At 45.8% G+C, this 285,244-nt stretch overlaps 20 protein-coding genes and 1 long non-coding RNA gene across 26 annotated transcripts in view; 10 read left to right on the forward strand and 11 right to left on the reverse strand.

The window, feature by feature from the left end:
* Positions 1 to 10,699: 10,699 nt before the first annotated feature.
* Positions 10,700 to 27,812, reverse strand: mthfd1b (methylenetetrahydrofolate dehydrogenase (NADP+ dependent) 1b). The gene is made up of 28 exons (XM_084438486.1): positions 27,692 to 27,812; positions 25,292 to 25,376; positions 24,835 to 24,894; positions 24,631 to 24,684; positions 24,396 to 24,532; positions 23,712 to 23,812; positions 23,002 to 23,138; positions 22,619 to 22,730; positions 22,194 to 22,321; positions 21,447 to 21,544; positions 21,078 to 21,251; positions 20,485 to 20,621; positions 19,959 to 20,005; positions 19,740 to 19,847; positions 19,403 to 19,477; positions 19,159 to 19,261; positions 18,781 to 18,857; positions 18,134 to 18,274; positions 17,595 to 17,663; positions 15,813 to 15,924; positions 15,300 to 15,439; positions 14,740 to 14,781; positions 13,792 to 13,892; positions 13,428 to 13,605; positions 12,745 to 12,852; positions 11,724 to 11,876; positions 11,471 to 11,581; positions 10,700 to 11,290 (listed from the first exon to the last, which is right to left on the reverse strand). The coding sequence occupies exons 1-27, from the start codon at positions 27,727 to 27,729 to the stop codon at positions 11,492 to 11,494; spliced, it is 2,805 nt and encodes a 934-aa protein (XP_084294612.1). The 5' UTR covers positions 27,730 to 27,812; the 3' UTR covers positions 10,700 to 11,290; positions 11,471 to 11,491.
* Positions 27,813 to 28,535: 723 nt separating this feature from the next.
* On the forward strand, positions 28,536 to 32,406 carry dorip1 (dopamine receptor interacting protein 1). The gene is made up of 5 exons (XM_084438500.1): positions 28,536 to 28,661; positions 28,996 to 29,520; positions 30,162 to 30,251; positions 30,355 to 30,489; positions 31,270 to 32,406. Exons 1-5 carry the CDS (start codon positions 28,576 to 28,578, stop codon positions 31,454 to 31,456), a joined length of 1,023 nt encoding a protein of 340 aa, XP_084294626.1. The 5' UTR covers positions 28,536 to 28,575; the 3' UTR covers positions 31,457 to 32,406.
* A 3,755-nt stretch (positions 32,407 to 36,161) lies between these two features.
* Positions 36,162 to 40,587, reverse strand: klhl28 (kelch like family member 28). The gene is made up of 6 exons (XM_084438488.1): positions 40,536 to 40,587; positions 39,400 to 39,660; positions 38,625 to 39,262; positions 37,946 to 38,389; positions 36,693 to 36,901; positions 36,162 to 36,487 (listed from the first exon to the last, which is right to left on the reverse strand). The coding sequence occupies exons 2-6, from the start codon at positions 39,658 to 39,660 to the stop codon at positions 36,324 to 36,326; spliced, it is 1,716 nt and encodes a 571-aa protein (XP_084294614.1). The 5' UTR covers positions 40,536 to 40,587; the 3' UTR covers positions 36,162 to 36,323.
* Positions 40,588 to 41,455: 868 nt separating this feature from the next.
* On the forward strand, positions 41,456 to 57,799 carry togaram1 (TOG array regulator of axonemal microtubules 1). 2 transcript variants are annotated; one of them, XM_084438484.1, is made up of 23 exons: positions 41,456 to 41,615; positions 42,202 to 43,488; positions 45,362 to 45,428; positions 47,635 to 47,754; positions 47,866 to 48,117; positions 48,604 to 48,902; positions 49,264 to 49,487; positions 49,860 to 49,960; positions 50,077 to 50,247; positions 50,359 to 50,424; positions 50,804 to 50,976; positions 51,160 to 51,310; positions 51,448 to 51,666; positions 52,075 to 52,198; positions 52,332 to 52,437; positions 52,779 to 53,014; positions 53,611 to 53,769; positions 53,855 to 53,981; positions 54,137 to 54,246; positions 54,478 to 54,655; positions 55,265 to 55,484; positions 55,603 to 55,689; positions 56,196 to 57,799. In XM_084438484.1, the coding sequence occupies exons 2-23, from the start codon at positions 42,457 to 42,459 to the stop codon at positions 56,453 to 56,455; spliced, it is 4,482 nt and encodes a 1,493-aa protein (XP_084294610.1). In that variant the 5' UTR covers positions 41,456 to 41,615; positions 42,202 to 42,456; the 3' UTR covers positions 56,456 to 57,799. The 2 variants fall into 2 exon arrangements, with proteins under 2 accessions (XP_084294610.1, XP_084294611.1); XM_084438485.1 differs by having other exon boundaries at positions 42,205 to 43,488.
* A 96-nt stretch (positions 57,800 to 57,895) lies between these two features.
* On the reverse strand, positions 57,896 to 62,731 carry ccdc28b (coiled-coil domain containing 28B). Of its 2 annotated transcripts, XM_084438501.1 has the most exons (6): positions 62,532 to 62,731; positions 61,236 to 61,537; positions 60,936 to 61,105; positions 60,460 to 60,614; positions 59,606 to 59,628; positions 57,896 to 59,520 (listed from the first exon to the last, which is right to left on the reverse strand). In XM_084438501.1, the coding sequence occupies exons 2-6, from the start codon at positions 61,469 to 61,471 to the stop codon at positions 59,466 to 59,468; spliced, it is 639 nt and encodes a 212-aa protein (XP_084294627.1). In that variant the 5' UTR covers positions 61,472 to 61,537; positions 62,532 to 62,731; the 3' UTR covers positions 57,896 to 59,465. The 2 variants fall into 2 exon arrangements, with proteins under 2 accessions (XP_084294627.1, XP_084294628.1); XM_084438502.1 differs by lacking the exon at positions 59,606 to 59,628 and having other exon boundaries at positions 59,443 to 59,551.
* Positions 62,732 to 63,680: 949 nt separating this feature from the next.
* Positions 63,681 to 70,017, reverse strand: tmem39b (transmembrane protein 39B). The gene is made up of 9 exons (XM_084438491.1): positions 69,856 to 70,017; positions 68,950 to 69,144; positions 68,584 to 68,803; positions 68,358 to 68,441; positions 67,962 to 68,116; positions 66,519 to 66,852; positions 65,739 to 65,926; positions 64,372 to 64,492; positions 63,681 to 64,028 (listed from the first exon to the last, which is right to left on the reverse strand). The coding sequence occupies exons 2-9, from the start codon at positions 69,078 to 69,080 to the stop codon at positions 63,795 to 63,797; spliced, it is 1,467 nt and encodes a 488-aa protein (XP_084294617.1). The 5' UTR covers positions 69,081 to 69,144; positions 69,856 to 70,017; the 3' UTR covers positions 63,681 to 63,794.
* A 9,822-nt stretch (positions 70,018 to 79,839) lies between these two features.
* On the reverse strand, positions 79,840 to 88,388 carry LOC311309291 (KH domain-containing, RNA-binding, signal transduction-associated protein 1-like). Of its 3 annotated transcripts, none has more exons than XM_084438498.1 (11): positions 87,629 to 88,388; positions 86,354 to 86,481; positions 85,109 to 85,225; positions 84,852 to 84,998; positions 83,864 to 83,994; positions 83,499 to 83,784; positions 83,237 to 83,313; positions 83,070 to 83,128; positions 82,338 to 82,505; positions 80,481 to 80,546; positions 79,840 to 80,310 (listed from the first exon to the last, which is right to left on the reverse strand). In XM_084438498.1, exons 1-9 carry the CDS (start codon positions 87,771 to 87,773, stop codon positions 82,402 to 82,404), a joined length of 1,194 nt encoding a protein of 397 aa, XP_084294624.1. In that variant the 5' UTR covers positions 87,774 to 88,388; the 3' UTR covers positions 79,840 to 80,310; positions 80,481 to 80,546; positions 82,338 to 82,401. The 3 variants fall into 3 exon arrangements, with proteins under 3 accessions (XP_084294624.1, XP_084294623.1, XP_084294622.1); XM_084438497.1 differs by having other exon boundaries at positions 80,481 to 82,505; positions 87,629 to 87,853; positions 87,931 to 88,387; XM_084438496.1 differs by having other exon boundaries at positions 80,481 to 82,505; positions 87,629 to 88,387.
* Positions 88,389 to 88,791: 403 nt separating this feature from the next.
* Positions 88,792 to 98,941, forward strand: LOC311309290 (KH domain-containing, RNA-binding, signal transduction-associated protein 1-like). Of its 2 annotated transcripts, XM_084438495.1 has the most exons (11): positions 88,792 to 89,168; positions 90,065 to 90,192; positions 92,284 to 92,400; positions 92,511 to 92,657; positions 93,482 to 93,612; positions 93,869 to 94,154; positions 94,340 to 94,416; positions 94,937 to 94,995; positions 95,369 to 95,536; positions 97,507 to 97,575; positions 97,741 to 98,941. In XM_084438495.1, exons 1-9 carry the CDS (start codon positions 89,024 to 89,026, stop codon positions 95,470 to 95,472), a joined length of 1,194 nt encoding a protein of 397 aa, XP_084294621.1. In that variant the 5' UTR covers positions 88,792 to 89,023; the 3' UTR covers positions 95,473 to 95,536; positions 97,507 to 97,575; positions 97,741 to 98,941. The 2 variants fall into 2 exon arrangements, with proteins under 2 accessions (XP_084294621.1, XP_084294620.1); XM_084438494.1 differs by having other exon boundaries at positions 95,369 to 97,575.
* A 2,343-nt stretch (positions 98,942 to 101,284) lies between these two features.
* Positions 101,285 to 127,419, reverse strand: LOC311309280 (uncharacterized protein). The gene is made up of 8 exons (XM_084438483.1): positions 127,248 to 127,419; positions 117,349 to 117,611; positions 106,582 to 106,722; positions 106,383 to 106,432; positions 106,107 to 106,248; positions 105,871 to 105,984; positions 101,591 to 105,763; positions 101,285 to 101,437 (listed from the first exon to the last, which is right to left on the reverse strand). The coding sequence occupies exons 2-8, from the start codon at positions 117,584 to 117,586 to the stop codon at positions 101,382 to 101,384; spliced, it is 4,914 nt and encodes a 1,637-aa protein (XP_084294609.1). The 5' UTR covers positions 117,587 to 117,611; positions 127,248 to 127,419; the 3' UTR covers positions 101,285 to 101,381.
* Positions 127,420 to 131,308: 3,889 nt separating this feature from the next.
* On the reverse strand, positions 131,309 to 137,013 carry LOC311309300 (histone-binding protein RBBP4). Its single transcript, XM_084438508.1, has 12 exons — positions 136,928 to 137,013; positions 135,965 to 136,112; positions 135,231 to 135,376; positions 134,553 to 134,726; positions 134,318 to 134,433; positions 134,063 to 134,223; positions 133,512 to 133,638; positions 133,142 to 133,219; positions 132,942 to 133,018; positions 131,824 to 131,881; positions 131,599 to 131,709; positions 131,309 to 131,413 (listed from the first exon to the last, which is right to left on the reverse strand). The coding sequence occupies exons 1-12, from the start codon at positions 136,941 to 136,943 to the stop codon at positions 131,351 to 131,353; spliced, it is 1,275 nt and encodes a 424-aa protein (XP_084294634.1). The 5' UTR covers positions 136,944 to 137,013; the 3' UTR covers positions 131,309 to 131,350.
* Positions 137,014 to 137,446: 433 nt separating this feature from the next.
* On the forward strand, positions 137,447 to 143,478 carry zbtb8os (zinc finger and BTB domain containing 8 opposite strand). Its single transcript, XM_084438505.1, has 7 exons — positions 137,447 to 137,814; positions 138,058 to 138,082; positions 138,188 to 138,309; positions 138,680 to 138,762; positions 139,751 to 139,803; positions 142,090 to 142,126; positions 142,341 to 143,478. Exons 1-7 carry the CDS (start codon positions 137,733 to 137,735, stop codon positions 142,425 to 142,427), a joined length of 489 nt encoding a protein of 162 aa, XP_084294631.1. The 5' UTR covers positions 137,447 to 137,732; the 3' UTR covers positions 142,428 to 143,478.
* Positions 143,429 to 157,901, reverse strand: LOC311309301. The gene is made up of 4 exons (XR_014630460.1): positions 157,865 to 157,901; positions 144,149 to 144,502; positions 143,754 to 144,041; positions 143,429 to 143,563 (listed from the first exon to the last, which is right to left on the reverse strand). It is a non-coding gene; the product is annotated as an uncharacterized lncRNA (long non-coding RNA).
* Positions 157,902 to 163,308: 5,407 nt separating this feature from the next.
* LOC311309292 (KH domain-containing, RNA-binding, signal transduction-associated protein 1-like) lies at positions 163,309 to 173,893 on the forward strand. The gene is made up of 9 exons (XM_084438499.1): positions 163,309 to 163,670; positions 165,563 to 165,696; positions 166,440 to 166,556; positions 166,667 to 166,813; positions 167,420 to 167,550; positions 168,671 to 168,953; positions 169,812 to 169,879; positions 170,807 to 170,865; positions 172,955 to 173,893. The coding sequence occupies exons 1-9, from the start codon at positions 163,529 to 163,531 to the stop codon at positions 173,056 to 173,058; spliced, it is 1,185 nt and encodes a 394-aa protein (XP_084294625.1). The 5' UTR covers positions 163,309 to 163,528; the 3' UTR covers positions 173,059 to 173,893.
* Positions 173,894 to 179,501: 5,608 nt separating this feature from the next.
* LOC311309200 (V-set domain-containing T-cell activation inhibitor 1-like) lies at positions 179,502 to 181,988 on the forward strand (the record flags this gene model as incomplete). The annotated part of the gene is made up of 5 exons (XM_084438380.1): positions 179,502 to 179,629; positions 179,964 to 180,311; positions 180,433 to 180,717; positions 181,536 to 181,657; positions 181,878 to 181,988. The coding sequence occupies exons 1-5, from the start codon at positions 179,569 to 179,571 to the stop codon at positions 181,986 to 181,988; spliced, it is 927 nt and encodes a 308-aa protein (XP_084294506.1). The 5' UTR covers positions 179,502 to 179,568.
* Positions 181,989 to 183,841: 1,853 nt separating this feature from the next.
* On the forward strand, positions 183,842 to 188,103 carry LOC311309201 (V-set domain-containing T-cell activation inhibitor 1-like; the record flags this gene model as incomplete). Its single annotated transcript, XM_084438381.1, has 5 exons — positions 183,842 to 183,854; positions 185,253 to 185,600; positions 186,516 to 186,800; positions 187,626 to 187,747; positions 187,966 to 188,103. 5 exons carry the CDS (start codon positions 183,842 to 183,844, stop codon positions 188,101 to 188,103), a joined length of 906 nt encoding a protein of 301 aa, XP_084294507.1.
* Positions 188,104 to 189,865: 1,762 nt separating this feature from the next.
* On the forward strand, positions 189,866 to 203,580 carry LOC311309202 (CD276 antigen-like; the record flags this gene model as incomplete). The annotated part of the gene is made up of 8 exons (XM_084438382.1): positions 189,866 to 189,872; positions 190,122 to 190,469; positions 191,385 to 191,669; positions 195,978 to 196,325; positions 197,241 to 197,525; positions 201,834 to 202,181; positions 203,097 to 203,381; positions 203,543 to 203,580. The coding sequence occupies 8 exons, from the start codon at positions 189,866 to 189,868 to the stop codon at positions 203,578 to 203,580; spliced, it is 1,944 nt and encodes a 647-aa protein (XP_084294508.1).
* Positions 203,581 to 212,537: 8,957 nt separating this feature from the next.
* On the reverse strand, positions 212,538 to 225,764 carry LOC311309288 (sodium-dependent lysophosphatidylcholine symporter 1-B-like; the record flags this gene model as incomplete). Its single annotated transcript, XM_084438492.1, has 14 exons — positions 212,538 to 212,592; positions 212,910 to 213,086; positions 213,371 to 213,514; positions 213,652 to 213,764; positions 213,858 to 213,941; positions 214,917 to 215,000; positions 215,092 to 215,210; positions 215,478 to 215,568; positions 215,728 to 215,891; positions 216,012 to 216,090; positions 216,461 to 216,584; positions 222,381 to 222,505; positions 223,601 to 223,726; positions 225,675 to 225,764. 14 exons carry the CDS (start codon positions 225,762 to 225,764, stop codon positions 212,538 to 212,540), a joined length of 1,575 nt encoding a protein of 524 aa, XP_084294618.1.
* Positions 225,765 to 243,916: 18,152 nt separating this feature from the next.
* Positions 243,917 to 246,078, forward strand: LOC311309538 (protein L-Myc-1b-like; the record flags this gene model as incomplete). Its single annotated transcript, XM_084438865.1, has 2 exons — positions 243,917 to 244,514; positions 245,456 to 246,078. 2 exons carry the CDS (start codon positions 243,917 to 243,919, stop codon positions 246,076 to 246,078), a joined length of 1,221 nt encoding a protein of 406 aa, XP_084294991.1.
* A 17,648-nt stretch (positions 246,079 to 263,726) lies between these two features.
* LOC311309203 (cytosolic 5'-nucleotidase 1A-like) lies at positions 263,727 to 268,941 on the forward strand (the record flags this gene model as incomplete). Its single annotated transcript, XM_084438383.1, has 6 exons — positions 263,727 to 263,859; positions 264,835 to 265,002; positions 265,602 to 265,731; positions 266,619 to 266,741; positions 268,199 to 268,383; positions 268,567 to 268,941. The coding sequence occupies exons 1-6, from the start codon at positions 263,791 to 263,793 to the stop codon at positions 268,939 to 268,941; spliced, it is 1,050 nt and encodes a 349-aa protein (XP_084294509.1). The 5' UTR covers positions 263,727 to 263,790.
* A 5,790-nt stretch (positions 268,942 to 274,731) lies between these two features.
* LOC311309329 (uncharacterized protein) lies at positions 274,732 to 275,985 on the reverse strand. The gene is made up of 4 exons (XM_084438556.1): positions 275,844 to 275,985; positions 275,700 to 275,729; positions 275,315 to 275,476; positions 274,732 to 275,049 (listed from the first exon to the last, which is right to left on the reverse strand). The coding sequence occupies exons 1-4, from the start codon at positions 275,851 to 275,853 to the stop codon at positions 274,964 to 274,966; spliced, it is 288 nt and encodes a 95-aa protein (XP_084294682.1). The 5' UTR covers positions 275,854 to 275,985; the 3' UTR covers positions 274,732 to 274,963.
* Positions 275,986 to 283,765: 7,780 nt separating this feature from the next.
* marcksl1a (MARCKS-like 1a) overlaps positions 283,766 to 285,244 on the reverse strand; it is a 3,127-nt gene continuing 1,648 nt past the window's right edge. The window contains exon 2 of the mRNA XM_084437766.1: positions 283,766 to 285,135. Within this exon, the coding sequence (XP_084293892.1) occupies positions 284,605 to 285,135 (531 nt within the window). The 3' untranslated portion in view covers positions 283,766 to 284,604. The remainder of the gene's footprint in view (positions 285,136 to 285,244) is intronic.

Here is a 285,244-nt window from a genome sequence, read left to right on the forward strand (position 1 = left end):
TCCAGATGGCCAGTTCATCATAGAGGTCAATTACCCAGCAGGAATGTAAGAACGGTGCATCCTAAAAGCCATGATGCCGTCAGCTGTGCGCCTCCTCACACGACAAGAGGCCCCTCGCTCATGCCGCAATGGCTTCTCATGTTTCTGCTACAAGGTGTGTGTTCCACTGCTTTCCACAAGAATACATTTCAGTGAGCTCACACAGCTCCCCCCCCCGCCCCCCCCCCCATCTTACTGACAGAACAATAGGACATACAGCACTGCAATACAGTCCATGAAGACATTATCATTCAATTGTTGTCAACTTTAAGAATCTTTGGCTCTCAGATCATTCACACATGGCCAACGGACAATGCCAAATTCCCTCCAAAAAAGCTAAACATCTCTGTTCCACGGCTATTATGCACTTCTGACCTGCTCGTCCTTACTCTGAATGTGCTGCGTCATGAACACTAGGGCCAGTCCCACCGTGGGGTTCTGGGAAGTGGAGTTCTGTAGCTGTCTGCTGCAGGGGAGGAACAAAGGGCACGTGCCTGACAGGCCGGGGGAACGAGGTGCACCTCTCAGCGGTACGAGAGACAGGAGAGCAGAGGACAGGCGGGGAGGCGGGCCTCCTCCTACGCCCTCATCTCTCATACCCAGGAGGGAGAGGAACCCGAGATCGAGGAAACGGTACAAGTCGAAATGCACCGCTCAAGGCTACCGGTTATTCCCCGCAATACGCAAATGATAAGCCTAATGCGATCACTGTAAATCAAGTTTGCCGTTTAGCCCGTTCCCGCTCACAGATCTGAAATCACAATATTATTGTTTCCCACGTGGGCCTTCAGAATGCACAAAAATTGTTTTGCCTGCATAATTTAAGTTTGTGCAGAGCTAGCTGGTGTTATGAAAGGCAAAACCGACAGCTACCTCTTATGGTCGCCGGAAACACATTTTCAAAGAAACATGCCCCGAGCTAGTGATGTAGCCCTGAAAAAAAAACACTTGTTTCCCTCTTCAAAGGCGCAGTACTCCCACGCCACGCTCGCTGCAGTGTCGGTCTGGAATAGACAAAAGCACCCCTTCACAGAACTCAGAGGGAAGTGTCATCACACTGGCTTTGTGCTACAGTAGCTACAGCCCTCCTCGAACATCCTTTTGTGTCTGCTTAAAGCATGACAGTAGCCCTAAGCTTAAAGAATATGCCGAAAAAATAGTTTGTTATAGTTGTTAATAAAATGTCTATTCCGAGGAGCAGCTGGATATAGCCTACGGCACGGTGAAAGCCATCCTGAACAAAAGCCTCACAGACAACCAAAAAGTGGCACTAATTTAGCCTAGCGCCTCCATTGAAATCAGTGTCCCAACAGCCAAATCGCAACATCACGATGGACCACCCCCATCTCTCAGTGTTGCACAAACCAACCGCACATAAGTAGGGTAGAGGGGAGCATGAGGTGCGGCACGCGACCCCGGGCAGACGGTCCCGGCAGCCGGAGAGGCGGCGAGGGAGGGGGGGGGGGGGCATGGGGAGGTGACACCGCGAAGCCGGCCGTCTGCCCGCCCGCCGCCGCCACTGTCACCCGCCGTCGCCACAGTGACGACAAAAGAGTATCCTCGCCGCTCCATGTGACATTCCGAGCAGCGCAGAACAATGAGTCATGGTGTGAGCGGGCGGATCGGGGAGGGGGGGTGGGGGTGGGCGCTAGCTGGCATTCTCCTGCTATGGTTTCCCTCCTCCGCCCAGCCACCACTGCCCACAAAGAATGGCTGCCAGCCTGCACCACGCAGATGGCTTCCGAGCAAGAAGGACCGTGTCAGTCCAAGCCAGATATCTTGCCGTCAACTCCATTGCTTCTAAGGGAATACTATGTTCGATAAACATTTAGAAATGCCCACCGTTCTAATTACAAACGACAAACCTCCAGGTCTGATGACTCTCACGTCATTTTAAGACGTCAATCTCGGGACAGAAGCAGCCGAAGAAGCAGAGGAAGAGGACGAGAAGCAGCCGAACATCGTCAGTGTCGGGCCCAACGCCAGCGCAAAAACCAGAAGAGCAGAGATTGAATCTAAATCCAAAAGCTGTTTAAAAAAAATACAAATAACAAGAGAGAAAAGTTTAGCGCTGACTCACAGCAGCAGTGGCAAGCTGCTTTCCAGCTCCTGGTTGTCAGGGTATCCAAACACAACAGGCCATGAGGACGTGCCAGGAATAGGAGCGAGGGGCACAGACAGACGCACACCCCCAGCTCCCGCCGTCACTGATGGAGACCGATGTGCGGCTCATGAGAATAGCCAGCCCCCCCGCTGTGAGACAGCTGAGCTGCAGTTTGGGATGTGCCACAGTCTTAAGGGACCGCGCATGTACCCTTGGGGGTGTTTTTGGGGGTGGGGGTGAGGGGGGGGGCTACCTCCTTCCTCTTGTTTGCTTGCGATGGTGGAGTCTGGTTCTGGTAGCAGGCGTACTGTAAACACACACACACGCACTCATGTGCGCTGGGACAGTCAGCTGACGGCGCCCTTGCCCAGGAAGAGAGGCCTGCGGAGCCGAGACTGGCCCTAACCCAGCACGCCCGCCACCTACCGGAGGACTGGAGTCAGGAGGGACAGACCCTGGTCAGTGACGACACACGCGACCGCCTGAAACGCTGCATTCTGCAACGGCTAAAAATCTCCTCCGACCAGAGAGAGGAAGCAGCAGGGAACAAAACAAGACAGTCAGAGGAAGAAAGGGGCTAGAGAGTGTGAACGCTTGAGAGAGAGAGAGAGAGAGAGAGAGAGAGAGAGAGAGAGAGAGGGAGAGAGAGGGAGAGAGAGAGGGAGAGAGGGAGAGAGAGCGTGGGGGAAGGAGAAAGAGAGAGAATGAGAGAAGGCACTCACGGGTCTCTCCATGTCAGCGGTAAAAGCTGGGCTCGGTCCAAACGCGAGGCAACCGAGGCGGCGGAGAGGGCTGCCTGGCGTCCGCGATCATGCCTTGATTACAATGAGCCAAGTTGGGCAGACAGCCAAGACATCTAGCACATGCACAGAGCCACCCCCACCCACCCCCCAATAACAGATTTCACAGCACCCGTCTGCCCGCCCGCTCGAGCACTCTCGCTCTCTCCCTCTCCCTTTCCTTCTCCCTCTACCTATCCTTTTCTCTCTGGGGCACTTGCTCTCAGTTAAAATTACCCACCACGCCCCCTTCTCCCTCCTCCTCCTGTCCTCTACTCCGAACGCGCTGGTTAAATACTGCCCCCTCCTCCATCCCTGGCCCCCACAAACATAAACTCTTTCACACCCTCCATCCTGAATTTAAACGGCACTGCGAGAATCTTCTCTTCTCGGTTAGATTGGTAGGCGAAAAAAGAACAAACAAACAGCCCATGAACTACAAGTGAATTCAGTCCACCATTTTTGTCCTGTCCCAATGCAATCCAAACATGTTATTCCCCAAACGAGACGTAGCCTCACTGCAGTGTCCCTGCCATGTCCTGAGCAGCTGGTTTGCCTGAGAGGGCAGCCCTGGGTACATGATCTGTGTAATACATTAGGGCAACCAATGGGGGACGGGGATGGGATGGGGGGGGTGGGGGGGGCTTTCTGCAGGATTTCCCACGATTCCTCATGCATGGAGTCTCCTGCAAAGGCACCAGTAGAGGCTAATGATATGCGCCAGGCAGACAAATGCCACAGACTGCTAAGGGAGGCAGCGGGGATGTCAAGATAGTTTGTGACTCACCCCTCAGTGGCATGGTATTCCCAGAGTGCTGCAGAAACAGACAGCTCTTTGATAGAGTATTAGGTTACCGCTCACAGCACAGTGTTCAAGCTTTAAGAATACCTAGGCCCACATATCACACATTTCTAGAGGATTACTTTAACAAAAACAAACAATCTGCTTAAGTTTTGGTATTTAAGGATATTCTCTCTCTCTCTCTCTCCCTCTCTCTCTCTCTCTCTCTCACACACACACACACACACAAAATAATGTTAATCATCATACATCGTCAATACTTGCTGTCAATATAGCATGCTTCCATAGTAAGTACCCAAGCTAAGCATGGATGGAATTTCAACGAGCATTCATGACCTTTCATACAGCATGGTTATGGCCGTGAAGGGCCATTCTCCTTCTGTTGAACTTTCAGTGCAAGCTAACTGGGTGGTTGTTCTGGTTTCAGGATAAATTAACAGTAAATATCTTCTTTTTTTTAATAATGCTGCAATACGCCATCTAAATTGAGAGGGTATGGTGCCTGCAATAAGGTATATTCTATAAGGTAATGTATTACTATTAAATATGGCTAACAAGGTAACGTTAGCTAACTTACTAGCTAGCTACAGTCAGGTGTATTAGCAAGAGCTAAATCTTATCAGCTAACGTTAGCGAGTGAGACTGTAGGCCTACCTGTAATATAATCTCCATGGCATGGGTACTTTTGAGGGCCTTTGGGTGTTTTTGTTTTGTTTTGTTTCTGACCTCATACAGCCGCACTTTTGCCAATAAATGGGATAAATCGTGGGAACGTGCGTACCTACGCCACACCTCACACTCATCAGCTACATCCTTACTCCTCACTCATCAGCTACATCCTTACTCCTCACTCATCAGCTACATCCTTACTCCTCACTCATCAGCTACATCCTTACTCCTCACTCATCAGCTACATCCTTACTCCTCACTCATCAGCTACATCCTTACTCCTCACTCATCAGCTACATCCTTACTCCACACTCATCAGCTACATCCTTATGTTGCGTTCGTTTCTAACTGGGAGGTGGCAAATTGCGACTTGCTGCTAGGAATGATTAAATAAAACACCGCATGAACTCGCACTTCCTCGTCGCAAATTCGGATATGTTTTTCAGCCCCCAGTTGCTCGAATGCACTAGATATAACTAGGTAACTGTGATATAATGGTATATAGATATAACTAGGTAACTGTGATATAATGGTATATAGATATAACTAGGTAACTGTGATATAATGGTATATAGCCCGAATGCACACAGGTCGGAGGTAGGTATCTTGCCACCTCCGACCACAAACGAATGCACCATTACTCCACAGCGACCCCAGCCGCTCGAGCTGAGGTCAACTCTAAGAACGGTGCCACGGTGTCACTCGTCAAGATTGCGTCCAGATCAATCACTGGGGGTCAAGTTGACGTTTAGCTTTATTTGTCACATACATAGCCTATCATACTGCGTTATACATACATAGGTATAATGTGTAGTGACATTCTTTTTTAAGCAATACAAAATATATAACTCAATATATAATAATGGGATGAGCTCGATATGCGCAAAGTTTAGATACGAGTTTAGATAAGATATGTATGATCTGGTATAAAAAAGTTGTCTATATTATGTATAAATGCTAAATGGTATATATTGTGCATGTGCATTTTTTACACACAGACACACGTGACCTCCCTATCGAGGAGTTTTAAAAGTGACACATTTTGGGGTTTTAATTTATTTTGAACAAAAGTGACAGGTGACACTGGCTGCAGTAGCAAAAGGCATAATTATGCATAAAATAATTGGCCACTAGGGGGGGTGCTTTGTTCTCCTTGTAAGTAAAACAAGCAAATTCCAGGATGGATCATTATCTTATAATGCCAGCTGCATGGATTTCAAAATATATCAAACAATCCAGCCCCTTTACAATTTTTTACACACAAACACATGTGACCTCCCTAACGAGGAGTTTTAAAAGTGACACATTTTGGGCTTTTGATTTATTTTGAACAAAAGTGACAGGTGACACTGGCTGCAGTAGCAAAAGGCATAATTATGCATGAAATAATTGGCCACTAGGGGGGGGCTTTGTTCTCCTTGTAAGTAAAACAAACAAATTCCAGGATGGATCATTAGCTTATAATGCCAGCCATAGATGCCAGCTGCATGGATTTCAAAATATATCAAACAATCCAGCCCCTTTACAATGAAAAAAAGCTTTTATACAAACCCTACAAGTGACAGGTGTGCCCATGACTGATGGAGTCCATAATTAATGCCTCCAGAATCTGGAGGAGGTTGCTTTTATGTAATGATGTGGGAGACTCCTTGACCTGGAGCAAGCTGAGTACCAGCGATCTAACCACACCACTCCACTCACCTGACTCTCAATCATCTCCCACAGCATCATTATCACCACCCATGCACCTCATGGTTTCAAAGCAAGACAAAGAAATTGCTTCCAACGAGTCCTCAACCAGTAGGTATAACCAGTCCTCAACCAATGCATTTCATCCCATTTTTGCTTTGTGCTTCCTTATGACTTTGCAAGTGAGATCTTACCAGATTACTTTCATATTTGAAGTAGGCTAGTAAATCGAAAAAGATATAGGTAGACCTATAGTGACTATATTTTTATGGTTTTGCCATAAAGGTATAAAGGTTCATCAGGTCATGTTTTTTTTCCAACTGCCATTAGCTCATGTCAACACATTAGGGGTGTAATCCTCATGTATGAACAAACCATAAACCTCCTGGCCAAGGTACTGTATGTTTGATGTTTCCTTTTTTCATGTTTGCTGTAACATTCAGCGCCTTTGATATTTGCACAGTCGTTATAGAAAATAAAATGCATTGCACTGTAGACAATAGACAACCAATTCTGATTTGTGATTTAATGATTTCAGATGCTTGTATCAATTTGTCCTACAGTTGTTCCTGTTCCGGTTTAACCTTTTCAAAGAAGGACAAAAAGAGTGAACCAGGTAAACGTTTAGGATCTTAAATTGACCTGACATTTCTATGAATTGAATTAATTTTTTTTCCCACCCTTTCCCTAGAAAAGCCAGAGGTAGGTCAATTCACTTGTTTTTCAATACAAGAGCACTGTTTAGAAGCAGTCTACCAAAATATATTGTTCTCCTGTATTTTGTAGAAATACAGAGAGGGATAAGAGAAAGGAACGGTGAGGAAGGGAAAATGAAAAAATGCTATAAATACACTGATGTTATATTGAATACAAATTCTAAATCTAATCTAGTAGCAGAATGGATTTTCTGAAAATAAACAGATTAGTGAAACCACTTGCTTTGATTTTCAGGGGAAGAAGGAGAAGAAAAAACATGGTAAAGTGTAGCAGGGGAACACTGAAGTACATTGAATAATAATTCCTCTTTTATCTGTTGTAAACCCTGACATTATCACACTCAATGTGTATGTAATGTTTACATATTATTATTAAAAACTATTCACATCCTCATGAACCTGACTGGTTTAGTTGTTTATTTCACAAGAACATATCTGCAAATCACTCAGACATTGTAATGTTACATAAATATAGAACAAGTGAACATCAAAAGACTTACAGTATACAGCCATGCAAGGTTTCAAAGAGCAGCAGACAGTGATTGTATGAAGAACTGAGGACATTAGAGAGGGTAGATTGGGCTGTGAATTACAGCAAGATAAACTATAAGTCCAGCTGTTCAGAGAGCAGTGTGTGCCAGATGGCTTGGCTCCTGTATCAGAGGAGATTTCTTTTGCACTCAGGATGTTCATAAACCGAAGCTGTAGTTCATTCTATTACTGTTGGATTTCAGCCTAATTTACACCCTCTATTGAGACTCTCCAATGTACCCTCCAAATTAGCCTACTTCAGAGAAGTGTAATTCATTGAGTACTGTATGTACGAGTGAGTTCATTTCATAGTTTCACCGTCCATTTCATAATGCAGCAAATATACTGTAATCCTGTTTCTTATACAGTATGAATCCTGATCTTCCAAGGGCACTACAAATGTTTATACACAGACAATCAAATAACTGTATAGTACACGCAAAGACCTGTGTCAAGAAATGGGAGACTGTCATATAACATATTTTAAGAAACGAAAAGAAGAAGACCATATCAGACTATTCCATCACTCTCCAGGGTAATAACCGGCTCCATCATCTCTTCTTTGAGCTGATCGAGAGCAGCCTTCATGACGGCCCGAACCACATAGCATGCTGTCTCTAGTAGAAGGACCTCTCTTTGCAGAGGGTCACAATCATACAAATCACAATTATGTTCAGCATGAAGGGCACCATAATGTATTGTGCCAGAAATAATATTTAATGAGCTGCTCAGTTCACTAGGGAATAATTGGCCATTGTCATGAGACATGTCACATTCCAAACTCATATCTTCTTGAATGTCATTCTCATTTGTAAATATGTTTGGTATGTTTACATTTTGCCCCAGAGCAAAATCATTTGAGGAAACACGTCTGTCAACATGAATCTCCTCGATCTGACTCTCCTCAAATAATCCATTTCCTCCTGTTGTCTCTTGATCGGTGTGCTTCTCCAGAAGCGGATACGGGTCCAGCAGTGTCGCCTTAGCCTCCGTCCGACCATCTTCAAGACACTTTGGAGGTTCCTCCATCTCTTCCACCTGGGGGGTTTCAGGGGCGGTCGCTGTGTCTTTGACCTGCCTAACCTCTGATGCCATAGCACTCACATCCACACTCACCGTCAGTGTCTCAGTACGATGGCCTTTGGGCTCTCTGACCACACCCTCGGCAGTGTCATTGGCGTGTCTATTAGCCAGCACAATCGTCTCCTCCTCAATGTATTCCTGACTCTCTCCTATGCGCTCCTGGAAGAAAGGAGAAGGCTTCTTGGCTCGGCTCCTCCAGAGAGCTCCCATCCGTTCCGTGAGAGAGAGAGCTTCACAGATATCTTGCAGAGAAGTATCTCGTCCCAATGGTTTGGCTTTAGAATTGCCCCTGGGAGATGTAAGGAGTCTTTTGAAGATTCTCCAGGTTCTGACGTTGCATCTTTGACTCCTTTCCACAATAGAGTCATGGTTTGGAGAATCGTTCTGGTGCTGGTGTTCCTCTCTGGCTGAACTACTGTTGACCACGTCGGGTTGGACAGTTAGTTCGACAGAGTCTCTGGTTAGCTTGTTGAAAATGGTATGATTTTCATCTCCACCACGGTCATCCTTCTCGCATGCTTTCTTCCTACATCTCCTAAGAGATGGAGGGAAAAAGCATCTCCAACCTTCAAGTCTCTTCTGTCTTTTGTGCTTCTGGTCTGAGTGGTCAGCGTCCACATTGCGTTGTTCTATGGAGGATGACATGGTTGCTTTGATGGCGCTGTCAAGAGTTACCTCCTCGTTACAACCTGGAGGTCTCTGAGGGCTCTCTGTGGTAGACTGCAGTGGTAGAACTTCAGTGATTGTTTCTTGACAACTTACCCTCACAACCTCTTTTGTGGCTTTGCTGACCCTCAACCCCTTCAAAATGTCCCCCCTGCTCTCTATGTCACCCCTGTTCTTCCATTGGCCAAGTAGGAGTCTTGGAGGACCAATCAGCCTTCTCCTCAGCCCCACTTTAGCTTGACTGCGTCTAATCGTAGACTCTTTGACGGACATGCTTGATTTATAATTATTTATGCCTTCAGTTGTTTTCTCCTTCCTCACAGATGAGGCTGTCAAAGCATCACAATTGTGGTCCTGTGGAGAAAATGCACACATTACCTCAAAAGTACAAAACAACTTTTGTGCGCATACTGCACATAGCCTAGTCACACATCCTACAACCAGCAGACATTTGCAGGGTGATTCACAAAGGAAGTGATGCATTCTCTTCCAAACATTAAAAAGGGGAAAATATTGTCTAATTTTACAGGACACAAATCCGTTTCAGACAGTTCTATGGTGTGTTTATCAGCTGCGTGTGTATCGCCAGTTGCAAATTAGACCGACCCACATAGATATATCAAAATAATTTCAAGGTTTACTGCCTATTTAATTTTAACCCAGCCTAACCTACATCAAATTTGCTCAAAATTTAAAATATCCTCAAACTTAAATCTTGAGCAAATTATTTTAATTCATTTTATAGTATAATAATTTAAAAGGCGACTATTTGCTGTTCTACTTACATGTCCAAAAGATTTCCCCTCAAATCAGCGAGCCTCATATGACTGTCAACGCGCGCGCCTCCTCATCTCATAGTCGCGTGTCCAGCGGAGCACGTGATCCACGGTTCCCTAGCAGGTCTCCTAGCGACGCACTGATTGACAGGTCGCACATTGAAGAATATCTTTGCCTACCACACTCTCCAGTTGGTCAAAAGGAATTGGTTAACGGAAAATATCTTGAAAAGGATCTTGTAATATTTATATATACTTATATTTCTGTGGGCTGTGTCCGCATATTTCACCAGCTTGCCATGACTTTTCTCCCTGAGTTCATGTCGCAGTAGCATACGAAATAGATAGCCTAAAGCAACATTCTTTATTTCAACTGAGGTTGTTTCGTCTCCAGATTAGGCTACATGAAAACAGCTATATGTCTAATAACTGTTTATTATGTGGGTTGCGAATCAGAGACTCAGCAGGTGGCCTTCTCCTAATGAGGTCTTCTGCTGCTTGGCTCACACATTCATACAACACCCACACATAGACTAACCATATACAACACAGACTAGCCCTATACAACACCCACACAGTTACCCTATACACTAGCCTACCAGCTGAGTTCAAAAAGAAGGGTAGGGCAGAGGAGGCAGTTATTTATATAACTCATGCTAAGGGAGGATACACTCAAACCCACACAAGTTCTACGACATGGGAAAATCACGTTTCCATTACATGTCAATTCCAATTTCTACCCTATACTGCAAAATCACTCAGTTCAACTTTACACACCTAACAGACTATGACAAGAGCCATTTCATCAATGACCAGACACACACACACTCAGTTTAAAAGGCTTACATTGTTTTATTTTCTGTTAGTCAGAAAGTTATTTTTATTGACACTTACATTTTACATACTTAGTGTACAGTATATGAATGTTAAAACAGTTGTCGGATCTCCCAAAAGGACACAGTTAGAATCAATCTTTAGGCCACAAAGATAGTCACAGAACACAGGCTGTGTTGGATTCAAGGCACAGTTCTACGACAGTACACATCCATGGCCTTACAGACCATTCAGAGGTTGAATGCCCGTTGGGAAATCCCAGTACCTGCTTGAATTGCATCATTCAAACTGTACATCCACTACCAGGCTAAGAGCTTTGCAAGGAGGGGGTTTTATGTGCAGCTAGGTGTTCATGAAAGGAATGTAAACAGGATGTTTCCCCCACGCTGAAAATCGAATAGTCAGTCAGTCTCTGGGGATCAAACCATCCTCTAATTAATTAACCTTCTTAATTGCCTCCGATGGCCATGCAGGCAGAGCAAATGACAGACGTCAGTGAGAAATACAGGACATTATTGACAGTTGGGAGGACGGCGCTTCCAGTTATTGCAGCATCACATCATTAAGGCTCAGTAGGGGGCTGCAGACAGGCTCAGTGGGCTCTGCAGGTGGGAGGACAGAAAAACAGCAAATTAACCACATTTAAAATCATAACGTACTAAAGGGTTTGTCTACAAGTAAAATGTATCTTATTATTAATTATTATTATCATTAATATTATTACCATTATTATTGTTATTATTATCATCATCATCATCATTATTATTATTATTATTACATACCAGTCAGGGGTGATGCCCCTCTTAGAAGAGCCCATTGACCTGCTCAGTCTCAGGGTCCAGGTCTATGTCATAGAAACAGGGTCTTGTTGGCAGCCCTGGAATTGTGGGCATCTGCAATGGTGGAAAAAATAAGGCATAAAATAACATGACTTAGAAACTTTTGGCTGACACAGACACTGATGACACATGAGTATTCAAGCTGCCATCTGTTCCGTGTCAAACTGGAACCGAGCGTGTTCGTTCACGTGTTTACCGTGCCAACCAGAGGGAAGAGGAAGCCTGCGCCCACGCTGGCACGGATGTCTCTGATGGGCAGGACGAAGCCCGTGGGCACGCCCTTCTTGTCTGCCTCGTGAGAGAGAGACAGGTGGGTCTTTGCCATGCATATGGGCAAGTTCCCAAAGCCCTGGAGGAAAGCAAATACAACTTTTTAGCAAGCAAACTGATTACAGTAACTTTAAATATTCAAAACAAGAGTGAGAACAATTCCCTCTTAAAGGAGTAGTAAAGGGAAATGCATGTTTAAGGTTACTTATGATCATATACAATGGTTCAGATCAAAACGTTGACAAAACTAGCACTTCTGAGAAAGTCTGATAATTGCTCTACCACTGTTTTGGTCATGCAATGGATGTGGGTGGGCATCTTGAAAAATCTTTCTAAAACATGTTAAACTCTCGATTTCAAAGACAAGAAACTCACCGAGGTGTTAGTTGGTGTTCTGACATATAATTCAGCATAAAGTAAGATTCTAGTTCATCTGGAAAGGCTTTTTTAAATATTTAGCATAGAACTATTTAGTCGCAGCACATAGTGTGTAAACTTCCGCAAACTAGGTAGCCTAGCAACATAAACAATAACAATAGCTACCGTAAGTAGTTCCGCTTCCTGAATCCCCTCTGCGGATTGACACATCTACAACGGTCGCTTCAATACAAGTCAATGGATTTCATAAAATGATCAATAAAACTCTTTGATGTCAGAACACCAACGGACACCAATTACCCCCTCGGTGAGCTTCTTGTCTTTGAAATCGAGTTTGGAAAAACGTTTTGATCTGAACCATTATATATGATCATAAGTAACCTTAAAACAGGGCTAAACATGCATTTTCCCTTCACTACTCCTAAATAATCCTCTCCAGCTTTCACCTTTCAATCCAAGAGCATGCCAAATGTCTTAGGTGGAAGACAGCAGATAAACAAGTTCTACAACAAAACACACATAGAAAGAAACATCTCCAGTAAATCCCCCCCCCTCTCCCCATCTCCTACCTGTTTGGTGTAGAGCTCCACCTTGTGCTGGGCGTCGGGCAGCAACTCGATGTCATCAGCCCCATAGATCTTCTGAGCAATGATTCTGATCTTATCAGCGATGGGAAGCTGGAGAGGATTCAGACACATACAAACATATGAACTGTCTTCACACCAATGTACAAATCAAATACAAGGCAGCAACTCTGTACTGTGCATGTTCAACTCCATTATTAGTAGTCTCCACTTGGAAGGTCTCAGAAGGGGGATTGCACGGCAGTAGCTCTTCAGTACAGAGCCTGACCGGTGCACTGGAGAGGAGAATGGAGCTATTTCACAGTGCCCAGCCCCACCCCAGGGGGCCAGCCTCGGAGAGCCCCACCCCAGGGGGCCAGCCTCGGGGAGCTCCACCCCTGTCACACGCTGTCTGATGAGAGTGGATTCAAATGGAAAATGATGATGCTCTGTATCGAGACGTACAGGACGACTGCAATTAAATGAGTGAATCAGAGAGGAGTGGATGGCCGATTGATGGTTGGTCACACACAGATGAGATGACGGGGTGTTTTGAAATATAATAATCACTTTGGATAACGCAAAATACCCATGTTGGATGGGGGAAAATGTTTGAGGTGTTGTGAGCTGTAAATAAATTAGTTAAAGAAATGCCAGACACTAGTAATTAAGGGTTAAGCTGTCCTTACCTCCACATCATAAAGGAACTTGAAGTTGCTGGGAGCCTCAGAGGCCCTTTGGACAGCCTGTCCCAGAGCCACTGCACCAGCGCCCCCTTCAGCCCAGTGAGAGCAGCGCACAGCGTCAAACGCCCCAGCAGCCTTGGCCAAGCTACAGATCAGGCTCAGCTCAGACTCGGTGTCCGTCCTGCAGTCAGGGTCAAACAGGGTCAAGGGTTAAACAAGAAACATACTCGCTGGTTACAGAGTTCTAGCTTGCTATAGAAATCATCCTAAATTGGCACATTCTTCATCCTCCCATTTCTACTTTCACCGAAACCAACCTGAGGAGATGCAATTTAACAATCTTTAACTCTAGCCTCTAGCCACCTACTTGAAAGCATTGACAGCCACGACCACAGGCACCCCAAAGGCTTGGGCGTTCTCCACCTGCTTCCTCATGTTACTGCAGCCCTTTTCCAGAAGCTCAAGATTCTGCAAAGGGGGAGGGTCACACAGACGATATAAATGGTGGATAGCACACACTAAAAGGATATCTACCTAGGTTTAACTACCTAGTAGCCATGTTTCCATCCACTTGTCAATCGAATTGTGTGAGGATCGCTAAAAATATGAATGCGAATAAAGCCGGTGAACGTGCGTTTCCATCTAGAGCTTTAAATCGGATAAAGCATTTATCACAAAAGACTTTTATCGAACAAGAGAAAATCCGATGAGATAGACAGTACAAACGTTTTGTCGATTTTCATGACTTTTAATCGAATTTTACTGTTTCCATAAGGCATTTTTAATTCGATATAACTTAATTCGCATAAAACGTGTGGATGGAAACATGGCTAGTGACTCAGGAGAGAGACAGCAGTCGTCTATGCAGGTTCACGTTCACATGCCGCTGGCATGGATTGGAATTAATCCTCACTGTTCCATGTCAACGCAAGGAGCCTGTATCCTAATTGCACTGCATTATAGATGGGGTTGTGAAGTTCAGACCAGCTAATTAAATCAGATGACAGTTTAACCAGGTCAAAATTCATCGCTCATAAGAAGAGATTCTCAAAAATATCAGTGGTGCTGGGAGTAGATCCCCTTAGATGTGAGCATTTTAAAATAATCAGGACACGATATGTTGATGACAAATTAAAGGAGAGAAAAGTGTGCGTGGGAGTAGGCAATTATTTATTTCAAAAGGCATAGCTCACCTTGAAATATCACACTCAGGTCCCTGATGCATGCGCAGCAAAGCTCACCATGAACAAACATATTATCATAAAGAGGAAGTGAGAGTGAGCGGATATGGTCGGGGGTGCGGGTGGCGTCTTACCTCCTCCACATATTCTTGAGGCAGGGGCATCCCAGCAGTGACCTGGAGCCAACAGAACACCAAAATCAGGAGGCGTTACAAATAATTCCCTAAACCAAGTGAGAATTGCTGCAATAATCCACCATCCATCCCAACCCGAGGAAACTAAGCCAATTGTTTGTGGGAGGAAACAGAGCAGAATATGAATGAGCTCTTCCTGTGTGACCGCCACACTGCAGGAAATGTAATTACATTCGCAGCGGTGTTCATGCATTCATTGAAAGAGGATATGATCTATAGCAGTTATGTGTGACATTAAATGTAACGTGAACAATTTCAAGGCTGATCTGACGATTATAATTCACTGCAGTGAGGCATGGCTGAGGCAGAGGGCAAAAAATCCTCCTTGGAAGAATTTTTCCTCCATCCTTTGAAACGTGTCCATTTACGTCAATGTGGACTGCTTTGAACAAGCTGTACTGAAAGAGCTTTACAAATGCGAGACTCAGTACTGCTATCGTTCTAAACCGAGGGTGTTAGGGATAGATATGAGGTAGGCAGTAAACTCTGCGTTCACTCACGACTGGCCCGCCTCCGTGCATCTTCAGGGCTCGAACCGTGGCCACCAGCACCACCACATGGGGCCGCAGGCCAGAGTAGCGGCACTTAATGTTGAAGAATTTCTCCATGCCGATGTCAGCGCCGAAACCAGCCTCCGTCACTGTCGTAGGAGGGGTTAACAAAGATGCATAATGAGAGACAGAGTTCAGGCGCAACACCCCCACATCAACATTAATGGGACGTCCCAATTATTTTTTGCTAATTTGAACATATACTGTACGATGAGAAAAAAGTATACAATTACATGTTCAGTCAATTTATCATAATATTTACTATGGCAAGGAGTCACATTTCTCCGTTTCACTGTAGCGTTAGCACAGCTAACATTAGCCTCTAATGTTATTGACATTCCAAATAAGTCATTGAAGACAAACAAAAAGAGATTTTAATAGTTACTTTTCAATAGTTCCCACTTAGAAATGTCAATGTGAACCCAGATAGACCCAGTCGAAGAGAAGCTCTAATACTCTCACCTACGAAGCCCTCTGGGCCAACCAGCTTCAGGGCAATCTTGTCTGCCAGGATAGAGGAGTTGCCGTGGGCGATGTTAGCAAAGGGTCCGGCGTGGACAAACACAGGGGTCCCCTGTAGGGACAAGTATACCCATCAGTGAAACACATCCAATGCTTGCCTCTTATGAACAACAAATTAATCAGTATTGTCTTTTTTTCACTGGACACCAGAGGGTTTTAAATATGTAGGAAAAAATATTACACCATATTTAGATAATCTGTTCAAAGGTCCACTCTAACATTTATCTGGGATTTATCTGGGATTGGGATTGGAAAGAATAGAAGAATACATGTTATAAGAATTAATGTTCTCCCAAGATTGAATTTTCTCTTCCAAATGTTACTTATCTGCAGTAGGGCTGACCCTATTCAGTCGGCTGGTCGACTGTTTGGTCAATGGGCTGTTGGTCGACCGAGATTTGTTTTGGTCAGTAGAATAATCCATTCTGGATGCTGTGTCCTGTCTTCACTCTTAACATAACTAGGCCTATTGTATGTTCTTGAACTCATTAGAAGTCCTTGGCCTATTGTTACTCATGTGTCATTCAGTTAAAGTTATAAAACATGAGGCAAGCAGTGTGCATATAGTTGTATTTATTCAAACAAATTGGGTGTGTCATATACCAATTTATTTATTTGTATTTATATTATTTGACCTGCCGACCCTACGATCACTGGACGACCCGCTCTACCTCCTGAGCCTCAGCCGCCCCCCTATAGGACACCGGTATGTCGGGAGGCGGGACTGACCAGGAGTCCTGATACTATTGGCTCACAAGCCTTGCTAGATGCCTTGCTAAATGACTAGTCCACATTGAAATCTTGACTATTACACCTTTAAATTTCGACCAATCAGAAAATCTGACGACTGTTAGTCGACCAAGATTTGTTTTAGTTGGGGACAGCAGTAATGTAAATCATTTAATGCTGTTATGTTTGTAGTTTCATTCTTTTGTGATTGCTGACCACTGCGCACTTTTTCAGAAAAAAAAGTTAAGCTGCAGTGCTAACCTGGTGGCAATCTCTCCACTCTCTCGCTCACTCTCGCTCTCTCTCACTCTCACACTCGCTCTTTCTCTCTCACTCACGCTCTCTCGCTCTCTCACTCGCTCTATAAGGACACACACTCGCTCTCTCACACTCTCTCACTCGCTCTCTCACACTCTCTCTCACACTCGCTCAAACTCTCTCACTCGCTCTCACGCTCGCTCTTTCTCTCACTCACTCTCTCTCACTCTCTCTCTCACTCACTCTCTCACTCACTCACTCTCTCACTCACTCTCTCACTCTCTCTCTCTCACTCTCTCTCACTCTCTCACTCTCTCACTCTCTCTCACTCTCTCTCACTCTCTCTCACTCTCTCTCACTCTCTCTCACTCACTCTCTCTAAGGCCACACACTCTCTCTCTCTCTCGCTCTCTCGCTCTCTCGCTCTCACTGCAGTCAAATTTAGGCTTGGGAAGCTGTGGGCTTCAAATGATCTGTACATTGGGCACAGGCCAACAGGCTACGTTGCGTTCCCATTCTGCTTAAGCTAAGGATTAGCTACCGAACCTCTAAACAGCCACAAGCGTGCGCTATCTGTTTTCACCAGGCAGTGCATGACAGCCTCAATCACCCCCCCCCCCCACACACACACACCCCCACACAGAATGTTTAAATCTTCCCATGCTGCCGTTATCCCCTCCTCAGCAGCCAAAACAGCTCGACCCTGAGGGCCCCCCAATGCCGCGGTCCACGCACCTCCAGAGTCTGCATCAGGTTGGGCTTGATGGCGTCCCTCATCAGGACGGTCAGGGCTCCACTCACACCCTGCCGAAAAGAGGACCCCCAGAGTTAGAACTAACCACCAGCGACTGTTATGGTGCGTTTGTTTATAACTGGGAGGTTGCAAATTGCGACTTGCTACTAGGAATGATTAAATAAAACGCCGCATTAACTCGCACTTCCTCGTCGCAAATGTTTCTCAGCCCCCAGTTGCCGGCTGATGTCAATAGCATATCATATCATCATCATATCATTCGCTATAGCTCGAATGCACACAGGTCGGAGGTAGGTATTTTGCTACTTGCGAATTGCCACGTCCGAACACAAACGAACGCACCATTAGACCTCTCACTGATAGGCTTCAATAGACTACCCTGTCTAAATGAAAGATTCATACATAATAGCTAGCAAGTAGTCCCAACTACAACCTATAGTATATCTAACAGTGTGTGTGAAATATCTATACAGTATATATATATATATATATATATATATATATATATAGAGCCACAGACCAGGTCCTCGGTGGTAATTGGCTGTCCACTGCGGCTGGTGGCCACCACCATCTTGGCGAGGCGTTGGCGCATGTCCTCCAGGCTGCTGGTCAGGGCCAGGACTGCCATGATCTCACTGGCCACCGTGATGTCAAACTGGGCCTGGAGGAGGAGGGGAGGGCAGGTTCAGGTTTAGCTCTAGGCTTTAACAACAACAAAAAGTTAGTGGCGAGATAGATTGAAAATACATTTCAAAAACGGTAAATTTCAGGACCCAAGGGAGGATTATAAGGCCACACACGACCCACACATTTCAAAGCAACACGGCATACAGATGCGATTACGGGGGTCGCTGGAGGAAAGTGTTCCCTGCATTTCTCCCATCCAAGCCGTCCTCCTCCAGGGGCAGCCAGGAGCAGTGGGCAGCCATCGTTCAAGTCCAAGTGCTCAGTCCAGGTAAATGGTAAATGGACTGCACTTATATAGCGCTTTTCCACCTTAGCAGTACTCAAAGCGCTTTACAATGGCCTCTCATTTACCCATTCTCACACACATTCACACACCAATGGCGGTAGCTGCCATGCAAGGTGCTAAATAAGAATTTGTTCATAATGGCTGTTGGTTAAATAAAGGTCAAATTAAAAACTTCATTAAAAATCGTCACATACCTCCCTAGTGTATCCCTTCTCAGTTGGTGCTTGGCCAATGGTGATCTTCCTCAGGAAGCGATCGTTGGTGTCCAGCACTGAAAAACAAAAGCTCATTATAATCATCCTGATTTCATTAATATCACATAACGACCTTAGGCTGGCCAGGAGGGGGGGGTCCCAGCCAGGGGGGGGGGGGGGTGGAGGGGGCCTCGGCCAGCAGGGGGGAGGGGGGTAGAGGGGGCCCCAGCCAGGAGGGGGCCTCGGCCAGCAGGGGGGAGGGGTAGAGGGGGCCCCGGCCAGGAGGGGGGGGGGGGGGGGGGGTGGAGGGGGCCTCAGCCAGCAGGGGGAGGGGTAGAGGGGGCCTCGGCCAGTAGGGTGGAGGGGTAGAGGGGGCACCTCGATGCCAGGTGATGCTGGAGGGGTCCATGTCCAGCCGGGCGAAGCGGGTGATCTCCTCCTCGGTCAGCGTGCTGGGGTCCGTCTTCTCAATGCCCAGTCTCTACAGAGAGCCCACACAGGAGAACATGTGGTCAAAAATATACATGCGTTATATCTGCGCGGGACAGCGAGTGAACAATACGATTGCTGGGAGGTCAATGTGAATATTCTAATGTACGCAGGTAAGATGCGGCGCCGTTACCTTCAGTCTGTTGATCTGGATGGGACAGAATTTCCTCTGGCCGCCGCTCATGGGGACCAGTCGGTTATACAAAGCCTGAGGGAGAGGATCAGAACCTGATTGGTTCAGCCAGGTAGGTCACACATAGGAATTTGCTTTAGACTGTTTGTGCATAACAATAATAGACAACCATAGACAAGGTGCAAGGACAAGAGAGGACAGGGCAAAATACAATAGTAGAGAGAAGGGAGACAATGAAAAATTATAAATTAAATAGATTTGTCTATACATGATAATCCAGGATTTAGTAGAATGATGTCCTGCATTAAAGAGAGGAGAGGAAGACGGGGTGTCTTGCCTTGTCGGTCTGCGTGGCTTCGTGGAACATGCGTGCGTCGATGGCCGCCGCCACCAAGTTGTTGGCGGCCGTGATGGCGTGGATGTCACCGGTGAGGTGGAGATTGAACTGGAACCACAGTGAAAGGTGTATGGTTTAACAGGGCTGTGTGGTTTAACAGGGCTGTGTGTACATACCAGCACTTTCGTATTGTTCACGTTGGGAACAGCAATGCAATACCTCCTCCATGGGAATGACTTGGGAATATCCCCCTCCAGCAGCACCACCTGGGGACAGAAGGTTCCGGAGCTCAGCTTTGTCACACGCGTTCAGACCTGGACTTCACCCATCACTAGCCAACTGTCAGTAGGGCTGGGTTTTAAAAAAATCGATTCATCGATTCTGAATCAAATGATTCAGAATCGATTCATGAATCCCAAAATCGATCTTTTATTTAATGAATGAATGAATAAATGAATAGTTCATTAATTCATACAATGATTCATTCATTCATTTTTGGAAATCAGTATCGATACCCAGCCCTAGTATTGATGTGTTGCATAACTTGGCAGTCAGCAAAAAAAAAACAGGTTTTAGTCACACTAACCAAATTGATATTGAATCGAATCAAATCGTGATAAGGTTCAGAATCGATTGTGAATCGGAATCGAATCGATTGTGAATCGGAATCGAATCGATTGTGAATCGGAATCGAATCGACTCTTGAAATTCGAATGGATACCCAGCCCTAACTGTCAGTGTTCACCTTTGATCCCGAAGGTGGGGCCCTGGGAGGGTTGGCGGACGCAGGCGAAGACGTTGAGCTTCATGTGGGCGCCCAGGGCCTGGACCAGACCGATGGTGGTGGTGCTCTTCCCCTCGCCCAGAGGAGTGGGCGTGATCCTAAAGAGGACACAAAAATGTTTTACTGGCATACTGAGTCTACACTGTTGTGGCACATGCAAACCAAAGGCTTATAAATGAATAATCGTAATAATAATAATAATAAAAATAATAATAATAATAGTAAAAATAAAATAAAAAACTGATCAAAATGGTAAATGGACTGCACTTACATAGTGCTTTCCAAAGTGCTTTCCAATGAAGGCTATTCATTCACCCATTCACACACACACCAATGGCGGCAGCTACCATGCAAGGTGCTAGCCTGCTCATTGGGAGCAATTAAAGGTTCAGTGTCTTGCCCAAGGACACTTCATGTCGTTAGTAGGAGCTGAGATTCGAACCGTCGACCCTACGATCACTGGATGACCCGTTCTACCTCCTGAGCTACAGCCGCCCCTATAAATAACTAGACACAGAATGAAACGCAGAGGGATGGACGTTCAAAGAGCGTACCCAGTGACCACCACGTATTTCCCATCAGGCTGTGCCTGCAGGCGCTTGATGATGCTGAGCTGCACCTTGGCCTTGGTCTTGCCGTAGAGCTCCACTTCGTCAGACAGCAGGCCCACCTCCCTGGCCAGACGGTCAATGTGCTTGGGAACGCAGGAGCGCGAGATCACAATGTCACTTGAAGGGGCAGACCAGACCAGACGATCACAGATTAATGAGCAAAAAGGAGAGCTGCAACTGAAACTGAAGCTCAAGTCTCTGCGTGAGTGAGGGGAGTACAAGTAAGATGGCGAGAAGACTAGGAACAGATTCACAGCAGAGGAGGAGGGTGGGTGACAGTGACAGAGGGTGGGTGACGGTGACAGAACCGACCTTGGCACAGGATTCTGGAGGTTGAGTTTGGTGTAGGAGATGTTCCACTTCCCTGGCTGGTGGGTTTCCAAGAAGCGCTTGGCACTCAGAACCGTGTTCTACAGATGAGGACACACGCGCACACACACACACGCGCGCGCGCGCACGCACGCACACACACACGCGCACACACGCGCACACACACAAGCTTTGATTAAACATTCAGGTCACAAATTGAACAGAAGATTAATCCTGTAATCCCCTTCTATATGAGAATAGAATACAATAGGAGTCATGAAAATTCTATTATAACTGGAACAAATGAGCAAAGGGAAGAAAACGCTCCACATCCAGTAAACCAAGTCTTCCATTTGCCATATTGAGAACTCTGAGAAAGCAGATCTATCTGGATGATGATGACAAGGCTACAGGCCCCAAAAGTGTCCGTCTTACACCACCACCACTTCCCAGCAAACACGCAACGTCAGGGAGACGTTCAGATCTTGTATTAATAACGTCCGTCGGTCCAGAACCCCATTTGTACGTCTGCTGGACCCCTCAATATTCAAACGTCGGGCTTGGACCCCTCTAAGACGTCTGTGGACGTGCAGAACAGGTTCAATATCTGAACGTTAATAAAAAAAACATTTATTCTGGCTCCTAATTGGATGTCTTTGGACGTCCGAAAAAGACAAAAAAGACGTCTAAAAGATGTCTTTTAGACGTGTCTTTGCTCAGTGGGTTGGTACTGCCGTGTTCCCTCGCTACCTGCATGAGCATGGCTACAGTCATGGGCCCCACTCCTCCAGGGACCGGGGTGATGAAGCCAGCCTGCTCCTTGGCTGAGGCGTACTGGACGTCCCCAACCACACGCTTCCCACTGGGCCTGGTCTCGTCTGACAGAGGGAAGAGCCGTAAAGCACCAGGATTAGCCTTCGTCACAGTTCTGAAAGCTAATTTCGAAGAGACGAGTCCGCTTCGTGGTGATCATCATCATCATCAACTTTATTTAGCAGACTTGAGTCCACAAATCACATACTATTAAAACACCACATACCAGTATTCCCAGATTTGGGATGTATATCTCACAATGCTATTCCAGGGATTAGACAGAAGCTGTATAACACAATTCTGCGACCCATTCAGAGGGCAAATTAATTTGATTTGCTTTGCTGAATTTGAATTGATTTAACCTGGAATGTGATTGATACCACAGTCGATGACTACAGCTCCTTTCTTCACCCACTCGCCCTTCACCATCTCTGCTTTCCCGATGCCAACAACCAAGATGTCCGCTTTCCCCACCTGCAGAGAAACGGGAGGGCGTCAACTCACTGAAGTAGCTGTACTTCTGTGTCATGCTCTGTTTGTGACCTGTTCTACACACGTTATTAACACACGTTATTAACACATGCATAATCAACTGTCCATGCAGCATAAGGCGTGTATTGAAATACAACTGACCTGTAGGTTCATAGACATATGACGTGTATAAAATGCATGTAATGAGTATGTGAGCGTTCTGTGGGTGAGATGATGTCCTCGGCAGGGACTGGGGTGGGGGGGGAGTGGTTACCTCGTCAGCGAGGTCAGTTGTCTTTGAGTGACAGGTGGTCACGGTAGCATGGTTCCACAGCAGCAGGTCATGCATGGGCGCGCCCACGATCTTACTGCGGCCGAGAACCACCGCCTTCTTCCCTGCCACAGACACACCTGCACACCGGACCAGGGGTGCGTTCAAATTCAGCGAACATAGCGAACGTTAGCGAACTATTTTCCGTTAGCTTTGTGTTCGCCGCAAACGTTTGCTAACAGAAGCTAACAGTCTGGAGAGGTAGTTCGCCAGTAACGGAACGAGGATCACAATGAACCCAGGCTTACTGGAGATGTGCTCCCAGATGGGGATTGTTTTGATTTCAGTCACAAAACCCTAGACTCTACCAGTGGCCGGTTCACTAGATGGGAAGCAACACTGTAGCAGTGGAACAATATCGAATATCTCATCATCAAAAAAATAATCAATAACAAAAGATGCCGCAGCAAGTACTGTCTTCTTGAAGCCATTTGATGTGTAGACTAATTGTATTTTGGAACATTGTTGCGTTTAAGCGAACTATTTGAAACGTTAATTAAAAGCTGTTCAAATGTGACCGTTTGGAGAAATCATGTTTGCGACGAATGCTCGCCTCTGTTAGCTGAATTTGAACGCAACCCTGGTGTCGACTGTTCCAATTCATTCAGATACCAGTGAACACCACTACTTCCGTCTGTAGCTTCTGCACCCACCGGTCTGTCTGATGAGCTCCATGCAGCCGTTCGGTGTGCAGGGGATAAAGCAGTCGCCCAGGTCGCCACGAGACAGCTTCCCCGCGTTGATGCTAGTCAGACTGGGAACACACACACACACACACACACCACACACATTTTTATAGCAATCTAAAGATGGCAAAATCTAGCCTACTTCCTAGACATAATTGCAGCTTTTTACAGCACAATGCCTTCTGCCTGTCCGCCATTACGTCATTGTACCTCCCAACATTAGCTACGCAAGAGTAGGACCTTCTGGGCCAATCATTACTCTTCTGAGTCTGTGCCAAAAATGTATGGGCCCTTCATCAGCGTTCTCAGCGCAATTAAGCGGCTGTGTTTTAGCCAAGCGGAGGCGCATCAGAGAAGCTGGTTCACTGGTCTGACAGTGGGCCCAGAGAAAACAACACAACAACTGAGCTTTCTAAACTGGAACCAAAGACTCAGAACAGCCTTTATACAGAAATCAACCCTGCATACTTCTCATTGTCGTATAACAAAGTCTTCTGATTGGTGGGAATGAAAGCTCAATGATTTACATTAGTGAGATACTGTAGACATACACAGAAACAAACTTCAAACAAATCTTTCTGTGCTTTTATGACACTTAAATGAAACAAAGTTCATTTATTGGTCAGTAGTCAGTCTGAGTGCTCTGCTCACCCATCCACGTCCTTCTCCGGGGCCACAGCGTTGGTGACCTTCTCCGTGTCTATTTTGTGGATGGAGTCCAGGGGCAGTTGGACGATGAGTCCGTGGACCGAGGAGTTCTCATTGACCTCCGTGATGCTGTGCAGGACCTATTGGAAGAGAGCAGTGTGAGTATGACAGAAGAAAAAAATAAATAAATACACACACACACACACACACAACACACACACAACACACACACACACACCTCTTCCTCTGTGGTGGTCTTGGGGAGCCTCAGGTGTGTGGCGTTTATCCCGATCTAGTCACAGGAGAAACAGGGCTTAGATGCAAAGAATCACAGTGCATCAAAAGGAAGGAGAATGGAATGTATGAGTGCGTATGTATTCTGATATCATATTTAACTGAAGGTATTGAATTTCAATATCACATCAAAATGTCCAACCATTACCTCAGCGGCAGCTTTCAGTTTCATGCTTATGTAGAGGTTTGAATCATCTCTGTCCCCCACCTATAAAACAAACAATAAATCCCTTCCAATTCATTCCGGTCATAATCAGTCGAGATAGTGAGTAGCCGATACGTTGTGTCTTTCATAGTTCTTATAGGACGTGTATTAAATTAGCATCTATCTAGTGAAGTAAACAATGCAAAGATGTATACATCTAGTCCCTGAGCCGATTCTCCTCTTCACTCGGTGGAAGGATACAAAAATATCCACTTACACAGCAAGCAGCCCAAATTCATGATCACGTCAAGGACACAAAAAATACCAAATCCTTACCTGCTGACCATCTGAACAAACAGGTCATGAGGAAACACATTATGCAGAATGAGACAATGTGTCTGAAAATAGCAAGATCAGCCTAATGCGGAGTCCTGAAAAAAAGTTTCCCCCTTTTACTGACCTGAAGCACAACCAGACCCGGTCGGAAGTTGGGGTCCTTCATTTTCATCTCCTCCACATCCTTCTTCAGCCTCTCCCTCACCTGCCTGGAAACACGAGGAGAACAGCAGCAGCTCGGTCAAACAGGAAGTGACATCAATCAACTGTTCAATAGTCACCGTTCCAGGATAGAAACCTGACGGATCTTACAGGGATCTCCTGTTCCCAGAAACCCCAGAGGTCATCACGGACCTGGAGTTATCTTATCGTGGGAGAGGACTTTATGTAGCCTAGCTCAAGAAAACATGTAGCCATGAAACTAGATTGGCATCACTTAGTGTAGCAATGTCCATTGAAATCCATATGGCCCTGCTCAACCAGATCCTCGGGGTCTGGGTGGGGGGGCATTTCAGAAGCGTTGGCCTCATCTATGCTGTTTTTTCTTCTTCTTGCAACTATTCATAATAGTGTGGGAGCAGAGTGATAGGCTGGTCCACATCTAGCAGGGAGGGTGAACCGCAGCCAAAGGCTCATAGTAAATGTATTCAACCAACCAGTCTTTATAATGTGAGTAATGACAGATTTGATTGCCTGTGAAAAAAAACAATCTGTGCTCTTTAACACCCTCAGCTATAACTTTCCAAGCATGTAGTTAGTATTCTTCCCCTATTTGCACATTTAATCAGTCGTTTCAAATCTACTGGTGCCTTGTTGATCTTTTTCCTATTATGCAACAGTCCCACAAAGAGCGAGAGGCTTAGGCAATTCAAAAGGTTTCCACACAATAAACAGGCCTAAGCTAATCCTCATGTCACATGATGAATGGAAATATATTGGTGATAAGAGTGATTCTTTAATTAATGATGTAATTTCAAAATACTGCCCAGTCATTCACATGCAGTGGGTATACTCTTTATTAAAGTCTGTCCATCCTCTGGCTGAGGTCCACACATAGCATTCTCCATCAAGGCCAAGTAAAGAGTGGCACGCTTTACTCGTGCGTCATGTGAGAACCATTGCCTGCCAACACAGTGCAGCATGTCTGTGATTAGCTCATATATTCTTAGTCTACAGTGAGTGACACAGTGGCCTTTTCTTTTCCCACCAAGTGTGAGAATTTTTGAGTGAAACAACTCACAACACATCAATTAAAAGCTACTGCACCAAACTTGATACGCAGTACGAAATGACATGTAATTCTTCTATCACGTTTTCAAAAGACTGACATATTGATAAAGACATTCTGCTGAGGAAGTCTCCAGACAAAAAGGAAAGCCTCTTTTCAGACCATAATCATTTCAGGGTCAACTGGATCTGATGGCCTAATCGTGTTCACACAATAATGGGAGACTTATCTATGTCTTCACTGATCACCCTAGGCCAAATTCCCAAGAGTAAAGTACATCAAACAGCAGTTGTACTCTGACCAAGGTCATGGTGTCATCTCTGTAGTTATTCTGCAACATATTGGCTTCATTGCTGGCAAAACACTACACCTACTGTCGCCAATGACCCAATCTGCACAAAGGTCACTCATGCAACCACTCTTGTAATCCAGACAGACACACACACACACACACCTCAATCTCTCATGCACGAACACATAAGACACCACGTGCACACACCCAGAGTAGTTTGACATCTTAAACATACTATGATGACATTGAGAGCTTTCGTTCAACTTCTGAGATGATGGAGGAAGCCAAAATCTCACTGATAAAAAGATACAAGTATGGGACGTGGCATGGGCCTAATAGACACTGAGGGACAGAGTTAAGAAAGCAGGGCAGTCATCTCGTGACAATCATGTGCTGTTAAATTACATTTAATGCATCAAATCGGCTGCTAGCATTGAAACGTATGCAATTTAACTGAAACCTCACAAAAATGATTCTAGTTCATAAACATGTTATAGATGATTTCCCTCCACTTGAGGTCACTATGCAAAAGCAAGGGCAAAGATCACACTGAATTGCACAATATAACTACAAAGCAAGTTGAGGGTAGCTCGTTGGCTACAACTATCATGGGATCATCGTCATACAAAGCTAGCTAACCAGTATCTTATCAACCAGCTCCTTTCAATAACTAATCATTGACTTGAACTCGATACAAACTTCAATCTAAAATGCAGCAGATGTACCAACGATGACTGGATAAGCTGTTTTGGTGCACGTGGCTGTCGCTCCCACGGCTGCTAAAAAATATGTGCACAACAAGGTACAAATTAAATTTAGCTAGGTAGTTAAATAAGTAAATATAGGAATTTATAGCTAGCTAACGTTATCTAACTACATCCAATTAGTGCAAAACCAGCAAGTAAGTTTGCTAACTTAGTTGACATGCATGCAGACGAGCATGCAGTCAAGTAGTAGTGCTGTGCTGGACGTTGCAAGAGAGTAACAGCAACAAAAACACTTACGCCGAAACCTCTTTCCCACTGATGATTTGGGCTGACATCGTTGAGCCTTGTTCACGTTTTTACTTGTCAGTTCGCACGGTCTACAACTGAAGACTCCAGCAAGTTGAGGAGTAGTTCACTGACTTCAAACAGTGATAGGATACGACCAATGAGTAGTACTATAAGGTAGTACATTCATCCAATAGGATCACATACACCACACCTCCCCCACGTGGACGGGGGTGCACGTTGCTGGAGAGATTTTTTGGGACGCCAGGAGGGGGCGCTGTTGCTGGAGAGATCCTTTTGGACGCCAGGAGGGGGCGCTGTTGCTGGAGAGATGTTTTTGGACGCCAGGAGGGGGCGCTGTTGCTGGAGAGATGTTTTTGGACGCCAGGAGGGGGCGCTGTTGCTGGAGAGATGTTTTTGGAAGCCAGGAGGGGGCGCTGTTGCTGGAGAGATGTTTTTGGACGCCAGGAGGGGGCGCTGTTGCTGGAGAGATGTTTTTGGACGCCAGGAGGGGGCGCTGTTGCTGGAGAGATGTTTTTGGAAGCCAGGAGGGGGCGCTGTTGCTGGAGAGATTCTTTTGGAAGCCAGGAGGGGGCGCTGTTGCTGGAGAGATCCTTTTGGAAGCCAGGAGGGGGCGCTGTTGCTGGAGAGATCCTTTTGGAAGCCAGGAGGGGGCGCTGTTGCATCATTTTTCGGGCTGTTAGCCACCATGGTCGCTACATAGACTAGGCATGGGGACATAGCGCCAGACAGTCAGGGCCAAGGGGCGTAACTCTCACGTCTAGGGTGTTTTGAAGGTGCCAGGTTATTGAGGGTTGCTCCAAATACTAGCTAGTAGTAGGGGAATGATTTTGGGCTGTCGGGCGAATTTAAGACATGAAGAAATATAGAGAACGATGGAGAGCAAATTCTGCATGTTGAACGACACAGAAGACCTGAAAACGTTGATTTCAAATAGCGAAGAGAGTTTGCAATTTGAAAGGTAACGTCAAGCTAGCTAGCTATGTTGGTAGCATGGCTAGTGCTAGCTGACGTTAGCTAGCTATCTCTGACCACCACCAACAGCTGGCTAGCTTCTGTTTGGAGCCTGTAGCTAATGTTAACTTGCTCACTAGCTGGATAAGTAAATAAGGATTTGTGTTCATGTAAAGTTAACTAACGTTTGTGAAAATGTCATTGTGCGTCTCTATTCGCGATATGATAAATGAGTGGGATGTAACTAGATAGCTATGGATTGCTTAGCAAAAACATGTCCCCATGCCAGCAGCACACAACGTTGCCCAACGTGAATATAACATGCATTTTCCTATCCGCAGATCAAAGACATTGTTTGAGGAGATCCGTGCTTCCATCAACAACAACGACGAAGAAGACCGTTCCTTCTGGAGGCCCGTGCTTCCATGGGGCGGTGTCTACGTGATCAGGGCAGGAAGGAAGGCCATCTCCTGCACTCCTCTCTATGTCAAGATCAACCTAAAGAACACCTGTACCATCGATGGGTTCCTCATGATCCTCTATGTGATCCTGCGAGACAATCAGGGGTTTCCCAGAGAGGTGGGCGTCTTCCTGGGCAAGCAGTTTGTGGAGCATTTCCTCTACCTGATGGACTCCTATGACTACACTACAGTCAAGATGCTGTGGATATGGGACAGGATGTCAAAGAGGCAGTACCGCTCCATCATCCAACACGCGGCACTGGAGATTGACCTTTTTGGCAACGAGCACGAGAACTTCACCAAGAACTTGGAAAACCTGATGTCCACTATGCAGGAGACCCTGTGCACTAACTGGAGCTGTCCTGCTCGCTTCCAGGTGTTCGTACAGAGGACAATCAACATCAAGTAAGAACGACAGAGAAGGAGACTGCATGCCTCGGCGCTGTTGAACAATACCTCTAATACGTTATAGTACCTTAGGGCCTGTCAACTCAAGCATCTAACCGGAGCGGAGACCTTCAGCTCTGTTAGTATACAAAGTGCTGATGAATGACTGCTGGTGATGAAAGTACAAAAATAAATAAATAAGTTAGGCATGATGACCCGTAAAAGAATCTCTGAAATGGGCCGTGTCCAAATGGGAAGGTTCCGTCCGTCACTAGCGTGAGCTTTACTAAAAAGGTCAGCTGGCCCACACCTCTGTCTTCAAGGGATTTTCTTTTTATTTCTCCCCCCTGACACTGCTTGGCTAAATTAAGACCCGGCTGTCTAATGAGAAGTAAGGTTTCCACCCATCACGAGTCTCCAGCAGAGCCTTATACAGGCATGTTCCCCCTCAGCGTTTAGATTAGGCAATCTATTCCTAACCACTATTCAAACAGTGTTTGTTATAGGCAACATACCTTACTCTGAAAGGGGACCAGGTGGAAGACTGCAGTTGAGTCAATCTGAAGGAATGGATGACGCCTTAGCCTAATACGCCTTAGCCTAATTCTGTTGGTAGTCAGAACAAGCTTTTCCTACTTTTATTCTGCTTCTCCTCCCAGCCCCCCCCACGAGCTACCCCATAGTGATCCCATCCAGTCAGCTGTGGATGAGTTCTTCTGTCCCAAGATCCTTCTCTGCAAAGAACTGGGGTAAGGTCGACACGTAACAATGTTCTTCCGTCACCTTCCGCCTTCCATCTCCCTGCTGTTTTCCCTTATGCTGATGAATGAGTTCTCTCTCTGTGTTCCGCAGGTGTAACGGACTGCGGGAGTTCTCCCAGAGGGTCTTCTGCCATGGACCCCCGCCATTCGTCATCCTCAACATGCAGCTGTGGAAGTCTGAGGAGCTGTCCTACGTGCCCTACCATCTGGCCTTGTCCCAGAACAGGTATGAGTAGTCCGAGTGGGACAGTTGTAGAACTAGTTTAAAGCTGCGTCTTATTTTTTTTTAGAGGGGACCACCTTGCTTGCAATTTTCCAGACCTGGGTCAAAATACTTATTTGAAATCCTTTCGGTATCTTCAGTGTTTGCTTGCTTCTGCCTGGAGTGTGTGGGATTTGCATTTACGGGAACAGAGTAGACTATGGCTGCGTTCCGAATCGCATACTTCTACTTCTTACTACCAGTACCTACTACAGCTGCCCTTAGAAAGTACGTACTTTGCAAGCAGTAGGCATCCTTGAAAGGCACCTTGAGAGGCGCCTTGAAATTTGCCCACATCCGTCGCTGTCCATAACGCGACATTCGTCTACAGCTGTCACGACTCGCACATATGACGCACATTTCCGCTGCGCACAGGATTGTGGGTCAGAATAGCCAGAAAAGCCTGCTGGCTTGCATACTGCAAAATACGACCAGATGTAGTAGGACATCCTGGTATTTTTGCCATACTGCATGTGGCATACTATGTATTGGGACATACTACATCCTGTTTTGGCATACTATATAGTAGGGTAGTATGCGATTCGGAACGCAGCCTATGGCTTCTGTTTTGCCAGACAAAAGCAATCAAGAACACATAAGTGATTGAAATGATGTAAAAGTGTATTTTGACCCAGGTATTTTATTTTCACACTGTCTTTGAGGTTTACCCAGGACTGAACTGAGCATGGTGGTATTATAGTGACATCCAATTGCCACACGTCTTTGTGCCCTGTCTTTCCAAAGGTACTCACTGGAGGGCGCCACACTCTTCAACAAAGAGGAGCATCACTACTCTGCAGCCTTCCAGATAGATGGCTACTGGATGCACTACGATGGGCTGAGAAGTGATAACCTGATTCTATTACACAAGCCCCCCGAGCTCCTGCTGCTCTCCTCACTCGTCTACATCCGCGCCTCCGACAAGCAGTGACCCGCATCTGTGTCAACAAGACCTGCCAGGGATATAGAGCCTAGGAGTCAGGCAGACAGCAGCCAGACCAATCCCGATCACAATGGCACGTATGCTTTAAATCACAGGGAGGAGGATCTACCATGTATCACCCCTCTTCAACGAGATTTCATTGGATCATCTCATCATCTAATCATACGAATTGCCATTTTTACGAAGTGGCATATATACCATGATGTTCCCAGATCACTTTAGATTGATGAGCGCAATTTTGCCTGACAGTTGCCTGCGAAGGCTCATTTTGCAAAAGGAAACTGCTTCGCCTTTTTGGGCCTGCTTGGAATCCAAGAATGTATATGGACTATAATAGTTCTGGGCCGGTATGCATTAATGATATTGCTTTCAATCAAACACCTCAAACCAATATATTTTGAGTGTTATATGATAAATGTCTGTGAGTCATAACAATGTAGCATTCTTAAATTGGATTTTACCTCTGGAATTTGTCAGAAAGAACAAATGTCAATTTCATACTTAACCATGTGGCTTCATAACTTTTTCCACACCATTTGTGCATACCTGCCCTGGCCTCAAATCGAACTGGTGCTTTTTGTATTTCAACTGTGATTTGAAGGGATGAGAAACAGTCAAGAAAAACACATTACACCATGTGGAGATTTCCTCTTTATGTTGCTTTCTTGCTTTTGTTAACTTGTCGAAATTAGTTCTGAGGTTTAAGTAATTACTAATACTGAGTAGCAAGGAAGCAAGTTAATATTCATACTGATATTGTATTATGTAACTCCAAGTGACTTGGAATAAAGAGTACAAATACATGTGACTACATTTTAAACTACAAATATTTTCCCCCAGGGTTCAGAACCTCACATCGTGCCTCTGCCAATTTTAAAATATTATCCTTTGTCAAAGAACATTGGAAAAATGTAACTGAGCAACAGCCCTGGTGTTGAATGGTGTAATGGTTGTCCATTTTCTATGCAGCCATTGTTAAACTTTTTAAAAGCAATAAAACATATTTTTATATTTTACCATTTGTATGAATTTTGTATTTCAGCACAAGTTAGACAAAAAAGACAACTGAAAGTGGTACCTTTAAGGCAGGCATTTATTAATTTTAACTGGGTACAACTGCACCACACAAACAAACTGGCTAAAATGTATGCAAAATGTATTGAAAGCATGATAACGTGAAAGAATAATAATTACTGCTTCTACGTCTAGGTTAGCTTGTAGTTCCAGTAATAATCCACAGGATATAAAATTCAAGATTATTACCTTACTTCAGTCACAATTCAGACACACCGATGAGGAAATGTAAAAGAAGCAGTGGTAATTTGGCTAACATTGACATCAGTTTCAAAGGATTTCTTCCAGACACAAAACAGTAGAGTGGTAGTCCTTCCTGGACTTGATATTAGTAGTCCCTCTGCATTCTTTAGACTTGATATTAGTAGTCCCTCTGCATTCTTTAGACTTGATATTAGTAGTCCCTCTGCATTCTTTAGACTTGATATTAGTAGTCCCTCTGCATTCTTTAGACTTGATATTAGTAGTCCCTCTGCATTCTTTAGTAAAACAAGCACTTTGGTGAGACTGGTGGCAAAAGAAGACATGGTTAGGCCATGAATTAAAAAAACAAAACGATGAGCTTCACACATTTTAATAAATCCCTTCACTTTGCAGTTTCACGTTTTCAGATTCCACATGTGATCAGAAGTTATCTCTACAAAGCAGTAAAGAATAAACCTGTGTACCACAGATATTAACGGTGTTTTCAATGTACTGACAACATGGCATCCCTACATGATAGGCTTAGAACATGGATGCTTTGGCATGGCAGCAGCAGCGAGGACGATCACGCCTGCGTGACCTCAGTCCTGGCTGATGTTCTCTACAGCTCAGCGACAACCACCTAACATCAACAGCGAGACATCATCACAATGAACATGAATCAACAGACGATGGCTAATGTAAAAGGCTATTTCTATTCAAAAGTATGATCTATCCGTTTTTTGTCATCCATTAAATGTTCAGTTAGCCTGAACATACACCTCTTTTTTAAATAAAACAAATTCAGTTCACCTTGACTCGCCCATGTATGTTTCAAATAGAATATAGTTTGAAAAAGGATCATTGAAACAGGCCTCACACAACTATTTTGATAAGCTCTATCTAGTACACTGTAGTGACAATGGTCTTTTATTGCTTGAACAAGACTAAAGAGTCTTTAAATGTATGTTTACAAGGGTTGTCCATCACCATATCTTGCTTAAGCGCAAGCTAATGCTCAGAGGATGAAAACTGGCCAAAACTGACAGTGCATAAATGGATGAGGACGAATCGCAAAAGTGTATATTAATTGCAAGGGTGCTGTCTGCCTAGGCAGACAAGGACTGGCTTAAGACAGCTATTTATGACAAATATCAACAATACAAGGGGAAACTGTTTTTCTTATCTTTTTAAACTTGTGAAATGTCAATTTGATTCCATCTGCAAACCTCTCCAATGAGCTAGCATGCACAACATTGGCGATGGTGTAGGTTCAGAGTACAGTGAGAAACAACTGGGTCAAAGGAATTAGTGGTATTTCATCAGAGAAGTATAAACAACAGTTCAGAGACGACAGACATGCCACGTGTGATTCCATTACAGCAATATGAGATGCCTTGGCTTTTAAGGAGAGTAAATTAAAAGCAAAATAATTAATCCACAGAAGAAAAAAAATCTTATTGCATTGTCTAAATGCCATTAGCCTAAATTGAGACCTATTTACAAAGTACACTATGTATCAAATAGTTTGGTAATGCAGAGCTCTGTTAAATGCCCACATGTGCAAACATCTAGAATGGACAATGCAAATCAAACAGTACTTTCATTCTGGACCAAAAAAACTACAACTTCAGGTTACATTTTATATCCCCAGTTCTTGGATAATATGAGTGAGGCGCTTCCATGGGCGCTTCCCATAGTGAGATACTGAGGGAATATTTGAACTATGATTCAAACTGACGCTACGCCACCATCCCCCACCCCCCACACAATAGCACAGAAGAATGCAACAAACACACATCAGCATTGAGGAGAACTGCAGGCTTTGTGAACGTGGGTCGTATTTTGGCACTTCTCATGGCTGGCTGTGTGTGAGCTCTCATCCTGAGCGTGTCAGGTAAGACCCAGCTCAGCCCGTCTCACACACACGCTCCAGGGGAGGGCGAGCGAATGGAGACGCTAGAGATGTAAGCCCGTCACATGCACAACAGGCCTTGTTCTCAACTGACCAGAGGGCAATAATTAATCTTCACTACTGATGAAACTGGCGTTAGTGGAGGGCATCTGGGGATATTGGGAATGCATAAAATCAAAATAGCCTTTCCGGAACTGCTGTACCAATCAGATCATCATATAAACTATTAGTCATAGACCATGCCAAAGAACTTCACAAAGGACTCAAAGTAAAGACTGGCGTTCTTGGATGTCCAGCCAAAGAGTTGCCTTCTAGCAAGACTCAGGGCTTTATTGCAGGGAGGGGGCCTTTTTTAAATTCGGGGGGAATTTAACGCACATAAGTATATATGACCGACATTGACAACCACAAAAACAGAACACAACAGAGAAACAAATTAAAGTTAGCCTCGTGCTGTGAGGCTACACAGAGACAAAGAGCTGAATCCTGAATCCTAAATATAGCACCAGTTAGTATTGTGTACAAACAAACCCAGTGAAAAGAGGGACAGGATCACTTTTCCCATGCTCACGAGGAGGGACAGAGAGTAAGTATGACCCATCCACAGGAGGAGGATGTAACAGAAGCCGTAACATGGGTATGGATCTCTGAACCACTCCCAGGGGTGAAACAGAGATGGGCCACAGGAGAATTCAGTGGGGTTTGTTTATCCTTTTTTTTTTTTTTGTTTAACCTCTCCTGCAACCCTTGAATCAAAGACGTACGCATGCATGCGCACACACACGCGTGCGCGCACACACACAAGTAACCCAGTGCAGAAAACATTTACAGGCAATGCACTAGAGGATATATTCATATTTATATATTTCTTTTTCGTTTCGACTATTTACAAGAGAGGAAAAGGCAGCCCTTCTTACGTGAATATAAAGATTCCGATTTTTTTCATTTTGTGAAGCACTGATTTAGATGCAGACGTTTCAAACTCAGTGTGTGAACTGATCACTGTGCCTGAGTTTTTAGTTCTGCACACACAGATACACAAAAGACCAAACAATCATTTCTGACATGCACATACTCCCAATCACACCCACATCATACCCACACACACACACACACACACACATACACATCCACAAACTTGGCTACACTTCCACACATACATACAATCAAACTTTAACGACCTTAAAAAAAACAGAACGCATGTTTTGCTCAGGGCAGTGAAATAAAAACAAAAGACTGGAGTGAAACACAGAAAACCGATGTACTTGAACATAAAAACATGTCTACAAAGAGTGACAGATCTCTTCCACAATTCCTCCGGATAACGGCCCAGAGTCCTTGTTGTGGTTCAGCAGCAGCAGAGTGGTCGTCTCCTCGTCTTTCTTTATCCTGATCTCTCATCTAGACCCAGACCTCCTCCACCACCTCCTCCTCCTCCTCCTGCTTCCTCCGGTCACCTCTGTGGTCCCCTGCACCAGCCAGCCTGGCGCGTCCATCCATCCGTCCGTCTGTCCAGCGAGCTCTCTGTCTGGGCTCCACGTCAGCGCGGCGCCCCCCTCCTCCTCCTCCTCCTCGGCCCACGGTGGATGAATGGGGGGTGGGGTTGGGTGGGGAAAGACAAATAAAAGAAAAGCCTTTTGTCTAAGTCTTCTCTTAAGGAGTCCTGCCCAGGCGAGCCATGGGTCAAAGGGCGGTGAGGCCAAAGTTACAGCGGCAGTACATCATGCCGCTGGAGTCCAGCCAGCTGTCCGTGATGGGGTCGTAACGCTGGACAGTGTTCAGGTAGGATGACCCCGAGTGGCCCCCCACCACGTAGAGGTAGTTGTCCACTATGGCCGAGCCAACACCTGGGGGAGTGAACACAGGGGGGCATCATCTTAATCCCATTTGGCTGATTAACATAAAACAGTGATATCTGTGCTCCGCACTCATATCTTGTAATATTTGACAAGTCATCCTTTTTGGGAAAAGGCACTCATCTTTTAATTCTGACACCGAATATCAAAAATGCTTTTGATAACACTCGCTTCGAGTGACGATGTCCCGACTCACCTGTGCGCGGTTCGTTCATGGGCCGGCAGGCGGTCCACTGGTTCTGATGCGGGTCGTACCTCTCGATGCTGGACAGGTGGGACACGCCGTTGTGTCCGCCCACCACGAATATAAACCCCAGCATGACTCCTACTCCGAAGTTGATGCGCTTGTCTGCCATAGAGGCCACCATTTCCCAGGCGTCCTTGCTGGGGTCGTACCTCTCCACACTGTGAGGACAGACAACAGCCCAGTAAAGAGACAAACAAACAGATAATGCTGCAGCGACACTAAAACCATTTGTCTGACAATCAGGGTTAAGTATATCAGTTCGATATACAGTGGAGCCAAATGTTCACAAAACATTAAGTGGACCTTAGGTCAAACTGAAGTGCAATACCAACAATAATGTATTACTAGTGCGTGTAACATATGCATTTGGAAATTGTCTTACTAACACAAGGTGTTAACCAGCACTATATTGGTACTAAGGTACCATCATCACATGCCCAAAGCAGCCTAATTTAACACAGCCATGAATTACCGCGTCAAGGTGATGAAACCCTTAACAACATCTGACACTTTGGGAGTTGCTGTACAGCTTCTAAGAGTACCAAGGTCTCATCAGTGGGGGGGGGGGAGAGGCAGTCCCAAAAGAATCTCGGTCCAAACACATTCTCCTGAGGGGTTTGGGGAGTCAAGGTAACTTGAGTAACCACAACAGAGACGCGTCTCTAGAGGGCAAAGATGACGCCAGAGGACTAGGCAGCAGCGCAAGACCTCATATGAAAGGAAACTTCCAGCAGCACCTCTGATGTTCCCATCCACTCATTAGCAGGCGAGGGGTCGTTTTCACAGCAACTCTACACACATCCCTCGCTGATGTGCTACTTTGGTTAGACGGGAGGGAGGGAGATGCAACAGATCTTGAACCTGTGTAAAAGGCGGGCTACAGTATGTAAGTTCAAGGCTGTGGATAAGAGGGGAACTGACGGCCTTTCCGTGGGATCAAAGCCTTGATATAAAAGGTATTTTAGGGTGGCGTTGCCATATACCATAAATAACCTCTCTGAAGTGTCAACTGTCACGCTGCCAAAGAGGTGTTTGATGATGTGTGTTTACCCCTTACATCATCCCACTGTATCTAAAGACCCATAGTGAGACTTAATCAAGGCCATGTCATCCTAATAGAGAGGTATTATTGCTTACAGGCCAAGCACAATGTCATATCATATATAAGCTGCATTTACAATACACATAGAGGACCACCATACCTGTTCATATGGGCTGGTCCATAGCCACCGATGGCATACACCATGCCATCCAGCACCGCTGTGGCAAAGCAGCTGCGTGACTTGGTCATGGGCGCCACAGGCTGCCACTCCTTCACCTTGGGGACGTACTTCTCCACCGACTGCAGGTAGTACTGGCCATCGTAGCCCCCCAGCGCATACAGCTCCCCCGCCAGGACTACAACTCCCAGGGTGCTACGGCACTCCGCCATGCGCTCCACGGAGGACCATGTGTTGCTGTCAGGGTCCCAGCTCTCCACCGTGCTCTCGTGTCTCCGGTAACTAATGCCCTGTCGCATGTGTGTGGCGATCCCTCCCACCACATAGACCTTCTGATCCAACACTGCCACTCCAAACTCATACCGGGGTACGCTTAGAGGGGCAAGCCCGATCCATGAGTCTGTCTGGGGGAAATACATTTCCATGCTGCAAGACAGAGAGACAGACACAAGAAAACAATCCTTAAGTACATTACGAGGCACTAATCATTCAGACATGATTTTTTTTTGGTGTAAAACGGTGCTCAGAATCATTCTTTTTTTTTTTTTACTTTTTTTTTATTGCTTCCACATAATTCACAATTCACAAAACACACATAAAACAAACAAACATTGTCAGTGGGATATTCGATCAGAATCATTCTTAAAGGGGGAAGAACTACCTCTCCAGGGTGGCAAAGAGTCCAGCCTTGCCTCCCACGGCGAGGAGCACTTTGGGGGCGCACCGCGGCCGTGTGGACAGCACCGTCTGGTAGGAGAGGCGGTGCTCAGGCATGAAATGGTATTTGAGGGCCTCGTTGAGCAGGTGCTTGCACGCGTGGTCGTCTCGGATAAGGTGGTTGGCCTCGTAGAGCCGGGTGAGGAACTTGACGCTGAGGAAAGGCAGGCGGACGCAATGCAGGAGCTGAGCCAGGTGCTGCTGTCTCTCCGTCACGTCGTACTTGATCCAGGACTCCAGGGCGTAAAACACAGTCTCCTCAGTCACCACCTTAAGACAGTCGTTTGACACTATTTCGTCCAACTCCGCCCTGGTCAGCTCGAAAAACTCCTCAGTCTGGCACACCTCCTCAAAATGCTGGCAGATGAACTTAGTGGCGGCCAGGCAGAGGTCGTGGCAGCCGTAGGTCTCAGCGAAGCGGGAGATGCCTATACAGTTCCCAGCATCCAGCTGGCTTTCTAGGAAGGAGCAGCATTCCTTTAGCACCAGCTTGACCTGGAGCAGGTTTGCCGCTGGTAGTAACGACTCCACTGTCTCCTGTGAGATGAACACGGTGCCAGTGTAGGCATATTCAACGATGGCCTATGAGAGAGGGGAAAAAAGTGAGAGGTGTTGTAAAAGTGTCTTGGGCTATGATATGAATTTGATCAAATGCCTATTTGACACATAACTATGAATAAAAAAGATCCTAGTGTCTCTGCTGATCACTGCTGACATACCTGTAGCGCTGCCTCGTCAATGCACTGAAACTCCACCTCCGAGGTCTCCTTCTCAGACAGGTTGCCCGTGAACATGGCCTTGAAGTAGGGGCTGATGCTGGCCAGAACCACTTTGTGGGCATGGATCTTGGCATCGCCCACACGCAGCACAATGTCGCACAGCTCATGGTCCTGCCGCAGCAGCTGGAGGCCTTGCAGCAGCTGCTCAGAGTGGGGCCGCGTCAGACTGGCAAGCATATAGGACTGAGCCTGCTGGTCCATCTGAAAAGGAGGATTCACATCAGTACCATGATGTCCCACCTTCAAAGGGTGCAGAAGAGCAACTGACTTTTAATCTTCACTTGCTATAGGCCTTATCCACCCATTTCCAAGCAGCACCGTCGGTTGAGGAAGCTAAACTGATCTCAATACAAATGTTGTCAGCAATCGAGAAATCCACTTGGAAACAAATCTTTACAGCATAAGATGCGTTATACTGATAAGCTTTGAAACTAGCTAGCTAGCTGCCAACAATATATGATTGGTAGCTAGATAATACGTTACTGTATCGTCAGTCAAAGCTGCCCGACAAGACAGTAGTAGCATAGCTAACGTTTGCTAAACAACGTGAGCTCGTCGGCAGTATCAGACTATCGAGTCTGTTTAGTTTCCTGGCCAACGTTAGTGATCTTCCCACTATCGGTCTACTTCTTGGTTGCTAAATGAGTATTAGTGGCAAATAAAGACTCACATAATTTGCACCAGCTAGGTAGCTCACGGTAACTGACGAACGTTCAGATTTGTTCAATCTTTTTTGGGGTATTTGACAAAGATTCATACTTTCACGTTGCATTCTGAATTGGATCAATTATTCTGTTTTTACAAAAACTCACCGGACGAAGGTTTTGTTCGCTAGATACAGGCCTCGGGCAAGAACATGCATTACAAGGACATGCTAACGTTAGCATGCTAGTTAGCATTTGCACTGCTGCAGAGAAGAGCCCGTGTGATTTTGTAGCTAAAAATAAACCCAGTTAGCTTCATAGACTGATACACAGATATTAACAGGGTTGTGGTCAGTACTGTTAATATAATGGGAGTCAACTGACGTGACCGAGATATATTTAACAAAATCTATAGATACAGGAGGAGCAAACCTGTGTTGCGCGTCAGATGTGCCGCTGTCAAGATGTGTTTTGCAGTGTTGAGTTCAGCACAGCAGCGGTGGGAAGGAGGAACCAGGAGGAACCTGGGAGGAACCAGTAGGAACCTGGTAGGAACAGGAACCCCGAGAGCTGTCAAGAAAACAAACACCACAACACACGACTGCGCCACTTCCGGGAGTGGGGATCTTCAAAGTGAATGAATGCCAAATTTGTTGATTTTATTGAATGATTTGTCAACTGAACCTGAAAAGTAGAAACACAGCCAATAATAGGTTATAAGTAGAATAATACATACAGTACTTCAGTAGCAGTGATCTGCATTATGCTGTGAAAGTCAGACATATCACAACATATGTCAGGTATGATTTACCATCTGCTCTATCCATTAAAACATTGACGGAATTGAGTTTTAGGCGCCTGGTGTTTTATTTCTGTTCTCTGACTTTTATAATGGGCCACTAAAGTCTGTAATATGTGGCACTGCTGGAGTTATCGTGCCAATGGCATGAGTTTAGTCTGAGGGATTTCTAGATGTCTGTGGATTCATGCGGGAAGAGTGGGAAATACAAGATTATGTACGACAAAGGGCCTGCATTTGTAAAGTTGGTGGCGCTGAATTTTACAGCCTACTTTCCAAGAGTATTTTTTAATAACAGTAGCCTACATGTTGTGGTTCACTTTTTACAGTCTCCTGCATTGGTTTCTATATGAGACGGCAGTGGGGTAATATAGGCCTAGCACAATAGCATTTGAAATATCTGAAATAAATTACAAAGCTAGAACCATTCAAAGTGAGGCCCTCTCTCATCTCCATACCCCCGCACGCCTGGGTTCAACCATTACATTCAGCGTCCCCATGGAAGCAGTCCGTTTGTGACATGGATTCGCCATTTTGATGTCACTTGGTGTGTGTGGGCCAAGCAGGGATACAGACTAGCAACCTACAGCCTACCTGCTTCAACCCGACATATCACATGTGGATATTTATATAGTTTGAGTCGAAATATAGTTTGTCACGGAAAACTGGAACTGGTATCTTCTCCATACATTGAATACGGACTTGGAAGGCATGTGAGTTATTCCAGGCTGGAAGCACTCACTTCGCAGCTGTCTGGCTCACGTTAGTCCTGTGTGATGTTACTGTGTTATGTTACTGTGTTATGTGACTGTTGGTTGGTGTTAGCTAGCTTACGAAGAGTGCGTTAACGTTAGCCATGTTGCAAGGGCTGACATCACATAGCGTGCTAGCTTTCCTGCTTTATCTTGATTGTCTTTGACGGTAACATTGAAGAGCATTGGCAACTGGCGGCGATGTCGCACGCCTGAGAACTCAGAAGCTTACAAACAAATACATTTAAACAAATACATTTGAACAAATACACAGTTAGTTGTTTAGATAAATACACAGCTAGCTGTTTAGCTGTTTAGCTGTTTAGCTAGCTGGCAACATTCCCCTGCGCCTTGCTATGGAGGGGGGGGGGCGCTCAATAGCTACAAGTGGTTTACAGATTGCGCTATTTTTATGCTAATGTCTCGCCTAGTACAGAATTGGTATTGTAGCAGAAACGATAGAGGCTTACAGCCTATTATATATATTATTGACTGGATTGTCACAATGAATCTGTGGACGAGCTAAAATTCTGCTTCTCTATTCCAGCAGCCTGCTTGGTTGTGAGCTGATATGATCGTCATGCACCCATGCTCAATGCGTTTACATGGGATTTGCACGTCTCATGCATACTGATCCCGGCACTGCCACAGTCAAGTCGAGAGACTGTGCTGGAAGGCACTGATTGCCTATCCACCAAGAGAAGATGAAGAGCCTAAGTAACGAGCAACGCTGCTGCCCTCACAGAAATGGGATTTCTTCATTAAATTCTCAATTTTGACCACATCCAGAGGACCATCAAGGATGATATTTGGATTGATACCCCAGGAGTTACATGAACAGCTCCTGGACTCAAAGAACTATCAGAATCGAACCAATGGAGTGGAAGAGCTGAAAAATATCCTCTTGGACTTGGACCTGCAGCCAATCCCCTCGGACAGCATTGTGGAGTTCATTAATTTTCTCCAGAGACTTCTAGATGATAGCAACTTTAAAGTATTGTATGGGACTTTAGAGGTCATCAACCTACTTATTCAGAAACTGGATTGCAATGTAGACAAATATTTCAAACATATAGCTTGTGCAGCTCTGAAAACACTTGGGGACACTCGCACTGTCACCAGGAATGAGTACATGAATGTGTTTCGTCAGTTGATGAGAATTGTAGGTCCACAAAAAGTGTTGGACCTTGTTCTTGAACACTTGAAAGACAAGAACTCCAGAGTCAGAGAGGATGTCATCAACATCATCACGGCAGCTATGCTCACCCACCCCAGAAAGGACTTCGATATCCCCAGTCTTTGTTTTGAAGTTGCACCATACCTGGCGGATGGCAAGAAGAAGGTCCGCCATGCAGCCCTTGAGCTGTTTGCTGTTTTGGACTATTGCCTTGACACAGGGAAAAAGCAGCCCCTGATGAAGGCTGTGGACCGAGTCGAGCTCATTGGGGATGTGGAGGGCCTTATGGCAGCTGTGCAGGCAAGACGGGCGAGACACACACTTCCCAGGCTTTCCTCAGAGGGGATTGTGGAATACGCCCTTGTGGTCCCCAAATCTGGACAGAGACGGTCGCCACAATTCGGTTCAGGGGCTGACCTGGAATGGGTGGTCAATGGTGGGCAAATCAGCAGTGCCAGAAGCCTCAGAACAGAGCAAGAGTCTGAGAGGCTGTATGGCTATGGGAGCCTGGGCTCCCTCACTGACGACCTACCATGGCAGAGGAGGATTGTCAGCGCAGGCAAAGGGAAGAACAAGCTGCCCTGGGAGAGATCAAGCCTCCCCTCTACAGAGAATGCCCAGCCATGCGGTGCCCTCAATGGAAAGTCAACTGAGCAGGTGGGTCATTCATGAGTATAAAAGCCACTTCCCCCGACACTTGAGACACAGTGTTGTGGCAGAATAACAGAAGCCTGTGGTTAAGATGCACACAATCACTGATGATGACGCACGTTTTCTTTGACTCCGTCTCTTCTGAGTCAAAATGCAGATATTACATCTGTAGGCCGCCTAATGTAGTCTCTCCCCAGGAAGCTAATGCAGATTTTGACTTTTAGTTGACATTGATTGGCATGCATGAAGCAATTATTGACTCAACAAGCAGCGTTCACATTTTTTTTCCATGACTCCAAGGGTTTCTAAAAATACCAATGCAATGAGTAATTCTCAGTCAGTCACTGATTGACTGCACTTGTGGTTGGAGGAGCGTCTGCTATTGACTTTGAAATCACCTACAATCACATTGGCCGTGCGTTTCAAAGGATTTGCTGTTCTCCAGAGTCCACAATCAAAGTGCAAGTGTACTGATTGTATAGTGTCTGAAAAGAGTAGGCCACGGTCTAGGGCTTATTCTGGATTTGATTTACCATGACTTGGGACAGAGATGGTGAGAAGTCAGTCAATTTGGCTTCCCATTAGTAGTGTATTTAGTTACCAACTCATGTTAGGTCTAATGAAAAGTTGATCTGCTCCTCTCTCATTGAGCCTTCTAGAATGATGGTGTTTGCGAGCTGTAGGCCTTCAGCAGGGCATAGAGAAGGACCAGGCTCTTCAACGTTTTAGCCTGCCACCCCAGCTTCGTTTGATGACTGCTTAATGCCAGACAGGCGAGACCAGAGAAATCCAGCCCAGTGCCACCCTGTCTCAGAGATGGGTTGGGGCTGGGGAAAAGCACACACATCAGATCTGGTTCCAACCCCCCACAGTGCTGGATGTAGCTCACTGGTTGAGTGGAGAGGGAGTGACTGCACCATATCTTATTTATCTCACAGGGGGAGCTCTGAGGGGTCTGCGTTGCAGAGCAGACAATCTGTCTTCAGTGCAGTATTGGTGTAGTGAAGCAATAAAACGCACACTTGATGTCCAAAAATAACACTACTTCTTAAACTAGGTTACATCGCTGCCGTCAGTGTGCGTGCCTTTGTCCAGTTTCATCGCTTTACTAATGTTGCTACTAGTTACGTATCATTTAGGCCAATGGTTTTGAATGTGAAAGACAGATTACCTGGTCATTGTTATTCATGAGTTGCAATGGAAAGCTTGAAATTGTCCGGACTTTGGGCTTTGTTTGATTAATGCACGACCAAGTTATTTCAGTCTTCCAGCGAAACCTAATGTTGCCAGCAAATCCTGTCTCCCAGCAACCCCACTTCGCACAACACAGTTTTCCGAAGGGGGCATGAAATTTAATTGGAGAAGATATCATAGGGTCAGATGCAGCTGTGATTTCTTTCTTTTTTTTACCATTTAATGGTGGTGTTGATTATGTGAGTCGCCAGAAATGGGCTAGCAAGAGAGTTTGAGATCATTTGAGCGATGTCTCAGTGGATGAGGTGTGAGCAATGACATGAAAATCAGTCATCCCTCTTTCTGTGCCTCGGTTATTGATTGTATTGTCAGACTTGCTTTGGTGCCACGGTTACGTCTCTACAATAAATCTTTAATGAGATTGGTAGACATACATACACCCACACCGAAGGTGTGCCTCTCTACACGACTAGAATCACACCCAAAGCACAAACGTTTTTGTTTTCCATCTCCGCTACTGTACTTCCCTTTGTTGAAGTCAGTGGATGGAATTTCACTTGATCCACGCTAGGCTCCATATCGGTTCTCAAACGGTTCATCTCTTGTCATTTGAACTAGACCTTTTCTGTTTGCTTTCAATGACAATTATGTCGGCACACCGCCACAACACTCTGTCCCCTCGCAGGTCATTGGTGAAGACAGCCTGTCCCTCTCCAGGAAGCCAAACACCGAGACGTATGTCCCCAGTTTTGGTAAGTGCCTCCACTTTCAACTCTTTACATGCATGCACCAGGAGTGCACAAGGTAAGTGCCGTTGAGTAGCTGTCAGCACCAAGGTTAGTCCGACCATGAGACCAGCTCTGAATTGGATTAGCGTTCTAGTCAAAAGAACCATGCTGCACCAATCACAGCCCCAAGAGGGTTAAGTTGCTAGGCTGCTGGGCAAATAAGTGCCATCCAGGTGTCATGAGATGTGACAAGGCTCGTTAGACCATACCTCACTCTGTACCTGTCCAGATGCTGACGCTATGCTAATGATATTGCTGAGGCTTCCAAATTAAATTCTGTCAAGAATTTATAGTTTGGTCAGGTGGTTTACACGTGTGTGTGTCTGTGTCTGTGTCTCTGTGTGTGTGTGTCTGTGTGTGTGTGTGTGTGTGCGTGTGTGTGTGCGTGTGTGTGTGCGTGTGTGCGTGCGTGGAGACAAGATAGAAATGTTCTGAAAGTGATATTTTGTAAACAAGGTTAATTGTTTCAGTGGGAGTTAAAGAGCCTCTGCTAGGTACCATTTGTTGTTCAATAAATAGGTTATAGATCCTGAATATGAGCCATCATGGAGGCTGGCTAATTGTTCCGTTGGTTCTAAACCTTGATTTAACTCCCACTGGGAATGCATTGTGTGTTAGTTTTCCATGTAAGAGAAGCCATTAATTAGCCTACTGCTAAGCTGAAAAGCCAGTTAATGTGTCCTGACTCATGTGAGGGGGTTCTTTGGCTTCTGCAGAAGGATTTAGGGTCATGGGGGGTCATCGTGTCAGAGCAGTCCATTTATGGCTGGCTGATGGATCACCGTTCACTGAGGATAGCCCTGTCGGAGCAGCCCCCACAGGGAGACTGAGGGGGGAGTGTGTTCATAGACAGGAGATACATCATGGTGGAGGGCTAGGGCTACTCTCTTCCTTGCTATTGCACTTACCAGTTCAAGTAGACATTACTTGTGAGTAACTTACTTGACTCTATGTTGAGATGCAGGTAGCTAGGCTGCTTTTATTGAAGTAGTTGTACTAGCCTTTCAGGTAAGATATCGCCATGCGATTTATTTTGGACAATAAAGGTGTGTGTGGGTGTGTGCATGTGTGTGTGTGTGTGTGTGTGTGTGTGTGTGCCTCTAGAGAGTTCCTGCATGGCCACAGTTTATAACACTCACAGCACAGGCAAGACCAGACTTGAGTCTTTTTACTGCAGGCTGTAGAAGACGCCAGCAGCTTTTACCACCCTGTACGAACAAACAATGTCCGAACAAATCTCGCTCTTAGCTGCTCTCTCATAAAGTCTTCTGTTTTCCATCTGAACTCAGGGGTTTTGTCTATGTAAGCCCGTCAGCCAAAGGCTGAGTCAGAGGAATTAAACCCAGGCCAGAACATTTATCAAGTGAAACCAAACTGAATCAGCGTGCATCTCCTTGCCATACATGGTGCTCACATGCCAACCTGAACTGTGCTTGGAGAGTGTTTACTACAGAGAGGTTGAATAGATTACTGTGGCCAATTTCTGAAGACAAGTCTTTCTGTATTAGAAAGCCAAGTCTTTCTTTATTATATATAATATACAGGTGCATCTCTGAAAATTAGAATATTGTGGGAAAGCTAATTTTCCATAATTTAATTCAAAAAGTGAAACTTTCATATATTATAGATTCATTACACATGTAGTGATATTTCAAGGCTGATTGCCTCCATGCCACGCTCCACGTTGATGCAGTAATTTGTGGAAAAGGAACCCCGACCACGTATTGAGTGTATAAATGAACATACTGAACATATTGTACAATCATAAAGATTAAAACAAAAAAGGCTTGAAATATTTCACTTTGCATGAAAGCTTCACTTTTTGAATTAAATTACGGAAAATAATGACCTTTTTCACAATATTCGATTTTATTTGGGATGCATCTATATATCCTATTGACAAGTGTACCGTGTCACCAGCAACAATTTTAAAATATCTAAAAAATGGTTTAATTTTTTTTTTAATTCGTGATAATTCCCAAGTTCCAACATTTCTTGAAAGCTGAGAAACTGCACTTTCTAGTAATATAGGGAAAATCCAATTCATATTTGGAATGTTGGCACTGAACTTTCAGGACTAAAAGGGTTAATGACCTTTTAAGGTCATTAAAGGCCTTTAAATTTCAGTTATTCTAAGACAGTAAATGACAGAACACGTTTTGTCTTCCAGGTTCTGCAGAACCCCCTAAACCAAGGAGGAGGGAATCCCCTGTTCGCCTGAGGAGAAGTGGAAGCCTCGACTCAGACCCTGACATTTTTAAATCATCCCACTTCTCTGAAACAGATGGAGGTAAAGAGTCTAGCCCTACGCTCATTTAAGCCTCTTTACCCTCTGTAAAACGTAACTTCCAGGAACTTTTAATGGTGAATACTAATTGAAATGTCTTTTGTTTTCCGGCAGTGGCACCCAAAGCCCGTCTCCTGTCGGGGAACCCCGGCGTAGAGCGAACCTTCTCCCTCCCCTCCAACCCCAGCACCCAGGGCTCCTTCCTGCTGCCCTCCTACCCGCTGGCCAACCTCCCCAGGGCCGCGCTCACGCCAACGCTGTCCCAGCGCAGAGCCGACTCCTCCCTGTCCATGTCCAACACCTGGCCCAACAAGAGAGACAACAGCCCCCACCGGAGAGAGCCCAGCCCCTGGAGTGACGCAACGGGTAAGGATGGATGTGTCAGCTGCAGGTCAGCCCAGGGTCTGTGGCGTGTGTGTGTGTGTGTGTGTGTGTGTGTGCGTGCACAACATGTATAAGTGTTTTTTGTTGTTTTTTTTAAACTGTTTTTCATATTACGAAAATTGAAGTTGCGAAGAGCCCGCTCAATAAAATAAACAACCGTTTTAGGATCATTTAATAGTCATATTTTGTCGTGTAAAGTCCATGTCCTGTGAGAAGTGTGAACAGCTCTGAATCCTTGAAGCCCCTTTTCTCTGCTTAGTGATTCCAGGTGTACCAACATTCACAGAAGCATATCTTCTTCAAATATTTACAGATTTCAATGTATGGCACATAATTTGAAAGCTTACAATTTACCTTTTCATAATTTGTAATTAAAAAATAAAAATGACCTTGCCCTACATCAGGACCGAACCTCCAGCGGTGGTCACATATGTGTGCTGGTCCTCAGTTCATCCATGTCCCCCCCAGGCGACCTCACGTCCAGCCGATGCTCACCACGGCCATTCCGCGCCTCGCTGGTCAGCTCCTCCTCCTCCACCACCGCCTCCTCCTTCCGCCGGGCGCTCAGCAGCTCGCGCTCCGCCCTCCCCGTCTCCCCGGTCCTGCCCCCGCAGCCGGACCGAGCCCCGTCCCAGAACGGCCAGAGGCCCCACCCTCTTCACGCTGGACTGCTGGCGCAGGACCAGCAGCCTGAGAGGAGTCTGCACCTGGACCTGGCCCACCTGGGCATGCAGGACCAGGAAGAGGAACCTCTGGACAGAGAAGAGGTCAGGAATACTCTGGACGACTTAGTAGGTGTCTTCGGTTGAATTTAGGACACTTAAGTTAAGTTTCTACTTGCCATCTGGTCGTCAGGGAATTATTCATACTCGGTGATGAAATGTGGGTGGTGCTTTGCCTCCTCTCACGCTCTGTGGGTAAAATGGATCAGATTCAGAAATCTGCTTGAGATGTTACGACGTTACTCGTGCCAACTGAGTGACGACCCACTCGGTCATGTCTACAGATTGCCATTGATCCAGCATTCATGTGAGAAACCCGATCTGCTCGGTGCGAGGTTGCTCGCTGGACATGCTGTGCTCTCCAGTCCGTCTCTGCTTACTAATCGCTGCCTGTCTGGCTTTTCAGATGATGAACTCTCTACGCTGCCTGCGCGACAGCGCCGCTAAGAAGAGGGCCAAGGTGAGCCTGAGCGGCTCGGAGCCCGACAGCCCCGACTCGGCCATGAGACTGGAGCTGGCCATGGACTCGCCGTCCCACGCCTCCCCCACCGTCCTCAGCCCGGCCAGCGAGAGCGGCCTGTCCAGCCTCTACTCGCCTCCCAACTCCACCCTCAACGGCGGCAAAACCAGGTGGGGAGCGCAGTTGGTTCTAGGTGGAACCGCGCTCGATCACCGATCAAAGATGCATGTCCTTGTTTTGTGAGTGAGAGCTTAATCGTCTGAGGGGCTTGTAGCCCGAAACGTCACCTCGGTGTCAATTAAATATTCCTGGGAGCATATTTCTGGTGTGCAGACACTTTTTCCTGATGAGTTTGTTTTTTTGTCCAGCACCCAGTTTGAAACATTTTGGATGTGCGTGCCTTTGTCCATTTTCTGCAGGGAGCTAAATCGTCTCAAGACATCATTGCAGTTGTTTATATGTTTTGTAGTCACTGTATTACAATGTCTTCCACTAATTTATGCTGAGGTAGCGCTCTCTAATTTCGGTCAATCTCCCAACAGCCCTGGGAATTCCGCCTCCACAGCAGCGAAGCCTCGCGTGGCAAGAGTGCCTTCTGCGAAACTGAGGTCTTCTGTCTCCATGGACTTCAGCGCCCTTCAAGGTACACAGAGGATTTAGGATGTAACGTGATATGTCTGCGTCTGAGTACCTGAGTGTATTGGGTATTTGATCCCAGGAAAAGTTAGCTGTGTTTGTTGTCGTTGTCGTCTACTACAGCCTTTCCTCTCCGAGATAAAGCCACATCCGAGGTCAGCGTGATCGGCCAGCGAGTCTCGTACTCCAACGGACGAACAGATCCGGAGGATGAGGATTGGATCGGGGAGCCCTCGCCACCCCCCCATAGACCAACCGGCCGGGAGCCAATCAGAGCTCTGAGGCCCGCCAAAGGTGAGTGGGCGCGCTGGAGGACCGCTGCTTTGTGGGAAACCCCTCCCCCAGTCTCTCAGGAACGTCCATCTGTCGCTCCGTCCCTGACCGACCTCTCCTCCTCGTTCTCAGGGTCCCAGAGCTACAGCAGCCGGAGCTCCCCGGCCACGGACGTGCCTGAAGGGGTGGTTGGGCGAGGTCAGTCCCTCTTCCTCCTCCTCCTCCTCCTCGTATTACTTACAACTCAAGCTAGACTAGTTACCATTGTCTATAGACAGTCTTTCCTCGATACTCTATTCTCAGGTCACGGTGTTCTGGCGCAATGTTGTGTTAGATAGCGGCTAGCCAACCCTTCCATCCATGGCCAAGCCCAGTACCATAAATATCCACAGCCATGCCAAGAGCCGTTTGTCATAACCGCCAGCCAATACGCTGGCCTTGTATATAAACACAAATGACAGATCGACATGAAATGCCTCAGAGTCCGGAGTAGCCCAGATGTATTGGTGTCAACTGAAAATATTTTTGAGCTATTAACTTGAGTCGCTCGCATTTCCCATCCCTATCGTCTGTGCAGGTGTGTTTGGTTCGTCAGTCTTCTCCTCCCGTCCGGGTGGGGGTATGTCTCTGGAGCAGGGTGACGGGGTTTACAGATTTGGCAACGAACCCCCTTCAGGACTCTACGGTCACGCTGTCTCCGGCAACCAGCTGGACCTCCATGACAGCCCAGAAGCAGAAGAGGACGCAAAGGTCGGCTGCATCAGAAACTTGGCTCTCTGAAACTACATCTCCCAGCAGGCCCTGCAAAATATTGAACTAGTACACTCGCCGACAATATCGGCCAGCTTCCGTACAAGGCTCTATCTGACTCTTATCAGGCACATGTGTTGGGTTGTGTGTGTTTGAAGACATTGTTTTTCTGTTGGTGTTCAGGAGAAGATGAGGATACCGCGGACCACCAGGGACAGGGGGCGGCAGCAGCAGCATCTGGACCAGCCGGAGGGTCACTATACTCAGACGGAGCGCCCACGGAGGCGCGTCAGGCCGGCGACCCTAGAAGCTGAGGACCCAGCGGTCAGCATAGGTAGGTAGCATAGGTAGCCGTCAACATAGGTACCAAGTTACCCCTGTTCCCCCGCCAGCACTAAATACAAGCGCTAGCACCCCTCACGTCCTGCTGTGCTCTGTGTCCCATCTATTCCACTGTCCTGCTCCTCTCAGATTTGCACCTGAACGGCAGCACGGTGGCGTCCGCCATGGCCGACGCCGTTTCGGACGCGCCTCCCGCCGGCCGCCCGGGGTCCCAGAGCCCCGCCAAGTGCTTCAGCCCCCCCCACCAGCCCAGCCCCCCCACGGTGCCGCCAAACCCCAGGACCCTCCCCCGGCTGAGGAGGGCCCCCAGCCTGGGCAGGGCACTGCCCTCTCTCTCCCACAGCTCAGGTCAGTGGGACCGGCTCCCGACAACGCACCCGTTCCGGCCCTTTCCATCTTCTGCCTGTTTGCGGCAGCCCCGTATGTGTATCCAAACAACCTGACCCATACTGTTTTTGCATAATTAACAGGCCAGTCAACGGTAATTTCCAGGCTTGTTTTTAAAGCACTAAGTTCACTAATTAGACCATCAAAGCCAGCAGAGCCTGAGATAAAAGAGATGTTCTCCCAGCTAATGGGCTGCTCTGCTTTGTTATGACAGCTTCTGTTAATGTGCCTCTACCCACACATAGTGCACGCTGTTTGTTTTCTAACAGAGTGACTGTTATTTAACCTGTGTGTGTGTGTGTGTGTGTGTGTGTGTGTGTGTGTGTGTGCGTGTGTGCGTGCGTGTGCGTGTGTGTGTGGTGACTCTAGATGAGCTGTCGCCAGGATCCCCCAGCCAGAAGAGAGATCTGACGGAGCCGCCGGAGCTTCGACCCTTCTCCAAACCTGACCTGGTCCTGACACAGAGCTTCAAGCTGCTCAGCTCCGAGGACTGGTGAGACCTCTCACACACACACACACACACACACACAGCCTGACTCTGGGCCACCATGCCGAGTCTGAGCACGACGGCGGCGGACGGATAAGATGGCGGCGCTCACGTCCGTTTGTGTCCTCGTCGGATGCAGGGAGAAGAAGATCGAGGGCATGACGTCCCTGCGGAGCCTGGTGCTGTACCACTCCGACGCGCTGCTCGGCAGGCTTCACGACGTCTGCCTGGCCCTCATCCAGGAAGTAGGTCTTCTCTACCGCCCCCTCGAATGTTACAGGCTCACCATTAGGATCTGCATCCGCTCCCCTCTGTCTCTCTCTCTCTTTCTCTCTCTCTCTTTCTCTCTCTCTCTCTCTCTCTCTCTCTCTCTCTCACTCTCACTCACTCACTCACTCAGTCTCACACACACACACACACACACACACACACTCACACTCTCTCTCTCTCTCTCTCTCTCTCTCTCTCTCTCTCTCTCTCTCTCTCTCTCTCTCTCTCTCTAGTCAGGTTTCTGCTTTGAGGCGTAACAGGTATACGATGGCCGATGTTGGTTCTGAGTCTGTGTGTGTGTGTGTGTGTGTCCCAGGTGAAGAACCTGCGCACCAGCGTGTCCCGGGTGGCGGTGGAGACGGTGGGGGACCTGTACGGCCACCTGCAGAGGGCCATGGACCAGGAGCTTGAGGGCACGGCCAGGGCCCTGCTGCAGAAGGCCGGCGAGTGCAACGCCTTCATCAGGCAGCACGTGGACGCCGCCCTCAGTGCCATGGTGGAGCACTGCACCCCCACACGCTGCATCAGCGTCCTGCTGACCGGGGGACTCAGGTCAGGGGTCACACACACGCACACACACACATGCTGCATCAGCGTCCTGCTGACCGGGGGACTCAGGTCAGGGGTCACACACACGCACACACACACATGCTGCATCAGCGTCCTGCTGACCGGGGGACTCAGGTCAGGGGTCACACACACGCACACACACACACAGTAACGTTTGTTAGTGCCAGCCTGGATGTCATAGCAGATGAGATGATGGTTAGTCAGCTAGTTAGTTTAGTTAGCTAGTTAGCCAGTTTTTGTTTTGTTCTGGTCTGTCTCTTTCTGTGACTATGTAAAGCGTCCTTGGGTCTCGTAAAAGGCGCTATATAAATGGAATTTATTATTATTGTTGTTATTGTTATTATTATTATGGTGTTTGAAATATTGGGGTTAATCCAGCGGCTCGAAGCGCGAAGAACTGCTGATTGTTCACGCCTCTTTTAAATGCGGAGGCGCGGAATGCTATCTAGACAAAGAGGTGCCACGGAAATATTACACCTCTATCTAAATGGGCAGAGCGCAGATATTGTGGGTCCATTGCAGGACCTATTTGCAGCAAACTTGCGGAAGCTCTGTCTAAAAATGCCTCTCGTCTCCAGTCACCGCAACTCTGTGGTCAGGAAATGCACAGCTCAGCACCTGACCAACCTGACGGAGAAGGTCGGCGCGGCCCGCCTGCTGTCCGGGGGGAAGGACCTCACCGACCGGATCCTCCCCGCCGTCGCCAAGCTCTCGCAGGACTCCTCCCAGGAAGCCAGGTGAGGACGGGCGTCAACGGCGCCGCCGTGTTAAGGCCTGGCTTTTTCGCCGCGCCAAGTTTGACCGCGAGGCCGCTGTGTCCAGGTACTTTGGGCGGCGGATGCTGCTGTTCCTGTCGTCCCACCGCGACTTCGATAAGATGTTGGAGAAGTACATCCCCGCCAGGGACCTGGCTGCCATCAGAGACACCGTCTTCACTCTCAAGACCAAGGTAACGACTCTGAGAATCCTGAGACCGTTTGCAGAACTGTTGTCGTCTCAGCACCTGTCTAGATCAGTCCCCTCCCCCCCGGGCTTTGGAGACGAGGTCATGTTGCATTATGGGTAATGCAGAAGCATTTTATATGGGTGTTGTGTGTCTCACAGGGTCTGGGAGAGATGCCCCAGGACACCCCCTCAGCCAGGGGCAGACGCTCCCTCCCGGGCAGCGGCACCGTCAGGGCCTCGTCTCTCAACAGAGAGCCCCTGGTCAACAGGTAGGCACCTTCGCCCACTCACTTCTCAGCTTGGCGTTTTTCACAATGTCAATACTTCTGGTGCAGCCAATTATGATTTCAGCCTGACTTGGCTGTTTATCCATGGGCACTCTAAATGGGTAGGTTCTTTTGTGTGTGCTGATGGTTTTTTCGTGTGGCTAGCACTCGTCAGTGTTGACCCATCTCGCGCTGCTTACCTGTCGTCTTATCTAACGCTATGTGGATCTACAGGGACTCTCAGTACAACGTCAGGGCTCAGGTGCACAGTATAGCAGACAAGACGGAGTACATCAGTCAGATCTCAGCCCTGCTGAGTTCAAAGGACTTCAGAGAGCGCATCAAGGGCATCGACCAGCTGGTGGCCGACTGCAAACACAGCCCCAACATCGTCATCGGCAGCATATTCCCGGTAACGTCGCCCGGGCAGTCGATATTTGACCAGCCCTTACCCGCCTATAGTTCGTCCTGTGATTAAAGGGGGTAGTGTGCTATTTTGGACATTTGTGCAATTTTGGACAGAGTGTAATCTTCCCAGCCTCAGTATGCTCTCATGTGAAATGTATCGCAATACAAATATTTTTACATGTTTGGCATGGCTTGAACATAAGCATTACCCTAGCGCTTGTTTTCACTGCTCCCAAGTCATGCCAAACACCTAAAAATATTCGGATTGCGATACATTTCATAGAGCATAGTGAGACTGGTCAGATAACTCCCTGTGCTTCCCATCTTGGAAAAGCACATTTATCATAGTTTTTCAACGCATTTACGTATGCCCCATTGACTCCCATTGTAGCCCAGTGAGAGCCTGCATAAAAACCTCAGCTAGCTCAATACTGGAACGATCAGTGAAATTATGGTCTCTATGTTTCAGGTTCATGGTAGACAGACCACAAATACAACTAAATATCCAAAATAGCACACCACCCCTTTAACACAAGGGCTGGTTCCATTATGTAAGCTGTGAAGCTCCACTCCTCCCTCCCTCACCAGCCTTCTTCCCCCCCTCCCAAACCAGTTGTTTGATGCCTTCAAGGCGCGCCTGCAGGAGTCCAACAGTAAGGTCAACCTGCACGCCCTGGAGTCCCTTCAGAAAATCATCTGCCTGCTACGGGACAACCTGGCCCAGGTGGTCTACATCCTGGTCCCAGGCATCGTGGACAACCACCTCAACTCCAAGAACGGCGCCATCCACACCGCCGCTATCGGAGCCGTCCACGCCCTCATACAGAATCTGGGTGGGCGTGCGACATTTTCCAATTCACATCCCAACCTCTTCTTCAGGTTCACTCGTAGCAGAGGAGACCTTAACACTGTCCTTTACCTTAACACTGTCCTTCTTTACTGTGTTAACAGACAACAGCCTCCTCCTCCAGCCCCTCTGCACCAAGGCCCAGTTTCTGAATGGAAAAGCTAAAGTGGATCTTATAGAGAAAGTTGCAGGTATGTCTATAGCAGCACTTCACTTGAGAACTTTTGTTTTTATTAGGAAAATACAGGTAACAATAGCAATACATCTTTACCTACCTGCCAGAATGCCCACAAAAATGTGATACTGCAGTACTATAAAGTGAGGTTTAAAATAGTAAAAATAAATATCAGCATAATTCACTGCAGTATGTCTCATATAACTACAGCCTATTCTGTTCCTGTTTTTCAATGTTTAACATTTACTGTACACACATGCACAACCAACAGTTGAAATCCTCTCAGCATCTTTTTTACAATACGTTAGTCATTTAGCAGACGCTATTATCCAAAGCGACTAAATAATTACATTTAACGTAGGAATAGCCAATGTACTACTACTCGCCAGAACTCACAAGTGCATCTTCTTTCTAAAACAAGTGACTAAGAGCATAATCTAGTGTTGAAGGCAAAGTGCAGGAATCTTAAACGGGCATGTTTGTAGCTGAGTCTTAACCCGCCCTCCACCCCCATCTTGTCAGACATAGTGACAGAGCTGTACCCCCGCAAGCCCCAGCTGGTGGAGCAGAGGGTGCTCCCGCTGCTCTGGCACCTCCTGGGCACGTCATGCCACAGCGGCACCGTCCACGGCCGGGGGGGCAGCGTGAGGGGCGCCACCGCCAGCCTGTGCCACGCCCTCCACACCCACATGGGGGCCGGCCTGGCGGAGAGCGCCGCCTCCCAACCCGCCAACGTCCACAAGGGCTTTAATGAGCTCCTCCGCACCCTGTCCTACCCATGAGACACCCCTCCCCCACCTCATTGGAGAACGCACCGACAGAAACACACAACCAAACCTTGAACAAGAAGAACACAAAACACTGACCTTACTTGAATACGGAGATGTTCTACATTTCTACTAGTGCCTGCACCTTTTTTTTGTGAAAAATAAAAATTACTTAAAAGATGAGAGCCCTTAAATCAACCCTTATCTCAGCAAGGTGGATATCCTCCAATAAAGGAGCTCACACACAGAAAGACTGCAGCTTTTGGCATCAGGTCTCACACTCAAAACAACCTGCTCTCTTTGCACTTTGAACAAGTAGCTCACTATCATGATGGTTGTCATGAATATTACTTTGGATGTATCATCGTACGATTGTCGCTGTTCGTTTTTGTTGATGAATCTTAACATATGTACTGTAGAGCGAAATCAGACAACCTTGCAGAATGTAATGATTAAATGCACAACAAGAAGAGGGAAACAGGACCCGATAGATGTAATGTATATTTTTGCTGTTTTATTAAATATAATCTGTTTTTTTTTTTCTAAGACGTGTCTTATATACTTAGTTGTTTTGAAGATTTGTGAGAGTGAAGATTAGTGACGATTTTACAAAATGCTGTTGTACAGCTCCAATGTGTAATTGCACAGTATTAGCCTAACCTGTTATCTGTAAGCTGTACTGTATGGTGTTACAGTATATAATTTATCTATTGTGTATTGGTTTGAAAGTCATATTATGACATTTCCTTGACGTGGTGAGTTGGAACTGTCTTGGTTGTTATTTTTTTCTTTTGCATGACCAAAAGGTACTGACAGGGGATCAAAAATAATATTTATATTTTTGTTAAAGAATATATAGATATGTACACAGATGCCTAAATCAACTTTGGGTTTAAACCAATTGTACGGGGTGGGTATAGCATTGAAACCATTTAGCTTTACACTAATGACTGATACAGACCAAGTGAAGCCCAGGTCTGTAGTTCTGTTTCAGTATAGTGCCAGTCTTTAAAGTAGCCTTTCACAATTCTATTGTTGAATTATATTGAACTTGTTTGTTAACGAGAACGACAGATTGATATATAAATAAAGTGTTTTATTTCTGTAAAATTATCTATTGCCTTATTGATATTGATCAGAGATGATTTGGGGGAAATACTGGGCGTTTCATAAAGAATGTCCCCCATGTCCAAGTTGCAGCACCTCAATGTGACCACATTTCTCAAAAGGAGAATAAGGAATATAGTGTGGGTTTGTCCATCAGTCTGGAAAAGCATGGTACTATATAAGGCCCCATGATATTCCTCTGAGAGCCCTAACGACTGTCAGCATATTGTCAGCAGTATGTTATGTAGAGAATGAAAGCCAAATACTTTAGTGCAGTGTAATGTCAGTGCTGTAACAGAAGTATAATAAAATACTCTTTGGTGTTCTACTTTATTTTATTTTTTATAATACATGAGTTGCTTTTATTTAAAGGTGCAGAAAATGATACAAACTTAAGAGTATTTTTCTAGCCGTCTCCTCATTCTTACATGAGCATCTGTAGACCACAAGTTCTGTATCATGTACTGTACATTTTTATTTAGAGAACTATCCCTTTACAACAGAAGACGAGGCAAAGCAAGGACAATGTTGTATGAAATTATAGCAGAGGTTCCTTGAGAGAGTTATAACTACCAGAGAATCACATCAGACATAATGGGCTACTGTTCTCTTACAGTGCCTAGGCCATGAAGGAAAAGAAGAGGTAGGCTTGGCAAGCAGATATGACAGAGACTTCGAGTCAAAGGTGTCTTGTTCTGCATTTCTAATGAACTAGAAAGTTATTCTGATTTACAACATCCATAAGTCTCATTTATTGCCCTAACCGAAACAATATGATCTAGACTTGGTTTTCAATAAAACATGAATAGCTGCCTTGCGAAAATTATGTGGATTCGCTTCTACATCCCTCAAAAGATTTTCTGGCTAATTAAATTATTGTTGACGTAACCAAAGAGAGAGTGTGTGTAACACACTCAATGTAGCACCCTAGACAGTGTCTTTGTCATACACACTACAATAGAATAAGAGGAACACGCTTAGCTAGTTTTTGGATCAGGGACTCACTATCTCCTAAATATTACAGTAGTTGGTTTTACAGCAGCAGCAGGCCACGCTGGCTTGTGCTTGAGGGATATGCTACTGCTCAGCCCTTAAATACCTGCTGTTAAAGCCAAAGCATCTTAGACATACAAATAAGTTGCAAAGATTTCCAGTTTGACATGCTCAGTCATCAAATACAGTATGTACAGCACACTGCATAGAAACCAAACATCCACTTGAAATGTTCAATTTAATCAAAATATACAATTTCCATTTTATATAGTTGAAGTGTTGTTGGAAAATAATGTCCAGTTCTTTCCCCCTTTGCAGTACATGTTTTATATCCATGTCCAGTCTGAGCTGGGCCCCCTAGTAGTAAAAATGTATGGCAAAATATAGCAAAATCGGAGCATGCATCCAGAGAAGTCCACTAATAACGGTCCTGAGCTGACCCACAGTAGCTATTAAACTTCGGCCAAATATGTTACATTTTGTCACTTTCTATGGCTGGATAATGATCATCTGATGGAGATATAGACATACTGTATAAATGTCATTAGACATAATAGGCTGAATGAGAGAAAATAGTAAAGCAATCCCCCATTCAGACAATATACAAATGTGCTTCTAGACAGAGATTTGGTAGAGTTGAGCACATGCGATAGGATACAGCAGAAACGTTGGCTTTTTGGACGCTGCTTATACTCTAAGTCGGATGACTTGCTGTTGATGAATGTGCCATCATGTGGACCAACTGTTCTGGCTCCAGGTCACAGTTCATGTGCTTTGCCGTTACATCTCCTTGAATAAACCATGTATAGGAAATAACCAATGGACCAATCTGTTGTGTTGCTAAGGCAGCTGGGTCAACGCGGCGGTAACCTTCACCCAATGCTGTGCTGAGATGAGTGACGGCCGTCTTCAACATCCCCCTTCATCAAGGACCAGGGGTCTTGGGCAGGTCCTGGTTCTCAGCCAAGTGGAGCTTTTGTCTAGACACACATTAAGGAGTCAAGCCAAAGACTATCAACGATGAATTGCGTAATAGTTCAAATTCAAATTGAGAGAAAAGGATACATTGAGGTGCTGAGCTCCTCCAGCTGTGGAGAAAATCAGGAATGTGATGTTGAACCATTAATACATAAGAGTTAGTTCAACCTTGAAGTACATGAGTAAAAATCCTATCACGATTCAGTTCATGCCCGGTCATTAAAAGGTATTCCATCACACCAATCATCAATATTACTCTTTAAGCAGATGAAGATCTACAGTACGGTGGAGCCACACAAAGGAAAAGTTATTTCACGGCTCAGCGGTTCTCTGACCAGAATTACTCTCGGGCTGCTATGGCTACAGAGTATTCTTGGCAGCGTTATCTCTAATGAGCTGAAGGGCTTTTCACGCCTCCCGCAGACATGCCACAGCAGTTCACCCCCCGAACCGGCACGCATACCAACACCGGCCTTGGACACAAGTAGTCAGACTCTAACAAGAGCCCCTTTTCTACTCATTATTGGGCTAATATCAATCCAAACTGTGCCAACGACAATCACAGACAAAAACAACCTGAGGCAGTACTCATAAAAGGTGTATCAATGTACAAAATGATCGCTATACAACAAAATATATAACTCATTACACTGAGGTACTCTTGTGAGGTGCTGATCGCAGGAAGAACAGATCATAAGAAAGAAAAAAAAGTGTTGCACACTCAGGCTCCATATGCACTTATTTTATTGACGTTTCGGCCTATTGGCCTTCTTCAGAATCTATAGTAGTGCGCAACTATCGATTCTGAAGACTATAGATTCTGAAGACTATAGATTCTGAAGAAGGCCAATAGGCTGAAACTTCAATAAATTAACTGCATATGGAGCCAGAGTGTGACGTAAAGTACGTCCGACTTGCATCAGAGAATCGTTTGGAGTTACATTGCATAGCAGGTGTTCCAGGTTGTGGTCGGAGGCGCACTTCCTCTGGTCCTCGGACAGCTCCTCCACATGGCTGTCCAGGCTGAAGTGCAGCCGCGCCAGTTTCTCCTGCATCTCGCGCACGTGCTCCAGCTGCTCAAAAGAGCACACCTTGCCTGGGAGGACGCAGAAGAGGCTGACCTTCATCATCACAATCCTAACTGTGGGACGGCGCTCGCTACAAGACACTATACTGTGGCTAAGGTGTGCGCAAACCTACATTTCAATATTTAATCGGTGACTTTTATTCAGAATTAAACTGATTTTGAGTCATGTGAATGCGAATTGTCCGAATAAGAACTTGTGTACATGGTAAGTAGTTTGTAAATGAAGAGAGTGCTAGGCCTATTCAACCTGTGGGGCTGGGAAAACACAATAGGATACATTTCCAACCCAGTAACTGTATATACCCAGGGTGGCCACCATGACCATCTTACCGAAGGCCTGCAGTTTGCCAGAATGAAAGTCATTGAGAAGGTTGAGGAGGCCCCCCTCCATCTCTCTCACGTCCGACACGTCTGTGAGGAAGGAGTGCTGCAGGGGGGAGGACTGGGCCCCCTTACTGGGGCCCGCTGGCTGGGGAGCCCTGGACTTCTCCTTATGGGGCCTGGGAGGAGAGAAAATACACATCACGCAGGTTGAGCGTGCGTCATATCAAATTAAAACGACACTGTTAAAATGACTATCTAGGCCCTTCACCCCATCAGAGCACTGGCACTGCGATGAGCGTTACAGACCTGGTAGTCTTTGGTGGAGCTACAGCCACACTGAGCAACTCTTTGGGCTGTCCAGCTGCTCCTATGGACCTCTTGAACTTGCCCCTGGGTTTGGGAGAGGGAGGCTGGGGGAGGCCGAGGGAGAAGGTGGCACTCTTACTGGCAGGGAGGACTGAGAGCTTACGGGGGTTGACTGGGGGAGGAGGGGGCTGGGGAAGGGAGACTTTGGGGCTCCGCTTCTTGCGTTTGTCCTCCATGCGCTCGTCTGTTCGAGGCCCTCTGGGGGAGATGAGAGGGCAGCGCCTGGTTTGTCCACAGGATGTCTTGAAACAACAAAGGTAGGAAGTTAGAAGCCATTACTCCCGTCTTCCCTGTCAGAACCAGAAGGTTTGGAGGACATGTCTGTCTCCAGAGGCAAAGCTCCAATTCAGGGGACGGAGTGAAGCTCCAACTACAGACTGGTGGTTTAATGCTGGTTTGTGGTTTAATGCTTTCATTTACAAGTATGCTAGAATGTTTCCAATGCAACATATCCAATTACACCATCACTTGCATACGAACCTTAGGAGGTTAAAGATTGTTGAGTGTCAAAATGAGTTAAGATAGATTTATAAATAGCATATAAATAACATGATCAGTTCACCAGGTTAATTCTGAGGTCAATGAACCCTCTCTCCACCTCAAGCTTGTGTGGGAAATTTTAGAATGCATCCCCATGTGCAATAAATAGGCCTGTGTGAAACAGTAGAATACCAGTGATATATAATCTCTGTCCTTGATATTGGTCTGACAAGACACTGCAGACAATCGATTCAAACGCTGCAACTTGAAATGTTACGTGTTTTTCCACATCGACTATTTCTGAGAAAACAGTGCATTTCATGCTCAACTTTACTGAAGCTACCAGGGCTACGTTACGACTGACAATCAATAACCCGCGTATTGTTGGGGTGAGAGTTTATCTGTGCACCACACGCATTAGAACTAGCCTGTCTTCCTTGACAGATGGTTGGATGTAATCTTCAAAGAATTGTGAGATCAGCATAGCTATAGGCTAAATCAACCTGAATGTAATGCAACTGTTTTATGAGAGATAACACCGAACTTCAATCAATCTGTCCAAAGATGGCCTCTACAACGCGAGCTAATTGTAGTCAATTGATCCACAGTAGGCTTATAACAAATTACGTCTTTAGATGTATGTAAAATTGTGTGTAACCTAACTTAGATTATTTTAAATGCGCCATCAAGACATAAAATAAATTTATGTCAATGATGATATTCACAAATGCGTTCATCGCTGGACAGTGCACTTACCGAACGTAGGATTGCCTATTACGCACTAAAATCTGTGCACTGAACACTGCGTCGGTTTTCTTATCTTTTCATTTACATCCACAACTTCACTCGGATAGTATTAATTGTTAGGAATGATCAATATGGATCTCCTATGTTCCATATACCCCAATAAATAAATTAATTCTCAAACGCGGCGACGATGCGCTCGAACAAATGCAGCTGTCTTTATCCTGCTCTTAAAGGGCCAGTACTTAGTGATGTTCCAGGATGAAATGGATTTGACGAGCGGGAACACTCCTCTCCTCCCCATTACTGCTGCAATTCAATATGCAGCCTCCTATCATGAAGATTTATGTTGAGTGCTACTGAAATCGACAGGCTGGCAACATACGATTAAACGGTTCCAAATTTAGCTTTGCTGGTCCCCGTGAGTGCTGTGGCCTCAATGCTCTCTGATCTGCACCGTCACCTTCATGACCTCAAGAAGATCCAGTGGTTGTGAAGCCCACCTCCCAGTTGACTGAACATTCTAGGTTCATTATTGTGCATTTTCCATTACATGTTTCCCTTTACTCCAACAGTACATCATGGAGCACATTTCTACTGGGGATGTGTTTCTTGTCTTGAAAAAATAATTACACTGCCACCTGTTGGTGAAAAAAGGTAAAACAACTTGGCAGAAGGCCTGTTGTGGTCACAAAGCCACCAATTAAAACCATGACATCGAACCACAAGACCAGAAGTCCCCCACGTAACAAAGGGGGATCGGACTTTTGGGGCTGTGGCTCCTAGACTGTGGAACACGCTCCCACAGGATCTGAGAGCTGCTGTTTCTGTGGACAGTTTAAAAGGGCAGCTAACGACGCAGCTCTACAGACGAGCCTTCGAATGCTAGGCCGTCTCTATCTGACGCACTCTCCTTTCAGCTTGACTGTTTTCCCCTGGCACTGACCTCTTTTATGTCACTATGTTTATGTGTACTCTTTCTCTTTAATGTATTCAGTGCACATGTATGTATCTGATTGGACTATGATGTTTTTAATTCTTCCTACTGTAAAGCACTCTGTGCTCTCGTGCTACGAAGGGTGCTATATGAATAAAATGTAACTTGCATAAATCAGAGGCAGACGTTTTAAAGGAATATAAAAATATGTTTCTTTTTATTATGGCAGATCAGAACAAAAAAACAACAGTGACACAAAATGCAGTTGTAGAAAAAATACAAAGCTCTCATGCGTGTTTTTCTTGTTCTATGATAAGTGACCAACAATAACTTAATCTTTAACTTATCTTCTGGTCGGATGAGCTGTTTGAGTATGAGTAGGCCTTGCCTAAGACTATTCTGTCTCTGAGAAGCTTGAAGAAGGCATAGTAGTTGCTGAAAAGGATTAAAGCCAGGGATATTGTCTGGTGCCACTTTTCCGAACATATCAACGAGTAGAGCTGGTAGAATATCATCGCCCCCTCCAAGATGATGAGGATGTTCAATATTCGTAATGGCTTGTTGAAGAAAAACTGGACAAGAGAGACAAAAAGTTGATATTCCTTTGTCAGTGTTTCCATAACAGGGATTGCTAATATTATCAGCAGTGCAGAGGCATATTGTGTGCCTACAGCCTTTCACTCCAAAACACACAGCAACAAGTCTGATTCAATTTATCACAATTCCAAATAAAAAATATCCACTCATCTTCCTCTTTCTCTCGCTTACTAGCAGAGTGAAGTACAGATCACTGAGCCGTTACTCCCCAGAGGTGTGTTATGCAGTTCAAGCAAACCGCACCTGGCCTAGAAAGGGCTCACATTCACTACTCTGTTGTCTGTTCTCAGGGGACTGTGTTCGGCTGGTCATACTCACATAGAAGCGATAGTGCGACACATCGGATGGGACGGCCACATTGTAGTGACCCATAGCCTTGTAGACGTTCTTATTGTGTTTGACCAGGACACCCTGGGGCCACATGTACTCCTCTGTCCATCTGTGGAGAAGGAGGAGGGCGAGAATAGAATAGAAAGTCTATTTGCCATGTGTCACAAGTACAGGTACATTGGAATTCTTGTCATTGCTTCCCCTTACAGTGTCTTTTCAGCACTAATCAGTTCCACATTCCAGTCCTAGGTACGCAGCTAGACATTAGGGTTGCAAATTTCAAGGAATTTCATAAATCGATAACTATTAACTTTAAAGTCGCACTGAAATAAAAAAAAAGCATTCTGTCCCATTTTGGTTCATAATTGGTCATAGTGTTCACCTATTCAACGATGTATGCCCAAAAAATTACAAAATTCTACTTTTGTTGTAATCTTATATCAAAGTATATAATTTCTTACTTCCGGGAAAACGGTAGGTCACGTGCAATGACGACAACAGGTACCTTAGATTTTAGGCCAATAATCTCAATCAATCAATGCTATCCTTCTATCGAATCTGTCTAAAGTCCTTAAAACCCGTCCACTTGTCAATGTTCCAATCAAATTCCTCTAAACATATGTCCCACCCTCATAGCTTGTTTGCGTTGGAAATAGGTCAAACTACGGAAGTTAGATGATCTCAAACGTCCGTTTCAGTGCAACTTTAATAAACAATATTCAAATAATTGATAAGAACGTCCCCACGCTGGATTGCGCTTTGCTCGCTTCATTTTTGTGTCTTCTTCTGCTGTGTCGTTGAAATTTCCCGGCATCCTAATTAGCCTTCACTACATGGAGTGGCGCCCTCATGTGCAGTCAGACCCTAAACCATAGTTACATGTCACGCAACTCCTGTTGATAACGTTTGTTCAAAAAAAATATATAGTTAAGTTCCATTAACAAGCAATTATTCGAGTAACCAAATCTTACTCGAGTAAATTCTTATCGGCAATTAATCGAGTTAGTCGATTAACAATTAACATCACCACTAGACATATAAAGGTTTCCAAACTGGCAATTTACTATCCGTAGTCTAGCAGTCTATCAGTATCATCCTCATCTATTTATCACATCCGATCATGGATGACTGTGTCTGTGTCCATGATATAGCAAATAACATACAAGTATACAGTTGTGTATACAGTTGTGCAGAGTCCGTTGTTGTTGTCTATTGAGACAACAGGTCTCACATATTAGTTTATACATGTAGTTGGATATAGACCGCCCATAGTGATATACTTCTTCCCCATGCTCTCTCTCTCTATAACACACAACCCCCACAACACACAACAAAGCGATGGCGCTAGTGCTTACATGTGCTGCAGGGCGTTGGAGCAGAGGGAGGGGTCTACTTTGTGCCAGCAGCCCAGGTGCGCAGCGGCCTTGTGGAGCAGGTCGCAGTAGCGCGGCGGCAGCAGGTGTCTCATCAGGATGACCGAGGTGCTGACCGACACCAGGATGAAGAGCTCACAAGACCAGCGCTTGTCCACGTATTGCGTACTCTGCGGGCGACGGACACAGAGAAACAAGGTTGAAATCTAGAACTCTGCAGTGGGACCTGATGGATCAGGACATCCTTTCATTTAACCAGCTCAGTGGCCTTGTGGTTAGAGTGTCCGCCCTGAGACTGGGAGGTCGTGAGTTCGATCTCCGCCCATACCAAAGACTATAAAAAAAAAAGGTACCCATTGCCTCCCTGCTTGGCACTCAGCATCAAGGGCTGGAATTGGGGGGCTACATCACCAAATGATTCCTGAGCGCGGCACCGCCGCTGCTCACCGCTCCCCCAGGGGATGGGTCAAATGCGGAGAACTAAATTCACCACCCTCCGGTCGGGTGTGTGACAATCACTGGGACTTTAACTTGAACATTTAGTAGCCAGCTTGTGTTTTTACTGGTGACCTCAGAAATCCTGACGTTATGGATAGATGTGAAATATGAATCCTGTCCTCTGCAGTCTTGTACCATTCATCACAATGTTCAAGATCTCAAAGACACTGGAGTGGATTAAAACATCTCATTCACATCATGTAACCTAACCCACTACACAGAAACATCTATACGTCCCCAGAGACGGGGCTCAGCTCAGCTCACCTTGACGAACCACACAGGTACGAAGGCCACGTAGTAGGCGCTGAGCATGGAGCTAACCAGCACCTCCTTCATCCTCCAGTTGAAGTCCATCTTGAGGTACTCCACTTCCTTGCGGATGAGGTCGGGGGAGAGGCAGCAGGCGTGGGTGGGCATGGCCTGGACGCCGTACAGCTGGCTAGTGTGCTGCTTCCACGTCTCCTTCAGCACCGTCAGGTAGTCCCTCCCACGGCCCACGCCGCCCGCCTCCTTGGAGCCGATGCTGGCGATGGGCGAGAGCGGTCCCGTTCGGCGGAAGTCGCAGCTCAGGCGGAAGAAGGGTATGTACATCCCGAACCTGTGGAGGAAACGCAACAGAACTTACTGAGCAAATGTCATTCCTCATAAACACACGCAGAGGACTCGGGTTAGAGGTTCGGGCGCCGAGGTAGACCGCTACACGGAATGGGCTTTTTTTCTAAATCTACCCAATGCATTTTCATCTACTCAATTATTATGACGATCTAAATACTTCTGAGTGACTCCAGCCGCAAGGCGACGAGCTGGACTGTGTTGATGACTAGCTAGGAGCCGAGAAGGAAAGTAGGAAGTGTCATGGATCTATATTAATGAGGTGACCTGTGCTCGGATGGGGTTGGTATGAGTGACAGTGTAAATGATGCGAGTATGGAAATGACTCAACCAGTGGTACAATGAGGTCTGACTGGAATGGGATATACAGTACACCGATCAGACACAATGTTAAAAGCACATTGTGTTGCCTCTGTGTATGAAATGCGCTATACAAATAAAGTTTGATTTGATTAAAACCACCGACCAAGTATGGTGCAGGTGTGTCCACCTCGTGTTGCCCAAACCGCTCTGACCGGTCGAGGCGTGGACTCCACCTCTTACGGTGTTCTCTGGTATATTTGGATTTCTGTATGTATTTGTATCTACTGCATATTTGTAGCTGATATTTTGTATCTACTGTAAATTTGTATCCGATTGTGTTACTTTGTCTTGACGCTTCAACAGTGCAAATTACCTTGGGGATCAAAAAGTACACCACCACCATTACTACCACCACTACTACTACTTAATACAAAACATAAATCATATAAACACAGTGAGAACAGATTTAAAAGAAGCAATAAAAGTAAAAGAATTAAAAATTAAAAGATAGTGTAAAATAGAGTAAAAAATATTAAATGGATTACATTATTGGGAGTTATACTATTGGTAGTTTATAGTATTACAGTATTAGTCACTACAGGGCTATAAAAGGCCAAGATACTGTAAGAGGGTGAATTAGTTCAACATGATTTTAAAAAAACTCGACGGTCAGAGCTGTTTTGGTGTCACGAGGGGGACCTACAAAATGTTAGGCAGGTGGTTTTAATGTTGGGGCCGATGGGGGTGTATTGTTGAGTGCGTTGGAGGGCCTGCAGGCCAAGCCATACTCACGGATAGCAGAGGAAGAGCAGGCTGAGGACAGAGTATGTTCTGAAGAGGTATATGAGCGAGCGACACAAGCTCCAGCCCGTCAGCGTGAGCACCGCGAACCGCGCCATCACCAAGAAGATGGAGTGAGGGAAGGAGAGCTTCCCACTCTGAGACGCCTGGGTGGAGGGAGGGAGAGACAGAGAGGCAGGGAAGGAGAAAGATGGATTTGCGCGTCTGTTTTATGCTAATACGGAGGTGCCATTCACTTGAGAAAGACAAAACATGCCCAAACAAACAGAGCAGTATGAGAGAGAACATGATAGACATCAATGAAGGTGGAGAAATATAGCCTACAGTACATTGATAGTAGATACATACTCTAGGCCTTTATAATATTCAAATCAGTAGAGGTCTTACCTCTTTAACGATGGCTGCTATCAGCCGCCTGGCCAGCACGATGACCGTGAATACCAGCATATTATAGTCAATTAGGTGAAAGTTCTGTACAAGACACAAATAACAATTAAATCAATTTATCATCATTCCTCTCAATTGCTGAAGTCAAATCAGTAGTACATCGAGAACCGTTTAGCCAAGATACCAATTCCCCTGAGAAATGATTCGTTGAATCACGTCCACTCACCAGTGAGGTGTGTGAGGGGGGGTGTGAAGGCGGGTACCACCACACAGTCTTGTAGATGTTGACATAGTGCACAAACAGGGCAATGAGGTGGCAGAAGAACAGGTGCAGCTCGAACAGCACATTGCGGTCCATGGAGAGCTCGGGGATCTTGCAGTGTTTCAGAGGGACCACCGTCTGGGCTGCCAGCGGAGGGCTGGAGATGCCCGTACCAGAACCGTTCCTGAGGACAGAGCACAACCAACACACACACACACACACACACACACACACACACACACACACAGTGAGGTCTCACCCCTGTCCCACTGTCTCATCCCTGTTCCACTGTGTCTCACATCTGTTCCGTCCACTCATGGCCACACTCACCTTGTCCGAGATCTCACCCCTGTCACAGGGGAGCTCGTGGAGTGGTTGCCGTTGCCGACGGAGCCGGGCTCAGTGCTGAGCGGAGACCTGCAGTAAGCAGTGCGGTTCGCCCCTCTCCTTCCCCCGGCCATCACTGACACCACCACGTCTCGACCGTTTGCCTGTACGCGCTCTCTTTTCCCTCTGAAAGGGGTCCTTCGAAAATAGAGCAGAGATCATTGAATCTTCAGCAAGAGTAACATTACTACAAATAGATTGACAGTAACGTTAGTGGGTGCATACCCATGAAACAATAATACTGACTGCAGACAATTTATCCCACAAATCAATTAAAACTGAATAATGTTTAAAAACAATTAATGATTTTTATCTCAGTAGTTTATAAAAAAAACTATTTTATTAAAAGTTGATGATTAATTAGATGTGCAAATGGTATGCAATAAAAAAGAGGAAGTACAAACTACTTCTGGACATTATGTAAACATTCTGCTTTACATTATGCATATGATTACACTAGCTTTGCTCTTGAATGTTTTGCTGCTCTAGAAAGATAAACAGGTTGCTTAATAGCACTCAATGGCAACAGCAAACCCTACTTAGACCAAAGACGGTGAGACCAACAAGTTTTGCGGAAGCTGACATAGCTAGCTAGAACATAACTGCATCACTGCGAAGTGACAGGTCGTAAAACAGATTTTAAAAGAACCATGCATGTTTTCATGGAAGGTGTGCATGCCAACCGTGCCCACACGAGCTTGCAACCCCAATCCTTCCGCCAAGAGGGCAGAATGCATGCTCGATGAAATACAAAAGACTGCGGCCTAGCCAGCTTGCTAGCTCGCTAACTAGCTAGCGCAAAAACAGGCACGACTAGAAGCACGCAAATACAAATAAAAGTACGCTTACCGGCGCCTGGGCAGTTAGATTATTTTAGATGCCGCTGCTGTACAAACAGTATGAAGTTACACAACGTAGAATTTCTGAGTCGTTGATGAAATAGCTCCGCGTTTTTCATTATTATACACGAAGGTAGTCATTGTTGATGTGAAAGTAGCTCTCACTGTGTTAGGTAGGGGGCGCGGACTGCAGCATGTGGGAGGAGTAGTTACTCTTTAAAGTGACAATCCTAATATTTACTTAATATTCCCTCCTAATCAAGGTTTTACAGATTATGCGTTAGTGAATATCTGCATACTGAACAATACATATGACTGGCACATTATTAAGTTGCTGTATTGAATAGCTCAAGCTTCAGAAAGTTGTGAGACTTGCCATAAGAGTTATCTGATGGCTCAGGGGAAGTTCAGGTTTAGTCCTGCCGTGCTTGCGGTTTATGGCCAATAGTAGCCTTATACCGTCCAAACCCATGAACCAGCCTAAGCATCGACCATGAGATCAAGAAGAAAACATTTGGAATTGCATGTCTGTGCTATTCCACAGATTACTTTAACATTGATGGCAAATGGACTACACTTATATAATGTTTTTATCCAAAGCGCTTTACAATGGCTTCTCATTCACCCACACATTCACACACCAATGGCAGCAGTTGCCATGCAAGGAGATAGCCTCCTCATTGGGAACAATTTGAGGTTCTGTGTCCTGCTCAGGGACACTTTGACATGTGGACTGGAGGGCCCGGGATTTGAAACACCAACCCTACGATCATTGGACGACCCACTCTACCTCCTGAGCCTCAACTGCCGATGTGGCTCAGGCCTGAAAACACCCCCTATAAATTATAATATTGTCAAATATAACAGCCACTCCAACCTTGATTAGATATGATATGATCTGAAAAGTTGAATAACAGGTCATACTCTGATCACATGGGCAAATATACGTTTTTACACTTTGTTGGAGGCCCAATATTGAAAAGCATGCACTTTTTGCCAGAGTAGACCTTTACATTCAAGACACATTCAACGACATGAACAACTTCCTGAAAGAAAGATACTTCCTTTCCGATTTGAGGCCCCTGTTGCAAAACATGACAAGTGTCTCACAAGCTGGTCCCAATCAACCAATTAAGAGTGAGAGCAGGCTATGGAGCAGCAATCAATGCCTGTATATAAAGAGAGGACCAGCCATGTGGATGATGTGAGACTGTCTTGAAAGACAGTTTTGGATTATTGGGAAGGAGCCACTTTGTCCATTCTTTATGTTGGTTTGGTTGTTTTCAAGTTAAATATGGCGCAGTCCCTTGGGATAAGGTAGGCTGCTTCCTTTTGAATGTTTCATGTTTGTATTGTTACTTTGTTCAGCTTGATGGTGCAGATCTGTATCACGCCTCAGATGTCAGTATAAACATTGCCTTCATTTTCTTTCAGGGTAACTTTGCTGTCAGTGTTGGTCTTTGCTGTAGTAGAGACTGGTAAGTCTTCATACCCTTGAATTGATTTATAATTCCCATACTCTTTAATGTATGACTGTTTTATAATTCCTACCTTCTTCCAATTTAGTGGATGGAAATGGAAGGGGTGAAGCAGGCAATGCTTCCTTGGCCAGTTATGGAGTTGCTCCTGGTGGCTTTGATGCCAAACTATTTAAGTGGATTGGGCACTATCCAATTGGAACCTCCAGTAGTGTGAAGACCCAGACTGGCAACCAGCCCAAACCCCAAGCTAACTGCCAGCCTCAGCCCGAGCCCCAGCCCCAGACTGGCTACCAGCCTCAGCCCAAACCCCAGCCCAAACCCCAGCCTCAGCCCAAACCCCAGCCTCAGCCCAAACCCCAGCCTCAGCCCAAACCCCAGCCCCAGACTGGCTACCAGCCTCAGCCCAAACCCCAGCCTCAGCCCAAACCCCAGCCCCAGACTGGCTACCAGCCTCAGCCCAAGCCCAAGCCTCAGCCCAAACCCCAGCCTCAGCCCAAACCCCAGCCCCAGACTGGCTACCAGCCTCAGCCCAAACCCCAGCCTCAGCCCAAACCCCAGCCTCAGCCCAAACCCCAGCCTCAGCCCAAACCCCAGCCTGGCTACCGGCACTGGCCCCCGACCGGCTACTGGCCCTGGCCCCCAACCAGCTACTGGCCCCGACCCCTGACCGGCTACCAGCCCCAGCCTCAACCCAAGCCCCAGCCCCAACCCAAGCCCCAGCCCCAGACTGGCTACCAGCCTCAGCCCAAGCCCCAGCCTCAACCCAAGCCTCAGCCCCAGACTGGCTACCAGCCCCAGCCTCAGCCCCAGCCTCAGCCCAAGCCCCAGCCCCAGACTGGCTACCAGCCTCAACCCAGGCCCCAGACCGGCTACCAGCCTCAGCCCGAGACCCAGCCTCAGACTGGCCATCAGCCCAAGCCCCAGCCTCAGCCTCAGCCCAAGCCCCAGCCTCAGCCCGAGACTGGCTACCAGCCTCAACCCATGCCCCAGACCGGCTACCAGCCTCAGCCCGAGACCCAGCCTCAGCCCGAGACTGGCGATGAGCCCCAGCCTGAGACTGGTTACCAGCCCAAACCCCAGCCCCAGCCCCAGCCCAAACCCCAGCCCAAACCCCAGCCCCAGCCTCAGCCCAAACCCCAGCCTCAGCCCAAACCCCAGCCCAAACCTCAGCCCAAACCCCAGCCTCAGCCCAAACCCCAGCCTGGCAACCAGCCCCAGCCCGCCTACCGGCCCCGGCCCCCGACCGCCTACCACCCCCAGCCCGAGACTGGCTTTGAGCCCCGGCCCAAACCTCAGCCCCAGCCCAAACCCCAGCCTCAGCCCAAACCCCAACCTGGCAACCAGCCCCAGCCTGAGACTGGCTCCCAGCCCGGCTACCAGCCCAAGCCTCAGCCCCAGCCCGGCTACCAGCCCCGGCCCCCGACCGGCTACCAGCCCCAGCCCGAGACTGGCGATGAGCCCGAGACTGGCTATGAGCCACAGCCCCAGCCCAAACCCCAGCCTGGCAACCAACCCCGGCCCCCGACCGGCTACCGGCCCCAGACTGGCTACCAGCCTCAGCCCAAGCCCCAGCCCCAGACTGGCTACCAGCCTCAACCCAGGCCCCAGACCGGCTACCAGCCTCAGCCCCAGAGTGGCCACCAGCCCCAGAGTGGCCACCAGCCCCAGAGTGGCCACCAGCCCCAGCCTCAGCCCAAGCCTCAACCCCAGCCCCAGACTGGCTGTGAGTCCCAGACCGGCTACCAGCCCCAGCCTCAGCCCAAGCCCCAGCCTCAGCCCACGCCCCAGCCCCAGTCCCAGACTGGTCATCAGCCTCAGCCCAAGCCCCAGCCTCAGCCCGAGACTGGAGATGAGCCCGAGACTGGCTACCAGCCTCAACCCAGGCCCCAGACCGGCTACCAGCCTCAACCCAGGCCCCAGACCGGCTACCAGCCTCAGCCCAAGCCTCAGCCCGAGACCCAGCCTCAGCCCGAGACTGGCGATGAGCCCAAGCCCCAGCCTGAGACTGGTTACCAGCCCCAGCCTCAGCCCGAGACTGGCTATGAGACCAAGCCTCAGCCTGAGCCTCAGCCTGAGCCTCAGCCCGAGACTGGCGATGAGCCCGAGACTGGTTATGAGCCCCAGACCGGCTACCAGCCCAAGCCTCAGCCCCAGCCCAAACCCCAGCCCCAGACTGGCCATCAGCCCAAGCCCCAGCCCAAACCCAAGCCCCAGCCCCAGACTGGCCATCAGCCCAAACCCCAGCCCCAGCCCAAACCCCAGCCCAAACCCCGGCCCCAGCCCGGTTACCAGCCCCGGCCCCAGACCGGCTACCAGCCCCGGCCCCCGACTGGCTACCAGCCCGAGACTGGCGATGAGCCCGAGACTGGCTATGAGCCCCAGCCTCAGCCCAAACCCCAGCCTCAGCCCAAGCCTCAGCCCAAACCCCAGCCTCAGCTCAAACCTCAGCCCAAACCCCAGCCTGGCAACCAGCCCCAGCCTGAGACTGGCTCCCAGCCCCGGCCCCCGACTGGCTACCAGCCTCAGCCCCAGAGTGGCCACCAGCCCAAGCCTCAACCCCAGCCCGAGACTGGCGATGAGACTGGCTACCAGCCTCAACCCAGGCCCCAGCCTCAGCCTCAACCCAGGCCCCAGACCGGCTACCAGCCCCAGCCTCAGCCCAAACCCCAGCCCAAGCCTCAGCCTCAGCCTCAGCCCAAGCCGCAGCCTCAGCCCGAGACTGGCGATGAGCCCGAGACTGGCTACCAGCCTCAGCCCAAGCCCCAGCCTCAGCCCAAGCCCCAGACTGGCCATCAGCCTCAGCCCAAACCCCAGCCTCAGCCCAAACCCCAGCCTGAGACTGGCTACCAGCCCCAGCCCGGCTACCAGCCCCGGCCTCAGCCCCGGCCCCCGACCGGCTACCAGCCCCGGCCTCAGCCCCAGCCCCGGCCCCAGACCGGCTATTGGCATCATCCCCAGATTGGCTACCAGCCTCAGCCCAAGCCCCAGCCCCAGACTGGCTACCAGCCTCAACCCAGGCCCCAGACCGGCTCCCAGCCTCAGCCCCAGAGTGGCCACCAGCCCCAGCCTCAGCCCAAGCCTCAACCCCAGCCCCAGACTGGCTGTGAGCCTCAGCCCAAGCCCCAGCCTCAGCCCAAACCCCAGCCTCAGCCCAAACCCCAGCCTGAGACTGGCTATGAGCCCCAGACCGGCTACCAGCCTGAGACTGGCGATGAGCCTCAGCCCCAGCTTCAGCCCAAGCCCCAGCCTCAGCCCGAGACTGGCGATGAGCCCGAGCCCCAGCCCGAGACTGTCTCCAAGCCTCAGCCTGAGACTGGCGATGAGCCCGAGACTGGCTATGAGCCCCAGCCTCAGCCCAAACCCCAGCCTCAGCCCAAACCCCAGCCTCAGCTCAAACCTCAGCCCAAACCCCAGCCTGGCAACCAGCCCCAGCCTGAGACTGGCTCCCAGCCCGGCTACCAGCCCAAGCCTCGGCCCCAGCCCGGCTACCAGCCCCGGCCCCCGACTGGCTACCAGCCCCAGCCTCAGCCCGAGACTGGCGATGAGCCCGAGACTGGCTATGAGCCTCAGCCCAAACCCCAGCCTCAGCCCAAACCCCAGCCTCAGCCCAAACCCCAGCCTGAGACTGGCTCCCAGCCCCGGCCCCCGACTGGCTACCAGCCTCAGCCCCAGAGTGGCCACCAGCCCAAGCCTCAACCCCAGCCCGAGACTGGCGATGAGCCCGAGACTGGCTACCAGCCTCAACCCAGGCCCCAGCCTCAGCCTCAGCCCCAGCCCAAGCCCCAGCCTCAGCCCAAGCCCCAGACTGGCCTTCAGCCTCAGCCCAAACCCCAGCCTCAGCCCAAACCCCAGCCTCAGCCCAAACCCCAGCCCCAGCCCGGCTACCAGCCCCAGCCCGGCTACCAGCCCCGGCCTCAGCCCCAGCCCCGGCCTCAGCCCCAGCCCGGCTACCAGCCCCGGCCTCAGCCCCAGCCCCAGACCGGCTACCAGCCCCAGCCTCAGCCCAAACCCCAGCCTCAGCCCAAGCCCCAGACTGGCCATCAGCCTCAGCCCAAACCCCAGCCTCAGCCCAAACCCCAGCCTCAGCCCAAACCCCAGCCTGAGACTGGCTACCAGCCTCAGCCCCGGCCCCCGACCGGCTACCAGCCCCGGCCCCCGACCGGCTACCAGCCCCGGCCCCCGACCGGCTACCAGCCCCGGCCCCCGACTGGCTACCAGCCCCAGCCTCAGCCCGAGACTGGCGATGAGCCCGAGACTGGCTATGAGCCTCAGCCCAAACCCCAGCCTCAGCCCAAACCCCAGCCTCAGCCCAAACCCCAGCCTGAGACTGGCTCCCAGCCCCGGCCCCCGACTGGCTACCAGCCCAAGCCTCAACCCCAGCCCGAGACTGGCGATGAGCCCGAGACTGGCTACCAGCCTCAACCCAGGCCCCAGCCTCAGCCCCAGCCTCAGCCTCAGCCCCAGCCCAAGCCGCAGCCTCAGCCCGAGACTGGCGATGAGCCCGAGACTGGCTACCAGCCCAAGCCCCAGCCTCAGCCCAAGCCCCAGACTGGCCATCAGCCTCAGCCCAAACCCCAGCCTCAGCCCAAACCCCAGCCCCAGCCCGGCTACCAGCCCCAGCCCGGCTACCAGCCCCGGCCTCAGCCCCAGCCCCGGCCTCAGCCCCAGCCCCAGACCGGCTACCAGCCCCAGCCTCAGCCCAAACCCCAGCCTCAGCCCAAGCCTCAGACTGGCCATCAGCCTCAGCCCAAACCCCAGCCTCAGCCCAAACCCCAGCCTCAGCCCAAACCCCAGCCTGAGACTGGCTACCAGCCCCAGCCCGGCTACCAGCCCCGGCCTCAGCCCCGGCCACCGACCGGCTACCAGCCCCGGCCCCCGACCGGCTACCAGCCCCGGCCCCCGACCGGCTACCAGCCCCGGCCCCCGACCGGCTATTGGCATCATCCCCAGATTGGCTACCAGCCTCAGCCCAAGCCCCAGCCCCAGACTGGCTACCAGCCTCAACCCAGGCCCCAGACCGGCTCCCAGCCTCAGCCCCAGAGTGGCCACCAGCCCCAGCCTCAGCCCAAGCCTCAACCCCAGCCCCAGACTGGCTGTGAGCCTCAGCCCAAGCCCCAGCCTCAGCCCAAACCCCAGCCTCAGCCCAAACCCCAGCCTGAGACTGGCCATGAGCCTCAGCCCCAGCTTCAGCCCACGCCTCAGCCTCAGCCCGAGACTGGCGATGAGCCCGAGCCCCAGCCCGAGACTGTCTCCAAGCCTCAGCCCGAGACTGGCGATGAGCCCGAGACTGGCTATGAGCCCCAGCCTCAGCCCAAACCCCAGCCTCAGCCCAAACCCCAGCCCAAACCCCAGCCTCAGCCCAAACCCCAGCCTGGCAACCATCCCCAGCCTGAGACTGGCTCCCAGCCCCGGCCCCCGACTGGCTACCAGCCCCAGAGTGGCCACCAGCCCAAGCCTCAACCCCAGCCCGAGACTGGCGATGAGCCCGAGACTGGCTACCAGCCTCAACCCAGGCCCCAGCCTCAGCCCCAGCCTCAGCCTCAGCCTCAGCCTCAGCCTCAGCCTCAGCCTCAGCCCAAGCCCAAGCCGCAGCCTCAGCCCGAGACTGGCGATGAGCCCGAGACTGGCTACCAGCCTCAACCCAGGCCCCAGCCTCAGCCTCAGCCTCAGCCTCAGCCCCAGCCTCAGCCTCAGCCCAAGCCCAAGCCGCAGCCTCAGCCCGAGACTGGCGATGAGCCCGAGACTGGCTACCAGCCTCAGCCCCAGCCTCAGCCCAAGCCCCAGACTGGCCATCAGCCTCAGCCCAAACCCCAGCCTCAGCCCAAACCCCAGCCTCAGCCCAAACCCCAGCCTGAGACTGGCTACCAGCCCCAGCCCGGCTACCAGCCCCGGCCTCGGCCTCAGCCCCAGCCCGGCTACCAGCCCCGGCCTCAGCCCCAGCCCCGGCCCCCGACCGGCTACCAGCCCCGGCCCCCGACCGGCTACCAGCCCCAGACTGGCTATTGGCCTCATCCCCAGATTGGCTACCAGCCTCAGCCCAAGCCCCAGCCCCAGACTGGCTACCAGCCTCAGCCCCAGAGTGGCCACCAGCCCCAGCCTCAGCCCAAGCCTCAACCCCAGCCCCAGACTGGCTGTGAGCCTCAGCCCGAGACTGGCGATGAGCCCGAGCCCCAGCCCGAGACTGGCTACGAGACCCAGGCTGACCACCTATTCAGGCCCCATCCCGGCTACCCGTTCAGGCCCCATCCCGGCTACCCGTTCAGGCCCCATCCCGGCTACCCGTTCAGGCCCCATCCCGGCTACCCGCTTGCGCCCCATCCCGGCTACCCGCTTGCGCCCCATCCCGGCTACCCGCTTGCGCCCCGTCCCGGCTACCCGCTTGCGCCCCGTCCCGGCTACCCGCTTGCGCCCCGTCCCGGCTACCCGCTTGCGCCCCGTCCCGGCTACCCGCTCCGGCCCCGTTCCGGCTACCCGCTCGGGCCCCCGCCCAACTTTGATAAGAGGTATAATTTCTCAAAGCTTTGTCTTGGTATGCATGTGACCCACTATTTTAAATGGAATTTAAACTTTCAATTACTTGCAGGCCTGTCAACATTCCTGAGTCCATCAAGGGGTAATGAGGAAGCTCTGCTCGGAGAAAAGGTTCGTCTTTAAGGATCATTTAATGGGTGTGTTAATGTTTGCTTCAAGGCAAAGACCAGGTTGTCATCCCAGATTCTTGTACTTTCCCTTTTCATAGATCCCTTTTCATAGATCTGCAGAGGGCAGTTTTCTCCCAAGACTCCAAGAGATGTATCCTGCTTTTGGATTTTCAATAAACTTTTAAAAAAGCAAAATTCAGAGTTGACTGTTTCCTTCTGGCTAGGGTTGACTGACATGGTTTGAGCAAGTGTTACATCCAGTGGCTGAAAATTGAGAGCTGGTGACATGGCACAAGACCCAATCCTTTTGCGATGGCTATATTGGTAGACTCATTTCAAGCATATAAACAGGGCTGGTTTGAATGTGCATATTAAATCATGCTTATTTGCCACATGCAGGGTGGCAAATGCACACTAAAATATATTTAACTTGCAAGTTCTCAGGGATGTCAAGATCTGGCAGGTGGAATATCAAAACAATGGGATTTGCGGATGGTCTCAAGTGATGGGGAAATGCTACAACTTCACCAATGGACACTGGCTCTAGGTTTTTTGGGCCATCTTGTAGTTAAATCATCTAGTGTCATGAAGGTTGCATGTCATTTTCCTTGCCTGTGCATAACCTACCTCGACCATCACTTGATTCAGGTCACCTGCGTTCTGCAGAAGTTTTAAATACCTGACATTTTCCATGTGAAATTCCTAATTACCTGATTTCATTACATTCCTTTTGTCTGACATGTAGGTACTTTGATCACTGGGCTGTCTTGTACTGTTACAGCAGCTCTAAAAAAACAGGCCAGCTCCAGCCTGGCTTAGGTGCGAGGCTGACTTGTTTCTGTTCAGGACTGGTAGGACAGAAGCTAGTCATGCCACCGAAATAGCTGTGAATTGAAATGACATGAAATGTCTGAAAGATGGGTCTTGTCACCTGGACACAGTTCAAATGCTAATCCAGCACAATGAGAGCGGGATAGCCAGTTAGCTCATGAGCTCACAACTAGCAGCAGCTTACTAATGGTAGCGGTCAGTGGCTAAAGCAGTTACACTGATGATTCCTGTAATGTTAGCTATTTTGTTGCAATTGGTTACTTTTCAACCAGTTACTTTTTTTCTTCCAATATTCAGTTCTCTGACAGAATGGGGGCTACACATCCTTTACCAGACTTCTGGGGAAATCTACGCCCGTGTGTTTTCTCAGAGGCTTCTCTCAGAAGGCTGCCACCACAAACATCTGGGCTGGTCCCTGGAGAACTGCCATTTATAACAGATGGCACAGAGAACCACAGATACGGGAAGAACATTGGAGCGAATAGAGGTAATATTTTGTGACCAAAATACCACTGTACTTTGGAGAGGACCACATATCCACCATCATGGATATGTCAGTGTACAGTATAAGTGTCAGTGCATGTAGACCAAAATACAAAAGGGAAACTGTTGGTTTTACATCAATCAATCTAGCGTAACTGACACTTGTAGGATTCAATTATCCTGTACCGTCCTTATCCCATATACATCAAAGCACAATGCTGCGCCTATGGGAACCAGGGATGTGTTCAAATTCAGCAAACAAGGTGAACGTTCACAAACTGTTCTAAAAATGGACACAGGAAACAAACACTTAATTTTTTATAGCACTTTTCAGAACAGTGTTTCAAAGTACTCGAAATGTGAATCATCAATGATCACAAAAGTGCCGTCATTGGCATGTCAGTCATGTTTAATGCAAACAATCTGTAATGTTCAAATTTGTAACATGTGAAGTGAAGCGATCCTGTACAAATACTTAGGACATGGTCTTATACTACAAAACTTTATTATCAAAGTCAAACGCAAAGACAAAAATACAATGCAATATCTCACTTCAGAATAAATTGAAAGAATAAAAAACAGACAAGATAAAATTTGATATAAAAGCAGTAAAACACTACTAAATGGACACAAAAAAGCTAAATGTGAGCTGCTAGGCAGAAAATCTGAGACTGCATAATAAGCATACTTGGTCCCCAAGTGTTGTAGCATGTCAGGACAACATGGACAGTGTACATGCTACATGCTCAAGTTGATGAAACTAGTGTGCTTTCTATGAGAAATTTCAATTGACCATATTTCACTAGGAGAGAGCCATTGTCTTAGCCTGGCATCGCCAGCCTGATCTTGCAAGCTCACATTCTATTTCACTCCGCAGATCCGTCTGGATATCAAACCTTTCTAACTGAATCCACTCGAACCGAGATTGATTTGTGCCAATAGAAATGCACTTTCTTTGAGGCACGTTAACAGTTCAATTACCATCAAACATCTGTCTGTCCAACGCCTTCGTCTTTCAGTAGATCATATCTGTGAACATGAAGAGAAACATTAATAAAATATCAATGAACAGGGAACCAGGAATGAGTAAGGAAATAATTTCATGTTTGTGATGATTATCACCATATCAATAAGATTGTCTGACAATGAAGTGTTTTATAAATGAAATGCATTATCATTGTCATCATCACACAACTTACCATGAGGACTTCCAGTCCATGTTCCATGTCTTCATCACACCCAGAGTCCCTTAATGTTCTCATCACCTGAGGGCAGACACAGTTGTTAGATTCCTGAGCAAGTCTTACAGAAAACATTCACACACAGTGAAACACACATACTGTACATGCAAGACTAATATTACACTAAGGGTCATGCTCAAGTTGTTTTCCCCTAAAGATAACCGTAGTAGGATTTTAGCAACAGTTTTGGAATTATTCTAAATTACAAAATCAAAATAAACAGGAAATTGCAATTGTGCTATTCATAAGTGGAATGACTGGACCATTAATATGTTCATTTGAGCATGAGTTGCATTACAACCATTTCAGAGGTTTTTTTGTACAGCTATTTTGTTTGAGACATCTGTTCACTGCAAATTTTGCACTTGAATTTTCCGATAACAGGTTTTGGAAGTCTCGCAATTCTTATAATTTTGTGCCAAAATAACTAAATAAATCTAACAAATGAGGGTTAGGGTTAGTTTTACCTTCTTGTGACAATCTTTAGGCTTTTAGCATCCCCTCCTCTGTGATATTGTTCTTTTATAAAAACCAGCCCGCATGACTTTGCATCAAAGCCAAGTAAGACCCCTGCAAGCTTGATTTGAAACTGTTGAAAATCAGTTATTTCAAACAGCTAGAAATACATGGCTCACTGGAGAGCTTGAGGAAATGGGCTATATAATGACTGTTGTCAGATAACACATGTCCAAGCAGTAGACTCTATAGTATCACTCTCAAAAGTCAAACAAGTATTTGGCAATACATTACCTTCATTAAGAATGTTATCTTTATTTTTTGCGGGTGACAGGTCTCTTCTAGATGAGTTTTAAATACAGTGAGATGAGGATACTCTTTAACAGAGCAAACATTTTGGATCAGTTTTCTCACAAGCATACAGTATCCTAATGACTATTGTTGAGAACCTCAAAACGAAGATCATTTTTCTTAAGTAAAATCCATCTAATACAACAAAAGCAAAAATACCATCTTAGATTTCACTAAAAAGACAAATTAGGCTTTATTGATACAACGTACTGCAGAAAAAACATTTATTTAAATATATTTTGTATCCTATTTAGGAAAAAGTACACAAGCGTTAAGCATTTTGGAGACGGCACAGTTTTAGAAGGCAATATACAACTGTCCTAAGCCTATATACATAATATTGAGTTGGCTGCAGTTCCTTACTGACACAGGCTTTTTGAGGACTATGTCCAAATCCTTCAGACAACAAATAGTGGATCACTTTGGATCAGCACAAGCAGCCCAATAAAAGTTCAGTGTAAGCCAAACACAAAAGTGTCTAGAGAATAAGTGAAATTGAAATTGATTTAAATGTGATATTAGTACAGACTTCTCAGTTGTGTAAAACAAGACTATTTCAAGACTAATTCCATAAAACATTTGAGTCCTACAGCACTACAGGAATGTTTGTGTTTGAACATAGACAGTGTCGTAACTTTTTTTTGTTTTTTATTTTGTCGTCGTCCCCCGTCTTCCATCAAATCTAATTCTAGTTGCAGACTGAACATGGATGTTGTTTAATCCATTTTTACCCACTCACTGGCTGGGACTAAAAGGCTAAACTGAAATGAGCCCCCCCCAAAAAAGTTGTTTTTGTCTTTCTGGAAAATAATCATGAAATTATATTGCACAGCTACAAACATGAAGCAAATATTTAAATATGGTTCAACTGTAACATATGAACATTGAAAATCCTTGTGTTCGCACAATCACTGCCTTGATGGCACTCACTGCGATGCATCCAACGTCTCTGCTCTGAAGCCATTAAAAAATAAACAAATACGAACATAAAAATAAAGGAAATTGTACTTTTAAGAGTTAAGTGAGTTACTATGGGACATAGTTGCCAGGACAAGCCTCCGCCGGAGGCCTATCAGTATCTTCCGTACGGATGCTCTCTGTAGGATCCTTTAGCCTGCCTCGCAGGGGGGGCTTTGCCTCCAGTGGTGGGCCAGGAGCCCTCCCAGTCATCTTGCGCTACGGAGAGAAACAGAGCACACACACACCACAGTCAATTTATGTAGCAGGTGAACTAATTCTTTAATATAGAGCGCCTAAGTGGAAGCAGGAAGAGCCGTCCCATGAACAGACATCACATTCAAGTCCTCCCAAATAAGCATTTCTGGATCCACGAGTTTATCTCTAAGAAAATGAAAATGAAACTTGGACATTTTAGCATAAGTACATTTCTCTCTCTATGAACACTGGACCCTTTGAATTATGAAGCCGTTATGTAGTCAAGTAAGAATTAATTAATTAACAACTCAAAATACATAAGAAATGCCAAAAGCTATATATTTTTTTTTATATACAACACAAACGTACAGGGTCATAACCCATAGTAAAATGTGTAGAAAACCCCCATTCCTTTTTGCCATAGGCTTTCCATTTCTATTGGAAATCGATGTTATAACAGACAACAAAATGACGACACCATGTGAGAGGTCTATTTGGCAGCTGATTTGACAGAACTAGGAAATTATTAAATAACAGTATGAGCAGAAACTTAAATGGAGTAAAATAATTGAATTGCCATCTTACCATATGGTTCATATGTCTCCTGAGTTTCCCCATGTCCATAGTCATAGTATTCAGTGTCCCTGATAGGAGAAAAAAATAATGTTGTCTCAAGTACAAAATGCTAGGCTCCTACTTCTTCAAATGTCTCAATCAAAATAAGTTTCCATCACACTTTAATTCTGACTTACGCCTGTGGTTGCTGCTGACTATAATAGGCATCATAAGCTTCATATGCAGGCTCAGCATAGCTTTCTTCATAGGGAGCCTAGGGGCATAAGACAACACAAACCAGAATTACCAGCTTAACAAAAGAGCACGGCAGAATCAACAAAATCTGATGTACACAGAGTCCAGAAGGCTAAATCAACAAAATCTGATGCACGATGAGTGTCCAGAAGGTTCCCACAGACATGGCTAGTCCAGATAGCAGGTTGAAGTGATTTGACTTACATATTCCTCGTAGGCCTCAGTTTTGGGTGGTGGTGGGTGAGAGTGTTGGTGCTGATGTTGGTGTTCCTGGTGGGAGTGGGCTGGGGACGGGAGCATCCTTGGTGCTCCTCCCGAGGGGGGTCTGGAGCGGGGAGCTGGACTTCCTCTGCTCGCCATCGTGGGGGGTCCACCGCGGCCAGCTGGTGCTCCTCTGGAGGCCCCTCCTCTGGTTGGTCCTCCCCGTGGAGCTCCGCCACGCTGGGTGCCTCCGCGAGGGGCCCCGCCACGGGGTGGCATCCCACGGCCCCTGAGGGACACACACATCATGTTACTGCTAGCTGTTGTACACCACTAACATCATATTACTGCTAGCTGTTGAGTCCTACCTGATTCCTGCAGAGTTGTGTGGGGGTCCTCCCCTGGCCCTGCCTGGGGGTCCTCCACGTCCCCTGCCTGCACCGTCCTGAGCTCCATTCAGGTAGTTCTGATCCATGAACTGCTCATGTTCCATGGTCTCCTGCATAGACAGAAAGACAGGGTCTAAATCTGCATCACAAGAGACTGGAGCTGGGAGAAAGAAGAGATTAAAACTAAGTAATTTTCAGTTGTGTGTGAAGTAGGGCTGGCCCCGAGTAATTTGAGTATTCCAATATTGGTTCGGTATTCAAAACTCAATTCAGTATACGGACCTTCGTATTCAAAACTTACAAAAGTAGCTCAAACTATTGTCAGCAAATTACTTTTTAGATATAGCAGTAAATAGAAAATGCGTAAAATAGAAATTAAAAGCTCATTTAGGATAATGCATGTAAACAATCCACGCTGCCTCGCCTCAGAGCGCAGCGCAACCACTGCAAAAAGAAGAAGAAATTGAATGCTATTTGAAGGACAAGTCAAAATTCCAGCCTGGCCCACTTGTATAGTGGAAGAACAACACAGACTGCTACCTGAGACTGGCCTTGACAGCAATACTTTGCATCCCAAAGACCTCAACATCTTCAGAAAGAATATTTTCCAAGGAGGGCTATATATCATTAATGGCCTTTCCTATGTTAAATGGAATGTGAGAGTAGGAGAATGTGGACAAGCTTGTGTTCCTGTCTCACAACTTGAAGCGCAGCTTGGTGAGCTGCATCGTGTTGTTTTAGCTTTTCGTGCCATGGCACAGTGTTTTGCTCAGCTGGTTGTCACGGTAGGCTTAATAATCTAGACTATGCAATGCTGCCACCTACGGGAAACATATATATATATATATATTGTTTTTACGAGTGTATTCGAGTATTCGTTCTGTAACACCAAAGAGTATTCGAAGCCTGTAAAATGATAATCGGGACAGCCCTAGTGTGAAGTGGGGACACTGTGTGGCATACGTACAGGGATGAGGAACTTCTTGACCTCATCCATGGCGTGAGCCATGCGCAGATAGGCCTCTGGAATAGGAGCCATCACCTCGATGAACACGTGCAGCTCCATGCTCAGGTGAGCATACTTGGCCTCACCGCCTTTCCTCAGCTCTTCCTCCTAAGGGTCACAAGAAAAAAAACACCCCACATTAATATTACAGGCTCCTATGCAGAACAGCCATTAGATTGACATCCATGTATCCAGACAGCAACTTGCTCCACTTTTACCTTGGCCTTGTCCCTCATGGAGCCTTTGCCAAACACTGAGATCTTCGCTCCAGTCTCCTCCTGCAGGCGTTTGATAGTGCTGCCTTGGGGTCCAAGGATTTTACCTACAAAGTTGAACTACAGGCAGAAAGAAGAGCGGAAAAGGTTTTCTAATTTAGCAATATATTTATTCATTTAGCTTAAGTAAAGTGACTTTTGGTACCCAGAAAGGCGTTATACAAACTGGATGTATTATTATTATTATTATTATTATAGGACTGGCTGAGTGTTGGAATTTTTAATAGTGTATCTTTTAGATATTTTTTTAAAAATTGCCGGTGCGCGGTAGGCTTCAAAAGGTTGGGAAGTGTGCCATTTTGGACATTTAGACCCATTTGTGGTCTGTCTATCATGAACCTGAAACATAGAGATCATAATGTCACAGATAGTTCCAGTTCTTCTGCAGGTTCTCACTGAGCTACAATGGAAGTCAATGGGGGCACCTGTAAATGTTTTGGAAAAACTATGATAAATGTGCTTCTCTGATACGGGAAGCACGGGCAGGGCTGAAAATTAACTTTTTGGCTCACCTGCCAAGGGGAATGGTAGATGAAAAAATCCACCGGCCAAGTATATTTTTTACCGGCCAAAATAATAAATTGCCTTTTTTACAGGTGTCGACTGTAGTAGCGCAATTGTACTCGACTGTAGTAGTGAGCGTCCTCTGGTGTCACCAGTCTCTCCTAGTGCGCGAGGCTCCGCAACAGTCATGTGACTGAAAACTTTATTTGGTGCAGCGGGGGAGCTGTTTAAGTGCAACACACAACAAACAGAACGCCGGTCTATGGCATGGATGTGGAGACATCGCGCACATAAATTATTACATGACTCTATTGGTACAAACATTTAACCGCCAGTGTGGCAGATAGCCTCCGAAATTTAGTCGCCAAATGGAAATTTTACCTGCCATTGGCGGGTGTTAATTTTCAGCCCTGAGCACAGGGGTGTAATCTTAGTCTCAGTATGCTCTCCTGTGAAATGTATTGCAATCCTAATTTTTTCAGGTGTTTGACACGGCTTGCACATAGTCCTCCGTGGGAGCAGTGAAAACAAGCGCTAGGGGAATGCTTATGTCCAAGCCATGCCAAAAATGTAAAAAACATTCATTCAGAATTTCAGATTGAGCTTTCTGATATTGTAATCTTTGATGTAATCTTTCAAGTTATGGATTGCCATTGTGAGACCTGCAGAGAACATTTCTCTTACCCTTGGGTATTGCTTGACAGGGATGAGCACACGCTCTTTGACCTTGATGTTCCTTGTGGCGAACAGGTCTAGGTATGTTTCTTTTTCTGTTTCTTTCTTGACATCTCCTTTTTGAATCCTGTCAATCTCTGCAGATGCGACCAGGGCAAAACAAAACAACAAACATCTTTAAGAGCCGGCATATTCAGACATCTCAGCTGTGTTCCATCACATCCAGTTTAAACAACTGGATGAATGAATAAACCGCAGCAAACAACAAGCAGTTAAGGTTAGGCTTAGGGTTTTGGTTAAGGTTAGGGTTTGAGCGGTCTCTGCATTTATGAGAACTAGCCTTCTACACAGGCCGTAGTATCCTCAGCCACAACCCACTGCCACTCAACCACTGCTGTGTTAACTCTCTAATGTCTGCGACCGTCTACAGAGCGACATTCTAATTATCGGCCGAATTTGCACTCTTGTACGTTTGGATTTCTGTATATTTTATATCTAGCTATCGTAAATGTGTATTCTACTATAATCCGCGTCATTGTATTTTGATGCTATACAGTAACGTTACAATTTCCCCTATCGTTACTAGCTAACCAGCCAGCTAAATTACATTCGCCGACTGGTTGGTTGGAACAGCAGATTATATAAGCCAGCTATCTTGTACTGTTGTACAAGTAACGTTACACTAACTAGCTAACGTTAGTACGTAGGCTAAATAACACGCCAGATGGTGTGTTTAAATATTCGTTAAAACTACGTGTGTTAGCTAGTTAGTTATTAGCTACAGTAACGTTAGTTAATAAGGACGTGGTTGTTATGGTGCATTCGTTTGTGGTCGGAGCTGGTAAGTCGCAAGTTGCAAAATACCAACCTCCGAGATACCTACCTCCGAGATACCTACCTCCGACCTGTGTGCATTCGAGCTATAGCGAATGATATGATGATGATTAATGGCGCGTTCGTTTGTGGTCGGCGGTGGCAAGTCGCAAGTGGCAAAATACCTACCTCCGACCTGTGTGCATTCGAGCTATATACCATTATATCACAGTTACCTAGTTATATCTATATACCATTATATCACAGTTACCTAGTTATATCTAGTGCATTCGAGCAACTGGGGGCTGAGAAACATCCGAATTTGCGACGAGGAAGTGCGAGTTCATGCGGCGTTTTATTTAATCATTCCTAGTAGCAAGTCGCAATTTGCCACCTCCCAGTTAGAAACAAACGCACCATTAGGCCTACTAGCTAACGTTAGCTAGCTAGCGATACATGCATTGGCATTACCTGCAGATATAAGTTTCATAGCGTGTGTAAACGACGAATCCAGGCTGTCCTTCTCTGCTAGAAGCTCGGGCAGATACTTGCTTTCATCCATTTTGCCCTTTTTAACACCAGCGTCAGTTTTCGTTTCTGCTGTCGGACTCATCATGGCTCTGGTCCACGCGTTCAAGTTATCGCTCGCTTGCGTAACGTTACTCGACAGATGGGTTCTCCAAGGTGCAGCCTTCACTATTGCGGAGCAGACAATTAATTATACGTCGTCAATGAAAACGTTGAATAAATTGAAATAATCCCCGTGAACTAACGTTAGAGGGTTTACTTCACGTTGTCCCTTTCACTGGTAGGATAAGCTTTGGTGGACAAAGAACAGGTCTGAGCTATTGAGGGCTTGCTGCTACTTGAACCAAATGTACGGCTACCGCGCGTGTGCTGAAAAACGATTACGTCAAAATGTACGCTGAAAATGAGGCGGTGCAAAAGGAACACAGTTCCCTACTCCACTAGCCCAACACTAGTCTCACTACTCCACTAGCCCAACACTAGTCTCACTACTCCACCAGCCCAACACTAGTCTCACTACTCCACTAGCCCAACACTAGTCTCACTACTCCACTAGCCCAACACTAGTCTCACTACTCCACTGGCCCAACACTAGTCTCACTACTCCACTAGCCCAACACTAGTCTCACTACTCCACTAGCCCAACACTAGTCTCACTACTCCACTGGCCCAACACTAGTCTCACTACTCCACTAGCCCAACACTAGTCTCGCGTCAGCAAGCTCTCGGGCCTTGTTTCTATTCGCTTGGTTTCCGGTCTAGAGCCCGCTGGTATCCTGTCACACAAATAGGCAACTACAACCGCAGGTAGCCTGGAGCCTATTTGCTTTGCAACTGAAGTTTCCGGTTTAAGCGAATAGTGCTACTCATGTCCAAAAACAGGCCTACCCATAAAACTAGGATACGATGCGGCAAGAGGCTACTTCGTTTGGCATGACCGTGTTTCTAATTCGTAGCGACTGGCAAGACTAGGCTGCTCGATTCGGCATTTGTGTGACAGGATACCAGCGGGCTCTACACCGGAAACCAGAAACCGCGAGTAGAACCCCAAAACGCAAACGACGTAATCATTTCTCAGCACATGCGCGGTAGCCGTTACAGCTCGTTGAAGAACAGCAGTGGCCCCTTTGTCCGCTAAACATTCTACCGGCGAAAGGGACAACGTGAAGAAAACTAACGTTAGCTACTGGGGAATATTCAATGTGTTAGAATTTTTCATTACCGACGTATAGTTAATTGTTTGCTCCGCAATAGTGCAGGTTGCACCTTGAAGACGCCATCTGTCGAGTAGCTAACGTTACGCTAGCGAGCGATAATTTGAACGCGTGGACCAGAGCCATGATGAGTCCAGCAGCAGAGATGAAGACCGATGCTGGTGGTAAAAAGGGCAAAATGGATGAAAGCAAGTATCTGCCCGAGCTTCTAGCAGAGAAGGACAGCCTGGACACGTCGTTCACACACGCTATGAAACTCTTATCTGCAGGTAATGCTCAACCCTTTCGACAGCACATGATTGCTAGCTCAGTTAGCTTAGCACTGTTAGCAGGCCTAGGCTGGTGTGTGTGTGTGTTTCCTGTTTTATTTGTTGCTGCGAAAAAATAATGAAAGAGAAAACGTTTATATCTATCCAACGACGTAGCTAGCTAGCCTTTAACACATTGTTAGCTAATTAACGTTACCGTAGCTTATAGCTAGACGGATATTTAAATGGAACAGTTTATTCTTACGGCGGCCGAAACGAGAAACTTGCCCGCCATTCCTACTGTGCCCTATCGACCGCATCGGCGTCTGTGAGAATCAGACCTGCAAACAGTCACCTTTTTATGTTAACCAAGGTAGTTTCAGTAAATCTAGATGGTTTTAGTTTTGTATGTCATCACCTTTTTCACTACTCCAGAATTTGCAGGTCTGAAGAATAGATGCGACCGCTATTCTTACGGCGCTGAATCTTGTTTTGGGGAATTCTGCTTTCAAAACGTAACTAACTCTAAGCATAAGCATAACCCAAATATAAGGTATTGGGCTAACGTGCTTGAAAGCGTTACTTCCAGCCGCAGTAAAAATAACTATCTATTATTAAATATACTATCAGCTGTCTGTCATGTGCAAAGCTAGCTCGCTAATAATCTGCTGGTACAACCAACCAGTCGCTATCTAATGCAATTTTATACTTTAACTTTTCACAAATTACAAACGATGTTTGTCGCCTATAGTCAATGGTGTAGTGCAGACGCATGTAACGTTAGCCCGACATGTCTGCCAAAGAGGCTGCCAGTAAAGTTATGTAGTTCTCTTTACTACTGTTCATTCATCCGTTGTTTAGAGTAATTGTTATAGGTTTGAGATGCCTGAATATGTCTACTCTTGTCACTTCTACAGAGATTGAAAGGATTCAAAAAGGAGATGTCAAGAAAGAAACAGAAAAAGAAACATACCTAGACCTGTTCGCCACAAAGAACATCAAGGTCAAAGAGCGTGTGCTCATCCCTGTCAAGCAGTACCCAAGGGTAAGAGACATTTTCTCTGCAGGTCTCACAATGGTAATGCATACCTTTTAACTGGAGCCCAAATTATCAGGGGTGGGAGTGAAATTAATTCTCTGTTTCTAAAGAAAGCTCCTATCTGATTCACAATAGCCGAATCCCAAATCGCGCACTTAGGCTAAAGTGCAGAGCACTCGCGCCCTTGTGGCCTTACATGCGCGTTCCTGCTAAGTCCACAAGGGCTCAGGGGAGTCCCAAAACGGAATTGCTAGTTCCACAAGTGCGCCACTGCCGCCATTTTGCGCACTTTAACCGCACTTACCGAAAGTCCGCAATTTAGGAGCAGTCCGCAATTTAGGACTTAGGAGCAGAAAATACCCACAGTCCACCGCGTCTCATGTGACACAGTGCTTGAGTGCATCCGAGTCATGATCCGAGTGCATCACACATAAATTATGACATTTGCCGATAACACAACATTGATCTTGAAATCCACTTGCTGCAAACATATCCCACCCAACATAATTTTAAAATTATTATTAAATTAAAACAGACGTCAGTCTGCAGTTTGCAGAGCCGAGCAGAGAGCTGAGGAGCGCGTCAGAGCAGCCTCTGCCTTGGAGGGACGCAGCAGCCAATGAAAACAAAGTGGGAGGGGCATTGAGCTAAACTGGTTTGGAAATCGTTGGCGCGCAGCTGGAAGTGCTGTCCCATTTAATTCATGGCCCTGCACCCTCTGGCCCTTCCAGCTGACGTCATTTAAGTGCTCAGGCCGCAAGTGCGAGGGGCCGCAAGGGTGGTTTGCGCACTCAGATTGGGATTCAGCTAATGTGTTTGTAAATCGCTGGATGAGTTCGCACCTGCCTTCTCATAATGATGAATCCCATGATTTCGCAAATTGAATACACATGGCCGTACAACCGAATTAGCATAGGTAAACTCCCCGACAGCCCCATATAATGACATGCAACTACAGGGTTGTGCTTAAAGATGTCACTTCTCAGTATGAATACCGGTCATCGGAGCACTTGACTAGCTAAATTTTCGGTAACATAATGGTTAAGGCTGGGTTGTGTCAGGTGCGTTGGCAAGTCAGAGGGTAACAAATCGAATCCGGCGCGGGCAATCACAATCCTATTTTTATTTAGCCATGTAGGCTTCCTCCTACAATTAATTTTCATTGATGCATGGCAATAAACACAACGAGACGGACGATGTGAAATACAACGTCAGAGTGATAGAATAAAGTATACCACACTAACAACAGCCTACAGTCTACAAAAATGTAGGCTATAAAATACACAGCTGTCACGCTTGCCCAAACAAAAATCTAAAGACCAGACTCCACCTGTCATATTTGGTAGCGTTGGTTAGATGCGCATGGGATATCACCCTACTAGTTCAGTGAACGCTGTATCTGGAGACGTGCACACAGTTGAACCAGGCGCATATAAATATTATAAATAATGGACATTAAAAGATATTATAAATGATCAAATATTATTCCATTGCAATCATATAATGTTATACAAGTGTTAATTTGAAGTAATCACAACTTATTTTAAATGGCCGCGTCTCGCACATATGTCTGTAGCCTACTTATGACTGCTCTTCCGTGTTCGTAGATTCTGTTCTTTTTTTCCACGTGAGAACATTGGAATGTGAGAATGCCAGAATCCTCTTGGAAATGGTGTAAGTAGTGTAAGAAGAAATTCTTAACTACATTCGTTCGCCCATTGTTATTACTCCTTTTGGGTCGGGCGCTCAGCTTGTTAACGCTCGACAATGGCAACAGTGGTGTTAGTCCCATGCTTCGCGCTGATTGGCTAATCGTTAGTCTCCCATGGCGCTCATTGGGCTGGTAATTTTTTACTCAGAGAAACCACATAAAAATGTTAATTGCTTGGTAGCCCTCAGTGATGACACACTGTTCATAATATCTCTTTTCCCAAAAGAATACAAATGCTATACAGTTCAAACCAACATAATCTTGTCTTGGAGCTCAGAATTTCCAGGCGCAGGCATGTTATTGATTGATTGATTGTGTGAATACATTCCGATAAAGCTACTCAAACTGTATTAGAAAACCCTTTCCGCTCTTCTTTCTGCCCGTAGTTCAACTTTGTAGGTAAAATCCTTGGACCCCAAGGCAGCACTATCAAACGCCTGCAGGAGGAGACTGGAGCGAAGATCTCAGTGTTTGGCAAAGGCTCCATGAGGGACAAGGCCAAGGTAAAAGTGGAGCAAGTTGCTGTCTGGATACATGGATGTCAATCTAATGACTGTTCTGCATAGGAGCCTGTAATATTAATGTGGGGTGTTTTTTTTCTTGTGACCCTTAGGAGGAAGAGCTGAGGAAAGGCGGTGAGGCCAAGTATGCTCACCTGAGCATGGAGCTGCACGTGTTCATCGAGGTGATGGCTCCTATTCCAGAGGCCTATCTGCGCATGGCTCACGCCATGGATGAGGTCAAGAAGTTCCTCATCCCTGTACGTATGCCACATTGTCCCCACTTCACACACCACTGAAACTGATTTGGTTTTAATCTAGTGTGATTTCCACCATTATCGGACGCTATTTTGGTAAATGTTTCGCAAAAGAAACATTTTGACAACAAACCTGTCATTGGCTGGTTGTTGGTTGATATTATTCAACTTTTATTATTATTATGCAGACTCATGGTTATTGTATGTATGTAGTTCAATATGTCTTTTAGTCATACATGAAGTTTCAAAGCATTTTGTTTCGTAAAACAAAAGTTATACAAAAAAATATGACAAGTCGGGTGGCAAACACGTGAGGTATTAGATATTGGACGTGCACTAAAGCTGTGTAGGACACGGCATAGATGATTTCAGGATCTCCGCTATTGTGTCACCAATGACACCATGTGACATTCTGTCCAATTAGGCTTTCGGTAGGATGGGCAAGTGAAGCCACAATGGCTACCCAACTACTATGAGCCAACTGAGGACAGATGTTGGCTTTTTATCACAATTTCTCGCCGCGAAAGAGGAGATGGGAGCGTAAAAGCAGCACTTTGGTTACATGTAGGATAGATGCCGTCTTAATATACCTATATATGTACATATAACTGTGTCATTTGGTGCAGTTAGTCCTCAAGATGTATGGAATGAGAGGTACTTACTTTCATTGATGTGAGAACTTCAACCACCGCGGGAAATTAGGGAAAATGCGTCACGTGTCTGATAATTACATCACTCATCCGATAATAGTGGAACGTACCCTATTCTTTCTCCCAGCTCCAGTCTCTTTTGATGCAGATTTAGACCCTGTCTTTCTGTCTATGCAGGAGACCATGGAACATGAGCAGTTCATGGATCAGAACTACCTGAATGGAGCTCAGGACGGTGCAGGCAGGGGACGTGGAGGACCCCCAGGCAGGGCCAGGGGAGGACCCCCACACAACTCTGCAGGACTCAGGTAGGACCCACAGTACTGGTGAGAAGATGTCAGTCACCAGGACCCCCTGGTAAACCTTTGGGGTCTTGGGCTGAAGCCAAAAGTGATCCACATCAGCCCCCCCCTTTTTGCAGACTGCATTGTGAAATCTAGTGGACCGTTGTGGACTGCAATGCATTCAGCAGACCTATTGGGGATGTGGTCCATAGTGGACTGATGCACGTCATCACAATGGGCTACAATAAGCACAAGTTGACATGATGTGTGTGTCCCTCAGGGGCCGTGGGATGCCACCCCGTGGCGGGGCCCCTCGCGGAGGCACCCAGCGTGGCGGAGCTCCACGGGGAGGACCAACCAGAGGAGGGGCCTCCAGAGGAGCACCAGCTGGCCGCGGTGGACCCCCCACGATGGCGAGCAGAGGAAGTCCAGCTCCCCGCTCCAGACCCCCCTCGGGAGGAGCACCAAGGATGCTCCCGTCCCCAGCCCACTCCCACCAGGAACACCAACATCAGCACCAACACTCTCACCCACCACCACCCAAAACTGAGGCCTACGAGGAATATGTAAGTCAAATCACTTCAACCTGCTATCTGGACTAGCCATGTCTGTGGGAACCTTCTGGACACTCATCGTGCATCAGATTTAGTTGATTTAGCCTTCTGGACTCTGTGTACATCAGATTTTGTTGATTCTGCCGTGCTCTTTTGTTAAGCTGGTAATTCTGGTTTGTGTTGTCTTATGCCCCTAGGCTCCCTATGAAGAAAGCTATGCTGAGCCTGCATATGAAGCTTATGATGCCTATTATAGTCAGCAGCAACCACAGGCGTAAGTCAAATCAGCTCTGAAGTGCTCTGGAAAATTGTTTTGATTAAGATATTTGCAGAAGGTCCGTGGCGGTGTAGCGACTGCACTGTGTTTCGGCGCAGCTGCCCACCAGGGACCGGGGTTGGCCCCCTGGTCTCGCCAGACCCGATTGGCCGGTTTCGGAACCACGAAGGGGGCGGTATATTGGCCGCCGCTTCCCGAGAGTGGTTAGTTTAATCTCGCCTGGAGGATTTGTCGCGCCACCGAGACCCCGTCTGGCGTCAGTCACAGTCGCCAGCTGAGAGTCAGATAGCTGCCACTCTTCTTCGGATCACCGAGGGGTTGTGTGGTGAATCGTCTATGGGGACAATTGGACAATATGTCGGTCCAATCGGCTACCGAAGGGGGAGAAAATGGGCTAAAATCGGAAATAAATTTATTAAAAAAATAAATATTTGAATAAGTAGACATGAGAAGAAGCCTTGTGTGTGTGTGCATGTGTGTACTTGAGACAAAACGACTTTTTCCCCCCTCCAATCAGGGACACTGAATACTATGACTATGGACACGGGGAACCCCAGGAGACATATGAACCATATGGTAAGATGTTATCAATTATTTTACTTGATTAAGTTTCTGCTTACACTGTTATTTTATCATAATTTCTTAGTTCTATTAAATCAGACCTCTCAAGTAGAGCTGTGGCGGTGAAAACATTTTCCCAGCGGTACAAAGGTGTGGCACCTAAGTATTGCAGCCCTTTTCCCCCCTTCTATAAGGGCCGCTGATGTTTCATTTGCTTTATAAATGACAGATTTTAATATACGTGTAGCCTCTATATTATTCGTTTCTATACAGTTCAGAGAGAATCGGAGGTGTCGGATTGAAGTACTCTACATCAAAGAATTAGTTCACCTCTCTGCCATCTCCATAAATTGACTGTGGCGTGTGTGTGCTCTGTTTCTCTCCGTAGCGCAAGATGACTGGGAGGGCTCCTGGCCCACCACTGGAGGCAAAGCCCCCCCTGCGAGGCAGGCTAAAGGATCCTACAGAGAGCATCCGTACGGAAGATACTGATAGGCCTCCGGCGGAGGCTTGTCCTGGCAACTATGTCCCATAGTAACTCACTTAACTCTTAAAAGTAAATGTTCCTTTCTTTTTATGTTTTATTTCGGTTTGTTTTAATGATTTAAGACGTTGAGAATGCCATGAAGTTGGAGAGCGTGCGAAAGCGAGGATTTTCATTGTAGCTGTTCAGTCTAATTTCATGATTATTTTCAGTAAAGACAAAACACAATACTTCATGATATGACTTGGTGACAGACTCCCGGTCTGTATTTCAAAAGTATTGAGTGAGTGGGCAAAAAATAATTGAACAACATGTCAGTGTTCAACCTACAACTAGAATTACGATTTCTTGGAAGAGGAGGTGACAAAAAGCAACAACAAAACAACTATAATCAAGACTTAAGACAATGTCTATGTTCTCAAACAAACATTCCTGTAGTGCCATAGGACTCAAATGTTTTCTTTTATTTAGCCGAGTCTTGAAACAGTCTTGTTTGACACAGTTGAGAAGTCTGTCCTAAAATCACATTTAAATCCGTTAAAATTCAAGTTATTTTCTAGACACCTTTGTATTTGGCTTACACTGTTATAACTTTTATTGGGCTGCTTGTGCTGATCCAAAGTGATCTACTATTTGTTGTCTGAAGGATTTGGACATAGTCCTCAAAAAGCCTGTGTCAGTAAGGAACTGCAGCCAACTCAATATTATTTGTAGGCTTAGGACAGTTGTATATTGCTTTTTAAAGCTGGGCAGTCTCCAAAATGCATAACGCTTGTGTACTTTTTCCTAAATAGGATCCTAAATACATCCAAAAATGTTTTGCTGCAGTGCGTTGTATCAATAAAGTCTACATTGTCTTTTTAGTAAAACCTAAGATGGTATTTTTGTTTTTGTTGTATTAGATTGATTTCACTTATGAAAAATGATCATAGTTCTGAGGTTCTCAATAATATTTGAACGTTTTTAGGATATTGTATGCTTGTTAGAACTGATCCAAAAATGTTTGCTCTGTTAAAGAGTATCCTCATCTCACTGTATTTAAAACTCATCTAGAAGAGACCTGTCACCCTCAAAAAATAAAGATAACATTCTTAATGAAGGTAACGTATTGCCAAATACTTGTTTGACTTTTGAGAATGATACTATAGAGTATACTGCTTGGACATGTGTTATCTGACAACAGTCATTATATAGCCCATTTCCTCAACCTCTCCAGTGAGCCATGTATTTCTAGCTGTTTGAAATAACTGATTTTCAACAGTTTCAAATCAAGCTTGCAGGGGTCTGTCTTGGCTTTGATGCAAAGTCATGTGGGCTGGTTTTTATAAAAGAACAATATCACAGAGGAGAGGATGCTAAAAGCCTAAAGATCGCCACAAGAAGGTAAAACTAACCCTAACCCTTATTTCTTAGATTTATTTTGTCTTATGCACAAAATTATATAAGAATTGCGAGACTTCCAAAACCTGTTACTGGAAATTTCACAGGTGCAAAATCTGCAATGAACAGATGTCTCAAACCAAAAAGCTGTACACAAAAAAACAGAATGCAACTCCAGCTCAAATGAACAGATTAATAGTCTAGTCATTTCACTTATGAGTAGCACAATTGCAATTTACTGTTTCTATTGATTTTATTTAGAATAATAGACCATTTTCACAGCTCCACTACTAACTGAAATTTGTTGGGCAGTTTATTTCCTGTTCTATACTATTGGATGATGTGATTAATCAGGTGTGCCTGCTCATTGTGCTGCTACCCATGCACACCTGATTAATCATTTTATCCAATAGTATAGGACAGGAAATAAAGATGCCCAATGAATTTCAGGAAGTAGTGGAGCTGTGAAAATGGTCTATTCCAAAACTGTTGCTAAAATCCTTTTAGTAGTTTAGAAGTTTATTTAGTAGAAAAAACTTGAGCATGAGCCTTAAAGTGTAATATTAGTCTTGCATGTACTGTATGTGTGTGTTTCACTGGGTGTGAATGTTTTCAGTAGGACCTGCACAGGGATAGGATCTAAGAACTGTGTCTGCCCTCAGGTGATGAGAGTAACGTTAAGGGACTCTGGATGTGATGGAGACATGGAACATGGGCTGGAAGTCCTCATGGTAAGTTGTGTGTGGTGATGATGATAATAATAATACGATTATTAAGTATTTATCATTGTCAGACAATCTTCTTGATATGGTTATAATCATAGACATAAATTATTTCCTTGATTCCTGGTTCCCTGTTCATTGATATTTTATTAATGGTTCTCTTCATGTTCACAGATATGATCTACTGAAAGACGAAGCTTGGCGTCGGACAGATAGATGTTTGATAGTAACTGAACTGTTCAAGTGACTCAAAGAAAGTGCATTTCTTTAGAGATGTGACCATCAGTATGATAATCGATTCCCTCCTTCATAGACAATGTCAGCGTCTAAAAAGCGAATTAGTTTGATCAACTTGAGTATTTAGGATACGTACACTGTCCAATTCCTGACATGCTGCAACACTTTGGGACCAATTATGCTTACTATGCAAGCTCCGATTTTGTGCCTAGCATTTCACATTTTATGTCTCATATTTAGTAGTGATTTGCTGCTTTTATATCAAAATGTTTGTCTCGACGAATTTTATCTTTTTTATTTTGGGGTTGATTTGAATGATATTGCATCGTATTTTTGTGTTTGCGTTGGTAAAGTTTTGTAGTAGAAGAACGTGAATTGATTTGTGAGTTTTAAATGAAAGTTTGAATGAATGTCCTATGTATTTGTACAGGATCCCTTCACTTGAAATGTTACTGGTTTCCACTGGTGCAGCTGCAGCATTGTGCTTTGATGGATATGGGATGAGCACAGTCCAAGATTGAATTCATCAAGTGTCAGTTTCCCCGGATAGTAATTGGTTTGATTGGTTCAAAGCAATACAGGTGCATTCCAAAAAAGCTAATTATTTTCCGTAATTTAATTTTTTTTTTAAATTGAAACTTTCATGTATTCTAGATCGATTACACAGTGACATATTTCAAAACTTTTTTGTTTTAATCTTTATAATTGTACAGTATGTTCATTTACACAATATTTGGTTGGGGCTCCTTTTGCACAAATTAGCTACTGCATCAACGTACTTGAAATATTTAACTTCATGTGTAATGAATTTATAATATATGAAAGTTTCACTTTTTGAATTAAATTATGGAAAATAATGAACTTTCCACAATTTTCTGAGATGCACCTGTACATTGTCTTTTTCCCCTATCCCAGAATGATAATGGGTTGTAGCCCTGGTTGTAGCCAGACCTTTCTCCAGCGCTCAGCGACATTGTTTACCACTAACGATCACATGGTCTAAATGAAGCCTGCCTGCGCCACTCTGCTGTTACAGATGAGGACCATGATGGAAATGCATCTCGGACTTTGTTGTGTGTGAATTCCTCAACGCTATATACTGTACATGTGATGGTTGTGGTTTAACTGGCCTTTTAAAACAGTGTATTTTATCATTCTGGTAAATAAAGTAATTAATTCATGGAGTACAAAGACTATGCAGTATCATTTATACAGAATATTCACTGTTTTTTCCAACCTACACAATTATTTATGACATGAGCGCAAGGGTTGCCTTCTTGTACATCAATAACCAGACACAGGCATTGCGATCATTCAACAAATAAGTATCCTACTCTCCCCACCATAACCAGATGAACGCTTTTTATTTCTATTATCTGAAAAGTAGAGTTACTCAGTCTATTGTCTAATCTTTACTATTGCCAAAAATCTGGGCACAGTAGCCCATAGGTAGTCATTGTAAAATAGAGATCCTTTTGGACTGCTCTCCTACCTTCACGTACCTGTAGGAGTCTCATCTGCCACATCACTATTCCCCCCTTCCCTCCATCTCCTCGCCTCCACCTGACTCATTAGCTCAGTCTCCAGCTCCTCTCATCCCTCTTCATGCCTCAAGTTCAGTTCTGATCGCTGAATGGTCTGACGTCTCCCTCGTGCTCCTGGATCTTTCCCTCCATCTTCATGAGAGTCCTGCAGCTCCTTATCAAGCCTCTCTTCTCTCTCCCTCTGAATATCCCCGTCCATCTCTCTGACCTGGGCCTCGTCCTCCTGGAGAGCCTGACTGCTGTAGAAGCTCTCTTTCCTGTCACCATCCAATCTACCTGCTCCAGCAGCTCTGGGACCTGGACCTGGACCTGTCCACAATGTTGAAGATGTGGTACCTGTTCCCACATTTCTCTACAAGCTGCTAAAGGTCCTGACTTATTACTTGGAGAAACTCCTCTATGCTTGGCTCTCTCAAACTGTCAGCATGGGCAGACACAGCCCCACATGTGAAGGGTGTCAAGGGATAAAGGGTTAAAATATATTAAATGTATGTAAGTATGATGAATATATTAGTTATGGAAATATAAAATTACATTTTCAGAAATATTGCGCTTTCTTGTAGTTAGTAGCCTAGTACTTGAACATTGAAGTGCCCCTCCTATGAGATAACAATACCAGCAGTGGACCCAAGTCAATTTGAGTGAGACCCTTGCTCTAGAGGGAAGGGGCCTGTTCTAGCTTTTCAGAAGAATTAATACATCGATGATTATCTCATACTATGGACAACAAATGTGGTAGGCCCTACCCTTGTGTAACAGGGTCACTGTGTCGCTTGTCTATATAGCTTTCTACCCTCACTTGCCCACACTCGGCTCAAACTTGGGCCCTCTGACTTGTGTTTTCAAGTTTCCCATGTAGACTAGGTCCAGACCTGGTTGTGTTTTAGTAGCCTGTACTGTAGCTACATGAAATGTAATAAAATTAAATGTTGTGGCAATTTATTTTATTTAATTGGATTACATGAACTGATAGATAACCATGTATTTGATACCTTATCAATACAATTATTTCAATCACAAAATGTTTTATACAGCTCAGGAATATCCTCACCACTGTGAAAATAAGCATAATTAATTTTGAGTAGCCTACAGCAGCTACATCTGTAGAAATTGAATTGATCTGATTCTCAGTAACTTAAAAGCAATACAAAATTTCCAATAATGTTGATAAATGACTGTTCAGTTCATTGATTAAGTCAGATTCAATGTGCGAGATATTGAATTGCATACAGGATGATTCTCCAGTATCAACAACAAAGATAAACAATTCAATGTAAGTTTTGATTTTCATACAACCACGTGGGAATCATTAAGTGTTGTTAAGGCTTATTTTAGATAAATTAGTGGGTGAACGGATACGGAAATGTCAGTAGAGATCAAAATAGCAAACAGAAGACATCACATCTTGCCACACTTAAAACATTTCTCCCAACAAGGAACTGATCTCTACAGGAAAAATAACTTATAGATAACATTTTTAAGATAACAAATACATGGAAGAAATGGGACTTTTAAAGATCCATAGCAGAATTCTGTAGTGCATTATTTATATAATGATAAGAATATATTAGAAGTAAAACATTTGGGTATAACACAGATAGGCAGGCCTACCCAGGGTTCCCATTGGTAAATGCACTCCAGCTTGCAGCGTTTGGCAGTACAGTAGTTGTAATAACGATACATAACATAAGAGGGCAGTAAAGTCTTACCTAGACAAGTAAGCACTGGGACAGTCAATCTTTGATCAGACTATCAAAACAAAGGTTAGGACACCCTCCAGCAAAGAAAATAAACTCATAATACACAAGGTAGAGAAATTTGAAGACCCACACCAGTAACATCAAACTCAAAGGAGCTTTTTTTTTATTAAACAAAGAGCCTGTTGCCATGTCCTCTGGTGGCTCTTGTATGTCTCCTCTTGTCCATCCAGCTCTGGATCCCATACATGGTGCTTTGCACATCTTGTCAATTTCCAAGAAAATGTTTGTCAGTGTGTTTTTTTTTTTTTTTTACTAGTCCTTGCTGTTTTCAGTCTCATGATGGCGACGCGTCCTCACTACCTGTCGTACCGTTAGGTGCTTCTGGAGTCCCTGTGAAGGAAGAAGATCCACAAATACATTTTTCAAATGATGATTAAATTACCGATTAGCTTCCTGCCTAAATGTCTAAGTGAGTCAAGTAAGTAATCACTGTGACATAATATACGTTATGAATGGACCATATCTACATGTAAGACACCTCACCCTCAGTCTTGTCTGGCTGTGCTTGCTGTCCAGCAGCTTGCACGGTCTCCAGGCCGTCGTCTGTCTCTTTGACCTTCGCCTTGGGTTTCTTCGCCACGGGCGGCGGCACCTTGACCCCAGCCTTCTGAGCGTCCGTGGTCGTGTTCGCGGACGGGAGCTCCGTCGCCAGGTTCTTCCTGGAGTTGGTCTGGGCTACGGGTGAGGAGGAGGAGGAGGAAGAGGAGGAGGTGTCTATCAACACCTTCTTGGAGCTCTTGGAGAAGATGAAGCTGGCGGTGTTGGAAGGAGACTTGCGGACGTCTCCGCCCGGTGGCGAAGACGGGGAGTGCACGCCGAGACGTGAGGGGGGGCCGTCTTTGGACGTCCTGGCCGCCGTCCTCAGGCGGATGGCCTCCTGTAGTCTCATGGAGGGGTTGGTGGCCGTCACAGCGGGGGACTTCCTGGTAGGGGAAGTGACAGCGGTCGAGGCCGGGGGTGAAGTAACTACTGGACCGGTGGACTCGGTCGTGACCGCGGGTGGTTGTGAGGTGATGATGGCGGGGGGGGCTGTGTCTGTGGGAGGGGGGGTGGTCAGGATCAGAGACCTACGGATGGGCTTCTGGGGGGCCTCCTGGCTGCCGGCGTCTGGAGTTGGAGCCCCGTTACTGGGTTGTGTGGTTGCACTAGGGGCCTCTTTCTCATCCTGGGTCTTGGTCTTGGTCTGGTCAGGACCACTATTGACGGACCTCAGCTTGACTGTCTGCAAAATGGAGGGGGTGACTACAGGAGGGGGGGCCTCTTCTGGGGCCGGCGCCGGAGGGGAACTCTTCACTTGGGACTGCCGGTCTTGCGTCTGGCTCTTTGCGGTTTTCGGGTCGGGCTGGCGTGGGAGGTGGACGGGCGCCGGCTCGGGTACGGGGGGTGCCGGCGGAATGTTCACCGGGGGAGCGGCAGCCGGTGAAGGCGCTGGCGCGGTAGCTTCTTGAGACGGTGCTGGAGTTTCCAGTTGGGGTGGAGGAGGGGGGATTGTGGGAGGCGGTACTGGGGGGGCCTCCTGAGCGAGTGGACGGAGATCTTCTTGAGGAGTAGAGGTCATCTGTGGAGGGGGAACGGGGATATTTTGTGAAGGGGGAGGAGGAATACTCTGTGGAGGAGAGAGGGTGCTCTTGGGTGGATGCGATGCGCTTTCAGGGGGAGGCGCAGTACTTAAAGGAGTTGAAGGAGTAACATCTTGAGAAGAGTGAGTGGCGGTTTCTTGTGCTGGTGGTAGATTTGGGGGTGGAGGTGGAGGTGGAGAGGGGATGCTCTCAGGAGGAGAGAAAATCCTCTCAGGGGGAGGAGCAACACTCTCAGATGAAGGAGGAACATCTTGAGCAGAGTGATCAGCGGTTTCTTGTGCTGGTGGTAGATTTGGGGGTGGAGGTGGGGGTGGAGGTGGGATGCTCTCGGGAGGAGAGAAAATCCTCTCAGGGGGAGGAGCAACACTCTCAGATGAAGGAGGAACATCTTGAGCAGAGTGATCAGCGGTTTCTTGGGGCGGAGGAGTTGGGACTATTTGCGGAGGCGCAGTTGGAGGAGGAGGGATACCCTGGGGAGGAGAGAGTTTCATCTCAGGGGGAGGAGCAATGTCCGGAGGAGGCGGAGCCGGGACCTTTTGGGGTGCTGGAGGGGGCGCTGTTTCGGGAGGCGGCGGTGGTTTGTACTGGGGTGGAGGGGGGATTCCCTGGAATTGAGCCACTATGGCCACCGTAGGCAACACTGCAACTTTTACGGGTATGATAGCTGGGGCAGTAGTAGGAGCAGGTTTTAGGGTCTGTTCCTCTGTATCAGGCTGCTCTGAGAGAACTGTAGTGGGGAATGTTCCACTTGGTGACTCCTCAACAGGGGGCGCCGGTGCTTTCGTAGCGACCCCCTCCTGACCCGGAGAGACAGGCAGAGGGGGAGGGGGGAAGTCCATGTCATCATGTCCGCTGAGGGGGGCCTCTGTGGGCGGATCTATGGGCGGTGGGGGTGGAGGAGGGGGCCAGAATGAGTCTGGGGACGTAGGGGGTTCGGGGGCCGGGACTGAGGGCGACAGGGGCGGGGTCTGCTTGGCGGGGGGCAGCGGGGGAAGGTGTGCCGGGGGTGGCGAGGGAGATGGAGATGAGAAGGCCAGCGCGAGGGCACCCATTTTAGGTTGTGAATCAGTCTTTGCCTCCATAGCCTGGCTTGACGTCTGTATCCCTGACTTCCGCTCCTCTTTCTGTGCCGTCAATAGTCTTTCGTCACTGACTTTCACCAACACTCCATTCACTAATTGACCTCTTTTAACTTTCTCTTGTCCAACTTCCTGTACTACTTCTCCATTTGCTCTCATATCTATAGATTCCATTTGAGTCAATCTTTCATTTTCCTCTTCGCGAACCACTGGACTTGAACCTTCGGTACTTCCAATACTCAACTTGGCAGAGGAAGTGTTCTGCTTCTCCTGACCTTCCGGAAGGTTCTCTTCTTTTGGGTCAGAGACTCTCTCTAGCAGCGCTACTGTCTCCTGCTCCGCATCTCCCTTCTTCTCCAACGAAAAACTCTTCACAGAGCCCTCTTTAGACCCGGGAGGAGACTGCCTCTGCCCTCGCCTGTCCTTGGGGTTCTTCCTCAGGGCCGCCTGTATGTCTGTAGGGGCTGGCGGCCCCAGCAGCAGCTCAAAGGTGCGCTTGCTGTGAGCCCACACCTCCGGGGGAGGGGGCGGCGGGGCGGAGATCTTGGGCGGGGGCGGGATGTCGAACAGCCGTCTGAGGGCCATGACCGAGGGCGTGGGGGTGACGGATTCCACCGACGGGGAGGGTTGGGGTTCGGGGCGGACGGGCTCGGGGGTCTCTGGCCGCGCGAGGGGGGATGGGGTCGGCGCCGCGTGGGGGGCCCCGGAGAAGATGCTCTGCAGTTTGTCCAGGAATCCTCGCTTGTGTTTGGGGGAGGCGCCGCGCGCGTGCTTGGCCGGTACGACGGGAGTGCCGCCCTGGCTGGAGTAGCCGCTCGAGGGAGAGACGGTCTTCTTCAGGCCGTTCTCCTCGAGAGGCTGCGCTGGGGAGGAGCCCGCCGCGGGCGCCGGCGTCGGCTCCGCCTCCACGACCTCCCCGCCGGCCGTTGCCTGACGCGGGCTGGCCGACACGCAGCCCGAGGAGTCCTCCAGCGAGCTGGTGTCCGCCGCGTAGCCGCAGGGGCTGTCCGTTTTCCTGGACGTCATGACGGGAGAGGAGCCAGGATCCTCCTCTTCGCTGACCCCGGCCCCGCCCTGTCCCAGGCTCCACTGGGGAGCGGACTCCGCCGCCGCTGCCACCGCCACCCTGAGCTCCGCCAGGTCTCGCGAACGCCTCTTCATCTTGTCCTTGTGCAGGGAGTACGAGCGGCTGGGGGGAGCGGGCGCCCTTTTGGCCTTCACCACAGACAGGCTCCGGACGAAGCTCCCCTCCTCCGCCCTGCTCTGGGCTTTGCCGTTGGCGGACACGGCCGTCTTGGGGGCCTTGCCGACGGACGGCTTGGCGCCGGCTCGGTCGGGGGCGGCCTCTTTCGACCCCGGCCCCTCCCCCTCGTCGCCCTGGCGGGACCGCCCCTCTCCGGGCGTGCCGTTGCTGGAGATGGTGGAGGAGTCCGACACCAGCGTCTCCGACGACTCGGAGCGACTCCACCCGGAGCTGTCGGAGCAGGCGGGCGGCGGGCGGTGGCGGGAGGCGGAGGAGAGGGTGGAGGCGCGGGACGAGGCGGGGCTGGCCAGGAGGAGGCTGGTCTTGCTGACGGTGCGCACGCTGTTCCGGCACCGCCCCCGGCTGATCTCCACCACGTCTATGGACGGGGGGAGCACGGCGTTGGGGATGATCTTGGACAGGTAGGTGGCCTGGGGGGATATGGACATGACGGGGCTGGGGGGATGCTGGGCCAGGCTGGCCGTCGTCAGCCACGGCACCGCCAGGGACTTGGGCCTCCGCAGGGCCGACAGCTGGGGGCCGGCGCGGTGCCCCAGGAGGGCCAGGTCGTCCCGGTGTCCCCCCTGCAAGGTGAACGCGCGCTGGGCTCGGTCCTCGTCGAGCGTCTGCAGGGACTGGAGCTGGACTCCGACGCCCCCCGGTGGATCGGCGCTGCTGACCGCGCTCTCGCCGTTATGGAGCTGGGCTTCGTCCTGCTGAAGCTGACGCGACACCCAGGCTGCTCTGTCCAGACCTGGAGGGGAACAGGAGGACACATCGGGATTCATATCTGCTCCAGACAAAATATCACTTTTATGTCACAATTGAGGTGTGGAGAGAGGAGTGCAGAGGGAGCTGTACCTAGTTCTCTCTGGATGTGCTGGGGTATTCCCATCACCGTGGTTCTCCGCTGTCTCCTCCTGGCCTTCGCCTTCTCCGGCTTCTTACCCGAATTCAGGGGCCTGAACGTAGACGCTGGGGGAGGCGACCGCTTTTGTCAGAACAACGGCTACTTGCGTACGACGAGAATCGCTGTCGTTTTTCGATTTGGCGTCACAGCGCTGCCATGTCGCGTGCCGTGTGGTGCGTTAGGTTACCTTGTCGGGTCAGCCCTGAGCGGGAGGATCGGGTGGAGACGGTGGAGCGCGTGGAGACGGCGTCTGGCATGGTGCTGTCGGACTCCACCGCGCTCCTCTCACTGTAGCTGCACTCCTCGTCCCTCTGCACCGTCACTGTTGACTGGAGGGACGCCAGAGGGGTCAGCACGCCGGTTAGCACACACTCAGTCTACAGCGCTGTGGTCGTGTTGTAGGGCAAACAGGCCTTTTTAGTGTCACTGGTTTAAACTGATTTAGGAGGCTTGGATCACTTACACTGAGACTGATGCTTTGGTCATCCTTGAAGTCCTCTCCATTATCAGTTTCTAAAAAGTTTTAAAAAATGACCAAATGTGAGTTATTTAACATCGCTTCCAACTAACCGACCACATAATGAAATCCAAGAGTGAGTGTGCACTGTGTGTGCGTGTGTGTGTGTGTGTGTGTGTGCGTGTTGGAATGAGCGGTTTGCTACCTTCCTGCTGCAGCAGCTTCAGGCCCTGCTGGGCCTCTGAGTGAAGGTCCTCCAGGTACTTGGGCCTGCTGCCCTCGATGAACACGTTCTCCCGGAAGAGAGGAGGCCCCACCGCCTTCTCCTCATCCTGCTTCGGCACCGCTAGAAGGACAGAGAGCCAAACATATGGAGGTCATGAATAATAATCAATATTCAGTACTGTGCATGTTCGTGAGAGATTCAGACACACTCAATTGTAGAAAAACAATCGAATATGGATTCAAGAAAATGGAGTGGAATTAATTTCTATTTCCATGTCCACGAATGTGGGATTTAACTTGTGAACTTGTCATTGGATTATCACAATGAAACCTTGTGTGCTCTCCTATTGGACAAAAAACCTTGATCAAATGTCAGCCAATAGGCAGACAGACGGTCCTACTGGGTTGACATTGACTCCTGTTTAATTATAACAATAACTGTATCTTATCAACCAGTCTTATAGCATGATAAAGGGTCCTTTAATCGTTATCTGTACATAGTAAAAAAAAAAATCATACAGTACCATAATAAAAAACAGGCAAGGACCCAAAAGACTAGGCAATTTGCCACAACAAACAAATGGTTAGGTGTGCTGTATATTCCGAATCCATACAGAATGTGGATTGCTGCCCAGAGACATACAGTAATAAGCAGTGTATTTATGGGTGTACAGGTACACTGTCATGTCCACTAACAAACAGGAACTAACTACTGATTACCTAACAAATTAGCATACTATCCATTTCCATTGCAGAACATTTTCCAGCCTTGCGCCCTAGTGAACATGACCCTGGGTAAACACCACCCCGCCCCCCCCCACCCCCTCTCCAGGAACACACACCCAGGGTGATCCAGGATCAAACAGGCTGGTAACCTGTTATGTAATGCGATCGGTTCTATTCTTAGGCAGGCACTGTAGGCTACTGTACAGTGCGGTACTGAGCATGCTCCGTGTGTCGCGCTGGAATTAGCCTTACCGGCCATGTGCTCCGAGTGATCCTGACTACAGCGACCTCAGGACTGGTGGTCACTGAGCCACAAATACACATTTTCTAGCCCCATGTAGCATGTCATGCTATTATTAGCGCTCACAAAGGTGGTGAATGACCTGTTACTGGCTGCTGACTCAGGCTCAACATCTGTTCTTTTATTGCTGGACCTAAGCGCTGCTTTTGATACTGTGGATCACTGTATATTGCTGGATAGGCTTAGGAGCCTGTATGGCATCTCAGGTCAGGTGTTTCCCTGGTTGAACTCTTATTTGTCTGATCGATCTCAACGTGTCCAAAACAACATCTCGACCAGTCAAGTATGGGGTCCCACAGGGGTCCGTGCTGGGCCCTCTGTTGTTTTCACTGTACCTGGCACCATTGGGTCAGATCTTGCGTTCTTTTGGGGTTGTTTATCATTGCAATGCTGACGACCTACAATTGTATCTGCCTATTACATCAGGAAATGTTTCAGACTTAGCTGCCTGGCTGCTGTGAAGTACTGGCTGTCAGCTAACTTCCTGCTGTTAAACGAAACCAAGACTGAGATGATGGTTATCGGTGCGGCAAGACTGAATAATCTGAATGATCAAGCTGTCCTGACCTTAGATGACTGTGTGATTCAGTGCAAGGACAGAGTTAGAAATCTTGGTGTTATCTTTGATCAAACTCTTGTATTCGATTCTCATGTCAAGGAGGTGACCAAAATTGCCTTCTTTCATCTCAGGAGAATCGCCATGATTAGATCACTTTGATTGAAAGCGCTGTATAAATAAAATTATTATTATTATTATTATTCGAAAATTCACACAGAAATTCACAAAGCATGACAAGACATTTACCCAGCCAGCTCTCAAAATATTATTTTTGAGAGTTGTCTCCCTGTAACGGCAATACAACAAGTCTTTGGGACAATTCAAGATGGCCCTTAATGACTTAATTGTATTACCAGTTATCATGACCAGATAACCCGACCTGCCCCAGTCACCTAGAAGTGTGGTAATACTGGATTGACCAGGCAGGTAAGGAATTCAAAGTAAGGTGAGTATCGCAAATTAATAAAACTGCTTTTTGAGTGTCTGAGAATTCCCCAGACAAGAACATTTTTCACTCACCCTTCCTCTTGAAGACCGACAGTGGACAGTAAACATTGTTAGTCAGCAGCAGCACCATGGCTAGAATGTCAGTTATAACGGCTAAAACAGTGAGAAAAGAAAAAGAGAAAAATGGAATCTTCCAATAGGAGAACAAGATCCAAAGCTTCAGTCCAAAAGAAAGACTCCTGGGTAGATCACAGTCCACAGAGACAATAAAATAACTCAGAGGATCAAAATCATGATCTTCCTTGTTGTTGCTGATGATGTTGTTCTGTCACTTTACCCCCATGGAAGACACTCAATAGACAATGAGGGTTTAGACACTAATCCTTGCTGCCTAAATCCCGACCCTCTGTCTAGCACCCGCCTGCTGCCCCTCCTCCCCCTCTCTATCCCACCTCCAGCACTCGCCCTGTTTCTGCTCATCCATCCTCCTAACCCCAAAGTGGTCCATGCAAGGTTATGACGGGGAATCTGGGATTATGCCATAGATTAGGCACGTAAACACACAGAGGAGAGAGGAGGGGGAAGCGGGGATATCAGCGACGAGGCCCCCTTAAACCCGGGGTTTGACTTGCATAATAATTGCTCTGACTGCTTTGAGCCTCTATAGAGAAGCTTTAGCTGATCACAGTCACATCCAGACATGCAGCTTCACTCATTATAGCGATTGCGCCAACTCAGACACTCCTTCTTGGCGAGCTGACAGTCAGTCAGGAAGCAGGTATCTGGGGGAAGTGTACTTTCCTCCTCTTTTACACATTGTTTCCCCACAAGGGGGAGTAACGGAACTGGATAGGTGAAGGTCTAAGTAGTCAAACCAGACAGAACTGTTGGGAGAGAGCAGCGCTCCACAGTTGCGCAATAAACATGATTTCCTGGTTTGTCCTCTGACACTGTCCGAAATATCAGACAATTCAGATTCGCCGGAGTAGCTACGTCCCAGAAAGTCCCAAGTGTGACTTCTACCTTCCACACCCCCCCCGGGATGTGTCAAATATCAGGACACGTTTTCCAGTCATCCCCAGGAAAATGCCTCCGCTCCGATGAGGAAATGTCAAAACGAAATGGAGCAAAGAGGTCTGTTCACTTCCTGATGCCAAAAGCAAACTCCCCAAGGAATGTGTAACAACACATGACCAGGTAGAAAACCTTCCCATAGTCAAACCTCCACCGGATGACTCAGTATTTTCCATTAGTTCTTCGCCACATAAACAGGAAGTGTCACTGGCTGAGGTACAGTGTGTTACCCATGTCATTCATAACCAGGACAATGATCCAACGTGTTGAACAGTATGTTATTTATGGGTGGGGATAAACAGATAGAAACAGTAGTAGTAGTGCCCAAACAAGATTAAAACATGAAGACAACATTGCAACAGAGATACTGCTGTTGCCATCACACAGTGAACACACACGCACACACAATAGGGTGTGTGTCTAATAACGAGGGTTCTACGCTATGCCTGCTAGTGTGAGCCCATTGTAATTGTATTCAAATTAATCACTGGTACATTGAACAGACCATCTGTCCCCTAGAGTCTGATAGGACGTCAGTGGTATTAAAGGGTGACGTTGTGAGCCCCGTTGTTTACAGCAGGGATTTGGGTAACAATATCAGGACTTTATGGACATGATATCAGTCAGCTTAATGTCCTGAAGCCAGATAACAGCCTCCAGCTTAGTCAAAAACAACATGGAAGATTAAAAGGGAGTAGAGTTGTGGCTCATTTTTCTACATGTAAATAAAGATACAAATATAAGATACTTTGGTGAACAAACGTTGTTTCTCCCCCAAGGGGATTCCTTAACAGTAAACAGAACTTAAGCTTCTCAGTCATCAACTACGGTCGTAAAAAACAATAGAGCAAGACCAATGGGGGTGGTTCTTCAACAAATAAACATTGATTACAACGTCAAAGTAACAAATAACAACCTTTAGGGGTGGTAGTGGCGCAATGGTAGTCAATGTGCCTCTGACCTAACTATGACAACATGTAGACAATGGTGAACAATGCTGTGCACAACAGCAACCATCTTTCCATATTACAGCACCAGCGTACTCTACTGCATACTCATGTGACGTTGATTATTATTAATCGAGGAGTGAAGGGCTTGTAATGACGATCTATCTGGTATCAGAGCCAATGAGTTCGTTGGCAGACAACAAGGGCTGTTAGACAGGATCCAACACACTCAGAACTGACACAGGTATAGACTTCAGATGGTGAGCAAAGACACACACACAGACACACACGCGGTTTTGTCCTGACTTGCCCCTCTCTTGCTTGCCACTCTGTACAGCTCCCAGGGTGCCGCCTGTCAGGTGCTTAAGCCTCTTTAAGCAGCAGAGACCAACTGAACCAGACACAGTGGGACAGGGATGAGACCTCAGTGTGTGTGTGTGTGTGTGTGTTTCTCTATTATGTCTGTGTGTGTGTGTGTGTGTGTGTGTGTGTGTGCGTATGCAGTAATGAGTCCAGCTCTCTAAGCTGGAGAGCCCTGTTGAGTTCGCCATACCTTCTGGCCACCATTTGGATGAAGGTAAACAGTGGTCAGTGAGGGGGAACAGGGCAGGTCCTGCAGGGGTATTCAGCTGGATAACCATCGCTGTGTGTAACAGATATACCTCCAGAGATATGGCACTGCGTTACAGTCCATTTCACCCTCAGACACTACACACACACACACACACACACACACGCACACACACAATCATATACACATCGAAGCCACACATACAGATCGCATTGTAAACTATGTCGTTATTAGTCATTGCATCAATTAGTGCCCTAATCCGAGCACACAACATGGACCTGTCACGTCGCTAATCAAAAACAGCTCACGATCAAGAGTGACTGAACCCTCTGTTCCTGGTCCGGACCACAGCCGCTGCCAGCCCACGCTCTGATTGGCTCAGCGATAAGCAGAGAGCTCAAATCCCATTAAACCGTGTGCAGGAGAATGTGAAACACGCAGACCTGTTAGGACATGCTCAGAGAGAGGCACAGCTCAGATACAGGCTCCTACTCACAGAACCGCGAGACAACTCATTCATTAGTAGAGCATTAGCAAGTTTGGAGAGGGTACAAACTAGTCAAGCCAGGGCCCCAAGGACCACCATTAAGATATCCATCTGCACGTGATTTACTGTACACCTGCGCAAGAGCAAGCTGTACAAAGAGAGAAAAAGCATGGTTAGTAGATCCAAGGAAGAATATTGTTACACGGTCGGGATTCGTGTTTATGAGGTTGGCAAATGCAAGCCTACTATCTAATGGCCAAAACGCAATCTGAAACAGTACTGCTGTGAGAGGAGCACTTTACTGCTAGATCTTTAATCTGCCATACTCTGTAAAGCATCAAAGGTGCTTGTGTGTGTGTGTGTGTGTGTGTGTGTGTACTGGTTTCTGTTAGCCAGTGGCGACTATGCACACATGCATGCTTATCACAAGCCCAGTCCTTGAGAGTGTAGAACGGTACAGGGTGTTCTGGGAAGGGGGAAATGATTAGCAAAGTAACCACCTTGACATGAAGTTACCATTTTGTTAGATTATTTTCGAGGGGGAGAGATTTTTCGCCCCGAATGCCACGTGCAGCGTCCCGCGGTTGGGCTTGCGTCTACCGACATGAGCATCGTTTATCATCCGTTACTGAGCATTCCTAGCTCTCAGCGGTCTCTTTTGCAGACCGGCTACATTTCAAATCATCTTCTACCGTGACAGTAATCTGAGGGGTGTGGGGAGGTAGCGTGACATATCCGAATCAGGTAACAATTAACGGATATAAGATTCCATAAGTAATCACTGATGTTGATCGCCAACAGGCTTGGCCCAGGTAACGCTGAGATAACGCTTTAGTCCGTGAAGAGTGAAGATGAGTTTGAGGTCATCCGACACCCACACGTAATCCAAACAGGTCCAGGGGGCAGCCTGGGACTTCATATACCTGTTCTCCCAGTAGAGGGCTCTGAATCTGATCATCTCAATATCAAGGTGTGCTGACTAAAATTTCACTCCAGTCTTCAACTTGAAATCTTAGCACCGAATGCTATCAAAACCCCATCCGCCCGAAACATGTTCCCTTTTATATTGCGCCGTTGTTTACAACGCGAACGAGCCAAGTCCTCCGAGCAACAAACTGTGTTTGACAGAGCGGTGAATGGACCTCTCACAGGCCGAATTCAGTCCAGCTGTCGGTATCACAAACAGTATTTCAACCCCTGTGCCAAAGAGGAACGGGCGATGACCTTCCCGATGACCTCCCTGCTCAGCTCGCTAGGTAGTTTGGGGAGGTGGCGTGTGGGAGTGTGTGTGTAGTGTGCGTGTGTGTTTATGTGTGTGCGGTTTGCTCTAGACAGACTGGTGTGACTCTCAGACATTTCACACGCCAGAGTAAAGCCCAGGAGGTTATATGAGAAGGGCAGGAAAGGTCCCGGCCTTCCCATAGTACCTCAGTCCATGCATGTTACCCTCCCTCGGTCACTTCCTGTCACAGGAAGTCGTGTTCGGCTCCTGCTGCATTCTGGGAAGGACAGGACAATACAAAGCAGTGGGGGCTGGAGTGTTTGATTGCTTCCCGCCATCAGAAGGGGGGAAAGTGAAAGCGTATCCGGCGTGTCAAACCTGTTCTCCCTCGACAGTGCTTCTCATCCCGGGCGCGATGGGGTTTATCTGTCCTGTACAGACCCACACACACACCCATGCCCACATGCCCCCACACACACACACACACACACACACACACACACACACACACACACACACACACACACACACACACACACACACACACACACACACACACACACACACACACGCCCACACACTACACACACACGACCACACCAATACACACACACACCTTCACACACCCACACACACACACACACCATCGCATTCTGAGGCACAGCCAACTGACTGTCTGCACAGTGAATGCAACTGTTGAAGTGTAATGTAAAAAGGCCCTTGCAATGCAGGTCTTACTGTAGAGCTTGCACACTGCCAGACTGATCTTGGTGCGCACGTACACACACACACACACACACACACACACACACTGTGTACGCGCACATACATTCTCATGCACGCGCACGCACACAATACCCACACTCACACGCAGGGGCATCCTGGCATTTCTGGGTTAAAGGCAGATCTTTAATAAGCCCGGGAATCTGTGTAATCTCAGAGGGCGAGTGTGTGAGGAGGTTCTGGGTGACCTCCTGCAGGTGCCGGGTTAGGGGCCCATCAGCCCTGGTCCTCCTCCCCTCCAAACCTCCAGACTGGTTAAGGCCCTGTGACCGTCTGCTGAAGCCCGTCTGAAGAAAACACAGGAACAGGATATGAGAAGCAAGAGTAGCTTCAGGAAGGCCAATGTTCTGCCTTTATAAGTTGCCTTATAGGATCAACTGTACTACTGTAGCTATAGATGTGAAAACATGGCTACACACGCTTAAGGGACACACACACACAGACCAGTATGGATTTCTATACATCTGGCCCATGTGACTCAAGAGTCCAAATATGCGTGTGTCCGCGCGCGCACACACACGCGCATACACACACACACACACACACACACACACACACACACACACACACACACACACACACACACACACACACACACACACACACAGGGCAGTGGTCTTCATATCACATAAAGGACATCCAGGAAGGGCAAAGGTTTATCTGTGTAAACAAGCTACTGTGCTGTTCAACATCCCAGCTGGGGGCAAACTCCATGGTCCATGTTGACCAATACATTCAATATAATACAAGCTCAAATACAAACAGGGTAAACACATTTCTGAGGTCTGAACACACACACGCGCGCACACACACACACACACACACACACACACAGGATGAGGGAACAGAAACATCAAACGGGTAGATGCCCTCTCCTCTGTCCATTGACAACAGGATACTGTTCTGTTTAAGCACAAGCATCCATTATCTACCTGATAGAACACTGGATCACACACACGCACGCACACACACACACACGCACGCACACACACGCACGCACGCACGCACACACACACACACACACACACACACACACACACACACGTTTGATTTCCCATAGACATCCGTTCAATTCCCCCGGCAGGGTAAGACGGGGCACACTGTGGTCCGGGTCAGGAGAAACACAATCCCTTGTTCCTGCTTACGCTAAGACAGCCGCTGGCAGTGGGTTTAATTAACTGGGCGTGAGCCAACTCCCTGCCCAGCCCAGAGTCAGAGAGGGTACGGGGGGCCATGAGGGTATCAGCCTAAATCACCATCAGGATCAGACGCCATTCATTCCACTGTGGCTTAACCCGGAGGTATTCAGCCCCTCTGAGAACATCGACGTGCTTTTCTTCTGTTCATCTCAGTATCTCCCAGAAACACACTTCAGGATGTTAGGAGTTGTTTTTTTTCCCAGGCTATTTGTGTCCTTGCCAGCTTAAACACACAGCCTGCCTCATGTTTACCGCTTCAGGCTATAATATCATGCATATCAAATACCTGGAATATGAATCATTACAAATTTCTGAATGAGACTTCTGTGTTTATGGCGATAACTCTGGGGTCGCTTTGCCTTTCAGCCACACTTCACTACAGCAAGTCATTAGGGAGAGATACCAACTGTTGACCAGTTGATAACACTGACCTACTACCTAGTATACAAAGTACATTTGGTTTAAGGAAGACTGGGAGGGAAATAACCTGAAGAGGAAATCCTATCCAGGTCAGGTTGGAGTCATGTGACCAAGGTGAGAGGCAGCATTTTTTGACCTTGGCAGAAGGAATCTCCTCAAAGTTTCATTCCTGCTCTTAGCAGTATACTCTGAAAACGGCGTAGAGGCACACCGTGTATGTGTGTCGGGAGTGAGAGTATGTTTTGTTTCATGTAGTGTATGTGTGTGTGTGTGTCTGTCTGGTGTATTCATTCATGTATGTGCAGTGTGAGTGAGTGTACATGTTTATATCCATGCATGCTTTGTTTTGATTGTGTGAGTCTTTTGTGATTCGAGCCCACTGGAAATCCCCAAACACCTTTCCACTTGACCTGACAGCTCGGTGTTTCCACATGTGGGGCTACGGGAGTGTGTGTGTGTTGGGTGAGGTTCACTCCAGTCTACGGACCAATAAGCCAAGACTTGCACAAGCACTGCCAGATCAACACCCACATAAAACAGTCCTCGGAATCCAGAATCTGGCTTTTGTGCTCTTGCGAGGCTTGACTATGCCGGGCGGGCTACAACAATTAACCAGAAAGGGCCCAGCGCGAAAATGCGTGTCGGTTTCTGTTTAGAGCTGATTGCATCATTTAGGACGTCGGTGTGACTTTCCGTATGTTAGTATGTTCAGTAACTCTAAACCTAACTTGCTCACAACTTGGCAGGACCGGGGGACACAGAACACTGAGAAAACATGGGGGTGACTAATATTGTTAAAGACTCTCATTTATAAATACATGTACAAACTCCTGATACGAACTGCCAGGGAAAACCGAGCTAGACTTAGCCTGGTACGACCATCCCGTTGTCGCGAGCTCACATTCTGTTTCTCTAACGCAGAACGGTCTGGCCTTCGCCTCCTCCAGAGCGATTATGTCAAAATCAAGACCATACCGGGCCAATCAGGGACTGCGTTTTAACTGCTGTCCCGCCCCACAGTGGAAAGCAGTCCCTGATTGGTTCGTGTCCCTGCCTCTCGCTAAACAAACATGGCGGCTCCCGAAGCAACGAGTGGTAACGTTAACGTTAGAAGAATAAACACAGCTATAAGTGCAGTTATTGCAGAAATAGACTTAATCACAACACTTAAACAAGAACAAGAGTATGCACTGGCGGAGTTTCTCGGTGGAAAAGACGTTTTTGCCATTCTTCCATTCTGACTGGAAAGTTTGCTGAACGCTGATTGGCTGAAGGTGTTTGTCTGTCAAGGCAAGTACCCTCGCCCACATAACCGCTCTCTATGGGGCGAAGGCCAGACCGATATTGCGGAGCGAAGCAGTGAGCTCGCTAGATCAGGATGGTCATACCAGGCTAAGCTAGACTAGCCTGCGAACAGAAGGGTGCATCGTTCACATTGATGTGCATCCATTCCTGTATAGTATGCCTAAACACGCGTGTCTATTGGCCTCCTCATGTGCATGGTCCCTGTGTTTAACAGGTCCAAACCTCTTGTGTTTGTGCGCAATCCTCGGTATTGAGCGCTGCGGGTCGAGTCTATCACCGAACACGGCGGCCAGCGATTTCTTCACGGCAAACAATGGCTCCCTGGGGGGGGTCAAAGGGCAGGTTGGTGAGTCACGCTCTGTTCAAACAATCCTCCTCCAGTGAGCAAACAGGCCTGGGAGCCTCAACACCAGGACACTGAACTCCCACTGAACGCAAAACTCCACTCACCGACTCGAGAGTTAAGCCACCGGTCGAACAAACTCGAAACCCTTCTATGACCTCTCGCGACGATATCTCTCTCAGGCAGGAAGGCTACTGAGGGTCGGTAAAAAAGTCTTTATATACACAGACCTGCGCATGTTTTTTGGGATTAACATCTTTTGCTGAACGTATACCAGCCACTAGCGCTAACGCTAACCTCAAGAATGCTAATGAGGATGTTTCACTCGGTTACACGGCGCGTTTCTTTCCGTCGGCCCCTTACCATGCCCGTGAGCCTTGGGGGACGCCTGCTTGCCCGCCTTGATCCCGCCCGGGTGCGTGTCCAGGCTCAGCCCGTTGGCGTTGATGTCCTTCTTCTTCTTGCCTTTGAGCCAGCTGAAGGCCCGTCCCAGAGAGCCCCGGCGCTTCTTCCGCCGGCTGCCTTTGGCGTTCCTCTCCTGGGCGAACACGTCAGCCACATCCTGGGGGATCAGCTCTCCCACCGAGTCCCGGCCTGACATCCCACACTCACCCTGGAGCTACGGCCTGAAAGCAAGAGAGAGAGAGAGAGAGAGAGAGAGAGAGAGAGAGAGTGAGAGAAAGGGGGGAGGGTGTGGGAGAAGGAGAGAGGGAGAGATTGAGAGAGGGGTGGAGGGCGAGAGGCGGGAAAGGGGGGAGAGAGAGCAGCGGAGAGAAAGAAAGAGGCCATATTGATTAAGCACAACATGAGTAATTGCACTCACTGAATGGACAAAAAAAAAACGGTGTCTACGGACAGTTTAACAATGCGGTCGCCATTTGGCACTGCGGACGCATTCCCGCACGTTGATTCAAGGCAAGCGTGCCAGAACTGTAATGTTCAGGCCCCTCTGTGCAGGGTGTGTGCTGAGTACAGAGACCAGCCCAGCCCCCCCCACCCCCCCCCCCCCCTCCCCGGCCTCCCTCAACCAAACTTGACTGTTCTGTGAAGAACTGGCACCACTCCCTTCATTCCTGACTATGGAGTCATGATTCACAGTGCCCCACCCCTAGCCACACACACACACACACACACACACGCACACAAACAAAGACCCACGCAAACACAATGCACACGGGCAAATAAACAACACGCGTGCACCGTACGCTCTCGTCCAGCACACGGACTCCCGCGGTCGTATGGTCTGCTTTTTTCATTCTGTACGGTCTTTCTTGGGTCTTCTCTTCGTTCCTCTCCGTCATTCCCTCGCTCGCTTTCTTTTTCGTATCAAAAAACTCTTGATACAATGAGCTCATCCTCCCTCCCTCCTCCTCCTCCTCCTCCTCCTCCCTCCCTCCTCCCTCCTCCTCCTCCTCCCTGCCAGACTCCTCTCCTCCGGGGCAGGTTTCTCAACCTCGCTCCAGGGGACCTAGAGAGTTTACTGGGCTTCCTCCAGCTGGGCTGTTTACTGGATCCTCCTCAACATCCACAAGCTGCACCCAAGCCTTGGAAAGGACTGATGATAGGACAAGAGGTGAAGCCTGCAAACATGCGGTGGACAGGCGGAGGGAGGGAGGGAGGGAGGGAGAGGGAGAGAAAGAGAGGGGGGAGAGAGGGGGGGAGAGAAAGAGAGAGGGGGGGAGAGAGGGAGAGAGAGGGAGAGAGAGAGAGAAAGAGAGGGGGAGAGAGAGAGAGAGAGAGAGGGAGAGAAAGGGAGAGAGAGAGAGGGAGAAAAAGAGAGGGGGGGAGAGAAAGAGAGAGAGGGGGAAGAGAGGGAGAGAGAGAGAGAGAGAAAGAGAGAGAGGGGGGGGGGGGGAGAAAAAGACAGAGAGAGAGAGAGAGAGAGAGAGAGAGAGAGAGGGATTTTAGAGGTGAGAGTATAGCATGTAATGACAGCAAATCTGATTAGAGGAACAATAAGAGCTCAATGAGACCTGGGACAAGAAGCATATAACAGCTTGAAAATGCTGGCTTGCGTAGATGGGAACTCTTATCCCTATTGGCCCCAAAAGAGACTCGTCATCGATGGCAGGCTTTTATATTCTTCCCAAAGTGTGAACGTTTATTAGCGAGTGTATTGAGTATCTCACCCTCTGACTTAAATTCAACTGTATCAATGGGCTCCAGTCTCTGTATCTGTCATGCATCCAAACATGGCCATAGCACACTGCTCAAAAGCCTCTTCCAGTGTGTCTCCCCAGTGGAGTCTGGGGTGAAGGGTCACAGTTAAAACATCCAGGAAACAGATAATGATGAAATACTTATGAAATTGCTGTTTGATGTGATTCAGTTTCAACTCACTGTACATCAGCTGTACGGTCCAAATCTAAGAGAACCCACATGACGAGGTTAACATTGTTGGCTTAATTGTTTTCACCGAAGAGCTCATACTTAGTTAATTTGGTTCTACAGTATATACATGTTTGGTGACTACGTTGTGGTCTGTGCATTGCTTCACATAAGCTATTTTTATAAGCATGTAATCCTACCCGGTCAACCAGCAAGACGAATGTGCCGAACATGTTGCCTAGGTTGTTTTCTGTGAATCAGTTCAATTTAGCTCACAATCATCATCAATTTATTTTAAAAAGTGGATATATAAACTGTTCCCAAATCAACTTTCTTTTGACAACATGCAACCGGATCAGGAAGCAAGTGAAAAAATGATCCCTCTTAACCTTTGGACTTTCTGGAGGAGACAGAACCCACCCTCAAAAAACCTGGCTGATGGGATTGTGGTTTCCAGTCGAACTACATTAGAGGCAAATCCAAATATCAACATCTGTGACTACATGCAATCAACACACAGCTTCCCATAACACTGCGCGTAGGAAGAGGTCCCTGTACAGCTATTCGCTCAATGGCAACGTGTCAAAGGAATGAGCCTGACAGGCCACAGCAATACCCCCCGAGACTGATGTGAGAGATAAGCTCCTCTTTAACAGCTGGATGGAATATTGAAATATCTGAGGCATGAGGAGGGTAGGAGGGGGTCCTGGTTTGGCTCTGTATCTCTCTCACACACACACACACACGCGCACGCACGCACACACGCACACAAACACACACACACACACGCACACGCACACAAACACACACACACACACACAAACACACACACACACACACACACAAACACACACACACACAAACACACACAAACACACACACATTACAAACACTGTCTGACAGACGCCCACTCACATTGGTCATAAATCAACCCTCGATCGTTCCAATCTCCTCAAGGAATGTCAGCATTAAAACCACTGGAATCTCTGGACGCTCTTAAAGGGGGATATGGGAGGATCCCAGCCCAAACAGGCCATCATCCCACTACTAACAAACCAGATGAGTTGTTTTCTGGCAACCCTAACGGGGGGGAGGTTCACATCATGGCCCCATGTCACCGCGCCCTAATATCATAGTCCCAGAGAAAACTGACAGCACCTTCTTCCCCAAAGATCTGTCTTCCAACTAGGGCTGGGTATCGATTCGAATTTCAAGAATCGATTCGATTCAGATTCACAAGGTTCAGAATCGATTATCACGATTCAATTCGATTCGATTCAATATCGATTCGGTTAGTGTTACTAAAACCTGTTTTTTTTTTTTTAGCTGTAACCTTAATTACATGACTGCCAAGTTATGCAACACATCAATACTAGGGCTGGGTATCGATACTGATTTCCAAAAATGAATGAATGAATGAATCATTGAATGAATGAATGAACTATTCATTCCTTCATTTATTCATTCATTCATTAACCCTCATTCTGAATCATTTGATTCAGAATCGATTTTTTTTTAACCTACTTCTAAAAATCTCAAATTTGCACACAGTCAATGTTTGCTCATAGGAAAAGCGTCTTCTGTGGGAGTGACGTGGCGCGGCTTGTAGAGGACAGACTCAGTGGAATCAGTGTGTCAGTGAAAGGCCAGCTAGCAGTGCCTCTCAAGTGGTCATCCAATCACTTCAGGGAAAAGTATCGTCCCCTCTCATCCAGCTCTGGAAAGCTCTGTGATTCTGCCCTGGCAAATTACAGTCATTTGGGTGTGAGTCACGTCAGTACATCTGCAGTGGCTATTCACGCTGAGCAGAGGCAGTCCTGAGATGGTGGTGGGGGTGGGGTGGGGTGGGGGGGTCTGGTCTTTACACTTTTATAGCCCACATGCTGCTGGGTGAGTGACTACACCCCCTCTTTATTTTTACCACATTGGGACGACGGTGAAGCTAAGCACCCTGGGTCTCGTCGGGAGGACCACCCACCTGGGTGTTGTCCAGTCACGAGGGACTGACTCACGACATCACCGTCATGGTTACCCGAATAACAACCGGAGTGCATTTCTAGACTGCGAAAAGAGGAATTGATTCTTTCAGAGAGATCCCGTGTTTGGGACTGCACACGCAGTATGGTGTTCACTGCACAAGGTTAGATCGGGTCACAAGACAATGGGTCTTACTTCAAACAAAAGCAAACACTAACCAGTTAAGGTCAGTAAAATGACACCTTGTATACAGCAGACCTAAATCTCTCTAGTCTCCTTGCCATCTATAACCATGATTGCTTGTCTTTGATGCAATGTCTTCCTGAAGACGAATAAATATTTGCCCGAGTAAATCAGAGCACTCTGGGCCTCTTCTAATACGGACGTTACCATAGTGACCCTTACACACACATAAATTAAGTCTCGGTCAGGATACACACAAAAACTCTCTCAAACAAAGTCAGAGTGCCTCGCCAACACTGAAATTACAGAGTTGCTTCATTGGCACAGTAATTATATAACCCGTAACCACACCTCTCAATGGTGGCTGTTGATACACAAACAATACACCCTGGAGGGCCACAAAGAGTGGTTAACAAAATCACATCTTTCCTCAGACCACCTTGAGGAAATTATTGATTTCTTTTGCCTAACAAGGGAACTTCACTGTGAATACAGAACAGGACTGGACTGCATCAAGATGTGTATCACAGTATCAAAAAGCAAATCGAGCCTCTCTCTCTCTCTCTCTCACACATACACATCAAATAAACACACGCGCTCGCCGCTGGCCTCTGCTGCAGCCTTCCAGCTCAGCCCAGTCCTGCTGGAGCAGGCATGCGCTCAAACACGCCGTTCACTTTGTCCTCACAACGACGTGAAAGGGCGGCGCGGATCTGGAGAGCAGCCCCTCGGCGCGCTGTCAAAACACACGCCGCACAATAGCACGCCATGAACGTTTATCAGTCACAGAGCAGAACACGGAGGATGGAATATGGCTCCCGTGATGATAACCCGCACATCTGACATTCATTCCTCCTCCGCGGTTCCGACAGTTTGCACAACACTATGTCATTGACCCGGAGGTCATGGATTCCGCAGGAAATCTTGGTCGCTGTTTTTATTTGCGGAGGTAAAGAGACGCAAATCGCCGCCGCCTGCTTTGCCTGAGGCCTGGAGGAGCAGCGCACACTACTGTACAGGGGTCAACTACAGCACAAACCCAACACCAAGCTGCCTTGATCCTCTGGTGTTCCCCTCCAGTTATTCTGCATTATGCTTCTTCTCGACAAACTGGTGTACAGGAAATGCTACCACACCAGTATATCTGTGAGGGATTGGTTTGCTTAACTGTGGTTTGCTGAACCTGATGCTCTTCCTGTCGCACTTGAACTAGACGAGGTTCGCCTGAACCTACTGGGGCGGCTGTAGCTCAGTTGGTAGAGCGGGTCGTTCAATGATCGAAGGGTCAGTGGTTCGAATCCCAGCTCCGACTGTCCACATGTCGAAGTGTCCTTGAGCAAGACACCTAACCCCAAATTGCTCCCAATGAGCAGGTTAGCACCTTGCATGGCAGCTACCGCCATTGGTATGTGTGTGTGTGAATGGGTGAATGAGAGGCCATTGTAAAGCGCTTTGAGTGCCGCTAAGGTGGAAAAGCGCCATATAAGTGCAGTCCATTTACCATTTACTGAGGCCCCTACACATCTAGGACCCGGAGCCCTGACCGACACCATGGAAACGTCCACATCGCACTCTTATCTTATCTGTACTAATCTGAACAACGTTAGCTGTTCGCTGAAGTAATGGATGACTGGCTGCTGAGGTGAGTCAGAGCGCGGAGCAGACTGGAGCAGACTTGACTGGCTGCCGTGCCCGTGGGGACAAGTCAAAGACAGGTGGAGGGTGTGGCAGGAAAACAGACGCCTTTGTTTGAGCGGTGTGTGGCTCGGACCGCACCAAGGGTTCACTCCTCTTCACCTGTGGGCCACAGGAGACAAAATGGCACTGCTGAGAGAACAAGGTTAAGTTCTTTTTTTTTTTTTACTGCAGTCAAATTCAATTCCTCCCCAAGGGGTTAAATGCTGTTTATAGTTTGGACTCATGAAAGCCTTTTCTTTTCCCAGTGTGGTGTGAGTAGCCTAAATGTCGCCACGTTACAGGTGTGAAGGCTGGCTTTACTCTACCGAGTTCATTAATCAGACCAGGGTGTGTCTCTCTTCACTGAGCCTTATCAAACAAAGGGGTTAACGCTCGATGGCATACTTCAGAAGAAGAATCCAGCCAGAGCAGAATCCAGCTAGAGCAGGAGGCGAACTCACACACATTCTGAACCAGATGATCTATCGGTATCGTCATAGGTGAGGCCCTCCAGGGGGAAACTGGTATTACCCAATTCCATGTCTCAAGAGGGATTCTCGATTCAAACAACGGTCGTTATGCTTTGTCGTGTGGAATGTCCTTGTGATTAGATCAGTCAGCGATGACTTCACTTTCTCTGGGAGGGCTCATCGTTGCATTAATGTGATCACATGTCCCTTGGAGGGAACTGCACTGTGTTCTTGTTTACCTTGAAGAAGACTTCCATGACAAGAGGCCCCATGACTGTCAGAGTGTGCCTCGTACGAACTGAAACCGTACGAAAACCGAACTTTTTCTTCAGTTCAAACCGGTAAAATTATAAATCAAAAGGATTATAGAACATAAAACTAACGTCAGAGGAGCTGTGAAAGAAAGATGGTGCGTGTCCAGGGGCTGAACACTGACAAGTTAGGAGCAGTAGACTGCAGCCAAACTATTTTGGCTGAAAGACAATATGTTGATGTGTGGTTCGATCTCATTTGCCATTTGTAGGGTACTGTTTCAGAGAAACCCGTAGATAATGACAAAATAAACACCGCCATACAGCCATGGTACAAGCCAACATTCATTCAAATAAACAAAAATAAATGAGCTATGCTACCACACTCATGTCTGGCTTCAGAAGAAAAGCGTCATCGCGGGGGTTTCGATGCTAAAAGCGTACCAGGTAGTGAACAGACATGGCCTGCTCTCTCATAGTTTGCGTTGCTGTTGGGCCACTGAAGCCAAGCAGCAGCATGTCTGCTAAGAACAGGGGCCGCATTCCTGAGAGTTTGATAATTACTGTGCGACTCGTCTCTCTAAGTCTCCTTCACCCTCTCCCTCGCTCTGTCTTACTCTCTCTCTTGTTCTCCCACTCTCTCCCCCTCCTCCACCCCCTGACAGACAGAGGCTGATGCAGTGGCCTTCGAAACAAGTCCTCAGAACATAATAGCCGGGTTATGAGAGCCCCATTGTAAGGTAATGTTTTAATACACGATGCCGGCTGAGGTAACTCCATTGTGCGTTCATTCCACTCTGGTGTTCGTTTCCCTGCAGAAGCATGGGCCATTGAGAACGCCCCCGTTTCCAGAACTCTGAACCGTATATCTATGCTGATGAAGACCCTGGGCTAACAGTGGAGTGGGATCTTTAAAATCATTCTTTAAAATCAAAGGCAGGTCGTTGACAGCGGAGGCCTTACAGATAAACACAGCTGTGGGCTTAAAAGTCCATCCTGGCATCTCTGGAGTCTCTGTTCTCTCGCAGTCAAAACAGGGCCTCTCTGGCCTCCCTTCACACTCACCAGCCGTGCTCACTCAGACTCACATAGATGGATCCCTGTGAACGTTTCAAGAGGACAGTGAGAGCCAGCATGGGACATGCAGACAACCAATAGATAACGAAGGGCATCAGATAGACCGGTAAACAGTTACAGTACACTGTCTAAACAGTTTTGGGGCATTTCAGTAGACTTCTGAGTTCTCTCTCTCTCTCTCTCTCTCACACACACACACACACACACACACACACACACGCACACACACACACACAAACACAAACAAACACACAGCTTCCCTCTGACTGATTGGATTGCTGTTAATGTGTATCAAGTTCTCAGTGATGACAGATCAGTAGATTAAATCCTATTCAGTACCACTCAATACACAACGTATCCACACAACTACAGGCCAGCATCACTCACTCACTCACTCACTCACTCACTCACTCACTCACTCACTCACTCACTCTGGTCTGAATCCATGCATCCACAATCCTTCATTACACCATCATCCTAACTGTAAGTCAACTACTGAGCTCTGGCTATCCGTGCCCAAAACCAACCAACGTACCACCTCACCGGTGGCTCCTCCCCTCACTGAGCAACACTAGCTGCTACTGTTTTATTTCCTCAGTCAAGACTGCTATCCTCCTCTCTTCCTCCTCACCTCCTCCATGTCCGTCATCAACTCATCAATCTCATGCCCCATCTCTCTCTCTCTCTCTCTCTCTCTCCAAGTCCTTATCTCTCACCCAGCTCTAAAACTCTCTGAAGTGGCCTATCTCTCTGTCTGTCTGTCTCCAGGGCTTCACCTGGCTCAGACATACCCCCAGTGTTTGCGTAATACACTCTTGATGATGATGATGATGATCGCCATGGGTACAAGGTAAGCCTTGGAACAGCAGGGTGGTGAGGAAGGAGCAGAACCAGAACGTGACACACCCTTCCCAAACAAAAAGTCTTTCTCTCTCACTCTCTGTCTGTCTCTCTCTTTCTCTCTCTTAAAATTAGCTAGGAGAGAACAGTGGAGGTCAGTGTCATTTGGAGATTAAAAAAATAAAATAATCAAAAGTCATAGCAGGGTTGTGTGTGAGGTGGATAGAACAGTCACGCCCTTACGCTTGCTATTGTTGTCAGTTAGTCCATATTTAGTCTGACTCAAAGGGTGTAGGTTTTGGCAATAAACCTTGTCATTCGTTGTCACACTGCCCAATCAGTGGCGAGACTGGCGACGCTAATTAATCTGATTCGGGCCGAGAGATTCTCTCGGTACCAATCAGATTCGATCCAGACTATTTTGCAAGAGCACCGTCGCTGCGTCCGGGGCTGGCTCCGCCCCAGCCAGACCTGTCTCCGGCGCTGGCACAGCGTAAACGAAGTGTGGAGATAGGTATGGCTATCCGAGACTAGTCCATATTCAACCGAGACCAGCAAGCAAGTGCAACGTCTTTCTTTGGATACAAGTTTGAGAACAAGTTTGAGAATATAGCTGCGCAATCAGTAAATATCGCTTTAACTTTTCTGGGAAACAATAGACTCGAAACTGGCTTCCAGTAGAGTTCAAAGTCCATGAACAGTCTATGAACTGGCGCAGACACAAGAGGGTAAGACCCCCTGAGGTTATGAGAGTGTAGGTATCTCCCACAGTCGGTCACTACAGATAAAGATGTAGGCTATGGTTCAGTCAAGATCAGACCGCCATGTGGGTTTGGGCTAGTAGACACAAATTGTCAGTGAGTGTCAAAAAGTGTTTTGTTGAAGTAGCCCAACTGATAGACACATCTGTGACAATGGTCTTCATTGTCAAAGGGCCTGTTGGTGGGAAAAAATATAGGTAAGTAGGTTCACATTACCCGTGTTTGTGTGCGAGTTCCTCGCTAGGACCCCTCAAGGCCAAGCCTAACAAATTTCCCACACCTTTTTTCCGGAATGCCAGTGTATCTCGGACCTCCAGTCTAGTCCTGAATTCCTCCCCCAAGCTGCGTACCCTACCCTCCTCCTTTGGGTTCTTTTCTTTCCAGACACTTCATAAAGTTATTTTTCGGGGGGTTTATTGAACAATAAAAGTAAACCATAGCCTATGTTGCATAATCACTTTTGTACCACAAACATGTCAGTGTTAGTTCTTAAAGAATTTCCCCTAAACGAATATAAAACTGTATCCAGAGAGTAGTTTTAGCCTATTCTAGCTAAATATTTGTTGAAGTTATAGTTGATACGAGCCCACAATTCATTCCCTGAGCAGCTTATGGCACAGCTGGATTTAGGCTACATCGTTAAAATGACACGTGCCAACAGTAGGCTACACTTATAACAACTTGATAATGAATCATACCTCTGTATAAACTTGTTAAAATCCCGATGTAATGGATTCAATTTGACCGCCTCATCCGCTGTCCATGAGTCTCCGTGTCTCCGCCGCAAATTTGTTTTCACCGTCCGAACTGAAACTTCAGGTAGGTTAAACCATTTCCTCGAAATGCAATTCAGGAAGTGGGATCTTGCTGATTGAACTGAATGAATAGGTCGCTTTTGCTTTGATATGTCTGGACTTTGTCTTTGTTTTTTCTTGTGTACACTGTAGTGGCTCTTGGCAAATGAGACAAAACTTGAAAGTTTGCTCTTGTTCCGTCCTACCTGGCTGGGCTGGAGCGCGCACAGGTGAGGACATGCCGGGGAGAGATCCATCCAGCGTTGTTACAGTGCCTCCTAGTGGCGGTGATAGGAAAAATATAACTTGTAAATGGAAGTTCATTTATGAGATTATTAGTTTGAAATATTATATAATAAAGAACCAAAAACCAAAGCGTTTTTTTTTATTGTGATTGTTTAAAGGGTAATTCTAGTTGTAAGCATTCAGGCAATGTATCGTGTGGGCCTGCTCTCCTAGCAATCCACACTGTCCAAATACAGTAGGCCATCATTCTCATGGTCGTAGCACAACTGTGGATAACTGATTGTGGGAAAGCATAGTTGCAGTTGAAAATGCACAACGGTGACCTAGATTGTCCACTCTGCAGATAGCAGCTGTGATATAAGACTCGAAGTTAGTTGATCATAAAAGACACACAGGCCACGAAGTGCCTAAATATATCTCATCTCTGGCACACTGACTAGTCCAGACATGCATCAGCAAAACCAGCCATTGCATCCAGACCACTCTCCCCTCACATGGGGGGGGGGGGTATATATCTCAGGGCCAGGAGGTTCTCTCCCTCCCTCAAGGTTATTTATAAACACAAACAGATCCTCTGTTTTGCTGGAGACAGACAGCAACCCACAGAAGGTGGTCCGACGATTCAAGCAAACCATTTCTGTGGTTATAACTAGAATTGTGATTTTCTGGACAGTTGACAAGAAAGTGAAAAAGGCAGGGTGAGTTTTTAATAATTAAGTCTACGTTAAATGGTATTTGGATAAGCACTTCATGTATTGGCTTGGTCATTTAGGCTAATGGCCTTGTGTATTTCTATCTCAGTAGCCTACTGCACAGATAAATCTAACTCATCGCTCATTGTATTGTATGTATATCAAGCTGAACTTCGAATGAACTTTGTAACTCATAGATCACATCTTGGTCTGTGTTACCACATACACTAGGCTACATCATGATGACTTGTCAGTAGGCTATTTACCTGACGTGAGTCCGTTTTGAACGAGCCTCACATTCGTGAGACATTCGTCTTCTATGTTTTGCTCCTTATTCTGACAAGTGACAGAGACACCCATGGCTGCTGAGGATTCTCGAGAATGGAGGGAAGTGGAGTCTTCGAGCCCTAACCCCGATGGGAGCAGTGTGGCGGAGGTGCGTTCAGGGGACAGCCGAACCAAAGCGACCATAACTCGCTCTGTGAGCTGTATGAGTCGTCCGGCTGAGATGTGTGCGGAGAGTGCGTTCGCTCCGGCGGAAGGGGACATGGACAGCGTAGGCCTGCTGTTCGCAGAGTGCATTGAGGGAGTGTTTCGCCTGGAGGCTCAAAGAGAGGAACTGATCGAGGAGCTGCAGCGGCTGCAGCAGCCGAGGATGCAGGCCGTGATGGCCCTGAGGGCGGAGTGCGAGGAGGCGCGTCGGCTCCTCGCCCTTGCGCAGCTGGATTGCGTCTTCCTGCGGGAGGAGGTGCGGCAGGTGAAGAGGAGGCTGTTTGTCACAGCCAGGGACTGCATCCAAAGTCAGGTCGCGCTGGCTGCCCAGCAGTATGAGGTGGCACAGGACACGGTCACACAGGTGCAGCACTGTCAAATAATCCAGATTTCACAGTAAAACAGATTTCAGATTGAACAGATTTACAGATGACAATGTAGTTGTAATTGAAGTTTAAGTCGAAGGTTTTGCTGTTCTGCTCTTTAGGTGTGCGCACTCTGCCACATTGCGAGTGATTCCGCTGAATTTGTTTTGGCTGTTTTGATGTCTGTCCGTTATACATTCCTTAATAGAGATTCTCAACTAAGTAACAGGTGGCGGTCTAATCGACTCTCTGCACTGTCATTGCCTTTCCCGCCCACAGGAGGAGCTCCAGACCCGGATCCAGAGCCTGACCCTGGAAGTAGCCGAGCTCCAGGAGGCCCGGCAGAACGAGCTGAACACCCTGAGGGAGCGGGCCAGGAAACCCGGGCGGCCCCGGCCCACGAGTGACCTGAGCCATTGCCGGCGGGCCTCCCTCAGCCTGCAGCGGCGCCTGAGTGGCACTGTGAGGTCGCTGGAGGGCTGGTATGAGCCACGCCTGCTGGCCCTGCTCCGGAGGAGGCAGAGTGCGGAGGAGGTGCTGAGGAGGACCAGGGAGATGGGCCAGGACCTGAGGGTCCAGCTCGGGCCACTGAGAGAGGAGAGCCAGAGACTGGAGCTGCAGAGAGCCTGTCTGGAGAAGAGGATAGCGCTGATGGAGAGCGAGAGGGAGGAGAGCGTGGCGCAGTATAAGGTAGGGGGGGGGGGCAGTGGATCAGGAGTGTGGACCCAGCGTGGCGCAGTATAAGGTAGGGGGGGGGGGAGTGGATCAGGAGTGTGGACCCAGTGTGGCGCAGTATAAGGTAGGGGGGGGGAGTGGATCAGGAGTGTGGACCCAAGTTAGTTTTATTGCCAGTTAAGGTGTTCTTGCTCTATCATATCAGGAGACCGTGGAGGCGTTGGAGGAGACTATAGGAGAGCTCAAGCTGGAGCTTCAGGTTCAGAAAAAGTCAAAAACAAGTTTGGAGGAGCTGAAGAATGACCTTTTAAGGGAGCTGGAATTTCACCGGTAGGGCGTGGCGCTGTGGCGCTCGACTTATCTAAACTCATGCTAAGTCAACATGAAGAGTAAATCATTCCAAGTATCGTACCAACATCTGACGTTCAGTTTCCTTACAGAGGCCGTCACGGAGTGTTCCAGAAGGACATTGAAGAAGGGGATAGGTAATTTCGCATACTAGCCTTGCCCAATGTTTACATCTCAACCAGCTGTGAAAATACCTGGACTGGTTTGAGACTGAGGAAACAGACAGCAACTGTAACTGTAAATATACTTTTATTATCAATACCCAAAGCACATACTGTAGGACTTCAGAAGCAAGGAGACAATACATAAGGAGACAATACAAAACAGCGAGACAAGTCACATACAGGAACACTACACACAATTTTAGAAATCTATGATGAGAATATCCAGGGAATAAAATGAAAAATCTATGTACAATTTCTTATAAAAAGGAACTGTGTTTTGATGACTTTCTTTTGCAAGGACAAAACCAACACAGAAGCAAACGATGACACAAATGCCTCAAAAAGTAAGAATGAATACTTGGCTACGCACTGATGATTCTTGACCCTATTTTCACCATATTAAAAACAGAATCTTAGTTGTTTCACAGAACTAGAGTTCAATCTAAGTCCTTAAAGGTCCCATATCCTTTGCACCTTAGGTATTTTTGTGTCGTTCTTAAGTGTCTATAGAACACATACATGCTTTATCTGGAAGTACTTTTGTTTCATAATTTAGTCTGCTTATATGTGCCTTTCCCACATACAGCCTGTTTTGATATGGCTATAACTGGTACCCATACATTAGCCAAACGCCCATTCAGAACCAAGAAGTAGTAACGTTAGTCATCTCTTCTGTTAGTTTTTAGTAGCAAAGAATGGGCAGTATCGCTATGGTACTGTCAACTGAACAATGTTCGGTTCACTTCCAATATTTTGTAACGTTCAAAACGAACACAAATCAAAATGCGTAATTACAATTGGGAGGAGTCCTACAACTATGGAAAAATATTTTATAAGTATGAGTCCTCAAAATAATCAAATTGTAGGATATGGGACCTTTGATTTGTAGAAATATAAGCAAAACCACGGCATACCATGATAATGCAATGAATACATTACTGTAAGTTGAATGTATCAGTATTCAAACAAAAATGTATTGGTCTTGAGGGTGTGACTGACAGGGTGGGGTGACTGACAGGTGTCACTCATGCCTGGACCTCTGTGTCTGCTGCTCCCTCTGGGTCCTCATCGTTGTAGATGTTCTCAGCCTGAGAGAACGAAAACACGGTCAGCACTGCCATCCCTTTGAATTAGGATTGGGATTCTTTATGTCATACGAAGCCATCTGTAACGCCTCACACCAAGTGTCAGAAAATGTATGTACCTTCAGTCCAGAGCTGGTTTTGATAAAGTCTGGCACATGAATAAATCGATGTACTACATGGTAGCTTACCATCTGCCAGACTTGCATGATGTTGTCTTCAGACACTGAGCAGATGACCCAGGGCTCGTTGGGGTTCCAGGAGAAGTCGGAGATCTTGGCTGTGTGACCTCCGTGGATGAACTGGGGGCAGATTGGAGACACGCATGAGCACACAGGGGGACGTCCAGGGGTTCACATCCTCTTTCGATGTCATGTAACGGTTGTTCAGATTAGGATTACTGTATGGTTACTCACCAGCAGTTCGGGTGGACCGTCTTCTGCATCCTCTGGTGACTGCTCCTCTCCAATTTTACTGCAGAACAGAAATGGACAACATTAGCAGGAACACAAAACACACACAGTAAACCACCATGAGGGTGATATTGGCCCAATTCCATTTCACTCCTTGCCCCTAGCACTTAGCTCTGCGCCTCCGTTTTGCAAGTTCACGTGTAGGGGTGCCCCGATTACTCTTGGGAGAGAGGGGTAGGGTTAAGTGGTAGAGCTACATTACCCTCGAAAATCATATTTGTGGGGTAGGGTGAAGTGGTAGAGCTACATGGCCCTCGAAACAGATATCTGTCAGAGGCACACTCCAAACCGAGTGCTATGACAAATCTCCCAGAATGCCTTGGGAATCATCGAGGAATGCTGCACGAGCAACAAAAGAAAACCACAAGTGTAATATTTTCTTTCTTAATAAAGATTTAAATTATGATAACCATCATATGATCTTAGTGTTGTTTCAATAACACATTTTATAGACCTTTTCTTTATAACAAGCATAACAAAAAATGCTAGTATGATGTTTCGAGCTAGCTGGCCAATGTTACATTGTTTTAAGGCTGATTTGTGCACGAGTCCCGCATTTTGACGCATTTCCATGTCGCATTTCCCTCCTTTGATGGCAGATGACGCCCGAAATGTAACTAGTCCCACAGCAACGTTGCTACCCTTGTTACTGCTAATATCAGTACAGACTAGCATGTTATGACCTAGGACGGTTTGCTAGCCTGCTTCATTACATTAATCTGTAATGAAGAAGTATTCTTTTTATTTGATGACTTCTTCGATTGATAACGGGAAACTTATAAGTTGTGAATGAATTGCGATCGTCCAAGCTTTTCTATCTCCATCAGATAAATGGCAAATGTCATTGTGATAATACCATAGTACTACTGATGATGTCCTGTATCGGGTCTTGTAAGGTTGTCCCATTTCATAGGGGAAGATTTCAACCACTACCCCTTGTAACTCTGTTCCGAGGGGCAAGACGAATAGTGAGGGGCACTCGAAAACGAGGGGTAGGGGTAAAAATAAGAAATGAGAATTTGGGCCATTGTCATGGAAAAGTTACAGAAGTAAATACACACCTGAGGTCCCACACGTTGAGCCGCCTGTCTGTTCCGCTGGAGGCCAGGATAGTCTCATTATGGGGGGACCACTGGACCTGTTGGGTGGAGAGGGATGGGCGTCAGATACACAGCACCAGAGAAGAAGCACTTTCAAAGGCAAACAACTCAGCAACTCTGTAAGCAAAAGGCATTAAGGTGAGCGTAGTGATTTTACAAACCTGGAATATCTCATCTTTGTGAGACTCAAATGAGTGCAGCTTCAGCTTAAGGTTTCTCAGGTCCCAAAGAGCCACAGTCTAAACAAATGAGACAGCAAGACGTTACATACTAATTCTTCAGTTTCTGAAAGTACACAGATATAGAACTACAAAATTAAGCTCCAAGAGTATCCTTAGCACTTTGCCTTCAGCACTAGATTATGCTCTTAGTCACTTGTTTTAGAAAGGAGATGCATTTGTGAGTTCTGGCAAGTAGTAGTAGTACATAGGCTTTTCCTACAATAAATGCAATTATTGTTAGTTGCTTTGGATAAAAGCCTCTGCTAAAGGACTGTAATGTAATGTAATCCTCTAAGTGAGTCCAACCTACCTTGTCAGCTGAGCCCGTGGCCAGGATGAACTCGCTGTAGGGGTTGAAGGACAGACAGTTAACCTCTGCAGTGTGGGCGTCCACTGCATGGCTTGGCTTGGAGGTGTTGTTAGACCGCGTGTCCCAGCTGCACACAAACAAAGTTGACAAAGACGTTATCATTCAAAAAGAGACAGAAGAGTGAGCACTGCTCACAAGTACCAGTCAGCTGGCCAGCTCAGTGGCCTTGTAGTTAGAGTGTCTGCCCTGAGACTGGGAGGTCGTGAGTTCGATCCCCGGCCGAGTCATACCAAAGACTATTAAAAAAAATGGTACCCAATGCCTCCCTGCTTGACACTCAGCATCAAGGGTTGGAATTGGGGGACTTAATTTACCAAATGATTACCAAGCGCGGCACCGCTGCTGCTCACCGCTCCCCCAGGGGATGGGTCAAATGCAGAGAACTAATTTCACCACCCTCAGGTGGGGTGTGTGACAATCATTGGGACTTTAACTTTAAGTCATCTGTTGTTTTTCTATCTCCATTGAGCCCGTGTTGCAGGGATTCTCACATCATGAGTTTCTGGTCGTCGGCTACAGATCCGAAGAGAGACTCGTGCAGGAGATGCCAGGAGACGTCTTCCACTACGGCGGTGTGACCCGTGAAAATGGTCTTGGCGTCCACGATCTTCCCTTCCTTAGGCACCATGCTGATGTCCCACAGGCAGATGGTCTGCAGAGAGGGAGGGAGGTGAGAGTTAAGAGAATACCGTCAGGGGTGAGGAAGAGAATGAACAGTAGAGGGAGACAAAGTCCAGTCAACTTACATGGTCATCAGAGGCGCTGAGCAGACAGCCACTCAGGTTGGGGTTCCAGGAGAGACCATAACCCTCCTTCTGGTGTCCCCTCAAACGCAGGTCTGGGGTACACTCTCCAGATGGGTCTGCAGTGGACAGAAAGCACACCCACTTATAAAACATTAACAGAAAGAAAAAAAAGAAAAAAAAAAAGAGATGGCGTTGTGTGTGTAAGTAGTGTGCACGTGCAATAGCAGAGAGCCACCTGGTTTGGAGGGATGTTTGGTGTAGTCGAAGACCAGCACATCGGAAGTGGGGGTCTTGGTGGCGATGATGCAGGGGTTCTGTGGCATGTAGCGGGCCCGGTTCACCTCACCTTCGTGGTTGATTTTGATCTCAATCTCGATCTTTCCACTCACGGAGCCAAAGCCTCCGAACTCTGGGAAGCGAGAAAGACAAGAGGAAGAAAAAGAGAAATCACTTCTTCTTCTTCGTTTGGGTCAAGTTGTTTCTCCTCTCCCCACCAGGCAGTGAGAAATCACTCAACTAAAGCAAAAGCGCCAATGCATATATCATATACAGTTTTTCCCCCTCGGTCATCAGCCTTATCAACAAGGCTCCCCTCTGACTCTCTCCCCTGTCCCCTGCAATTGTTGTAGGCCAAATGCACTGCTAGTTTTGCACTATATTTGTATTTTGAACTGTCCTGTCCTGGTTTTGCACTGGTACATTGTTGTGTTGTTGTTGGCTCCACAATTTAATAAAAATTAATATGTATGTCAAGTACAAATGGCAATAAAAGGATTCTAATTCTGTTTCTGATATACCACATCCAAGTTTAGGGTCGTAGATTGTGTGTGCTATAGCGTGAGCTAAAACCCGAAACGTGCATGCCAGAGCCAAGTATTCGCAGCATAATGTCCAAGCGCATGTTCGACCGCACCTCCTTTCTCACTGTCGTAGTGGGAGGCGTCGAACTGGGCGTCGTCGTTTGGCAGCTGGACGCTGGCTATCACCAGGTGATTCTGCTCATCTGAGGTGTGTGTGCCGAGAACCAGCCTGTGGACGCTGAAATCCTTCCCCTCTGGTCTGTACAGGGGGGTGTAGGTAGAAAACATAGATCAATAACCAACAAGACTTGCATTGAAAGTGACAAATGCTATTATGATAACCCAATAGGCTGTGGCTCAGTGGTAGAGCGGGTCGTCCAAAGATCGTAGGGTCGGCGGTTCCAATAGGCTCTGTGCACCAGCTCCACTACTTCCTGAAAGTCACTTGGCATCTTTATTTCCTGTCCTATATGATTGGATTAAGTGATTAATCAGGTGTGCGGCAGACACAGCGCACACCTGATTAATCACTTAATCCAATCATATTGGACAGGAAATAAAGCAGCCAAGTGACTTTCAGGAAGTAGTGGAGCTAGTGCACAGAGCCTATCCCACCTCCTCCAGTCCACATGTCGAAGTGTCCAAGACACTGAACCCCAAATTGCAATGAGTAGGCAGCAGCCACCATTGGTGTTTGAATGTGTGTGTGAATAGGTGAATGAGAGGCCATTGTAAAGCACTTTGGATAAAAGTGCTACATAAGTGCATTTACCATCTAGCATGACCTCCCAGCCCCCACACAGGCACTGATATTATGAGAAGGCTTCAGCACGCAGCAGTGTCTCACCGGGTGACATCAGGCAGCCACTGGGCGGTGAGGCTGGGCCACTCCAGGGCGTGGGTCATGACCAGATCGTAGAGGAAGGGCGTGTTCTTCTTCCAGATCTTATACTCCTCATTTATCACCCTCTCCTCCACAGCGTCATCAAATGCCGCTGATGAGACACAACATGAAAGATCAGTGAGCCACTTTGCAAGAAAGAGTCAGTGCCAGTTATTTGGCTAGCTAGCACCTTCTTTTCTTTTTATCAGCGGAGGCATGATGTACAGTATCTGTATCTTAATATGTAACATGTATCTGATACATGATCAGTTATCTAACGCTTTTACTAATGCAAGCTAGTTAGTCAACATTCAGCCTGACTCTTTTGTATTGCACTGTTTTATTACTGTATTGTTTTCATTGCACTATTCAATATTATTGTAATGTGTTATTACTATGTATACTGTATTATTACTGTTTTTATTGCCATGATCTTGTGTTGTTACTCTGTTGCTGCTGCAAGGAGGAGCCAGAACCTAAGAATGTACTCCCCTGTACATTGATCAATAACCTGACGTGCCTGGTTTGCTTCGACTGAGAGAAACAGAATGTGAGCTACCTGGTCAACCGGTGAAACAATAAAGGAATCTGAATGACAGGCTGCACTCCTGGCGGAGATGTGACGTTGCGCGGCTACGTTGACAATATACAGTCGCCGGTAAGCTACTGACTAGCTAGAAACAAGCGTACAAAGTTGATTGTTTAGCCAGTTAACTAGCGATTGGATTTGTGGTTAGTATTTGCGGCTAACTAGCAGGCTAGCGTTAGTTAGGTAGCGAGCTAGCTCACGTAACATTACGCTACTTTGTAACAATGAATGACTGATGACTGCGCGCGCCGACAGACTCTAGGCGAGCTAACGTTACCGGGAGCATACATCCGTGCAAGGAAATAACATTGCATATTTCGATTATCAAATCGAGTTACCTTCTTTATCAGCCATTGTGTTGTAGTGAGTTAATATTACTAGTTCGTGAAATGATTTCCAGCGAGGTGGGGGAAACACGCAGTCCGCCAACTACCTCTTGGCGCGAACCATAGAAGCTCACGACGTAGAACCCCAATAGCCAATCAGAGGCCTTTGTGCGGCACATGAAGTGGTTCCGGTTAACATGCAAGGAATCTAAAAAGATTTTACGACTTTTTTAGATTCCTTGTTAACATGGGGCCTATTTGCTTGGCAGTTGTGGTTTCCGCTCTAAGCGGATAGTGGACTCCCTGTCCAAAAACAGGGCTACCCATAAACCTACATTAAGATGCGACAATAACTCCTTCTGGAATACGCTACTTTGCAGCGAATGGCAAGACTAGACTGCTCGATTCGGTATTTGTGTGGCAGGATACCGGCTGACTCTTGGCCGGAAATCCAGCGGATAGAAACCTTGCTCTCACTTGAGGCTAGTTCCGGTTCACCCCGACAAGACACAGGCGGAAGCAGGTGATTTTCAGAAATACCAAAACGCATTTTCTTGTTGCGTTTCAAAGTGCTTTTGTACAGTCAGGGCACACTGTTGTAATTGCAAATATTTAGTTTTTCTCAAAATTCCCAAATGCATCAGTTGGGTACGCAATGATGTGCAAATGCGTTACCCCTAAATGCACAAGTTAAATAAAGTAGGATAGGGAGAGGGTCATGCGCGGTCTCGTCGAAAACATCACTTCCTGACTCGGCTGTCAACAGAAAGTTGATTGGGGAGCGCATTTTATATCTTAATTTTTCAAGAAATCGACGATGAGTGATCGTGAGCTAGATCTAACCGATTCACAGAAAGCGACCAAGGCTAAATATCCGGCAATCAACAAGAAGTATGAATGTGAGTCTGCCATAGCTGACACAGCTACCATGACATTATGAGCTGAGCTATCATAAGATATTGCTTGCTAGTGACGTAAGTAGAATTCTACGTAGAGTAGAATTACATGCTTAAAAATATAACTTAGCTTATGTGAAAGCAATGCACAGACCACTCACCATGTACAGGACTATATGATGTAAGTATGTGAGCTGATCAATGAAAACAATTAAACAAAGACCTCGTCATTTGGGTTCCCTTTAGATTTGGACCATACAGCTGATGTACAGTGAGTAGAAACTGAATCACTGCGAACACCAATTTCATAAGTCATAGTGTATGATTTCATCATTATCTGTTTCCTGGATGTTTTAACTGTGACCCTTCACCCCAGACTCCACTCCTGGGGAGACACACTGGAAGAGGCTTTTGAGCAGTGTGCTATGGCCATGTTTGGATACATGACAGATACAGAGACTGTGGAGCCCATTGATACAGTTGAATTTGAGTCAGAGGGTGAGATACTCAATACAATCACTAATAAACGTTCACACTTGAAGAATACAAAAGCCTGCCATTGATGGCAAGTCTATTTTGGGGCCAATTGGGAACAATTAGAGCCCTCATTGAGCTCTTATTGTTCCTCTAATCAGATTTGCTGTCATTACATGTCATACTTGCTATATGCATGTAATGACAAATGCAAATGTGATTAGGGGAACAATAAGAGTTCAATGAGACAAGAAGCATCTTGAAAATGCTGGCTTGTGTAGATGGGAACTTATCCCTGATCAGTAATATGTCTCTCTCTCTCTCTCTCTCTCTCTCTTCCCCTCCCTCTCTCTTTCTCGCTCTCTTACCACCTTTCTCTCTCTCTGCTCATCAGGTGATGATATGGAATCTCTTCTCTTCCACTTCCTAGACGATTGGCTATACAAGTTCAGTGCAGATCTTTTCTTCGTTCCCAGAGTAAGAGCTCCCTGTGTGTACTACTGTTGAGTTGCTGGGGACTGCTATGCTGCAGAGCTCTGGGAACTCAGCCCACTCGGTTTGATTATGAGGAGCTTTTGTACTGTACCAGTATTGGACAACGTCTAGTGCCACTCCATGTAAAACTAAATATATTGTTCATACGCATCCCCCCAGGGCACAAAGGGTTGATTTAGAATCTGTCTCTCAAGATTTACTCATAACAAAAAATGTATTGTGTTTGCAACATGATTGCATAGTGGAGCATGACATCATGTTATTTCTTCATAGACCATGACATTCAGAACACCTTTGCTAACAACAAGCCCATTATTCGATTCAATACCTTCTCCAACATTTAATAAGATTTCAAAACATGATAACGTCCATCCTGTTCTAGCTAGCTCGTTTTCTGTTTCTCTCCACAGATCAGTTTGGCCTTCCCCCTATCTAGTATGATTTCAGTGGGCGGGAGTACTTGCCTTGACAGACTAACTCCTTCAGCCAATCAGCATAACAAAACTTTTGCTAAATCCAGTCGGAAGACCGGCGAAAACATGTTTCCCTCTGAGAAACTCCACTAGTGCATTCTCTTGTTCTTGTTTAATTGTTGTCATTGTGTCTGTTTCTGCAATAACTGCACTTATGGCTGTGTGTTTATTCTACTTTAGCGTTATTACTCATAGCTTTGGTAGACTGTGTCGCCAGCGGCCTGTATTTCATTTTCATGCATAAACTACGGGAACCAATCAGGGGGGGGGGGGGGGCAGAACAGCAGTCAGAACACAGTCCCTGATTGGCCTGGTCAGAATTTCATTGGAGAGAAATCTTTCGAGATAGCTTGGGAAACTTCAGTTCTTCACGAGTATAAGTAAAGGTTTGAAATTAAATGAAAGATCTGCAGAGAGAAACTGAAAGTGAACTTGTGAGATCCGGATGGTCTCAAAGCTAGATAAATAAGCCATCTGATCAAGATTTCTGTTTTCAGGAGGTGAAGGTTTTGCACATTGACAGGATGCACTTCAGAATCCGGTCCATTGGGTAAGGTCATCTTAAATTACATACCTCAGGATGACTGAAAATGTAGACTCACTGCTTATATTTCTGCTCTTTAAGTATTTTTTTTGTAAATAGAGCACTTACAGTAGAACATGTCTGTGCAGTGTGGATGCTTTCTATTACACATTCCCATGACCTCAGTGTTATTGTGTAATTTGAACACCAGCCCCCACCCCCCGCCCTCCCTCTCCCACACACACACACACACACACACACACACACACACACACACACACACACACACACACACACACACACACACACACTCTTTGCCATTTGCAGTGACGACGAGTGAAGTAAAAGTAATAGTAAGATAATACAATAACGTACACATGACAAAATGAGGTAAAACATGATCACATACACAAGATAGACAAAGGTAAAAGAGAACAGGATAAAACATAAAACGAGAGTCAGCTAAGACAATTCTAAATTAAAGTTTAGTGGTTAGTGAGCAAGGTTTTAAGATGAAAAATGTTAAACTAAAATTGCTTCAACAATCCTCTTCCTACTAAACATTGGAAAGCTGGCTCTATTCCTGTACAGGAAGCCACTTTTCTGTCGTACTGTTTACACACAAGATTAGCAATGTGGTACTTAAAAGTGAAATTTTCATAAATCAGTGATTAATCATCAGTTACCAGTTGCAGGCATTATTTAAATTCATCAATCAATAAAAATGAGAGATACCAACCAGAATGCCAGTCTAAGCTCACAGAGAACATCACCACACAGGGATCAGGAGTGTTACATAAATGAACAGTTTTAGCATATATTTATACAAGACCAACAGTAATGTTAAACCCATTTATTTATACAAGACCAACAGTAATGTTAAACCCATTTTTTTATACAAGACCAACAGTAATGTTAAACCCATTGTGAAGAAATGTACTCTCCCTGACCGGTGTGTGTCAGTAACTCAACTTATCAGCAGTTTGTCACAGAAGATGCAGAGAGAAGCGCTGGCCGATTGACCTTGGCCTTTTCGGTTTGCTATACAGACAGAAGCTCTATTCTTCTAAGAAGAGATATAAATGAGACAGCCTTATGGACCTTCACACCTGGTTACAGTAAAAGAATATGCAAGCTTGTCAGGGGAGTGAATTCAAGATATGTATTAGGCTATTTTATCATAGAAGCTAGGTTTAATTAATACTAGATCACACAAGAGGGGATAAAGATTAGCTGTTAACAGGGTGAGATTAATAATTTCCATAACACCCCTCACACTTAGTTGGGTTATCTTTCAGTAAGGGAGCACGTTGAGACTTGGGGGGGCTTTCAGAGATAATGTCAAAGTTACGCAGAAGTGAACAATGCAGCTCTGGTCAATTTGCCTCTTATTGTTGCGATCAAGTAGGTTAAAGTATATTGTGAATCCAAAACTCATTTAGTAGCCCTGATGGAAGAAATTAATAATCCAATCTTGAAATTGATCCAATCTTCTCTAATAATCAGGTCAAAGTTTAATATAGTCCAATATCACAAAGTATGTCTCAAAGGGCTGTACCATACATAAAAAGAATGAAACAATAATGAGCAATATTTGCAAAAAAAAAGTATAAATATAACTATAAATAGAAGTAATAGAGAGAGATATATACGGAGAGCTCAGACCTCCACCCATAAATTCATTTTGTGGCTAGTTGCGCACACTATCTCCTAGCAGCAGTATTTTGTAGACGTTGTAGCCTAGTTTGTTAATACTTTAGGTGATTTAGGTAGAACAGAGAAAAGTCAAGCCTAGATAAAACAGTGTTTCAGCATCGTCCAGGGAAAGAATGGGATGGATCTTTGCAATATTTCGTGGGTGACCCCTCCCACTCTGCCTGATCAGTTAACCCTGCCTCCTGCCAGCCTAACCAGCCTCTCAATCCCACTCCCCTGCCCTCATTGACACCAGAATTACGCTTCTAGTCTTCACAAGTTTCAACTCATCTCGTTCTCTCTGATCTGAACTGGGCTTTACTATTTACATCTGGCTTGGCGTCACCACAAAGGAACCACTCCTTAATTTAAGGGCAAAGGTTTCTGGGAATCAGTTTCCACTGCTTCCACATTTTATACAAGAAATACATGTTATTCTTATCCTGCCGCCTCCATGTCTAGTCTTGAGTACTTGATGTTGAGGCTGACCGCATCCGTGCGTGTGTGTTGTGTGTGTTTCTGGTCACTGCTTCCTGCAACTGTGTGTGTGGTATGAGCACGATGACCTCTCTCTCTCTCTCTCTCTCTCTCTCTCTCTCTCTCTCTCTGCTTTTTAAGGTGGGGGGAAGAGTTTAGATTGCCCAAACACCCACAGGTGAGTCACTGTGATGCACGTCACCAGATTGTATACAGTACTTCATGCCATAATAACTGTTTATGTTTAAAGCCATAAGCAAAATCTAGGCCATCCTACTTTTCTGTGTGGTCCTTAAAAGTGTGTTGATGTACTCTCCCAAAAGCAATATAAATGTTGCTCTGATTCTATTTCATCGTTGTTAAATGTGTGTCTAAACTTTGTGTCTTTTCAGGGGACAGAGGTAAAAGCAATCACTTACTCAGCCATGCAGATCCATGATAAGGAAAAAGCTGAGATCTTTGCCATCATCGATATCTGAGGACACTTCGAGAGGCAGCAACTTCTACATGCCTGTGTGTGTGTGTGTGGACTTGATTTATAAAGTCACTAATTATAAAACAGTGATGTGTGTGTGTGGCTAGCCACTTGCCTGCATTGATGATGAGCAGTGTGTTTTGTCGAGTTTCTGGAGAGATTTTGACATCAAAGTGTCTAGATTAGGATCTATGTTCTCAAATCTGGAACCACAAAGAGACATCCCGTTGAACAAAAAGCAACTGTACAGTAATAAAAACTCGGACACTCATGTATTCTATGAAGATACATAGACTATCTTTGATTTATAAGTTGTGATAATCACTACATCACTACAATAATATATATCAATACAATAAAGTATTTTGTTTAGCCAGTGCGTATCAATTCTTCATTATATTAACTATTTTGTATTGCTTATTGTAAATTGTACATCACCTCAGAATTGATTAAGAATACAAAATTAAAAAAACCAAAAACATTTTACCCACTTATGATGAGAGTGCATTGTTGATATGATGTTACAGACGCTTGAAATACAACAACAAAAATTCTGTGAGAGCAGAATACGTTTTTACACATAGTAGTTTTTAACCTAATTTGTTCTCGTCAGTTGGTGCATAACACTGATGGATTGACAACATTAAACAGGGTGCAAGCACTAGACAAGACGGTGCAAATGAATAGTGTAAAATACAAATACTAGATGGTGTGTATGTGTACAAAGTGTTCATGTGTGTGCTGTTGTGATATGTGTGTGCAGTGCGAGCCCATGTACAGTAGCCTACAGTTAGCAGTCAGACAGACAGCAAAAGTTCAGTCTTTCAAAAGGACCAATCAACCAATCTGGTTTTGTGTTGCCATTGAGAGGGAACTCAAAATATGTATTTTTCCACGCATGTCTAACCTGCCGCATGATTTTTCCATTCTTTCGTCAGTAGAAATGTACACATTGGGAACTTCGGACAGTTGGGACTGGAATTTTCCAAGTTTGTCGTCCTTAAGATTATTTATAGTGACTGCAAAACAAACCTCTCTTCTGAGAAAACAAGACAATGATGACAACACAGAGGACTGCACTCACCACAGACAGTGCAATGACTGTGCCGTGTTGTGGTGGTACTCCAACCGGGCAACTCCCTGCAAAAGAGAAGAAAACAAACTACTGAAACCGCCCCCAAAGTTTTTAGAACATTCCAGCTCATGTTATGCTCTGCCTAGGAGACATGGAATAGTCGACAGGTTTATTACTCACCGCAAACAATACAGTAGATAGAGTAACCTAAGAGAAATGACTTGATGAATTACTATCACTGTTATTAATGTTTACCATGGTTGAATGTTACTGTTCGCTCCAGTGCTTGTCTGACAGGCTGATTGGTCAGGGTGAAGGTGAAATTAAGGTGTGTGTTTTTGTTGTATTCCAGTGGCACAGTGGCCCGTGCCCTCAGAGAGAGAAGCCCCTCGTCCCGGGGGGAGACCTCCGTTTGGTGGGGCAGCTCATGACCTGCAGAATCCTCCCAACGCACCTCTGCCTCTGGGTAGCCTTCACTCTCATACACAATGCTGGCAGTGGTCCAATTAACCTCGATACTCAATCTGGGTTCAGAGTATAATGCTGGGGAAATAATAATGGTATATAGTCATTGAACATTTAGCTGCAGCCCTCATCATCTGTCACATCCACAACAAAAGTAATTTACAAATCAAGGTTTATCTGCGCACCTGCATACTCCAGCTGCATCTGAGCCTTGTCCATGCCCTTCAGGCTGCTCACAGAGCAAAGATAGCGGCCTGCGTCCCCCGGCCCGATCCCAGATAAACTCAGCGATGCGTTCCCCTCCTGGAGCAGGGAAGGGTCCAGGGCTGTCCTGTCCTTATATTCATGGCTCTGTCTGTCCAGCTGGTTCACGCCGTAGTAGAAGCTGTGAACCACTCTGGAGTCCTCTACTCTCTGCCATGTGATGACCAGGCCCTCCAGACCAGAGGCGAGGTCAGGGGTGAAGCTACACTCCAGTGTGACAGGCATCCCTCGCGCTGCCACCACACGTCCAGTGGGTGTGGTCACCTTAAAAGAAGCTGAAAACACAGATTTAGCACCATTTTATTTGAGAAAACACACAATCTAGCACCCATGGGTTGAAGCCAAAAAAATCCTGCGACGGAGAGACTGTCCGAGCAAGCGAAGCTGTCCCTCGATTATTGGGGGGGTGCACTTTCAAAGCATGCATGTTCCTAGGCACCAAAAGGGCTCTTGAGCAGTGCCATTTTATGTAAATAAATAAATAAAACATACAGGAAAACCACAGTAGCCTACATGAGGGCACTGCAATACTGTGCACTGCACTAAAGAAATTACACCCACACACAGCAATACTGTCAGAGACACATTGACACTAGGGCTGCACAATTAATCGTGAATTAATCGAAATCGCGATTATGACCTCCGCGATTAACTAATCGCAAAAGGCCGCAATTAATGTGATTAATAATTTTGCTTTGAATTGAGTCTTCAGTTTCCTGACGCATCTCCAGAGAGTAGGTGTATCACTAGTTAGCCTAGGCTATTAGGATTTGATAGGATTTTTTGGTTGTTCTTTCTGAATGTTTAGGAATCAATGATGTATTGCACTGTTAGATACTGCAAGTTGTTATTTTTTTCTTTCACTTCAGCCAGTGGCAACCAGGACAACACAAACCTCAAGGAAGGCTGAAGAGAGCCTGTCAGCGGACTGTCCTCTGCATGCAAGAAAATGAATCTCCGACTAATGTTGTGAGTATTTGGACTAGCCCTGCCCCAAACAGCATCATGGCCCTGGTCATATTCCAATCTCTCTCTCTCTCTCTCTCTCTCTCTCTCTCTCACACACACACACACACACTGCCACTCTTTTTAGACACACTCACGTATACACATGCACACATAGAAACATGCTAGTGTTGAATGCGTCCACGACACACACACACACACACACACACACACACACACACACACACACACACACAGTGGTGGCAGTGGAATTGAGGGGTGATGAGGTGATGGGGTGACTGTGCACCAAACAGCTGTGACTGTGAGTGATGTTCACTTGGAGCTTCTCTCCAATGCAATCAGAGCATCAGGTAGGGATCTCGGAAGTTTATAAATTGTCTTTTTTTGTCTGAAAAGAGAGACTATAAATGTGTGTGTGTTTGCGTGCACATGCTTGCGTGTTTGTGTGTGTGGCAGCACTTGTTTTGTAGGGGGCTGGAATAACAATCACTGCAGGTCAGTTCCAGGCCACTTTCCGCTGTCTCATGGGGCGGTGTCTCTCCAAGCACGTCAGGCAACGTGGCAGCACTGGATGAGACCGTGTCCCTGTCTGCTGTAGAGATGTCCTCTGCTGTAGCAGCAGAACAAACAGAAGACCTTCCATCCCCTTTTTTTTTAACATCTCTGCGATTCTGTGTGAGCATAGTTACCTACCAACTCGCTTTGGTGGCCTTGTGGAAAATGCCCTTGTGTACATAGCACATAGTACATAGGTTTTGTCGTTTGCCAGGTCTTGCGAAAGCTGTCCTGTGATGTGTGCCGTGCTAGCTTGGTGACAGATGCTGTACCTGCAGCATTTAATCAGAGCTACCACTTGCTTACACTAAAAAACAAAGGAGGGCTGATGATTCCTTCTGAGGGTACAGTGAAGGTGGTCAGATCAGCTGAGCGGTGTATTCGCCAGTCTTCATCAGGGCAAGCCGTCAGTGTGTCCTTGATCAATCAGTTTGTGCGAGCTGAGATTGGGTCAGAGGTGCACATTCAGGAAACACAGTATGGAATTGACAACCACCATTTTCTGCTCTTGTCAGTAGTTGTCTGTCTTCCACAAACTAAGGCTGCATCACATAGCAAAACTGAACACTCTTAAACTACAGAGTGGCAGCTCCCGAAAAAAGCAATGTTAAACAGTTCTGTTCCATAATCTGCCTCCTCAAGAGCTAGCTGCTGATTTGCATAGCACGTTATATCAGTTTATTTAATTGTATAGAAGGCTTTTTCATGTTAATAGATGGTGGTAAATGCCTCCCTTTAAACCAGCTGGTTCAGTTAGCGATTTATTCCACCTCCTTGAGTAGCGTAGTATTTAAAAAAAAAAAATCTATTCTGCTACTGGTTTTATTGTTTTTACACTATACGGTAGGCTATGGAATAATTTCTATTTGCTGTGGTTGATATTCGAACATGTCCTTGTACAATAATCCAGGCTCCTAGAGTGACCTGAGTAAACCAAGTGTTAATCCTTCTGGACTGTCACATTTATATATTGTCATAGAATTTACAACTGGCCTCAAGACCTTTCTGATCTCAGCCTTTGTTCTTAAAACCTATTGATCCAGTCCCCTGCCTTTTGCTATTCCAAACACCTCTAAACCTTTGTCCTCCCTTCCTTCTGTCATTCCAAACACCTCCTGAACCTCTGTCTTCCCCCCTTCTTTGTAAGGACAGACACCCCTGTCATGATATCCTCACCATGACGGGAAGGCCTCACACCACAGACTTCCCGTCATGGCCTAGACCATTGTTCCTTTGTCTATATTCAAAGTGTTCCGCGCTTTCTCTGTATCCCTCGCTTTCTCTGTATCCCTTATTATGACGTGTATAGATGGGTTATCCAACCAAATCTCTGATAGTGTCACATCCTTGTATTGAGCACACATAAGGCTGCGCAGGACGAGCTTTGAATTCACTTCTGTTCGGATGAACCACTGTGATTTATCCTGAGGTCCTTTTGCAATCGTATTGTTTTCTTAATAAATCAGGACCGAACCTTTTTGTGCGAACCTTGGCAAATCATTTTTGACTAGATCAGTTAAAATCCATTAGTATATCCTTCTCTGCAGCTAGTTGCCCTACCCTCAGTTGGGCTATTCTTGGTAGGTATAGGCTACAGCCGATGTTTATTGTATTTATGTATGGTACTTTTGATTTAGTCTGATAGAGTAGTATCTCTGTATGTAGGCCTATTTTTGTAATTAAATATTGATAATTTATCTCTAACCAGACTTTCTAGGTCCCTCCTTTGCAGTTTCAGATGATCTACATAAATTGATGATCTTGAACTGGATTCCTGTCTCTGTTCCTGATTGTGAACCTGTGTGCTTATAGTTAGTCCCCTCCCCTCATGTAACAAAAAGGTGGCTTTGTCAAGCAGTGATTCTTAGTTGTTACTTTACTCTGGTCGCTACATATGTAATAATGTTGTAGCCTACTTGCTGATTTTGTTCCATCTTTGCCAATGATGGTCAATTATTAGTAGCCTAATGAAATTAGAATTAGAAGTACTATTTCTGTTATGTATTTGCCAGTATTTCAAAGTGAATGAAATGTGAACCTGGAGCACAAGAAAAGGTAATATAATGGGGACATTTCGTGCAGCCCTACAGGGGATCAGAATTGGGTTATTGCCATACAGTTTATATATATGTATATGTCTCCACAATTATTAACCAAGGAAAAGAAGCCAAATCCATGCTTGACTAATCTGAGTTTTTACAATTCCTTATGACAACTAGCTATTTTCCACCAGGTAAGTTACTCAGATCAAGTAACTATTACTGTTATAACCTAACTATTTAAATTCTAAGTAACTATAGATAAAACTTTTTTATGTACTGAACATAGATCATAAACTCTTGAATATAAAAATGACTCTTTGAAATTGGTTGAGAAATTTTTATAAATATTTTTTATAAACTTTATAGTACTTTTTATCCAGAAAAAACAGCTCCCCTTCACTTACTACAATACTGTTTGCTACAAGCGTCTCCCTCTCCAATATGGCGGCGACGTTGACGTATCGTAGCAACGGTCTGAAACGGTCAATGAGGCGTCTACGTATATATGTCTATGTTCGAGACGTGGATGTATTAATAGAATAGTATTAATAGATAGTGGCGTGGTGGTGAGACTCCGCCCCCTCAGGTCAGAGCCAGTTGGGGACAGTGTACCCCTTTCGAGGCCACCTACCTGACTCCACCGGTGAAGACCGTGTGTCTCTAGCCCACTCAGGGGCTGAGTTGTGGGGCCCGTGGCGTGGATAGTGGCGTGCTGGTTAGGCTCCACCCCCTTGGGTCACAGCTAGTCGGGGACAGTACAGTGACCTCCGGGCAATTTCCATGCATCCACCATTGAAGACTGTGTGTCTTTAGCCCACTCAGGGGCTGAAAAGTTGGTTCTGTGGCGTGAATAGTGGAGGGGTGGTGAGGCTCTGCCCCTTTTGGTCATAGCCAGTCAGGGAGGGTGTACTCCTCTCTGGGCTACCCACCGGCCCCCACCAGTGAAGATCATGTGTCTCTATTCCACTTTGGCTGAGTTCTGTGCTACCACATTAGTTATAAAAGGGTGCCTGTACCTTTAAGAGAGGCTGCATGGTCACGTTCAGGTTTACCTTAATGTTAGCTAGCTAGCACTAGCTATCTCGTCAACATATTTGGGCATCATTACATACACATAGCAGGTTGTAGTGCATAATCGTTTGCATTATTTTGATTACAACGTACAAATTTACTTTATGTTGCCCTAAAGTTATCTTTGTCACCATACCCATGGGGGCTGCCATCTTGCTTAGAGGGCTGTGTGACGTCAGAGAGCGCAACTGGGAGTACATCGATCTGTACGAGTTCACGGGTGGGAAGTTACGGGTTTGACTGCCATTCCAGAGCATTTTCACATGTAGGAGGTAGGAAAAACACGACTTACGGGTTGCCTGGAACGCGCCATAATCCTAGACATGGTCTGCTTCAGACAGTTCTATCGCGAAAACTATAAATGTTACAGCTTATATATTGACACCATAGGAATCCTGAGAACTTGCAGAACATTTCTATGTATAATATGTCCGTATATATTAAACACTGTAGGCATGGCAACAAGTTAGAAAAAGGGTAAAAATACAAAATTAGCAGCTAAAAAGTTAGTGTGGCACCATATGTTTCAATGGGGAGCGCAGTTGCCAAACAAATCGTCATACCTCAAAAACGGTAAGTCACACAGCTTAGATACTTACATTGTACGAATCAGCTCAGTTGTGTGAACGTTTTGATGTATAATATGTGTATGAGCTGTTAAAACTGTAGGCATGGCGACAAGTTAGAAAAAGGGTAAAAATGCAAAATTAGCAGCTCAAAGGTTAGTGCGGCACCATACGTTTCAATGAGAGCGCAGTTGCCGAACAAATCGTCATACCGTGAAAACTATAAGTCACACAGCTTAGATATTTACATTGTACGAATCAGCACAGTTGTGTGAATGTTTTGATGTATAATATGTGTGTGAGCTTTCAAAACTGTAGGAGTGCCAGCAGTTTACAAAATGTGTGAATATTTTCAACAGCAACAGCTGCCACCACTCTAAAAACATAATGATACTGAACATTCCACCAGCAGTTTCAATGGCACAAAAATTACTATTAAAAGTTAAATTACTAAAAAACTATAAAAAATATCAAAAATCTGAATACATCCGGGAAACAGCTAAAGACGATAAACATTTTAAAGTCTGAATGAAGTTTCTAGCACAAAGTATGAAGAAGTAGTTAAGGTCCAAAAAACTGAGGAGAATAGTAATGAAAGAAAGAAAGAAAGAAAGAAAGAAAGAAAGAAAGAAAGAAAGAAAGAAAGAAAGAAAGAAATAGTGGGAATATCACAAGTTGGGCTAGCTTTTACAAGCTAGTCCACCTAATAAAAAAGGGATGGAAAAAGAGGTGACGAAAGGGGGTAGGGGCCCCCACCAATATTCTTTAAGGGAGCCCAAAAATCCTAGCAACGGCCCTGGCGCCAGCACAAGGGCAAACATTGCTCAGTCGCTGTTACACCGTGTCCTAACTACACGCACAAAATGCGTTCCATTGCTTTGTTTTCTATTGTTATGTCCTAACTGGACGCGAGCGACGCAGCGCGAAGCGGCGCGACGTTTTAACTGCCCTCTTGACGCTCGCCCTGTTCTATTTCGTGGAGCTCCGCCCCACAGGGCTAGCTCCTATTGGCTAGCGAAACCCAGCTAGCTACATTGACTGAAGAAAAAAACATACACGCACCTGTGTCCAACCAGGTCCGGTGCACCACTGTATAAGCGGGCTACGCCCGCACATCTGCTCCTTCGAAATTTTCAGCTCGCATTGCTACTGGAGAAGATCAGAAGATGTCTACTCAGCGGACCCAAGCGGACCTGGCGGCGTCCCTAGATGACCCCCTGCCGGTGCCGATGGATCCGCCGGATCGTTTCTGTGTCTGCGGCTCCCGCTACAGCGACGTGGGACACCACCTCTGCTTCCGCTGTCTGGGGCCGCAGCACGCCAGAGCGGGTCTGGCTCCGTCCCCCGCCTGCGAGATCTGCGCCCTCCTGGACCCCATGGAGAGGATGCTCCGGGCGCATTTCTTCGCTCCGCCGCCGCTGGAGACTGAAGGTCTGGTCCAGCTGGTCGGCGAGGACATCGGCGCGCCCCCGCAACAACCGGCGGCCCCGATTACCTCCCTCGCGCCTACGGATGATGAGGATGAGCTCTCCGGGGAAGACGAGGTTCTCTCTGCGTCGGAAGCCACTACGGCTAGTGGCGCCTCCTTCCCGGGGCGGGGTTCCTTCGATCGCGACCTGCCCCGGCTGCTGGAGAGAGCCGCGCATCACCTCGGTATCTCCGTCCCGGAGGCTGCTGCGACTACGGGGCTCCCACTGTGGAGCTCCGTCTGCTACGGGCGTCCCTCTCAGCCTGCTCCTCGTCTCCTGCCGGCTATGCCTGACCTGGAGGCGTTCGTCGAGGCTGAATGGGAGCGGCCGTTGGCCATCAGAGGTCCGCTTCGCCAGTTCAGCAGAGCTACGAGGGTAACCGGCTGGACTGACGTAGCAGCTATCGGCTCTCCTCCTCTGGAACCCGACATTGCAGCGGTCCTGGTGCCTGGTTCCTCCGCCTGGGGCTCGGCCAGGAAGCCTCTCATGCCGGACGTCAAAGACAAGACAACCCTGTCCTTGGCCGACAAAGGTTTTTCTCTGGCCGCGCAGGCCGTGGCTGCCTCCTCCTCCATTGCTATGCTGGCCATTTACATCGGCCAGCTAGCTACGGAGCAAACCCCCCCCTCTATGGATGAAGACAGGAGAGCGGAGATGGCCGAAGCCGCCGGAGCTGTGGCTCAGCTTGTGAGAATCTCCGCCTCCTGTCTGGGTGGAGTGATGGCCACGTCGGTGGTGCAGCAGCGCCACCTATGGCTCTCCCTGACCCGTCTGCGCGAGGAAAGCAAGAGTGTCCTCCTCAACTCACCGGTCAGTAGGGAGGGGTTGTTTGGGGCAGCTGTGTCTAACATCCTGGAGCAGTGTCGCAGCCAGGAGCAGGACCGGCTCCTCCTCGCTCGCCATCTCGCGGCTCCGGGGGAGCGCAGTGTGCCGGCACGTCCGCGTGCTCCGGCTGATGCTGCCGCGACTGGGAGCAAGCGCCGGCGGACACACAAGACTAAACAACCTGCCACGGGGTCCCGCCCCGCTGCGGCCCATGGACCGGCTCGCCCGGGCTCCTGGACTGCGCACGCGGCTCCTCCCCCGCGACCTCCCCCTGCCTACCCCGCCCAGGGTGCCGGGACCGGTCCGGCGTCTTCAAGCGCGCCCACCGCTCCGCCTCCGGCTTGGGGTAGGAAGAGGCGCACCTATTGACGGTGCGTGGAGTTGCGTGACTGTGTTGTGTCCACACCACGCTCTGTTAAGAGCGGCGGTGAGCAAGTTTCCCTGTTCAATAAAACAAACACGATGCAACGTTATCAAGCTGGTTGTAATGTGCAGTCCGCATCTCCTCCCTTTTCAACTACTGTAATGTTCTCGGCTAGAGCCGCTGGGTCTTCTGTGAAAGAGTCAGAATTGACCACGGCAGGTCTCGCCGCAGCTGGGAGACCGGCTCGAGCCGCGGAGTCTTTTCCTGCTAAAGCAGACGTGACTCACGCGGGGCTCGCCGGCTCAGCTGATGTGATGTATTCGGCTAGAGCCACCGGGTCTTCCGTGAAAAAGTCGGAATTGACCATGGCAGGTCTCGCCGCAGCTGGTACACCGACTCGAGCCGCGGAGTCTTTTCCTGCAAAGAGAGCAGACGTGACGCGCGCAGCTCTCGCCGGTTCAGCGAATGTAATATATTCGGCTAGAGCCGCCGGGTCCTCTGTGAGAAAGTCAGATTTGACCACGGCAGGTCTCGCCGCCCCTGTTCTAAACAGACCGGTTGGGTTTTTAACAGAGGGGATGTGTGCGCCCAGGCCAAGTGCTATGGCTGTACTGCCCTGTTCGAAGTTTTCTCGGGACCGACCGCTGGCGGGGTTTAGCGGCGAAAAAGATGCGCTAGACCCCCAGACGGCGTTCGTTCATTCGGGCCGAGCGTTCGAGCCTCTCCCTGTGTGTTCGACAGGTAGAGAGTTTTCACGCTCACCGGTCAGTGAGAATACTTCCGTGTTTACTGCCTCGGCTGGCTATTTAACACTGCCCGCCTCTCATGTCCCGTCTAGTCGGTCTGCGAAAGACGGCACCTTGCCAGATCATGCAAATGAGAAGGCGGGGCTTCCCGCATTGCAACACTCCGCCGTTTTCTCTCAATGGGATGAGCGACGGCGGCTTGTTAGCAATGCGGACGGTGTCGGCTCACTTCCTCTTTTTGTGAATGAAGTGCTTCTTGACAGGAATGCCATTCATTCTCGCGCTGTTCAGGGACATGGAACTCCCAATGGGGATTTTTCATCTCCCTTTCGAGGGTGGCCCGCCTTGGGCCAGGACAGCAGAGTTTCTCAGCTGTCCGGTGGCGGTCAGGGCCAAATTGAACTATGGCAGGTTCCTCGATCTGTTCCCGCGATCTCCGGCACAACCTCTTTCCAACCGCTTCACAGTCTGGCAGGAGAGATGTCTCCTGGACAGCTGGTTGCAGCGTGTTCTACGGGAAGGGTATCTCATTCAGTTTTGTTGCCCCCCACCGCCCTTCATGGGCGTAGTGGAGACAGTGATACCGCGTCCCGCTCAGGCTGCCGCTCTGTCAGCAGAGATTGCAGAACTGATGGCGAAGGGAGCGGTAACTGTGGTCCCGTCAGGCCAGAGGGACGAGGGATTTTATTCCCGCTACTTCCTCGTGCCAAAGAAGACGGGGGGGCGTGAGGCCAATTTTGGACCTCCGCCTTTTCAACAAAACGGTGGCGAATCTGAAGTTCCATATGCTTACGGTGCGACAAATGCTGGAGGCATTCCTTCCCGGCGATTTTTGCACCAGCATAGACCTCAAGGACGCTTACTTCCACATACCGATAGCTCATCGGCATCGGAAGTTTTTGCGTTTCGCCTACCTGGGTGTGGCGTACGAATATACCAGACTCCCGTTTGGATATGCGCTCGCCCCCAGAACCTTCTCCAATTGTGTGGAGGCGGCGTTGAGGCCACTGCGCCGGCAGGGCATCAGGATCCTGGCGTACCTGGACGACCTGCTGGTACTGGCTCCGTCGCCTTTGTTGGCTCTGATGCATACCGCCACGGTGGTGCGGCATCTCACCGACCTGGGGTTTGCAATCAACTGGGAGAAGAGTGCTCTGTGGCCGGCCCGTCAGATTGTTTACCTAGGTATCAATCTGGACACGAGCGCCATGAGAGCACGGCTATCCGATTCAAGGAGGGAAACACTGGAGAAGAGTCTCAGTGTTTGCCGTCCTTCTCGAAAGATCGCGGTTCTGTCGGTCATGCGCCTTCTGGGTCTCATGGCAGCCGCCCATGTGGTAGTGTCACTGGGCCTTCTTCACATGAGGTGCGTGCAGAGATGGTTCGCGCGGCTTCGTCTGGACCCTGTGAGGCACAGACGGCGCCTTGTACGGATGCCGGGGTCGTTGTCAGCAGACCTCGACTATTGGAGGGACCGGCGCGTAATAGCGCACGGTGTTCCAATAGGCAGGGTGTCGGCTCACGTCGCTGTCTTCACAGACGCGTCTCTAAGCGGCTGGGGTGGTACATGTCTGTCCCAGGCCGTAGGTGGTTTGTGGGCCGTCGGAGAACGGCGCCACATCAACCTCCTGGAGTTGGAGACGGTGCTACTGACATTGCGCCACTTTGTACACCTGGTACAGGGGCGCGATGTGCTGGTGCGGTCAGACAACCAGACCACAGTAGCTTACGTCAACCGACAAGGGGGAGTCCGCTCGCCAGCGCTTCACCGTCTGGCGGTAACGCTGTGGCGATGGGCTCATGTCAATCTCCGGTCACTGACAGCGCGGCACATTGCCGGCCGTCTGAACGTCGGGGCGGACCTGATGTCTCGGGGCGGGCCTCACCCGGACGAGTGGAGCCTACATCCTCAGGTAGTGGCTCAGCTCTGGACCCGGTTCGGCAGAGCAGGGGTGGATCTCTTTGCTTCGAGAGAGAACGCGAAGTGTCCCCTCTGGTTCTCTCTGAGACAGCAGGACCAGCCTCCGCTGGGCGTGGATGCGTTCGCGCATGCCCCCTGGCCGGGGGCGCTGCTGTATGCTTTCCCGCCGATGGGGCTGATTTTACCATTGTTGGCCAGGGTGCGGTCGGAGGGTGCATCAGTGATACTGATAGCGCCGGACCGCCACTGGGCGAGATGGTATGCAGAAGTGATGGCCATGACTACTGTAGAACCGTGGCACATCCCTCATTGGCCGAACGCTCTGTCCCAGGCGGAGGGCTCAATTTGCGCACCTCCAGTCTTGGGACGGCCGCTGGTGGCCTGGCTCTTGAACGGCGGAGATTGTCTGATAGGGGACTCTCTCCGGCCGTGATCTGTACAATTCAGAGCGCGCGCGCGGCTTCCACTGCCTTGGTTTACTCTGGCAAATGGGCTGCTTTTGCGCGTTGGTGTGAGGAAAGGGACTTCGCTCCCGAGTCATGCTCGGTCGAGGCGATTTTGGAATTCCTTCAGCACCTGATGGGTCATGGTGGCGGTTTGGCAGCATCCACTATCAAGGTGTATGCGTGTGCTATTTCCGCATGCCATGAGGGGTTCGCCAAAACTACGGTTTTCGGGCATCCCCTGGTTAAACGCTTCCTGGCCGGCACGCGCCGTCTTCGCCCTGTGCGTAAGGCTGCGGCGCCGCCTTGGGATTTGCTCTTGGTTCTGGATGCGCTATGTAAAGCGCCGTTCGAACCAATGGAGCGGATATCTCTCAAGTGGCTGTCGATTAAGACCGCGCTGCTCCTTGCTCTGACGTCGGGCAAGCGGGTCAGTGATCTGAGGGCGTTGACAGTTTTTCTCATCACGGGTGATGGGAGCAAAGCTGTGTTGCGCACGGATCCATCTTTCGTTCCGAAGGTGGTCCGGGGCGCCTATAGGGCACGGGATTTGGAGCTGGGAGCCTTCTATCCTCCACCTCATGCGAGCGAGGAAGAGGCCCGCCTGCATTTGTTGTGTCCTGTGCGTGCGTTGATGTGTTACGTCCAGCGCACGGCTGCGGTCCGCACCACCCCCCAGTTGTTGGTTTGCCACGGCCCAGGGAAGGTGGGTTCTCCGTTGTCGAAACAGCGTCTCTCCCATTGGATCTGTGAGGGCATCGCCCAGTCTTACGTGACTGCGGGTCGTCCTCTGCCTGGTGCTGTTCGGGCACACTCCACAAGGGGTGTGGCCACGTCAGTTGCCCTGTTCAATGGTGTGTCAGTGGAGGACATCTGTGCGGCGGCGACTTGGTCGTCCCCGTCTCCTTTTGTCCGTTATTACCTTTTATCCATGTCCTCTGTCTCTGTGGCGTCATCTGTGCTAAACACAGCCGCCGGTGCGAGCCAGCGTTAGACAGGATTTTTCATGTAGGTGTTCGGCTCGAGTCGCCGGGTCTTCTGTGAAAGAGTCAGAATTGACCATGGCAGGTCTCGCCGCTACTGGAGAACCGGTTTGAGCCGCGGGGTCTTTTCCTGCTAGGAAAGCAGACGTGACTCACTCAGGTCTCACCGGTTCAGCTAAGGTAGGAGCGGGCCCGTCTAGTGACGTTCCGTTCCTGTTTATGTGTGAGGCTGGGACGGGCTTGTTACGGAGTAACCGCTTTGGTCCAGCTCTCGCCCCACGTACCTCTCCTTGCCCTCGGCTGTGATAGACTGAGTGTGGCGGGGTGGGGCCAGTGCTTGGGTCGGATCAACTGTTAGTATGGTCTCGCCTTGGAGCCCTGGCTTGTGTCCTGACTGGTTTCCCTTACTGGGGCCAGCAAGAGTGTATGGTGCGGTCGTGTAGCTCCGCTTATGCCAATAGGAGCTAGCCCTGTGGGGCGGAGCTCCACGAAATAGAACGATGGTTACGTATTGTAACCCTAGTTCTATGAGTGGAGCGGAGCCCCACAGGGAACAGACTTGCTGCCCCGCAGTCTGCTCGCTGAAAATTTCGGTTAGGAGCAGATGTGCGGGCGTAGCCCGCTTATACAGTGGTGCACCGGACCTGGTTGGACACAGGTGCGTGTATGTTTTTTTCTTCAGTCAATGTAGCTAGCTGGGTTTCGCTAGCCAATAGGAGCTAGCCCTGTGGGGCTCCGCTCCACTCATAGAACTAGGGTTACAATACGTAACCATCGTTCCTATTTCCCTCCTGTCGCTCGCGTTGACAGGCGTTCGTTCTTTAACTGTCTTCAGTTGGGAATATAGACACGTGACGTAACAGAACAGGAAATTTAACGGTTTCAGTTAGGACAGCAAGCTGCGATGTCGCGTTCTGTTGCTCGCGTCGCAAGCAGTTAGGACACGGTGTAATGGGGCGTTCGTTTCTAACTGGGAGGTGGCAAATTGCGACTTGCTACTAGGAATTATTAAATAAAACGCCGCATGAACTCGCACTTCCACGTCGCAAATTCGGATATGTTTCTCAGACCCCAGTTGCCGGCTGACGTCAATATCATATCATATCATCATCATATCATTCGCTATAGCTCGAATGCACAAAGGTCGGAGGTAGGTATTTTGCCACTTGCGACTTGCCAGCTCCGACCACAAACAATGCACCATTAGTCGCTTTGGATAAAAGCGTCTGCTAAATGACTGTAATGTAATGTAATGTAAAATCGTAACAATGGATTTCCTCTGGAACGTTTTCCTCTCTAACAATGGATTTCATCTGGAACGTTTTCCTCTGTAACAATGGATTTCCTCTGCAACGTTTTAGAATGTTGCAGTGGTGTGAATTACCGCGTCGCAGGTCGGCTGAAGCCGGCTGATTGAGTCTCAAGAGACTTCATAACTTTCATAACTTACAGAACTGCACGCTGTGCGTAGCCTACTCCCGTCCCTGATCACCCGATATTTTATGTCATAAACGGCTTCGGCTGATGGGTAGAAGGTATCAAACGGCTAGACAAAAGTGTGAAAAATATTAAAAGCAGATGCGAAAAGTAGCCTAGGAGGCAGGTGCATAGGCTACTTAAAGCTGTGACGGATAGCCCAATTCATTGGGGCCTACACATTTACAAAAAACTAAATATATTCCTTACCTGTAGGTCTCGTAGGTATTATCAAAAACAACGTTAATTAAAGCTGCTTCGCAGCGATGAGGCGGGGCCAGGCAATTTCCGACAAGTTTAGGAGCAATAAGCGAGAGAATAGGACAACAGGAAAGTTGACATTCCAATGTTCATTTTGTACATTCGTATCGTAAAACATTTGTAAAACATTTTGATGCGTTGTAAGCTCGATTTTGATAATTCAACAATGGTCAATGAGTTTGTGAATTACAGTCTGAAGATCCAGTGTAGCAAGTTTGGTGTTAATTGATTGAAAAATGTTGGATGAGATATGTTTATAAATTTTTACAGGTTTTGTTTGCTTTTCTTCATAATTGAACATTAACTTCAGCAGCTGTGTACTCAGTCAGTTGCCAATCAATCGATTTAGTCATTGTAATCCTCGGCGGGGGTTGGGTAGGGTTGCCAACAGCGATGTCTCCGATTCGTGGAGCTTGTGTTGGATTATGGGTAACGTAGTTTTCTCTGTATGAAGTGTTGGTTTCAGAGGACAGAATTAAACATATTTTAAAAAAAATTCAATTTTTGAGATAAAATTCTAAAAAAAAATCATACTACATCTTGGATATGTGGCTAATGTTGTCACTTTTTATGAGAATGATCAGCCATTGATTTGGCGAGAATAAATAGGAACTATATACAGAACTGTTAACAGTAAAACCTTTTGATGTGCTGTGGGCTCAATTTTTCATATTTCAAAGATCTGTGAGGATCGTTTGGTAAGGACAGTCTGAAGATACAGTAGATCCATTTTGGTGTCAATTGAACTAAAAATGTGGGAGGAGATAGGTTTGATAGGTTTTACAGTTTATGAAGAAATCAGAGTGATGGACTTCAAAATTCCTGCAAGGTCAAAGTGTATGAAAGTTTTGTCTCACTTGGGCCTACATTCACGTGGTGGTTTTACAGTGATAGCACCTATGGCTGATTTGTTATGATTTTTTTTAGTTTTAAACTTTAGACTGTTGCTGTAGCGCCACCTTCAGGTTTATTGACCTACAATGCAGGTTGAGGACTTTGGGTATACTACTGGAGCTATGTGCAAATCTTGGTGATTTTTTGTCCACGGGAAGTTAGACTTCAGTGGAAGATGGAGAATAATAATAATAATCAAAATTCCTGCAAGGTCAGAGTGTATGAAAGTTTTGTCTCACTTGGGCCTACATTCACGTGGTGGTTTTACTGTGATGGCACCTATGGCTGATTTGTTATGATTTTTTAAAGTTTTAAACTTTAGACTGTTGCTGTAGCGCCACCTTCAGCTTTATTGACCTACAATGCAGGTTGAGGACTTTGGGTTTAGTACTGGAGCTATGTGCACATTTTTGTGATTTTTTGTCCACAGGAAGTTAGACTTCAGTGGAAGATGGAGAATAATAATAATAAGTAAAACATTTTAATGCATTGTAAGCTCAATTTTGATAATTCAATAATCTGGTCAATGAGTTTGTGAATGACAGTTTGAAGATCCAGTGTAGCAACTTTAGTATTAATTGATTGAAAAATGTGGGTTACAGGTTTTGTTAGCTTTTTTTTTTCATAATTGAACATTAACTTCAGCAGCTGTGTACTCAGTCAGTTGCCAATCAATCAATTTAGTCATTGTAATCCTCGGCGGGGGTTGGGTAGGGTTGCCAACAGCGATGTCTCAGATTCGTGGAGCTTGCGTTGGATTGTGGGTAATGTAGTTTTCTCTGTATGAAGTGTTGGTTTCAGAGGACAGAATTAAACATATTTTTAAAAATTCAATTTTTGAGATAAAATTCTGAAAAAAATCATACTACATCTTGGATATGTGGCCAATGTTGTCACTCTTTATGAGGATGATCAGACATTGATTTGGCGAGAATTAATAGGAACTATACAGAACTGTTAACAGTGAAACCTTTTGATGTGCTGTGGGCTCAATTTTTCATATTTCAAAAATCTGTGAGGATCCTTTGGTAAGGACAGTCTGTAGATACAGTATATTAATTTTGGTGTCAATTGAACAAAAAATGTGGGAGGAGATATGTTTGATAGGTTTTACAGTTTATGAAGAAATCAGAGTGATGGACTTCAAAATTCCTGCAAGGTCAAAGTGTATGAAGGTTTTGTCTCACTTGGGACTACATTCACGTGGTCGTTTTACAGTGATAGCACCTATGGCTGATTTGTTATGATTTTTTTAAGTTTTAAACTTTAGACTGTTGCTGTAGCGCCACCTTCAGGTTTATTGACCTACAATGCAGGTTGAGGACTTTGGATATAGTACTGGAGCTATGTGCAAATTTTGGTGATTTTTTGTCCATGGGAAGTTAGACTTCAGTGGAAGGAGAATAATAATAATAATATAGGCAAATACAATAGGGTTCCGGCAGCTACGCTGCCTGGCCCCTAACAACAACATTTCAGACATCTCCTGGGAGGTTCAATTGGCTGTGTGCCAATGACTCGTTGTCCTGTTGTAAGGTGAAACTTATAGTCGGAGGTCCAGAGGACTCTGGCTCAGGTTTTCAAACTATGAAAGAGACTATAGTCTCCCAGTTCCTGCCGCTGAAAAAACATTCCACCCCACCCCCACATACCCCCCTGGAACGGCTCTCTCTCTCAACCAAGGACGATGTGAGGCGAAGCCAGGACGCTATCCTGTGTAGGCTACTGGCGTATAGGCTACCACAAGATTTGGTATCGCAATAACAGAGTAGGCCTACTGGTAGCCTATTTAGGGAGTTATCCGACACACACGGTCTTTAATTTTTGTTAAGGGAATGGAAAATAGGACTAACGTCAGAATGAGATCATTAATGGAAAACACATCTTCATATAATCAGATGATATTCTGTTTCAGTTCAGTTCATGCTAGACAATTGATATGTGAACTCATCACAACTGCAGTGTGATTTTGATGCCACAGTTTCAATAAAGTGTTGAAACTTGCATCGACGGATCTGATTCTTCTTCCTTACGACCAGAAACAATAATAATTCCTCCAAGTAGGCTAATTTCAACATAATAGTAGGCACAAGTCTAGTATATCAATGGGACTTGTAATTGGTCACTTAATTGTTACACAGTTTCTGCAATCAGTTTGACACAGTTAATTCATCTGCAAAACAGACTACATTTCCTTAAATATATATATATATAAATATATATATAAGTTTTGTTCCCATGGGATCTCTCCCGTTGGTCTGAAAAAAGGGGGAAGAGAGGAGAGGAAGAAGGGTCGTGGCTAAAGTTAGAAATCAAACAGGCTCGTGCTCAATCGGGGATCGAACCCCTGATCTCCTGTATGGGAGTTGTGAGGGAAATTGTGTTCATGACATTATGTTTCATACTTAATACCTTATTCTCTATTTATATTAACAGTGTTCTAACTTCATACTAAGGGATGTTCTGTGTGAATTTTCAGTTGCCCCCTGCTCCTGGCCTGTGAGAGAGTATTGTGTGTGTTAAACAGTTCCCTGTCTCCAAGGACAGCTGGGTGCAGGGCAGATAACATGAATTGGGTATCGGGGAGTGAGTTTCATTTCTTAAAGCGGAAATGCCAATATATGGTACCATTTTCCTGTTGTTGTGGATGGGCATTTCTCATCTGAGCAAAGACACCTGTATGCTTGATTTTCAAATATCATGTGAAATACTGTGTAGAAAGGCTATCACTGTCAACTGTTCCATTGCACTTCACCTCAGATACAATCTGGTGTCTGTTCTGAATTGTCCTCTGGCCAGAGCACTGTTATTAAAGTTCCCTTCTTACTCCGAAGTTCACCGGTGTGTTTTTGAAGTTATTACCCTTTTTTAAAGAATCCACAACAGAGTCGGGCACTTTATTCACTACACTACCAAGACTTGAAAGTACGGGGTGTCATAGGGTATTTATTTTGGCCCTAGGATTATGGATTGCTAAATTAACTTTCATGTAATTACTGGTGTAATCTTACCAGTCTCAGTATGCTATTGTTGACTCTCGTTGTCTTTTATCATTGTCCTTATTCAGTTCTGCGTTGTGTTTTGATTTCAATAAAAGACGGCCCCCAATCTCACACAATACCACACAGTCCAGTGCCCCTTTGTTCTGATGTATTCCAAATGAATCTCTCCAACACAGGATTTGAGCGACAATCAAAAGCTGTTTTATTACAGAAGGTTATAGCATACAAAAGATGGTGGCATCTAGTCTAATGTTCAACTGACCTGTCTGTAATTGCTGTCTAATCCAAATAAAAGCATTGGTCTCGTTGCAACGTTCTTAAGTGGTTCGAGTGCCCCCCTCCCTCTTCACCGATAAGACTGGTCTGGACTGGTCGTTGTTTATGGCCTTGCAGCCAAGCCTACGCCGATAGCCTCGGTGCCCAGGTCTCTCTCTCTAACCACAATAATTGCTGTTTGGCACAGAATGTACCAGCCCTAAGAATGTCATCTTTATCTCATAAGTCTATGGAAGGGAGACACAGTTTCTTACACAAAACTCTGGCTGACAGCCACACTCAGGGATCAAATTAATTAGAAACAGCTAACAGGATCAGATTAAACCAACAATTCTCTGAAAACAGCCATATTCATCACTCTCATGTGAAATGTATCGCAATCTGAATGTTTTTACATGTTTGGCATGGCTTGGACATAAGCATTCCCCTGGCGCTTATTTTCACTGTTTCCACAGAGGACAATGTGCAAGTCATTCCAAACACCTAAACATATTCGGATTGCGATACTGGAGAACATACTGAGACTGGGAAGATCCTGTGCTTCCCGTCATTCATCATAGTTTTTCAACGCATTTACGTATGCCCCATTGACTTCCATTGTAGCCCAGTGAGCCTGCATAAAAACCTCAGCTAGCTCAATACTGGAATGATCAGTGAAATGATGGTCTCTGTGTTTCAGGTTCATGGTAGACAGGCCACAAATAGGGCTAAATGTCCAAAATAGCTCACTACCCCTTTAATGTGTCTATGGAGTCTGTCTACTTGATAATCTAGTCCAGATTTGACAGGTCTAAGTGGTGTGGTTTTTGATCTGGACCTGGTCTAATGTGATCTAGATGGGGAAAAAAACACCGTGAATGTCAAAACAATATCATGAATATCAAACATAATGCTGTCTTTACCGCGGTGTAGGACCAAGGTAGGAATCTGCAGGAAGGCTCTATTTACTTTCTTGGGTGACACACGGTTGTGGGGCAGACTGTAGTCTGTGTGCACTAGGGTGATGACATGATGATGCACACTCTTGTACAGTAGGTGGCGGTATGCACATTTAAGCTGTTTGCCATCCGCCATAAAACCCAAGGAAGAAGAAGAAGAAGGTGTAGGACCAAGCTAGCTCCACTAGATGGCGGGAGTGCAACAAATTGGATAAGCCGCCGTTAAAACAAGAAGGCGAAGAAGAACACACAGTACTGCCAGAAACCAAAAGAAGAAGAAGAACACACAGTAGCGCATTAGCCGCTATTTCGTTCAACAGCAGTAGCTAGTCCTCTTTGTCCACTAAAGCCTATCCTACCGGCGATAAAGAAAACTCTCTAACGTTATCTACCGGGATATTTCAATTTATTCAAAGTCTTCATTGCAGGTTGCACCTTGGTTGGAGACCCCATCTGAGAGTAACTCGCTAGCCAGCGATAACGTGTACGGGTGGACCAGAGCCATGATGAGTCCAGCAGCAGAGATGAAAGAGCCTGGTGTTAAAAAAGGCAAAATGGATGAAAGCAAGTATCTGCCCGAGCTTCTAGCAGAGAAGGACAGCCTGGACACGTCGTTCACACACGCCATGAAACTTATATCTGCAGGTAATGCTAAACGTTTGCTACCTAGCTAGTGCTAGCTGCCTTAACTATCTAGCTCCTGTTGCTGGTAGTGCTAGCACTAGCTAGGAAACGTAGTTTTAATACAATGTACAGTTACAAGATAGCTTAAATTAGGTTACCTGTGGTAAGTAATTTACGTTTCTAGTTTAACGTGAGCACTAGCTAGCTAACGTTAGTAGAAGTAGGGGAAAATTGTACTTGAAATTGTACAGCACCAAAAGACGGTGACATTTTAATTTGGTCTACTCAAGACAAGTGTGTAGCTCTGGTGGGTGACCGTCGTTGCGACTGTCGTCCTGTCGCTTAGCTATGAAAATGATTATAAACTTCGACCCTACAAGTAGGCTATTCCAAAACCTAGTGCTCATCACTTCGAAGTGAACATAGTAGGGACCACGCCCACCGCCGCCATATTGAAGGGAATTCACGAAAGTCACGACACACCCACTTGTTTACATGGTGATTTTTCAGTCATTTATTTCTAGTCATGCAACTTGTGACACACAACGCACATGCAATGGGTGGGGACAGTACACAGAATATACACAATACGACCCCTGAAGTCCACCACCATCTCCCTGGTCTTCCCCACGTTGAGCTGCAGGTGGTTCTGTGCATAACGCTTAACAAGGTCCTCCACTAGGCCTCTGCGTTCTACCTCCTGTCCTCTTAAACATCTAAGAATAGAGGAGTAGTCCCAAGAACTTATGCAGGTAGTATGTCTCAGAGTTGTAACTGAAGTTTGCTGTGTAGTGTGTGAACAGGAGACAGGACAGTCCCTTCGGGCGTCCCAGTGTGGCTGACCGCTCTCTGACACACAGCCCTGAAGCCTCACATACTGTGCTTTGCCATTTGAGTAGTCGGTAACCCAGGTCACTAGGGGCGCATTCACCTGCATTGTCCATAGCTTTTCACCCAAAAGCCAGCTCTGTCCATATGGGAGTGGGCCCTGTGTAGTAGGTAGATTATATCATCCACTGCCTGGTAGGCAACCTGCAGGGGGTCCAGATCTTTCTTCACCATGGATCTGAGGTGAGCAAGGAGAAGCCTATGCAGTGTATTCGTGACATGATGACAGTTGAGCACCCTTGGGTTTAATGCTGTTTAATGTCATCAGGTCCTGCCACCTTGCCTGTGCAGAGCTTCCTTAGCTAACTCTTCACCTCGTTTGCATGTAAACAAAGAACGAGTTGTTTACAATGAAACTCCCTTTAAGATGGGCAGTGTGGATGAGAGAGGCATGGTTGAAATTTCCAGAGATCACCAAAAGCACTAGGGTGCTTTGGGCTGTTCTGGTAATTGAATGGTAACTTGGGCTGATTATTATGGGCTGATAATTCATGTTGCTGTATGTATATGTTTGACCCAGCAGATTGGTCACATTTTCAGAAGACCTATAATACATAAACAAACCAAACATCATTAATTTGTTTTTGTGACAAAGAAGTATGTGCTCCAATCACTCGCACAGAAAAATAAGAGTTGTAGAATTTTTTTGAAACACAAGACTGCCATCACATGCATGGTCTTTACAAATGTATGTAAACTTTTGACCACAACTGCATCTAGGCAATTGTCGGGCAAGCAAGGCCAAAAAATATGGCCTAAGTGCGAGGGAACTCTTAAAAAAAATATTTGCCTGTGATTGGCTATCTAGCATTTAATCAGTGGATCTCACATTCAAAACCATCCACACAGAATCTCAAGATCTGAAGAAATCTGGACTGAATCGGATTTATTGTGAAGTTTTAGCAAGGTATATAAAGCTGTTCATTGATTAATTCTTGCCACTGATTGCGCAATAGTGTCACTACTCTCACAGACCAACTGTGCTAACATGAACACTGATATGCCTGCTCTTGTCACTTCTGCAGAGATTGAAAGAATTCAAAAAGGAGAGGTCAAGAACGAGAACGAAAAGGACAGAAAAACATACTTGGACCTTTTCACCACAAAGAACGTCAAGGTGAAGGAGCGTGTGCTCATCCCTGTCAAGCAGTACCCAAGGGTAAGTAGGGGTGCCACGATTTAGATGCAAAATCGAAAATGGATCAAAATGGGCGTTCGATTTCAATCATCGAAATCAAAAGCAGGATCGCAATTTTTTGATTCTCCCAGTATTTTTTGTCCCCACCTTGAGGAGTGAAAACGCCCACTTGTTTATATCTGATACGCTGCACCACTGCCCCATCTAGTGGCTGAAAAAAATTGAACTGAGCACCTTTAAGCACTAGATTATGCTCTTAGTCACTTGTTTTAGAAAGGAGATGCAATTGTGAGTTCTGGCAAGTAGTAGTACATTGGCTTTTCCTACGTTAAATGTAATTACTGTTAGTCGCTTTGGATAGAAACGTCAGCTAAATGACTAATGTAATGTGTTTTCGTTTGAGCCAAGTTAGTTGGGAAAGGTAGCTATTTTTGTGCTTAAGTGAGCCTATGGAGAAACCAAATGGTCATCGCCAATCCCTCTTCCTGAGTGATGGTATCGTGTGTAAACAAGTGTTACTTGCCCTGGTTTTCCCTTGTTGAAATGAGCTAACTGGTGCAGAAATTCTGTTTGGTAGCCCTCAGACAAGGATGAGACACTGCATTCATAATGTCTCTTTTCCCCAAAACAATACAAATGCTGCACCATGCAAACCAACATAATCTTATCTTGGAGCTAATACTTTCCAGAGGCATGTTATTGATGTGTATCTACATTCCAATAAAATTACGCAAACTGAATTAGAAAATCCTTTCTTCCTGTAGTACAACTTTGTAGGTAAAATCCTTGGACCCCAAGGCAGCACTGTCAAACGCCTACAGGAGGAGACAGGAGCAAGGATCTCAGTGTTTGGCAAAGGCTCCATGAGGGACAAGGCCAAGGTAAAAGTGGAGCAAGTTGCTGTCTCGATACATGGATGTCAATCTAATGACTGTTCTGCATAGGAGCCTGTAATATTAATGTGGGGTGTTTTTTTTCTTGTGACCCTTAGGAGGAAGAGCTGAGGAAAGGCGGTGAGGCCAAGTATGCTCACCTGAGCATGGAGCTGCACGTGTTCATCGAGGTGATGGCTCCTATTCCAGAGGCCTATCTGCGCATGGCTCACGCCATGGATGAGGTCAAGAAGTTCCTCATCCCTGTATGTATGCCACACAGTGTCCCCACTTAACACACAACTGAAAATCATTTAAATTAGGGCTTATCGATTGAAAAAATCATCTAATTACATGATCTAATTAAGATCTAACTAAAAGCCCCCAAATGAAGATATTTCAATTAAAATACATTATATTATTGTAGCAGACGAGTAAAGCATTGAATAGACGTTACAAAAGGTTGCTTTAGAAGTCAATATATTGTTTTATTAAATTATTTGCAATAACTTGTGTTAGGCTATCAATCAATCTATCAATCAGCAACATATTCAGCTTGCGCCAATACGTCTGGGCTTTCGAAACTATTGTGCCTCTTGATGGGGGGGTTTGTAGCTGCATTGGAGGATGGAATTTGCAACGCTTCCATTAAACCTTTGTCTTCTACCATAGCAATTGACCTGCAGTCCATAGCAATTAATTTTTTTGACTGAGTTTGCCAGTTTGAATACAATAATTTGTGTTAATTTTTGCATAATCAATTGATGTAATTAACACATTAAAATGACAGCCCTAATTTAAATGATTTTGTTTTTCTCCCAGCTGCAGTCTCTTGTCATGGGTATTTAGACCCTGTCTTTCTGTCTATGCAGGAGACCATGGAACATGAGCAGTTCATGGATCAGAACTACCTGAATGGAGCTCAGGACGGTGCAGGCAGGGGACGTGGAGGACCCCCAGGCAGGGCCAGGGGAGGACCCCCACACAACTCTGCAGGACTCAGGTAGGACCCACAGTACTGGTGAGAAGATGTCAGTCACCAGGATAAACTTTTGTTTTCCTGGGGCTTTTCAAACTGGCAAACTGGTGATCGACATCAGTCCCCCATTTTTATGCGGACTGCAGTGTGAAATCTAGTGGACCGTTGTGGACTGTGATGCATCCAGACCTGATGTGAGATCCGGATGTGGTCCATATCGGACTGATGTACATCATCACAATGGGCTGAGTCAGCGCAGGCTAACTCATCACAATATTACTGAGCTTCGTCATTATATCTGTTAAGGAGTGTTTTGGGTGAGTGGTTACTGATGCTATGCAGTTGTAATTTCCTTGTGTTGGACAGCCCAGAACGCAAGCGGCTGGCAAAAATAAACTTGCTATGTGAAAGCAAGCAGGATGTGTATCCCTCATGTGGATCAATGTGCATCCAGTCCATCCGGATCCTTGTTGTCAGGCCCAAAAGTTGCTAAACAAACTATAGTCATGGCAGCAGCTCATACGCTAGCCACGGTAGCCAGCGGACCTAAATCTGGGACCTTGTATCAGCAACATTATGACAAAGCTGTGGTAGCTTGTTATCACAAGGAATGATACCTTGACAGTTTGGAGATTCATTTCGGAAGGAGTACTGGATTCTGTGAAAGGTGATAGCCATTTTCGGGCCAATAGGCTTTGGTAGGAAGGGTGTGACTTCGGTTCTCTCATTGTCACTGAAGAGTGGTGTAAATGGTAAATGGACTGCACTTATATAGCGCTTTTCCACCTTAGCGGAACTCAATGGCCTCTCATTCACCCATACGCACACCAATGGCGGCAGCTGCCATGCAAGGTGCTCACCTGCTCATTGGGAGCAATTTGGGGTTAGGTGTCTTGCTCAAGGACACTTCGACATGTGGGCAGTCGGAGCTGGGATTCGAACCACTGACCCTTCGATCATTGAACGACCCGCTCTACCAACTGAGCTACAGCCGCCCCCAGTGTACAACAGCTGGCAGTAATATGATGTTAGTGGTGTACAACAGCTAGTAGTAATATGATGTTAGTGGTGTACAACAGCTAGCAGTAATATGATGTTAGTGGTGTACAACAGCTATCAGTAACATGATGTGTGTGTCCCTCAGGGGCCGTGGGATGCCACCCCGTGGCGGGGCCCCTCGCGGAGGCACCCAGCGCGGCGGAGCTCCATGGGGAGGACCAACCAGAGGAGGGGCCTCCAGAGGAGCTCCAGCTGGCCGTGGACCCCCCATGATGGCGAGCCGAGGAAGTCCAGCTCCCCGCTCCAGACCCCCCTCGGGAGGAGCACCAAGGATGCTCCCGTCCCCAGCCCACTCCCACCAGGAACACCAACATCAGCACCAACACTCTCACCCACCACCACCCAAAACTGAGGCCTACAAGGAATATGTAAGATAAGATAAGACTTTATTGATCCCCCAGGGGGAAATTTGATGTTTCAGCATTGAATTGGTTGGAAAGAAGAGAAATATTAGATACAGAGCAACACAAAACAAAACGACACTAGATAAGGGGGCGGGGTAACAGCATAAAAAAGGGATATGAGGGACTCTGTACAGTAATTGTGCAGTATAGAATCGAATAAGATATACAAGTACCTGCATACATTGTCTGTATAAATAGATATAATGATACATAGGCCTGTAACTATTACATCATTGTCAAACCGTGATTTGATGACATAATAATTTAGTTGAACCGCCATTATGCATTTTTCACCACAAAAAGCTCGGACTCAACCCTCCTCTCTCTCTCTCTCTCTCTCTCTCTCTCTCTCTCTCTCTCTCTCAAATTATTGGCCTTTGTTGCAATGAACACACACTAATAGCAAGAATATAGTTCCCTGTATGTTTTTAATATTTAATAACGCCACTGCTCAAGAACCCGTCTGGCAGCTAGAAACCTCCCACCAGGGCATGCTTTGTAAGCGAGCGCACCCTCAACCCCTCCCCCACAAAAAATCACTAAAAAGGTTCATACTGTGCATTGTGATTATTTCTGAGACAATTAATTGTTCAGCAAAAATGTTAATTGTTACAGCCCAAACTAGACAATTATATAATTCTAGGGCTAGCTAAGTCTAGTCTAGGACGAGCTATGTCTGTGGGAACCTTCTCGACAATCATCGTACATCAGATTTTGTTGATTTAGCCTTCTGGACACTCATTGTACATCAGATTTTGTTGATTCTGCCATGCTCTTTTGTTAAGATGGTAATTCTGGTTTGTGTTTGTCTTATGCCCCTAGGCTCCCTATGAAGAAAGCTATGCTGAGCCTGCATATGAAGCTTATAATAGTCAGCAGCAACCACAGGCGTAAGTCAAAATCATATAGAAGTGCTCTGAAGTACGAGGGAAAAGTGTTTTGATTAGGGATGTTCCAATCTGGATTTTGGGGGCCAATACCGTTCCCAACTACTTCTCTTCTTAGAATGGTCTTACTCATATTTTTGTACCGATATGATGTCTTTGCTTGCATAGATTTAGATTAAGGTTGCCCACTATTAATCACTCATTAATTCATGAATAAGCCCTCCAAATATTCAGTATATATACTTCAATATACTGTATATCAGACCAAAGCCAAGTGAGTAGAAGAAAAGAAAAAAAGTAGAATTGTTGAAAGAAAGCTACCGGTCATACGTTTCGTTTCACACTACTTGAAGAGCAACTGGTAGTGTGCCGTGTCTTGATTTTAAACCATAGAAATATCCAAACTACAGCTATTCAGAGATTGATTGATTGATTGATTGATTGATTGAGTAATGAGCAGCAGCTTTGGAGATATTTGGGAAATATGAAAAAATGCTGTATGGAGAGATCCCTGGAGAAGACACCATTGGGATGGACATAGTTGATGTTGGACATTGTTGACATTATTCAACTTGAGATCAAGCTACGTTACATCAAACAGGCTCTGTATTCATACCCTTGTCTGCTGTGGTTAGTCACTATTTCACGCTCTGAATTGAACTGACCCACCATATAATATTTTGCTTTTAGCATCCAAGTTTGTAGTTGTATCCATGTCAAGCTAACCAGCTAGAATAGACCTAAAATGTCGTCTTTTACAATTGGCCAATTTGGGGACCAATGATCGTGTCGTTGGGAGTGAATGTCGGGCGATTTAAATCAGTGGCCGATCGAATGGAGCATCCCTGGATTTAATACTGATTTTAAGAAGTAGGAGCCTGACATTATCCTTGTGTGACTTGAGACAACCTGACTTTTTCCTCCACTCAGGGACACTGAATACTATGACTATGGACACGGGGAACCTCAGCAGACGTATAAATCATATGGTAAGATGGCAATTCAATTATTTTACTCGATTTAAGTTTCTGCTCACACTTATTTTGTCATAATTTCCTAGTTCTGTCAAATAGACCTCAAGATGCCATCATTTATTGTCTTTTATAACATCGGCAACATCCATGTGTAACCCATTTTAAGGGTTTGCCCAGGGCGGGATTCGATACCATGCTTCTTTCTACAAGCTCTCCCGCTTGTGAGTCGGACACACTAACCGTTGCACCAAGAGGGACGTCCCCCTTGGAGGGACTGTTAATGCTCCTTTAAGGAGTGCTGCATGTAGCATAATGGTGTAGCATCCATCCAGCGACCTCTGCAGGCAGTGGCTCAGGGTCCAGCACTCATAGCCATACAGGAGAACGGCCTCCATGGTGGTGTGGAAGAAATGGAGCTTGGTTTCACGCCGGAGGTTGGATTTTCACACGTTGCTCATGCAGTTTACAGCTCTACACGTGAGCACCTTCCTCACTTTGAGGTCCTGCTCTGTTGAGTGAAGACCAAGACCCAAGTCCTCAACCTCCTTCAGAGCAGTACCTTCAGCTGCCACTAGGGGCAGATGTTCCGGGGTGTTATAGGTGATGACCTCAGTTTTCTTGGCGTTCAGTCCAAGACTCAACTTGGCACATTCCTTTTCCACTCTGGTCAGGAGCTCTTGTGCTTGCCTCACGTGGTTAGATATCAGGCTAATCCAGGTCTGTTAGGACTACAGCAGGATACCTTCTCAACCTCCTAGGTGTTATAGCGAAGCCGAGATCCTCTTCCTTTCCCTGGATTGCCTGCCTCAGTGCGTAGTCCAGGACTGGACAGGACTTTATTATAAAGAGGAAGGGTGCAAGGGTGTCCCCTTGTAACACTCCCGCCAAGGTGTCAAAATCCTCGCTGTTGCCTGCCTGTGTCACAACCTTTGCCCTTGTCTTCGAATACATGGTCCCTATGACCCGTAAGTAAATTGGAGAGAACACCATAGGCCTAAAGGATTTTCATAATGACGCCTCTGTGTATTCAGTCAAATTCCTTTTTGAAATCAATAAAGCACAGCACCGCTGTCATGTTCTTTTTCACCTCCTCGGTGATCCTCCTTAGGGCCAAGATCTGACCTACTGTGGACCTCCGGTCTCGAAAGCCATTCTGGTTCTCTCAAGTGTGGGTCGATGGCACGCTGCAGCCTGTTAAGTATCATGCGGTTGTACATCTTTGCAATGATGCAGGTCAGGCGGTAGTTGTCCGGCTTTTAGAGAGAGAGAATTTAGGCACTGGGATGATGTTTGAGAGAGACAGGCTAGATACACAGTGGAGGTGAGAAATAGCTTCCAACTGCTGGACGTGGAGGAAGGTCCTAATGCATTGTACGATCGGTTTGTAGCAGCACATGTGGAGGCAACCGGGGAATATGTGCCAGAGCTTCCCCAAGGTCCAAGCATCCGGACCTGCCCAACACATGAGCCTATTTGCGGACGCTTTGAAATACGCAGTTGAGGAGACTTATCGTCAAATCGCCTAACCCTAATGTAGGCTATGGGAAACGCTGCATAAAACATGGAGGCATCCAAAGTAGATGAACAATGTAGGCTAGAAGACTCGTGTTTAGCGAAAGAGAAAGAAAAATAGGCATATTTTATTGTGCTGCCTGTGATTTTGAGTTTAAAGTTTGACATCTGTCCTCACTCCCGCGGTCGTCCCTGGGGAAAAAAGGAGGAACGAATGAATGAACAAATCCTCAAGTCTCTGGTTTGAACAGGCAAATCTGATTCGACTCACACAATTCAGAGTACAGCCTTATTTTATGTATTGATTAATTCTTGCTTGACTACATAACGGCTTCATAATTCAAAGGGTCCAGTGTTCATCGAGAGAGAGAGAAATGTACTTAGGCTAAAACGTCTAAGTTTACAATGGGGGTGATCATGTAGAATCCCTGTTCATTTTCTCTGAAAAACTAGTGGATCCAGAAATGCTTATTTGGGCGGAGTACAATGTGATGTCAGATTGAAGTACTCTATATCAAAGAATTAGTTCACCTGCTCTCTGCCATCTCCATAAATTGACTGTGGTGTGTGTGTGCTCTGTTTCTCTCCGTAGCGCAAGATGACTGGGAGGGCTCCTGGCCCACCACTGGAGGCAAAGCCCCCCCTGCGAGGCAGGCTAAAGGATCCTACAGAGAGCAACCGTACGGAAGATACTGATAGGCCTCCGGCGGAGGCTTGTCCTGGCAACTATGTCCCATAGTAACTCACTTAACTCTTAAAAGTAAATTTTCCACTTTCTTTTTGTTCATTTTTTTAATGACTTGAGAAGAGACGTTGGATGCATTGCAGTCAAATCGGGGAGCGTGCGAATGCGAGGATTTTAATTGCTTATGTTACTGTTAAATATTTGCTTCATGTTTGTAGCTGTTCAATCTAAATTCATAATTATTTTAGGAAGGCCCCAAAAAAGTTTGTTTTTGGGGTGATCATTTCAGTTCAGCCGTTTAGAGCTAGCCTGTATTTCAAAAGTATCAAGTGAGTGGGTAAAAATTTATAAAACAACACATCAGTGTCTGCAACTAGAATTAGGTTTGATGGAAAACAAAAAAACAATGGTTAAGACGATGTATATGTTCAAACAAACAAATCCCTGTAGTGCCATAAGACTCAATTTTTTTTATTTTTTTTTTATTTTTAAATTTAGCCTAGTTTTGAAAGTTTTGTTTTACAGTTGACAAGTCTGTCCTAAAATCACATTTAAATTAATTTCAATTTCACTTATTCTCTAGACACTTTTGCATTTGGCTTACACTGATAACTTTTATTGGGCTGCTTGTGCTGATCCAAAGTGATCCACTATTTGTTGTCTGAAGGATTTGGACATAGTCCTCAAAAAGCCTGTGTCAGTAAGGAACTGCAGCCAACTCAATATTATGTATATAGGCTTAGGACAGTTGTATATTGCTTTTTAAAACTGTGCCGTCTTCAAAATGCATGTGTACTTTTTCCTAAATAGGATACTAAATACATCCAAAAATGTGTTTCTGCAGTGCGTTGTATCAATAAAGCCTACATTGTCTTTTTAATGAAACCTAAGATGGTATTTTTGCTTTTGTTGTATAACTTTGATTTGACTTATGAAATATGATCACAGTCCTGAGGTTCTTAACAATACACTAAAGTCTTTAAGATACTGTATGCTTGTGAGATACTAAACTGATCCAAAATGTTTGCTCTGTTAAAGAGTATCCTCATCTCACTGTATTTAAAACTCATCTAGAAGAGACCTGTCACCCTCAAAAAATAAAGATAACATTCTTAATGAAGTAATGTATTGCCAAATACTTGTTTGACTTTTGAGAGTGATACTATAGAGTCTACTGCTTGGACATGTGTTATCTGACAACGGTCATTATATAGCCCATTTCCTCAACCTCTCCAGTGAGCCATGTATTTTTAGCTGTTTGAAATAACTGATTTTCAACAGTTTCAAATCAAGCTTGAAGGGGTCTGTCTTGGCTTTGATGCAAAGTCATGTGGGCTGGTTTTTATAAAAGAACAATATCACAAAGGAGAGGATGCTAAAAGCCTAAAGATCGTCACAAGAAGGTAAAACTAACCCTAACCCTCATTTGATTTATTTTGTCTTATGCACAAAATTATAAGAATTGTAAGTCTTTCAAAACCTGTTATCGGAAAATTCACAAATGCAAAATTTGCAATGAACAGATGCCTCAAACAAAATAGCTTTATAAAAAAAACTCAAATGGTTTTAATGCGACTCATGCTCAAATGAACACATGATTGGTCCAGTCATTTCAATTAATGAATAGCACAGTTGCAATTACCTGTTTATTTGGATTTTCTTGTTTTAATTCCAAAACCTGCTAAAATCTTACTATGGTTATCTTTAGAAAAGAAAAAAAAACTTGAGCATGACCTTTACAGTATTAGTGTTGCATGTATACGTGTGTTTCACCGGACAGGAATGTTTTCTGTAAGACTTGCTCAGGAATCTAACAACTGTATTTGCCCTCAGGTGGTAAGAGTAACAAAGGGACTCTGGGTGTGATGGAGACATGGGCTGGAAGTCCTCATGGTAAGTTAATCTCCACTAAACGGCAGAAAGCTTAGGGCAGCGTACGTACGTAAGGTCAACCATGCACTTCACCACCTAGCCACCAGAGGGCGCTGCCACAGAATTAAAACGGCCATATCCACGTGGGAAGGTCACAGAGACACACGGTTTAGACTGGCAGAAAGATCTCGATCTAACGAACACAGCAATACCAAACATCCCGCTCACACACATGTGCGTGCGCACACAGCGAAAAACAAGGCACGGGATTGAAACGGCCAGACCCTCTACATGGGGAGCTCACAGACTCTCGGTTTGGACTGGCAGAAAGGTCTTGACGTAACCAACGCAGCAATACTAAACTAGTCCCGCTAGCGCGAGCACACAGCCAAAACAAAACGTTGAGCGAAGCCAGCTCCCTGTGTGGACTGGGCTTTGAGGGGGACGGCCCTGAGTGCACCAGACCGCCCCATTCACTTGGACTTGGGCTCAGGAGCCTAAATGTTCGACAGACAGACAGACAGAGACCAGGGCATGGTGCACTAGTAAAAATAATTCATTTTATATATAAAGAACTTTTCATTGTAAGACAATCTTATTGATATGGTGACAATCATCACAAACATGAAATAATTTCTTTGCTCATTCCTGGTTCCCTGTTCATTGATATTTTATTAATGTTTCTCTTCATGTTCACAGATATGATCTACTGAAAGACGAATCTTGGCGTCTGACCGGCAGATGTTTGATGGTAATTGAACTGTTAAAGTGACTCAAAGAGCGCATTTCTGTAGAGATGTGACCATCACATCCTTTCCTCACTGACGAAACAGCGCAGGTGCTCCTCCAGGCTCTTGTCATCTCCGGCCTGGACTACTGCAACTCCCTCCTTGCCAGGGCCTGGGCGTTAGCCATTAAACCTCCTGGAGCTTGTCCAGAAAGCTGCTGGTGTTCAACCACCCCATGTTTTCCCACACAACGTATTTTGCTCCGTTCTTTAGTGTATATTCTCCTCTCGCATCCAGTTTAAAACTCTGGTACTATCCTACAGGGCAATGAAAGGAACAGCTCCCTCCTACCTCCAGGCCATGGTCACCCTCTCCCGACCACTACGCTCTGCTACCTCGGGGCGACTGGTTTCCCCGTCACTCCGAGGCCCCCGTGGTCGATCGACACGGTCACGGCTCTTCTCTGTCCTGGCCCCGCACTGGTGGAATGACCTGCCCACTGACGTCAGGACAGCAGAGTCGCTGCCCATCTTTCGTTGCAGGCTCAAAACTCATCTCTTCAAGAAGTACTACAACAATCCTCCCTCCTAAGCACTTATTGTATTGTACTGTATTTAAGATTGCTATTTTTGCACTTTGCCTTCAGCACTAGATTATGCACTTAGTCACTTGTTTTAGAAGGAAGATTCACTTGTGAGCAGTATACAGTACAGTATGTATATAGTATTACAGTATATACCATAATATTGCATTGTATTTTTGTCTTTGAAATGCTAATAAAGTTTTGTAGTATAAGACCATGTCCTATGTATTTACTTAAAGGTGCTCTGTTTGATTTACTGCACCTTTTGTTAAAAAAAAAAAAAAAATCCAATATATGCAATAAATAGGTCCATGATAGTCATAACTATCTGTACAGAAAATATAGCCAACGGTGTCGTGCCTGTGGAGCAAATGCAGAATTTCTTTTTATTATAAGCGAAGCCGGCCGGCGCTGAGCCCCACCCCCTGAACGGCACCGTATGGAGTGAAAACGCCCACTTGTTTATATCTGATAGCTGCACCACTGCCCCATCTAGTGGCTGAAAAAAATCTAACTGAGCCCCTTTAACATGTTAAAAGTTCGCTGTAAAAACACTTCAAGAACCAAAATAGTCAAAATAACAGGCTGAATACACTATCGGGGTTACAAACTCATCCTTACCAGACTCTGATTGTTTTTCACTGCCGTTGTTTTCGCGTTTGGAAATACATGGAGGTGAATGAGCCAAGACCAATTACGATGTATTTCCAAACGCGAAAACAACGGCAGTGAAAAACAATCGGAGACTGGTAAGGATGAGTTTGTAACCCCGATAGTGTATTCAGCCTGTTATTTTGACTATTTTGGTCCTTGAAGTGGTGTTTTTACAGCGAACTTTTAACATTGAAGGCAACGGGCACTTCCGCATCCGCACCCCTCATTACGTCAGACTGACCAATATGGCAGCTAAGGTGAATTGGTTTCCACTAGTGCAGCATTATGCTTTGATGTATATGGGATAAAGACAGTCCAAGATTGAATCCTTCGTGTCAGTTACACTGAATTGTTTGACGTAAAACCAACCGTCTCCATTTTGCACGTTGGTCTACATGCACTGACAATAAATATAGTTGCAAGCAGCAATAACTGGGGCCAAGCGCAACAAAAGCATCAAAGACAACAAGAAACCCGCTATACCCACATTTGAGCTATTATTATAGTACATGTTCGTTGAAAATGTCAAGGAAAATACATTGAAAGCGCGTTGGAGGAGGCTTGGCACAAAAACGTTTAAATTGACATCAAAATTGAAGCTGGCAATTTCGTGGCCAATTAGTAAGTTGTAGAGCATGCCGTGCCCTAACCTGGCTTCGCCAGACCAAATTCGCAAAAATGATCTGCAGAGTGAAATTGAATGTGAGCTTGCGAGATCAGGCTGGCGACGCCAGGCTAGCCATGCCCTACTCATACAAGAAACATGAACCCCATTTGGCCACGCGGGGGCACTACAACAATCGATTGCATTTTAGTTACTTTAACACATTTTTGCTTGATATAGCGCCACCCTGTGGCCAATCAACTCTTTCTCCGATCACTAGGCATGCCCAGGCATCACTATACACAAAAGCCGTCATGGTGGTTGGGCCTAAACAGGAAATTAGCTCTCTAGCACCCCCATTTTGTATGATTGGGACAAATAAGTCTCTAAACAAGCAAACTCCACACATCAAAGCCCGGGAGTTACTCCACCAGAGTACCTGACAAACCTGGGGAGAATATCCCCAGTGCCGACATTGTCTCTCAACGGTTCTGGGCTGTGCGAGTTGGTGAGGAACTTCATCACAGTCAGTCACAGACATTCGCATTTATAGGGCTGTTGCGGTCGAGCCAAAACATTTCAATTAAAGCAATGTTCGTTTCCCAAGTGTGACACTGCAGTGCCCTCTAGTGGATGCATTCAACCTATACTTAACCAACGCAAATGACGCATGGAAGTATGTGTTAATACATCCATGGTGTTACTTATGATACCGAAGTTCCGAGGCGTGTGTCGAGCACGTAGGGCAGGTCCTGACTAAGGATCATGGATGTATGAATAGAACACATCGAGACTCGCTTCGTAAAAAAGAAGAAAAAAAAAGCACGTGACAGATGACAAACGAGGTCTCGGTCACGTGATCGGTTTGGTTGGAGATTCGAGTGGTCGACGTAAGGAAGCGAAACCCACCTTACTTTGAAGGTTATAGTAGTTGGTTGGTTGTTGCATCGAGTTGAAAGTGTAGTAGAAGTGTTCAGGATTGTGTGTGGGGGGGGGGCATTATGAAAAGTTTTTTTTTTTTTTTTTTTTTTAAAGCACACAGCAACAGGATATTGTATTTCATGAGGGATTGAACTGAAATCGAATGGGCAATATCTATATAAATTTGTATATATCAGTATCATATGAGTCATATCAGTATCAAATATTTCAGTATCATATAGGCCTACATTCATTTAAAATAAGAGTTATAAGAGTTCACTTTTTACCCGGCTGCACCATGGAGTCTAGGTGCATGCATCTGCCCTCTAAACGACAGAACCAGGTCTACCTTTACCTATCAGGCCGACGATGCTTGTTTGACCCTGGTGCTGTCGCGGTGTCTCCGTGGTGCTCCACGTCTGTGCGACCACCATGCTCGATACAGAAGTCTACTCTGCAGTTTACAAAAGGCATATTCCTTTCCTCTAAAGCTCTCAGTGAAAAATGTAAACTCTACTTTCCACTGAGGCTGGAATTTACATAAGTATTTTTTATTTGTTTGAAGAGCTCATTCTTTCTTCTGTCAGTCAAGAGACTGTAGACGCTAGATCGTCCGGGAGAAAGTCCTGTAGCGCATGCGCAGACTACACAGCTACCATGGAAACCAAACAACGGTGTTGCTGTATTGAAGTCCGAATGGAAACGGAAGTATGTTCCCGCAAGAAATCAAGAAATGCGTATGAGCGTAACGACTTGACGTAATGACCACGTAATCCACTTCCGGTGGACTTGTGATCTCTAAAGAAATAGAAACTTTTGCGAAATAGAAATAGTTTGTAAATAGAAGCTGTTTCTACTGACATTATAATAGCAATACAGCAAACGAAGCTTAATAAACGTAACCGAAAATAGGGATAGCCTACAGCTACCAAAACATCAACAAAAGTCACCATAGTTACAAGTTACATAATACTAGGGAGGAGTCTAGTGATCGATTTATAAGTAGCTCACACAGTGTACTGAGCTGCATTACGATTAGAAATTGCATTCATACATTTCGGTTGAGTTGTATAGATAGGCCTTCTGCTTATATAGGCTACTGTACATAGACATAGATCTAAAGTGATACTGTTTAGATACAGACATCAAGAACATTAATATGAGCTGGAACTCCTGGGTCACTCAAATTTTGGTCTTTCATGTTTTCAAAGGATACTCTTGTAAGTAGCCCTATAAATTGTTTTAATAAATAAAATGTATTTAAATAACGTCTTGATTATGTCTTGAAATGATGTTATATGTGTAGTGTTCATTACTGGCTACCAAATCCATGCATGCTGATTAAGATTATTAAATCAATATTCTCTTTGTAATGTTGAGTAGGCTAATAAGTCATAAGTAATTCTGGACTCATGTACGAATAGTAGACATTAAGATAGTGTTTATGTGTTGGGACACATTTTTGTCCTTGACCTATGTAGGCAGCAAGGAGTCTTTTACCATAGTCACTTTAGACGGTATTTTAAAACTCTGCTTGTTATCTCATCTCTGCAGTTGACTTTGAGATCACTGTCCCCAGTGTACCCCAGCTGGCCATCCATGGGCACCAGGTGACCCTGGACTGCAGCTTCCCTGTGGGCAACAAGTGGGACCTGAAGAGCACAGTGATCACCTGGCAGAGGGGTCAGGAGGTGGTGCACAGCTTCTACCACGGGAGAGACCAACTGGACCGCCAGAGCAGGCGCTATGCCCAAAGAACCAGCCTGTTCCACTCTGAGATGGAGAGGGGGAATGCTACCCTCAGACTAGAGCGTACCAATTTGGGGGACAGTGGAGACTACACCTGCTCTGTGATCACGCTGCTGGGCAGCCAGAAGAAAACATTCCCTCTCAAATTAGCAGGTAATTTCTCATTAGATGTGTGACTTTTAGGTCAGAGGACCTTATACTGTAATGTTGTAGTCATAGAGTGACATTTTCTTCCTTGCTGATAAATGTTTCAATATATCCTCTGTAATTTCAGCATTTTATCCTGAGCCACATTTCAATTTGAAATCATCTCCCTTTGGTATGGAGCTTCTCATCACTTCACGTGGAGGATATCCTGCACCCACAGTTCAGTGGCTGGATGACAGTGGAGAGGACGTCAACAACGACACAAACACACACTTCTCCCAGGACTTAGAGGGACTCTACACTCTGACCAGCAGCCTGAGCCTAAAGGGAGCAGTCAACAGGAGCATCACCTTCCTACTGAAGAACAACGACCTGGGACAGGCTATCAGGAGAGAATATACACTACAGACAGGTAAAATACATCCATTTTGTATTAGTTGAGATTAATATTGAGAGAGATGAGGGATACGACAGTGTCCCATAGATTAATGTCATGGGCTACCGCCACATTTTGAGCCATTCTATTTTCCTTACAGGGATTGATTCTGAAACACATGTGGACCATCATGACAGGCATAGGTGGGGTGCTGCCCTGTCCATCCAGCTCCTGATAGTGCTCCTCATATTGGTGGCAGCATTACTTCTTCAGAGAAAATGCCTCACAAAAGATCAAAGGAAATCTACGGCAGGGAGAAGGGAAACTACTCAGTCTGGTCATCCACCCGTTTAAACTGATTTCCAATCACAACCGTTTATCTAATATGGGGCGGTTTGATACAACGACTTGATAGGATGACTGACCCATGTTTCATTGCTCTGATTGGTTGTAGGTCTAGCCAATTGTGTCCAAAGGCATTTTGGTCTAACCGCTGATAACGCCCCTTGGAAATCTAGAATAAACACAGGATTTACAGACCCATTTACCATCTCCAGACCCTTCGCATTTTTGCGAATTGGGTCTGGCGAGGCCAGGCTACCGGCCCCTGAATCACACTCCCACTTTAATTGCGATTCAGGGTCTGGTGTTGCTCTCATCCAGAGTGATTTCTCGGTTGGAATTCCAACCAGGCCAGTCAGCGTCCTTTGAATGCAATGACGGAATTAAACTGAGACAGTCAAAACAACAATGCTGTGATTGGTAAGGGAAACGAGGTCTTGCACACCTGTGCAAGACCTCGTTCTATCACCTCCGAAACCTCTCCAAACTCCGTCCCTCCCTAAGCCTGCCAGATGCAGAGAAGCTTGTCCATGCCTTTATCTCCTCAAGACTGGACTACTGCAACGGGCTGTTCATCGGGATTCCTGGCAAGAGCATCCAGAAGCTGCAACACATCCAGAATAGCGCTGCCAGGGTCCTGATGAGAGTCCATAAATATGAGCACATAGTCCCCACTCTAACATTCACTGCACTGGCTCCCTGTCTCATCCCGGATCAACTACAAAATCCTGCTGCTCACCCACAAATGCATCAACGGACACGCATCTCCCTATCTACAAGAACTGATCACTCCACAATCCTCCACCCGTACCCTCAGACCCTCAGACAGTCTGCTCCTCCACCCGTACCCTCAGATCGGCAGACAGTCTGCTCCTCCGGGCCCCCAGCACAAGGCTGTGCACCATCACCGTGGCCTAGCCCTTACCCTCCCCACCCTGCTGAGGGCAGCTCAGAGCCTGAGCTAAAAGCTAAAAGCCAAAAAAACTACCTTTTTAAAAAGGCCTTTGACTGTGAAAATTGTGTTCTTTTTGTTCAGTTGTGTTTTGTTATGCTATGCTTTTAAACCTGTAGCACACAGAGATTTTTTAATGAAACGTGCGTTACAAATAAAATGTATTATTTTTTATCATGAACGGGATGAGCGAATGAATGAGGACTCCCTCTTCGGCTACGCCCATGGCAATGGGAGCACTTTCAGACTGAATAATGAAGTGAAACAACATGGAAATAATGTCTGGCTTGGAAGTTACTATACAGTAGCTAACGGGAAAAGCCTATTGGAGAGGACTAACTGTGGGACTAATGTTTCAACTCTATAGTATGTCACCAATAAGTCAATGCAGACTTATTGTGTGAACATTACTCCCTGCTAACACATATTTGAATGCAATTTCATTTTTGGACTTTAAAGAGAGAACAGTGAAGCCTACATACTTTTGGACATTTACGTTGTAGTTTTTTTTAGCACAAAGAGAGCAGTTGTTCCTTAAGTTACTGTATCATTTCTAAATTCACATACACTGTATTCATTTAATTCATATCTGACTGTCATTTCACCTTAATATGAGTAGAAACTTGCCACAGGTTAAGGATTTACTGCACTCTAACTGCCTTTGCTGCCAATGTTGTTTAAAAAGTGTGCCGATTTGCTGCCTTCAACAATTCAAAACAAGTTTCTGTACTGTACAGGTCTCAGATAAGTTAAAGATATTCATACGAAGAATATAATTTTCTTTTCATCTTCAAGTGAAGAACAAGTTTCCAAGTCAATTTTACACGACTGAAAGACATGCCATTCCTCAATGGGCCCAGGTGCTAACACAAAATATGTCATAGTACAATATACTACACAGAACACATACTACACAGAACACAAACACAAACAGCACTACAAATGCATGTCTGTGGCCTGGTGTGACACAGGTTTTTAAGTGTGATGTGCACAGCCGAATGTAAACATAGCTGAAGAATGACTCATAAAGGAAATAGTATCATGACAAACGGTCACCGGTGAAGCTGGGTTGTACACCTGAAACCTTACCATGCAACTATGAGGACGTAGTGTAGTTTTATGTCCCGTTGTCATTTCACATGGTTATCATATTGGTACAAGGTACAAGGCCCTATTACAGAAAGTACCGTCATATCTACCATGTAATCTTTATGATCAATTTTAGACACACCACGCACCACACTAAGTCTCAACTCTGGAAGTGCCTTGGGTCACATCTGAGTTGTGAAATTGTGCTTTTAGTTATTTTGCACCATTCCTATCGAACAATCTTCAGAGTTCCTTAAAATTGGACACACTGGTGCCACTGTAGGACAATTCAAATGGCCTTTTTTGTCTGATCATTGTAACTGCTTTCATTAAGCATAGCAACTTTGTAGGCTACATTTGTGTTATTGAGTTTTTGTATTTATATTTATATTGTGTACATTGTAAATGCATAAGACATAGGTGTCTCAAATGGACTTCCCGCTTAAATACGGATTAAATAAATGTAGATATTGGTTTCCTATTCCCATCCATCACGTGTTCATTGATAATCACATGATGACTACTTCAGGTCATGGATATATTTGTTTTCCAAAGCTATGGTGTGACTGGTGAGGAGCAACTTATTTTAATAGTTTTCCACAAACAATCCTGTTTTTTTTAATCTTAATGTACACTTACAAGATGCACTTACATGTTAATTATGTTTGTGTCTATGAGGGTATTGGATGGGATTTCCAGTTTACTGGTGAAACTTCTCAGTTAATGAATGGGAGTGTCCGTGGGAAAGAATGTCATTTTCCGTGACGCATGGACGTCATGGGTCATCAGCGTAACAAGCTTGCTGATGGAAGTCGAATATACAAGCAAGTGAACCATGAGACGTATCCACAGCGTGAACTGGTTGAGAAGGAGAAAACTGAAACTCTATTGAATATATAATACTGTTATAGAAGATCTGCATGGTCAAAGTGACTTACTGTAGACAGCATGGATACTAGCCTACTGTATCTTCATCGGGGGGAAAAAGCCATTATCAGTGAGGTGGAACGAAACCTGCTGTACGACAATGCATACCAACACCGCACCTACAGTATGGGAGGAGCCTGGTGTACTATATATGAACACACAGCACTGTGGAGATGTGAGGGAGTTTGTGTCCGACTGACTTGTGTAGACCACTTTCTCAGTGACGCCTGCTGGATTACTATTGGATGTTACATGTATACATTTTGATTGAGTTGTGAAGATTCTGCTTATAAACAGACCTCAAGTGATACTGCTTACGTTAGATACATAAACCTCAAGAACATTGATATGAACTGGAACTCCTTTGTCACTCAACTAACTTTGGTCTTTCTTTTTTTCAAGGGATCGTACTCTTGTAAGTCTGAAAAATCAATCTTCATGACCAACTTAGAATTTTGTAGGCTACTTATTTATTTCTCTGTGTGTAGGCTATTCAATTAAATGTATAGTTCAGACTTTTGGCCTCATTTATGACTCAGGCTACCCATTATGTTGATTGATTGAGATCATTTTCAGTTGCTTCCATGCTGCCCCCAAACACTTTTATTTATTTATTTATTTTTATTTACAAAAGAGCAGTAGACATAGATATAAAGGGAACTCCTGGGTCACTCAAATTTTGGTCTTTCATGTTTTCAAAGGATACTCTTGTAAGTAGCCCTATAAAAAACATTCCTCAGGATCAATTTAGAATTTTCAAACCTTTAAGTTGTATTTCTTTGTGTATTATGTTACCTTTGTGTGGTTAATTTCATACTATCAAAATCCATGGTTGTTATTTTAAGGCCATTAATTCAGTAAGGTTTTTCAGGTTAATTCATTGTCTTTGCAATGTTGAGTATCATGATCAATTTATATTTTTGAACTTATGAACTGTATTTCTCTGTGTGTATTTAAATAACGTCTTGATTATGTCTTGAAATGATGTTATATGTGTAGTGTTCATTACTGGCTATCCATGCATGGTAGCCATGCATGATCCATGCATGATGAATAAGATTATCAAATCAATATTCTCGTTGTAATGTTGAGTAGGCTATCATAAGTAATTCTGGACTCATGTACGAATAGTAGACATTAAGATAGTGTTTATGTGTTGGGACACATTTTTGTCCTTGACCTATGTAGGCAGCAAGGAGTCTTTTACCTTAGTCACTTTAGATGGTATTTTAAAACTCTGCTTGTTATCTCATCTCTGCAGTTGACTTTGAGATCACGGTCCCCAGTGTACCCCAGCTGGCCATCCATGGGCACCAGGTGACCCTGGACTGCAGCTTCCCTGTGGGCAACAAGTGGGACCTGAAGAGCACAGTGATCACCTGGCAGAGGGGTCAGGAGGTGGTGCACAGCTTCTACCACGGGAGAGACCAACTGGACCGCCAGAGCAGGCGCTATGCCCAAAGAACCAGCCTGTTCCACTCTGAGATGGAGAGGGGGAATGCTACCCTCAGACTAGAGCGTACCAATTTGGGGGACAGTGGAGACTACACCTGCTCTGTGATCACGCTGCTGGGCAGCCAGAAGAAAACATTCCCTCTCAAATTAGCAGGTAATGATAACCTCATTTTTCAAAATCTCTTAAAAGATTGTTTGACTGTTTTGATATTAGGCAAACCATAGTCCCTTGAAGGTACAAAATATGTGTAGCCTAGAACGAGAGACCATTTATAGATCATCATTATACATTAAATCACAGGACCTTATAATGTTGTGGCTATAGTATATTTGACCATATACATCACATGCATACCATATATAATATATTTCAATCTTTTCCTATTTCTAGCATAATTTGGTTCATACTGTATTAGTTCACTCATGAGGAGAGCAGAGGCCTACTGAGTTAAAGCCAGTTCATTCAGGTTGTTTGAGGACAAAGCTTAGTGTGGGGGAGATGCCAGGATGCCAAGCTGCTTGCTTTAGAGCATAGAGTGTCAAAATAACAGGCTAGTGGTTCAGGGAGTTATGCTCTGCACACACACCGACACACAAACTTGCAGATAGTATTCCACAGCGCACACACAGACACACAAACATGGAAACAGAATTTTGAGTACTTGAAAGAAACATCTGGTTCAACTGTATTGTTCTAATTTTTGACAAGGGAAAATGAGGTGAGAACAGATAAACCCTTTTTGTCATGTATTGTGTTAGTGGTAGAAAACAGGACATGGTAACGTCAGAATGTATGGGAAATCATTGAATTAATGGAAAACCTCTATTCATATAATCAAATGTTAGTTTACTGTAGTTCCAGCTTAGTTCATGGAGGACTTTTGGGTGTGTGAACCCATCACAGCTGCAGTGTGATTTTGATACTTGTGGTTCAATAAAATTATTGAAACGTGCATTGACAGATCTGGGCCCTCTTTCTTACTAGAGCCAGAAAAATATACTACATGGCCGTAGACTAAAATATTCTTCCCTGCTGCTAAATGTTTCAATATATCCTTTGTAATTTCAGCATTTTATCCTGAGCCGCATTTAAATTTGAAAGCATCTCCCTGTTGTATGGAGCTTCTCATCACTTCACGTGGAGGATATCCTGCACCCACAGTTCAGTGGCTGGATGACAGTGGAGAGGACGTCAACAACGACACAAACACACACTTCTCCCAGGACTTAGAGGGACTCTACACTCTGACCAGCAGCCTGAGCCTAAAGGGAGCAGTCAACAGGAGCATCACCTTCCTACTGAAGAACAACGACCTGGGACAGGCTATCAGGAGAGAATATACACTACAGACAGGTAAAATACATCCATTTACATAGGTTGAGAATAATATTGAGAGAGATGAGGGATACGACAGTGTCCCATAGATTCATGTCATGGGCTACCGCCACATTTTGAGCCATTCTATCTTCCTTACAGGGATTGATTCTGAAACACATGTGGACCATCATGACAGGCATAGGTGGGGTGCTGCCCTGTCCATCCAGCTCCTGATAGTGCTCCTCATACTGGTGGCAGCATTACTTTTTCAGAGAAAATGCCTCACAAAAGATCAAAGGAAATCTATGGCAGGGAGAAGGGAAACTACTCAGTCTGGTCATCCACCCGTTTAAACTGATTTCCAATCACAACCGTTTATCTAATATGGGGCGGTTTGATACAACGACTGTACCCACTTGATAGGATGACTGACCCATGTTTCATTGCTCTGATTGGTTGTAGGTCTAGCCAATTGTGTGCAAAGGCATTTTGGTCTAACCGCTGATAACGCCCCTTGGAAACTAGAATAAACACAGGATTTACAGACCCATTTACCATCTCCAGACCCTTCGCATTTTTGCGAATTGGGTCTGGCGAGGCCAGGCTACCGGCCCCTGAATCACACTCCCACTTTAATTGCGATTCAGGGTCTGGTGTTGCTCTCATCCAGAGTGATTTCTTGGTTGGAATTCCAACCAGGCCAGTCAGCGTCCTTTGAATGCAATGACGGAATTCAACTGAGACAGTCAAAACAACAATGCTGTGATTGGTAAGGGAAACGAGGTCTTGCACACCTGTGCAAGACCTCGTTCCATCACCTCCGAAACCTCTCCAAACTCCGTCCCTCCCTAAGCCTGCCAGATGCAGAGAAGCTTGTCCATGCCTTTATCTCCTCAAGACTGGACTACTGCAACGGGCTGTTCATCGGGATTCCTGGCAAGAGCATCCAGAAGCTGCAACACATCCAGAATAGCGCTGCCAGGGTCCTGATGAGAGTCCATAAATATGAGCACATAGTCCCCACTCTAACATTCACTGCACTGGCTCCCTGTCTCATCCCGGATCAACTACAAAATCCTGCTGCTCACCCACATATGCATCAACGGACACACCTCCCTATCTACAAGAACTGATCACTCCACAATCCTCCACCCGTACCCTCAGACCCTCAGACAGTCTGCTCCTCCACCCGTACCCTCAGATCGGCAGACAGTCTGCTCCTCCACCCGTACCCTCAGATCGGCAGACAGTCTGCTCCTCCACCCGTACCCTCAGATCGGCAGACAGTCTGCTCCTCCGGGCCCCCAGCACCAGGCTGTGCAGCATCACCGTGGCCTAGCCCTAACCCTCCCCACCCAGCTGAGGGCAGCTCAGAGCCTGAGCTAAAAGCTTATAGCCTCAAAACCTACCTTCTTAAAAAGGCCTTTGACTGTTAAAATTGTGTTCTTTTTGTTCAGTTGTGTTTTGTTATGCTATGCTTTTAAACCTGTAGCACTTTGAGATTTTTTAATGAAACGTGTGTTACAAATAAAATGTATTATTTTTATTATGAACGGGATGAGCGAATGGATGAGGACTCCCTCTTCGGCTACGCCCATCTCGGAAAATGATGGCAATGGGAGCACTTTCAGACTGAATAATGAAGTGAAACAACATGGAAACAATGTCTGGCTTGGAAGTTACTATACAGTAGCTAACGGGAAAAGCCTATTGGAGAGGACTTACTGTGGGACTAATGTTTCAACTCTATCAATGCAGACTTATTGTGTGAACATTACTACCCTGCTAACATATTTGAATGCAATTTCATTTTTGGACTTTAAAGAGAGAACAGTGAAGCCTACAGACTTTTGGACATTTATGTTGTAGTTTTTTAGCACAACGAGAGCAGTCAGAATGAGTGTTGAGGTTTAATCCGAGGAAGCGTTTGAGGTCCTTGAATGACCCCGTATAGCTTCGCTGAAGCACCGCAGCCGAGACAGATTTACTAGACAATGAGTCACGCTGATATCAGTGAACCATGACCACAGCGTGAACTGGTTGAGAAGGAGAAAACTGAAACTATGTTGGATATATAATACTGTTATAGAATATCTGCATGGTCAAAGTGACTTACTCTTCATCGGGGGGGAAAAGCCATTATCAGTGAGGTGGAACGAACCTGCTGTACAACAATGCATACCAACACCGCACCTACAGTATGGGAGGAGCCTGGTGTACTATATATGAACACACAGCACTGTGGAGATGTGAGGGAGATTGTGTCCGACTGACTTGTGTAGACCACTTTCTCAGTGACGCCTGCTGGATTACTATTGGATGTTACATGTATAGGCTACATTTTGATTGAGTTGTGAAGATTCTGCTTATAAACATAGACCTCAAGTGATAGCCTACTGCTTACGTTAGATACATAAACCTCAAGAACAGATATGAACTGGAACTCCTTTGTCACTCAACTAACTTTGGTCTTTCTTTTTTTCAAGGGATCGTACTCTTGTAAGTCTGAAAAATCAATCTTCATGACCAACTTAGAATTTTGTAGGCTACTTATTTATTTCTCTGTGTGTAGGCTATTCAATTAAATGTATAGTTCAGACTTTTGGCCTCATTTATGACTCAGGCTACCCATTATGTTGATTGATTGAGATCATTTTCAGCTGCTTCCATGCTGCCCCCAAACACTTTTATTTATTTATTTATTTTTATTTACAAAAGAGCAGTAGACATAGATATAAAGGGAACTCCTGGGTCACTCAAATTTTGGTCTTTCATGTTTTTAAAGGATACTCTTGTAAGTAGCCCTATAAAAAACATTCCTCAGGATCAATTTAGAATTTTCAAACCTTTAAGTTGTATTTCTTTGTGTATTATGTTACCTTTGTGTGGTTAATTTCATACTATCAAAATCCATGGTTGTTATTTTAAGGCCATTAATTCAGTAAGGTTTTTCAGGTTAATTCATTGTCTTTGCAATGTTGAGTATCATGATCAATTTATATTTTTGAACTTATGAACTGTATTTCTCTGTGTGTATTTAAATAACGTCTTGATTATGTCTTGAAATGATGTTATATGTGTAGTGTTCATTACTGGCTACCATGCATGGTATCCATGCATGGTAGCCATGCATGATCCATGCATGATGATTAAGATTATTAAATCAATATTCTCGTTGTAATGTTGAGTAGGCTATCATAAGTAATTCTGGACTCATGTACGAATAGTAGACATTAAGATAGTGTTTATGTGTTGGGACACATTTTTGTCCTTGACCTATGTAGGCAGCAAGGAGTCTTTTACCTTAGTCACTTTAGATGGTATTTTAAAACTCTGCTTGTTATCTCATCTCTGCAGTTGACTTTGAGATCACGGTCCCCAGTGTACCCCAGCTGGCCATCCATGGGCACCAGGTGACCTTGGACTGCAGCTTCCCTGTGGGCAAGAAGTGGGACCTGAAGAGCACAGTGATCACCTGGCAGAGGGGTCAGGAGGTGGTGCACAGCTTCTACCACGGGAGAGACCAACTGGACCGCCAGAGCAGGCGCTATGCCCAAAGAACCAGCCTGTTCCACTCTGAGATGGAGAGGGGGAATGCTACCCTCAGACTAGAGCGTACCAATTTGGGGGACAGTGGACACTACACCTGCTCTGTGATCACGCTGCTGGGCAGCCAGAAGAAAACATTCCCTCTCAAATTAGCAGGTAATGATAACCTCATTTTTCAAAATCTCTTAAAAGATTGTTTGACTGTTTTGATATTAGGCAAACCATAGTCCCTTGAAGGTACAAAATATGTGTAGCCTAGAACGAGAGACCATTTATAGATCATCATTATACATTAAATCACAGGACCTTATAATGTTGTGGCTATAGTATATTTGACCATATACATCACATGCATACCATATATAATATATTTCAATCTTTTCCTATTTCTAGCATAATTTGGTTCATACTGTATTAGTTCACTCATGAGGAGAGCAGAGGCCTACTGAGTTAAAGCCAGTTCATTCAGGTTGTTTGAGGACAAAGCTTAGTGTGGGGGAGATGCCAGGATGCCAAGCTGCTTGCTTTAGAGCATAGAGTGTCAAAATAACAGGCTAGTGGTTCAGGGAGTTATGCTCTGCACACACACCGACACACAAACTTGCAGATAGTATTCCACAGCGCACACACAGACACACAAACATGGAAACAGAATTTTGAGTACTTGAAAGAAACATCTGGTTCAACTGTATTGTTCTCATTTTTGACAAGGGAAAATGAGGTGAGAACAGATAAACCCTTTTTGTCATGTATTGTGTTAGTGGTAGAAAACAGGACATGGTAACGTCAGAATGTATGGGAGATCATTGAATTAATGGAAAACCTCTATTCATATAATCAAATGTTAGTTTACTGTAGTTCCAGCTTAGTTCATGGAGGACTATTGGGTGTGTGAACCCATCACAGCTGCAGTGTGATTTTGATACTTGTGGTTCAATAAAAGTATTGAAACGTGCATTGACAGATCTGGGCCCTCTTTCTTACTAGAGCCAGAAAAATATACTACATGGCCGTAGACTAAAATATTCTTCCCTGCTGCTAAATGTTTCAATATATCCTTTGTAATTTCAGCATTTTATCCTGAGCCGCATTTAAATTTGAAAGCATCTCCCTGTTGTATGGAGCTTCTCATCACTTCACGTGGAGGATATCCTGTACCCACAGTTCAGTGGCTGGATGACAGTGGAGAGGACGTCAACAACGACACAAACACACACTTCTCCCAGGACTTAGAGGGACTCTACACTCTGACCAGCAGCCTGAGCCTAAAGGGAGCAGTCAACAGGAGCATCACCTTCCTACTGAAGAACAACGACCTGGGACAGGCTATCAGGAGAGAATATACACTACAGACAGGTAAAATACATCCATTTTGTATTAGTTGAGATTAATATTGAGAGAGATGAGGGACAGTGTCCCATAGATTAAGATCATGGGCTACCGCCACATTTTGAGCCATTCTATCTTCCTTACAGGGATTGATTCTGAAACACATGTGGACCATCATGACAGGCATAGGTGGGGTGCTGCCCTGTCCATCCAGCTCCTGATAGTGCTCCTCATACTGGTGGCAGCATTACTTTTGCAGAGGAAATGCCTCACAAAAGATCAAAGGAAATCTACGGCAGGGAGAAGGGAAACTACTCAGTCTGGTCATCCACCCGTTTAAACTGATTTCCAATCACAACCGTTTATCTAATATGGGGCGGTTTGATACAACGACTGTACCCACTTGATAGGATGACTGACCCATGTTTCATTGCTCTGATTGGTTGTAGGTCTAGCCAATTGTGTCCAAAGGCATTTTGGTCTAACCGCTGATATTGCCCCTTGGAAATCTAGAATAAACACAGGATTTACAGACCCATTTACCATCTCCAGACCCTTCGCATTTTTGCGAATTGGGTCTGGCGAGGCCAGGCTACCGGCCCCTGAATCACACTCCCACTTTAATTGGGATTCAGGGTCTGGCGTTGCTCTCATCCAGAGTGATTTCTCGGTTGGAATTCCAACCAGGCCAGTCAGCGTCCTTTGAATGCAATGACGGAATTCAACTGAGACAGTCAAAACAACAATGCTGTGATTGGTAAGGGAAACGAGGTCTTGCACACCTGTGCAAGACCTCGTTCTATCACCTCCGAAACCTCTCCAAACTCCATCCCTCCCTAACCCTGCCAGATGCAGAGAAGCTTGTCCATGCCTTTATCTCCTCAAGACTCGACTACTGCAACGGGCTGTTCATCGGGATTCCTGGAAAGAGCATCCAGAAGCTGCAACACATCCAGAATAGCGCTGCCAGGGTCCTGATGAGAGACCATAAATATGAGCACATAGCCCCCACTCTAACATTCACTGCACTGGCTCCCTGTCTCATCCTGGATCAACTACAAAATCCTGCTGCTCACCCACAAATGCATCAACAGACACGCATCTCCCTATCTACAAGAACTGATCACTCCACAATCCTCCACCCGTACCCTCAGATCCGCAGACAGTCTGCTCCTCCGGGCCCCCAGCACCAGGCTGTGCACCATCACCGTGGCCTAACCCTAACCCTCCCCACCCAGCTGAGGGCAGCTCAGAGCCTGAGCTAAAAGCTAAGAGCCTTCTACCTTCTTAAAAAGGCTGGCTTGGTTAAAATTGTGTTCTTTTTGTTCAGTTGTGTTTTATTATACTATTCTTTTAAACCTGTAGCACTCTGAGATTTTTTTATGAAAAGTGCGTTACAAATAAAATGTATTATTTTTTATTATGAACGGGATGAGCGAATGGATGAGGACTCCCTCTTCGGCTACGCCCATCTCGGAAAACGATGGCAATGGGAGCACTTTCAGACTGAATAATGAAGTGAAACAACATGGAAACAATGTCTGGCTTGGAAGTTACTATACAGTAGCTAACGGGAAAAGCCTATTGGAGAGGACTAACTGTGGGACTAATGTTTCAACTCTATCAATGCAGACTTATTGTGTGAACATTACTACCCTGCTAACATATTTGAATGCAATTTCATTTTTGGACTTTAAAGAGAGAACAGTGAAGCCTACAGACTTTTGGACATTTATGTTGTAGTTTTTTAGCACAACGAGAGCAGTTGGTCCTTAAGTTACTGTATCATTTCTAAATTCACATACACTGTATTTATTTAATTCATATCTGACTGTCATTTCACCTTAATATGAGTAGAAACTTGCCACAGGTTAAGGATTTACTGCACTCTAACTGCCTTTGCTGCCAATATTGTTTAAAAAGTGTGCCGATTTGGTGCCTTAACAATTCAAAACAAGTTTCCATTATTCAAGAAAAGATACACTGTAGGCTACTGTACTGTACAGGTCTCAGATAAGTTAAAGATATTCATACGAAGAATATCATTTTCTTTGTGAAGATCAAGTTTACAAGTCAATTTTACACGACTGAAAGACTTCCTCAATGGGCCCAGGTGCTAACACAAAGTATGTCATAGTACAATATACTACACAGAACACATAGCCTACTACACAGAACTCAAACACAAACAGCACTACAAAGGCATGTGGCGTTTAAGTGTGATGTGCACAGCCGAATGTAAACATAGCTGAAGAATGACCCATAAAGGAAATAGTATCATGACAAACGGTCACCACATTCTTGTCACTCTTCCAACTTAACTGGACTGTGAAGCTGGGTTGTAGGCTACACCTGAAACCTTACCATGCAATTATGAGGACGTAGTGTAGTTTTATATCCCGTTGTCATTTCACATGGTTATCATATTGGGTAAGGATTTGCCTATGTTTAAAAGACAGGGATATGTCAGATTTATTACAACCAGTATTGTGTACAAGGCCCTATTAAAGAAAGTAGGCTACCGTCATATCTACCATGTAATCTTTATGATAAATTTTAGACACACCACGCACCACAGTCAGAATGAGTGTTGAGGTTTAATCCGAGGAAGCGTTTCAGGTCCTTGAATGACCCCGTATAGCTTCGCTGAAGCACCGCAGCCGAGACAGATTTACTAGACAATGAGTCACGCTGATATCAGTGAACCATGACCACAGCGTGAACTGGTTGAGAAGGATAAAACTGAAACTCCGTTGGATATATAATACTGTTATAGAAGATCTGCATGGTCAAAGTGACTAACTCTTCATCGGGGGGGGGGAAGCCATTATCAGTGAAGTGGAACGAAACCTGCTGTACAACAATGCATACCAACACTGCACCTACAGTATGGGAGGAGCCTGGTGTACTATATATGAACACACAGCACTGTGGAGATGTGAGAGAGTTTGTGTCCGACTGACTAGTGTAGACCACTTTCTCAGTGACGCCTGCTGGATTACTATTGGATGTTACATGTATACATTTTGATTGAGTTGTGAAGATTCTGCTTATAAACAGACCTCAAGTGATACTGCTTACGTTAGATACATAAACCTCAAGAACAGATATGAACTGGGACTCCTTTGTCACTCAACTAACTTTGGTCTTTCTTTTTTTCAAGGGATCGTACTCTTGTAAGTCTGAAAAATCAATCTTCATGACCAACTTAGAATTTTGTAGGCTACTTATTTATTTCTCTATGTGTAGGCTATTCAATTAAATGTATAGTTCAGACTTATGGCCTCATTTATGACTCAGGCTACCCATTATGTTCATTGATTGAGATCATTTTCAGCTGCTTCCATGCTGCCCCTTGTTTGGGCATTCACGTAATGCAATGGTACAAGCTAGCATCCACTACCAAACTCACATCCACAGTGCACCCAAAGCAAACAAAATGAGGACAAAGAAATGTTTGGGTAGGAGCACTACCTGGCCCTGTTACAACAAACACTTTTATTTATTTTTATTTACAAAAGAGCAGTAAAACCTAGGTCCTCATTTAGGCCTGGATATGTTGTAGCCTGTAGTTTGTCAATCCAAAAGGCTTCCCGTTGATTAAGTTTTCTTTGTCGTTCACCTTTTCGTATGGAAGATGGAATGTAGTCAATTACTGTTAAGGAGGTCCAGATGTTTGCACAGATTTGTTTGTTTTGTCCTTGTTATGGCACCTTTGCACTGTATGTAGCAGCCTGTATGTCTGAGACAAATTTCCCTTGGGACAAATAAATGAATCTTGAATCTTGAATAGTGTCCAGCCATAGGGTAACTTACATACCCTGTGTGAATGGTATATTTGTGTTCTGTATGGTATATTAGCCTGTCCTGACCTCTTTTTCTTCATACAGTGTAAAAAAAAACCCATTGCAACTACTACATTCTAGCCTAGATAACAAACACGGTTTTACAGTTAATGAAATGATTGTGAACTTCTGTGATGTCTTGGTCTGCATTACATCAGTGCAGTGGTTACACTTGTAGGACCCCTTGGGTTTAGGACCCAACCATGTTTAAGACCCCACCAAAACAAACAGACATCATCAATGTAAAATATGAGGACAGTCTTTCGGGGGTCAAACTATTGTTGAATCCCTCACTTGGTGGGGACCTATTTTCTCTCTGGAAGTAGGGCGGCAGTCGGAGCGATACTACTTGTGTGTTGGGATTAATCACTCATTACCTAGATAAGGCATGACCTTAACTTATCTATAGACAAGAGGAAGTCTAGAATGATTTTACCTTAGTCACTTTAGATGGTATTTTAAAACTCTGCTTGTGATCTCATCTCTGCAGTTGACTTTGAGATCACTGTCCCCAGTGTACCCCAGCTGGCCATCCATGGGCACCAGGTGACCCTGGACTGCAGCTTCCCTGTGGGCAACAAGTGGGACCTGAAGAGCACAGTGATCACCTGGCAGAGGGGTCAGGAGGTGGTGCACAGCTTCTACCACGGGAGAGACCAACTGGACCGCCAGAGCAGGCGCTATGCCCAAAGAACCAGCCTGTTCCACTCTGAGATGGAGAGGGGGAATGCTACCCTCAGACTAGAGCGTACCAATTTGGGGGACAGTGGAGACTACACCTGCTCTGTGATCACGCTGCTGGGCAGCCAGAAGAAAACATTCCCTCTCAAATTAGCAGGTAATGATAACCTCATTTTTCAAAATCTCTTAAAAGATTGTTTGACTGTTTTGATATTAGGCAAACCATAGTCCCTTGAAGGTACAAAATATGTGTAGCCTAGAACGAGAGACCATTTATAGATCATCATTATACATTAAATCACAGGACCTTATAATGTTGTGGCTATAGTATATTTGACCATATACATCACATGCATACCATATATAATATATTTCAATCTTTTCCTATTTCTAGCATAATTTGGTTCATACTGTATTAGTTCACTCATGAGGAGAGCAGAGGCCTACTGAGTTAAAGCCAGTTCATTCAGGTTGTTTGAGGACAAAGCTTAGTGTGGGGGAGATGCCAGGATGCCAAGCTGCTTGCTTTAGAGCATAGAGTGTCAAAATAACAGGCTAGTGGTTCAGGGAGTTATGCTCTGCACACACACCGACACACAAACTTGCAGATAGTATTCCACAGCGCACACACAGACACACAAACATGGAAACAGAATTTTGAGTACTTGAAAGAAACATCTGGTTCAACTGTATTGTTCTCATTTTTGACAAGGGAAAATGAGGTGAGAACAGATAAACCCTTTTTGTCATGTATTGTGTTAGTGGTAGAAAACAGGACATGGTAACGTCAGAATGTATGGGAGATCATTGAATTAATGGAAAACCTCTATTCATATAATCAAATGTTAGTTTACTGTAGTTCCAGCTTAGTTCATGGAGGACTATTGGGTGTGTGAACCCATCACAGCTGCAGTGTGATTTTGATACTTGTGGTTCAATAAAAGTATTGAAACGTGCATTGACAGATCTGGGCCCTCTTTCTTACTAGAGCCAGAAAAATATACTACATGGCCGTAGACTAAAATATTCTTCCCTGCTGCTAAATGTTTCAATATATCCTTTGTAATTTCAGCATTTTATCCTGAGCCGCATTTAAATTTGAAAGCATCTCCCTGTTGTATGGAGCTTCTCATCACTTCACGTGGAGGATATCCTGTACCCACAGTTCAGTGGCTGGATGACAGTGGAGAGGACGTCAACAACGACACAAACACACACTTCTCCCAGGACTTAGAGGGACTCTACACTCTGACCAGCAGCCTGAGCCTAAAGGGAGCAGTCAACAGGAGCATCACCTTCCTACTGAAGAACAACGACCTGGGACAGGCTATCAGGAGAGAATATACACTACAGACAGGTAAAATACATCCATTTTGTATTAGTTGAGATTAATATTGAGAGAGATGAGGGACAGTGTCCCATAGATTAAGATCATGGGCTACCGCCACATTTTGAGCCATTCTATCTTCCTTACAGGGATTGATTCTGAAACACATGTGGACCATCATGACAGGCATAGGTGGGGTGCTGCCCTGTCCATCCAGCTCCTGATAGTGCTCCTCATACTGGTGGCAGCATTACTTTTGCAGAGGAAATGCCTCACAAAAGATCAAAGGAAATCTACGGCAGGGAGAAGGGAAACTACTCAGTCTGGTCATCCACCCGTTTAAACTGATTTCCAATCACAACCGTTTATCTAATATGGGGCGGTTTGATACAACGACTGTACCCACTTGATAGGATGACTGACCCATGTTTCATTGCTCTGATTGGTTGTAGGTCTAGCCAATTGTGTCCAAAGGCATTTTGGTCTAACCGCTGATATTGCCCCTTGGAAATCTAGAATAAACACAGGATTTACAGACCCATTTACCATCTCCAGACCCTTCGCATTTTTGCGAATTGGGTCTGGCGAGGCCAGGCTACCGGCCCCTGAATCACACTCCCACTTTAATTGGGATTCAGGGTCTGGCGTTGCTCTCATCCAGAGTGATTTCTCGGTTGGAATTCCAACCAGGCCAGTCAGCGTCCTTTGAATGCAATGACGGAATTCAACTGAGACAGTCAAAACAACAATGCTGTGATTGGTAAGGGAAACGAGGTCTTGCACACCTGTGCAAGACCTCGTTCTATCACCTCCGAAACCTCTCCAAACTCCATCCCTCCCTAACCCTGCCAGATGCAGAGAAGCTTGTCCATGCCTTTATCTCCTCAAGACTCGACTACTGCAACGGGCTGTTCATCGGGATTCCTGGAAAGAGCATCCAGAAGCTGCAACACATCCAGAATAGCGCTGCCAGGGTCCTGATGAGAGACCATAAATATGAGCACATAGCCCCCACTCTAACATTCACTGCACTGGCTCCCTGTCTCATCCTGGATCAACTACAAAATCCTGCTGCTCACCCACAAATGCATCAACAGACACGCATCTCCCTATCTACAAGAACTGATCACTCCACAATCCTCCACCCGTACCCTCAGATCCGCAGACAGTCTGCTCCTCCGGGCCCCCAGCACCAGGCTGTGCACCATCACCGTGGCCTAACCCTAACCCTCCCCACCCAGCTGAGGGCAGCTCAGAGCCTGAGCTAAAAGCTAAGAGCCTTCTACCTTCTTAAAAAGGCTGGCTTGGTTAAAATTGTGTTCTTTTTGTTCAGTTGTGTTTTATTATACTATTCTTTTAAACCTGTAGCACTCTGAGATTTTTTTATGAAAAGTGCGTTACAAATAAAATGTATTATTTTTTATTATGAACGGGATGAGCGAATGGATGAGGACTCCCTCTTCGGCTACGCCCATCTCGGAAAACGATGGCAATGGGAGCACTTTCAGACTGAATAATGAAGTGAAACAACATGGAAACAATGTCTGGCTTGGAAGTTACTATACAGTAGCTAACGGGAAAAGCCTATTGGAGAGGACTAACTGTGGGACTAATGTTTCAACTCTATCAATGCAGACTTATTGTGTGAACATTACTACCCTGCTAACATATTTGAATGCAATTTCATTTTTGGACTTTAAAGAGAGAACAGTGAAGCCTACAGACTTTTGGACATTTATGTTGTAGTTTTTTAGCACAACGAGAGCAGTTGGTCCTTAAGTTACTGTATCATTTCTAAATTCACATACACTGTATTTATTTAATTCATATCTGACTGTCATTTCACCTTAATATGAGTAGAAACTTGCCACAGGTTAAGGATTTACTGCACTCTAACTGCCTTTGCTGCCAATATTGTTTAAAAAGTGTGCCGATTTGGTGCCTTAACAATTCAAAACAAGTTTCCATTATTCAAGAAAAGATACACTGTAGGCTACTGTACTGTACAGGTCTCAGATAAGTTAAAGATATTCATACGAAGAATATCATTTTCTTTGTGAAGATCAAGTTTACAAGTCAATTTTACACGACTGAAAGACTTCCTCAATGGGCCCAGGTGCTAACACAAAGTATGTCATAGTACAATATACTACACAGAACACATAGCCTACTACACAGAACTCAAACACAAACAGCACTACAAAGGCATGTGGCGTTTAAGTGTGATGTGCACAGCCGAATGTAAACATAGCTGAAGAATGACCCATAAAGGAAATAGTATCATGACAAACGGTCACCACATTCTTGTCACTCTTCCAACTTAACTGGACTGTGAAGCTGGGTTGTAGGCTACACCTGAAACCTTACCATGCAATTATGAGGACGTAGTGTAGTTTTATATCCCGTTGTCATTTCACATGGTTATCATATTGGGTAAGGATTTGCCTATGTTTAAAAGACAGGGATATGTCAGATTTATTACAACCAGTATTGTGTACAAGGCCCTATTAAAGAAAGTAGGCTACCGTCATATCTACCATGTAATCTTTATGATAAATTTTAGACACACCACGCACCACAGTCAGAATGAGTGTTGAGGTTTAATCCGAGGAAGCGTTTCAGGTCCTTGAATGACCCCGTATAGCTTCGCTGAAGCACCGCAGCCGAGACAGATTTACTAGACAATGAGTCACGCTGATATCAGTGAACCATGACCACAGCGTGAACTGGTTGAGAAGGATAAAACTGAAACTCCGTTGGATATATAATACTGTTATAGAAGATCTGCATGGTCAAAGTGACTAACTCTTCATCGGGGGGGGGGAAGCCATTATCAGTGAAGTGGAACGAAACCTGCTGTACAACAATGCATACCAACACTGCACCTACAGTATGGGAGGAGCCTGGTGTACTATATATGAACACACAGCACTGTGGAGATGTGAGAGAGTTTGTGTCCGACTGACTAGTGTAGACCACTTTCTCAGTGACGCCTGCTGGATTACTATTGGATGTTACATGTATACATTTTGATTGAGTTGTGAAGATTCTGCTTATAAACAGACCTCAAGTGATACTGCTTACGTTAGATACATAAACCTCAAGAACAGATATGAACTGGGACTCCTTTGTCACTCAACTAACTTTGGTCTTTCTTTTTTTCAAGGGATCGTACTCTTGTAAGTCTGAAAAATCAATCTTCATGACCAACTTAGAATTTTGTAGGCTACTTATTTATTTCTCTATGTGTAGGCTATTCAATTAAATGTATAGTTCAGACTTATGGCCTCATTTATGACTCAGGCTACCCATTATGTTCATTGATTGAGATCATTTTCAGCTGCTTCCATGCTGCCCCTTGTTTGGGCATTCACGTAATGCAATGGTACAAGCTAGCATCCACTACCAAACTCACATCCACAGTGCACCCAAAGCAAACAAAATGAGGACAAAGAAATGTTTGGGTAGGAGCACTACCTGGCCCTGTTACAACAAACACTTTTATTTATTTTTATTTACAAAAGAGCAGTAAAACCTAGGTCCTCATTTAGGCCTGGATATGTTGTAGCCTGTAGTTTGTCAATCCAAAAGGCTTCCCGTTGATTAAGTTTTCTTTGTCGTTCACCTTTTCGTATGGAAGATGGAATGTAGTCAATTACTGTTAAGGAGGTCCAGATGTTTGCACAGATTTGTTTGTTTTGTCCTTGTTATGGCACCTTTGCACTGTATGTAGCAGCCTGTATGTCTGAGACAAATTTCCCTTGGGACAAATAAATGAATCTTGAATCTTGAATAGTGTCCAGCCATAGGGTAACTTACATACCCTGTGTGAATGGTATATTTGTGTTCTGTATGGTATATTAGCCTGTCCTGACCTCTTTTTCTTCATACAGTGTAAAAAAAAACCCATTGCAACTACTACATTCTAGCCTAGATAACAAACACGGTTTTACAGTTAATGAAATGATTGTGAACTTCTGTGATGTCTTGGTCTGCATTACATCAGTGCAGTGGTTACACTTGTAGGACCCCTTGGGTTTAGGACCCAACCATGTTTAAGACCCCACCAAAACAAACAGACATCATCAATGTAAAATATGAGGACAGTCTTTCGGGGGTCAAACTATTGTTGAATCCCTCACTTGGTGGGGACCTATTTTCTCTCTGGAAGTAGGGCGGCAGTCGGAGCGATACTACTTGTGTGTTGGGATTAATCACTCATTACCTAGATAAGGCATGACCTTAACTTATCTATAGACAAGAGGAAGTCTAGAATGATTTTACCTTAGTCACTTTAGATGGTATTTTAAAACTCTGCTTGTGATCTCATCTCTGCAGTTGACTTTGAGATCACTGTCCCCAGTGTACCCCAGCTGGCCATCCATGGGCACCAGGTGACCCTGGACTGCAGCTTCCCTGTGGGCAACAAGTGGGACCTGAAGAGCACAGTGATCACCTGGCAGAGGGGTCAGGAGGTGGTGCACAGCTTCTACCACGGGAGAGACCAACTGGACCGCCAGAGCAGGCGCTATGCCCAAAGAACCAGCCTGTTCCACTCTGAGATGGAGAGGGGGAATGCTACCCTCAGACTAGAGCGTACCAATTTGGGGGACAGTGGAGACTACACCTGCTCTGTGATCACGCTGCTGGGCAGCCAGAAGAAAACATTCCCTCTCAAATTAGCAGGTAATGATAACCTCATTTTTCAAAATCTCTTAAAAGATTGTTTGACTGTTTTGATATTAGGCAAACCATAGTCCCTTGAAGGTACAAAATATGTGTAGCCTAGAACGAGAGACCATTTATAGATCATCATTATACATTAAATCACAGGACCTTATAATGTTGTGGCTATAGTATATTTGACCATATACATCACATGCATACCATATATAATATATTTCAATATTTTCCTATTTCTAGCATAATTTGGTTCATACTGTATTAGTTCACTCATGAGGAGAGCAGAGGCCTACTGAGTTAAAGCCAGTTCATTCAGGTTGTTTGAGGACAAAGCTTAGTGTGGGGGAGATGCCAGGATGCCAAGCTGCTTGCTTTAGAGCATAGAGTGTCAAAATAACAGGCTATTGGTTCAGGGAGTTATGCTCTGCACACACACCAACACACAAACTTGCAGATAGTATTCCACAGCGCACACACAGACACACAAACATGGAAACAGAATTTTGAGTACTTGAAAGAAACATCTGGTTCAACTGTATTGTTCTCATTTTTGACAAGGGAAAATGAGGTGAGAACAGATAAACCCTTTTTGTCATGTATTGTGTTAGTGGTAGAAAACAGGACATGGTAACGTCAGAATGTATGGGAGATCATTGAATTAATGGAAAACCTCTATTCATATAATCAAATGTTAGTTTACTGTAGTTCCAGCTTAGTTCATGGAGGACTATTGGGTGTGTGAACCCATCACAGCTGCAGTGTGATTTTGATACTTGTGGTTCAATAAAAGTATTGAAACGTGCATTGACAGATCTGGGCCCTCTTTCTTACTAGAGCCAGAAAAATATACTACATGGCCGTAGACTAAAATATTCTTCCCTGCTGCTTAATGTTTCAATATATCCTCTGTAATTTCAGCATTTTATCCTGAGCCGCATTTAAATTTGAAAGCATCTCCCTGTTGTATGGAGCTTCTCATCACTTCACGTGGAGGATATCCTGCACCCACAGTTCAGTGGCTGGATGACAGTGGAGAGGACGTCAACAAGGACACAAACACACACTTCTCCCAGGACTTAGAGGGACTCTACACTCTGACCAGCAGCCTGAGCCTAAAGGGAGCAGTCAACAGGAGCATCACCTTCCTACTGAAGAACAACGACCTGGGACAGGCTATCAGGAGAGAATATACACTACAGACAGGTAAAATACATCCATTTTGTATTAGTTGAGATTAATATTGAGAGAGATGAGGGATACGACAGTGTCCCATAGATTAAGGTCATGGGCTACCGCCACATTTTGAGCCATTCTATTTTCCTTACAGGGATTGATTCTGAAACACATGTGGACCATCATGACAGGCATAGGTGGGGTGCTGCCCTGTCCATCCAGCTCCTGATAGTGCTCCTCATACTGGTGGCAGCATTACTTTTGCAGAGGAAATGCCTCACAAAAGATCAAAGGAAATCTACGGCAGGGAGAAGGGAAACTACTCAGTCTGGTCATCCACCCGTTTAAACTGATTTCCAATCACAACCGTTTATCTAATATGGGGCGGTTTGATACAACGACTGTACCCACTTGAAGGCCACCCTGACAGGGTGAGGTGGGGTGCTGTCCTGTCCCTCCTGCTAGTGATCCTGGTGGCACTATTCATTTTTCTGAGAAAATGCCTCCACAACAGATCAAAGGAAATCTACTGCAAGCAAACTACAAATGCTAATGGGAAAAGAGGACTGGACAGGAATGAGTCTGGCACTCCGGTTTTAAGTTGATCACCATGGAGGCAATGAATGCTTTGAACATAATTGCCCTATTCACAGACATATCTGATTGAAATTTTAATTTAATGTATGGGGAACTTGAAAGAGAGACAAAAAGTGTAGGACATTTTTGTTGTTGTACATTCTTAAGGCTGAAATATTTCAAGCCTTTTTTGTTTTAATGTTTATGATTGTACAGTATGTTCAGTATGTTCATTTATACACTCAATACTTGGTCGGGGCTCCTTTTGCACAAATTACTGCATCAACGTGGAGCGTGGTATGGAGGCAATCAGCCTTGAAATATTTCATTTCATGTGTAATGAATTTATAATATATGAACGTTAAACTTTTTGAATTAAAGTACGGAAAATAATGAACTTTCCACAATATTCACATTTTCTAAGATGCACCTGTAACTTTTAAAGTTTACATATACCATCATATTTATTGAACTCATATTTGACTGAGTTCATCTTAATTAGTAGAAACTTGCCATAGGTTGTAGCATTACTGCACTGAACTGAATTTGTTGCCGATTGTTTTAAAACGAGTGCCAATTTGTTGCCTTCAGTAATTCAAAACAAGTTCACATCATTCAAGGAAATACATATACATGTACATGTCTGTGATATGTTAAAGACATACATGTACATGTCTCTATTAAGTTATGTAGGTCTATCCATGCTTACTGCATGTTTCAAGAAAGAATGGCTGATACATTGTTGTCACTCTGGACTGTGATACTGGGTTGCACACCTGAAAATTTTACCATGCCAATAAAAGTTGTTGTTAAAGTTTAAAGTTAAGGTTTAAGTTTTATGGAAGGTGTGATGTTACAGTTCATGAGGTAAAGTGTTTTCTATATAATATCGTAATTTCACATCCATATCTTGGTGGGAAAGGATTTGTCTGTGTAGAAGACATGGGCGTCCTGTGGTAGATGAGTAGTTAAGCCTGTCTGGTACAACAATAGCTTCTTGAGCAATACAGACAAAGACCTTTTTAATAACAGGATTTTTTTGGGGATGTGCATTTCTACAGAAAAAAGGTGCAGCTATTTACCCAACGTTTCCCAACCCTTTGAGCATTCCCCCTGAGATGACTTGAATAGAATAAACATGCCTCCTCTTTGTGCAACTATACCTTCCTTATTGTGCCAGACAACTACAGGTGTGGTAGTGTGGGAGATATTTAATTCTGAAGTAAGAGATAGTCTGTTTATAAGTGCTTAAGTTGTGATTACATATAGGTGTCCAAGTGTTTAGTTGGTTATATGGTATACTGTAGGTGTAATGTTGGGAAACTAGATGAGTGTTTTGAGTTTCCTTAGAGACGGCCTTGTATCAATACTGAGGAGTCATTAGCTACAGTATGTGTATATGTTGACGGTTTCCTAGCTACTCCTAGTGACACAATGACAGTCATGGAAAACACTGGTCAGTCATTAGCTAACGGTCAATATACTAGGTGTATTTAAAGGTAATTTAAATGAGGGGAAAAAAAGAGTTAATAGATCACGTTTGAATGAGCCATTTAATTATTGTATACAGAAATAAAGACAGCTGAATAGAATACTTTAATGTCTTTTATTCAAATGAGATCGTAGTGGCATAGAAGTCTTAGTTTACGCTGAATGCCCTCACACTGATACTACCGCCATTTGAAACGCCAAACCAAGTCCCTCCCACCTTCAACACCCGTCTCCACAAGCCCGTCATAATCAAGCAGGAGCTCCTCCTCCACTGTCTCTGAAAACGGGGCCTTCTGATGGTCCTCTCCTCCGCTGACAGGTCCATCTCTTCCTTCCTCCTCCCCCTCTTCTTTCTCACTGTGAGCCTCCAGTGATTGGTTGGGGCTCCTTTTGCACAAATTACTGCATCAACGTGGAGCGTGGTATGGAGGCAATCTGCCTTGAAATATTTCATTTCATGTGTAATGAATTTATAATATATGAACGTTAAACTTTTTGAATTAAAGTACGGAAAATAATGAACTTTCCACAATATTCTAATTTTCTAAGATGCACCTGTAACTTTTAAAGTTTACATATACCATCATATTTATTGAACTCATATTTGACTATGAGTTCATCTTAATTAGTAGAAACTTGCCATAGGTTGTAGCATAACTGCACTGAACTGAATTTGCTGCCGATTGTTTTAAAACGAGTGCCAATTTGTTGCCTTCAGTAATTCAAAACAAGTTCACATCATTCAAGGAAAGACATATACATGTACATGTCTGTGATATGTTAAAGACATACATGTACATGTCTCTATTAAGTTATGTAGGTCTATCCATGCTTACTGCATGTTTCAAGAAAGAATGGCTGATACATTGTTGTCACTCTGGACTGTGATACTGGGTTGCACACCTGAAAATTTTACCATGCCAATAAAAGTTGTTGTTAAAGTTTAAAGTTAAGGTTAAAGTTTTATGGAAGGTGTGATGTTACAGTTCATGAGGTAAAGTGTTTTCTATATAATATCGTAATTTCACATCCATATCTTGGTGGGAAAGGATTTGTCTGTGTAGAAGACATGGGCGTCCTGTGGTAGATTATTAGTTAAGCCTGTCTGGTACAACAATAGCTTCTTGAGCAATACAGACAAAGACCTTTTTACAACAGGATTTATTTGGGGGATGTGCATTTCTACAGAAAAAAGGTGCAGCTATTTACCCAACGTTTCCCAACCCATTGAGCATTCCCCCCGAGATGACTTGAATGAATAGAATAGAATAAACATGCCTCCTCTTTGTGCAACTACCTTCCTTATTGTGCCAGACAACAATTACAGGTGTGGTAGTGTGGGAGATATTTAATTCTGAAGTAAGAGATAGTCTGTTTATAAGTGCTTAAGTTGTGATTACATATGTGTCCAAGTGTTTAGTTGGTTATATGGTATACTGTAGGTGTAATGTTGGGAAACTAGGTGACAGTGTTTTGAGTTTCCTTAGAGACGGCCTTGTATCAATACTGAGGAGTCATTAGCTACAGTATGTGTATATGTTGACGGTTTCCTAGCTACTCCTAGTGACACAATGACAGTCATGGAAAACACTGGTCAGTCATTAGCTAACGGTCAATATACTAGGTGTATTTAAAGGTAATTTAAATGAGGGGAAAAAAAGAGTTAATAGATCACGTTTGAATGAGCCATTTAATTATTGTATACAGAAATAAAGACAGCTGAATAGACTACTTTAATGTATTTTATTCAAATGAGATCGTAGTGGCATAGAAGTCTTAGTTTCCGCTGAATGCCCTCACACTGATACTACCGCCATTTGAAACGCCAAACCAAGTCCCTCCCACCTTCAACACCCGTCTCCACAAGCCCGTCATAATCAAGCAGGAGCTCCTCCTCCACTGTCTCTGAAAACGGGGCCTTCTGGTGGTCCTCTCCTCCGCTGACAGGTCCATCTCTTCCTTCCTCCTCCCCCTCTTCTTTCTCACTGTGAGCCTCCAGTGATTGGCCCTTACCCATGCCGAATCGCCGTTCCATCTTAGACTGTGAGACCCCTCCCTCCAGAGGCACAGTCTCCTCCCCTTTCCCTGATCCTAGCGATGACTTCTCCTTCTCCTGCAGATGGGCCCCTTCACCCGAACCCTCCTCCTCTTCCAGCTCTGATCCTTCCCTCTCTGACCCACTCCTCTCTCTCAGCACTCTATCCTCCTCCTCCGACTCACTCCTCTTTCTCAGCACCGTATCCTCCTCCTCCTCCTCCTCACTCCGTTTTCTCAACACCGTATCCTCCTCCTCCTCCTCCGACTCACTCCTCTTTCTCAGCACCGTATCCTCCTCCTCCGACTCACTCCTCTTTCTCAACACCGTATCCTCCTCCTCCGACTCACTCCTCTTTCTCAGCACCGTATCCTCCTCCTCACTCCCCTCTCCTCCTTCTCTCCTTGGTGACCCCTCCAAATCCCTAAACCCGGAGTCTAACCCCCTTATCGACTCTGACATCACACCAGACCCTTGCTCTCCTTCAATCATCTCCCCTCTGCCATCTCCCAACTCCTCCACTTCAGCTTCCACCTCCCCCCCAGGGGTGTCCTCCTCTCCTCCTTCACGGTGCCCGTCCTCCTCTGGCGGAGTGTAGCTCTGCGTCTCTCCGTCTCCGCCCTTCTCCACGTCAAAGCCCTCCGGCGGCTCCTCCAGAGCGAGCAGCTCGTCCGTCCGCCCGTTAGTTCCGGACTCAAACCGGATGTCGTCTTGACCGTCGTCATCACTGACGCAGAGTGGCGAGGGCCTCGGAGGGTGGCGGCCGTCCACTTCTGGGGCAAATGGCTGGTCTGAGACCAGCAGAGGTCCACTGCTGGCAGAGCCTAGAGGGGTGCAGCGTGACGGTGCACAGGGAGAGAAGAGACATCATCAGTGGTGGTCTTGGGGGGCGGCCGTGGCTCAGGAGGTAGAACCGTGTCGTCCAATGACCGCGGGGTCGGCAGTTCGATTCCCGGCTCCTCCTGTCCGCGTGATGAAGTGTTGAATGAATTGAGCAAGACACTGAGCCCCAAATTGCTCCCAGTGAGCAAGCTAGCACCTTGCATGGCAACTTGCCGCCATCGGTGTGTGAATGTGTGAATGGATGAATGAGAGGCCGTTGTACGGCACTTTGTTCGTTAAGGTATTATTATTATTGTATGTAGAGCACAAAAGTGACTTGACTAAGGTAGAAAGGCTCTATATAAGTGCAGTCCATTTAAGAGACAATTGTACTGCTACGGGTTCAATGCCTAACTGGGGTGTGGAGAGACAGAAGTCAATGCCCTATTGTCCATTCCGGTACAAGGAAGGAGTAAGTATCCTATTTCCACAGAAGAGGTGGTGTGCCACGACAGAGGTGTTCTGTGTGTGTGTGTGTGTGTAATAAGTTTCATTCATTCATGGCTTTGTTAAGGGCAGGCAGTATAAGGTAATAAGAACGGTGAAGCAACACTAACCTTCCAGCATGGCTCTCCGTGGCTTGGACGCAACACATTCTGAGTCACAGCATTTGCATATGGAGTCTGGCCCATTAAGTGCCCTCCACCTACCGTGGGAAAGTCAGAGGTATGTGAGATTTGTCACTCGGTTACACAAGCACACATCTTATTGAAACTCAGGCAATTGAAAGTCCTAACATAAAATACCTCAATACCTTTTCTCTCTGTAGGTGCAGGACTTGCGCAAAGGGCCTAGTTCTCCTGATGTCACAAACAGTTTACAGTGAATGTTGACCTGAAAAAGAGAGTCAACATGCTATTTCAGATACAGGAAATGATAGGACTTGTTCATTTCCATCAGTGACTCAAATCAGAGTTCAGACAGTGACAAAGACACATACCTACCCCGTCCTCCATTCTCACCTGGGAGTCGGGGTCAGAGGTCAATTGGAAGGCGCTGATGGAGAAGCGGATGGTGTCATCAGTCCTGGGTGATACAAACCCAGAGACGCCCGGGTTACTATGGCTCTCCAGCATGCACCTGAGGGAGTGAAAACATGGGTTCGTTGAATTCAGTTCGCACAAAGCTATGGATAATAAAGAAGAACACACCCTAGTTGAATGATTCGGAAGTGTACATACCCAAAATTGTCTATGATGGTGTATGTGGTGGACGGATTGGAGCCATCGGACGTTGAGGCGTAGCAGGTGCTGATGAACAGCTTTCCTCCATGGGGGAGGTGAAGCGCAGACACCTGGAAGTTCACAGCATGTCCAAGCAGGTATACCGGAGACTTAACTGGCATGGTCCATGCATCTAAAACACACACATCAATAGAAAGTAGGCTTATGACAGATAAACACTGAAAATGGGAGAAATTAACCAGAAATGCCCTGTAGAAATTAACCAGAAATGTCTAGATTATTATCCTCACCGTCCATCAACTGAATTCGGAAATCATTAGAACGCCCGTTGAGGATTTTACGCACAGTGGGCGTTTTCCAGGTGGGACGCACAGCGAGCGTATAAACGTGTTGATGTCTGCGCAAGAGAAGGTTATCTAGTGTTGTACAGACTTTTTATATTCCTTTTTAATTACAGGACGAGATTTAGTCTAACCTTGGAAACCAACATTCGATATCCAAGTTGACTCGATGCGCTCGCGGGAACCGGGTCGGTGAAGGCACGTAGTGGAGCACGAACTTGTAGTTGAGATAACCCGGGAGCATCTGTATGAGTAGATGGAATACGCTACTTGACCATTTGATTTCCACAACGATTTAAAACATGCACTATAACAATCTTACCTCACGCTTGCCATTGCATTCTGTCAAGCGATAAGTGAAGAGCAAATCGCCATAGGGCCTGAGAACACCGTTGTTTTTGCAGGTATCTCCCAATGTCAGCTCCTCGGCATCAACACCAAACCCATAGAAGGCCCTTTTGACCCGCACGACGAACTCAGACGTAGAGCATGTAACTGTAACGTCCGATGAGTAAAAGTAATCCCCTCCCACACTTAGTTCAGGTCGTTCAGGACGCACGAGTCGCTGGTTCTGGCTTGGTGTGGAGGAAAACTGCTTTGCAGGTCCGGGTTTAAGATCATGGATGATTTGAGGTAGTGAAAACGGAACGCTATGACTAGGTAATGTCAATGCGGATTTTCTGTTGTCTGTGGATGACAGGTCGTCCGTGCGACCGATGTATTCGGATGAGCCCAGTTTGAGAACTTTTCTCCTGGCAACTGGTCGTGATACAGTCGGAGACTCATACATAAGCCTATCTGTTTTAGAATTGGCCACGTCAAGTGAAAAGACACTCCATAAAATGTAGAGAATCCACTTTGCTTTCATCGCAAGAGACGTAGGTTTTTCTCTTTGCCTGTTTGTAGGTATGTTCCCAAAGGCCCCAACGGCTGATTGAGTTAATTAGACAATGTCTCCACAACTGGAGTTAATCAGCCAATGATCTCAGCTGATTACCTCAGCCTGACAGTGAGTGTGGGTCAGGTCAGCTCTGAATTCACTGGTTCAAATTGAGATGTAGTCAAAACTCTAGCATAATTGAGACTGATGTACATTTCTGTTCGAATTTATTTAATAATTTTGAAGTTACAGTACACAAATCTATCACTATTAATGTACATTTCAGCACTTTGAGATTGTTTCACAAGGAAAAGTGCTTTATAAATTAAATGATTGTTATTATTATTACATAACTCAGCAGCTATTGTCACAATGCTGGCAACTTTGTCAAAGTCTAAAAAAATATTTACAAGTTACATACAATATATACAGAACATGTGCACATCAGAGAGAACACTGGGGAAGTGTTTTCTAAACTGCACCCGGGAGAGATATTTGGGAAGATTTGGAAATGGACATCCTCAAACAGATTTTGTTTGTATTTTTGTGACCGAAGACTGCATCGTCCCCCACTAAGGTCTAATGTCCTGACCTGTGAACAACAGAACACCTGGCCTGGGTAGGCCTATACCCTCTGTTCAAGTAGGCTACATAAAGCCAGGTAAAACAGATTTGTCACATTATGGATAATACTCAAACCATTAACAACTACTGACATGATGATCCTACAAGTCTTCCCAGGACAAGATAATCAAATTAACATAAATACACATTCCTGTTGTGTACTGTTCAGTCACATCCACACAACCGCATGCATACGATACACATCAACAGCACATGTACCTACATGAACTCACCGAACGCACTGATACTCATTTTGATACACATACATATGTTCAGATTTAGATTTGTCTATAACAAAGGGACACATTTAACACTAGTGTGCTTTAGTCCTTTGGATTAAATACTTTAAATAAATAATTAAATAAAGCTCTCCCAGTACATTTGAGTGAAAAAACATGGTTTTAGGACTTTAAAGACTGTCTAGTATTTTACTTGTGTCTAGTAAAAGACTTCAGGGAAATTTAACAAATGGAGATAACAATTTCATTATCCATTTTTTGTTTATTCCCACTAGAAACCAGTAAACTTATAATATTGTTCTCTGAAAACCACCCCTTGAATACAGCAGCAGGTCTGAAATATCTTCTGACATATTACGTTCACGTTGGTCCTGGCTCTCTAAATCGTTACGGCACACATAGGAGTCAGACCCTTGAAATGTGAACACGTAATAAAATACTACCATTCAACTCCAGTTTAGATGGAGTACATTTCTGATTGGCCCTGAAAATAAGGGCTGATGTTTCCCTCTACGAGGACCATCCTACTGAATGGAAAGTCTTGCTTTTATAGTGCAGAGAAAGCCCCCCCCCCCTTGATCACCACACACGTGGATGAGACATACAAAACAGTAAATATCCAATTCAAAATCCGCCCAAGGCATGTTTTGTAAACAAACACCAAAAAACACAAATCCACAATATCACAGACCAACAGAAGATACAGTACTCAACAGGCCTCGGAGAGTGAGATGACTCTGAATGTCCACTAGGGGGCCCTGTAAGCCTGTAAGATCCATGTGGTCATGTGGAATGTGGTCTCCCCCTCTGTTAGTTCAGTGAAACCCCAAGCGCACCAGGCAGGTCCAGGCTCCCTAGTGGCCTCATCACTCCTGCTAGCCAGTGCAAACAGGCGTGACAGTGGTGACCTCTCCGTCTGGGTCTCCTCCTCGTCCTACACAACGCTCCCCAGCTCTGTCGACTCCGTCTCTGAGTCCTGCTCGCTCTCCCTGTGTTTCAGGATGGGAACACAGCCAGGCTTCAGACACAAAAGACTTGGCTTGATCGAATGAGGGCCCCTATTCATGACAGGGCAGCGACAGCTTAAAGCGTTTACTTTGCATTTAGCCAAAGTAAAGAATAAGAGTTTAAGAGTTGCTGCATGAGGCTATTGGCCACTGGGTCTCCAAGTGGCCTGACTGGAAAGAACATAGCTCAAGCGATGCATGAAACCTACTCAGTTGCAGTGGGTGCCTGGTCTAGTTTGGTTATCCCAAATCAGACATTGTGTGTGTGTGTGCGTGCGTGCGTGTTTGGCCTCGCTCACCGCATCTCCTGCAATAGCTTTCGGTTACATTGTCTCCTCTCCTCGTCGATGGGGTAGGTCTTGAATATCAACAGCCCCAGAGCAATGAGAACAACCGGTGCCGGGGATACCAGCACCTTTAGGGTTAAGTTCACCGCGTCCGGCTGAGAGCAGCCTCTTGTCAAGTACCCAGCAAAGCTGCTCAAACATGTACGGAAAGATGAAGAGACAAAAGCAGGTGTTAGTACAGTTTGGCTTGATTATGAGAGGAAGGATTAGGTTATTGTTCAGCACATGACTGGACTGAAAAAACTAAGCTAATCTTGAACTGTACTGATCCTATGGAAGAACGCAGTTCCGTCCAAGCAAAACTTTTCATTTTCTCACAGCTGTAATACCGCAGGCTATTCTGTCCTGTGAATTATTTTGACTATTTCAACTTTCAATACAATGATGATGCTTGTCGAGAGAAACCAACTCACTCTAAACTGAGGGTTGAGATACCGAGGGAAACTCCAGAGGCAAACTTGGTGAAGAAGACATAGAAGGAGTAGAAGATGGCTTCGTGGCCGTGCGATTCCGGGTTCCTCACTTTGAAATCATCCACCACATCCGGGAGCATGGACCTGAGAGACAAAGACAGGCACAGGAATATGGCTGGAGAGAAAGACACACTAGTCACAAGAGGTAAACGCGTTAACGCTGCGGGCACCACGGGGGGAACTCGAAAGGGGGTAGACTACCCTTCTAGTACGCTACTCACCAGGGGAGGAGGAACGCTACAGCCACGCTCACTCCCGCCGCCACGGAAACCATGTAGGAAACCATAAGGTTGCTCTCGATACAGATAATGAGGATCATGAAAGGCACCGCCCACTGTGGAGGGATTGGTCAAAAGAAAAGCTGTGAGATGAAAGGTCATTTTAAATACACGTACTCGTCAGGTTTTCAGTTGAGGCTTTTGCTCACCGTGATGCCGATGTAAACGGTGGTCTTCTTCCCAAAGCGGGTCAGGAACCACTGCCAGAATGGAATGGACAACGTCCCAGACAGCTATAGAGTAAACACAGAACAATGTGACCACACAGAACATCCTAACAATCCTAACAAAAATACAAACATCACTTATTTCGATAGGAATCCATTCACATTCAAATCCACGTGCTAAGTGGACTCTTCTAAGCATTGTGGTAAATGTGGGAACCAGGAAGACAAGCCAGTAGGATAAAAGGTCATGGGAGAAGGCTCTTTCTTTGACCCTGCCAGGGGGTGGTTGACCTTTTAAACTTTCAGAGAGATGTGGTCAGCCACTATGTCCAGGGTTGTAGTTAAGGGGTGAGAGGTGATGACAATTCTAGGGGTCCCACAGCCCTTGGGGGAAGCCCACACAAACCCAGAAGTCTATTATGTAGACTCCCCTTTCTATGACTGAACCTCACTAATACTCCTACTGATGCTGTGGTAAATGACCACACAGGGACGAGCAAAAGTACTGAGTTTGGCAAATAGTTTGCAGTTCCCATACACCATTAAAACTGAGCAGAAGACAATCATCGTTCTTTACCGAGGGCCATCTCTCCATCCTACTGGGGTCGAGGAAAAAGCAACAGAGCAGAAAATAGACAGGAGAAACAACGAAATGGAGGGAAAAGCCAAGATGGCGTTCCCATGGTGGGGCTGACAGATCGCTGGGGGCAACAAAGACCCCTCTGTGTTCATGTCTCCCATTGGCCCTCCAGGAGTGAAAGTCCATGCAGAGGACAGGTTCCCAGGGGACACAACAATGACTCTCTGCCCACCCCGAAAAACCTACTCTTTCATCCCCATGGTGACTTGTGTCCTCTCGCGAGGAAGAGAAATGTTACACTATCGAATTAGACGCCCCCGACCAGTCACCGTGACTGAACTTAATCTGGTATGTTCAGTGGGCATGATTATGTATCTCCGCTCATGCCTCTCTCTGTGGGTCAGTCCTCTGGGTGGAGGTTTTTAGGAGCGGAAGGCTTTTCCTCTGTGGGGACGACTCACCATAATGACCAGGAGGAGGTTCTTGAAGTCGTGCCTGAAGCCGAGGGTGTAGGTGCAGAACAAGGCAAAGTTCCCCTCCAGGAGCTATTGAAAGAAGAGAGTAAACATTGTGAGGGATTAGATGGATTATGCACAAACCAATTAAGTCCTTCGCTGGTGTGTGGCGCACGCTTACCATGAAGGCCAGCGAGGTGAAGAGGAAGCCCATGACCAGCTTGACGTACGGCCCGTGGCCCATCACCAACCTCAGGCCTTCCCAGAAGGACATGGGTGCGGATTTAAGATGGACCCTTTCTACAACCCACCAGCACAGAGAGAACAAAACGCGACATGATTTCAAGTCCACTCACTCTACCCAGCATCGGCCGAAACAGCCTTGGAAAGAGGGAATCAATAAAAACCTTTTACAATCAAACACAATCTCAGTCACGTTTTTATTTTGATCGTTTTCAAATTCTTAGCGTTGGTCCAAAACATTTAGCTGCTTGCCAAAATGCAGCCTCCTCATGTTCTATCTTGTAACAAAGACATTGAGCATCTGCAGTCTTCCATGCTGCTCACCTTCCTGCTCTCTGACTCCCAGGAACAAGACCGCTGCACAGAGAACGTAGACGACACATATGACTCCTGAGGCAATCATGTAGGCTTGTTTCTGTTCAAGGGACGACGGCAAAGACGGCAACTTTAGGATAAACTCCACTTTCAATCAAAACACTAGGCAAGGTTTTCCAGAGAAGAGAACTTCCAGTTCTTTGATTGCCATAAGTCTCAAATTTGAGACCACTGATCTTATTTGGGGTCACTACATTACCGTTTCATCCAACGAGACGTAGGTGATGTTGACCTCCGGCCCCATCCGTGAGGAGTTAGCGGGAGGGTCGAACTCTGTTGGGATACACGGGGCGATGGCTCTGCCCACAATCTGCCCCTGGATTGCCGTGCCAACCACTGTGCCCAACACTTCCACGGTCATCCCTGAGCAGAGTGACGAACGGAGGGAGGAGGAGAGGGATGGAGAGATTGATACTAGACGAATAAAAGACAACAATCAAGTATAACCCTCATATACTCAACAAGTTGACCCGGCTGACTCACGGTAGGCAGTAGCAGAGTCCCTCTCTTTCTGGTCTGTGCTGATGAACATGGTGAGCGCTGAGTAAGGCACGTGGAAGCACTGGAAAGCAGAAACAAAACGGTAAATGGACTGCACTTGTATAGCGCTTTTATCCAAAGCGCTTTACAATGAAGGCCTCTCATTCACCCATTCACACACACATTCACACACCAATGGCGGCAGCTACCATGCAAGGTGTTGGCCTCCTCAATGGGAGCAATTTGGAGTTTAGCGTCTTGACCAACGACACTTCGACATGTCGTCAGGAGGAGCCGGGATTCGAACCGCCGACCCTACGATCATTGGACGATCCCTCTACCTCCTGAGCCAGCTGCCGCCACCGGGTCAGCCAATCAGCGTTGTGTCAGAGTCCCGACACAACCACGCAGTAACATCTGAATCAAAAGTCGCCATTGGAGGAGAGACTGACCGTCTGCAGAGACTGGAAGATGCAGTAGAATACCAGGTACCACAGGACCTTCATGTGCTCAAATGGGGGAACAAACCAGATGAGGAAGTAGGTGAGCACCGCAAACGGAGTGGAGAGGAGGATCCTGGGAAGACAGAGAGAGGTTTGATTTAACCATGATACTGTATATAGGTTCTGGGACAGAATGAGGAACATTTAACTTCTGTATGGTCTAAGTGGGTAAATTGAATCAGTTTGTTAGCAATAGAGATAAGGTTCACTTGGTACGATGAATGTTTCTTGGAAATTATGATTTTTCTGTATCACTTCCAGCCAGGTACACAAAGAGGTACAATGGCACCTCCACAAGTCATGGGGGTAGCGGATATTGGGCACTTAATCCAACCAACTGAAAGGGTGAACCCCCCCTCCCTCTTTCTTGCAATCCTCCAGTTATCACTTTCTCTAAACTTGACCTCTAACCCCCTAATCCTGCCCTGTGTGGGCTTGCGTGGAGAACGTGTTGCCTCTCTCTCTGCCCAGCGCTGAGGGTCTCGGCTGGGCTGGCCTCACGGTGGCACCACGCTGACCGATCGCGCTCTCTCTCACTCCACTCTAGGGTCGCAGCCCCGCCACGTCCCTCACTGACCACCGTACCACGGCACTCCAGATGAAGTAGCAGGTCCACCGCTGGGTTTCCAGCAGACCGTTGGACTGTAGTGGCGGGTATCGCCCGGGGGCATCGGAGAGAATCGTTTATCAACCCGAGACGTTTGTGTGTCAGCGGAGCAGTGGGTATTCTCTTTGGCTCTGCCTCTCACTGACCCCAGAAGGTTGCAGCCAGTTAAGAGCCACTCATTTTCAGATCCATTATTTATAATGACGTAACAATGTCTGTCGGTATTTTTTTAATGGTTGCCACAGCAGCTACAACTGTTATCAAGCTGTGAGCTTTTAGTATTGAGAGCTGACTCCCCTTGAGGGAGGGGGGGGGGTGTCATCACACTGAAAACAGATGTATGGTTGTTTATCTGACTCGACATGTCACCGCTTCCATGCATGACTGCTTATAGGGAAATCCCCAGCAGCATGTGAGGACACTAGTCACACACCTTTAACCTCGTGTCACCAGGATATCCTCAGGGGAGAGGGTGTGTGGTCATAACCAGCCTGACGAAGGTCCAGATAGGACCGAAACGTCGTTTTGTGTATTTAAGTTCTATTGTGGCGTGGAGCTATAGTGTGCAGGCATTCCCCTTCTATCACTGACGCTATCCAGCCTGACAGCTGTTCAAGTGATGTGCTTATGGTCCTTCTCTCCTCGAGCAGAGCCTGGTGTCACCGTCTAGCGCTCGCCTCTCCAAAACAGCCTTCCGGCGGATGCACCTCACCCTAGACCCGCTTTAGACCGGTGAAATGCAAAGCGAATGGCCCCAGCATACACACCCTAACGGGAAAGCACTTCTGCTCATCATCGCTGTGAAATTATGAAAAATAATTAACGTTAAAATAAGGGCCAATTATTGGAAAATGTATTATTGGTGTACTTGAGGCGGCATGGCTGGGGAACCCAGCTCTCGACATTGTGCCCAAGTGTCCTTGAGCAAGACACTGAAACCCTAAATCTTTCACTTGCAAAACGGTGGTGCAGTAGTACTGTCGCCTCACAGCAAGAAGGTGCTGAGTTTGCATGTTCTCCCCGTGTTCGCAAGGGTTTCCTCCCAAAGAACCCAATACGAAAAACATGCAGAAGAACAGATGCTCTTCAGTCCCTGACCAAGACCTGGACTGAGCACTTGGACTTGGGTCCCCGCTGCCCACTGCTCCTGCCCCTGGAGGAGGACGGCTTGGATGGGAGAAATGCAGGAAACAATTTCCACCGGCGACGCCCGAAAAATTGCATGTGTGTGTGCTGTGTGCCGTGTTGCTGCCCACTATGTGCAATGTGTGTGTCCGTGTGGCTGAATAAAGACCCCCACCCCCCCCGGTCCTATAAATAAATAAACAAATAAATAAACAAATAAACAAACAAACAAACAAATAAATAAATAAGCCTCTGATGAGAGCTGGTTATGGTGCTTTGTTAAGACTTCTAATATGCTACAGGGCAGAAAACCACACACACACACATCCACCTTCAAACAATGACCTCATTAACATGCAGCCAAATATCTCGCCTCTCTTTGTCCTTTAGTAACCTTCCACCAAGCAGGTCCCCTCCCAGACTGCCACTCTGAGAAACACACAAGTGCTTCTCATACCCCTATTGGTCTAAAGCTGATGGTGTGGTGAGGGCTGGACCAATGACAGAGCGAGAAACCTGTTCTTACCCCCACCCCCTCTCCAAGTAGCCCCTCTCCACATGCAGCTTATACACAGCCGGCATTCTGCCACGCATGCCTTGGGTCCCGAGATGTGAATCTAATATCCCTGCCTGCACACGCTCAATATCACTCCTCCAGCCAATCCAAATCACATTCTGACGACAAAACCTACCTTTATCTCTCTCTCTATCATATAAGGACACCGACACACACGCACGCAGACACGTGCACACCCACGGTCTGAAGAATCTAAGGAGAAATGTCTATAACATCTACAGAGTCTTACTGCTATGTATTTGATTGAATGTGTTTGTTTGTTTTCACGTGGACACTGTGTAGTCGATAGAGTGAGGGAGACAGCTGATGCTGCTGCTGCTGATGTGGCCGTTCGGGGTTCACACGCAAATGCAAACACACTTATGCAAGCTTGCACTTTTTACTCTGTGCCCCTGTACTCGTGGACGAGCGTATGCCAATGTACTGTAGAATGTTACATAACAGCAGTCACTATGTTCTCTCCCGGGGTTGGAATAACTTTGGGGGTCCTACTGTGACCCGTCACCCCAGTCAGGCTGAAGCCAGAGGGGGGGGGGGATTAGCGTTTCTCTTCACCCCTCGCTGTGATATAGAGTTCCACTTCAACACATACATAGACTGCCTCTCTCTGGAGCAGAGCTAGGGTGGTGTGTGTATGTACTAGGGCCGTCGATCAAAAAAAATAAAATAAAAAAAAATTAATTACATGATCTGTAATTAATTAATCAGTCTAGTTAATCGCAATTAATCGCATATAACTTTTGGCTTGGAAAAGCCCCCAAATGAATATATTTCAATTAAAGGACATTACATTATTATGGCAGACGCGTAAAGCATTTAATATACATTATAAAAGGTGGCTTTAGAAGTCAATATATTGTTTTATTCAATTATTATTTGCAATATCTTGTTAAGTGTCAGGCTATCAATCAATCTGAGCAACATATTTTGCCAATACGTCTGTGGATTTTCAAAACTATTGTGCCTCTTGATGCCGGCTTGTAGCTGCATTGGAGGATGGAATTTGCAATGCTTCCATTAAGCCCTTGTCTTCTACTATAGCAATTGACCTGCAGTCATAGCAATTCAGCATTTGCAACTGAGTTTGGTCAGGTAGACGTAGCTTACTCATTCTGTGCTGCCTGCTCTCTGTAGCCTACGGGGTACACTGGGCAAAATCGGTAAAAAATAAATAAATAAAATAATTATTTAAAAAATGTTGATTAATTTGAGTATAATTAATTGCTCTAATTAACTCGTTAAATTGACCACCCTAGTATGTACACACTAAGTTAGCTTACACACTTATGTTTTTACCAACACAGTTAGAATGACAACAGATCCAAAACCATGGGTAAGAACAGTTAAAACCAGACTCATATTTGCATGGTACAATATCTTCATGCAATCAGTTCGTTATGAGTTGAGACGTTCAAATGGGTTCAGTTTGTTTGAATTATTGCATAATCTCCTTCAGTGGTCGGTCGGTCACATTATCATCTGAATGAGATCATTGTTATGTCGGATTGATTCACCAACACTTCAAACACATCAGACAGTAATATTATATATTATACTATTCGCCCTGGCTTCCCTCATGTGATGTGGGCCGTGCCTGCAGAGCAGTGAGCCACAATGTTTAACAGGGTGTTCTTGATTGGGTAATGCTTACATGCATTCATCTAAACAGAATCACCTTTCTCAAAACAGTTAACACACTGGCCAAAACACAAACACAAATGCCATAACACCTAATTTTTTTTTTTTTTTTACATAATGCACTATCCTGCTTAAAGGTAAAAGCCTAAGCACAATCGGCAAAACCAGAGAAATCATCCAAAACATGAATACGCTTGGTCCCATCATAGTAAATATTTTGCAAAATCCCATAATGCTCTCAAAACTGAAAATAATTTGTTCGGAAAAATAAATAAATAACTCCTTCAAAACAGAAGTGTGAGTTGACATAATGAACAGTTTGCTCAACCATTCCCAAGACAATTGTTGTTGATGACTATCAGAGGTTCATAACCAGCTCAGTGGCTTTGTGGTTAGAGTGTCCGCCGTGAGATTGGTCCCCGGCCGAGTCATACCACTATAAATAATGGTACCCAATTAACCCATGAAAGGTTGGATTGGGGGTAAGTCTAGTCAGACTAGGGTCCTGTGCAGGGGGTGGACTAATACATCAAGCTGCCTCACGCTAAGGAATCAAGAGATCAGGCTCCTAGCCTATGGGCCACCAGGCTCCAGAACCAACGGTTCTCAGTTATCGCTATTTATCAGTAGTTTATGTAAACAAGAAAAGTACATCACCTATTGCCCATTTTTATTTTTAGGCACTTTCATTACAATAGCAACAAAATGAAAAGTACTACGCAATTCCATGTAGGCTATAGAACTAAACATTACGATATAAACAAAATGCATGATTGTACAGTAAAATACAGTAAATACATTAATAAATATCAAACAACCAAACAAAAAGTGCTAAAAAAAATTATTGATATCAGCAATTCTCTCCTGCCTATGTGAAACACGTTTTCATCCACAGTAACAGAAGCATTCCATTTAGCCTCACATGGTTTACGCAATGGAATTTTTCAAAATGTGCTTGACTGTTGTGTTTATTGTTGGATTTCTTTTCAGTTTTCTATTTGGTTTTGATGAATCTATCTTGGATTTGCAAAATCATGCTAAGCATTGAGAACTGTTTTCTGTTTTTATTGAAAGTGATTTTGTTTGTACCCAATGAGAAATTGGTTGTTGTTTTGCCAAAAATGTTGGTGTTTTGATTTTCTATGTTATTGAGTTGGCAGTGTGAACCCTGGTTTCATACAAATGGTTTACAAAAAAAAAAATCTTTTGAACTTGGAATTGTGTGGAAAGGTACCCAAACTTAATGTAATGCCTTAAGTTGATATACTGTATTTAGCCTGACATACAATCCATCCCACTCATTCTCTGGTGACTGTTAAAATTGTGGCCAGTCCAAATGCACTTCTGTTACCTTTTAGTGAAAGCCCTCCTCCTATCTGTGCCTCTCCTACCCACCTCTGCCACACGCACTTAGGCTTAGCACCCTCGTTCTGGCCGACTGGCCATGCTTCAAAGCACTACCAGCCTTTCATGTCAACGTGCCATTCCAGCCCAGTACAAAGAGAGATAATAACTTGGATATTCACATACCATAACTAATGACTGAGTGCTAACTAATGACTGAGTGCTCTCTGTCCTGATTTAAATCCAGAGAAGAGGACTTAACCAAAGATGGCCAGTGGCCAAACAGCAGACAGAGATGGAGCCCTTAAGGGTAGGCTGGTGCTGAAGTCAGCTAAAGAACAAGTTAGAGACTCCAGCGAGTTAAACAGTTATGTCATACAGTATGTTCCTCTCCTTCCTCTCAATCTGTTCTGCTTATGACAAAAAAAATGCTTTTCATTTTTCAACAATCCCTCTCTCCTTCAATATCCTCCTCTGCTTTATCTTCAATATCCTCTGCTTTGCTTTTCAATTCCTCATTCGTTCAGGGCACCAAAACAAAAATAAAGACACGTGTACTGCGTGACTCGGGCACCTACCAGGGCATCATGCGTCCGATGCGGGTCCATTTGGTCCGGCTGACCAGGAAGCCGACAGTAGGGTCAGTCACAGCATCCCAGGCCCGACCCACAAACAGGATGATGGAGGCACTGAAGGCGTCCAACTGGGAAGAGATAGAGAGGGAGGGAGAAAGAGAGAGAGAAGGGTACCAGACCAATTAAAACACAGATCCCAAGGTTATTGAACAGAGCATTATTTTATGAAGGAAAGAAAAAGTACAGTATATTAGTTTAAGATTACATCTAGGATAGAAGATGGCTTGAGCAGCCCTTGGAGAGGAGTCAGGGTTTATCAGACTAACAGAACATCAACAGTAAAATAAGTTGCACACTTGAATTTTCTCCTTTGTTGTGATTCAATAGACCAACGTTTCGGCAAGGAGCCTTCGTCAGGGGGATCAGCAGAGGAGAAAATCTGGGTTTTGTGACTTTCTTAGTAGAGAAAGTGTGATCTGTTTCAGAACAAAGTGGAATTCAACACCGTTCTTTTGAGCTCATCATTTATTTGTCTGAAAGGCTTGTATTCAGTGGGGGGAGCCCCATGGTTCACAGTCTTACAGTGCGTTTTGCTAATTGAGCCACAAAGCGAAGCAGTGGGAGTCAGAGTTAATGCGCTTGACTGGACCGTTGGCGCCAGAGACTGTTAAATAGATACCGGACTCAAAGACAGAGAGGCTTTTGGCCTCGTAATCAGTCCAGTTCCTCTACAAGGAACTTCAGGGATTTTAGAGAGCTACTGTCTTTCAGTACGACCCCACAAAGTACAGCCCTTCTGTTAAAGGTTTTCTTTAGCACTTTGTATGTATTTTCTATGCACTGATATCTGAACCGTCCCAAGCCCCACGCTGCTCCTGAGCCCAAGGTCCCCTTTATGACCTGTAGTACATTGGCTTTTCGTACATTACAATAATTAATTTAAGTCACTTTGGATACAAGTTTCAGCTAAATGGCGGTAATGTAATTTCATGACCCTGATGAAGATGAAGATGGAATTTAAACTAATTTGCCATGTAAAATAAAGCATTTTAACTTTTTTGCATAAACCTAGTGTGCCTTGGGTTAATTTTGAAGAAGAGATTAATTTTTACAACTTTTCTTTTGGGATATTTCACGCAGCCCTTCAACAAACAAAACGCCCGGTGGCCTTCCTCTGGGCTGCTGCACCTCCAGCTGCGGCCAGTAGTGATGATGTCACTCACCTGGGCCACGTCCAGCAGGTAGATTTGCAGGAAGAAGCCCAGAGCGCTGCCTGTGATCTGGTACGGAGCCCCTCCGATGGCGTAGCACAGCTTGTTACAGACGGACAGCCGGCTACGCTCGTCCCTGTGGTCCCTCTGGACAGGGACAGAGAAGGGAGAGAGAAAGAGTGAGAGAGAGAGAGGGGGGGGGGGGGGGGCGACGACGACGACATGCACATAAGGATCGCAGAGAGGAGGTCATATCGTAGATAACCTAGAGAAGTCGTGGAGAAGTCGTGGAGGAGTTATAGAACTGTTATGGGTGGAATAGTGTTGGGCTGAAATGGCATTGGCTCACTGTGCTTAAGGTGACTGTCAGCACTGACCGACACAGTGGTTTTAGAGGAGAGAGGAGTTGAGGAAACCTTGGGTGTAAACACATTTAATTTCCACAGAACCGTAACATATGACATAAATCTAACTATGTATACATCCCCCTGTCTCAGCATACGTCATGCTGATTTCCCTGCTCTGTCCAACACACCTGGCTGGTCTTGGCCCCGTGGCCCTGCTGAACACACCTGGCTGGTCTTGGCCCCGTGGCCCTGCTGAACACTCCTGGCTGGTCTTGGGCCCGTGGCCCTGCTGAACACTCCTGGCTGGTCTTGGCCTAGTGGCCCTGCTGAACACACCTGGCTGGTCTTGGCCCCGTGGCCCTGCTGAACACACCTGGCTGGTCTTGGCCCCGTGGCCCTGCCTGCCGAATGACCTCCTCTCCCAGGCCACGGCCCCGGTGGCGGGCAACCACTGAAACAACATGACTCATTGTGAGCTTGGAGGTTGAGATTGGCTAAAGCTGCTCACCCCACCACGCTGAGTCGAGTGTCGGCTTAGGATCAAATCCGCTCTGACTGTGCAGTCAGGTCAGCTCTCAGAGTGGTGTGAGACTCATGGGCGGAGGTCACTGCAGTTCACGCACACTCTGAGGCCCTCACGCCGCCCGGCGCGGGCGCAGCGATTGGCTCTAGTCATGGGATGTTGTAGGCAGTGACATTCCATCTGTGGCCTGAGGGCAGCCGGCAGTCAGGGGACAGTCAGGAGGGTTCACGTCCTCTTTGCCCCGAAACCAATCAGCGATCACATCCTGGCTGCTCTTAGCCAATGCAGTCCGCACACGTTTTCCGACAGCCAATCAATGAAAGTGCCATATGCAACACCTGCTGATGAGTCACCCTGTTATGTGGGCAGACACCTGCTGTCTCAAGTCCCCTAACACAGATGTTCAGCAGTCCCATTCCCATGTGAATTAATCACGTTAAAGCAGTGCTAGTTCACCTCGGATCCCCTGTGGCATGCATGTACCTCCCCACCCCACCCCAGGAGTCCATTGGCGTCCTACCTACGGCAGCTATATATAAATACGGGCACCTCTGAAATGGCATGGTACGGTGACTAGCACCGCTGTGCCGGGCGAGCAGCCAGGGAGGCAGAAGGCGTGCAGAAGGCAGAATGAGAGCGGTGCTCTGACTGAGCTCCTGTGGCAGCTGTGGGTACCAAAACCATGCACCGCTTCCAAGAAACAGGCAGCTGGGGGGGAAGCTGGCCCATTGAATGACTGCTTCGCGTGCTTTATCAGCCGCAATTCGCCAGTGCAAATTTTTTGATCAGGCAAACAGTTGAAACAGGTTTCGTGAAGGCTGGACCCTTCTTTGGAAGGAACAGCTGCCCATGGACAGATGGAGAAACCGAGCGAAATTCAAACCACATGGTCGCCGGATCAGGGTGGTGTCATGTCCATTCATTCATGCGACGAAGGTGGCATAGCCACCCAATTCATTATGATAAACGACTAATTATATCCTGACTGATGGCTTCAAACGTGCCTGAGATGAGGTCGCAAATTATGCTCCAGCAGTATAGACACACTCAACGGTCACTGCTCATTATGTAAAATTTGATCAAACATTGTGCGGATGACAGTATATAGTCTACTCAACATAGACATTGATTTCTCTTAATGGCCTATCCCGACTCATCCATGATAAAGCAGCCTTGGCTATTAAAATTATTTACGGATTGCACGCGTTCCACTTACCTTGGCTATTTTGATTCCATCCACACTTATTGGTTTTACTGTTAATAGACTGGTCGTCGCATATTGCTCAGCGCCCTCTCCTCTTGCCATAATTGCTTTTCAAATTATTATTTGTTGTTTTTTTAAACCTCCGGAATTTAGAATATCTTCACGAGATCCTGGAAACCGCGGGCAAGACACCTGACATGCTCTTGATTCGGATGCTTCTCTGAGCCCTTCCAGCTCATTCATCCACAAGCTCCAATACTATGCCTCCGACGTCATTTAACCCTTTCCATACCTTTCAATGTCAAACTGTCTGTCGGCGTTGCTGACGACATGCCGTCTGGTTGGCCAGTGGCCAATAAAGGGCCAGCGTATTGCGAATCCATGCGAAATCCCATGGCTATTGGCCAGTCAAGACGTCAGCAACGTTAGCAGTTTACGTAAGCATGTGCATGTAGGCGTTTATGTTTAGTGCTCAGGTAGCCTCATCTACCGGTCACGTGATTTAAATACCACATGTGTTGGTACACAATCCTCCAGAGATACCAACACGGCATATCTCCCAGTGGCACCGTGTGTTTGTCAACGGACCAAGGCAATACAAGTCTCCCATGTGGTTGTGTGTCTGTAAATAGAAGTGACTGATGCCCACTCACTGCTCTTTGCTCATTCACCACACACACACACACACACACACACACACACACACACACACACACACACACACACACACACACACACACACACACACACACACACACACACACACACACACACACACACACACACAGCTGTTTTATATTTAGGTGCTTGAGCTCCACAATACTTTTGAGCTGATATCTATAGCTGGTGTCTATAAGAGATGCAGGCACTCATCTCTGGTGAGCTCCTGCCCAAGTCAAGCACTGGTGATAGCACTGCCCTCAGAGGGCCTGCATACAGTATTGTACTGGGCATATCAACTAGTCTCAGAGAGTCAGAGAGTTGGGTTTATTTGCCATTTGTAGAAGAATCCTCATTGGAATAAGGGTGCAGAGCTCCCTCAAAACATGTAAGAAACCACATAGACACACTATTAAAAAAGTAGGACATAGTAGACAAATGCCTGCATGATAAGGCCAACAATCACCTGGGTCCGTTTAAAGTGCATATCTCAATGTGCATATATCAAGTGCATATCTGAGGTAAATTTGTGCATAAGAGACACGATTTGAGCTGCCACTACTTCTACATACACACAGGAAAACCCCTCAACTGCACCATGGATCCGCAGGAGTGATTCTCAGTTGTATCCAACAATCTAGATGATCTTCCTGAGGAACGGGACTCAGTTTGCTGAAATACAACCCCCTCTGCTAACGCCCCTCAAAGACACACACACACTCTGGGGATCATGTTAGGTTTTATATAGCCTCTGCTCTAGGGTTTACCACAGAGACAGGTCCTCTACTGATCGGACATACTTGAGTAAGTATATATTTAGAATACATGTTAGTATAGAATCAATCGGAATCAATCGGAATCAGAAACGGTTTATTGCCAGGTGTGGTTTTCACATACTAGGAATTTGCTCAGGTCTGTTGATGCATAACAATAAACAGAGTGTGAGTACAAGACAGGACAGTGAAAATTTTCAAGTGGCACAAACAATTCAATACAATACTATATACAGTGCAATCTACAAGACATGGCAGTGCATAATACAGTGGCAAATGCAATAAATACTATACAGTGCAATCTACAATAATGTACAAATAATGTACAAAATACTGTCAGTGTGGGCCCTGGGCCTTGTTGATGATGTCACCTGCAGTTGAGCAGAAACTGTGTTTGTGCCTAGAGGTTTGGTTGAAAGAGTGGTGAGAAGGGTGTGGTTGAAAGAGTGGTGAGAAGGGTGTGGTTGAAAGAGTGTGACCAGGGTGGGAGGGGTCGGCCACAAGATTTTCTTTCTTCAGGGCCCTGGGGGCGTGCAGTTCCTGGAGGGAATGGAAGTTGCAGCCAATCACTCTCTCAGCAGAGTGGATAAGTGGACCAGTCTGGACTTGGTCCTTGGCAGTGGCAGCGGCATACAGTACCAGATGGTGATGAGGTGAGGATGAACTCGATGGCGGTGTAGAAGTACCATCATAGGCTTTGGCATGTTGAACTTCTTCAACCTGGGGGGGGGGGGGTGACATCCACAGCCATCTCCACTGTCTTTAGAGCATTGAGCTTGGCCACACCAGGACAACAGGTGGTCAGTCTCTCTGGAGATGAGCCCAATGACGGTGGTCCGGAGCTTGACTGACTGGTGACTGGAGGTGCAGCTGTTCGTGTACAGGAAGAAGAGTAGAGGGGAAAGGACGCAGCCTTGAAAGGAACCGGTGCTGATGTTCCTGGAGTCAGAGACGTGTTTTCTCAGCTTCACATGCTGCTTCCTGTCAGACAGGAAGTCGGTGCTTCACTTCCAGGTGGAGTCAGGCGCGTGCCCCTGGGAGTGTTTGTCCTCCAGCCGGGCCGGGAGGATGGTGTTGAAGGCGGAGCTGACGTCCACAAACAGGATCCTGGTGTAGGTTCCTGCAGAGTCCAGGTGCTGAAGGATGAAATGGAGGGCCATGTTTACTGCATCATCCACAGACCTGTTGGCTCTGTAGGCGAACCGCAGGGGTCCAGGAGTGGGTCTGTGATGGTTTTGATTAATTGTTCTTCATTACCATAGAAGTCAGGGAGATGGGTCTGTAGTCGTTTTAAGTACTGATATCCTTGCTTTTTTGGGGACGGGAATACTGTTTGAGGTCTTGAAGCAAGCTGGTACATGGCATGTCTCCAATGATGTGTTGAAGATGTTATGAATTGACTAAATCACACTTCCACAGCAGGCAGTGTGTTTAATTACTTCATCGTTGACTTGATCCTATCACATTACATTACATTACATTACAATCATTTAGCAGACGCTTTTATCCAAAGCGACTAACAATAATTGCATTTAACGTAGGAAAAGCCAATGTACTACTACTTGCCAGAACTCACAAGTGGATCTTCTTTCTAAAACAAGTGACTAAGAGCATAATCTAGTGCTGAAGGCAAAGTGCAAGAATAGCAATCTAAAGTACAATACAATACAATACAATACAATACAATACAATACAATACAATACAATACAATAAGTGCTTAGGAGGGAGGATTGTTGTAGTACTTCTTGAATTACATTACTTCTGATGAGCCTAGTAGTACTGTAAATATTACTCTATAGATCCTCTGACAGTCTTCGATCATGGTGTGATCCTTGGAAAGAGAGCATCATATTATCCAATGCTTGATGTGTGATGATTTCTTGTTTTCTTGGAGAGTTGAAGAGTTAGGACAGTCACACAGTGTTGTGTTCCTACTGTAGCTCTCTTGTTATTTCATTTTAACATCATAAACAGACATCATTGACCCCTTGTTCTCTTGGACATGCTCAGTCTCCTGTCTCAAAAGGTGCTCTACCAAACGGTTCTACCAAACGGTTGAGCAGGTCATTAAAGGGTTAAAATGGATTACTCACCAATTGCTTAGAGATGGACACACATTTTCACTCAAACACATGCACATGGATACAAACAAGCCAACACACACACACACACACACACACACACACACACACACACACCCACCCACACACACACACACACACACACACACACACACACACACACACACACACACACACACACACACACACACAAACAGTAAAAACCGTTACAAGATAACACAGAGACCTGCTTCCACAGTAATTGCTTCCTTCCTCCCCCTCCCCCCCCCCCCTCCCTCCCTCCCTCCCTCAGTCAGACCTGATGTCTCCCACCGGCCCCTGCGTCCCCTAGAGCAGCTGGGAGTCTGGACAGGGGGGCCTTGACCTCACGTAGCAGCTAATGGCCGTTTTAAGCGGCGTTGCTTCCCTTTGTCTTCAGATCACACTTCCTCCACCCCTGAGATGCTCCACGCGTGCTTCTGAGATCATACAAGCATCCCTAGCCGGCACCGCGCATAGTTTCCATCCAACTTGTGTTTCCTCATAAAACATAACCACCCTAGGTGCTGGCCTGGCACGCAGATGGTGTCTGTGTAGCCTACTGTAAAGTTGACTTGTCAAGTAAGCGCTGACAACTGAATAAACTCCTTCACAAGTGAAATCTCATAAATCTCATGTGTTGCCTATAGAGATCTTGAACTGTTGAAAACGAACTGAATTTAAGGCATAGTGGAACAGTTTTTTCCTGTGTTGCATGTGACCTAATTTATGTATCAACATACTTATGCTACTGTATGTTTGTTAAAGTGCAGGCAGGAAGTTAGCAACAACTTGTTGTTGTTCCCAGGGTCCTATGTGCCCCAGCTCTATATAGCACATAATGGGAAACTGAAAAACATGTTCCCCAGCTTTGTATTCGCTTAGTATGACATGGGCTATTGTGAGAACTCGTTAAAGGGGTTAGGGTTACAAAATCAGAATGGGTGTTTGTATGTGTGGATTTGCTCAGGGAACATACAGTAACATGGAGTTGAACATAGGGCCCTGGGAAAATGAGTCCTTGACACAATAAAACCCTTTGATAAGTTTAACAACATATTGAACTGTGGAACATACGTAGGAACCAGGGAACATAGGACCTTTGGAACTTAGCATAGACCCTGGGAACAGATACACTCAGGCAAGTGAGGGTGTGGTGATACTGACAAGCGACGCAGTGACACCTGTGACATTAGATAGCATAGTGTGTATGACTGCATATCTGAATAGATTCAATGAAGGAGATAGACTGCTCATTGCCATAAAGGCATCTCTTTAGAGAGGTTGTGACTGTCTCTGTATCTTTTGGTCACTGTGGAAAACATTTCTTTTTTTCCTTTTCCTTTTTTATTTTTATTTTTTACAGTACAGTCATTTAGCTGACGCTTTTATCCAAAGTGACTTACAATAATTGCATTTAATGTAGGAAAAGCCAATGTACTACTACTTGCTTGCCAGTACTCTCAAGTGCACAGGAGGGGTGTAGGATTAAAAACGGCTTGTTGTCGCCATCTACTGGACATTGATGGCACCACCAAAAAGTTAACCGGATTTATTTGAGTTGGTTTGGTTCTCTCTCCCCTGAAGTTGATTACACCTAAACGACGCCAGGTGGCAGTCAAACAGTTTATGATGGCATAGTTTATATATTGGACACTTCTTTCTTTGTAATCCAAATACCTCTCAGCGTCTGATACTTTACTATGATGTGTGATAAAAAGACTTGACTTTTTGAGACTCTTTTCTGGTATGCTCCTACTGCTGCTACTGTTTCTCAAATCATGTGATGCATGAAAGCTCAAATGTAGACTACATATGGTGCAAAAATCACATTCTAATCTTTTACGGATTAGACTTCATTCAGTTGCAGAGGTTTAATAAAATCTAATTTAATCTCTAATCTCGAAATGTAGAACATTTTAAATTGGCTTCAAAAGGTGGCTGATCTGAGTCAGCAAATGAGATGGATGTGTTACAACAGGCTATAAACCTCACTGCAGTTATGTGTGCACCATACTGAGCCCATGCGCTGAGGGTGTGTCCGAATATTGTCCTGCATCTCCCAGAAGAGCAATAACACTTTTCTATGAGCTTTTTCTTCTTTCTGTTCAGCAAAACCTCTGTCTAAGCGAAGGGCAACACGGCTCATTGCAATCTGTTTTGGCTTGTGTCTTTAATGGTGGGAGGAGAAGGCCAGAGGTCAGGGGTGAGGGGTTAGGGGGCGGTGTGGCAAAGGGGTCGTGGGGAAAGGGAAGGTACTGGACCGAGGACACTTCCAGTGACAACCCCCTGAAAAGCCCCCCAAATTCCTCCAGAGAATTCCGGGGTCCTCCGGGACACTCCGGGCGTGCCATGTCGGGATGGGTGAATGAGGGCGTCATTGTGCTCTGAGCGATTTCTCCCCAAAGGTGAGTCGCCACCCAAAAGCCAGCCTTCCCCCCCTCCCAACGTCTTCCGCCTCTTCACACATATGCTACTCTGACAACGAGGGACAATAGGAGACACTTGAAGTTAAGCGGGAGCTGAAATGGGGAGTCGGCCATTGTTAGTGTTAAGCATTGTTGCACCAACAATGAGCGTGCTGAGGAAAGAACCCAAGTTCTGGTTCCCTATGAAGGAATCAGCGGAGAGAGGAGGAGTGAAGGGCCCTTATTGGAGTTTTATGGCGGCAGAGGCTTTTGTTCTTATAACCAGAGATTAATCGCTCCACAAGCAGTAGATTGGAGGGTGGTCCCTCACTCCTTTCTGCACAGTGTGATAGGCTACTGTGCGTTTGTGTGTGTGTGTGTGTGTGTGTGTGTGTGTGTATTGTCTAATTTACAGTCTTTGAATTTCCATCCCTTTCCATGTGTCTGATCGGGTCATTTGATACATATCTCATATCATATTCATACATACGTCTATAATGCAATATCTCTCTTTTTCAGTACATCCTATCTCTGGTCATAGATGAAACTAACTTGTCCCCTTCCTTTCTCTAGCACCGTGACTGCTGGTGGCCCTTGTTCTTACTGAAGGCTTTACTGTCAATGACTGAGAAGTTCAGCCGCTTCACTAGACATAAGTACTTCTCGTGAAGTTGCTTTGGATAAAAATGTGCTAAATTACTCAAATTGCATATGTACATAGATACACCAATACATCTTTAATGGTGATGCTGGTTCATTCTGTGATGTTTCACTGAACGGACCGTACCGCCTGACAAAGGATCTGCAGTGTTTTGATTGGGCCAGCGGGACAGAAGTCACGGATGGGACTGGACGGGCCTCCCGTCTGGGACGCCACACCATGAGGCAGAAGTGTGCGTGACTGGCGGCCCGTCTCCGACAGCAGATGTCCATCACTAATCAATGTCATTACTGTTGGCTGGGCAAACTGGGGATGGCGGCGGTTCCCATCTTTATCACTGAGGGGTTAATTAGGGAGAGGGAAGGGCATGATGTTGTCCAGTCAGATCAATGGGCTATATGCTGGGTTTGGGGATGGAGGAGGAGGGGTGGCGCTGTACCGTGACCCATGACTATGTCTCTATGCCTTGTATCCTCGGCAGACGTTGGTGCCCTTTTGACTCCCAGCTGTGAAAGGCTTGCCTCAGCAGACACAGACAGGATCATTTTCAAAATCACTATGGAAAATTCACTTTGGCATTATGGGTTTTTTTATGTAGAATTTTGAGATTTTATTTTATTTTATTATTATTTTTTGAATAAGACTGTAACATAACAACTTTCCAGATGCACTGTAACAACCTCCAGCTCCAACTTCCAGACGCACCATAAATTAATTTAGATTTTTTTTCCCCCTCAAAAACAAATAGAACATCATGGTCTGAGAACTAAGGTGCTTCTTGCTCCAGTAAGAGATCATGTGTGTGAATTGGTGGAGAAGTGATCTACAGTAGCAGACGACCCACCAGGTGAATTGAATGTTTCACTAGTTGCTTGAATCCCATCATCTTTAGCTCTCTGACAAATTGAATAGAGCAATCACTGATAGTAGCCTATAATAAGCATATAATGCTCAACACATCTTAGTGAGACGTTTGTATGTTGCGCTGGTCGCCCCCTCCGACTGTGTGTTTTCCCGCCATCTTTGGCTGTGACGACCCTCCCATGGGAGTCACCGACCACCTCACCAGCCTGAAATCTCTGAGTCGCATTGACGCCTTGCAAGTCCTCTCCACTTCTGGTCTGTTGATGCGATGGATCTTTTTAGAGGCCATAACCACGTCCATAGATCCAGGGCTTCCACATTAGGATTCACATGCATCATTCATCCCACGGTCGCCGATATTGGTTATTGATCACCACAGGGATTATGTGCATTATGGGATTATGAGATAGTCTTGATGGCTGTCACGAAGACTCTGTATGCCATCTGGCTGGTAACTGGCTCCATTTTGTACCTAAAATGCAAGTTTAAACAGTATATTGTGCCATTTATTAACACACCTCACCTGAAACTTGAGACAGCTATTAATAGATACATATTGGAGGGGAAATTAATCATTATGGTTAGCTTACCTTTAGTATCAGGTCATTGGAGGCATTATAGATCTTCCTCCCTGTAATGGAGATTAAGAATCATCCCTCTCCCTCTACCTCATCCCTCTTGCACCTCTTGGAGTCCGGAGTTGTGACTGCACCAGGGTGAGGTAAATCTCAAGCCACTGTTGGTAGAGGAAAAATAGGAATAAAGATTAATTTCTGCTTTTGAACAAGGTTCTGACAGGAAATGTAATGAGTTTACCAACTCCTCCTCCAGTGACAGGGCAAACGTGGCCCCGGCTCCAGTCTTGTGCTCCTTCACTCCAATAATTGTGTGGCCCAACTCGTTTGTCTGTCTGACAGTCCACTCCTGCACCTGTACAAAACAAGGATATCACATTGATTAATGAGGGTAATGGTAGATATTTCAGGGGAAATTTACTAAGAATGAAGACAAAAAGAACACATTAATACTCACAGTCATGTGCTCTGCCACGCCTGGTCGCTGGAGGTTTCAGGATTACCACTGCCTGGTGATAGTACACCACAAAGCCACACTCATTCAACTTACCAGCTCAGTGGCCTTGTGGTTAGAGTGTCTGTCCTGAGACTGGGAGGTCGGGAGTTCGATCCCCGACTGAGTATAAAAATGGTACCCATTGCCTACCTGCTTGGCACTCAGCATCAAGGGTTGGAATTGGGGGGCTACATCACCAAATGATTCCTGAGTGCGGCACCGCTGCTGCTCACCGCTCCCCCAGGGGGTGGGTCAAATGCAGAGAACTAATTTCACACACTCAGGTGTGTGACAATCATTGGGATGTTAACCTATAACCTCCAGGGTTGCGCTGTCTTCTGGGTGGACCTTTCTGATAACTATAAGTCCTTCTTGCCGGCCCTCAGCACAGCCAAGCAGTCATGTTGCGTCAGTGGATATTTCTCTGTCCACAGAAAAGTGCCTGTTGGGTTTAGTGGAAATAGAAAAAGACTGTCTTCACTTAAAGGAAAATGCTCGTTTTTGACAACCTGGACCTTATTTACGACATATTATAAGAATTTTGACTCACCCAGATCACTTTTGTGTTGTTCGGAGGCCTGTAGAAGAAATTTAAAATCCAGCGCGAGCCAGTATATCCATGTAATGGCGGCGCACGGGGCACTGAGAATGCAGTTTCTCAAAATCCATTTTCGGCCGCTAAACGGTTGTTTTCATCAATCAGATTGCATGAATCGACAGTAGAGATTCCTCTACGCGAGCCATTCTTTCGGTTTTCAAATACGTGGTCTGTAGCCTCTGTAATATGATCTTTACACTGGCTATTCTCCCTCACATTCTCTGCGCTACGATCGGATTGTTGCTGACGAATGACGACGACAATATTCTCGGCACCAACTACGATCGTAGCGCAGAGAATGTGAGCCGGAGAATATCCAGTCTGCGCGCTGGCCTGTGCGCATGCGTGCTGGAGCAAGTGGGGGAGAGGCGTGTAAAGATCATATTACAGAGGCTACAGACCACGTATTTGAAAACCGAAAGAATGGCTCGCGTAGAGGAATCTCTACTGTCGATTCATGCAATCTGATTGATGAAAACAACCGTTTAGCGGCCGAAAATGGATTTTGAGAAACTGCATTCTCAGTGCCCCGTGCGCCGCCATTACATGGATATACTGGCTCGCGCTGGATTTTAAATTTCTTCTACAGGCCTCCGAACAACACAAAAGTGATCTGGGTGAGTCAAACTTCTTATAATATGTCGTAAATAAGGTCCAGGTTGTCAAAAACGAGCATTTTCCTTTAACTTGAAGCTTATTCAGGCCATGACATGGTAGCTTTGGGCTGTCTGGAGAACAAACCGCCTGCAGGTCAGAGAGGGACGCTGCAAGGTGTCCATGAAAAAATTGAAAATGAAAACATCAGACACATGTGGCGCTCACCAAACCAAACCAAACCAAACCAAATCAAACCAAACCAAACCAAACCAAACCAAACCAAACCAAACCAAACCAAACCAAACCAAACCAAACCAAACCAAGGAGCATGTGATGTAGTTCCGCTCCACAAAGCTACCGGTGATGACCTGGCTGAACCTCACGCTGCTGTTTGTACACATTTTTAAAAAGTCTATAGAAAGAAGTTCACCAAGAGTTTCTACAGATGCATATAGTAATACAAATTGATCTTAACTTACCCCTTGGGTTGGGAAGCCACTCTTCAGGAAAAGCAGGCAAAAAGCAGGACAGGAACAAAAGCAGGAGAAATCTTCAATTCGAGAGACCGATACCTGGCTTCTGGTGGTATCACCTTATGGCCCTCTTATCTTTTGGAGACCTGAAACCCCATTATGGCTCAGTCTGACAGTCCCACCCACAGTTTGGCTCAGATGAGGTGTTAACTGGGGTCATTAAAGACAAGATTCACAGGTCACCTACAAAAGCATGTCTCCTCCACTGAGGAATGGTGTGACAGAATGTAGTTACTTGTAAAGAAAGAAAGAAAGAAAGAAAGAAAGAAAGAAAGAAAGAAAAAAAGAAAGAAAGAAAGAAAGATAAAAAGGGAGTTCATAATCAAGTTAAAAATAAAATAAACACATTCTTGGACATGTATTTCCCGTAGACCAAATTATTCTATTAGCATCCATGTTCAAGCAGTGGTCCACAATCAAATAAGTTAATTAGCAGGCCTATGTGACACAAGTGAAGGAGTTCAAGTATCTGGGGGTCTTGTTCACGAGTGAGGGAACCATGGAGAGGGAGTTTGGCCGGAGAATCGGAGCAGCTTTTGCGGTTCTGCAGTCGCTTTACTGCACTGTTGTGACGAAAAGAGAGCTGAGCCAAAAGGCAAAGCTCTCGATCTACCGGTCTATCTTTGTCCCCATCCTCACCTATGGTCATGAAGGATGGGTCATGACCGAAAGAACGAGATCACGGATACAAGCGGCCGAAATGAGTTTTCTCTGGAGGGTGGCATGGGGTCTCCCTGAGAGATTGGGTGAGAAGTTCAGTCATCCAGGAGAGACTCGGAGTAGAGCCGCTGCTCCTTTGCGTCGAAAGGAGCCAGTTGAGGTGGTTCAGGCATCTAGTGAGGATGCCTCTTGGGCGTCTCCCTAGGGAGGTGTTCCAGGCATGTACGGCTGGGAGGAGGCCGCGGGGTAGACCCAGGACTAGATGGCGGGACTACATCTCCGCACTGGCCTGTGAGCGGCTAAAGATCCCCCAGGCAGAGCTGGTTGATGCTGCTAGGGAAAGGGATGTCTGGGGCCCCCTGCTGGAACTGCTGCCTCTGTGACCTGACCCTGGATAAGCGGATGACGATGGATGGATGGATGGATGGATGGATGGATGGATGGATGGATGTGACACAGAGTCTCACCTGTAAAAACAACTACATCAAAAACAGACCAAATACTACACCAACATTTTTTCTGGCTTTCTCTGTTCATGGCATCATGTTTTAAACAATGTTTGAGAACGGCTCACCGCTAGTCTCTGCCTGCACTCAAGACTGCACAGTTAATTATAACCATGTCACACTGTGGCTTGTCCATTGTTCAAACATGTTTGGCATATAAGGTGTATTTTCTCCCTAATTGTGGAATTAAAGGGCAGGAATTAAACAAGGGCGAACCTGTCAATACCAGACTGCTTGTTATTGCCTTTAGTTGTTGCATTTCAATTGAAGGATCTGTTCTGAGAATATCTCTTAATTCTCTAAGCATTCCCTTATTGGATTATTGAGGCAAACGGTCATTCAATGGCTTAAGAGTTTGCTTCAGATGTAAGGAGATTTTAGTTTGAAATGCAGAGGACAAACTTGTGAGACAAACTTTGATTACAAAAACTATAGTTTGGCTTCTCTCTCTCATCTTTTCAATTAGGCAACATTCCTCAGTTCAGTTCTCATGTGCTCTTTATCTTCTGTGTGCATGATCATCTTTTCACAAGACCCACTCACAAATTGTTGTCACGAGTTTACATTCTCCTTGCATTCAAAGCACGTTTGAATTCTTTATTTAGGTCCGCATTTTTAAAAATACATTGCAGGGGCCCAAAAAGTGTCACATTTTATAGATACGAACATCGTAGGATATATACAACAACCATCTATGTACACAACACGCTTACATGCACATACATACACACCATATGATGGTATAATATACATAATAATGATGTACAGTGAGCATACAGAAAATACCACTAACACCAGGTGAGTTACAGTATGGGTACAGAAAACATGTTCTCCTCCAAATGCAGTGGCTGCCAATAATGGAGGAGATTGAGCAATATTTAGCAGTCTGCTTTGCTTCACACTTGGTCAACCCCATAATCCTCAGGCCTCTGGCTACTAACCTATGGGCATGGCCAAGGCTGCCAAATATAAACACAATTAGCTGACACTTGTAGTATAATGGCCTGTACCAGCAGTTGGTACTTTAGCTGTTTAATGAGAAATGCATCTTCTAAAATAGTCAAAAAGTACAGTCTACTTCCAATACCTCACCGAGGTCCTCATGAATCACAATGACATCCGGCGAATTAGCATGTACTGTACTTGCTTCAGATGTAAGCATGTAAACATTCACTTATTGGATTATTGAGGCAAACTGTCTTTCAATGGCTTAAGGGTTTGCTTCAGATGTAAGGAGATTTTAGTTTGAAATGCAGAGGACAAACCTGTGAGACAAACTTTGATTACAAAAACTATAGTTTGGCTTCTCTCTCTCATCTTTTCAATTAGGCAACATTCCTCAGTTCAGTTCTCATGTGCTCTTTATCTTCTGTGTGCATGATCATCTTTTCACAAGACCCACTCACAAATGGATGTCACGAGTTTACATTCTCCTTGCATTCAAAGCACGTTTGAATTCTTTATTTAGGTCCGCATTTTTAAAAATACATTGCAGGGGCCCAAAAAGTGTCACATTTTATAGATACGAACATCGTAGGATATATACAACAAGCATCTATGTACACAACACGCTTACATGCACATGCATACACACCATATGATGGTATAATATACATAATAATGATGTACAGTGAGCATAAAGAAAATACCACTAACACCAGGTGAGTTACAGTATGGGTACAGAAAACATCTTCTCCTCCAAATGCAGTGGCTGCCAATAATGGAGGAGATTGAGCAATATTTAGCAGTCTGCTTTGCTTCACACTTGGTCAACCCCATAATCCTCAGGCCTCTGGCTACTAACCTATGGGCATGGCCAAGGCTGCCAAATATAATCACAATATAAACACCAGGTGAGTTACAGTATGGGTACAGAAAACATGTTCTCCTCCAAATGCAGTGGCTGCCAATAATGGAGGAGATTGAGCAATATTTAGCAGTCTGCTTTGCTTCACACTTGGTCAACCCCATAATCCTCAGGCCTCTGGCTACTAACCTATGGGCATGGCCAAGGCTGCCAAATATAAACACAATTAGCTGACACTTGTAGTATAATGGCCTGTACCAGCAGTTGGTACTTTAGCTGTTTAATGAGAAATGCATCTTCTAAAATAGTCAAAAAGTACAGTCTACTTCCAATACCTCACCGAGGTCCTCATGAATCACAATGACATCCGGCGAATTAGCATGTACTGTACTTGCTTCAGATGTAAGCATGTAAACATTCACTTATTGGATTATTGAGGCAAACTGTCTTTCAATGGCTTAAGGGTTTGCTTCAGATGTAAGGAGATTTTAGTTTGAAATGCAGAGGACAAACCTGTGAGACAAACTTTGATTACAAAAACTATAGTTTGGCTTCTCTCTCTCATCTTTTCAATTAGGCAACATTCCTCAGTTCAGTTCTCATGTGCTCTTTATCTTCTGTGTGCATGATCATCTTTTCACAAGACCCACTCACAAATGGATGTCACGAGTTTACATTCTCCTTGCATTCAAAGCACGTTTGAATTCTTTATTTAGGTCCGCATTTTTAAAAATACATTGCAGGGGCCCAAAAAGTGTCACATTTTATAGATACGAACATCGTAGGATATATACAACAAGCATCTATGTACACAACACGCTTACATGCACATGCATACACACCATATGATGGTATAATATACATAATAATGATGTACAGTGAGCATAAAGAAAATACCACTAACACCAGGTGAGTTACAGTATGGGTACAGAAAACATCTTCTCCTCCAAATGCAGTGGCTGCCAATAATGGAGGAGATTGAGCAATATTTAGCAGTCTGCTTTGCTTCACACTTGGTCAACCCCATAATCCTCAGGCCTCTGGCTACTAACCTATGGGCATGGCCAAGGCTGCCAAATATAATCACAATTAGCTGACACTTGTAGTATAATGGCCTGTACCAGCAGTTGGTACTTTAGCTGTTTAATGAGAAATGCATCTTCTAAAATAGTACAGTCTACTTCCAATACCTCACCGAGGTCCTCATGAATCACAATGACATCCGGCGAATTAGCATGTACTGTACTTGCTTCAGATGTAAGCATGTAAACATTCACTTATTGGATTATTGAGGCAAACTGTCTTTCAATGGCTTAAGAGTTTGCTTCAGATGTAAGGAGATTTTAGTTTGAAATGCAGAGGACAAACCTGTGAGACAAACTTTGATTGCAAAAACTATAGTTTGGCTTCTCTCTCTCATCTGTTCAATTAGGCAACATTCCTCAGTTCAGTTCTCATGTGCTCTTTATCTTCTGTGTGCATGATCATCTTTTCACAAGACCCACTCACAAATTGTTGTCACGAGTTTACATTCTCCTTGCATTCAAAGCACACACACACACACACACACACACACACACACACACACACACACACACACACACATACACACACACACACACACACACACACACACACACACACACACACACACACACACACACACACACACACACACACACACACACACACACACAGGCTCACTCAGTACTAATTTGCAATTTCCCCCACCCCCAGTCCCTATGTGAATGGTTTGTAAATGGTAGGTACATCGTAGGCTATACACCTCTTATCCATACACATTGTCCTGAGTCTACTGGAGGAATATGCTAATGTACCCCATCAATTCGTACCCTTTGCGGTCAAAAGTTTCAAATCAACAGCTTGCTTTTCCACCATCTTGTTTTAATGCGTCTCTCATAACCAGTGGAGAGCCATTCACAATCCGCAGTCACACACTTAAAAAACTGTGATACAGGAAGTACACAATGGCTCCTGGAACAGAACTCAATGCCACCATGGAAATGCTACAAAAACTCACTCAGAATTATTATAAGGCTCCCTCTCTCATACACTCAAGATTTACAGTAGTCACCTCAGCACTGTCTATTTTCCAAAGGCGCAGCACGACGGGGAAGCTGTGGCTCAAGGAGATAAAGCAGGTCATCCAATAATCGTAGGGTCGGCGATTCGAACACGTCAAAGTGTCCTTAGGCAAGACACTGAACCCCAGATTGCTCCCAATAAGCAGGCTAGCACCTTGCATGGCAGCTGCCATCATTGGTGTGTGAATGTATGTGTGAATGGGTGAATGAGAGGCCATTGTAAAGCACTTTGGATAAAAGCGCTAAGTGCAGTCCATTTACAACTAGAAAGGTGAATTTCACAAAGAAAAGGTGTGTGCTTGTTTGCTGAAAGTTCACATACTCCATTTTAATGGAGTATCGATAGCTCCAATGTCCTCACATAGAAAAGGATTGAGATGGTGCAAAAGAGACAGAGAAGCAGATGATATGGGAATTGTAAGAAAGGTCATGGTTTCACCAATGGATAGAGAGAGAGAGAGAGAGAGAGAGAGAGAGAGAGGGATGCAGTGAGGCAGAGAAAGAGTGCTGCATGTGTGAGCATGCTTAGTTGTGTGAACAGCTGTACATTAGACGTATGGAAAGATATAGATATAGAGTGAAGGGAAATATGAGGAATGGATGAATCCCTTTGATATTAATCCCCATGATTGACAGACTTTTAGCTGGCGGCAGACAGGGCCTTGAAGGTAGCATTCCCCAAGAGCAGCATTCGCGCTAGCGTCTTTCATCCGTGTCTGGCTTGTTGGCAGCATGTCCCTGGTTGCCCTGAGATGAGTCGGCCACCCACCTTAGGACGCTCCCAAGCTTTGACGTTCTTCCTACCGGCTGATGGGGAGCGGGACTTCACAGAGCGGTGGTATCTCCCCTTCTTCTGAGAATAGGAGGTGAGCTTGTTCCTGGCACCGGGCCAGGCCTCAGGGGGACGGCCATCTAGCTGGAGAGCTTCGTCCTCCTCAGGACAGCATGCAGATGATCGTGGCTGACTGTCCGACTCGATTAACCACCTTTGACCTCCTGAAGTGGGCATCTTTGCTCTTAACTATTCCTTCACCTGGCACGTGCCTTCCTTTTTCAAACACCCATTGGCACAACTGAGAATGTTGTCAGTCACAGATTTGTATGCAACTGAAGCTTATTTTCTTATTTTCCTCAAACATGTCTGGATTTAACTGGAACATATTCACTTATGTCACAATTTTGCATGCAAGTGGAGTACATTTTTAAGTGTGATTGATTGTTTTGGTGATTTTTTTATTTATTCAGTATCCACTGGCCCTTTACTTATAGGGAGATCTAGCCAAGTATAAACTCAGCATGGCACTTTGGTGTAAATGATTGAGGACTAATGGTAATGATTCCCTGGGTGCAGCCATGTGATGACCAGGCTTCCTGGACTCAGGGTGCCAGCAGCTCCTGTCCAGGGGGTGTGTGGCTCACCATGGCAGATGGGCCTAATGGAGGACAGGAGCAACTAAGCCATTTCTGACATCAGGGTTCACATGCATCATTCATCCCACGGTCACCGATATTGGTTATTGATCACCACAGGGATTATGTGAATCATTAAAACAAAAGGAGGACACACACACACACACACACACACACACACACACACACACACACACACACACACACACACACACACACACACACACACACACAGACATCTGCCTTGGGGACACACCCTGTTTCAGTTTGGACTCCCATCTGTGGACTAACTCTGTCTGAACCAAGCTGTTGGATTTGAACTATAGTTTAATATAGTTTGATGATGCCTTCACTTCAAAGATTAGACTACTTTAAGAACTGAACTCGACTCATTGACATATAGCCTATATACAGTCGCCAATGGTTAAAATTGTTAAAATGTACCTTGAATCAAATTATTTATTATTTGTTAATTGACTCCCTAACCACTAGATAGATTGTTATTTTGATGGATTTTTATTTATTTATCTCCAAACCCAATCAAGTGTTACGGCTCTGAATGTATCTTTAATGAATGGGCGTTACCCGGATCTAGCCATGGCGGTGGCGCTGCAGATATCTGAAAAGACTCCTCCCTTTCTTCTATCATCTTATAACAGGATCATTCACTGGCGGGAAAAACACTGTGTGGCTCCTATTTCAGACTGCGGGGCGGATCAACTACTCCTGTTTGAGTTCTTACACTCTTCTTAATGAAGAAGTAACTAGCTTACATTGATATGATTCGTCTCTTCTTTTAGCAACGTGTATTTTCTGCAACTCGAGACTGGTTTATCCGTTTTTCTCTTCTCTCAAATTGAGTTTTATTAGCACGGAGGCTACACGGATTTGCGCATTGTGCTTAGTGGACTTCCGGACCGGTGAGTGTTTTTCCTTAGTTAGCCTACGCTATATTGCGTTTTGGACGCGGAAATTTGTGCTGCTGATTTATGGTCCACGCTGCTGCCCTGCCTATCCGAAGGTGAAATCAAGGCTAGACGCACAGACTCCGCTTATAGTTCAGAAATAGTTTGGCATTTAAGGGAACATTTTTATTCTAACGTAGCCTATTGGAATTAAATTCAGCAGGCCTACTGGAATTAAATTCATAGGCTATGTTCTCGATTTTTGCTTCAGTGGGTTAAAACTGTGGATGTGACTGGATTATATAATAACCTTGTCCGGACAGGACAGTTCCAGTTCATCATTGCAAAGCAAACATCCGCAAGATGCAATCAACCACGCTATTCACGTGGATCCATTTGTAGAATGAGGATATTAGTGATCCTAAAAGCCTATGTATCCATTTAAAGTGTCTGCAATCTGTTCAAAAGTCGGATAGACTATAGCTATTTTTTGTGTTTTATGGAAGACTGGGTTTTTCTAATCGTGCACCAATTGTCTCCACCAGTTTGCCGATTGAAGCGATTTCCCCCATTATCGGAAGGAAGTTGTGATTATAATGCTTGGAATAAACTCAATAGCATCCTGTTGTGAACGCTGGGAAATGGAGTATGACCGCTATCAGCATTACTTCTACGATGACCTAGACACAGAGGAGGATTTCTACAAGTCTACCGCACCGAGCGAGGACATTTGGAAAAAGTTCGAACTGTTGCCCACCCCTCCCATGTCTCCCACCCGGACACTCAGCGGCGAAGCCATGCACTTTTCCCCGGGAGACAAGCTCAGCTGGCTGTCCAAGGTCTTGGGTCAGGACGAGGAGTACGAGGGACCGAACAGACCCGGCTCCGTGGAGCTGTTTGGAAACCTTAGTTCCATTATTAACCAGGACTGTATGTGGAGTAGTTTCTCAGCCAATAAGCACCTGGAAAAAGTAAACGAGCGCCTGGCATCTACTGCTCAGCTCCTTGCCCCCCCGATCCCCCAGAACCAAGTGTGCACAAGCAAGGCGCAGTGCGTCTCTCTCGAGGCGTCATCGGCCAACACCTTGGCGACAGACTGCGTTGACCCCGCGGCTGTTCTCACCTTCCCCGCCCCCGCTACGAGCTGCAGGAAGCCGGCATCGTCGGGCTCTGAGTCTCGCTCCGATTCATCCGGTAAGGAACTGACCATGCAGTAAATTACTTCGCCCCCCGTTCGATGTAAGATAACTGAGAACTGACAGTGACCGATGCGTAATTTGGAGGAAGACGCACCCGTCTAGTGGGATGTAGACTTTCGCTGAGTCAAAAGTAGGCTATGCTTGTGCAGCGTTACATAAGTCTTTCTCTTGCGAAGTGTTATCTTTCCGTGTAAACCTGACACCCATGTTATTTTGTTTCTGTCAAGAAAGGCTAGATATGCAATGAATTATGAGCCGTTATGCCCCGAATAGTTTGGTTGCAGCAGTAGTGTTTGAAAAACCGCGCCCCCTTCAAATTTTGCCTGAGATTCTTCCAAGCACCATTTCGAATATCTTTGCATCACAATTGGGAGTAGCCTACGGTACGGGTGGGGGGAGAGAGAGAGAGAGAGAGAGAGGGGGGGGGGGGGCGGGGGGCTTGATGATTTATAGCGTTTTACGCATGGCGTCAGACTGAGAGAAACTCTTTCAGGCAGCACAATCGGTGTGAGCCCCCTGCACGCAGCCCCCCTGATTGTAATTGGTGGTGAACATGGTCAACAATGACTAACAAAAGCCTGCATTCCAGCATGCATTGACATGCATGACATGGAGTTCCACTGCTCTCCTTACACCTCAGGTGTTTGGTCAACGGTGACCACAAGAATTAACATTTTTTTATGCATGTTGATAATTTGCCTTAAAACGTTGTCATGACATTAAAATACGGTCACCTTCAGGCTGTAAGCTACCACAAAGTTTACCCAGCACTTTTATCAGGAATAACTTGAGTTGGCATGACCTTTCTGGACAATCTTTTTTTTTCTTCTCTAGTGTCTCTCAAATAAACATCTGCTAGCTGTAACTGCTTTACCATCGAGAGCTTTGTGGAGCATGTGTAATGACGGGTGTATGGTTGTTGTTTTGCTGTCTCAGATGATGAGGAGATTGACGTGGTGACTGTAGAGAACAAGCAGAGTCGAGCGCGCCTGGTCAACAGCCGCAAGCCCGTCACCGTCACCGTGCGCGCCGACCCCTGTCCCAAACGCTTCCACATGTCCGTTCACCGGCAGCAGCACAACTATGCCGCCCCGTCCCCAGACACTGACCAGGAACTAGAGGAGGAGGAGGAGGAGGAGGAGGATGAACCCGAGGAAGAGCCTCAGACCAAACGAGTCCGCCTCGAGTCCAGCCACCACCAATATGGCCCTGCATCCTCCCCCTCCATCCCCCCACCAGCGCCTTCCTCCTCCTCCTCCTCCTCTTCCTCAGACAGCTCCCAGAGTTCTGACGCCGAGGACACGGACCGCCGGCGGAACCACAACTTCCAGGAGAGGAAGAGGCGGAACGACCTGCGCTCGCGCTTCCTGGCCCTGCGCGACCAGATCCCGGGGCTGGTACAGTCGGCCAAGACCCCCAGGGTGGCCATCTTGACCGAGGCTACAGAGTATCTCCTCCAGCTGCACACCAAGGAGAGACACCAGGCCCAGGAGAGGAAGCGCCTCCGGGCTCGCCAACAACGGCTCCTCCGCAGGCTCGCAGACCTCAAGCGCTCCTAAAAGACTCTTTCTGTCTCGGGACTGTACAGACAAGCTGCCTCATTCTTAGCTAAGGACTTCGAAACTAAAGCAAACTGCCACTTTCCAAAAGCTAAGGACTTTAAAGACGGCATGTACAAAGCTCATTGTACAAAGCTGTGGACTTCTCTCCATGTAAACAAACTGCCTCATTCAAATTGCAGCGGACCTCCTTAGACGGTGACTCTCGCCTGGCCTGTATGAACCTACAGAGGCGACGGCTGGACGCACTGTTTCTCTGTTCTTCTCATGTTATTTCCCTTTGCACATCAGTTTGGTTTTTAAACGACGGTAAGGTATCATTAAACGATAGTAAGGGTGTAGATATGGCCGCGGTGTTTCCTGGTGTGCTTTAATGGACGATAACCTGTTTTCAGAAGTCTAATATCTTGATGGCTGACTTGTCAGTCTGTGAATACATACTTTTGTTTTCTCCGGAAATGTCTTGGCATTTCATCATTGCACAATTCGACTGGATTGAAATGGAATGCCTTGCGGTGTACATAGGAAGTGCGCGACTTGAGGTTTAGTTTTTTTGTGTGATTTATTATGGTGTACAAATTGTTCTGTAAATAATAGCTAATTGCTCTTTGTTAAAGGAGACAAAATCAAAACTTGTCAATGAACCTTTCTCTTCTCTAAAACTGGCCTTAGGGCATCAGGGAGCTTCTATTTTGTTTTAAAAAAAGATAAAAATGGACAAAAAAAAGATAAAGTAGCACTGCTGTACTTTATATTCACATGTCACTTTGTGATGCTATTTTCACTGCTTGTTTTTCTTGGGTTGATAATGATTTGTGTCTACATAAACAGAAACATGACATTTTGATACCATATTTGCATATGATTGTGGTCTTTCTTTCTCTCACAAAATAATAGATGTTATAAAATAATTTGACATGGAGAACGCTCACTTCCACAGCGCAGTGTCTTACATTCATAATAGCTAGTATTCTAATCTCAAAATCAGCATCAGTTTCTATAGCAACCCGCGGAAAAGTATCATAGTACATTTAAGTGTCAGGAAGTTTCCCATAACAAGATACTATGGTAGTTATCCAGTCTCTATACTAGCATAAAGAGAGCATACATGATGCTACTCATGGTGAGATTTCTTCCCTAAGCATACGATTACAATCTAGGAGTTAAAGCTAGGTCTCAAGAGAGGAAGCATAATGTGTTCATTCTCTTCAATTACGCTAATTAGTCTATATCAATTCAGCTCATTGCCTTGTACTTCAATATCTAGGCTAACTGTCTTGATGCTGAAATACAGTCTGATACTGTCTACCTACAGTAGGATGGAGTGTGTGTGTGTGTGTTTGTGTGTGTGTGTCCTTGGAGCTTGTCCTTGAAATGTGTGAGACCTCCTAGGATCCTCCCTCTGCAGTGGCTGCCGTACGCTGGCCACCTGATGTGCACTGAACTAGGTTACACTGCTACCCCCCCCACCCACGCACACACAAGGTGTATCTTTAGAACAGTCCCAGTAGAGGTATGGAGAGAGGGGCTGTGTGTTTCCAGTGAGGGGGCTCTGCAGCGCTGTTAGGGCAGGCGTGCAGCGACCGAGTTCCCCTGCTCTCTGGGCTCCCTCAACAAATACTGAGCAGCACAGCTGGACGATGGACCGCTAGATATGGCTACCAGTGGGGATGAAGGTGAAAGAGAGTGATGCTCTTTCTCTCTCTATCCTTTCATAGAATCTTAACCAATCCTAATTTTGGCACTTTCCTCCACGTCCTTGGGCCTCTTCAGTGTAACCTTCTTCTGACCGCTGGTGTATGGCTGTGAGGCCCGCTCAGCTCGGGTTACGTTTTGCGAGAGGCCCGTCAGAACCTGGCGCTTTGTTCCTCAGGACCCGCGGCCCTGCTGGTGATGTTGGAGCGTGTTCCCTACACACACAGCTGGCCCTGTTCTTGTACGCCCGAGACATCGCTCACACAACGACACTGTACTTCGCATGGCCTCTCCAGGTCAATTAGCACCTAGCCTCTGTCAGTGTAGCAGGGGGTAGAACCAGCAACGGTCGCTTTGATGTTTGTCCCTTTGGCATTCGGCAAAGACATCCATATGTAAGGTTATGGTGCCTGTTGACTTTAAACTAGCCTGTATAACCCTAACAAATTCACTGTTTATATTTATATTTGACCTACCTACGGCTGCTGTTGATGATGTCACCAACCTGTCTCAGCAAGCTCTGAGTGCATGGCTGAGCTCTGAGGTAGTCCCACGGGTTCAATAGATTATGGTTTCACAGAGAAGAAGTCTGATAGAGCAGTCACACCCCCACGCTCGGCTGTCACACCCTCTCTCTCCTTTGTTAGGCAGTCTACGGTTGGGCTGTGCTCTATGCAAACGGTGCTCATTTGAGCCTCCAGGGCACCCTTTCTCTGTCTCCGTTTGCCTATAGAATCAGCTGCCTGTCGCTAGAGACTGCAGGTAGAATGTACCGTCTTGAACCGACGTGACTCCAATGTTAAGACGAATTCTTCGTGTTCTAAAGTGGCGGTCTCAGTGGCGGTTCTAGCAAGTTCTACCTGGGGTGGTAGGGGTTCCAGCTGGGTGGGGGTGGAAGAGGTTATCTCCCCCATATTTAAACTTCAAAGATGGCAACTGCCACCTCTTGCCACCCACTAGAACCACCAGTGGTTCTAAGCTATACACTTTATATATCACCAACATTGTCTAATTCACCAGTAAGAATTACAGTATGTTTTCCTCTGCCCTGCCCTGTGAACTGCCTGCTTACGTGTACAAGTAGTGTAGATCAGACTTCATGGTTAACGGTTAAGCGGCAATAAACTGTGAGATAACTGCTGAGATTGGAATCAGCTGCAGGTTGCATGATAGTATGTACCAGGGAGTTTATGTACCAGGAAGTAGGGCCCTCCTCAGATCAGATAGTCAGACCTGGGTCAGATAGGAGCGACCTGTTTCCTGTTACTTAAGAGCTGGGGAAATCACTTACCGCATCGCAAAAAGATGTGTGAAAGTGAACGTGTTGTTTTTAATTATAAACGTGGTTCCAAGAGTCTATCGGATGTTTCTCTAAGGACACTGTGATGTAAGTGGATCGCGTTGTCCTATGTGGTGTACTGTTCTCCACCCTGTGAGAGTTCAACCCCGCATACTCACCCAGCCAGATTTTCTAGTCTTCGGTCCACGGCACGCCCACAAGGTAACCACTGACAGGCGTGTGTGATGGCTTCTACACATATGTTCAGGTCGTGGGTGGCTGCGTGTGTACGTGCGCTCTTTGAGGCCATGTGCCTTTCATTCTGTCACATCTGTGCACTATCACTATTCCCATGCCAGCGTACTTTTCCCACTCCTAATCCTGCAGCAGCTCTATTCTCATGCGTGTGAAGTATTGATTTGTCTGCCGTCCCTGCACACACGCGTGTTGTATGTTGGAGGTCTATGTGTGTTTGTGTGTAAGTGTGTGTGTGTCAGCTGGTGGTTGTGTGTGAGCTTTAGTGTGTGTGTCTGGTCAGGGTGGGGCCGTGGAGAATCGATGACTCAGCTGTGTAGCGGTATGGGGAACCATTCTCTTCTCTGATTTATTTGTTCTCCCCACTCTCTCTCTCTCTCTCTCTCTCTCTCTCCATTTCTCTATCTCTCTCTCTCTGGCCAACTCAGGCTCCACAAGTCTCAGTTACACTGTCTGGTCCAACTATTAGATTTACTCACACACATGCACGCGCGCGCACATACAGACACACAAACACACACACACACACACACACACACACACGCACACACACAGCAGTACAAGAAGACGGCAGTAAAGAGATTCCGTTGACTCTGAACTGAACCAAAGCTCAGCTCAGTGGAGCAGCTGAGATAGAATTGGGAATCTGTGAGATAATTTGGTCATGCTAATTGGTTGATTGAATTGCCATTGACAGTGCTTAATTGGATGATTGTGGTCAATTGTGCTTAGCCGGATGATCGGGTCTGTGCAGTAGGGCGGGATCAGAGCGCTGAGGCCCCGTGTGTACGTCTGCCTGCTTCTTTGTCAGTGGGTCAATAGAGTTATCCCAGCTCAGTGAAAGTTACGCTGACTCACTTATAACTGACAGATTAGTGTGTGTGTGTGTGTGTGTGTGTGTGTGTGTGTGTGTGTGCGCGTGCGTGTACGTTTGTGTGTGTGCTGGTCCTCTTTCAGGCCCAGGAGACCAGTCTCTGTACTACGTACTACACACTACCGTGTGGATGTGATTGCATTTGAATGTGTCTGTGTACAGCCCATCTCCCATTGATTGTCACAGGGGGAACGATGAACAGGTCTCCTGCCAATCACAATCTCCCATTGGACCTTCTGGCCTGCTTCAGAATGACATAAAAGCGGTTCCGAAGCCTGAAAAGCTAGTGTGAGTATTGCTCCTCGCTCCAGGGCAAGGCACTGGCTGTACTGCAATTGAGCAACACAGACGGACAAGTGCATCCCTGTTTCTCGTCTGAGTGAACAAAAGTTTCGCAATAGACCACCCCTAGCTGTCAGTACAACGAATTCCTCATACCTCAGTCCTTCCTCAGAACACATTGAGCAACGTGTTTATGTGTGTGTGGTGTGTGGTGTGTGTGTGTGTGTGCGCCCTGCCGCGTTAACTCGTTGCTTTCCCTTGAGTTCTGACCAGCCATATTACGCAGTGTATACACAGAACGTTTACATTGGGAGGCGGGAGAGGAAGCGGAGCGTAAACACAGCGCCGGTTTGTGACTCAGGTCTGTGCATGGTCCAACGAGCTGCTTATCAGCACAGAACAAGGAGGGTCTTTGTGACCCACATGAAGAAGGTAGCTGTAAAACAAACGGCTGTTTGGGCTTTATCTGTTGGAGAACATAATACACACCTAAGGATTTCCTGTAATTGGGTTATCTTTATTGGATGTGGTTAGTTGAAGAATAAGAAGGAACAATTAACAGGAGCAGTGGCGGGAATCTGTATCCAACTTTGGAGGGGGGACATTTACATTGAAATTTTGCAAAAGTATTTTTTGGGGGGCACATTTTCCTACGCGGCTTTATGGTCATTTGAATGCCACTACCCCAATCTAAATATTGTGGGGGGCAATTTTAATGACCTCAAATACTGGGAGGGGGGGGGGGGATGTCCTCCATGACCCCCCCAGGATCCCCACCCCTGAACATGAGAGTCACGTATTGCAGAAAGAGGATGTGTGATGATTGGAGTTTGTCCTGATTGAATAGTGAGTATCTTAGTCCTGCATGCAGAGAGTAGAGAGGAGAAGTGGGCCTCAGCTCATTCCTTATTGCTCAATGTCTTTCTGCACCCACCCTTCCTTTACTGTGTTGAATTGACTGATATGACCGCAAACGCAGTGAGGACACGCATGCACACACACACACACACAACGGCGCCGAACATACAAGCACACACACACACCGGCGCGTGAACATACGAGCACACACACACCGGTGCGCGAACATACGAGCACACACACACCGGCGAGCGAACATACACACACACACACACCGGCGCGCGAACATACGAGCACACACTCGGTTTGACCACAGCTCCATCTCTCTGCCAACTGACCCACATTCCGTCCCGGTGGTGTCACCGGAACTCAGCCAAGCCCGTGGCGGCCGCTGTCCATCCTATGAGGCCACCGGGCTGCAGGGGCACACAGAGACACACACCTACACGGTCTCTCTCTCTCTCTCTCTCTCTCTCTCTCTCTCTTACCAAGTCTTCCTCTGTAATGGACAGTCTTTCATATTCCATCAGGTGCTTATAGTGGCGGATCGATGTAGCTCAGACTCCCAGCCCTCTGTTCCTCTCTCTCTCTCTCTTCCTCCCTCTCTCTCTCATTCTGCTCCATCCCAAGGCCAAGGTTGCATAATAATAATAATAATAATAATAATAATGATTCAGTTGGAACACGCTTGGAACATGTTGTGTGTTATCCTCTCCCTGTTTCTGTCAGCATCTGGCCTTAGCTGGCTTGCAACATACCAATGTTTTGCTCTTGAACAGCTCAGCTCTGACTCATTGTTCTGTCTTCAGACACGATAATAAACCCAGGGTTTAGCCCTGCTAACCCACTTAGGACTTGCTTTCAGACCCCAGCAAAGATCTTCAGTAGGAGGTGGACTGTTGATTTGTATATCTACCAAATTGCACACTGCATTCTTTCCTTTTCACAAAACATTCGGTTATAAGTAGCAGCAGTAGTTAGTTGGGGTTCAGGGGTAGATTGGTGTTAAGCGTCTGTCCCTGTCTGGCATTTTTTGTTTGGAGAGGGTGGGGGGTGTTTGGGGGGGGGCATCTCAGATCGCCGGTCTAATCTGGAGATAATCCTAATCCCGTTAGTCTAAACACCAGGGCCATCTGGGCCCAGAAACACTGCAGCTCTGAGTATAATGAACCCATCAAAAGGTCTCCAGATACACCAAAACAGACGCAACTGGCAACTTGGGCCCGCGCTTTCAGAACCAGGTCCAGAACATCAGCACATTCAACAGTGTTCTCTCCTCTCCTCCTAGTCTGACTACACCAAGAACCATTTTTATCGTGATGGGATCTCTACCATGGTGCCCCACTAGAATCGGGGGGGGGTTACTGTCCAGGGGTGGGTTTAGTTTGGATGCTGGGTCCTCCCCACGGTGATGTTTTGTGATGTAACCATGGAGTTGATTAATCACTGTTAAGCAGGGTTACAGGAGAGGGGGAATGGGGGCCTCACTTCGGACAGCTGCTCAATTACTCTTACCGTGGGAACATAACACACGCACAGAATGTGTGTGCTCTTGCGCTTTTGTGAATGCCCAAATTATTCTTCGGCTAGATTAATTTTTTAATTTTTAAAATTTAATTTGATCACCTCCAACCATTCAGTCGTCCATAGTTTTATTGAGTACTCAATGTATGAAAACAATTGTGCCAAAAATATGATCAAAATGTTATTTTATTCACTAAATCTTTCTTTATCAACCTGTTGATAGTTCTTAGGCCAGTCTCAAGCAAACTGAGTCCGTGGCCTGAGGCGGTTGCTGTGAGGCTGAAAGCTTCGTCAGTAGGCAGATGTTCCTTTGTTCTCCTCGGCCGCCACAGTATAGAGTTGCTTCAGAGGTCGTCGGGACACTGGCTGCATCTTTTGAATTTTGGCCCATTGAAGACCCACCCCCCTCCCTCTTTCCGTCCCCCCAAGCTACTCAGAGAGAGGGGCATTAGCCCCTCCCCCATCCCCTTTAACCCCCTTCAGACCCAGCAGTTGTCACAGAGCCCCTCACCCCCCAAAAAAACAGAATCCCTTTGGCCTCCCTGTTCTTTGTCTCTTCATGAAACCTCTCAGCCAGACCCTCGGTAATCAGACCCCCTCCCACCCCACACACCCCCTCTCCCCACAACCACCATTACACATCGGCTAATTACCACAGATTGACCGAAACAGAGAGAGAGAGAGAGAGAGAGGGTGATAAAGACAAATGGAGAGGGAGAGAAAGAGGACATATAAATGTACAAAAAGGCCCTGTTCACACCCAGAGTTAACATGCGTCTCGGGTGATCTGATCACAAGTGGACGGCTCTGAGCACATCAGTTCACACCTGGGATTTGAATGCGTCTTCATGTGCGTCTTGAGTGACCACTTGTGATCAGATCTCTCTTCCCGCTCTGTGCATTCTAAAAAATTCTTGAGTCGTTTGGTTTTATGTTGGCGTTGCTGCCACGGTCGACTGTATTCCCCTCCGTCTTTTTTTAAAAATCTCCTCATAAAATCGAACCGGTTGCGTTATGAATCTTCCAGTTCCCCTACCGACTCTTCGGCCCAAACGGAAATCAGACAGCGTGTTTTATGTGTACTCCATCCACGAGAATCCACTTTGCCTGTTGTTGTTGTGGCCTGTTGTCACACTTTAATATGATACTCTGGTCAGGCAGAGGAGGACCTTCAGAGACAGACTGATTCTGCCACGGTGCTCCACTGAACGCCTCTGTAGATCCTTCCTACCTGCTGCCATTAGACGTTTTAATGCATCCTCTGATTGGCGGGATGCCATGGACTTCAATCAATCAATCAATCAATCAAAGCTTTATTTGTATAGCTCATTTCACACCCAGAGGCAACACAATGCGCTTTACAGAGAACAAGGGAGGTGGGCATACGACCCACCCCTACATATTCCAGAGGGAAGCAAAAAACCAGTATCACCCGGGGGCCAGACTTAACTGACACTTTAGATTGACATTTTCGAATGAATTCACATTTTAGATGTTATATTCTGGTTGTTGTGTCCTCCCACACTTTTTTTGGCGTTGATTGATTGATGCCCTTTTAATGCCCTTATGTAACCCTTATGTCTTTTACTGTTTTTTTTATTGTGTTGTGTGTCTTATGATGTGCTACAACATGGCCATTTCCCCGTTAGGGATTATTTATGTATTCTATCTAGTCATATGACGCTGTTGCTCTGCTTATGCAGAGCACGCCGGTCGCGTAGGCGGCCGCTCAATGTGGTCCAGGACAAACTGGCGTACACACTGCTAAAAGAACGTGGCCATATGCAGCCCGGGCCATCTCCGAATGTGGTCTGAGCGATCGGATCTCAATGCGTCTTGCGGTGCATTCACACCTGTACTATTCACACCTGTACTTAGAGCTGTCCACTTGTGATCGCATCACCCAAGACCCGTGTTAACGTCAGGTAGGAACAGGGTGAGAGAGAGAGAGAGAGAGAGAGAGAGAGACAGACACAGACAGAACTGATCTGTGTGTCTGTTGTCAGAGTCCACATGTAGATCTTGCAGATCCCTGTTCTGGCTGCCACCCCCGTGTCCTGCCTCACTATGCCTCTCTCCTCATTCAGGGCCTGTCTGCTGTTGGAGCTGGACCATTACAGCTGTAGAGCACACAGCCAGGTTATGTCATAATCAAAGCTCCCCTTTTCCGTTTGTGTGCATGTGTGTGTCAGTGAGCCGCAGTGTCACCGAGGCCTTGGAACTCGCAGGCAGCTCTCACTTCCTGTTTTTGTAGAAGGCCTCTCAGGCAGGAAGTGTCAGGAACTGCAGCATTCGTCGGTACTCTCTCTGCTTTGAGTACACGGCCTCTCTGAACAGCTAGGTCAATGGTATTCCTAAAGTCTTTGTTCAGACATGTATTTTATTGATTGATACTATGGGTTAGGGCTTAGGAAGGGTAAATTCAACTAGCCCATTGGTACCCTGGAGTGTGTGTGTGTGTTTGTGTCTACATTGGTATCTCTCTGATCGTGCATAATCAATCTGTGGTGAGGAAGGAAAAAGTAGAAAGTGGAATACAGGGAAGTTGTGTGTGTGTGTGTGTGTGTGTGTGAGAGTTAGGGAGTAAGGGAAGGATGTGTAGTTGTCCTGCCCAAGGCCAGTCTCAGTCACAATTAGAACAAAGAGACTGGGAGACTACACAAGCCTGTGTATAGTACTCTTTGTAGGAATAAGAAAAGTAACGACACTTGCCTTGCCATTTCCCTTTAGGGCTGTGAGTGAATAAGTGTGTATATGTGTGTGTGTGTGTGTATGTGTCCGTTGTACCCTCTTTGTTTAGTCCCACTCCCCTCATGCCTGCTTTGTTCCCACCTACTGGTCTACCGCTGAAAGAGCTTTATCTCTCTCCGTCTCGCGCCAAAACAGGGAGGGCCCCCTCTCTCTGTCTTCCACCCCTCTCTCTCTCTCTCTCTCTCTCTGCCCCCTCCCTCCTCTCTCTCTGCCCCCTCCCATCCATCTCTCTCCCCCCTTCCTCCCAGGTTCTGTGCCAGACAACTTATAGTAGCAGGTAGAGAGAGGTGGATAAGCTTCTTTGGTTCAACCACTGCAGTCTTTCCTCCTCCCTCTCTCTCTCTCTCTCTCTCTCTCACTCGCCAGCATTTCCCGCCACTCCAGGGCGTGTAAGGGGGAGGAGCTCAACCGGCATAAAGAAAGGCCGGCCCCCTGGAGCCTCGCGCCAGCGTTATTCAAATCAGCTCAACTGTCTCTGTCCTGTTTAACCCTTTCAGTGCTGGAGTGCTCTGGGTTTGTAAAGAAGACAAAGGCTTTGTAGGCTATTAAAGTGGAGACAGGTATTGCCCTGCATCAGATAGATATATAGATAGATATATAGATAGATAGATAGATTAGGCTGAGATTACTCATATTGTAGGCTATTAAATTGGTGACAGGTATTAAACCTGTATCAGATAGATAGATAGATTAGGCAGAGATTACTCATACTGCACCTTAATATATTCAAGAAAAGAAAGTTAATGTTATTCTCCATATACTCATTGCTCAATGTGAATATTATACAGCTAAATTGGCAAAGGAAGTGCAAACTGCAAAGATGTATCCTTCTCTGAAACCCTCTAATTTATAATACTAACAAAAAGCCAATACGAAAAAAGCTCATCTTTAGCAACACTGCTGAAGGACATCAAATATGGTCTATCTTCATACCATGTGTACCAAATGTATGGGAATGATGCAGGCTCATTGTATCACAGCCTATTGTATGCTCCAACCATAGTTTCTCAGGTTACAACATTTTTAGACATACGATACAGGGTTTGTTTCAAACTTCCCCTTCCAAACTGCCATGTAACTCTTTCAGTTCCTCTTCGTTTATGAGTGCAGGTTGGAGTTAATCCATACAACACCCAAAGGCTGTGAGAAAGGCTTGTGAGAGACTCCTATCCTCTGTTGCCCTCTAGTGGTAGTAAGAGTGAAGTGTTTGGGAGATGACAGTAGAATCCTGTAGTCATTAGTCAGGTTGAACTGTCATAGATTTTGTTCAACGTGAAACGGAAATAAAATAAAGACTCGATAAGATGAGGCTTTGAAAGTACACATCACAGACGACCATCATCCTACCATTTTACATACTTATACAACGGTTAGTTCTGGTTCTTGATTCTGATTGGCTGGAAGTCGTGTTAAAATACTTTGTAACACACCTGGGACCGCATATCATTCCATTTTCAGTATTAATGCGCCTCCCATTTGATCCAATGCATTGTAGTTGTTGTTGCTTGGCAACCCTTTTGTTAGGGGAACTATTTTGCTCGGCGGAATTGAGGGAATGATGCTTCGTTTTGAATAAATGTTAATATTTTACATTGCTGTGTGTTTATTTTACACTAATACCTGTAGTAACCGTTGTATAAAAGCAATAAACCACGAGAGGCCGTGTGTTATAGTGATTTTATAACAGCTAGGGGGCGTTGTTAGAAACCCCCCTAGCTGTTATAAAATCACTATATATCGTGGTTTATTGCTTAAATAAAGGGTGATCGACTGTAAACTGACATCCCTACAGGATCTGCACGCTTCCAGGGCCCTGAAGCGGGGCAGAAGATTGAGGCTGAGCCCTCCCATCCTGGTCACGGTCTCTTTGACCCACTCTTCTCTGGCAGGAGACTGCGGTCCATTGGGACCGAGCCCACGCACAACAAAAACGGCTTCTTTCCCACGGAAGCAGCATCAACCAGGCTTGTGCGCCCCCCCCCCCCCCCCCCCCCCCCCACACACACACACACTGACTCTATACCCTTTGCACTATTTGCACTCGACCTCTGATTGTTCCACATATCTCAACGGCACGTTGCACACATTGTATATATAAAACATCTATCACACACACTCTATTCTACTCACCACACTCTATTCTGTATATATTGAGTAATTTGCATTGTGCCTTTCTTTTTTTTGGTTATATTGTATTTTGTACTGTATTTGCACTGTATTTTTTTATTTACATGTCTGTATGTCTCACCTCTGACTTACTTGAATTGACCCACTGCTTGATTTGAAAGCCTGGGCAGTCTGGATCTGAATCACAGGGCGGGTCCACAAGTCGTTTCTTGGTTTGTTTGTTAGTAGGATTATGCAAAACTACAAGAACAATTTTCATGAAACCCGGTGGAGGGGTGTAGCATGGGCCGACTAACAATCCATTAAATTCTGGAGTGGATCCGAATCACGGGGCGGGTCCACAAGCTGCCCAAACATGGCGGGCCATTCACCTCCATTCATTTTTTGTACTAGGATTATGCAAAAACTACTGGGCCGCTTTTCATGAAACTCGGTGGAGGGGTGTAGCATGTGCCAATTTAGAATTGATTCCATGATTCCACAAAGCAGATCCAAATCACGGGGTGGCTCCACGTGCCACCCAAACATGGCCGGCCATTCACCTCCATTCATCTTTTGGTCTGTCACTCCGGCTCTGCTGCCGGACAAGCACGCCCAGGTGCACATGCCTGACTCCACCTGCAAGTGGATCACTGACTTCCTGTCGGACAGGAAGCAGCATGTGAAGCTGGGGAAACACTTGTCTGACTCCTGGACCATCAGCACCAGTTCCCATCACAGCCGTGTCCTTTCCCCTCTACTCTTCTCCCTGTATATGATAGTGATTCACCAGAATTCACATCATTCAGAAAGGCACAGATAATGCAATAGAAACATATTTTTCTATCAGAAGTTATTCGTTATTATTCAGGGGTAAAAAAAACACGCTCAGTCTGAGACGAAATGTGGCTAGTCTATGTTTACTACATATGTGGTACTGCCTGCATTGTCATAGTACTACTGCTAAATTTTAAGACAGCATTTCACATTTTGCAGCAAACTTCATTCATGTTTTAACTATATGGTCCCAAACCAAACTTCGTTTTGCTTGCTTCATGTTGTTTGACTCTGTGAGAGCGAACGTTGCTAGTCAAGTGACAGCTGGCATCTGAAATGGTAGCACAGCGCCCTCTTCTGTTGGATTTAAGAGTTGTTTTCCCCCACATCCCAGGTGATGTAGCCTGATATCAGACATATTTGTCAAACTTCTTACACTCCATTGAGAACTTCAATTTAGAATCAGCAAACCTTTAGAGGGTGGATTTGAATGTCTGGACCCAGGCAACAGTTGATGGGCTATGCACATAAATTAAAAAAAATACCGTTTTACTTACTTTTACTAAGTTTAATAGGTTAGAATGGGTTATCGGTTAAACGGTTAACTGTTAAACATCCCTCCTGGACTGCAGGATCAATATTGAGAGAGGGGAGATGAGAGGGTGATGAGAGAGACAAGATAGAGAGAGACGAGAGGGAGAGATACAGAACGACAGATGAGAACTCATCTCCCTTCTCTTAAGTCACAGAATCTGTAGCGTGTTGATTTTGTCCATAGAGTGGTGAGGGAGTGGTGTGGTGCATTTATTGCCGAATTAACACAATGTTTGGTATAAACCATGCTCACTTCTGGTTTCTATCTGAATACAGGTACAGCATCATTTTGTTGGTTGAACAGATACAGATAATGACGTCTCGGTGCATCCCTAACATATGAACAGCTGCACCTCCAGTCATCAGTCAGTCAAACCCTCATTGGGCTCATTTCTGGTGGGGATGAGTCCGCCTACAGGTGGGAGATTGACCATCTGATTTCCTGGTCTTCAAAAAGAGCCCAGCCCTACCAGCTCCCATCACCTTGGGTGACTCCCCAGTCGACTCCTTCTGCTTCTTAGGCCCCATCATCACCCAGGATCTCAAGTCTCACCCAGAAGGCACAGCAGAGGAGGTACTTCCTAAGGCAGCTGAAGAAGTTAAACTCGCTTCTACACCGTCTATCCTCACCTCCTCCATCATAATTTCGTGAGCTGCTGCCACTGCCAAGGACATGAGCGGACTGCAGTGTATCATCCGCTCTGCTGAGATGGTGACTGGCTGCAACCTGCCATCCCTCCAAGACCTGCACGCCTCCAAGACCTGCACGCCTCCAAGACCTGCACGCCTCCAGGACCTGCACGCCTCCAAGACCTGCACGCCTCCAAGACCTGCACGCCTCCAAGACCTGCACGCCTCCAGGACCTGCAGGCCTCCAAGACCTGCACGCTTCCAGGACCTGCACGCCTCCAGGACCTGCACGCCTCCAAGACCTGCACGCCTCCAAGACCTGCACGCCTCCAAGACCTGCACGCTTCCAGGACCTGCACGCCTCCAGGACCTGCACGCCTCCAAGACCTGCACGCCTCCAAGACCTGCACGCCTCCAGGACCTGCACGCCTCCAAGACCTGCACGCCTCCAAGACCTGCACGCCTCCAAGACCTGCACGCCTCCAGGGCCCTGATGCAGGCAAGAAAGGTTGTGGCTGACCCCTCCCACCCTGGTCACAAACTCTTTGAACCAGTCCCCTCTGGCAGGAGGCTGCAGTCCAAAACCTCACATGGCAGGTAACTCAACAAGAGTTCAAGCCCAGGGGGATGCCGAATAAAAATGCTAACGCACACTCCATTGTGCTGTGTGACATGATTTTTTAATGTCTTACTGTTTCATGTTTGTTGTAGCTGCTGTTTCTTTTGTTTGCATGTCTTCATCTGACCAGTCTTTTGTCTCAATCAGTGCCACCTGTGTTCAATCCAATCAATCAGTGAATCCATGCTCAGTCCAGAGTCCCACAACTCATTCCCATCCCAGTATGTAGGCCTACTAATATGTTCATGCAGGATTCCTATGGTGTAAATATCTAGCTGTGACATTTATACTTTTTAAGTCAAACTGCCAGCTTCTTGGCTTGGCTCAAACAAGAACATGACCTTCCCTTGGTGTCTGGTTGTGAATTCAAGCCCCGGGTAATGCAGAATAAACTAATATATATGCTAATATGCTAATGCCTACTCAGGCATTGTACTGTTCTGAGTTCTGACATGATTTTAAAGATTTTTTTAATTTAAGAAGTTTTAAAGAGGCCCTCATGTATTTGTCATTTGTCTCCTTCCTCTTCCTCCTCAAAACGCCCGGGCCCGATCCAGTGCTGCGCAGCAGCTGTAATTTCATTATTGTATTTTGCACTGTCCTGTCTTGTCCTTTTAGTTTTACTGTTATGCACCAACAGCAAATTCCTTGTGTAAACCTAATCAATAAATATGACTTCAATACACAGACATATAGTGGCACAGGTTAATCAGATGTCTGCGCTCTCTCTTGGTAATCTCCAAAGTCATGTTGATTTGAATTTGTCAGGTGAAAAAAATACATCAGGTCCACATTCAATTCTATGCACAGTTAAAATCATATTTCAAACCAAAAAAGGGCACTGCCTAGTGTTAATGTCTTAACTGTAACTAAATTGTAATTAAGATATTTAGGGATACACCAAGTTGCTCTTCAGTAATTAGCCCCCCTAAGACCTCTAAAATACAGTCCTCTCCTGTTCCAGGCTTCAAATGGAGGTCCTTTCCCAACATGACCATAAACAGCAGCCTGCAAATGTCTCTAGTAGTCAATCAATAAAAAACGCTCTCTGGACTTGTTCCATAGGGAGCCTGCAGGAAAGGGGTTACAGTTCCCAGCATGACACTCTCTGCCCATGTGCTTACAAGGGAAAATGTCACATTGTGACAGTGAGAACAGGCTAAAACATTGTGAGGATTTTTGTTTGTGAATGCCCTGACTCAGAGGCGTATGTACAGGCAACACGTTTATCATTTTAGAAGTGTGTTCTTGTGAGATGTATACGTCGTATGGGAACCGTTTGAAGAAATGATTCCACTTAACCAGTTTAGTGTGAGGTCTGTTCTTTTTCCTCCTCCCTGCAGTCTCTGTTGTGACAAGGCCGCCCTAGATCCAGTATGACCCCCCCCTCTTTGTAGACCTCAAAGCACAAATCACACCTTTATCTCAGTTCCCCCAGACATCTCCCTTACCTTGCTGGGCGATATCAACAGACTTACCCCACAGCCAATCAGCTTCCAGGTGTGGGCATCTCAGTCAGAGTGAGTCACTGGTGGTTGCCTGGCAACTGCTGCTGCGCTGTAATTCAGTCACATAAAAGGCCTGCAGGGGGTTCGGGCAGGGAGACGGTAAAAAACCCATCATCGGACGCACAGGCGCACAAATGATCCAGAAACACCATTTCCCAGACCACTAAGCAGCAAAAAGAAATCGCCCAGTATGCAGACACTGCAAGGAAGTGGAGCACTTTAAGGACAACCATGGTGAATACTGATCATTGCTTTTTGGGCAGGATGCTAACATTTAGAGTCACCTATTCTCTACTGCAATCTTCAGCTCTGGCAACGTGATATCTCACTAAAAAGCATCTTAAAGCCTCTGTCACTCATGCGGCTCATGCATGTGATTGCATGCATGCATGTCCTGTCCCCCCAGCCTGCTACTTACACATGCAGCTGTCACATGCATTCAATCAAATGAGAGTCCATTGGATATGGAAGTCAATAAAAACATGGGAGAGGAAGAGAGAGAGAGACATAGAGAGACAGAAAGAGAGGGAACACACAAGTGCAGGATGCAGAAGAGATCCCTGTAGAATAAAACAAAGACAGCGTTATCAACCAGCTTGCATAATATCGCCTCTCTCTCTCCATCCCTCCCTTCTTTTACATCTCTCTCTTATTCCCGCCCCACCCCCAACGTTTTGCTGAGTAGCTTGAGTCGCTTTTGCTCTCATCACCTTCATAGTGCAGTAGGGCTGAGTCTGAATGAGCGCGAGGACCCTGAGAGAGAGAGAGAGAGAGAGAGAGAGAGAGAGAGAGAGGGAGGGAAAGAGAGAAGGGGGTATAGTGGACAGGGTCTCAGTAAGGACTACCTGAGACAGAGAAGAGGGGTGGAGAGGCAGTAAAGGAGACAGGATGAGTCTGATCAATAGTTGCTCGCTTACCAGAACTGGCCAGGACCCGGCTGCCAACGGCACTAGCAAAGCCCCCTGTGGAGGCAGCAAGACCCTGGCCAAGCCCTCCACCCCCAGCAGGAAAACGGTGAGTTTGTCCATCTGGGTGTTGTAGCATGCGAAGAGCATCTTTTCTGTATGTGTTCTTTCCATGTCTTTCATTAGTGACAACTACATGGGCTACTGAAAAGTAGAACTATGCCGAAATATGCTGTGGTAAGATTTGATGTGACTGAAAATTATTACAGTATATCAGTCAGTGGGCTAGGTAGAAGAACAGATTTGGGGTCTGCAAGTAGGCTAGGCCTAGTTTGATAGCAGCAGAGAACATCCAAGAATGAAAAGTAACAGTTGCTCGGCCCCCCAAAAAAAACTGATAAAAGAAAGGTCCGCACATTGTTTAAAAAGCTCCAATAGTGCTTTTAATAAAGCACGTTTCGGCCGGCGTGGCCTTCGTCGATTGCAACCGGCCGAAACGTTGTGCTTTATTAAAATTACTATGGTAGGCTAGCCATTAAAACAGTGTGCGGACCTTTCTTCTCTTAACAAGTAGGCCTTAGATGCCTTTATCCTACTCTAGTCAAATCCCTAGTAGGCTATGTGTAAACCATGTAGGCCCAATTAAGTGCCGAATAAACCGACCTCGAATCTTGAATTTCCTCTGTATACCTGCAAATATGTAGCGGTAATCTACCGAGGGAAGGTGCGACAGCACATAGGCTACTAGATTGTATACAAAAAAGAAGAAGACACTCCCTTTTCGTTTTTTCGCATTTAAGTCAAGAAATTAGATTTTGTTTAGCCTACTGGTTGAGATTAGAACGATCAACCACTGCACGACTTGTCCTGACGCTAGCCAGAGGATCTCGGTCACTTTCACAGCAATGGCGTCATAGTGGTTCACAGGGCATTATGACAACATCAGAGGGCTTATTATTAATTAAACAGAGCTGCTTAAACATCGCAGAGAGTGCTCCTCAGACAGGGCACTATCAACCCCGCTGATAACATAGGCCTATACTCACCTGCGCAGTATGGAGAGGACAGCGCGTCTCAGTAATAGTAACACAACCGCTCGCAAGGTGCATGGAGCAATTTTCTTCGTAAGTGGAGTTACTCTTAATTATTTCGACACTTTCACCGAAATCCAAAAGTTCACACAATGTTCCCTCACTTAGCCTATTGAAACGCGGTGGTTTAACGTTAGATGCTCATTCAATTCCACAATGTTGTATTAAAACAAATCAATTGTAGTTTGAAGTATGACATGATTTATTTTGACAGAGATTCAGTATACGGCGAGCCAACCGGTGGCAGCCAGGGTGAAATGAGATTCTTCAGTCCAGGTTTTGGCAACTAATTTCTGCCATACACAACACTCTGACGTCGAGTAAGGACTGGATTGAAACCAGGACTTGGCTGAAGCCATAACCTCTCCATTAATATGCTCCTCAGGTCCCATGTCTAGTGTCTACAGCAAAAGTAGCCCTACTTCTCCTCTGGCCGCTGCAGCAGCCCAGTTATTGAGATAGGCACACATGTAAATCATATGTAATAAAGTTATATTGACATAAGATTGATTTTCCTTTACAGTGAAATAAGATCCAGTGGACATGAACAAGTCAATAGTCTATCCGAGCAGTTACATTGGCTATACTTGTCAGTGGAACTGCTTTAATAGACTATTATCAATTGACAATGAATTGAAGACTTGATGTGATGTGATTAACTGATTACTTAATTACTCTCTCCCCCTGATTACTTAATTACTCTCTCCCCCTTTTCCCCCATTGATGACCCTCTCTTTATTTGATTCACGTAGTGTTACAGCTTTCATCAGCTGTTATAACTCAACCAAGCACTGTCTCCCAGAACCTACTCTGCACTGCATCGACTGCATCTGTCCAATTAGCTCAGAGAAGGGAACCACTCCGACGCTCAGTTTGGTGCCAGAGTAGCGTTCTCTGTCTGTCCCTGTCTGGAGGGACACTCTCTCTACCAAAGGGTCATTTGTGTGTGTGTGTGTGTGTGTGTGTGTGTGTTCAAGTATTTGTCACTTCTCTTCCCTCATCTGACAGCCGAAGCCCCAGAATGCCATCACCATCGCGGTGTCATCGCGGGTCCTCTTCAACATGGAGAAGGAGCAGCAGATTTACGAGCAGCAAGGCATGGAGGAGTACCTCAAATATCAGATGGAGCACGAAACTGAGCCCCTGGGACCTGGCCCCGCCTTCTCTTTTGTTAAGGTCTGTGAAAAACACACACACAAACAAAGTAACATGCACATAACGCACCTACTGTAGCAGAGCTACTAGGCATTGGCGGTAATGTTTCTCAATCAGTCAATCAATCAAAGCTTTATTTGTATAGCGCATTTCATACCCAGAGGCAACACAATGCGCTTTACAGAGAACAAGGGAGGTGGGCATACGACCCACCTCTACATATTCCAGAGGGAAGCAAAAAAAACTATCACCCGGGGGCCAGATAAGTGAGCTGTAAAAATTCTTCCCTGACCCCTCTCAACAAGGCGATCGGGCAAGCTCCTGGAGTATGTTTGTCTACCGGCTAAGAACATTTATAAAGCAATAAATAACATTAAATTACATTTTCAGAGTAAGAGAGGCTAAAAACATCATAGGAGAGACATGGCAAACACTGGTGTATGTCTGTGTGTGCGTGAATGTGAATGTGCCTGGGCCCAGATAGAGGCAGGGGTTGGGGTAGGGAGGGGGTAGGAAAAGGATACGGACCCGGGTTAGGGTGAGGGGATCTCAGCCCTGGACTACTCTACTCAATGTGTATCATCATGTCATTAGCCCTGTTTGCATGGCTTTTCACGCAGGCTCTGGAGGAAGTGAACACTCGCCTGAGGGATCTGTACCCTGAGAGTGAGGAGCTCTTTGACGTTGTGCTCATGACCAACAACTACGCAAACGTTGGTGTGAGACTCATCAACACCATCAACCACCACCGTGAGTGCCTGACACACACACACACACACGCACACACACACACACACACACACACACACACACACACACACACACACACACACACACACACACGCACACAAACACTACACTTCATGGAATTTAATGCACAGTAGATTCAGAGGGATGTCCTAAGAGCGGTCTTGATGGTGGTTCTCCTGGTGCGGTTCTGAGGTTGCTATGCACACAGCTGGTCTTTCCCATTCACACACAGCCTGGATGACTCCATGACCCCGTGACCCTCCTCGAGATACACACGCGCCTGCTTAGAGCATCACAGCTCTACTTCCTCACACCCTTCATGCTGCGTGCCTGAAAAATAAGAGGCAAATGAAGAGAGAGACAGGGGACTGAGGTTTCTTAGAGGACAGTTCGCATTGATCATCATTCACGCTGGTCTAGGTCTGGATGGACTAGTCCGACGGTGGTGGTTGTCGTGATCCCCCTCACGCTCCACACATCGCCATACTCCTGAGGCATCTGGGAGATGCGCCTGGCCAAGTGGAGACGTCTGAGCCACCGTCTGACCCACCGTCTCAAGCGCCTCCCCCTCATCTCACCCCCCTCTCTGTGTTCCCCCGCGCTCTGTACCAGTTATTTACCTCCCCATCCTCCAGCGCTCCATGTGTGTAACTGTTATCGTCTCATTTTTACATTTACATTTAGTCATTTAGCAGACGTGTTTATCTAAAGTGACTTACAGTAAGTACATGTTTGTCTAGAGTCATTTTCATGCTACACATTTTTGTTACGAGGTTCGCAAGTGCATCGCTTATGTGTACTTCACAACGCCCTTATGACCCTTGAATGACCACACAGCTACAGTATTAGGTCATAGGCGTAACACCCTATCCTTCTCTGTGTTCTAGAACTCAACATCGAGCGTTTCTGTATGACCGGAGGGAACACACCTATTGGGTACCTGAAGGCCTACCACACCAACCTGTACCTGTCCCTTGACCCGCTGAAGGTGCGCGAGGCCTTGGAGGAGGGTGAGTGGTAGCCAGTAATGTAGGTAGAGCAAGTCCAGAGATAGTCTCCAGACTCCATAGAGTAATGTAGGTAGAGCAAGTCCAGAGATAGTCCCCAGACTCCATAGAGTAATGTAGGTAGAGCAAGTCCAGAGATAGTCTCCAGACTCCATAGAGTAATGTAGGTAGAGCAAGTCCAGAGATAGTCTCCAGACTCCATAGAGTAATGTAGGTAGAGCAAGTCCGAAGATAGTCTCCAGACTCCATAGAGTAATGTAGGTAGAGCAAGTCCAGAGATAGTCTCCAGACTCCATAGAGTAATGTAGGTAGAGCAAGTCCAGAGATAGTCTCCAGACTCCATGGAGTAGTAGTCACTCATGTATACGCTGTGGCATTGACTCACAGAACTGCTATGCAGTTGTTTTAAACAGAGCGATAAAAGCTCAATTGTGGGAAATTATCAGGATAATCGTCACCTGGTCAGCCAGGGACGTGCACTGGATGTTAGCGGGACAGGGGTGGAAGTTAAAAAAAAGGGCACTTAGGTTGTGCGGCGTGTGAAGCACATTTTTACCTTAATTAGCAAAATATGTAAGGTAAATTAATAACAAAGTACTAAAGTAATAATCATAGCTACTACTAGCCATAAATAGCTAGCAAACTACCTAGCTGCATATCCTATGTTGCTGTGAGTGATATTAGCCTACATTTAACTTTAATGTAGGTCAGTACTACTAGGCCTACTTGCCAGAACTCACAAGTGCATCTTTCTAAACAAGTTACTAGAGAGAGAGAGAGAGAGAGACAGAGAGAGAGAGAGAGAGAGAGAGAGCTGACGTTACCTAGCTAATATTAGGCTACATTAGCTAACTAGCTACCGACACAATAAGGCCAACATTAAAACTCATGAGGGAGAGAGAAAGAGAGACTGATTCTCACGTTAGGGCTAGCAAAAGGTAAAGCACTTCAATTTATCACTATAAAACGAAAATGAACATGTTTACAAATGTTATCCAGTGGCCACATAGGCTACCTGTAACATGCCTGTGTCTGTCTCAAAAAGACATTTACCCAACTGACTGACTCGCACTATCTAATGCCTATCGCGTGCACGTGCAGGTGCACTTGTTTCGCGTGCAGGTGCATTTGTTTCGCTCACAGTGCGCGCGCTGCCCTAGCTAGGAAAACAGGGCATCGCCCGGGAGTAACTAATTATTTTCCAACCCGATATTTTGATTCAATCAAAATATTTTAGGCATGGTAGGCTCTGCGCAGCAGTAATGTATTTATAAAAAAGGTTTAGCCTGCAGAAAAAAAGGCACTTCTCTATGAGAGGCGAAAAAGGGCAGGGTCCCTCGCCCCCCTTGAGGTCTATGAGCGCATGTGCCATGTGACCAGCTAAAAGACACCATGACCAGATCCAGATGGATGCTGAGAGGTTTCTCTGAACCGTACCTGGACGTCTTGTCTGTCCCCAGGGATCGCCGCTGCCACCATGTTTGCCCCGGGGAAGCTGAAGGAGGTGTCAGAGACCCAGCTGCGGGTGGCCTTCGACGGCGACGCTGTTCTGTTCTCAGATGAGTCGGAGCGCATCTTCAAGGCTCACGGACTGGATAAGTTCTTTGAACATGAAAAGGCCTACGAGAACAAGCCGCTCGACCATGTAAGTCAGAACATAGATGTAGAAAACCTTTTAAATGTTTTTTTTTTTTTGACGGGATGAATTAATAAGGCTGAATTAATAAGTCTGTTTTGCACACTAATCGATACAGTTGGTCTTTTCTTTGTAGATTCATTTTTCCATCTTAAAAACGCAATGCCTCTGATCCCCGTCTCTCATTCTCAGGGGCCACTGAAGGGGTTTCTGGAGGCCCTGGGAAGGCTGCAAAAGAAGTTCTACGCCAAGGGCCAACGCGTGGACTGCCCCATCCGCACCTACCTGGTGACGGCCCGCAGCGCCGCCAGTTCCGGCACCCGAGCCCTGAAAACACTACGGTCCTGGGGCCTGGAGACGGACGAGGCCCTGTTCCTGGCAGGGGCCCCCAAGGGGCCCATGCTGGAGAAGATCCGTCCTCACATCTTCTTCGATGACCAGATGTTCCATGTGGCAGGGGCGGCAGAGCTGGGGACTGTGGCGTGCCACGTGCCCTACGGGGTGGCTCAGAGACTGCCCCCCAAGAAGCCTGCTGAGGGGAAAGACTCTGCTTCTGCCCCCAAGTAGCCTGATCCACCCTCCACGTCACATCGACAGCCTTGTAGTGGCATGGACAAATAAACAGACTTTTGACTTGGTTCTGGTCCTATCATTTCTTTGCTGTTCCCCTCACATACGTGCAGAGAATTCCATTCTGCATATGGTTATAGCCACAGAGGGCATGGGATGATTCTACTTTATTTGGAAATTGCTGTGTGAATTTGAGAGTTTCATTTTATGATCTAGTAATCTGACTTTCAATTGTCAGTTTAATGTTCATGCACAGCAATCAATGATGACCAAGGCTGGTGTGCTAAGTATGAAAAAGGATTATTCACTTTTGCATGCAATGCATTCAGCTAAATATCTATGTAACTTGAGAAAATAAATATTCACATCAGTTCTATTGTATGTTTATTGAAGTAAGTTGGTTTGGATAAAAGTGTCACTACATGACTGTAATGCAATGTCAATGTAATTAATTTTATAGCAAAAATGTCTTTGTGCTCTACCTATTGGACATGATTCTGATGTGGTTTCACTTTGCTTTGTAATATGAATTTTGAATTCAAAACCTCTGTCACTTGGAGTTCATTGGTAGAAGTCTAGATACTTGCCTGTATGAATTGTTCCCACTATCTGCTGCCATCTACTGATAATATTTGGTAAATCTATGTAAGATACTGTAGCATCATCCTTCCCCGGCCAGTGAGTGCATTTTAAATTGTATTCATTTGACAGTCACTTTTATCCAAATACATTTGCAAATACAAGTAGCCTACATTTCTCTAGTGAACTGACTTTATATGTCATCATCAGTAAATCAATCAATCAATCAATCAATCAATCAAATCAAGTAAAACCTTCATACCAACAGTTAAAATACTAGAGAACGGAAGAGGTATTTTATAGAAGAGTTAATGGTGTGGTTTCACTTTGCTTTGTAATAAAAGATGAACTTACATTCTCAACCTCTGTCTCGTCTATGTGGAGTGAATTGATACCTAGGTGTACTACCCAGGAAAAATGGTAGTCTACCCATTGGAGATTACCTTTGCAAAAACACGTTTTCACAGAAATATCAACACTTGGTGAAAAGGTCAAATATAATGAGGTTTCTGGAAACAATATTTAATTAATATTTCAGAGAATAAAGACCATTTTCATTTGGACTTTTGGCACACGCATTATATGGTGAAATATTGAATTCATATTTGTTGTTTCAGCAGTGGAAAAATTACAGCAAGGTTGGAAATGCAGATACAGAATATGCATAGGCCTAGTAGCAATAGGCATAAAAAGAGGAAGAACAAGGACTAGCCTATATTCATCCATACGTACAGTATGTGTAAAATATAGTAGGCTATAGAATAGAATAAAATATCCGGTCTGTATAAATATATATGTCTAGGAGTACAAATATATACATATAGACGTGGACAAAAATGTTGGTACCCTTCCGTTAAAGAAAGAAAAACCCACAATGGTCACTGAAATAACTTAAAACTGACCAAAGTAATAATAAATAAAAATTTACTGGAAATTAACTAATACAAATCAGTCATTGTTTTTGAATTGTGGTTCAACAGAATAAAAATTAAAAAAAAACAACTAATGAAACTGGCTGGGACAAAAATTATGGTACCCCTAGAAAAGATTGAAAATAATTTGACCATAGGGACATGTTAAACTAAGGTGTGTCCTCTAATTAACATCCGAATAACTGGGATGATACACCAATTAAAACAAAACTTAGCTGCCCATTCTTTTCTTCAGTCACCTCATATTTAGATCTTCTGCTCAGTTTACCGTACTGCCCGGTGGCCGAGTGGTTAAGATGATTATTATATTATATATAATAATATATAATATATATATATTATTATTATATGGGGTTGCTCTCGAGACAGGTTTAAATCCCGGCCAATTCAGATTTCTTGTTGTTTTCGCTATCATTATCAAATCCTGACCAATTCAGCTTTAGATAGATAGATAGATAGATAGATAGATAGATAGATATATATATATATATAGATAGATAGATAGATAGATAGATAGATAGATAGATAGATAGATAGATAGATAGATAGATAGATGTGCATGTGCCATTCTTCCAAGGAAAACTAACGGTAGAAGGCGATGTATTGACTAGAGCATTTTGAATTATTCTACATTTGACCACAAGGGGGCATTCAAGAGCTTTGAATCTCTACTGAGACAACATGTTATGCTATATTATACTGTAGCTCAGTGATTAGGGCGCAAAGTAGCAATGGAGATGCTTCATCCAGCATGAGTTCAAATCTTGAGAATGACGTTTATTTTTCTGATGATTATTTTTTTTAGAGACTCTGATACACATGCAATTGTCACTTTGGTAGGGGATATTATATCTGATGTATGAGAAACAAATCAGGAGAAGGATAGGGAAAGAAAGATATTGCTGCTTTCTTGCTTTCTTCTTGCTCACTTCCTCCTACAACTTTTCCACATTGGCATCATGCCCAGGTCCTCTGATTTGCATTCACTCATGACCACCTCTATAAAACACAACCCGTTACACCACTGAATAGCTTAGCCTACTGTTCAGTGGTACAAATGGGCAATATTGATACTGAGTGAGTTTAACCATTTCAACTCATTTTTATTGTTTCTAAATTATGTTCAACCTCTATTTATTAGGTTTTCTTGTACCCTAAATGCACTCAGATATCATAGGAAAAAAGACACAGGGATACACACCATGCTGCTTTCTTATCTATGAATCACTGTCTGAATATTTTACCCATTACACATTCAGCTACTGCACATGCTGATCTAACAGGTGTTGATGCACATGGGGTTCAGTGTCTTGCTCAAACCACGGACCTTCCGATCCCCTGCCGGCCTCTCTACCTCCTGAGCTACATGCCACCCAAAATATCACTCATCAATAGAACAAGTGGGTTTATTTGGGGCGACTGTGGCTCAGGAGGTGTGGAGTGAGGAGTGGGTCGTCCAGTGATAGTAGGCTCAGCAGGCCCTGCTCCTGTCTCGAAAACTGCTTAAATCGGGATTAAATCAGGATTAAAAGAAAACTACCCAAGATGCCACGGGTTCTATGCTACACAGTGCCAGTAGACCCCCTCTCGGTCTGACTCGTGGAGTTTCAAGAGATTCTGATGTGCTTTAATCCTGATTTAAGCAGTTTGAGACTTTAGAAGGCTTTTATTTTGGAATGCCACATCAGAATCTCGTGGCACTCCACGGGTCAGACCCAGAGGGGGTCTACTACCACTCTGTAGCATAGAACCCGTGGCATCTTGGGTAGTTTTCTTTTAATCTTGATTCAATCCCGATTTGAACCTGTTTTAAGGTGGACTGGATAATTCCAAACGGGTTCTGAGAAACGGGTTCTAACTTCAGCCTCGTCATGCTCACGACAAGTGCAAGAGAAACGTCGCGCTACGCATATCAGAGGTGGCCGCTGTCAAAATAAAAGTCCCTATCTAGAAATGAAAATAAAGTGCATAGGCAGTGGATAAACATTACTTTGGTGAACATTCATATTATACACCTGTTACATCTGCATAGAGTTCACAGTGTACAATGTGGCCTATAGCTACATGGGCTTCTGATTCAATAGAACCACATGATGTAGGGTACAGAAACATCAGCTGGGGTGTGGGCGTACCATGGATGTATTAATAGAACGTACCTATCAGTTTCTATTCCACACCTGAATTTAGCAAAGGCATTCATTTACTTCCTTGACAGAATGCTTTGTATGTCTGGCTCTGTTTCAAAAGCACTCTTGAATAGGCAGTTGTTGCAGTTTGCTTTCTGTTCATCGGTCTCTGACAATGCAGTGTTAACATTCTTTTAATAATTTCTTGAATAGACTATAGAGCAAGGGCGTATCCAAGTAAAAAAAGAAAAGAAAAAGGTTATCAAGGGTGTGTGTGTGTGGGATTATAAGACACCTTTACGACTTACTTCTGTACATAAGTCATCTATTTACATGCAAAATATGTTTCCAGTGTCGCTGGTCAAGCTCAAATAAACAAAAAAGAGATGAATAAATAAATTATACGATATATAGATACATACATACAGACAGTTAACCCTGAATCTCTATTGGTACAATACTCTCTTCCTTGCGTTCCATGCCTTATCTAGATATTTTGCTAACTTAAATGTTTCATTCTCAAACAGCCAGTTCAGTCTCTTGGAGTCATCCATATTCAGCAGATCAACCTCTGTTTTTACAACCCATCACGTATCTCCCCATAGAAAGGACAATAAAAAACTAAATTATATTCATTTTCAACCACCTTAAGGTCACACAAAAGTTCGATCTTCCTCTCCCAGCCCTACATACCTTCCTGTTTCAATGTGGAGTGGCAGCTAGTATAGCCTACCTCCTCTGATCTGGGCACATAGTGATCTCTTTTTCTTTGTCAGATTGAATAAAACATAATTTTCTGAAATGTAATCATACTTTATCTCACGATAGTTACGTAGCTTTGGTTAACTCCATATCTCCGTTGCCCATTTGTGCTTGGCATTTTCAAGCAAAACCCCCTTTACTGTTCCAATATCAATTTTTTATAAGTTATAGAGTAGCCTACTTCTTCAAAACCATTACTACACAACAAGTCACACATTTCTGCAGCCCAAGGTCCTTTTTGTTTTATGTCCCAATTAAAAGTTAATCTACTGGTATTCATATCTAATAATCTATTCCATAACATGACTGTACTACCTTTCCATCTAACCTCACAGGGCACCCACCCTGTGTCTCCTACAACAGATAGAATTGGGGCATATTTATGTGCACCAAGAAAATATCAAATGGCCCTATTGTACACCGATACACTTTTTAAATAATTACTATGACCCCACACCCCGGCCCCATAATCGAGAACTGGACAAACACAGGCTTGGAAAAGGTTAGTATAAGTTCGAAAACCAATATCTTTAAGTGTCTTAATTTTACCAATAACCCCCCTAGGGCTCTACCCGCTGATTCTGCCAGGGCTGTTGTACCTCGCTCTAAGTTCATGTGCTCATCAACATACAACCCAAGATACTTGTAAGACTTCACAAAATGTATTTTCTTGTTACCAAAACTAAACTGATATTTACTCAGACGAGTTTCTAAAGTGAATCATTTCGGTTTTCCTTTCATTTATAGACAGCCTCCATCTCCTACACCAGTCATATGTACATGACAACATGGTCTGCATATCTTGTTCATTCTCAGCCATAATGGCAATGTCATCAGCGTATACACAAGCCCAGAGAAACACATCTACAGAGTCGATTGTAACTAAAAGTACTGACAGTTGAAATAGGACATGGATTGACAATTTTCTATGTAAGAGTCGGAAGAAGCTCCGTTTGTTATTACTGGCCATCAGTCTTACTGGTTTACTTACGACTACTACCAATGACAATAGGCCTACAACATTCATTGAATTTATAAATCATATAGCTTAGATGTACGAATGTAGGCTACTGCAACCATTATCTCACTTTGGGCCTCTGTAGCATATTGTAAATATGATTGTACATAGTATTATCAGAGATCCTTAATGTTATTATAATTGCATGTGAATTTCATTTGATTGTTTTGATTGCCATTTCCATGAAACAATTTTCGGACTTTTTGCTATTAAGCTATTTTACTAATGATCTCTATAATTTTATCTTTACATGTTGTCTAAAAAGTATTTGGCCCATACCCTCCCAAGCTAAAATGTAAGAGACAACATAGCAACCATGTCTTAAACATATTCATATCTTTATTAAGAACGAACAGTGTAGTGTAAAGGGTAGAACAAAAGAAAGCCCAGAGTTAACATATTTAGTCTTTAGACTGTGCTGCATACAAGAAAATGCATAATCTAGGCTATATAATAACCATGCATATGAAAGTGATTAACTATCATACAATACCATTTTCTAGCCTAAATAAAATAACATTTTATAAATGGGCTTCTATATATGCTAGGCTAAGAATAAATTTCATATATGGCATTTGTTCTTTCTTCATGGTGGTTCTTGGTCAGATGATGAGTGCAAGCAGCCCTCCTACTGTTCCTCCAGCGGTGCCCAACCCCGCAGTGCCAGCCGCACCTAAGCCTGCAGCGCCTGGGAGGAGGAAGCACACAAGTGTGGCATTGACAGCACAACATAATACAGAACACTATACTCTACCACAGAGAGAGGTTTCAATGAAGAAAAGAGAGTTGAGGATGATCCTGGTATGACAGGACATCATTCTCTTGATTCATATAGCCTATCAATGGACTTAGCCAAGTTCTATTTATCTATGTAGGCTATTTATTGGGAAACTACCAATGTATCCCGGGTTTAGATCATTTAAACCACATAGAAACGATTGTCAGTAGCCTACCTACAGACTGCAGGAGGGCCACCAAGGTTCCTGATGCCACTGCGCCCCCGTTGGCAACGGCGGCCGAAGACATCATGGTCGCGGCAATGGAGTTGGCAGCAATGCCAGCTGCAGTGAAACCTACAGCTCCCAGGACAACTGGTGCCAGGGCAACCGTTCCACCTTGAGAGGGAGGACAACTTGAATTTGTAACAGAAAAAATTTAGAACATCCTGTTTCATCATTCAGGCATTAGAAAAACAACACAGGCTAAATAAATAATAGTAATGACAAAGGTAGATTTCCATCTGATATATGCACTGTAACGTTATATCGCATTACGTGACCTATAGGCTACAAGCTTTAACAGTTGAAACAAATTGATTGAAAGAATGAATTAGCCTACCTGCACCAGCGGCTATGGCAAGGTAGGTCACTGAAATAAAAACATGACGAGATAAATTGGCAAATTATATGCAGTTATTCATAAACTGTAGCCTATCTAATAAACTGATATGGACCCGAAAACATGTAAAACGTTTCTACTCACGCAGTCCCATGGTTTACGGTTAGGTCTGGGTTCTCTTGTCTGGTTCTCTGGCTGTAGACACAGGTTTACGGTTAGGTCTGGGTTCTCTGGTTCTCTGGCTGTAGACACAGGTTTACGGTTAGGTCTGGGTCCTCTGGTCGGTTCTCCTGCTCTGCTCTCCACAGGACCAGCCCAGCATTATAAAGACCCGACATCTATGATTTCATCGAAAACGAAACCTATTTCAGGAAACGAAACTGTGTCTATTTTTGTCCAGGAGGGCTTGTAGGCAACTGCAATCGATAGATTAGGTTGCCTTCTTTTATTTTAGAAATACGCCTGTTGCAAGAATTAGCCCCTCTCACTGGATGATGAAAAAAAGCTGATTCGTGCTTTTGCTTTCTCCTGGCTCGATTAGTCTACTGCAACCAAAGAGTATGGAATGCCAAGAGGAGACATTAGGTGAATTTTTCGCATGCGTTGCCGCCATTATGGACTGTCATTTGCAGGCGAATTCACCCAGTCAGTGAATTCGCCTGCAAATGACAGGTCCCACAGAAAAGTCTTCTGTGGGAACAGTGAAAACAAGCGCCAAGGAAATGCTTATGTCCAAGCCATGCCAAACATGTAAAAACATTTGGATCCATAGGCGCAGAGCCATGCAATGCATTCGTGGGCGGAGGTCTGTGTTCTCTGAGCCCATGTCTAGTTATTATTCAGTTCACCCTGCAGTTACATTATTGTCCACATAACTGTTAAGGCCATATAGGGCCACCTGGTGATGGTTACCAGCCCCTTTTAGTTTAGATTCAGGTTTAGCTAGTTTAAGTATAAAGGATTTAGGATATAGGATTTCATTTTAAATAGGATTCTACAGCCCCCCTAATTTGTAGCCCTGGTTACAAAAGTGAATGGGCTATTAGTTAGCCTGCTGACAAGTGTTAGGCCTAATTGTAATTGTAATAGAAAAGAGCATTGAAAACAGGGGCACATCAAAAGGGCATGTAGGGCCATGTAGGGCCACCTCACCCCCAGAGAAAACCCAAATTAAAGGTGGGGGAGGGGTGAAAAAGGAAGGATGGGGGGGTCATGGATCACATCAGCAGACAAGCTGAGACGGGAAGCAGAAGAAGAAGAGGGTGCAGGGCCGGACTGGCCATGTGGCGTACCGGGCAAATGCCCGGTGGGCCGGACCTACTTGTGGGCCGATCTAAAAAAACGAGCTAACGCACGGCCCATAGAGCAGGGACAGCGGCCCATTGGTCCATTTTCTATACTGACACTGGGCTGGCCCAATCATATGTAGGCCCCACCCCTCCCTCTGTTATTTTCAGATGTCATTTGCGTGGGCCGCTAGAGAGCCTCAGCAGCACCCCCCCCCCCGTCAACAAATCGCGCAGCAGCACCCCCCCCCCCCCCCCCCCCCCCCCCCCCCGTCAACAAAACGAAACTGAAGGTGTTCCATTTCACGCGTCGGCTCGGCTAGTGGGCCGACTGGGGCTACATTTCCCGGTAGGAAATATTCACCCAGTCCAGTCCTGTGGGCCGGTCTGGGCCAAGATGCCAGGGCTGAATTTTTGTCCCAGTCCGTCCCTGAGAGGGTGTGTTCACAATGTACAGTGTTTCTGAGAAATTACTTAAAGTGGCTCCCATCACGTTAGAGTTGCAACAGAATAAAGCAAAGGTGACCTTTGAGGTTGACACTGGGCGCAGTGTAACACTAATGTCAAGATCTGATGGCTCAAAACTGGGGGACATCAATGCAAAGGACCCTGAATTAGAGAAATGTTCCCTTACGCTCAAAATATACACAGGAGTGGCAACCCCCAACCTGTCTACACAGAGCAGATGTGTTGGGGGTTGCCAGAGTCCAAACCTGTCTGGCTCACATCCCCATCAGACCGCGCTCTCTTCATCAGGCTTCTGCCAGAGTGGACAAAGTCCTTGAGTGGGAGCAGGTGCGAGTCATCAGCCTGATTGTGAACCTGATTGGCCAACTTGACTCCACCCAGGTAGGTTAGGTTGACTTAGGTTGACAACTATACTTCACCCTGTAATAAAGCATCGGACAAACAACATGTGGGTGGTGAGAGATGTAGTGGGCGGAACCGTAGAGAGGAGGTGGTGCTGACCAGGCTGCGTATTGGCCACAGTAATTTGAATGGGACTCTGCACGTTATTGGGAAACATCCTACTGGAAACTGTGAGGTGTGTCTGGTTCCGGAAACTGTGGGTCATGTACTCGTGCACTGTAGGAAATATGTATCTGAGAGGAAGGTTATGATGGAGGGAATGGGTAGGACTGGGCTGGTGGGCTCAGGGGTACAGGGAATACTGGAGTGTGGTAGGCGAGGCAGGAAGTATCTGGTTGGGTTTCTAAAGGAAACCGGCCTGATGGAGAGAGTCTGGCCCTTTCCGAATCCAGTCCCCCCCCCCCCCCCCCCCCACTCGCACTCAGTCACCGAGTGCACTCCGTTTTGTAGTCCCCTCACAGCTGAATGTAGTTCCCTTGATTAGGGTGTAGGGTATAAAAACCCTTAGGGACACTCCCCCCACTCCAGCGGAAACACAAACCACAACGGTTACCATGGTTTCGCCTCAACAGCACTTTGCAGCTTATGAGGATTGCCTATATCAGATAGCCTACCTAGGTCCTAAGTGGAAATATCCAAATGACAATATGGCCAAGGCATTAAATTACCTATTAGAATTACCTGGCTGGTTAGCTGTCATCACTCGGGCAGTCTGGATGGGGAAAGGGCAGGGGAGGAGTAGCGCGGCCCGGTTGTGTCCGCTTTTCGCGTTTACCGTTGACAAAGGAAGAGAGGGAGGGGAGGGGCACGGGTGTGCCGCGGGTACGTGTGTGTGTGGGGGGGTCTGGCAAAATTACAACGCATTTTGGGGCATTATTATTAGGCTACACGCTTTTAATCGAGAATTGATCGATGTCACCATGGGCCACATACAGTAGGCCTACACTGTAAAAAAAAAGTTTCAAAAGGGCACTTGCCTTGTCCAGAGAGCAAAGGGCAGGTGCTCTAGCACCACCTCGTGTCTATCTGTGCACGTCCCTGATTAATAGTAAACCATACATGCGTCCCTAAGGTTTTTATACCCTACACCCTTATCAAGGGAACTACATTCAGCTGTGAGGGGACTACAAAACGGAGTGCACTCGGTGACTGAGTGCGAGTGGGGAGGGACTGGATTCAGAAAGGGCCTATAGTAAACCAGGATTTTGCTGTGATCTCATCCTTTCCAGAGCTGTGTTCACGGCTAGTTTAGATTGCAGACCCTACCACTAATATGACAACCAGAGATTGCACATATTTGTCTCCAGATTCACGGATATCAAGGATACACAGGGATTGCCACAATTCTTATTTATTGAAAATAAATGTTTTGTGGTGAGTGGCAGGCCATTCATGGACTAAACCTATGAAAATAAATAATAGACTTACTCCCAAGCTTCTTTAGTGCTGTTTCGTTTTTTGTGGACAACAAAATGTCGTATCATTTGTGAGGAACTTATTTGTACGGCGCGTCTTCCATTTCGGGCAATAAAAACAGCTGCACATGTGAATCGAGCCTGCATCCTACCGAGGGTGTTATAAGCATGGATGTAGGCTATTAATAGAACTGGATACAGCCACTCCATTCACTGACCGCTATCAAAAATGAAGCCCTATGGAACTGCGCCATCTTGGCAAATTTGTAGTCATTTGACCATTTCCGGTGACTTTTGTACTTGCGCAGTTGTGCTTTTCTGGCCTTCCGGTGACTTTTGTACTTGCGCAGTTGTACTTCTGTCCTACGCGCGTCCACGGTCAACGTTGGCACCGCTTCTAGCTATCGAATGGCCGACTGGTGTAAGATGGATAGCCTAACGTTAGAGAGATAAATGTAGGCTATGGTTATGTTAATAAAGCTAACAATGATGTTGTAACATGCATGCAGCACTGCCGATCTGAACGATTGATTCATTATTACCATGGATCGGTATTGGGATTGATCAAGGGCGAATGTGAAATAGCAGCCACGAACTCAGCGGGTTATCCGAGATGCGGTAGCCGCGGCCAAAGCTCCTGCTGGCGGGGAGTGAAGCTCTTCAACTCGCCGGTCACTGGCTCCCTGGAGGAATTTAGCCTGGCTGCAATAACGTTATCGCGAACGGAATGAATACCATCTACTAGCAAACAAAACATGATCAGTTATATTTAACCTGTTAAAACTAAGATGCCTGGATGAAAAAATAATTTCTCCAATGGATATATTTTACAAAAACAGGTTAATATACAAGCCGGTTTTCATTGCTAAATCAAAGCGGGGAGAGCCGGGAACGTGCGTGGACGCGCGTCGGACAGAAAAGCTCAACTGCGCAAGTACAAAAGTCACCGGAAATAGCAAAATGACTACAAATCTAGCCAAGATGGCGCGGTTCAATAGGCCTTCACTTTAGATTTCAGATCCTGGGGGCTTGGTTATAAGCCACTTCCACTCGGCGCTAATTGGTTTCGGATGGCACTTAATATGGCGCGGCCTCCGCGTGAACGCGCAAACCGAGGGGGGGTGCATAGGGCGAGGGAAGCTGGATTCGGAAAGGGCCTCTGAGCGACCGGATCCTGTAGAGGTTTTTAGCTCCAGTAGATGGCGGTAATGCAACTTTTAGGATGCCAACCGCCGTTAAACCCCATAGAAGAAGAAGAAGTAGACAAAGACAAACAGCATACAAGTAGCGTATGTCCAAACAAAGGCACAACTCAACGGATATATAATATACAGGTCCAAGGGTAGGTGTGGGACAAACCAAAGACTAAACCCGACCTATTTGTAATAAGAATGAGACAGATGTGGTGATGATATGTTTCTAAACTTATTTTATCATTTCATTTTAGCAAATTGCACTCAAAGAAAATGGTAGCAGGTTAGTAGGGTGTAGACGTGATCTAATGTCTGATAAGGACTGAATTTCCACATTGTGCATATACTGGTGTCAAATAATTTGTCGTTCTATTCTTTCTAGGCAACGCGATTGTTGGAGCCGGTAAAGTATTACTCAGCACAAATGGCGCATCATAAAATAACCATCAAGCTTATCTCAATCTCATATTCGTATGTTAGGGGAGGACCGGGACGAATGAAACACTTTTTGGTTTGATCAGATTTACACAGAAATGAATAAAGATGTCGATTCCATTTTTTGATGACAAACAACTTGTACATGTCCTTTACTATTATGAGTTGTAAGTTTCGTTCTGTTTTGCTTATTGTGTTTCGTAGCGGTCTATTTGGGGTTTGTAATTATCTTAACTTTCAACACATGTATAATTAGACTACAATCGAAAAATACATGTAGGACCACAATTTTACTTATGTGGCGCAAAATACGTTTTCCGTTGCTAGCTCCGTCAAAAACTGTCCGATGGTGCTCAAATTTCGAATGAAGCTCGTCCACAGTAACTTGCACAAGCATGTATAAGTACATGATTGGAGGTCTCCCTATTGTGGATGAAACAAGCGTGTTTCATTCGTCCCCCTGTCCCGGTCCTCCCCTACTGGACACTTAGACATAAATTACATTATACACTTAACAAAATATTGCATTTTATTAAGTTTTCTGCTGTAAAAAATGAACTGTAGCCTAGTTGTGGTCCAAAACTGAAGTGGTGGTTTATTCTAGCCTGACTTTATTTTTTGGGTTCTCAGGAGCGGCTGTCCTCCTGGCCCCAGTTGCCCTGGGTGCAATAGGCTTCACTGCAGGTGGGATTGCTGCTGGGTCTATAGCTGCTGGCATGATGTCCTCTGCAGCTGTGGCCAACGGAGGTGCGGTAGCAGCTGGGAGCCTGGTGGCTGGTCTCCAATCAGCAGGTAAAGCCAACACATGTCACGAAGAAATAATAAAAAGTGGGCAAATCATGCATTTCAATCAATGATTGACAGAACTAGTTTTCAAGTTCATCCTGAGGATCAGTAAAGTACCTAGACTACCTACTTACAGTATATGAGCCTGTTTTGTGGTTTCTCTCCCTGTAGGGGCTTTAGGTCTCTCTGGTGTGGCCACAGCAGCTGTGGGCGCTGCAGGTGCAGCAGTTGGAGAAGCAGTGGGGTGGCTCATCTCAAAGTTCAAGAGGTCATGATAAACTGTCCTAGACTCTTGGCTAACATACGGGCTCCAACTAATCGATTGTGAATTCTAACGTGTGACACAGAATTTGCTTCATCTAATGACTGTTTACTAGAATGTGTGTTGAGGAGCTGTGTATAAAAGAAAGAAAGAAAGCCGCACACTCTAGGTCTCCTTGAGTATAAATAATTTAATGCACCATGTTGATCACCTACGCATTTCGGCCTATATCCTTCGTCAGGGTGGTGTCTGACTTCCACCGTTAGTTGGCACCTCGCCTAGAGAGGGTGTGATCCAGCTTTCTCCCTAGGAAGAACTTTTAGAGGAGCTGTGTCTAAAATAAATTGTTGAAATGTGAATTATCATTCAGTTTAATTTTAAGGATTGATTATCCCCAATAAAAAACACAAGTACTTTGTGTACAGCCTGTATGTATATTGTATATTGTGCCTTATTGCCCCCCCCACCCCCCACCACACACACACTGTATTGCATTGTATTGTTGAAAAATTCCCTTTGGAATTACATTTAATATTAAGTTTTTCTTATCTATCTTCTGTATCATCTGTAGCAAATGCTTTGCAAGTTAAATTGTAGGATAGCAGTTTAGAGTCTAGTCTGATATTGGTGGCCTGTGTGTGAATCTTTGAAGCGTTATCTCTGTCTAGCAGTCAGGACATGGAGGGGCCGTTCTGACCCTCGATATTGTTAGAGCACATTAACCAGTGATTTTATTTCATACCCAAACCACAATAAAAAGGTGTATGAATAGTGATAAAGTCGACTTTGACTTTTGACTTCTTTGTGGTTTGTGTATCATGGAGTTGGTGTGAGCGCTAGTCCTGTATCTGGTCTCAAGATGTTTGATAGATATTACTGTTATGCTACATCAGTGCCGACTGTACCTTATAAATGCCAGTTAAGACTACACAGGTTGGGTGTTTTGTGAGATTACACAACTATACCATATATATATATATATATAATATAGCTAAAGCCTACTGAGTGGATGGAGACTAAATACAACAACTTCAGTGTGAATGGAGTTGGGAATCATTTCCCTCACCTCGATACAGTCCAGTCATGTGCCCACATGTCAGCTGTCCCATGTCCTCCTCAGTCATTCATTTAAGGCCCACAACTTCAGAAATTGGAGGCAACAATCTTACCTAGAGTGCTTTGTGGATCTTCAAGTCTGTCTTTTGAGACGTGCAATACTCTGACAGGCAAACTCACCTTGTGCTCAATTTGAAGTACCTGGACCATGGTCACAAACTCTCTGAACCACTCCCCTGCGACAGGAGGCCGGCAACTAGCCACTGTTAGTTCTATGTAGTACATTTTTGAAGATTGTATTTGCCAATTGGTCAGTGTATTTTGCACTGACCTGTCTTGTTCTTGCACTGTCTGTCATGTGCCAAGATAATAAAGCAAATTCCTTGTTGGTGTAAGCTTACTTGGCGAAATAAAATCTTCTTCGGATTCTATCAATCTAACTTACTCACTGTTTGCTTTGCCTCTGGTGTCAGTTATTTGAAACCTTTATGTAGATAACTAAAATGTATTTACTTACAATAATTGTCTAACATGTCCCAATATGGTATAGTATGAGTATAATTGCTTATCTATTATTTGCTTACATTGTGCTACAATATGTCATTAATTATCAATGACTGTGTGTCTGTGACAACCTATAACTCAATCAGGTACTAGTCTGTACAACACCACCCGCACTGTTCAACCCATCCTGGGCTTGGAGTAGCTAAGCTCCTCCCTCCTCCACATGACCTGGAATGACATACTGAGAGGTACTCACAGACAGAGGGGATCAAACATTTATTTACCCTTATTAAAAGTTACAATAAAACCATTAACATCTTTAAACGATAGCAAAATAAAGAGAACCAAAAATATTGGCCAAAACATATTTACAGACATATTGCAGATAAAAAGCTCACATTTTTTTTACACAACCCAACCCCTGCATCATAGACTTTGAAATGTGAACACTGCAAGACGGCTCAAATGTGGTTTTAGCCAGAAAAAAAATAAATCAAAATGCACAAAGACATGGCGCGGTCCACCTCCCCTCATTGAATTTCGTTTTTCCTATACAGCACAAAATACTTGAAAATTGGGGGTAAAACATAGGAATGTAGAATTCTAAAAATTAATAAGATCTTTTGAAAGATTTATGTGTCCATATAACAGTCATTTCGAGTGAGTGTCTGCCCCGCTCCATTACCGTTGTCAATTTTTAGATCCCAAAAAGATGAGAAAGAAAAATAAATGTTATAGGGCTGCCACGCTATTAAAAGGATGCTTGTTCCATGAATTGGGAAAATAAGTCAGTATTCCTGATTCGTTCTACATCCGCTCCAAAACTTCACCCACGCTCCAGTCCCTGTGTGTACCATGAGGGGGCGACATAAGCCAACACTTTCATCATGAGAGGGCCCGGGTGAGATTCTGTCAGTTGAGAAACAATAAAAGGCAGTGAACTGGTGGTTGAATCAGCAGACGTGATAATATCCTTCTTCGTTTGTCTTCTTTTGTAGTTTTGTTTAGAACTTTAAGAACGTGGCACGTGTCTCTCATAATATATATTTATATACTTTAATCTTGGAAAACAGTTCGGGCGCCGTGGGCAGGGCGCAGTCACTCCGCCTTCGGCTCGGCCTCCTCGGAGGCTGCGGGTGTCGTGACCTCAGCGGGGGCGGCGGCCTCCTCGGCTTTGGCTGCCTCTGTGGGCGGGGCTTCCTCCGTGGCCTCGCTCTCCGGGGCCGGGGCGGCGGCCTCCTCCGCGGCCTCCGCCACGGGCTCGGCGGCCGGCGTCTCGTCTTTGGTCTCCTTGGCGGCGTGGCCGTTCTCCTCGGGCTTCTCCTCCGCCGTGGGGGAGGCGGCCTCCTCCTTGGCCTCCTCGCTGCCCTTCTTGCTCTTCTTCAGGGAGATGCCCTTGAATTTGAAGGAGTTCTTCAGGGAGAACTTCTTCTTTTTCTTGGCGTCCTTGGCGGCCTCCCCCTCGGTCTTGGCGGCCTCTCCCTCTGCGGCGGGGGCGGGCTCAATGGCGTCCCCGGCCCCTGTCTCCGCCTCTTTGGCCGGCTCGGCAGCTCCGTTTCCGTCGGTGACCACCGCGTCCCCGGCAGGCTTGGCAGAGACATCGCCGTTGGTCTTGACATGTCCGTTCTCCTGTGGATACCAACGAAGAGAACATTTAGACATGCAAGCACGGTACCCCTAATTTACAAGCAAAAGGTGTGGTATGGGCTACCGTTGACCGGGCCCTAGGCACAGTTAA

The sequence above is a fragment of the Borostomias antarcticus genome (assembly GCF_949987555.1).
Source record: "Borostomias antarcticus genome assembly, chromosome: 5".
Classification (NCBI taxonomy): domain Eukaryota; kingdom Metazoa; phylum Chordata; class Actinopteri; order Stomiiformes; family Stomiidae; genus Borostomias; species Borostomias antarcticus.

Coding starts and splice junctions, on each gene's coding strand:
- mthfd1b (XM_084438486.1), bottom strand. CDS start 27,729: ATGTCAGCCCAAATCATCAGTGGGAAAGAGGTTTCGGC. Junction 22,322..22,618: donor TGGTATCAATCACATTCCAG/GTTAAATCAATT, acceptor TCCCTCTGTCAG/ACGAGACCAGGCCCAGTGGG. Junction 17,664..18,133: donor CAATTACCACCGAGGACCTG/GTCTGTGGCTCT, acceptor TCTTTTCGGCAG/GGTGTGAGTGGAGCCCTGAC.
- dorip1 (XM_084438500.1), top strand. CDS start 28,576: ATGGAGAGCAAATTCTGCATGTTGAACGACACAGAAGACCTGAAAACG. Junction 30,252..30,354: donor CTTCTCTGCAAAGAACTGGG/GTAAGGTCGACA, acceptor TGTGTTCCGCAG/GTGTAACGGACTGCGGGAGT. Junction 30,490..31,269: donor CTGGCCTTGTCCCAGAACAG/GTATGAGTAGTC, acceptor GTCTTTCCAAAG/GTACTCACTGGAGGGCGCCA.
- klhl28 (XM_084438488.1), bottom strand. CDS start 39,660: ATGGACCAGCAGGCTCAGTCCTATATGCTTGCCAGTCTGACGCGGCCC. Junction 39,263..39,399: donor TTGACGAGGCAGCGCTACAG/GTATGTCAGCAG, acceptor CCTCTCTCATAG/GCCATCGTTGAATATGCCTA. Junction 36,902..37,945: donor GGACCAGCCCATATGAACAG/GTATGGTGGTCC, acceptor CTGTCCTCACAG/TGTGGAGAGGTACGACCCCA.
- togaram1 (XM_084438484.1), top strand. CDS start 42,457: ATGATATTTGGATTGATACCCCAGGAGTTACATGAACAGCTCCTGGAC. Junction 48,118..48,603: donor CCCCTGGAGTGACGCAACGG/GTAAGGATGGAT, acceptor TGTCCCCCCCAG/GCGACCTCACGTCCAGCCGA. Junction 55,690..56,195: donor TCTTATAGAGAAAGTTGCAG/GTATGTCTATAG, acceptor CCATCTTGTCAG/ACATAGTGACAGAGCTGTAC.
- ccdc28b (XM_084438501.1), bottom strand. CDS start 61,471: ATGGAGGACAAACGCAAGAAGCGGAGCCCCAAAGTCTCCCTTCCCCAG. Junction 61,106..61,235: donor GCTCCACCAAAGACTACCAG/GTCTGTAACGCT, acceptor CTCTCCTCCCAG/GCCCCATAAGGAGAAGTCCA. Junction 59,629..60,459: donor TGGAACACCTGCTATGCAAT/GTAACTCCAAAC, acceptor TTTTCTCCACAG/CTGGAGGAGCTCAGCACCTC.
- tmem39b (XM_084438491.1), bottom strand. CDS start 69,080: ATGGCCGGGGGAAGGAGAGGGGCGAACCGCACTGCTTACTGCAGGTCT. Junction 68,804..68,949: donor GGGGTGAGATCTCGGACAAG/GTGAGTGTGGCC, acceptor CTCTGTCCTCAG/GAACGGTTCTGGTACGGGCA. Junction 64,493..65,738: donor TCCAACGCCCTGCAGCACAT/GTAAGCACTAGC, acceptor CCTTCTCCACAG/ATGGACAGAGGAGTACATGT.
- LOC311309291 (XM_084438498.1), bottom strand. CDS start 87,773: ATGATGAGTCCGACAGCAGAAACGAAAACTGACGCTGGTGTTAAAAAG. Junction 84,999..85,108: donor CCATGAGGGACAAGGCCAAG/GTAAAAGTGGAG, acceptor TGTGACCCTTAG/GAGGAAGAGCTGAGGAAAGG. Junction 83,995..84,851: donor TCAAGAAGTTCCTCATCCCT/GTACGTATGCCA, acceptor CTGTCTATGCAG/GAGACCATGGAACATGAGCA.
- LOC311309290 (XM_084438494.1), top strand. CDS start 89,024: ATGATGAGTCCAGCAGCAGAGATGAAGACCGATGCTGGTGGTAAAAAG. Junction 94,155..94,339: donor CTGAGGCCTACGAGGAATAT/GTAAGTCAAATC, acceptor TTATGCCCCTAG/GCTCCCTATGAAGAAAGCTA. Junction 94,417..94,936: donor AGTCAGCAGCAACCACAGGC/GTAAGTCAAATC, acceptor CCCTCCAATCAG/GGACACTGAATACTATGACT.
- LOC311309280 (XM_084438483.1), bottom strand. CDS start 117,586: ATGTCAGGCCGGGACTCGGTGGGAGAGCTGATCCCCCAGGATGTGGCT. Junction 106,249..106,382: donor ACCAAAGCATCAGTCTCAGT/GTAAGTGATCCA, acceptor GCGTCCCTCCAG/TCAACAGTGACGGTGCAGAG. Junction 105,985..106,106: donor CTCAGGGCTGACCCGACAAG/GTAACCTAACGC, acceptor CGCCTCCCCCAG/CGTCTACGTTCAGGCCCCTG.
- LOC311309300 (XM_084438508.1), bottom strand. Junction 133,019..133,141: donor ACAAAGATGAGATATTCCAG/GTTTGTAAAATC, acceptor TCCACCCAACAG/GTCCAGTGGTCCCCCCATAA. Junction 131,882..132,941: donor CTCAACGTGTGGGACCTCAG/GTGTGTATTTAC, acceptor TCTGTTCTGCAG/TAAAATTGGAGAGGAGCAGT.
- zbtb8os (XM_084438505.1), top strand. CDS start 137,733: ATGAGTGATCGTGAGCTAGATCTAACCGATTCACAGAAAGCGACCAAG. Junction 138,763..139,750: donor ATCTTTTCTTCGTTCCCAGA/GTAAGAGCTCCC, acceptor TTCTGTTTTCAG/GAGGTGAAGGTTTTGCACAT. Junction 142,127..142,340: donor GATTGCCCAAACACCCACAG/GTGAGTCACTGT, acceptor GTGTCTTTTCAG/GGGACAGAGGTAAAAGCAAT.
- LOC311309292 (XM_084438499.1), top strand. CDS start 163,529: ATGATGAGTCCAGCAGCAGAGATGAAAGAGCCTGGTGTTAAAAAAGGC. Junction 165,697..166,439: donor CTGTCAAGCAGTACCCAAGG/GTAAGTAGGGGT, acceptor TTCTTCCTGTAG/TACAACTTTGTAGGTAAAAT. Junction 168,954..169,811: donor CTGAGGCCTACAAGGAATAT/GTAAGATAAGAT, acceptor TTATGCCCCTAG/GCTCCCTATGAAGAAAGCTA.
- LOC311309329 (XM_084438556.1), bottom strand. Junction 275,477..275,699: donor TGCCATAGCCGCTGGTGCAG/GTAGGCTAATTC, acceptor CTCCCTCTCAAG/GTGGAACGGTTGCCCTGGCA. Junction 275,050..275,314: donor GGCCCTCCTGCAGTCTGTAG/GTAGGCTACTGA, acceptor TCCTCCTCCCAG/GCGCTGCAGGCTTAGGTGCG.